Source organism: Patella vulgata, chromosome 7 (genome assembly GCF_932274485.2).
Source record: "Patella vulgata chromosome 7, xgPatVulg1.2, whole genome shotgun sequence".
NCBI classification, from domain to species: domain Eukaryota; kingdom Metazoa; phylum Mollusca; class Gastropoda; family Patellidae; genus Patella; species Patella vulgata.
Genome location: NC_065885.2, coordinates 59,641,309 through 59,905,123, shown reverse-complemented (window position 1 = coordinate 59,905,123; position 263,815 = coordinate 59,641,309). Strand labels below are relative to the sequence as shown.

The 263,815-nt window shown below is 37.0% G+C and overlaps 5 protein-coding genes and 2 long non-coding RNA genes across 8 annotated transcripts in view; 4 read left to right on the top strand and 3 right to left on the bottom strand.

The window, feature by feature from the left end:
* Nucleotides 1-21,318: 21,318 nt before the first annotated feature.
* Nucleotides 21,319-140,607, top strand: LOC126827525 (prickle-like protein 2). Of its 2 annotated transcripts, XM_050556967.2 has the most exons (6): nt 21,319-21,801; nt 22,452-22,543; nt 109,956-110,136; nt 132,441-132,692; nt 133,309-133,512; nt 134,043-140,607. In XM_050556967.2, exons 1-6 carry the CDS (start codon nt 21,724-21,726, stop codon nt 135,480-135,482), a joined length of 2,247 nt encoding a protein of 748 aa, XP_050412924.1. In that variant the 5' UTR covers nt 21,319-21,723; the 3' UTR covers nt 135,483-140,607. The 2 variants fall into 2 exon arrangements, with proteins under 2 accessions (XP_050412924.1, XP_050412926.1); XM_050556969.2 differs by lacking the exons at nt 21,319-21,801; nt 22,452-22,543 and adding an exon at nt 83,678-83,751.
* A 6,747-nt stretch (nt 140,608-147,354) lies between these two features.
* Nucleotides 147,355-203,356, bottom strand: LOC126827556 (autocrine proliferation repressor protein A). The gene is made up of 14 exons (XM_050557027.2): nt 203,167-203,356; nt 193,217-193,331; nt 192,080-192,194; nt 191,380-191,496; nt 190,648-190,743; nt 189,940-190,029; nt 187,973-188,102; nt 187,589-187,706; nt 186,856-186,943; nt 185,996-186,034; nt 184,379-184,467; nt 150,351-150,444; nt 148,668-148,733; nt 147,355-147,744 (listed from the first exon to the last, which is right to left on the bottom strand). Exons 1-14 carry the CDS (start codon nt 203,354-203,356, stop codon nt 147,622-147,624), a joined length of 1,470 nt encoding a protein of 489 aa, XP_050412984.2. The 3' UTR covers nt 147,355-147,621.
* Nucleotides 165,474-172,160, top strand: LOC126827630 (uncharacterized). The gene is made up of 4 exons (XR_007682806.2): nt 165,474-166,783; nt 169,487-169,577; nt 170,521-170,681; nt 171,598-172,160. It is a non-coding gene; the product is annotated as an uncharacterized LOC126827630 (long non-coding RNA).
* LOC126827610 (uncharacterized) lies at nt 177,724-183,469 on the top strand. Its single transcript, XR_007682778.2, has 3 exons — nt 177,724-177,808; nt 178,674-178,834; nt 180,297-183,469. It is a non-coding gene; the product is annotated as an uncharacterized LOC126827610 (long non-coding RNA).
* Nucleotides 203,357-214,324: 10,968 nt separating the features above from the next.
* LOC126827564 (RIB43A-like with coiled-coils protein 2) lies at nt 214,325-219,952 on the bottom strand. The gene is made up of 5 exons (XM_050557042.2): nt 219,742-219,952; nt 218,716-218,797; nt 217,514-217,977; nt 216,707-216,934; nt 214,325-216,209 (listed from the first exon to the last, which is right to left on the bottom strand). Exons 1-5 carry the CDS (start codon nt 219,856-219,858, stop codon nt 215,961-215,963), a joined length of 1,140 nt encoding a protein of 379 aa, XP_050412999.1. The 5' UTR covers nt 219,859-219,952; the 3' UTR covers nt 214,325-215,960.
* Nucleotides 219,953-220,171: 219 nt separating this feature from the next.
* Nucleotides 220,172-247,398, top strand: LOC126827505 (structural maintenance of chromosomes protein 1A). The gene is made up of 28 exons (XM_056102363.1): nt 220,172-220,416; nt 221,317-221,393; nt 223,432-223,578; nt 224,051-224,199; nt 224,861-225,029; nt 225,940-226,152; nt 226,897-226,982; nt 227,999-228,047; nt 228,644-228,760; nt 228,944-229,158; nt 229,341-229,476; nt 229,848-229,925; nt 230,488-230,699; nt 231,614-231,776; nt 232,453-232,511; nt 233,626-233,821; nt 234,469-234,537; nt 235,893-236,026; nt 236,659-236,780; nt 237,751-237,836; nt 238,486-238,704; nt 239,703-239,891; nt 240,509-240,621; nt 241,203-241,371; nt 241,818-241,996; nt 242,707-242,776; nt 243,677-243,787; nt 244,954-247,398. Exons 1-28 carry the CDS (start codon nt 220,305-220,307, stop codon nt 245,047-245,049), a joined length of 3,735 nt encoding a protein of 1,244 aa, XP_055958338.1. The 5' UTR covers nt 220,172-220,304; the 3' UTR covers nt 245,050-247,398.
* A 3,596-nt stretch (nt 247,399-250,994) lies between these two features.
* Nucleotides 250,995-263,815, bottom strand: part of LOC126827578 (uncharacterized) — a 25,597-nt gene continuing 12,776 nt past the window's right edge. Inside the window, exons 2-5 of the mRNA XM_050557064.2 lie at nt 257,401-257,566; nt 255,343-255,488; nt 253,128-253,266; nt 250,995-252,133 (exon numbers count right to left, since the gene is read on the bottom strand). Of these exons, the coding sequence (XP_050413021.2) occupies nt 251,677-252,133; nt 253,128-253,266; nt 255,343-255,488; nt 257,401-257,566 (908 nt within the window). The 3' untranslated portion in view covers nt 250,995-251,676. The remainder of the gene's footprint in view (nt 252,134-253,127; nt 253,267-255,342; nt 255,489-257,400; nt 257,567-263,815) is intronic.

Genomic DNA, 263,815 nt, shown 5'->3' with positions numbered 1-263,815 from the left:
AGTGCTACTAGGTCTTCTCCCCGGTTGTACGTGAAACACAGCAGAGTCGCCTGTCCAACCTCGTGGGTTTTCTTCAGTTCCTCCGGTTTCCTCCCACTGCTAAAGACCCCTACGCGCAGTAGTGTTGTCAGAATGTATGACTAAAGGTGCTGTTCATAAGTGCCGGTTTTTATAAAACCAAATATGACAACATATACGATACAGTGTTTTGCTAAACGTTTAAATAACATCCTTAATTTGCACAGAAGTCCATTGTGAGTAGAAATGTGAAACTGGTATCAGTGGGGGTTGACTGACGTGAGTTACTCGGGTGACGTTTGATTGGATTAATTCGTCCTATCATTCTACAAATTATTGGAACATTGACCCAACATTATTGAATCATTCCAATGAAACTGGCCGCCAGGAACATCTGGACAGGAATGGAATCGAAGTCCCTTGGCAGTCTAACGTCTGACACATGACGATGTGTTGTGTATTATATTAGAATTACATCCATAAATTCTGTCTTCGAGTGGTGCCGAATGCTGTCTGCTGTCATTTATCTCGTGACTGCCGGATGAAATATTCATGTTTTGACTTGGTATGAATATTCTTATCGTTATTTGAAGGATGCTTTAAGTCTCCGTCGTGGGTTAATACCAGTACTGGTGTTTGGTTATTTCTGTCAGAAACTGGCTCACAAGTACCGTGTCGATGTACTTCATGGCGTAAGAGGTGAAAGGAAGAAGTTTAATGTAATTCAATAAGAACTAAACAACTACATGATCATTCAAGTCAAAACCTCTAGCTGTCAGTTACACGTGTTATATAAAATAGAATGGGGTTTAACGTCCATTTTTTCTGTATCAGCCGTGTTATCAGTGTGCTATGAGTGCGTATCCGTTTCCGCCCAATCTTCATCGAACTTTGGGGGGTTGGATGGCCGAATGGTTAGTACGTGCGTGCTGTATCATAAGGTCTGTCATTGAGTCATTAGGCGGGGTTTCGATTCCCCGGTTGTACGTGACAAGGAGTAGGATGGCCTGTCAAACCTCGTGGGTTTCCTCCCACTGCTAAAGACCCCTACGCGCAAGCGAATTATTGAAATAAAATTGAACCGTGTGTTTGTCCCAAAATGACCTGTTTGTTTCGAGTGGACGTTAACCCCCCTCTCTCTCTCTCTCTCTCTCCCTCTCTCACTCTCCATAATATCTAGCATACCTTCATACACTATTCTTAACTGTAGAAGGTCGAATGTTATTTAAGTTAATCATAATTTCACACGAAACAGACCAAACTTATACAAACCGTTGACAATGTTGATCGGTCTGATGATTGGCAAGATGCACGGAATCCATTTTGGGAACTGGATAATCTCGGCTCCGTGAGTAAGGCACTGACTCTTGTTGGCCACGGTGACTCAGACTCATTTGTCGCTGGCTCACTAACCTGAACCTGGAGGACCCGGGTTCGATCCCGGTGTTGGCCAGAACAGTTCCTCGGGATTTTCCAGCGTAGTTTTCCCCCTTTTCATACGTGCAGGACGAGGGTGCCTAGTCGATTGGATGGGACGAAAAACCAAGCTTCCATGTACACATTGGCGTGAGCGGAAAAGAATCTGAAAGAGGACGTTAAACCCCATTTTATTTCACCTCCTATAGGCCTACTCACAGAGTCACCATGGCTCTCTCAGTAGATTATATGCCACAGGTTGTCATTAAAATCTACCCCACAGAAATCAAACATTGTCGCCTTCAAACAATGCATTGAATAGATAGACATTTATATTATTCCGGTCGGGCTTCCAACTCATTATTTGCATTTTAAATTATACGAATGGTTTAGAATTGAGAGCTAATAGAACAGGACGGATAGACGCCATACTAGAAAATCGATATTCAAATGAACGGAATAAAACAATTTGTGAAAGTAAACTAAATTTGTGAGAGAAGAAAACTTTCTGTGACATTTCATTAACCGAGTCTTACATCTAAATTCTTGTACCGTTAATATGGTTGGATTCAGAAGCCTTAAGCTATGAGGCTCTAAGTGTTAACACAGAGAACAAAGCTACAAATAATATCCTTAAATGACATTTAGAAGTAGAGGTATAATATTCATAATAACACAGCTTTATGGATTTACTATTTCTTGGTTTATTACATACAACGTTTCAATAATCTTACAGAATAATCTTACAGGTATCTTTATCAAGCAATGATCAATAATGAATAACAAACATACATTTATAGTACATCCTTGAGTAAAAACAATTTAACAATCAAAACATCTCGTTGAATGCAAACCAAAAGAATATTATTTTATCATAGAATACAAGCGACAAATGGGGACTTCTTTCTTCAAATACCGGGGACATGTTCTAGTGGGTAAAACGAACCGTTTGGTCAATATTATGTATTTTCTCTACGCGTCCACTATATATGCCGATATGGCTTGTTTTTATACGCCAATATTGAAATGGGAGCCAATCAAATTTTAATTATTTCTGATAATTACGTATTTGGGTTGTTACTTTTGATCAGTTTCTTTAGTGCCCCCATTGCCTACAAAAGAATAAATAAAAAAACCTTTGTGGTCTTCGCTGACGACTTAGCTGATGTGGGTCTATGCTCCGTTGGCTGACAGCCTATCTTTCTTTATTAAGTGTACGTTCCTACCAGACTTTCCACTAATCATAGAAATAACTTCATATATTAGAAATTTCTGTTCAACCCAGGGCTAATGAAGACGGGTATACACAACCATTTGTTCCTTGGGGGAAAATTCTGCCCAAGCAGTATGGGGGGGGGGGAGGGCTTTAAACCCCATTGCATTTCTTAATTTGCTGAAATTCAGTTACACAATTCAACCCATTGCTATGCATGGGATTCCTCGCGTTATTGAATAAAGCAGACGAGGTTGCTCTTCAAGTGTTTTTGTCGTTGTTGATAAACGAAATCGACAGCTTTCTTCATGCATCTTAAATAAATCATATGCCTTTTGGTTTTAGTTATTGAATTTCCCACCTCGTTTAGACATTTAGCGAGGACTACAAAAGCAAAAGCACAGATAAAAATAAGCAGGGATGAGCCTAGATGATCGCATTTTGCTGGAATGTTTCACGCTTTTAACCACAAGAATTAATTGGCGTGAAGGATATGATGGTATGCTTTCCGTATTTACACAATAAAGGCGGGAAGTGACGTGGATATAAATCGTCCCGCGGAAAATAAAACGAAGAGTTATGAGACACGGAGAAAAAAATCTTCGCAATAAATATTCAGTTCCGTCGACCCTTTGAGAAATGAAATCAAATGGAGTTTAACGTCTTACTTTCCGAGATCAAACGGACTAACGAAGACGAGTAGCCTATTATTCGCTATGCAATGTGCTGTGGGGGCCATTTCGCCCAGAAAACGGAGCTACTTTATAAGGTCTGATCTTGTTTCTTTCCCTTTATTTCCTATTTAACACCCTTTCTCCATACCACCGCGAGGGGATCGCGTGGCTAAGTGGGTAAGACGCTGGCTCGCTAGCCTGGAGGTCGAGTGTTCAATCCCTGCATTGGCCGAGAAAGTTCTTAGATTTTCCGGCGTGGTTCCCCCTTGTCAGTGATGCAGGACGGATGGTCTGACATGGACAGCTGTCTAATCGTTCGGATGGGACAAAAAACCGAGGTCCCGTGTACACATTAGCGTGCACGTAAAAGATCGATATGGAATTCGATATAAGAGTAGGCCGAAGTGCTGCTGTCCGGGCAAAATTTCCCTCATAGCACACTGTATGGCGTATGCCCGTCTTCATTAGCCCAGTTCGGAGCAGAACAGTAGGACTTTAAATCCCATTTCATTTCATTTCCATACCCCCATGAACTAAAACCCTAATATAGCTAATCGTTCGTATTTTATTACATTGCCAGCTGATCTTTTAAAATTTGTCTTCACATCACCCTTTTCTGGAAGCAGTTTTATATAAGCATTAAATTGTTTGTTACTGCATACAATTTATTCATATTATTCTCTTCGTGGTTGTATATAAGAATTCTGAATAAAGCATTTAGTTGCTTGTTACTGTATACAATTTATTCATATTATTCTCTTCGTGGTTGTATATAAGAATTATGAATACATGCTTTTTAAATCATCTTGTTTAGTCGAATCCCAACAGTCCGAACGTGTAGGCCTACACATGACTTCGGTTTTTCATACCATCCAAACGACTAGATTCTGCTCCTTGCCAGACCCCCTCCCACCCCATCCTGTCCTGCACCAATGACAAGGGGAAACCATGTTGGAAAATCACAAGAAACATCCTTATGCGCTAAAAGTCGATATTTTCTATTTAGTCTGGAATACTGTGACTCTAAAATTCCTCTCTTTTTTCAGTTAGTTGGGTTGGATGGCCGAATGGTTAGCACGTGCGCGCTCTGTATCATAAGCTCTGTCTTTGAGTCAACTGGCGTGGTTTCGATTCCCCGGTTGCATGTGGCAAGGCGTAGGATCGCCTTCCAGCCTCGTGGGTTTTCTCTGGGTCCTGCCCCCCCCCCCCCCACACACACACTGCTAAAGACGACTATATACGCGCAAGCGAATTATTGAAATAAAATTGAACCATATGTTAGTCCCGAAATGACCTAGTTTGTATCGAGTGGACCCCAAAATCCATTTCTCTCTCTTCATCTCTTTTTTCAGTTTCTTTAATATATGGCTTCCTGGGGTTTATATCGCTGTACTTAAACTGGTATCAAATAGATCCGGTGAGAATTAAAAGAACCCGACAAATTAATCGTCTTTTATTTCCTTTCAAATCGGACTCCATCCGGCCACCATCTTTAAACTTCACCCGTCAATCCCTCACTCTTAAACTAGTCTCGACTTTCGTTACGGTCATTAATGAATTTGGCTGTGTTTGGTTAAAATGATTTGATCTTTGACTGGCGAATCAAGTGGCCATTAATGATGGCGGTCAGTTCATCAGAACAGACGTGAAATGGAAATACTTCAGAACTAAATCACGAGATTCTGTCTATGATCGTCTGCCTGGTCAGATGATAAGAACGGATTACCCAGTCTTTAAGACGTAGTTTCGTTTACTTTAAAGAACTTTTATGATGTTGGAACTCTGTGTACAATATTTGGTTGTTGTAAGTCGGTTATGATATTATGGACAGTGACACTATTCAGACAAGCACAAAGCATGTACCACGACAGGCCCGCGACTGATCCGCGTTGGCAACGCTTACGTCAAGTCCCCGGATCCATACATTTGTTGTTTGTGGTGTCTGTATATTGTGTCATGTCCGTGGGTTTGTCTTGTGTAATTGTTTGTGGCGCCGCCCCACCCTTGCACTTACTAGTAACTCAGCATGTTGAAAGGAAAGGAAATAAATGAAATGGGGTTTAACGTCCTACTTTTCTGCATCAAGCGGGCTAATGAAGACGGGCCATACAGTGTACTATGGGGGGGGGGCTACGTCGAATGGGGTGTGAAATTGAAGATGTCCTGGATTGCTGTTTGGGTGCACGAACAAAATTAGGATTTTTCACTTACCGAGAGGAGACAGTAAGTTAAAATAATTTGTATAAGAGAAAGGTCAGGACTGTCAATAGTCTAAAACCCTAAAAAGGAAACAGGTCAGGACTGTCAATAGATCTACCGAGTCTAAAACCCTAAAATGTGAAACTATTTAAATTCTAAGCTCTCTAACTTTAGAGAAAAGCGAATCTTAGACTTTCTTCAGAGAAACCAACGTCGACGTTTTTTAATTGTATCGCTTTTCTGTCGTATTTAAATGATGAGATATCATTTAATCTCGTCTGGTATATCCGAGACTAAAGTTTGATTAATACACGCGAGTCTTCTTGAAGATTGTAGATAATGAAGATCAGAGGTGCCGCCAGTCAGGTTAAAGCGCACCTTGTCCCTAGATACTGGACATCACCGCGTGGTTTGATTATATACCGAGATAGTAACAGTGATAATAGAGAACATTAAATAGGGGACGCTTAGAGGGGCTTGGTGTTGTGCACGTTAAATACGGCGGTATAATCCTTTTAGGCTGTAAAGATGAAAGCGTGAGAACTTCCGATTGTTAGTGTCACATTAGCAACATATTGGTGACAACAAAACGCTAAGCGATGTAGGCTATCGAATTTTATATATACCCAGGCATTCAACAGAAATTATACGAAGACTTCGAGAGAAAATGAAATGAAATGAAATGGGGTTTAACGTCCAACTGTTCTGCTCTAACTGGGATAAGAAGACGTATTAGGGAAATTTTGCCCAGACAGCGGCACTACGGCCTACTCCTTTATCGAAATCCAATAGCCAGTGGATCTTTTACGTGCATTGCGTACACTGGACCTCGGTTTTTAGTCCCATCCCAACGACTATATGCTGTCCCTTAAATGTGAGTCACATGATGTGACAATGTGGAACCACGCCAGGCCCTGACAAGGCGAAACCACGTCGGAAAATCCCGATGAACTTTATCCGCCAACACCGGGATCGAACCCGTACCCCCAGACTAGCGTGCCAGCGTCTTACTCACATAGCCTCATTCAAAGGAAATTATACGAAGACTTTGCGAGAAAAAAAAAGTATAGTGCATGTTTGAGAAAGATAAAATGGGGTTTAAATATAACACCCAACTGTTCTGCTCCAACCGGGAAAATTACAGACGGACATGCAGAGTGTTACGGTCTAAGGGTACTCATATATTTCAAATTCCAATTGCCCTGGTTAATGAGTCAGCACCTTAGTCGCTGACCCACCATGGCCCCCTTACATGTTTAAAAGATGGATGTTGAACAAGCTTAGGCGCCATATTTAACCATCGCTTCAGTCCTAAATTAACATTTTAAAACATTGTACTCGCATATTGATGTTTTATTCCTTTGATCGCCTGTATCTTAAGGAGCTAAATCGCTATTCTTTGGCACCTAGAAATGGACACAAATGGGTCGCAACGCATATAATGATGTAATATGAATGTATATAAACTGATTTATATTCAATCATTTCTGTTTTTACTGCAATTTCTAATCAGAAATAAGCGAAGAGTCCAAATTGAATGGCAGTCTTTGGCGCCTGGTTATTCCAGTCTATACCGGTAGTATTCTCTTGTTGGATATGTTTAGCCTCGTTCATCGAGAGGCTTCATTACAAATGGCGTTCGAAAGCATTCTGACACGCGATTCGTCTGCCAATAATTTTAAAATTTTCATTGTGTCTTAAATATTGGATATCGGGAGCCCATCTTTTCACAATGAGATAAAAACATCAATGTTTATTTAAATTGACCAATACAATAAGTCGTGTTGTAATGTCGAAGACTGTGGATGATACTGAGTTACAGACTTGCCTCTTTTAACAGAGCAGGTGGGCTTACTTTCTTTAGAACACCTGGTATCATTTTTATTTATTTGAAAATTCCTATGATGCATATCTCAAGCAATGACATACCCTGTATCCGAACTCGTAGAGGGGACATGGGCACAATATCGCCCACATCGACCCCCACCCGCTAATCCTGCCTTGATCTTAAATCTTCCTAGTAGTAACCCCTGCCCTAACCGCCGCCACACTATCGGTGAACCCTTGTGTACTGCATGCACATGCGACAAAAGATAAAAAGCATGGGCTGGTGGACATATTCCAACCCGAATCGAGAAACAGACGTTAACAGACCAGACTAGGCCTGAGAAGGTCAATATTAAAAATAGACGTATATGTATGTATTATTATGTTATGTCCAGTCGGTGACGTAATTAGAGGTGATTTAAAGCGTGATAATTGAGTTGTAAATTGTGACGTTACCGTCTAGTTGTTTTTACTCGACACTTGTCAATCTCGTCATCTTACTCTACATGCTGTCATTACGTTACGTTACTGGTAGACAGCGTCTGACTGCTGTCTCAATCGATAAGACGCACATTCAAATATACATCGGGAGATGCTAATTTTAGGCCGGTTGGGGAGTTTCGGATCCAATTTACCCTTTACCCCTCTTAAAAGAGTTAGGGTTAGTATTTCCCAACATACACATTTATATAAGGCCGCCATTTTGGAACCTCCCCAACCGGCCTACAATTAGCATCTCCAAGGAAAAAAACCCAATAAAAACAAAAATAACAGCCTACTTATTTTGCATCGACCGGAATAATGAAGATGGGCCTTGCACAGTACTATGGTGGAAACTGTGCTCAATCGATAAGGCGCACATTCAAATATACTACATCTAGGCGCCCAGGAAAAAACAATAAAATAAGTCTACTTATTTCGCATTGACCGGAATAATGAAGGTGGGCCATGCACAGTACTATGGTGGAAATTGTGCTCGTGTAGTGGCGTTTCGGCCTACTGTTCGTCAACTTTCAACTGCCAGGGTTCTTTCATAGGCATGCCAACGAGTACATGGGACCTCGGTTTTCGTCCCCCCGAACGACTTGACGCTGTTTCTTGCCAGCCCCCCGTCCTGCACTACTAACAAGGGTAAACCACGCCGGAAAACCGAGGAACTTTCTCGGCCAAGTGAAATGGAAATAATTATTATACAGTCTAAACACGCCTCCGTCTTCATTAGCCCAGTATAGGAGCAGAACAATAGGACGTTAAACCCATTTCACTTCACTAAACACGCCCTGCACTACTGACAAGGGTAAACCACGCCTGAAAACCGAGGAACTTTCTCGGCCAAATCAAATGGAAGTAATTATTATACAGTCTAAACAATTTATGCACTGATCATGAAATACAGTGTGTAACCTGTCTTCACACGGCCATAAAACATTCACACCCTACCGACGACAAAAAATCAGAACACCCCTTCTTTATTTCTTATATTTCCCAGACAAATCTTTAACTAAATGATGACAAATGAATTAATACCCCAATCAATGTTCACATTTAAAACGCAACTGTTTAAAATAAATTACGTGTTCCCAGTATACAACTTCAGTTTGGATTTTTTTTTTTATGCACTAAAACGCGTTTTTTTCTATTCCATAGTCTAGTGATTTGCTAAATGATATAACGATAAAATCAAAACCAATGCACCAATCTATTTTAATTACTGATTTAATAACCATACAGGAGTCTTTAAAATTGTAAATATATTTTATATTATTTATACACTGTTATCATAATTAAATAACCATGAAATAACTATTAAACGGAATAATTTATAAACCAGATAATTTAACATTGTATCACCTGAATTCTTTCACACAGGAAATATTAACTATCTGTCTGACTATAAAACATCCTGCATTGTAGAGGGGTTAGCACGTGTGCGCTGTATCACAAGGCCTGTCATTGAGTCAACTGGCGTGGTTTCGAATCCACGTTTGTACGTGACAAGGAGTAGGATCGCCTGTCCAACCTCTCGGGTTGTCTCCGGGTCCTCCGGTTTCCTCCCACTGCTAAAGACCCCTACGCACAAAATAAAATTAAACCATATGTTAGTCCCGAAATGACATAGTTTGCGTCGAGTGGACGTTAAACCCCATTTCTCCCTCCCTCTCTCCTACATTGTAGTTCCCGTACGTAACTAACGTACGAAAATTAAATGGTAGCTGGCTTTTTTTTCGCACGTATACAGTGAATGGCCATTTTGCTCAGTAATCCCAGCCAGAATTTGGCTATTTTTTTTAAAATTGCGTTAAAGTTTTAAATTTTTGTTTAGAACTGAAATAAATTAACTTTTAGTCAATCCCCACGCTAAAGACATTAACAGAATTGATTGTGTATATCTGAAATAGACACGACCGAAGCACAAAATAGTGCCAATATGCCGACGTCAAATCTAGAGTTGTAGATGATGTTATTTTTGTGAAAAATCATTGGAAGAAGCGATAAGACGTTCTGTACGGATTATACAGTCCTAAAGGCTGCAGGAAGGCTATTGTTTACAATGTAACATTGTGTCTTGTAATGTTGACAATGTTCATAATGATGGTGTTTTATACATTTGATGATTTGTTTGTTGACGTGACCTCATGACCTGTGACGTTTAGATAACGTTATATTATGGATATCATGGCTATTCACTGTGTCAGAGTCACTTCTCTGCAGGAAGGGTGAGTCTGTCGTTCAGATTGTGTAGTTCCCAGTCTTTTTTTCTGAGGATTCGAGAGAGAATTGTAGACTAGTTGTTAAATAAATTTTACCTTGATAACATTAATAACGTATATTGTGTACCTGTTACCTTGTCGATTAGACATTACCGAATTCCAAGGAGGGTCAGAGGACCTTCCCCACTTGACGAAATCGTATCACAGAAACAAGCCATCACAGAGGTTAAAATAATGAACACTCCTATCTGATCATCATTTGCAGTTTTCGCACAACATCTCCCTTCTTCTTGTGAGGCCTAACGTCTGCTTCCACCTAGCGTGATATGCAGGACAGATGGCGCCAAACATGGTTGAGGGACATAGGGTGGGAGCAGGTAGGTGAACACTCTTCCCTTGATTAAAGGCGCTATCGTACCAATAAAATGAAACGTGGTTTAACGTCCTACTGTTTTTCTCCGAATGGGCTAATACACCAGACAGTGTGGTATTACGGCAATTTTGCTCGAAGAGCGGCGCTACGGTACACAGGACCTCGATTTTTCGTCCCGTCCGAACGACTAGACCACTGTCCTTGTCCGGCGAATATTCAAAGAAGAGTAATAAAAAGTAAATAAATGTTTGAGTTTACTAGATGTTCAACCCTACTAAAATTTCCCAAAACAATTTCATTGAACACAAGAAGACCGGCTATCAACATCCCAAGTCATTGTATACCAAAAACGAAGTCAAATTTATTAAATCCGAGAAATTTGTAATTAGCAAAAGGCATGGTACTATACTATAGCAGATAGGTGTGTGTACAACGTTTCATAAAGACATCTCCGGAGATATGCCCCAGAAACCGTGCAGGAAGGAAGAACGGACGGAAGGGCAGACGGAGCTCATTTCAATATCCATCTCCTCGTTCTTCGCGAGATAATAAACCAGTCCATCATTTGTTGAAGGCTTTCTGCACACATAGATCCATCTACTTCATACTTCGAGAATAGATCTCTGTCCTGAATGGCCGCCATATCTAAAAATGAGTATATTGTTTTGTAATGCGGTTCTATCTGTTATACACCTATAACCTATTCAATTCCATTAAATGGAAGCAGAATAAATACTTCTTAAAATTCTCAAAGTATACTTGGCGTTTTTGACTAAAATCGTCGATTTAGTGTCTGTTATCAAGCAAAGCTCACTGTAGAGAGGCAGTCTAAGTTTAGTATGCGGTCGAAGGGATACTGTGCGGTGTTTCTTTTATTTTATTATCAAAGCAGACCCCGTCTTCATTAGCCCGATCGGTGTAAAACATAAGACGTAAAACCCTATTTCATTTCATTTCATCAAAGCTGGCTATTAATCTTTTATTAATCCTCATCGGACATCTTCGTTAGTTGAAGATTATTTGATGAAGATGTGAGTTTAATGAGATAAAGGATAATATACGGGACGGTGTAATTATTGCTATAATGATAATTATCTATACTACCGTCTTATCTAACATCGTATAATATAGTTATAAATATTATATTACAATTGACATATTATTATACTACTGGGCTATTGTCGATATAATTATAGGCAATTATAGAACTCACTTAAGGCAATTATATAGGTTACTCTTTAATAGAAATTATGACGGTTTTTTTGTTTGTTTACATTTGCTGTGGTCGTTTTTTTTGCCTCGTTGTTTTCTACCTGTCAGTTGAAACAGATTGAATGAGATTGAGCACTGAAATGTTATCACGCTAGTAGTTAAAGGGAAAATAACACTCTTGCTGGCTTGACAGCTCCAAAAAATAAAAAATAGCCTTATTCTAAGTACTAGATGTGTCAGTGTCCTACCTGTTGTGTAAATTATCCATTAAATCCTATTTTACTTGTCCATAGGGTTCAAAAATATTTTTAAATCCAAGTCACATTTGAAAAGCTTTACGTCAGGCTTTTCAAATCATTTAGTTGAATTTTTCCAATTTTTTAAATTAGGTGTGTTAAGATGAAATTTATATCATCAATTAATTGGAATATTGTAAAATAGTACAATTTGTTGACTAGAATACAACAAGAGTGGTATTGAGCCTTTAAGTTTTATTGGCTAGGTTGTGTTTTACAATCGCACCTTCGCATTGTGACGTCATGTTAATTGCATTGCGTTCACTCAACACAAACTAGGTCATTTCGAGACTAACATACGGTGATCTTTATTTCCATAATTCGTTAGGTTCTTTAGCAGAAGAAGGTCTCGTTGAAAACATGCGAGGTCAGGCAGGCGACCCTTCAACTGGAGGGGATCGCGTGGCAAAGTGGGAAAGACGCTGGCTCGCTAGCCTGGAGGTCGGGTGTTCGATCCCTGCATTGGCCGAGAAAGTTCGTCCAGATTTTTTCAGCGTAGTGTAATAAGGGTTGTTATTTTTACCAAATTTCTGGTGGACCGAAAACAGGTAATTGACCTGACAAAGGTAAAATACCTGCACGTTCTGCAGACTGACTACTCGATCATTTAACGTAAATACTATTATCTTCTAGACTAAAGAACCCAACCCATATTACACGGCTTTTTTACTTCTATCATTCAGAACAGAACACTCTCATGGTTTACCTTGCACGTGTTCTTCACGTGCCACGAGATAATTTAAATGGAGATTAGCCAGAAGTGACAGCCCCCAAAGCCGTATTTTCGTATTTCCCAAAACAAATGTCTTAAAACGATCTTGAAAATGATGGTAAAGAGTAATTTGTATTGGATGGCTTGTAAAGAAGTTTAAGCGCTCTATAATGGTTTCTAGCTCTAGTCATTAAGTACTCATTATTATTCGTTTGTAATATTTACATTCGGTTTATGAATCCGTTACGTTCTCACCAGTCCGATACTAACTACAAAACATGTAACTATTTTAACCCTATTCTTCTCTTAATACCAGTATTAAACCAGGGTATATTCTTGTTTAAATACTGAACTGCATGGAAAGGCATTTAGGGGTGTATAAAGTACACTAAAGGAGAAACGGTTACCTGGGGAATTTTTTCTCGAGTTTTTAATTTTCAATCTGTTAAATGACGAATGAATGAAGAAATAATAAATACTTACCTGGGATTTTTTTTCTCTCTCGAAGAAATTGATAAATAATAAGGGTTTAGTCGTGGTGTTAAAATGGTAATTATGCACAAACGCTCGATACCCCGCAGTTTAACGTTTAACCGCAACAGGGCTGCCAAATTAAAAAATCCGAAAAAAACACAAACCAAAACAACACGCCTCGTAAATCATGTAGAAATGAGCAAATAAATAAAACATTTGATAAACAAGAATGACGGATATTCATCATCGAATTGACGAGATAATCCCCCTCTCACATCTAGACGTTACATTTGGTCAGGCGGTGGCGCTGTTTCAGACGATCACTCATCAGTTAATACCCAAACCAGACTAATGAATAGAACCTGTACTGGCAGTGTTTTTCTTTTTCTGTTTGTTCCGACGTGGTTTCCCCTTATCAGTGGCGCAGGACGGAGGCCCTGACAAGGACAGCTGTCTAGTCGATCGGATGGCACGAAAAACCGGGTTGGATGGCCGAATGGTTAGCATGTGCGCTGTATCATAAGGCGTGTCATTGAGTCAACTGGTGTGGTTTCGAATCCCCGGTTGTATGTGACAAGGAGTAGGGTCGCCTATCCAACCATCGTGGGTTTTCTCCGGGTCCCCCGGTTTCCTCCCACTGCTAAAGACCCCTACGCGCAAGCGAATTATTGAAATAAAATTAAACCATATGTTAGTCCCGAAATGACCTAGTTTGTGTCGAGTGGACGTTTACCCCCATCCCTCTCTCTCTCTCCCCCCCCCCCCTCTCTGTGTACACATTGGCGTGCACGTAATAAATCCTTTGGCAGTTAGAATTCGATATATAAGAGTAGGCCGTAGTACCGCCGTCCGGGCAAAATTTCCCTCGTAGCACACTGTATGGCGTATGCCTGTCTTCATTAGCCCTGTCGGAGCAGAACAGTAGGATGTTAAACCCCATTTCATTTCATTTCATTTCTTTACCTGTTCGTTCTCAAATACGAAAACAGAACCTAAAAAGGAAACAGCGAAGATGCTTCTTCCCGGTTTGACCATCTCATGTCTGAAAACAAGGTCTGGGTTACTTATGCCCGGTTCGGTGCCCAATGGTAATGTGCAACGGATTGCAAAACATGAGATATTTTGTGTACATATAGGAAATAATATTTTGACAATAAGACAGAGGGCGAGGTAGGTACAATGATAACTCGCTATAATCCTTGTAATAAAGTCAATATAAATGGGGCCATGGTGGCACTCACTCACGAACTGGGGGGTTCCGGGGTTTTCCAGCGAGGCTTCCCCAGTGGTGCAGGATCCAAATTTATTTTTTGAATTTAAACTGTAACGTATAAACAATAGAAACGTCCTGTATTGGTTTCACCCATATAAGCCTATATTATATACAAATAACAATGAACATATATTTAGGTATCAATCAAATACAGACACTTTTATTGCTCATGTATAAAACAATCATATACTTACTCGTATTTAAATAGCTATAGATCTTAATACTCGTGATAAACAATAGAAGTTATATTATACCATAATAGGGATGCCCTGGTAAAGCATGTCGATTATCGAATACATTTGCCATTTAATTTTACTGACGAAGCACGGTTTCCGGAGATGAGGTTTTTTGATGGGTATTTTCACCGTTGGGTTCTGACAAAATTTCCAAAACGTGACTCACGATTTCCCACACAGAACTTGGTAGGCACAATTTAGCTTCTTATATCAATTTTATCACCTCTACTATGTCAGAATAAACCTTCTGAAATCGTGACCATATTAGTCGTGACTAAAACAAAGGCTCGCCAGAAATGAAATACAAACTTCCTGAATTATCAACGCGCTTACACTTTTAGAACCAAACAAGCGGTTGTCATACACGATACGCCGAGATGTTGTAAGAGATGGGCAGGGAACTCGAAAAATCGATAGGGTTCACCCTCTCATTGTTCCAATGCCTCATCGCGTTCACATGGAATTTGGAATAGTTTGGTAACTCGAGAATGGAAGGTCGCGAACGTTGAATATTGATGGGGCATGTCGTCTCATGACCCCAATGCTTCACACAAAATTTTAAAAAAAAACCACGGTTTAAACGGTAGCCTCTATCGCATCCACAGGGTTTTCGAAGGAGCTTAACTCCGGAACGGGAGGTAGTGGAATTCTAATTATCGATAGGATTCGTGCTACAATGTTCCAAATTCATCTCCCTAGAAAGCTCACAAATTTTGTTACGCTTTGTGTATGTAAGGCCATAACCCAAGCATTTGCACCCAAATCGAATTCAACCAAGATCTTTTGATCCTCAAGATCTAAAACGGGCGAAAATTGAGGCACAAATTAATGTGAAACTGTGGCCGTATAAACATTTACATAATTTACAGATTTATAGCTGCGTATCGGTATTATTGGCGTAGGATGGACGGCCGAATGGTTAGGACGTGTGCGCTGTATCATAAGGTTTGTCATTGAGTCAACTGTTGTGGTTTCGATTCCGCGGTTATACGTGACAAGGAGTAGGGTCGCCTGTCCAACCGCGTGGGCTTTCTCCGGTCATTCGGTTTCCTCCCACTGCTAAAGACCCCTATGCGCAAGCGAATTATTGAAATAAATTTGAATCATATGTTAGTCCCGAAATGACCTAGTTTGTGTCAAGTAGACGTTAACCCCAATTTCTCTCTTCTATCATTAGTTTGATAGAGACTACTGGAAACGTCGCCCAGTAATAACAAATCAGTAATTGTTGTCAATAGAAATGTGCCCTGTGTATTTCTAGTTCAAATACTAAATGCCCTTATAGAGACGTTTAATTGTGTCTTAATTATTCCCATTTGAGGAATGGAGATGTTTTACTATGCCTCAATTATCACCATTTAATATAAGGAATGAAGACGTTTTATTATGCCTTAATTGACGCCATTTAAGGAATGAAGACGTTTTATTATGCCTTAATCGTCACCATTTGAGGAATGAAGACGTTTTATTATGCCTTAATTGTCACCATTTAAGGAATGAAGACGTTTTATTATAATGCCTTAAATATCACCAATTAAGCAATGAAGACCTCGAATAATGGCGCTTGATTACAACAGTCTTTGCATTAAAATAGTACTTTTGTTTTACATGTACGATATGGCTTGTTGTGACCTCAAAACAATTGTTTAAAAAAATCGGAGATGTTCGTTATTTCGTGAGGCTTAACGTCGGATTCCACCTGGGGTAATAAATGAAATGAGGTTTAACGTCCTTCTGTTTTGCTCCGACTGGGCTAATGAAGACGGGGATATGCCATACAGTGCTATGAGGGATATTTTTCCAGGACAGCAGCGCTACGGCCTACACTTATATCGAATTTCAACTGCCAGTGGTTCTTTTACGTGCACGCCTATGTGTACACGGGATCTCGGGTTTTCGTCCCATCCGAACGACTATACGACTGGCCTTGTTAAAATCGAAGACGTTTATCCATTTATATAAAACGCCATTACACATGGTCTGATGTCCATAATATCTAGGTGGGGGGATGGCTGAATGGTAAGCACGTGCGTGCTGTATCATAAAGTCTGTCATTGAGTCAACTGGCGTGGTTTCGATTCCCCGGTTGTACGTGACAAGGAGTAGGGTCGCCTGTCCAACCTCGTGGGTTTTCTCCGGGTCTTCCGGTTTCCTCCCACTGCTAAAGACCCCTACGCGCAACGAATTATTGAAATAAAATTAAACCATATGTTAGTCCCGAAATGACCTAGTTTGTCTCGAGTGGACGTTTAACCCCATTTTTCTCTCTCTCTCCATAATATCTAGCATGCCTTCATACACTATTTTTAGCTGTAGAAGGTCGAATGTTATTTAAGTTAATCATAATTTCACACGAAACAGACCAAACTTATACAAACTGTAGACACTGTTGATAGGTCTGATGATTGGCAAGATGCACGGAATCCATTTTGGGAACTGGATAATCTCGGGGGTTAATCTTCGATCACAGACACGTCACGACACAACGTTACCAATCACAAGCTTTGACAGTCAAAGTCACGCGAAAATCAGAATATAGAATTATGAATGAAGACTTTCAGATCTTTAAAATTTAAAGTAGCAATATTAGTTCTGATGTATAACAACCAACCACCCTGGTCATCTACAAACGTATGTAATCTTACATACCTCCATATTTCTCAAATGCAATGTTTGAAAACTCTTAATTTCTTAAATCGGTAGGCTACCCAAATAAACGAGGCATTCTACAGATTAAAATATTTACTGTCTGCACCACACCAATTACAAAACAAATTTTGACACGTGCTTTTAAAAGGCAAGAAATTGGGTGACGTTATAGGGAAATGAAATGAAATGAAATGGGGTTTAACGTCCTACTGTTCTGCTTCGAACTGGGCTAATGAAGACGGGCATACGCCATCCAGTGTGCTATGAGGCAAATTTTGCCCGGACAAAGGCACTACGACCTACTCTTATATCGAATTCCAGCTGTCAGGGGATCTTTTACGTGCACGAACGACTAGACAGCTGTCCTTGTACGTTATAGGGAGATAAACAAAGGTTATCATTCAAGACTATAGCAAGTACCGGAGTTTAATCTTAAACTGTATGAATTTCTATAGTCAACAATTAATATGATTAAAAGCTGTTAAAAGGCAACATATTATGATGCCATGAATGGACTTCTTGCCCTTTTAAGAGCACGTGTCAAAATATGTTTTGTAATTGGTGTGGTGCAGACAGTAAATATTTTAATCTGTTGACTGCCTTGTTTAAATAAACGCTTTAATATTTATCCACTGAATTGTGACACTTATCCTAAATCGGTTTGCTGTTCCTTAAATTGCGCAAATAACATTAAAATCTGTTTGTTATTACAAGGAAGGGGTCAAAAACGCGCCTTGGGAATTGATAAGTAGTCCAGATTATCCTACACACTAATACCAAAGAGTATACTTAATTGTGGATTATCCGGACTTAATTCGTCTCGGCTCATCAGACAATCAAAGCCGACACCTTTGAACAATAGACGCAGAGTAGGTGATGTCCGCAAACAGAAGTTTTAAGCCTTCCTCTTGAAATAATACACCGCAATTTATATTGACTTAGACCTTTCGTTTCGTTTAATTTCTTTATTAAAGGATATATATGACGTTAATGGCCTTTACTTGTACGTGTGAAATTTAAACAGGGGCTTTTCTTATAATAAGATTTAAATAAAGCGGTGAAGTTACTTAAATGGTGACTTCTCTTCGTCTGAATTTAAACAGGGGGTTATCTTATAATAAGATTTAAATAAAGTGGTGAAATTACTTAATTTTTACTTCTCTTCGTCTGAATTTAAACAGGGAGTTTTCTTATAATAAGATTTAAATAAAGCCGTGAAGTTACTTAATGGTAACCTTATTTGGGGTGGTTTTAATGTCTCTTGCAGTAGATTTAATTACCAAAAGACCCTTTCTTTCTATTTTATAAAAGACGATCTGTCTTCTTCGTTTTGTTTTCTAGTGTAGTCACGCAATAATCCGGAACTGTCGTAATTCGTCTTTCGTTTACTTAGCGGACTGGCGCCCGTTGTAAAAGAAATAACAATAATATTTTTTAGTTTGATTTATTTTCACAAAACAAAACGGAATACTAGAGTCTGAACGTTCCGGAAAAATTCAATTCCTTCAATCCCTCGAAAGGTGTCAATCGAGTGATCATGACAATATCTCGACCAATCAGCATAGCTAAAACGTTTGATTACGTCACGATTTTGTTCACGTCACATTTGTTCATGGGACAGGCAAAACTGTGACAGGAATCAATTGCGTGTCACTTGATTGCAATTTAGGACGTTCAGGAATGACCATCGAGCATCCCCTGAGTCCGTTCAGAGACCATTCCGAAATAAACTACACCTATGTGTGGGTGTGTTATTTTCGTACCAAGTATACGAGACGCAATTTCCTTGTTTTCCCCCGGGATTTTCCAGTTTGGTTTCCCCTTGTCAGTGGTACATGATGGAGGGCATGGCAAGGACCAGCGTCTATAGTCGTTTAGATGGGATGTAAAACCGAGGTCCCATGTACACTTTGACGTGCACGTAAAAGAACCCTCGACAGTTAGAATTCGAAATAAGAGTAAGTCGTAGCGCTGCTTTTCGGACAAATTTCCCGATAGCGAATGTCCCTCTTCATTAGCCCCATTGGTGCAGAAAGATAGGAGGACGTTAAACCCCATTTCATTTCACTATTAACTTATAAGTAAGGAACGGGTTTGAAAAATAACGACGGTGTCTTCTTAGCTGTTGGACAGGACAGCTGTCTAGTCGTTCGGATGGGACGAAAACCAAAGTCCCGTGTTACATTGGCGTGCACGTAAAAGATCCCTTGACAATTGGAATTCAGTATAAGAATAGGCCATAATGCCGCTGCCCGGGCAAACTTTCCCTCATAGAACACTGTATGGCGTATGCCCGTCTTCATTTTCCCAGTCGAGGCAGAACAGTAGTACGTTCAACCCCATTTCATTTCATTTCTTCTTAGCTGTTAATAATGATTGTATTTTTAATGTACAGGTTAGTTCTTGTTTTGCACCCTACTCACCAGAGTCTAACCTCTGAGACAATTAGAGTATTATTAATACGACGGGTATTTTTATGACACGCCATTATACTTAATAGCTAGCTACATATCATAGAGGCGGGGGGTTGAGGTACAACATAACAACGTAAAATTGGTTTCTACGCAGGGACCCGGGTGGTTTACGGTTATTAATATATACTTTTCTAATGAGTTACAGTGCAAATATATTAAAGGTTACATACCTACTAATAATATATAATATATTATAATGGATCCCATAGGTTGAAACATGATTTATTGCCGCTCTTAGATTAAACAAATGATGTTGAAATAGTAGTCGTACCAAAATCTTTCCATATTGAGCTATGGGTTCAGTGTCAAATGCACATCTACAGGACTAGACAAAGTTCCTCGTCTGGGGCCTGTTTCACGAAATTTTAACTACGATAAAATCCAAATTTTAGTAATTTGATTGGATAATATTAGATTGATTTTAGTGCTTAGCCAATTAAAATTGAAGTATCTACTAAAATTTGGATTTAATCTTTAGTTGAGATTTCGTGAAACAGGGCCCAGGCCCTCAATAACTGTTGTAGTAATCGTATGCGTAGATCGGTAGCTAAATCAAATATTCTGTTATTTGTAACCGCCATTTGTAAATATTACATCATGATATTTCACGTGTTTTAAGAACTTGTTTATTTCTAATATGGAGTAGTATTTGATAGACGACGCACGCCAGTTTATTTTCTTAACCAAACAAAAATCATACGTCTTCCGACTGCTTTCTAGACTCGATCTTTTAGCCATATTACTACTGTGTAATATGAGGGAAATGGACTTGATAAACGTATCTAGTCGTATGTTTAGGAAACGGTGGAAGTGATTTATAGCTCGGCTTGTCACTGCACGCGCTTCTAAGATTATTTGCTTCTTCCATATGTGACTGACTTTTGCCTTTTTGAAGATTGTACCGTTTTACTGCTGTTTTTTTCTTTCTTTTTATCGCTATATGCGAAATATACTTTATAGCCAGAAGACGTCCTGATATTTGTTTAAATGCAATCAAAATTTGGAACAAGATTCGAGATCAGCATAATTATATACACAAGCATTAAAAGTAGTTTCATACATATATAATTTCAAAAAGTTAATTTGCTACATATTTTAAATAAAAGGTTTTTTGGAGATGGCCGATTACTGTTTCCACGCGTCAAAACTTTTTACCGTTTTTCTACTTACCTGTGAAAAACAGAAGCGCGCGCTCAACCTGCTTGTCAATCAAACGTAGTCTTTGTTTCCCAGATATATAAAGTATTTTTTTTTTTATCTAATCCTATAATGACACAATTGTAACCCCTGTTAATTGTCGCGATAATCAGATGTTCTGCTGTTTAAAAGGGTTTTTTTTTGTCCGAATCTACTCAAATAGAAAAATGCGATAATACTTTGCAAACTGATCGTACTGTCCACATGTGAACGTGCCATGTTATGATCGCCTGGATATAATTAGCTACCGTGAAACACAACCCTCCTGTCAATCAAATGACGTCAGTAGCGTCTTGCGGTCAGTGGGTGTGGTTAGACAGTGGAAGCCAAACTAAATGAAAAGTATTTCTGTTCACCTGATGAGTCGGGTAATCGACGTACACTTTTAGAAGTTCTCTGTAGTCAACTTTTGACTGGGAATTGTGTTATTTTTTTGTGGATATTACATGGATTTTACCCTGATGCGGCTGGATTTGACTTTCATACACGGATTTCATTCTTATTCATTCATTGGTCAACTTTTTTAAATACCCCTCATGGATAATGCGGTTTGTTTGTAAACATAGTGTGACTTTTTAGCAACTTTGTTGCAACTTTTTCAAAAAGTTTTTTGGAATTGTATTGGATTTGTTTGGGTTTATTTCAAGTGATGTGTTGTTTTGGTTGTACTGTTCTGTATGTGTCGGAATGTAAAAATATTCTTACGCCTTAGTTATTATTGTGGAATATTCATAAACTAATTCGAGTGTGGAATAATTTAGAAGTGAAAATGGCAACGAGTTCTCTGCCCGCTGTTTATGAGGTGGATGACCAAACGCCAGAATATGCTGAAATTCAGCCTGCACCGGTAAGATGGAATAAACAGACTGTTATGTTAATATAATTTGTACATCGATTTCTAGGTCTATACATGTATTATATTTGAAATAGCCGGTAATGTTGTTTGTTATAAATGGCAATGGAGTTATTCTGTAGTGGACCGACGCTAGCATTTATTTTTTATTAAGGCGATTTTTCTTGATTATTATGCAAAAATGAACTTATTTTGTATTTGGCTACTTTTTAGCCCACAAACACAGTCGATGTAATTTGCCTATCATTGTCAGGATGAACTAACAAATACAAACTGTTTCAAATAAAAGAATTATTTTAAACTTTTTATATACATGTATGGCTTCACATAATGATAAGAAATGAAGATCCCCAAAAGAACAGACAACAAATATTTCTGATACCCAGCGTGAAATCCCCCCTGACTCCCCTACCAAAAAAAAACAAATCTAACTTTATGTTTATTTAGAAGGGGTTCATACAAATAAAATGGCCAAAGGGCAGAGAGATTTGAAGTTTATTTAGATGATCACCTGTCTCAATGCAATGGATGTCAATCTCCCTAAAGATAATAGAATCCCTTAGATCTACTAATCCTTCCCTATTAATTGTGTGAAAGTTTATCTGCAAGATTTTAATGAGTAAACCTTTTGTTGTTTTTTCCAGAGCCCCAAGCTTAATCATGAAATGGTTTCACAATGTGGACGACAGTGTGCCAATTGTAAGGCATGTCCCGGTCTCAGTATGCATTATTGGAGGTAAGTTTAGTGTAAATATAGGGGAGTAAATGTGAGGGGTGGGGTGGCGCGTCCCTGTATAAATATCACACATTAACACATTTTCACTGAAATAAAAATAAATTCCTGTTAGACACTGTTTCTTAAAAAGGCAAATCTCCACTCTATCTATGGATCAATTTGTCCCCGGACAACTCGTTCCCGGGGGATGAATTGTTCGGGGACGAATTGCCCTAGAGTCATGTATGGGATGGGTGTGACAAATTTCCTTTTTCCGTTGTCCTTTCCCCACCCTATGCTGGACTAACCCCCACGAACATAAACAACAAATATTTTCTATTGTCAATCCAAGTGGAGGGAACCCCAGTCCTGGTCCAATTATTGCCATTAAGCAATGTTGGGCCAGTACTTGGAGATGGTGACAGCCAAGGTAAAGCTTGTGCTATGAGTGAGATGCATCTTTTAATTGTGATATACATGTAAGTACTGTGGGAGCATGACATTAAACTTGCAGCTACAAGTACATGTACCACAATAAAATTTCCCTTTCACATAACTGCTAGAAACAGTTTATAGTATCTTAACAATTACATTAAATCAACAGCCTTTCCACAATAGTGGTAACATCAAATACTCATTAATATTTGGCCATTGATATTTATATGTACCTTACAGATGACCGCAGAGTTAGAAAAATATCAAATAGTGTCAAGCAATCTCTTTCCTCAAATGAAGGAACTATTAAAAAGATTGATTACTAAAAATGTTTTAAAATCCAACAGTTACATGAACATTAAAAAAGAGTAGAAGAATGATTATGGTAACATCAAAAGCTCATTTAGTATGGTCACTGATACATGTATATAGTAAAAGCTCCTACATCATATCAGATTCAGAAATGTTAGATGACCATAGACTTTGAAAAATCTAAACTAAACTAATCTCCAGTAGTGTCAAGCCACCTCTTTCCTCAAATCTCTGTTATTACCCCTGGCAATCTGGAGAGGTGGTCAGTGGTGCCAAGTTTGGCAGATCTGCCATAGAATAATTAGTTGAACACCTCCCTATAGTTAGATTACATCATGTACATATGTACCATAGAACCTGCTTATTATCTATAGATAAACTTTAAACACTCAACTAATTTACAACATATTGGTCAGCACTGGTCAGTTACATTACAGACTAAAAATATAAACCACATTTAGAATTTACAACAGGCATGTATTGGTCATCATGTCAGTTTCATTACAATCTAAAAACACAAGACCACATTTAGAATTTACAACAGGTACATGTATTGGTAATCATGTCAGTTTCATTACATGTACATTCTAAAAATACAGACCACATTTAGAATTTACAACACACATGTAGTGGTCAGCAATTGTCAATTACATGTACATTGTACATTACAAACTAAAAACAATACAGACAGCATTTGGTTGCTTGAATATACATGTACCAAAAAGTGGCATCACAGTTTTTTTGAGGGATATGAATATTTATGATGTTAATGGAATTCTTCGTGCTATAGAATGCAATATTAGTTTTAAAGATTCTTGTTTGAATTTGACACCTGATTTTCTAAAAGTGTTTAGTGGAATAGATAGAAGTGCAATGATTGCTCAAATTTCTGTGAGTGTCTATCTTGAATTGGGAGTTGGATGGCCGAATGTTTAGCACGTGCATGCTGTATCATAAGGCCTGCCATTGAGTCAGCTGGCGTGGTTTCGAATCCCCGGTTGTACGTGACAAGGAGTAGGGTCGCCTGTCCAACCTCGTGGGTTTTCTCCGGGTCCTACAGTTTCCTCCAACTGCTAAAGACCCCTACGTGCAAGCAATTTATTGAAATAAAATTAAACCATATGTTAGTCCCAAAATGACCTAGTTTGTGTCGAAGAGACGTTAAACCCCATTTCTCTCTCTCTATCCTGAATTTTCTATACATGTAAGTGGGAGAATCACTGCGGTTAGAAATAAAATGATTCATAGTCAGTTTTTTTTAGCATCAGTTAAGGTTTCTTATCAAATAGTCAATCTAAATTATACGTTATCAAATATGATGTGTGAGAAAAAACTGGCGGTATAATTACATTGGGATACTGTTAACAAACACATCGGCCATTGTACCTGCTTACTAAACAACTTTTGTCAATGAACAAGCATTCAGAAAAATCATCCAGGCACGAAAAGTGACTTAACACTGATTAAAAAAAACTAAAGCAGGGAATCAAAGAGTTGCGTAACCTTTTGCTCCTGTCGTGATTGTGTTAAATTTTAACATCTTGCATAGATCACATGTCTTTGTTTACTTTCTAACACCAATTTACTGTCTATGTCAAGTTTTCTACTTCTGTTTTTCTCTCTTTAGTTGATTTTAGCCGACGACACCCACTGTTGAAAATTTGTAACTTTGTGTCAGTAGAAAAGGGCAAAGAAAATGTTTTAATTTCTAAATGTTTAGTCATTAACTGTAAAAGTGCAAATTTGTGTGACTGGATGTGTCAACTGTGATTTCCATAAATTAAACAAACAATTGTTGGATATATGAGCTTAAGGTGTTCGCATGTACATGTACTGCACACAGGGAACTGTCTGCTTTCAGAATAGATCTCTGGCCTGAATGGTCGACATATTGAAAAATAGTGGTGATTCTAATAGGCCTACATGTAAATAAACATATTACTAAACTAATATCTGACATATTTAAACTCTGTGCCAAACATGTATAAAAAAATTACTAAAATCAATGAAAAAAACACAATTAGTTCCTGACATATTTAAACTCTGTGGCAAACATGTATAAAAAATTATTAAAATCACTGAAAAAATACAATCAGTGCCAAACAGCATGACATGCTCCAGAGAGATTGTGTCTGACAACACCTCAATTTGTACCTTACAATATGTGTGACAGGTGCTTTATTTTTAGAGGTAAAAAATAATATGTAATCTCAGTCCTTGCACATGTATGTTGTATAAGGTAAGAATTCCTTTTCAAGAAGAACTGTTTTTAAAAGGGTAGAAAAAATGTAGTGAAATTTCAAAATGACAAATTGTACTTGTCCAGCCCACCATATGAAAATAAGGTCCACAATGCAGTATTATTTTTACATACATGAGTATTGTTTGTCTTGTGAATTCCATCTTAAATTCTTGTTAAAGAATGTTAATGTATATAACATATGGAACTATTCTGAAGTAATCCTGAAAACTTTGTGACATGCATCATGGTGCTGTTCATGCACATACATGTACACATGTTGTTGTACTTAGTGTTCAACGTCCGCTTCCACCGAAGGTGATATCGCAGAAAAATTGTCTTATTTTCATTTTTTTATTATCTTAGCGCACGCGCAGGGGGCTTTCCTGTGGGAGGAAACTGGAGTGCCCGGAGTAAACCCACGCAGTTGAGAAGGTGCCCCTATCTCCAAGCCACATACGCTCACACCAGTATCAAAACCACAACTGCAAGCCAGAGGTGACCGGCCAGCTAGAGGTTGAAGCGGGGCACTCTAGACCACTAGGGCATCCAAACCCCCCACATGTACACAGAGAACCCTGGAAATAAATGCACCTGCATCACAGACATAATCCCGGTGTTTAGTCGAGAATGTTCTATAACCAAGCATTTCAAAGCAATGTTTGTAGAATATATTTCCATGATTTTCAATCATAAATATTAATGATTTTATTACATACTGAATATTGTCATCTATAGAAGAAGAAGAAACTTTATTGCATAAAAAAACCTTAAAAGGCTATGTGCATATACAAATAGAAATAATAGTCTTATTAGAAATATACTTGAAACAAACAAAAGGATACATACATGTACATGGACATAATTATACAAAAATGCACAACTTTACAAAGACATGAACGAATTGTATACAAAAGCTCCTAAACATTTTAAATTTCAATATTTTTTTTCATCATCAGTATTTTAAATTGTTGTAAATCATTCAGTTTATAAAAATTTGGTTCACGAACTAAAATTAATCTAAACAGTTCTTTTCTTTTTTCGTCATGTCTTTTACAATTTGTTATCAAATGAATTTCGTCTTCTACCTCCTGTACATTGTATATTACACAAAGCACATCGTCTTGTTCATTCCTTTTTAGCTGTAAATTGATTTTAATGTTGTTGCTGGTCAATAAATCCTTATCCAGATTATACAGTTGTTCCTGGTTTTATGGAAGTAACCCACCTGGTTACAGTTCCCTTGGATATTCCAGCGTGGTCGTTTGGATGGGACAAAAAAACGAGGTCCCGTGTACACATTGGCGTGCATGTAAAAGATCCCTTGACAGTTGGAATTTGATATAAGAGTAGGCCGTAGTGCCGCTGTCCGGGCAAAATTTCCCTCATAGCACACTGTATGGCCTATGCCCGTCTTCATTAGCCCAGTTCGGAGCAAAACAGTAGGACGTTAAACCCCATTTCATTTCATTTGATTTCGATATTCCAGCGTGTTTTCCCCTTGTAAGGCGTGCAGGATGGAGGGCACAATTGGCAGCTGGAATTCAAAGCAGAAGCGATACTTCCTGGACAGATTTTACCCTCATAGCACACTGCATGGTGTATGCCAGTCTTCATTAGTCCAGTTGGTGCAGAGTTGATGATAATATTATATAATCCATGACCTATTACATCAAGTAGATAAAGACAATCTTGGACTCATTAGTGTTTCTATAACAAACATGTCCTGTTGATTAATTGATACAGAATTTTAAATTTTAACTATCAGATTAAAACTGTTTAGGGAGTTAGTCTGTGTTCTGCTGTATTTAATTACTGAAGAAATATAGTGGATGTTATTTGAGATAGGTCTCCTACAGGGTTCACTGTTAAAACCCCCTGTAATTCTTCAACAGATAAGGTTTCTATTTTAACACAAAAGAGAGGAATGGATTAATTAGTCTCAGCAACCATCCAGTATCTGTTTCTTACAATCTGCTTTCATAGAAACAGAATAATAAAATTGAATCTTTTACTAAACAAAATGTTTATTTTTTGTCCCCCGCCTTTCGAAGAAAGCAGGGGACTATTAAAATGGGTTCGTCCGTCTGTCTGTCTGTCCGTTCATTTTGAGGGTAGCCCGTATGAGCACAGGCCCAGGGCGGGGGCTGTACAGGGCAGTGGGTGCTTACGATTGATCCCCGGATCGATTAAGTTGATTTCATATTTGCTGTTTTTTGTTTGCAAGTTGTGTCTTGTCTGTGGCTTTGTCTTATTAGTTTTCCTACTGCATTTACTACTAGATGACTAATGTTTGAGTAGACTGAAGACCAGCAGCCCACAGATTGTACACGAAATTGAGTCTTTTTACTAAACAAAATCCTTATTTAGAAGAAAGAAGTGTTAATTAGGAAAAAAGTGTAAATAGCATACAGTATCTCATTGAAAACTATGTGTTTGTTTATTGGTTTATTGGCCACTATCGGATTATATTTGATTTAACCAGAGAGAGAGAGAAAATGAGAGAGAGAGAGAGTTTAACGTCCACTCGACACAAACTAGGTCATTTCGGGACTAACATATCGTTGAATTTTTTTTTATTTCAATAATTTGCTTACGCGTAGGGGTCTCTAGCAGTGGGAGGAAACCCATGAGGTTTGACAGATGACCCTACTCCTTGTCACGTACAACCGGGGAATCTAAACCACACCAGTTGACTCAATGACAGACCTTATGATACAGAGTGCACACACTACCCATTCGGCCATCCAAACCCCCTTTTTGATGTAACTCTACATGAACATGTTGATTTGATTATGAACATTCAATGATTTTAGTTAAAAATGGCTAGTTAAATTACGCCACATGTGCATGTAAGCCAATTATGTTGGTTTATGTTTAAATCGTGTTTTATTTTGATTCACGTAATTGGAACTAATTAACAGATATTCTTCACTCCATGCAATTACTCGATAAAAAAATCAAGAAGAAATTTTTTCATGTAATTCAAAGAATCTTTGACATTTAGAATTCACTTCACTAGCATTTTATACACAGTTAAAGGGACAATAACACTCTTGCTGGCTTGACAGCTCCAGAAAATAAAAAATAGCCTTATTCTAAGTACTAGATGTGTTAAGTATCCTACCTGTTATGTAAATTATCCATTAAATCCTATTTTATTTGTCCACAGGCTTCAAAAATATTTTTAAATCCAAGTAACATTTGAAAAGCTTTACGTCAGGCTTTTCAAATCATTGAGTTGAATTTTTTCAATTTTTTAAATTAGGTGTGTTAAGATGAAATTTGTATCAGCAATTATTTGGAATATTGTAAAATAGTACAATTTGTTGACCAGAATAAAGATTAGGACATATTATTCAGTTACAACAAGAGTGGTATTGAGGCTTTAATAAAAACCAGCCATATCTTAGTCTCAAAATAACCAAAGTTAAATTTGATTCCATCTTTTGTTATACTCATACATTAGGCCTGTTGTTCCCAATTCTTCAAAAGTCAGGCACTTTTGAGCACGCTTTGTGAATAAAAGACAAGGGGATCTCAGACATGATGGTCAACATGCTGTAGTATAAACCATCTACATGTACTAATTCTACTAATGTACACTTAAAATTATTGTGTTAGTCTAAAGTAACACTCACAAGATGTTTCTAGTTCTTCGGATAGTTCGTGAAAAAAGCCTCATATTAAAGTTTCGAAGAAGAGTTGATGAGGATGAAAACTTTGCTGTCCGATGTTAAAAGATGCGTTACAAAAGATTTTCGTGTTCTTTAAATATAACGAGTTGTAAAATGGACAATAAATGCAGATTAATGTTCATAAAATGTTTCTAGTTATTCGGAAAGGACATAAAAAAATACTTCCATGGAAGAGTAGATGAAAATGTTGCTGTTTGAAGTTAAAAGATACGGTAGAAAAGATTTTCGTGTTCTTTAAATATAACGAGTCGTAAAATGTACAATAAATACAGATTAATGCTCTAGTTTCTAGTTATTCGGAAAGGACATAAAGAAATACTTCCATTGAAGAATAGATGATAACGTTGCTGTTTGACATTAAAAGATGCTTTTCAAAAGAAAAGTTTTTCTGATTCTTTACGTATGAAGAGATAAAACAGACCTTGCTGAGAAAAAATAACAATGATATCGAAGACGTTTGGTACTAGAACTGGAAGAAATGGGGGAAGTTGAAAAGGAATGTAAAAACTTGAAAAGTCTAGCCTCAGGTCTAAAAGCTAAGTAAAGAAGTATGTTAGCGATAGATGTTGAATTTAGTCACGTCTTGGCGTGTGTTGGGAGTCGATGAAGTGTGTCTGTGATGGACGAAGACATGTGTTCAGAAAGTAAACTACCCTCCCTGTTCTAGAGTTATTTCCTCTCGGTGAGAGTGTAAAATACAGCCGAATACCTCCAGTTAATCACAAACGTTTGCTGAAGCAGGAAATAAGATAGTTTATATATATATACCTTGACTGGGTTTTACGTGAATGTGTCATTTTACGTTTTGAGAACCAGTCGCGAAAACAGTATTAGATCAATATTTAGGGTAATTTTGACTTCCATGTTGATTTTGTGTTAGTGCCATAATTTCCTTAGTTCCTTTATCGGTTTCAATTTCTGGTAGTGAAGCAAGATGAAGAATGTATTTAGGTTTTATATTCGGGGGTCTGCACTAAAAACTTGAGAAATTTCCTCTATCGAAAGGGATTAATTTCATGAGAATACGTGACTAAAACATAATTTCTGTGCCAAAGGTGGATGATACATGTATGACGATTTTTCATTGATTAGAATAATTATTTGTCAACACATAATATTTATAAAGAGAAGTTAAAAGATATTCGAGGGAAATTATGAAATGAAAAATGCATTACAGGTACATGTATGTGCAAAGTTATGATTCGATAAGCTTTATCAAAAACGAAAGGAACTAAACACATAATATTAATAAAGATAAGTTACAAGAAATTAAAGAAGAATTGTGAAATGAATAATGCATTAGGTCCCCTGGTACGTGTACATGTACATATACATTATGTGCAAATCTATGTTTTGATAACCTTTTTTTTTTTGAAAAATGGCAACTAATGGAATTAAATTTCTATAATAGATGTTTTAAAATTTTGAGGGGGATAAAAAGGAAATTAGTTTCTTAAAATAAATGAATTTAATGAAATTTCTGTTGATAGAAATGATTGCTTTAATTCATGAAATTATTTCCAGACTAGATTTTTTCCCCTGATTACATAGATTTAAAACTATGAATATATTGGTTATTGCAAGAACTGAGTTTTAATCTATGACATGCACAAAGGCATGTAGATAGCCTGATATTTTAATGAACGGGAATGTAAAGAGATTTTAGTATGATAATGCATATACATACATGTATATTAGACTTCGTTTTCTTGTAATGTATGTTTTAGAAAAATTTGCACTTCATGCACAAAATGATATATGTGCATGCCTGATCTTGTCTATCAGTCAAATGTTTAGACTAATTTCATATGGATAATTTATTTTAGCATTGCTGGCTTCATAACCCTACATGTATTTATAATAGAAGGATAAAAGAAAAAGATGCACTTATCATGATATAAAGTAAATCGTTTCTATGACATTTAGTAACTGAACTGGAAATGCATGGGAATACTATACAATTACTAAGTGACATTTTATGCATGGGACACGATTCTATGAAATACAATTACTATTTATTACTGAACGTTTCAACTAGTCTCAGTTGATGCTTGATAAAGACACAAGAATCCTACTCAAAACGTCGTTCATTAATAAACAGTATTAATTGTGTCCGGTGTATTTCTATTCCATCACTAAATGCCAATGAAACAATTTACAAATATAATCAAATAAAACAGTTTGATAAAAAAAAAAATACTAAATCTTAGTAGAATGGTGGGAGAGAGAGAAATGGGGCCTAACGTCCACTCGACAAAAAAAAAAGGGTCATTTAAGGACTAACACATGATTCAATTTTATTTCAATAATTCACATGCGCATGGTTCAATGTTTTATTCCAATAATTCACTTACGCGTAGGGGTCTTTAGCAATGGGAGGAAACCGGAGGGCTTTTAGAAAACTCATGAGGCTGGACAGACGACCCTACTCCTTGTCACGTACAAGCGGGGAATCAAAACCACGCCAGTTGACTCAATGACAGACATTCTGATCCAACGGGCATGCGTTAACTTTAATCCAACCGAATTCAAAATAATGTTTAACTTATTGATTTGGGAATGTTTTGCGTAGGAATAATTGTTAATAAATATTGAAATTTACTTGTTTAGCTAAGCACTCAATTTCTGTAGTCTTTTAGTCTCTTTGAGGGATTGAGGAATCACTTCAAAACTTCAATTTTCCAAAAAATGCAAATGATGATCAGTGGCCTTTAAAAATGTTGAAATTTACTAAGCGTCCAATTATTGTTATGGCCATTCACTGAATAGAATCATCTCAAATTTTAATTTTAACTTTAAATCTTAATGTATAAATATCTTTAAAACTGGATTGTTATTGTGATGTAAATTTTAAATTACACAAAGTGTCATTAAGACTCGTTTTCCTTCCTGAAAATGGATGTTGGATGGTTTGATATTTTTCACGACCACATTAAATAAATCCTAAGATATCCACAAGAGATGAATTCTGGTGATAATTCTTTAAATGTCTGTCCTAATTCCTTATCTAAATCACCATAAAATTTGACCAAAGATTAGCAAGTTATTTTAAACGAGGGCTATGCAGCGAGAACAAGACTTTCATCTTTGATGGGAGCAGATTAGTTAGTGATTAGCTTCAGAAAGAATCAAGCCAGAAATCAGATAACATCAAGCGTTTGGTTCTCCTTCCTTTCTGCAAGACTCCAAGAGCAATAACATCCTAACACCAGTTCTCTAATGTTGTTAGAAATGAACTGGCTACTACCTAAGTTTATGACCACCTCATGCAGTGAACCGTAAATAAACTAGCACCATCAGAAACATCAAACTACACTATTGATACTTTCCTCCTACCAGACCAAATCTCAACTTAGACAAGTTGTTTTTAAACAAACATAAATGGCTAATGTTGGTTTTTTCTTCTCACTTTCTTTTGAAGGTCAAGATTATTATCGTTTTGTTTTCTACTGTTTCATATAAACATTGTTTTTTTATGCTTGCCCCCCCGGTTGTACGTGACAAGGAGTAGGGTTTTCTCCAGGTCCTCCCGTTTCCTCCCACTGCTAAAGAACCCTACGCACAAGCGAATTATTGAAATAAAATTGAACCATGTGTTAGTCCCGAAATGACCTAGTTTGTGTCAAGTGGACGTTAAACCCCATTTCTCTCTCATCATATAAACATGTCTGTGTCACCTGTAAGTTTTGGGTAAAATATTTTGATGGGCCTCTTTTTAATTTGATTGAATCGAAACTTGGAGATTATCTACCACTGATATCTTGAAGTAATTTGACTAAGATTTTCAACATATTCCCATTACATTATCTATTTTTTAACTATTATAGAGAGAACTGTCAGCTCTTTATCCATAATGCCCTTTAATAATAGTTTAATAATTAGTTTGAGTGCATTTAAGCAATATTTTTATAAGCTGTAAAAAAATAATTAGATATTGTCCAAAAGTGACCATCAGCGACATTAATAAATTCATTGAAAAAAATTTCACGATTTTATGAATAAAAAAGTAGGTTAGTTGTGTTACACCAAACAAATAAGCGATTGTAATAATGGATTTTTATCTTTAGTAGCCCACTTTCTTTACTTTTCAACATAAATCATATATTCCGAATCTATTATAACTAGGTTTAACATAAGAACATAATTTAGATATTTATGATAAAAATGGTCTTGAAGCCGTTAAGTTTCTCACGGTTTATCATAATTTTAATATTTTATCAACCAATCGGTTAGTAGATACTATATAGTACTAACAAAGATACGCATAAATACATATATATATATATATATATATATATATATATATATATATATATATATATATATCGGTACAAAAGATGGCTACGTTGATTGACAGGCTACACAATTAACGTTACTTTGCGGAAGAATTACATTATATTTCACGAGAAGTTCAGGTTTTTATCGTAACTATTTACTACAAGTGGTGTAGACAGCTTGTCCGTAAAAAAAGATAGTTTGAAGTACCAGTGAAATTAAATACAGGTGTGTAGACGTAGAGAGATTTAATATTTAAAGACTTGAGTTAATTTGTTAAAAGATGGAAAAGAAGGATAGACTATGGCTTTTCTTCTGTTGTAAAGTTTTTTGAAAAAATTGAAAATCAAAAGAAAATTAAATTGTTAATTTTAGGGAGGTTGGAAAAATTAGTCCCACCTGAAAAAATGTAGAGAGAGGGAGAGAGAGATTGCTAATTGTAACCTTAAATTTATTGGAAAGCACAACCAAACGGAAGCAACCGTTTATTATTTAGAAAGTATCGTAGGACACATTTTTCGATTTTCACTCTTGGGTTAGGAAATGTCAAAAATCATATGTGAATTAAATCTAACTAATTGCAACCTTAAATTTTCACTCCTGGGTTAAGAATGTCAAAAATCATATGTGAATTAAATTGAATTGGCATCAAACCAAGATGTAAAGTAATGGGCACGAACTTTCCTCTTCCAGACCTCTTCCTTCATTACTGTTTCGTTTACATGTATACCAAAACTTTAAACATTAAACAGAAATTTATAAAAAGACGACTCCTAACATCCGGTCTCAAACACAGAATTAAAAAAATAATGGCAAAAACTGGCATTTCTTGTCTTTTAGCGGTTGAAGCTTTCCTTACAAGTTTTATAAAAGAAAGAAAAAAATCCTTAAAAAAAATGCTGATTCCAGAAAAGTAAAATGACTTTAATTTGATGTTTAAAGTAAATAATGTCACTTGAGAGCATTTGCATTTTTCTTAAAATATCTAATTTTTTCATCACTTAATCCATGCTAAAATGTAAAGTCTCTGTTCGGCATTTGCATTTTTCAGAAATATCTAATTTTCCATTGTTTAATCCAAACTTTTAAACTGTTTTATTTGCCCCATCTTTATGTTCAGACCATAAATGTAAACTGATTTAACTCTTGCGAGCTTTTTAAAACCAGTTTAACTGAAGGACTCGAAGGGCTTATATCATAAGGTCTGTCATTGAGTCAACTGGTGTGGTTTTGATTCCCCGGTTGTACATGTACATAACAAGGTGTAGGTTCGCCTGTCCAATCTCGTGGGTTTTCTGATAAAGACGTCCATGCACAAGCGAATTATGTAAATAAAATTGAACCATATGTTAATCCCGAAATGACCTAGTTTGTGTCGAGTGGATGTTAAACCCCATTTCTCTCTCTATATATAAGTTATGTAAGAATGCATGTTGATCAATGAGGGTGAAGATATTCTTCTGTTTAGTTTGATTTTCCACCAGGTTCCACAATTAGCTGCCAAAAAACATTAAAAAGCCATAAAACTGTCTTGAGGGATTATTTACGTGCATCTTAGATCAACTAGCACCTTCATTCCAGCATGTATCTTAAAACATAGACCCTGTATAGATCACGAGACAATGATAGAAAAAACTTACCTCAGATGAGATTAGAGTAGCGAAGAAGTTAAATACTTACTTTATATTTGGTGGAGATGATAACAGTACCACACTACATGTACAAAAACTTCTACAGCACATGATGGCTATCTTTGACCTTGATATCTACAACGTACATATTTTTTTTACGGGAATTTTCTAACTACAATTCTATTACCAGTGCTATACTGTGCTTGCGTGATTTGCATGTATGATAGGAACTTGAGAAGTGCTGTTATGGAATGAAATGGGGTTTAAGGTCCTGTTTTTTCTCTACCAACTGGTCTCATGAAGACAAAACCTTGTGGATTTTCTCAGGGTCCTCCGGTTTCCTCCCACTGCTAAAGACCCCTACGCGCAAGCGAATTATTGAAATGAAATTGAAACATATGTTAGTCCCAAAATGACCAAGTATGTGTTAAGCCCCATTTCTCTCTCTCATGACGACGACCATACAAGGACACAGAAAATCTGTGAGGTTAGGTACATGTAGGCGGTGCTACTCCTTGTCACATAAGAGTCTGGGATCGAAACCACAAACACATGACTCAGTGACAGACCTTATGATCTAAAGCACACACATTACACCATTCAGCCATCCAAACCCTCTCTATTTAAATATAATAAAATATTGTAAAGGTTTAAATTTAAATGTTTTAAAAACTTGGCAAAAACTAACCAATGTATATATAACAAGTTTGTACCATCATTTTTTAGTCAGATTAATAAAATGCTTAGATTTCTTTATTTGAATGGTTAATTTTAGACTGTCGGGGAATTTGCTAGGTGAACAAATTGACTTGAATTAACTTTGAGAAAAAACACTATTTAGCCATCTTGCTCCATCGCCTGGAAAAATTGACGTGATGCATCTCTTGAAACAAATTTATTGAATTATGAAAAATTTGCCTATTTTTTGTGATCTATAAATTTTTCCTTATAAGAAAACATTGATAAAATTTAACCTTGAAACAAAATATTCACTTTGAGAAAAAATGAATTATTGGTTTTGTTCAGTAGCCTGGGAACATATAATATATCCTACATGTATCCTTATAGACAATAATCATGTTTATTTCTACGTTTGAAATAAATAAATAAAAAAGTTTGTCATACAGTCCCCGGTTTAAATCCCAGCCGTTCTCATGCTGTGAATAAAAAATTAAGCTGGCCACACCTTATTTTGAGACTAACATATTGTTGCTTTGTACCAACTAAACCAGGAGCCACTGTGGCTCAGAGAGTAAGCCACTGGCTCCAATCACCAGGAAATCCATGATTGGATGAGAAAATTCCAAGGGCTTTTCCAGCATAGTTTCCTACTTGTCAGTGGTGCATGAAAAAGGGCCTGGCAAGGAACAGTTTCTGTCATTGGATGGTATGGAAAACCAAGGTCCCGTTTGCTCGTAAAAGAACCCTTGACAGTTGGAATTTGAAATAAGAGTTCTAGGAGGCTGTAGCACTGCTGTCCAGACAAAATTTCCCTGCATAGAACACCGCCCATCTTCATTAGTGCAATAAGACATTAAACCCCCATTTCATTTCATATTATTTCATTTCAAACTAAACCCAGGACAGATGTGCATACAAGATGTCTGTCTGATTGTGGTTGGCTGGCACAGAGTTTAACCTGTACAGCAACCTGGCAGTTAATTTACAACTGACCAAAACTATTTCTCTGGTCAGCTGGAAATGTTTACGACCCAGCTGTGGCATGGTGGACTTTAAAACACCATAGCTATTGAAGGTGAAAAGGTAGACATATGCAGGTTGGATTATTATGGGATGGTTGCTGTGAAGTCATGTCGGGAATTTTCCTGGGAAGAATACAAAGCTTGGTGTTACCTTTCTGACTTCGAGTCTTGAGTATCGCATCTAGAATTCTTGGTCCCTGTATAATGTTACTTTACGTGAAATTCCAGACATATCACATCAAAAACACCGGAACCATGTGGGGCCTGTTTCACTGGGCCTTGAGAATGTATCTTTTATGTATTGTACTGGAAATAATGGTTTTGATAGTACTAAACTAGTACCTGACATTTTGAACTTTTTTCCTTGGGACATTTTTTACTGTTAATATCAATAAAAACATATGTACTGTTCTGGAAAAAATGATTTTGTTTGTACTGTATCAGTACCTCACTTTTTCCTTGGATATTATATTTTTGGGATACCCGTAGTATCAGTACCCCCCCCCCCCCCCCAAAAAAAAAACCCCAAAAAAACCCACCCCAACACCAAAAATAAAAATCAGTGCTGTGCTAAACAAAAACGACAGGCACCAGACTTGGAAAATACCAAGGAAATTTTTGGCCAACAACAGGATAGAACCCTGGGACCTTCTGGTTAGTCCCCGGTTGTACGTGACAAGGAGCAGGGTCGCCTGTCCAGCCTCGTGGATTTTCTCTGGGAACTCCGGTTTCCTCCCACTGCTAAAGACCCCTACGCGCAAGCGAATTATTGAAATAAAATTAAACCATATGTTAGTCCGGAAATGACCTAGTTTGTGTCGAGTGGACATTAAACCCCATTTCTCTCTCTCTTTCTCCCTTCTGGTTAGTGTGCCACTAACAAACGAACTAATCCACCATGGCTTCCTCGTGCGCAACCTCAAGGGTTTTCTCTGGGTCCTCCGGTTTCCTTCTGCTTCTAAAGTCTCCTACGTGCAAGCAAATTATTGAAATAAAATTGAACCATATGTTAGTCCCGTATGTTAAACACTATTTTTCTCTCTCTTCCTCGTGTGAGAGACACTAAACTATATCTTTTATAGTTCTTGAAAGTAGCCAAAAATTACTGATATGGCTCCTCCAGTTTTTATTACCCTTGGGCATAGATCTATTATCCAGACTTTTTATGCGTGTATCAATGCTTATCTACTTTCATCCAGGTTATCCAGATAATAAAGTGGGGTAATTTGACAGAGTAACTAATTCTAAGATAGATAAGACAAATGTTAGTATTTTAAACGAACTTATAATATTATTTGAATATGTAGACCTGACATGTAAGCGTGAAAATTTGCCAAGAAATCAACCTGTGTCGATGGAGTTTGTATATTATCTAGTTCTTGTCGTGACCCTGGGGAATTAAGAAATGTTTCATTTTATCCTGTAAAAAAAGTGATAAATAGATGATTCATTTTAGTTTACGTGTGTGAGATTTTGTCTGATTTGGTCCCTCGTAATTAGTTTAGTTATAAAACTAGCAAGTAGTTGTCTATTATCATGTAACTTTTCAAATAGACTTGTACTATTATAAAACGGGCACTCATTCTAGCACTGTTCAATGTCATCCTAGCATGGATTCAATGTCATTCTAGCATGGTATGGTTCAATGCTGTGTAACTTTTCAAATAGATTTGTACTATTATAAAAAGGGGAATCATTCTAGCACTGTTCAGTGTCATTCTAGCATGGATACAATGTCATTCTAGCATGGTTCAATGCTGTGTAACTTTTCAAATAGATTTGTAATATAGAATTGGCACTCATTCTTGCGCGGTTCAATGCTGTGTAACTTTTCAAATAGATGTGTAATGCAGTGTTTCCTCCCACTGCTAAAGACCCCTACACGCAAGCGAATTATTGAAATAAAAAATTAAACAGTATGTTAGTCCAGAAATGACCTAGTATGTGTTGAGTGGATGTTAAACCCCATCTCTCTCTCTCTCTCTCTCTCTCTCTCTCTCTCTCTCTCTCTCTCTTTAGCGGAGCCACGGTGGTTCAGTGGATAAGATGTTGGCTCGCTAACCTGGAGGTCGGGTGTTCGATCCCTGCATTGGCCGAGAAAGTTTATCAGGATTTTCCGGCGTGGTTCTTCCTTGTCAGTGCTGCAGGACAGAGGGTCTGGCGAGGGACAATGTATAGTCGTTCGGATGGGACAAAAAAAACTACTAGTAGGTCCAGTGCAAAATTTCCCTCATAACACACTGTTTGTCGTATGCCTGTATTCATTAGCCCAATTGTTGCAGAACGCAGAACAGTAGGATGTTAAACCCCATTTCATTTCTTCATGGCCAACGCAGAGCTCTTTCCCTCTCTCTCTCAGCTGCTAAATGACTTAAATCAATTTTTTATGCGTATTTGTGTTTCTGAATGGAGTATCAATAACCCCATTTCATTTCATTTTCAACCCTACTAGTGAGATATTGATCAGAGTTTATGGGGGTGTAACTATAAAATGACCTGGGCCCTGTTTCTCGAAATTTTAACTAAAGATAAAATCCAAATTTTAGTAAATACTTCAATTTTGATTGGCTAAGCACTAAAATCAATCTAATACATGTATTATCCAATCAAAGTAATAAAAGTTGGATTTTATCTTAGTTAAAATTTTCGAGAACCAGGCCCCTGATTTATCTTAATTTAAGTTATATAATCAAGATGTCAAGTATATGTCCATGATGTATTTAATCATCTCTAGACTCTTTCACCATTTATACCTATAAATTATCTTAATGTAATCGTACATTTCAAACTTACTTTCTTTATGAAAGACCTCTAATGTTTGATTGTTGAGTTATATAGCTGAATTCACCCTCTTTATACCTTGATGAATAATAGGTCTTCTATTATCACTCAAATATAATTTAAGAAAATATGACATTGACCAAAATAACTCAGTTGTTTAACTTAGAGAATTGTATAACTGTAGACTTAGATAATTGTATGGGGGGGGGGGTCGGGTGGCCGAATGATTTAACGTGTGCTGTGTATCATAAGGTCTGTCATTGAGTCAACTTGCGTGGTTTTGATTTCCCGGTTGTACGTCACAAGGAGTAGGGTTGCCTGTCCAACCTCGGGGGTTTTCTCCGGGTCCTCCGGTTTCCTCCCACTGCTAAAGACCCCTACGTGCAAGTAAATTATTGAAATAAAATTGAACCATATGTTAGTCCTGAAATTACCTAGTTTGTGGAGGTTAAAACCCATCTCTCTCTCCCATTCATTGTAGAAAGACTAAATAATTAAATGAAATGAAATGAAATGAAATGGGGTTTAACGTCCTACTGTTCTGCTCCAAAACTGAGCTAATGAAGACGGGCAGACACCATACAGTGTGCTATGAAGGAAATTTTGCCCGGGCAGCGGCGCTACAGCCTACTCTTATATCGAATTCCAAGTGCCAAGGGATCTTTTAGGTGCACGCCAATGTGTACACAGGACCTCAGTTTTTCGTCCCATCCGAACGACTAGACAGCTGTCCTTGTCAGGCCCTCCGTCCTGCATCACTGACAAGGGGAAACCATGCCGGAAAATCTGTATGAACTTTCTCAGCCAATGCAGGAATCCTAAATAATTAAACATACATGTATAACATTACCCTGAAACTCAATTCAAGAAACTTTTTATAATTTGTACAACAATTTGATGATAAAAAGTATATACTGTATATACATGTATCACCTCTTGAAAACTGATGAGTAAGAGAAAGACTTGACAATTTATTTTAAATGTGCTGGCTTGATGCCCCCACTTATGTAGAAGGATAAAAAAAGAAAGAGGCACTTTAAAAGCAATTAATTTATCATATTAGTAAATTGTTTCTATGAAATAAAATGATAGTTTATTACTGAGCGATGGTTTGAGTAGTCTTTATCATTTGTTTTATAGAGACAAGATAACCCATCTCAAAACATCGCTCAGTAATTGAGGATGCAAGTGCAATTAACAAAATCTACCAAAAATAGTATTTTAGCATATTTTTAGACCAGAACACTAAAAATGATATATACTGTGATAAAAATGATAAAAATATAAAAAATTGACAATTTGTTAAAAATATCTGCTAAAAATGAATTATTTGAAAAAGATCAAATGATCTTATTTAAAAACAATAGCACCTGTCCATCTTATTGCACTAACATCTTCACAATTTTTGTAATCCATAGAATTGTATCTGGTGTATACATTTATATATAATGTTATTAATAGGTTTAAACTGTACATACATGTACAGCTTAGATAACTAGATTAAGACAACCCTTTATAAACCCCTTATATCCTTGAAGTGCTTCAACAAGTATTATTTATGAATGAACGATTGTAATATTATAACGGATAAGTAGCTATAATTATGGGTAATTTTGGTAAGACGAGTAACTTATCGTTATTACAACAATCGCAGACTCTATGGTCTCTTGAGTGGGCAGACATTCTCATTGATAAATGATCTGCCACGATCACAATATAGATTTCGTATTTAGGTATTCAATCCTTTTTGTGTACGTGGGCATTGCTCAGAAGTAGAGATCTCTTTTTTCCCCCAGATATAGATATTGATATAAAAATCGAAGTAACGTTCTCATATTTTTAGGCATTCGATCCTCTGTGTGTGATCGGGCATTGCTCAGAAGTAAAGGGTTGTGTTTTTTCCGTATAGATGTATATGTTGATATAAAAATCCACTAAAAGTCTCTTATTTTGGTTTCAACAATATTTACTTGCAATGTTTACAAATTACTACAAATGTTTACATGTATGTAGCATATAAAAACAAGATATGCCTATAAATATCTCATATTTTATGATTTTAATCGACTTTGTACCCGGGACGTAAACGTGTACACTGATATACATGTAAGACAAATGAGTGTCTGACCAAATGACAGACACCAGCTGGAAGCTGTACCTGACAATGTCTGTGGCAGGTGCTTTTAGGCTTGTCACTACTTTTCAGACTTGTTCAGTTTCTGGAATGGCTATATGCACTGTATACAACAATTTGAAATACTGATGATGAATAAAAATGTAGAAATTTTAAAATGTTTAGGAGCTTTTGTATACAATTCGTTCATGTCTTTGTAAAGTTGTTTATCTTTGTATAATTATGTCCATGTCATGGCATCATGTATCCTTTGTTTGTTTCATTTTTCGTGCAATAAAGTTTCTTCTTCTACAGCTATCTGATGTATTACATGTATTTGGGCTCTTTATTTGCCATTTAAGGATGCTGACCCCAGATAAGTTTGACTGTGGTTAATCAATTGATGTATTGTAAGACTGAGTAGGTGGTGTAGAGACATCCTGACACTAAGACAATTGTTTTATCACAGTTTTAAAGTAATTTAGATAACATTTATCATGTTAGTTTGGTCATCTTGTCACATCTCATTGTACTAGTCTAAAAGTTAGACAGGATTCACAATGGGGTGTCATTATGTAATATTAGGACATGGAGAGGATGTTGTTACATGGTAGAACATTGGTCAGGCCATACCAATTTTATTTTCTGTTCTTTGGGTACACCATTAAAAATATCCTTTTTATTTCTTCGGAAAAAGATTTTAGAAGCCAAAAGTTCTTGACTGTGCTGTTCAATGCTTTTAGTTCCAAATGTTTAAGTTTTGACATTTTAAACAAAACATCTATCATTTGATTCAAGTGGTTATTTATTTATTAATAACCTTAACCAAAGGAAATCAAATTAGTGTGGTTTAATAGTCAGCCAATTAAATAAACAGGTCTACAGATATTTGACGTTTACAGATCACAATTCTATGGAATACAATTACGTACAGCTTATTACTGAGCAACGTTTCGACTAGGATTCTCTGGTCATTATCAAGCAATGATAAAATATGATAATAATATATACATGTACACAACAATACTAAGTTAAAGCTGACCAGCCAGCAGTAATTGTATTCCATAGAATTATGACCTATATTATACTCCAGTTCAATTACTAAATGCCACTGAAACAATATATTTGAAGTTTGTATTAGATTTATCTGATAAACTGGAAATACACAGGTAACAATTCTATGGAAAACAAGTACTGTTTATTACTGACGTGACAAGGAGTAGGGTCGCCTGTCCAACGTCGTGGGTTTTCTCTGGGTCCTCCTTTTTCCTCTCCCTGCGCACAAGCGAATTATTGAAATACAATTGAACCATGTGTTAGTCCAAAATGACCTAGTTTGTGTCAAATGGATGTTAAACCCCATCTCTCTCTCTCTCTCTCTCTCTCTCTCTCTCTCTCTTTATTACTGAGCTTTTTATATTTATCATTACTTAATAAAGACTACAGAAGCCTGTGTATTTAATTTGTCTGTGTATATTTATTCTTTTTTGGACAAAATATCCAAGAGGAATGTTTTTTGCCAGATTTCTAGATAAGGTACATGTACGTGTACATGGATGTCTAAAGGCTAAAAGGATTACCATATCAACACATGCACATTCAAAACATTGTTCTGGTGAAATCCACACAAAGTCTAATCTGAATTCAATCTGGAAAAACTTTAAATTTTAGGAGACCGAACCTGAGAAATCCTTGACACGAGAGGTCAACACAAACTCCTAACAATAAAAGGTGGTGACCTTCAGTGTCTGACCTTACAGATGGTCACCATATCCAAACTTCAAGCAATTCATACATTTAGCCGAGAACATATCAACTGCTGGAGAGGAATTTGGTAGATTTCCCTTCTCTATAAGTATTCATAAAAGTTCAAGCACTCTCTGTTATGTAAGAGTTGTTATGTTGATGTTGCATTTAACAAAATTGTTTAAGTGGAATTTAAGTAATTGGTCATATTAGATAGAACTCAAAACTTTATGTTCGACAATTGCTAAATTTAATATAAGCAATATTTCAACAATGATTCTCTTGTCGTTATCAAGTAACAGAAAGACAAGAGTATCGCCCCGTATTAATTTCAGTAACTGTATTTAATAACTGGTTTGTGTTTTATTCAGTTATGTTCTACTATGTAGATAGTAGTTTTGTGGAACCTAAACTTATTACATTTTGTACCCAGGGCTGTCTTAACAGCATTATAAATTAATATAAACCCCCGGGCAAAGCAGTGCACTGGGGACCTACACAACTATATACTAACAGGAATAAAAATGTAAATTGTCGATAAAATTAAATATAATACTTATTGTAATTAAATTTAATTTCATTTCAATTAAATCAGTGTTTAAACATTAAACAAGTCACAAAATACATATATTAACATGGTGGTCCCTATTATTGTCGGTTCCCCCCCTCCCCTCCCAAGGTAACGCTGCATTAATTAAGACAGCCCTGTTTGTATGTATGTACCTGTATTACATTTTGGAAAAAATCTACTTCAATTCAAATGGAATCGTTTCACTCCCTGACAGAAAGACGCAGCTTGGTTCTATCTGAAGCGTGAAGACGCTATGCATCCCGTTATCTCCCTCTAGATCTTACACTAATATCAGTATTTTAAAAGCAACTGTTTGGACCGAGAGATTATGAGTAATAGTTTAGAGGAAGCTGATAATTACGGTTTGGTGAAGGGGGAACAGATGTACACAGTCGTTGGGGTCGTAAGAAGTAATATAATATAAACTATTTTTAAATATAGAAGATTATTTGTGACTAGTGCATGTGCATTTATTTATATACGTTTTACACATGCACTGCACTCGTGTTATTATTACCTCAATTTAAAATTATAAGGATATGAAATGAGCGGATATGGCGGCATTTATTACGTTTGTACATGGCCATATCATCTTGTAGCAATGAGGGACATTTTGCCTCGACAGTGGCACTACAGCCTACTCTTAGTTATTTTGATTTCCAACTGTCAAGGGATCTTTTAAAGTGTGTATGGGCCCTTGGTTTTTAGTACTATCCAAACAACTAGAAACTTTTCCTCCACCACTGATAAAGGGAAGCTTAACTGGGAAATCATGCCATCCAAACAAACCCAGCAAAAGATTCATTGAGAGAGAGAGAGAGAGATGGGGTTTTGGGACTAACATGGTTCAGTTTTATTTCAAATTGCGCATAGGGATCTTTAGCAGTGGGAGGAGACCGGAGGGTGCGGAGAAAACCAACGAGGTTGGACAGGCAACCCTACTCCTTGTCACGTGCACCCGGGGAGTTGACTCAATGACAGACCTTATGATACATTTACAACGTGCACGCACTAACCATTCGGCCATCCAACCACCCTGATTCATTAATATATTTTGATACAATTTTGCTAAAAAAGGGAATAACTAATTCAGTATTTCTCATAGACCATTGAAAATATCTTGAAAAAAAAACCAACAGGGTAAAAGACATAATAAACTAGTTTTTTAAGTAATTGAAAGAGGAATTAATTGAGCAATTGGCCAGGTTAGGTTTTATTTATTACCCAGATGGTGACTCTAGTTTTAGCCTGTCAGTGTAAACTACATGGCTAATAGAATCATTTAATACACCAGGCAGATATCCACCATATTGAACATATTAAAGAATCTGTGAAATTAACTGATACAATGTTGAAGAGACATTTCATCAAATGAATATTTTTGTTGTCTTTAAAGCTCCTGATAGTCATTTGCATAAATCAGACAATGTTTCACTTGTTATTATATCCCCTGCTTGGTTTCAGTTGGATTAAAAACAGACCCTTTAAAAAGTTTCGCAAAGATGGCGTTGACTTTTATTACTCAGGAAGTGGACTATTTGCAGGTGCAATTGGAGGAGAATTAGGCCGAAACAATGTTATATGTTATTCAAGAGATTTAATATTTAATGGTACATGTATAACTGACTTCATTTTTGATACATCTATGTAAAGTTAAAAACACATTTAATTTTTTGTGCTAACTGTCACTTTAAAAAAAACTGTGAGAATCATATTTAATAATACATGTATAAGAGACTTCATTTTTGATACATCTATGTAAAGTTAAAAACACATTTTATTTTCTGGGCGAACTGTCTCTTTAAGAAACTGCGAGAATCGGCTAATCATGAATATATTTATCCAGGGATTTAATATAATGGTACATATATAATTTTCTGGATGAACTGTCCCTTTAAGATGGTGTGAGAACCGGCTAACCATGAATATAGAAGTAAGGAAGATTTTATATCAGTCTCCCCAAGTAACACCTGTCATGGTAGATGTACATGTAGGATAAAATATCCAGGCTCATTTTAATATATATTCTGATGAAAGGGAGTGGAGTATGTGTAATTAGGGCCCAAACTATGAATGGAATCTTGGAAAGGAATCAGGCCTGCAGGCTATAAGTTTTATTAGTCTTATAAATACCTAGTTTGAGTAGTAAGTGTAACGGGTCAATGTGGGGATGGGCAATAAGGTTGTAAGACTTGCTATCTATGCAAGACATGGATTCGAATGTTGGTTATATAAATGTACCTAATGGATTTCGAAAGATTCTCATATGTTAGTCTCAGTAATAAGTTTAATGTATCTATGTCAATATAGGGCAGGCCGAATAGGTCATCTGTGCAAGTGTCATGTGTTTGATCCCAGGTTTGTAGCGCCTGCTTTACATTGTGGGCATTGAAAGGTGTTCTGTATGTTAGTCTCAAAATGACCTTGTTAGTGTTTGAAGGGCGTTATCTATCCGACCCAAATTATTGAAATAATATTGTACCATACATGTGTGTTAGTCCCAAAATGACCAAGTTTGTGTCAAGTGAATGTTAAAGCACATTTATTTATTGTCTCTTCCATAAAACAGGAGACATTGTAAGTGAATAATTGTATCAATTTCAATGCATGGGTGTGTAGACCGCTGAAGGTGTTTCACTAATTAACCCACTACAGTAACTTTTCCTCAGTGGAGGTTACCCCCTCCTCTCTCTCTCTCTCTCTCTCTCTCTCTCTCAAGTCATTGTAAGTGAAAAGTTTTATCAAATTCCATGCATGAATCTGGCAGATGGCTGTAGTACAGTAACTTTTCCTCAGACATTTAGCTTTATTTATCACATTTCCATTTTCATCAATAAACTGAAATCGAGAAAATCTCTTTTTTCCCACTGCTCGCAATAATAACAGCCAGGTCTTGATAATTGGAGTCTCGTCCTGAGATTTATAAACCAAGATTTTCAAGTTCATAAATCTCCTCAACATATTTGTATGATGACAATTTCTTTTTATGCTCTGAAACGAGTCGATGACAAGCCCTCTAAATCTTAAATACGATCATAAAATACCGACACGGCTCAATCGTCCATGGGAATGGTCGATTGTCAAATTTCTGGTATGCGTAATTAGAAACAAATTCATGAACTTAATTCTCCAATGAGTAATAAGTGGTAGACAAATAAATATTTATGTACATATTTGAGGTTCTGTTGGAATAACGTTATTATATTGAGCCAAACGTCATGCACCACCCAAACCTCGGGACCGTTAGTTATGGTCGTAATAATAAAGAGGAGACCATAATAAAACTATAACGTATGCAATAAAAACGGCCATTGCACGTGAAAGTAGACACTTTTATTTAGATTTTAACATGGATTATAAAAAATACATGTAGTTTGTGGCTCTTACAAGCTAACCTTGACCCGTAGTTGACCTTTCTGACAGACGAACCAAGAAAAAAAAAACAGGAGTTAGTCCCCTAGTGATCACGCTGTCACACAATAATGGCTTGTTAGCTGTTATAATATACCTAGGTGGGATTAAATTATATGTTGTCTCGAAGCCCTCCTGCTTGTTTCAGCACAGAAAGTTGAACCCCTAATATACCTGATAGGTATAAATATAGTTGAGAGTTTAACCCCTAATAAACCTGATAGGTATAAATATATACTATCTTGTATTGGTGGTAAGAATATAAGGGGATTAATTCTGCAAGGTGCTCTCTATAAGTAGGGGTTATTTTATTATTGTTAGGTGTTAGCATGAAGATGATAAGTTGATGATTTGACAGGTCAGATCTTGGACTTGTTTTTTTTACCATAACTTGATATTTGTATATGTTATCCAAATTACTTTATGAAGATTTCTATAGATGTATGTCTGTTAAATTTCAGTTTTGTTTAAAAACAAAATAGAATGAAATGGAGTTTGATGTTGTGTATTTCTGCACATGCAGTATGCTATGAGGGACAGAATGTCCTTTTCTTAGTTCAATTTCTCCGTGATAGGGGGTTGGGGAATGGCCGAATGGTTAGCACGCGTGCTGTATTATACGGTCTGTCATTGAGTCAACTGGCGGGGTTTCGATTCCCCGGTTGTACATGTACGTGACAAGGAGTAGGGTTGCCTGTCCAACCTCTTGGGTTTTCTCTGGGTCCTCCGGTTTCCTCCCACAGCTAAAGACCCCTGCGCGCAAGCAAATTATTGAAATAAAAATGAACCGTGTGTTAGTCCCGAAATGACCTAGTTTGTGTCGAGTGGATGTTAAACCCCATTTTTCTCTCTCTCTCAATTTCTCCATCTTCATTAAACTGCATTTCATTATTTCAATTTCTAATTGTCGGGCGATGGTTAGCATGCTACCAGGAATTCATTTTATTTGTCTCATCTGAACAACAAGACGCTGGCGGAAAAAAATTCCTAAGAAACTTTCTTGAGTCAACGTCGGGATGCAACCCAGAACTTCCTGGTTACTTATTGATTAACTTTGGAGAACGCTAGATCGGAGACGGTCCTGCGCATTTTATGATGTCCTATGTGGATTATGGGTTAGGGTAAGGGTTAGGCTTGGTCCAGGGTTAGGGTTAGGGCTAGCCCTGTCTACATCTCGAGACTCTGACGAAATCTGCAGGTCCTAACCCTTACCCTAACCCACAATCCACATATGACGTCATAAAATGCGCAGAACCGTCTCCGATCTAGCGTTCTCCATTAACTTTGCCACCTCTCCCCTCCCCCCCCCAAAATAAAAATTAACATTGTGTTGGTCTCAAAATGACCAAAGTATTGTGTTAGTAAGGTGTTCGTCACGATAATAAAATTAATTGTACCTGTATTCGTCTTGATTAGTAAGTGGTCGATTTGCTTACCACACTGCCGTACATTGTGTATCTCTATTAGTAAGTGGTTGGTTTGCTTACCGCGCTGCGGTACATTGTGTACAGTATTATCTCCGTTGATAGTAGAAAGTGACCAATCCATTCACGTTAATATACCCCAAACAAAAACACACTTGATGCAGACGGGCTCAAGACGTTATAGAGCCACTGTCCGTGTTTGCACACACATTTGAGACATCTGAAGTGGGCGGCCATGGTCACAAACAGTTGGTAAATAGTAGTACGAACGACCTGTATTTGAAGATGTGATCCTTCCACATATAGACATGAAGTACTTACCTGGAAATCCAAGTCAAACAGGTGAATTATTTTATAGTGACCTGATAAAGAGCGAGATTTTAATTGTATCAACGTGGAAGAGACTTCGGCCAAACACTCGTGACACGCACAATATGTCTGTTTATTAAATCAACATCCGAACAGTTCAAATTTATGTCAGTGTTAAACAGGGATAATTTAATATTGATATAATAGCAAGATAACAAACCAAAAATGTTCTTCTTTTAATTTAGGGTCACCTGTCCAAACTTTTGTGTTTTCTCCAGGTCCTTCGGTTGCCTCTGACTGCGCAGGTAAATTATTAAAAAAAAGTACCATATGATATGTTGGTTTGTGTTGAGTGAAAGGTAAACTCTCTCTCTCAGTTTTTTTTTTGTCTCTTCCAAATGGCTAGACACTCTTCCTTGTCTGACTTTCTGTACTGCACCAAGGGTGAAGGGAAACCACACTGGAAAATCCTGAGAAACTTGTGTGGCCAATGAACTTTCTGTAAAATTATCTTTAAACTCTCTCTTTCTTTCGTTCTTCATGTCTAGTTGTTAGGATGGGATGAAATACCAAGGTCCTGTGTACACATAGGCGTAAACGTAAAAGATCCCTTGGCAGTTCAAATGCAATATAAGAGTAGGCTGTCTGGGCAAAATTTCCCTCATAGCACACTCTATGGCGTATGCTGGTCTTCATTATCCCAGTCGGAGCAGAACAGTAGGACGTTAAACTCCATTTCATTTCATTTCATTTTTTCATGGCCAACGCAGAGCTCTCTCTCCCTCCCCCCCTCTCTCTCTCTCTCTCACAGCTCCTAATTGACTTAAATCAATTTTTTTATGGGTATTTGTGTTTGTGATGGGAGTATCAATAACAAGTATTAAACAGCCGTGTAAGTGACTAATCCACCAGATTTAGACAATTAATCCCCTCCAGATCACAAGAAAAAGGGCTTCAATCTCCACTCATTGATGGCAGAGAATTGAGATAAATTCCTCGCGGGAAAAGCAATCATGTTAAGTCTTTAAGCGATTTGTATTTATTCCATGATGTAAAGATCACAAGTCCTGTATCTGATTGATTTCTGATTGGCTGTTTAACTTCTCCCGTCAAATCCGACAGCTCGGCTTCTGTTGTAAATCCCTGTGCAAATTTTATAATTCAATGACTGTATCTGTCGTGAAATGAATATGCATCGTTCTTTTGGGTGTTTGATGGATGTCATCTGTGAAAAAAGGCTTCAATTAATTTCCTTTTTGCTTTTAGTTTATCAGACTCTCTCATCATTTTGTCGAATGATTTAGGAATACCAAGCACATGTTGTACAAACAAATTGGGGAGCAGCAATAAGGAAACTCTGTGTTTCTGGATTTTAAAAGGAGCAGCTAGATAATGGCGATTTGTGATTTTTTTTTATGCCAACATGGAAATACCTCTCCCATCTGTCCATCCACAATTCCTTGTGAACACTCTATAGACTACATTTATCATCTGAATTTTCAGTATTTTCTGATTACAACTGCCTTTAATCATAACTGTGTAAAATCTTTTGACAAAAATTATTGTCCTATCTGCTGGAAACAAAACAGGCTATCAAATTTCAATAATCACATCTAGAGTTATGGCCCTTTTTTATGTTACAAAATCTTGGGAACATTCTATTGACAAAGTTATCTGATGTGCTCAGAATATTTGAACAATTTGCAGTAAAACTGAAATAGTTAATGCCAATGTTTCGTTGCCGGGCAACCTATCATTCTGATTGTAAAGTTAGATATATTTGTACAGTATAAGAATAGAGTAAGAGTTTCAGTGCATCAATAAAGAGTTGAATAGTGTGAATCTGATAGAGAAGTGTGAGAATAGTAAGTGACAAGGCCAATATCAAGTGTGACTTCTCTACACAGCTTTTATAGCTGTAATATTTAAAGTACCTGTAGTCATTTATTCAAACCAGAGAGAGAGAGAGGAGAGAGAGTCTAAAGTCCACTCGACACAATCTAGGTCGTTTTGGGACTGACACATGGTTCAATTTTATTTCAATATTTCGCTTTGCGCATAGGGGTTTTTAGCAGTGGGAGGAAACCAGAGGACCTGGAGAAAATCCGCGAGTTGGACAGGCAACCCTACTCCTTGTACAACTGGAGAATAGAAACCATGCCAGTTGACTCAATGACATACCTTATGATACAGCGCACACACGCTAACCATTCGGCCATCCAACCCCCTATTCACACCAGTCTTTGGAGTTAAATCATATTTTGGTTATCATCAATCTCTTTTTTTAATCCTACACATTTAATAATACATTTCTGAAATATAATGTTTGAAAAATCTAATTCTTACATTAGTTGGGCATTATCAGAGAATATTGATGGAGGAGGAGCTTAAACTGTTACAACGTTTAAATTATTATGCATATTCAACAATACATGATCTGACTAATTGAGGGGAATGGGTGGGTGCGTGGTCTAATGTGTACACTTTAGACCATAATGTCAGTTATTGAGTCATGCTGTGTGGTTTCGATCCCAAGCTACTTCCCCTCTCATCCGCAACCAAGTTATTGAAATAAAATTGTACTTTATGTCAGTCCCAAAATTACCCATTTTGTGTCAAGTGGACATTAAACCTCATTTCGCCCTCTCTTTAAAAGGTTTTAATAATAAATGTGAAATTGTCGAGGTGAGAACAGCTAAAATCATTTGATGTTACATAGGAAGGTGATACAAGAAGTTTTAAGTGGTTAGAGTTTATAAAAGTTACTCTAGGTGTAATACTGTCAACTTTCTCCTCACTTGAATGTACAAAACTTGTCAGTCTGGGGAAAGAAAAGAAAAGGACAGGGGACCAAATGAAGCGTAAGTCCTTTTTTTTTGTTTACTTCAATTATACGTTAAAAGACTGTATGAAAGTTATTTAAGATTTCAGTCTCCGACACCCCCCCCCCCTCCAGCCTGTACAAAAAGAACTCAAGCTAGTGGTGTAATGACTGAAACATGGATATTCCAATTAGCAAGAATTAATTAATAGTTACCCTAACATCATGTTCCTTACTCAACGACAGTTGGGCGTAATTCAGACTAAAACAGGCCAGGGCCTTGTTTCTCGAAATCTTAACGAAGGATAAAATCCAATTTTAGTAGATACTTCAATTTTGATTGGCTAAGCACTATAATCAATCTAATATTATCCAATCAAATTACTAAAATTTGGATTTAATCTTAGTTAAAATTTCGTGAAACAGGCCCCAGGCCGGATACATACTTAATTTTTGTACTAGAAGCACTAAATGAATTTTGTAATAGATTTCTCAAGTGTTCTAAATTTGTACTTATGAAACTACATGTATTTAAGGGTTCTAACACAATACACCAGTTTAAAGTTTTATTTCAAAATAAACTCAAGTTCAGAAGCAGTTGTTCAATTTCAGTTTGACTTAATGGCATAATTAAAATTCCAAGACTTCTTTTAAAAACATATACACAGACATTTTGATATGTTATTCTTTGCAGACCTACGATCTACAGATCTAAACTTGCATCCAAATGAGGATTACTGGAAGATCTTAAATTACGGTTTGAAAGACCCTTTTGTTATTATCTTAGATGCAACCACTTAAGGGGATCTCTAACACCTCTCTATTCTCAGCTTTTGTTCTGATTAGATCTTCAGGGTAAAATTAGACGATTTTTAAACAGGAAGTGCTTTGTCTGGTTAATAAAAAAAGATCCCTGCATTGGAGAATCTACTTTAGAACGAAATCAGTTGTTAGACGGCTTCAAAGAGAGTTAAATTTATACATCCCTGGCTTTTAAAACAAGTTGAAAGTTCTAGCTTGAGGTGTTTTTTACACGATATACCCCAGATGTTCGCTTAAACGTAGCGTAGATTCTATTGATGAGAACAAATCGCAGAGAAACATGCAAGAATTTTAACAAGTTTGACTCTTTGCAACCTTTCTGCTATCTCAAAAGACTGTCTGTACTGGAATTAAATTAAGATTCCAGGAACCAATGACATGTAATTTAACCGATCTTGCTAAGTCAGGAGTTCTAGGCCACCATATTAATTTTAGCTTTTTTAAAAATAAATTTGATACTTGTGTGTTATTGATAATGAATTTCACACCTGTTTCAGTGTTGTCTTACCTGCCGAAATCTTTTATCTCTACCTGAAACTTTCATATAAAACCAACAACGCCTTCTAATCTCCTTCAAAACAAATCGGTTTGTCGGTTTCTTGTTCATCAGTTTATTTGTGTAAATAGACGATTTCCTCATCTTTTTGTATTTTGGTTGGAATGAAATTTTGTTATTTGACTCTTTTGACGTCTGCAGAAGTCTGATAGAAGTACCTGCATGTAATACAAACAACCCTTGGCAGTTAGAATTCCATGAAGAATAGGTGGAAACGTTGCTTTGAGCGGCAAAATTTCCCTTGTAGCACACTGCATTCATTTCATCACATTTCAAGTGGCTGTTTATATTCAATTGATAGATTTATATTCTCAAATCCAAGTTATCCCTAGATGTAATTTAGCATCCACAAACACAGTCATTTTGGCAACATTTCATTTCATAACATTTTAAATGGATGTACGTCTTCTATTAGTAGATTTAGCTTCTCAAATCCATGACATAGTTGTCCCTAGAATCAAGAGAGATGTGATTTAATGTCCAAAAATAGGGGAAATTGTGGACTAACATATGGCGCATTTTTGTTTCAATTATTTGCATGCATGTAGGGATCTTAAGCAGTGAGAGAAAAATGGAGGACCCAGAGTTTGATTATTTACGTGAATTTAGGGATCTTTAGCAGTGAGAGAAAACTGGAGAACTCAGTAAAACCTGAATTTAAGCACCTTACATTTTTAACTTACATGTAGTACTTAACTTGTATTCAAAAATATCAATAAAAAACAAAAAAAAGACAAATTTGTGCTGGACAGGGTACCTGCTAAAGCCTTAATTCATGCCTAATATTCTCTGTAATAGGTGCTTTATTTCCAGACTTGCCTAAAGACACCTTTGAACAAAATTGACTAAAAAGAAATTTGTTATCGTTTTTCATGAATGAAATTTTTCGACCTTGACGAGGCTACTATAAAAAGTGATCGAGTTAGTCCCGTTGTCTGGTGAAATAGAATGGAAACATTGAATAAATGATGATTTTAATGTCGAGGAGAAGATGAATGTGTCTGCTAAACTTCCCTGGGTGCCACATTGAACAGTGAAAAAAGAAAGATATGTACTGATGTGAGTAGATTAATGGAGTGACTGAAAACAAGATCATTGAGATAAATGAAGAAATGAAATGAAATGAAATGAAATGGGGTTTGACATCCTACTGTTCTGCTCCTAACCTGGGCTAATGAAGACGGGCATACGCCATACAGTGTGCTATGAGGGAAATTTTGCCTGGGCAGCAGTACTACGACCTACTCTTATATCGAATTCCAACTGCCAAGAGATCTTTTACGTGCACGTCAATGTGTACACGGGACCTCGGTTTTTCGTCCCATCCGAACGACTAGACAGCTGTCCTTGTCAGGCCCTCCAGATAAATGAAGAGGGGGTTGAGTGGCCGGATGGTTTGGATCACAAGGTCTTTCATTGAGTCAATTGGTGTCGTTTTGATTCAAATTTTTGTTAGAGTAGTGTCCCCTGTCCAACCTGGTAGGTTTTGTAAGAGCCTTCCGGTTTCCGCCTACTGCTATAGTTCCCTACACACACTTAATTTATTGAAATAAAATTGAACTACATTAGCCCCGAAATACCCTAGTTTGTGTTGAATGGGCGTTAACTCTCTCTCTCTTTCTATCATAAAATCTGTAATTGAGTCAACTGGCGTGGTTTCGATTCCCCAGTGGTACGTTACATGGAATAGGGTCGCTTGTCCAACCTTGTGGGTTTTCTCTGGGTCCTCCGTTTTCCTCCCACTGGTAAAGACCTGTATGCGCAAGTGAATTATGGAAATAAAATTGAACTATATGTTAGTCCTAAAATGCCCTAGTTTGTATTGAGTGGGTGTTAACTCTCTCTCTCTCTCTCTCTCTCTCTCTCTCTCTCTAATTGACAGATAATTTGTAAAATGTTACAGTCTGTTAAATAGGTCAATTAGGGGTCTGAGTGGACAAAGGATCAATAGTGTTGTTATCAGCACACAGATTTTTACTGGCCCTTAATAAACATTAGTGACCATTGTCCAGTCATTTCATCATGTTCCCATCACATGTGAGGCATCTTCAATAAGTAGGATTTAATTAGACCCCTTACCAAGTTTCAACAGTTAATTAGCATTGACTATTGTATTATCACATAGCTATAGGAATGTATATTATAGGGTCCAGTGCAAAGGAGACTGAGGAATTACATGTATATTATAGGGTCTAGGTTAAAAGGGTCTGAACTAAGGAATGGACTATAGGAATGTATATTATGCATGTAGGATCCAGTGTAAAGGGGTATGGACTATATAGGAATGTATATTATAGGGTCCAGTATAAAGGGGGTCTGAGGAATGGTCTATTGGAATGTATATATAAAAGGGTTCAGTATAAAGGGATCTGAAGAATGGTCTGTTGGAATGTGTACATGTACATGTGTATTATATAGGCGTCCAGTGTAAAGGGGTCTGGACTAAGGAAGGAACTTAATCCATTAGAGTTGATGGGTATATACATGTAAGAATATATTGATTAGGTCAAAAACTTGAGTCAGGTTTAGAAGTACTGGAATTCAAATGTGGGTTTTCTCCAGGTCCTCCGGTTTCCTCCCACTGCTAAAGACCCCTACACTCAAGCGAATTATTGAAATAGAATTGAACCCTATGTTAGTCCCAAAATGACCTGGTCTGTGTCGAGTGGATGTTAAACTCTCTCTCTCTCCTTATTCTCATTAGGATATTCAATAATTCTCTCTCCTTATTCTTATTAGGATATTCAATAATTCTCTCTCCTTATTCTTATTAGGATTTTCAATAATCTAAACCAAATTAAAAAAGTTCGGTTAATAAAGGTTCAACTGAATCTCAATGATTAATGTTGTCTAGTTAATCTTGAAATGGGTGAGGTGTATATGCTAATGAAAAGTTGTAGACACAATGGATTGACAATTGGTTGAAACGAATAAATAAAATAACTCTTTGTCTGTCCACTTTCAATAAAATCCCTTGTTACTAGGCAGGACAAGCTGTTGTCCTTGCTGACCACTCACTGACCACTCATTGACCACCCATATATTTTAATCTCAAACACAGCCCCTCATTAAATAAACACAAATCTGGCTCAGAACTATTTTTAATATCAATCTTCCCTTAGCAATAGGCATTTGTTCAGATGGTTGAAATTTTAAAGAGTGAAATTAATTTGTATTTAAATGTGTCTCCAGTCATTGAGCAGCATAAATAGGGAATTAAGGGTCAGAGGTTAAACATACCAGGCATGACTCCCCAATTCTCCCAGGCTTTAATAACATATGGCAAACCCTTAAAATGAGGAAGTGATGTTGAGGAATTTAGGGTCTGACTAAACACCTCTTATAGAGTCTGTCCTTTGATCCCTATAGCTCATCTGTCTTCCCCCAGTGAATTATGGGATCTCTAACCCTTTGATATTGTATAAAAGGATATAAAAGTCCCTTTGTTTCTGGGGTGATGGTCAGATAATGAATGGCTGTTGACCCATGTATGGATAGTAAATCACAATTTGGTCATGGATTATTTAACCTAAACCCATGCCTATTTTTTTCCAATCAACACTGCAACATTTATAGCTGTGATCCAAACCTGGTTTCTGACTTGTCAGGGATAGTACCATACTAAACTTATGCTATCTGTCTACATGAAGGTAGTCGAGAATTTTGAGAAGTAGATATTCTGCTTTCATTCAATAAAATTGAAATGGTCTAATAATCTTGTTTGTGTATAACTTAATGTGAACAGTGTACTAATTGTTGGATATGGCGGAAATTTACGGCAGAGAACGAAACCGTATAGCCTACTGATTGATGGATATGGCGGCCATTTAGGGCAGAGATCTATTCTCGAAGTAAATTAGATAGGTCTTGGATCAATTCGCTAATATTCCCTTTAAACTACATGTTTGTGTACTTGTTTATAGTGGTAAATTTGTATTTTTTTTGGCCTGTTCATCCACAAGAGATAGAAAGCCACTTTAAACTGTTTGTACTTGGGTATGTTAATAACAATGTGTATTTGTAGAAACCAGGAGTTATTAATAAAGTATATGTATATATTTAATCATGTTAACTATCAATGATAAAAACTTAGTATTTACATGATAATAAACATGGCTCTATTTGTATGTTTATTAGAATAGTAGTGGACCCTAGTGATATATTGTTCCACTCTCTTTGATCTGTCCTGTGAACAGGAATTTAAATGGCTTTATTGACTGCTTGTAATCAACTTGGACCAATTGAAATCAGCTCAGACCACACTTGTATCATTTCCACCTTTCACTTTGATCTCAAGGGAGACAACTTAGATTAAATTACATTTTGTCTGAGGATAAACGGATGAATAAAGTGTTAAGTGTCCAATAAACTTGGTATATATTGAGATGGATTCCGTGAGAATGGGTCCTATTTTCACCTATTTGTCTGATAAATATTTTATCCCGTTTTCTGTGTGTTGCTTGTATTTTAAAGTCGCAGGTCGATGTTTGGCATTTTTCAGACATTATCTAACGTTCCACGAAAACAAAATCAAAATATCAATGGTAGATCATCTCCAGTTTTGGAAATGAAATGGGGTTTAACGTCCTACTGTTCTGCTCCAAACTGGGCTAATGAAGACGGGCATACGCCATACAGTGTGCTATGAGGGGAATTTTGCTTAGACAGGGGCACTACGGCCTACTCTTATATCGAATTCCAACTGTCAAGGTTTTTTTTTACATGCACACCAACGTGTACACGGGACCTCGGTTTTTCGTCCCATTTGAATGACTAGACAACTGTCTAGGGGGAAACACGACGGAAAATCTGTATGAACTTCCCAACCTCCAGGCTAGTGAGCCAGCGTCTTACCCACTTAGCTACGTGATCCCCTCCAGGCTTGGATTCTGTTATTAAAAAGAGAGAGAGAAAAATGGGGTTTAACATCCACTTGGCACAAACTAGCTTATTTCAGGACTAACATACGATCAAATTTTATTTCAATAATTCGCTTGCGCGTAGGGGTCTTTAGCAGTGGGAGGAAACCAAAGGACCCAAATAAAACCCATGTGGTTGAACAGGCGACCCTACTCCTTGTCATGTACAAGCGGGGAATCAATCCACACCATTTGACTCAATGACAGACCTTCTGATCCAACGTGCACACGTTATTCATTCGGCCACCCAATCACCCTCGATTTAAAAAGAGGGCTGTCCTATAGGTGGCGCAGACTTGGTTACATGTATACTGTCTGTAGATGATGCTGCAATCGGCTGTTTAAACATACATTATGCAAGAGCTAAATCTGCCAATTGCAGGTCTTTCTTTAGGCCTTAAATGTTATATACTATTCAAAAAAAGTAGGGGATATTTGATTTTGGGGGCATAATACTAAAATATGCAAATGACTACGAAAAAAGTCACTATAGAACCTAACAGAAGAAACATTTCCAGTTACATGTGACGCCCAAACGCACCAATAGCTACCGCATGGAATGCAGGTGATGCTTGGGATCATCATGGGGGTCCAACCCAAGATTTGCACGACTTTGACTTTGAATGTTACAGTCATTGTGGCATTGAATTCCAGGGTGGAAACATCAGTTTAATTGTTTTAGTGACCAGAAAACAAATTTTGATATGCGCCGGCTTACCCAAAATGAAAGGTTACGTGCCCTTGGCATGCTACAGATCGGCACAACACAGGCGGTTGTGGCGCGGACGATGAATGTTTCTCAGTCTGTCATAAGCAGGCTATGGTCCAGATACCGTGATACACAATCTGTACAGGACAGACCACGCTCAGGTCGACCAAGGGCGACAACTCAAGCCCAGGATCGATTTATCCGTACCTTGGCCTTGAGAAATCGTGTCATCACAGCAAATCAGATCAGCGCTCGTCTTCAAACAGACACTGGTGTGAGAGTGAGTGGCCAGACGATTCGGAATCGACTGCATAGGGGTCACCTTCGCGCCCGACGTTCTCGCGTGATCCCTTGTTTGAGAGATCATCACATTCAGGCAAGACGTCGTTGGTGTAGGGATCGTCAACACTGGGATAATCGACGCTGGAGCAATGTGATGTTTTCAGATGAGTCAAGGTTCACTGTTGATTTTTTGGACAGACGTAGGAGGGTGTGGCGTCGTCGAAACGAGCGCTTCCAAGACGTTAACGTCATCAGACATGATCGATTTGGGGGTGGTTCTGTTATGGTGTGGGGAGGCATCACTGTTGCTGGAAGAACGGCTTTACATGTTGTTGCAGGGCGTGTTACAGGCCAGTACTACCGGGACAACATCTTGGCAGTCCATGTTGTGCCGTTCGCACGACGTCATGGCCGCCGTTTCATCTTCCAGGATGACAACGCAAGATGTCACAGGGCCAGGATCGTCACAGGTTACCTCCAACAACAGAACATCACCACATTACCTTGGCCAGCACTGAGTCCCAACCTCTCCCCCATCGAGCATGTCTGGGACATGCTTGGACAGAGGTTACGTCAACGTCAACAACGTCCTGCCAATGTCCAAGAACTTGCTGCTGCGTTGCAACAGGAATGGGACAATCTGGACCAAAATGACCTTAGACGTCTCATTAGGAGTATGCCACGTCGGATCAATGCTTGTTTGGCAAACAGAGGAGGATTTACCCGTTACTGACTTGGTTGTGATGCTGTGGTAACTTTGCTGTTTGACCCCGGGTTTCATTTTACCCTTATAATGGTCAGTCTGTGCCTTACTTAGTCTAACGATCATTTGGAATAAATCGATGAATGTGAACTTCATTTCATTTTGTCATTTGTTTCTTCGTCAGTTTCATTAGGTGACTTTAATAACACTTAAAAATCAAATATCCCCTAATTTTTTTGAATAGTATATAAATTATTAATTAGACATTAATTAACTTACCCAGACCATAATCAACTCTCGATGACATCGCTAGCCTGCAATATTTACTGGATTAGAACCCAGTCTGCTACTTCTGATTAAATCAAAAAATGGACAATCGAGACTGTTTTTTAATCGTACCGACTTTAGTAATGACGATCGAGGCTAGGCCCAGAATTCAATCGCTAAATACTTGGTTCGGGGTGGATCAATTTGACTTAAACTTTCATCAAATTCCCTTTACATTATCTAGTTTGTATCTGTTATAATGAGAACTACCAGCTCTTTATCTAATCTCCCATAATGTATCTTTAACTAAAATTTCTGAATTTTAGGCAGAAAGTACTTATATATTAACTCTAGTGCTCATAAAGAGTAGTTAAATAGATAGTGTAAATCTCTGAGCTTAAAACAGTTTATTTTTCATCATACACCAGAATATATGAGTATTTATCTGCCAAAACACGGTTTATGGATTCTAATCATATCAACATTGGTAAGCCATTGCTACCTTTCGTTTAGTGTATATATGATAAGCCCGGGATATAAACAAACTTGACGTGATATACATGTATAAATCTAATAGTTGATACTTAGTAATTTATCGCTGAGCCAATCATAACGGAAGATACAGATATACATATACTTTTCTTTATATTTTCATTGGATTTGTTTTCATTGAGATATGTCGTTTTTCTATACCCCCCTCCCTCCCAAAAAAATCCCAGAAGAGTATAGGGATATACCAGTGGTTTCATGTAGGATGATTAACGTAGGTACATAACTTTATGATTGGTGCACTGCAGTCTGATTAAAACACAGATCCTATTTCGTTTTGTTTTTTTATAGTTCAAAATTTCGTTTTACTTGTCTTTACTACACTAGGATCTGGAAGAGTTGTTATATTACCAGCGTTTTGGCTGAAGTGAGGGATAAGCCAATGAAACGATCTGTTACGGCGACTTCTCGGTTTGCCATGCACGGAACTGTGGGTAAACCACTAGAAACGTCAACGCTGATTGATTAATCAATGTCTGACGTCATAGGGTCAAAAGCCGCTCGTACGACTCCTGACACAACCTACCAGTACAACTTGTCAGATCTTCATGTACAATGTAGTGTGGGTCATTGATAGTATAAAAAAAAACGAAACGAAATATAGATCTGTATTTTAATCAGAATGCGTGTGCTGAGAAATAAAATGAAATACAGGTTAACTTCCTACTGTTCTGCACCGACCAGACGAATGAAGATGCTGTGTGTTGTGAGACAAATTTTGTCGGAAAAAACATAAAGCTTTGAGGAAAGGTGACCAAAGGGTCTAAGGGTTCTTACCATGAAGCTGTACACTGATAAAGTTATTTATTTGTTCTATTATTCCTCAGACAATTACGTAAAACTGGACGACTGCTGACTGTTTTTGTGTGGTACAATGTATTATATTTTATTGTTTCATACTATGGAAACTGATAAGCCACGTGTTAAAACAGGTGTCGAACGGGAGATTACGAACCATGTATATTATTATTTATAAAAGACTTGTAGATATGCCATGATATATTGTAATAGTTTCTGTCTCAACTGCTTAAAATATACAACATAAAAAAACCCTGATCTTCAACTAGAAACTTTAACCACCAAGACTGCCTTACTAGTAGTTGAAGCACAGTGACGGCAATTTTTGTCACTGAATATTACAGATCGCAAGGTTTGTCTTTGAGTCGAGTAGCACAAATTTGTAATTGACAAGGAGTAGGGTTTGCTGCCTATTCAGGTGGGGTTTCTATTAGGTGTCCATTTTTATCCCACTGGTAAATACCCCTGCACGTAAATGTAAGCATATTATTGAAATAAAGATAGACCGTATCAAAACAAATGTGTGTCTTTCCCAAGTCATACTAAACTTAGGCTGTCTGTCTACAAATAACTCCGCTTGAGAACAGACAATAAACTAGTTGACTGACATTTTTAGGCCCAAATTGACGATTTTAGTTGAAAACACTAAGTATACTTCGAGAATTTTGAGAAGTTTTTATTCTGCTTCCATTTAATGGAATTGAATAGGTTTATTTCGTCTTTGTGTGTATGGCAGATTTCAAATGGAGTAGAACCACATTACATATAGTATACTAATTGTTTGAATATGGCTGCCATTCAGGGCAGAGATCTATGCTTGAAGTAGATAGATCTCTGTGTGCAGAATGTTCCCAAGTGTCTCTCTCTCACTTTTTCTCTTTCTCTTTTCTTAAGTTTCAGTGGGTTTTTTCAGAACCATCATAAGGCTGGATGAGGTATAAGACAGCAAGGCATATCAGGGTATGGAATTGCTGATATATCAAAGATTTCTAGAATTAGAAAAAGAATTTGATTTCTCTATCTTTGCACAAGTTAAGAAAAATAGACCTGGAGTTTTTAGAATAATCCAGTGACAGTTAAAAAATATTTATCTATCTAACATTTCAATTCCGTTCCAAATAATCTTGAAATGTGCTGATTTTTTGGCAAGATGGAATTCTGGTCTATTGTCTTTCAAGATTACATGATATCAGATTATTATTTACTCGCGGATAAAATCATTGGTTGTCGTTTTACGAAAATATCTTCACCTGTTAGAGATGGCCGAGAGATTAGTCAACGTTTTTTTGGGGCCTTATCAGTTCCAGGTTTCTCTGATTTCACCTTTCACCGTGTTACCTGGAAGCCAACTTCAATTACAGCCCAAGACGAATCTTGGAAAGTTTTCAATAAATACCTTACGAATGATAAATCGTAGCTTGTTATAAGATGTGGGAGTTATCTCCCCATCCAATCATCGTATGTTAGTGAGAATGTTCGTTATCTATGGAGGTAACCCTCGCTAGTGGGTCAGTGTATTAAATATAGCCAAAACTTAATAACAATAACAATTTACTATGATGATAAAACCAAAAAATAGTAAACTCTCGTTTGCTTCATGTTTCAAATTTATATGAAAACATTGGTGTGGGATTGGGTAGCCGGTGGTTGGTACCCAAAACTTAATACCAGTCTACTATGATAATAATAAAACCAAAAAAAACTAGACTCTCGATTGGTTCATGTTTTAAATTTATATGAAAACATCGGAGTGGGGTGAAGAAGCTGTTGCTGAATAGAAACGTTACATCTTCCTAGATTGAATCAATATGTTTTATTATCAATCGAAATATGGACTGTTTCTTAAATGGAAAAAACAAACCTGATGTGACATTGGTATAAATAATTCAACTCTAAATGTAGATCTAGAATTTACATGTATAAAGTGTTTCAAATTTCCTTATAGTTGTTAGGAATGACGGGTATTGTGCAGAAGGTCGGGTGAATTCCTTCTTTCTAGAACACTTGAGAGAGAGAGAGAGAGAGAGAGAGAGAGAGAGAGAAATGGGGTGGTGCAGGACGGAGGGCCGGACAAGGACAGCTGTCTAGTTGTTTGGATGGGATAAAAAAACTAAGGTCCCGTGTATAAATTGGCGTTCACGTTAAAGATCCCTTGGCCGTCGGAATTCATTACAAAAGTAATCCAAGCAAAATTTCCCTCATAGGACACTGTATGGCGTATGCCCGTCTTCATTAGCCCAGTCAGAGCAAAACAGTAGGATGTTAAACCCCATTTCACGTCGTTTTGTTTAAAGATTAATAAGATATGTGATGTATATAATACTGTTAACATGTAAGACAACGTCAATATTTAAAATGATTCAGTCAAGTTTCAGTTTATTTAAAATGATTCAGTCATGTTCCAGTTTATCTTTAGCTACTTATGCCATGTAAATTTTTATAAGTGGAAGTTTGTTTGACTCACTATTTACTTATATTTAACAACGCCTCAGGACTTTTATCACTGCAATTTCACATATACCATAAAACTATGGTTAAATGTACGGATTTGCTTTTGTCTGTACATACTGAACATGCTTGTCTGAATTGGCAAGGGGGGTGTTAGCTTGCGCGCGCTGTATCATAAAGTCTGTCATTGAGTCGACTGGCGTGGTTTCGAATCCCCGGTTGTACGTGACAAGGAGTAGGGTCGCCTGTCCAACCTCATGGGTTTTTCCCCGGGCCCTCTGGTTTCCTCCCACTGCTAAAGACCCCTACGAGCAAGCGAATTATTGAAATAAAATTTTAAAAAAAAACATGTTAGTCACGAAATGACCTAGTTTGTGTCGAGTGGACGTTAAACCCCATTTCTCTCTCTCTCTCTGAATTGGCAAAAGTCTGACCGCAGATACATTTATGCCCAATCAGACATTAAGGTATGGTGAATTAAATGCAATATCCCAATTTTGACTGTTTCAAGAGTATAACTATTAAATTTTAACATCCTACATTTCTGCAACAACCGGGCCAAGAAAGAAGTGAGTATGCCCTGCAGTGTGCTATGAGGGACATTTTGCCCCGACAGTGGCACTACAGTTAGTTGTTTACTATTTTATTTGTATATTTATTTGATAATTTGTATCAACTGGTTTAATGAAGACACCATACTGTGTGTTATGAGGGACATTTTGCCCTGACAAAGGCACTACAGTTAGTTGATAGTTATGTTTTTTATTTGTATATATTTGATAATTTGTTTAATAAAATTCAAGACAGTAAATGTCTAACTTCAAGTCAATCATATCTGTCAAACACCTGCAAATTATGTAAAAATAACTTGATGACAATATCTTAATATATTCACCCATGAATAAAAGTTTGACATTTAATTATTTCAGTTAAAACTAAATTTTGAATAAAAGTGGATCTTGAATTTTATGAAAGTTATTAGAGATCAAGGGGGGTTGGATGGCCAAATGGTTAGCACGTGCGCTCTGTATAATAAGATCTGTCATTAAGTCAACTGGCTTGGTTTTGATTCCCCGGATGTACATGACAAGGAATATGGTAGCCTGACCAACCTCATGGGTTTTCCCTGGGTCCTCTGGTTTCCTCCCACTGCTAAAGACCCCTACACGCAAGTAAATTTTTCAAATAAAATTGAACCATATGTTAGTCCAGAAATGACCTAGTTTCTGCATGGCACTCATCATCGTCGTTAGCCTGATAGGTGTACACAAGTAGGAAGCTAAACCTGGTTTCAATTGATTTTCATATACCGTTATTTGGCAAGTTCTGTACATAAAGAGAGCCACAGTGGCTCAGTGAGTAAGATGCTGGCTTGCTAGCCTGGAGGTCGCAGGATCGATCCCGGTGTTGGTTAAGACAATTCACTGAGATTTTCCGGCGTGTTTTCCCCTTGTCAGTGGTGCAGGACAGAGGGATTGAGAAGGACAGCTGTCTAGTCATTCGGATGGGATGGAAAACCGAGGTGCCGTGTACACATTGGCATGCACTTAAAAGATCCCTTGGCAGATGGAATTTGAAATAAGCGTAGGCCATAGCGCCACTGTCAGGGCAAAATTTCCCTCATAGCACACTGTATGGCGTATGCTCGTCTTCATTAGCCCAGTCGGAGCAGAACAGTAGGACGTTAAACCCCATTACATGTCATTTATTTGACAAATTCTGTACATAAAAGTAGATTTGTCTAAGTGTTGAGTGTGAATGAATTATGAGGGTAAGTGTAATATAGTCTAAGTTGTTTAGTTATGAATAAAAGAAGACTTGTCTCGAGTGGTTGTCACTTTAACAAACTATATTAAAACACTTACACTCTATCTTGAATATTTCATGAATGGCCCAATTTAGTCACAGGATTGAAAATAAAAAACAACCACAAAAATGTTTCCATGTTCTTCGTCTTGACATATTAATGGGGATCGAGTGACTCTTCATGCCGAGAGGGACCATTAAATACTTTATTATTTATATAGTTGGCTGTCAATACAGTTTACCCAAGCTTGAAGATATTAATACTACATAGATATATCAGCTTTAGATCGAGAGAGATAGAATTCAATGAAATTTCAACAGTGAGTTTAATAGGCCATGTACGAGGGGGCTTACAACAGGCGACAACTTGAGACCATTGATTGACTGGAAGATCGTTTTAAGGGGTGTCCTTTAACTCACTTGATATCTGATACACTGTCGTCCTCGCTAGACCCTTTCTAATATTCATGCTTCGGTAAATTTTTCGTTTTAAGTTAATACTTTAAATGGAGTTAAGTCAATTTGGTGTTTTGTTCGCAAAATGCTCGATTAAATTGGGTTGGGTGTTTGGATGAACAGCAGATCAAACTTGCTATTACTGCGGATAAAAAAAGGGCAGAAGTGAAGTGTATTGCACCTTTTCACTGTTTACCGTCAAAAGATATGGAGTGTAAAATTAATTTCAATGTAAATGTTTGAACAGCAAGTCCGATAAATAACGTGTTAAGCAAATCTTAATGAAATATATGTAGGCTACTTTTTCTTTAGAAAGATAAAAACGAGATGCATCTATATGTGTTCATGAGTTGTCAGTCAAATATTAACCATACATTATGTAGATCTTTCTTTAGGCCTGAAATGTTATATAAACTATTAATTAGACATTTATTAACAAAACAAGACCATTATCAACTCTCCATGGCATCGGATACTTGAGATTTTTACTAGATTGGAACGGTTTGTCATTTAAAAATTTAATTTAAAAATAAGAAAGGCAGGCTAAGCCTCGAATATACTAGTGCCCTGGTTACCACTATGCAGAAGTGGGGTTGCCTGCCCAATCTCGTGGGTTTTCCCCGGATCATCTGTTTCAATCCCACTGCTAAAGATACATTTAATGAACTAAACGAGTACCATATGTTAGCCTCGAAATGACCTGGTTTGGTTTGAGTGGACATTAAACCCCATCTGAATTCAGAAGCCCAAATTTAATCTGTAAAAAACTATAAATGAAGGGAGTGATTATAAGAGGTATAATAAAAATATGTAGGTCTGAATTGTCTGTTACATTCATCCATCATCCAACTGTTGGACATGTCATAATAAGTCCCATGCTGACCGATATCTGGACATGAGCAGAATAAAGAGAGGGAGAGAAATGGGGTGTAACATCCACTTGACACAAACTAAGGTAATTTTTGGACTAACACACGGATCAATTTTATGGTTTTCAATTTTAGTGCATAGGGTTTTCTCTGGGTCATCCTGTCCCAATTGACCTAGGTTGTGTTGATTGTACGCTAAACCCAATTTCTGTCTCTCCACCATTCAATGGCTAAAATGAACACTTAATGCAGCTGTTCAAAACAGTTTTCTTAAAGGCACTGGAATAATTACTCAGAATTCTCAATTTGGTGCATGTTTTATTTATACATCAACACTTGAGAAGAACTGGCTATAAAACACGATTTAAAAACGTTTTGAAGATATCCTCTTGTGACTTCTGGTGTCTGAGAGATTTAGAACTGTAACATGCTCCCTACATATTTTACGTTAATTTATCAAATTACCTCGACTCCAGATAGGTGTAATTAGAGTTAAGAATGGAAGCAGCTGGAGTTGAAAATGAGGCTTTATATACAACTATTTTAAACAAATTAAATTCTATCTTCTAGATAAAAACCCGGGGAAAATTAGCTGTTAATTTTATAACTCAGGCGCTTTGAAATCTTCGTTTGTTTCTTGTCATCATTATTAATCGTGACATTCAATTTATTGTTCTTACTCCCGAAAGTTGAAGGAGAGTTGGGTGGCCTCATAGTCTAACATGTCGGTTTTAGATCATAAGGTCAGTCATTAAGTCAAGCTCTGTGGTTTTGATTCCCACCTTGTAGGTGAGAAGCAGTGTGGTTGCCTGTCTAACCTCATGGGTTTTCTCTGGGTCCTCTGGTTTTCTCCCACTGCTAAAGACCCATACGCACAAGCAAATTATTGAAATAAAATTGAACCATATGTTAGTCCCGAAATGACAGTTTGTGTCAAGTGGAGCTCTCTCTCTCTCTCTCTCTCTCTCTCTCTCTCTCTCTCTCTCTCCTATCATTAGTACCTTTATGACCGAAATATTGATCGTCCCAATTACAAAGACCCATGTGTGCAAACAACAATTGAAGATCATGTTAGTCCCAAAATGCCCTGGTTATTGTCAAGTGGATGTGAAACCTCGTTTTTCTCCCTCTTATCATTCAAAATTGTTTGTCTGTGTTTGAGGGACATGAAATAGATTGTCTAGTTCCACTTTGTTATCTTAAGGTCCCTGGAACAAAGACAAAGGTCAAATTCTAATCTTATCATTCCTGCTTCTTGTCTTTTAAGTTATTTTGAATGATGTATGACAAGTTGTTTTCATTTGTTCTGTCAAGTGGGAACTTTTTAGAGTAAGAACATTACCCACTAAAACACACTTCGTAACCCAGTTTATATACAAATGTATAATAGACATAAAGGAACTCTTGACAGTTTGAATTTGAACAAAAAGTAAGCTGTAGCACCACTGTCTGGGCAAAATTTCCCTCATTTCAGGGGTCACGGTGGCTAAGTGGGTAAGACGCTGACTCGTTAGCCTGGAGGTCGGGTGTTCGATCCCCGCATTGTCCGAGAAAGTTCGCCCAGATTTTCCGGCGTGGTTCCCCCTTGTCAGTGATGCAGGACGGAGGGCCTGACAAGGGCAGCTGTCTAGTTGTTCGGATGGGACGAAAAACCGAGGTCCCGTGTACACATTGGCATGCACCTAAAATATACCTTGGCAGTTGGAATTCGATATAAGAGTAGGCCGTAGTGGTGCTGTCCGGGCAAAATTTCCCCTCATAGCACACTGTATGGCGTATGCCCATCTTCATTAGTCCAGTCGGAGCAGAACAGTACGACGTTAAACACTATTTCATTTCATTTTCATTTCCCTCATTTCACAATGCTTCCTTGTTTTCATTAGGCCAGTAGGTGCAGAAAAACACAGGATGTTAAACCCCATTACACTTCACAATATACAATAGGTAAAATTGTTGATAGTCTCATTAATCGTGATTACAAGGAAACCCAGATATTGTAATATTTCCATTACTGCATGATGGATGCATGTCTTCATTAGCCCAGTCGGTACAGAAAAAAAATAAGAGGTTAAACCGAATTTCACCTCGCAATATGCATTAGGCAAAAGGGGGTTTGGATGGCTGAATGGTTAGCACTGTATCATAAGGTCTGTCATTGAGTCAACTGGTGTGGTTTCGATTCCCCGGTTGTATGTGACAAGAAGTGGGGTTGCCTGTCCAACCTCGTGGGTTTTCTCTGGTTTCCTTCCACTGCTAAAGACCCCTACGCGCAAGCGAATTATTGAAATAAAACTGAACCATGTGTTAGTCCCAAAATGACCTAGTTTGTGTTGCGAGTGGATGTTAAACCCCATTTCTCTCTCTTTATGTTCTTTCAGACAAAATTGATATCACAACACATGGCATCTCTCTCTCGCTCTCTCTCTCTCTCTCTCTCATTAGATAAAAATGAAAACTTTGTTAATGTTCCCATCAATGGTGATTGTAAGGAAAACCAGATACTGTAATATTACCATGTAATAACTGTTCATCAAATTCATATACAAAATACTAATATCAGGTTATTGGCCTTCGATTGATTCAACACGTTTTCTGTCAGTTTAACATCGAATGAAGATATATCACAATATAATTTCTGGAAGATGAATCACTATTGTCACCGTGTTAATTAATCAGCCCTTCGCTATTTATGATAGTTTGATTTCCTTGTCATTTTCAGCTTCATTCACAACCGGTTTCGCGTCATGATTACATCGCGGTGAATTGTGAAAAATTGGAAAATAGCTGAAGATATAAATTCCATGCTTTCGATTTTTATTGTTTTTTTTTTCTTTTCTGTTTAATTTTTATAGACTTTTTTTTTCTTCTCAGTCTTCTTAAGCGAATTATTGGAGATTTGGCTAGCCATTATATTTGATATGAACATTAATTCTGTGAGGATCAGTAAAAAAAACAATTTATACATGCGAATATAACTGTTCTCTTTCTCATTCCTTAGCAAGGGAGTGTTGCAAATGGCCTATTTAAGTTTTTTTAACGACTGTTGCACAAGTTAAAATGTAGACTATTATGCCGATAAATTGCCGATAAAAGTATAAAATGAGATAATATCGTGGACGGTGGACGTGTAGATGCAGTGAAGTTTTTATTTCATCAGTGAAATCTTACATGAACATTATATTCACTATTATGTAACATGTATAGAGATTGACATCTTCAGTTTATATCCTGCGCCGTGTGGAGATAAACCAGTCAGTCATTCATGCAAAGTATAAAATAATCGAGACATTTATTTATTAATTTGAATTTGAATATTGAGTACTGATATAAGCAAACTGATTAAAATACAGCTGTCTAGTCATTCGGATGGGACGAAAAACAAAGGTTCCCCCCCCCCCCCCCCCCCGTGTACACATTGGCGTAAAAGATCCCGTGGCAGTTGGAATTCAAGTAGGCCATAGTGCCGCTGCCCGGGCAAAATGGATTAGGACAATTCTAATGAATACAATCTGATTAAAATACAGATCTATATTTCGTTTTGTTTTTTTGTACTTTCGATGGCCTACACTACATTCAGATCTGACCAGTTGACAAGTGGCTTTTGACCCTATGACGTCAGATATTGATTAATCAATCAGCGTTGATGTTTCTAGGGATTTACCCGCTGTTCTGTGCAGAGAACGCCAAGAAATCGTTGTAATGGACCGTTTCATTGGCTAATTATATAACAACTCTTCCAGATCCTAGTGTTGTGAAGACAATTAAGTAAAACAAAATTTTGAACTATAAAAAACGAAACAAAATAGGATCTGTGTTTTAATCATATTGTGATATTAGCAAACTGTATTCATGATGGCATGCATGGCAGCGTGTAAACGCAAATGGAAGTACTATTTAGAATAGAAAACCCATCTATTTATTTCTTAAAAGTGAAACATATTTGAAAGAAATAGTTAAATTTCTTGAGTTGATTTTAAGAGTTAGATGTCGTAATTGTATAGCGCAAGTAAATATGTCTGTTGTCTGTCAGATGAAATATTTTTTAAAAAAATAAAAAAATAATCAACATATTATTTCTAGAAATGTTTGAAAGAAATAGTTAAATTTCTAGAGTTATTGTGTAACTGTGTAGCACAGGTAAAAATGTCCGCTGCCTGGCAGATGGTTTCAGGTAAAAACCGCAGCACGTAACCATAAATAACAACAGCTTTGAAATAGATAACCAGAAGTAGATGAGAACTCAAAATGTCAGACAAAAATCGTCAAATTGATTCGGCTGTATCAATATTGTATATTGGCGTACAAATTGTCTCGGCTTGTTTCACGGTCATTATCATATTTCTATAACACACAACAGATAAAAAATCTTCTCACCTTTAAATCAGCAGGGTTCTTGTTTGTTTATTTAGATAACATCAAATCTTTACCTCTCTGATTTAAAGGTGTATGATTTATTAACACGCGTACGATGGATACCTGCCCCGAACTACGCTAGCTATCTGTACAGGTGCGTTTGGCCTGCAGATTGTAAAGAATCCCCGATAACCTTCAGAAAAGGGGGTTGAATTCGGATTACACAGCTCTTATGTTTTAGCATGATAAAGGCAGAGTCACACTTGTGGATTTATCCTTCAAGTAAAATCCTTGCGAAAGTCTTGAAGAATAAATCCTCTAGGTTTTTGTGGTCACACAGTAAGTAAAATACAATGGGTTTTTAGTCATGTGACACACCAGAAACGTAAATAAGCCTTTTTGTCTGTTTCGGCCCGGTTGAGTTCTCAACGTCAGACATCTTGAGGAAGTGTGCGCTTGCATTTGATTGGTCAATTCATAGGACAAATCCTATGTGAATATTAGGATTTATCCGAAGGCCAGATAATCTATATCCTATAGGACAAATTTTCTCGTTCCCATGAAAGGATTTAGCTTATGAATATAAAACCTCAGGATAAATCCACCAGTGGGACTAGGCCTTAACTGCAACATATGTGCAAGTGAACTTGTAAATATCAAGTGTACCGAACCAGTTTTATCTCGACAGCTCGATCTTCATAAAAACAACTGGAACAAATTCACAGAAAATATTTTTTACATGTGGAGATAAACGTATAGAAATGTTCTAACCTTTTGCACATATTATCATCCTAACATCGTCTGTGTCACTAATACATGTTACATCATATCCTGTAGGCAGTTCACAAAGGATATCATGGCAACTGGCAAGGAAAAGTGTCTAGTTTTTTAGATTGTACAAAAATTTCTCTTTTTTTCTCTTTTTTTTTTAACACATATTATCGTCCTAACATTGTCTGTGTCACTAATACATGTTACATCATATCCTGTAGGCAGTTCACAAAGGATATCATGGCAACTGGCAAGGAAAAGTGTCTAGTTTTTCAGATTGTACAAAAATTTCTTTTTTTTCTTCTTTTTTTTTATGCATACTATCGCCCTAACATCATCTACATGTATGTTACTATGTAACATCACATCCTGTAGTCAAGGCAGAAGGGATGTCTCGGTATGGAAATGTGTCTAGTCGTTCGAATGGGACCAAAAAAACAGAATCCACCTGTATACTCATTGGCTTGCACGTAAAAGAAGCCTTGAAGTTTTTCTCAGAACAGTTAACTGTTTATTTGCTTATATTACACTGGTGGTTTCAAGCTAGCGTATTTTTCTGCCTGAACTGCACAATAGTTTTAACTTGGAATTCAGAAGCTCAAACTACCATGTAGAAGAAATAATATTGTGGGCTGCGTACATTATAATTATCTTATGGTAAACTCGAAATGTATTAGCATTAATAAAATGTGAAAATAAAATGCATAAGCATTAATACATGTATAAGGTGGACATGAAATGTTTGCATAAATAAAATGTGAACTCAAAATGTATTAACATTAATAAAATGGGAACTTAAAATGTATTAACATTAATAAAATGTGAACCTAAAATATATTAGCGAAGTTGAAAAATGTATTAGCATTAATAAAATGTGAACTCAAAATGTATTAGCATTAGTAAAATGTGATCTCAGACTGTATTAGCATTAACAAAATGTGTTAGCGTTAATAAAATACAAGCATTAATTTCTTGGTTTATGACAGAGATTATAAATCAAATTATTACATCAGTTAACTTGACTGTTTCTATGAATTATTCATTCTGAGTTGACAGTAAAACAACTGTCCTATATATGGTGAGTGGGGCGGGCAAATATTTATTTAATGTATTTCTTCCACTATGATTAATACTAAAATAATAGAATAAAAATATTTCACAAAGGGTGGTCTAGTGCAGTATTGTCGACTGTCTAACCTTGTGAGTTTTCTCCGGGTCTTCTGGTTTCCTCCCAGAAACGGTAACTACATGTACATGCAAGTGGATTATTGAAATAAAATTGAACCATATGTTAGTCCCCAATATGACCTAGTTTGTGTCAAGTGGATGTTAAACCCCATTTGTCTCTACATGTATTTCTGTCTGGTTCAGTATTTATAGGGGAAAAGGGTCTGTATTAGGAATGGACCTCAGTTATTAAATATTTCATCTGGAATTAAAAGAAAAAAAATACAATGTGTACAAAAAAAATTGAATACCATTTTCCAGGCAAATATTTTGTTATTCCTTAAATGATCCCTCATCATTGAGGAATTTCACAATTTGGGACAGGTAATACATATACTGATAAGTATGTTAGATTTAAAAAAGGACCATCTGGAAGTTGTCCCTAAGCCTTTCTAACTTTTTTGATATCACCTGTGCAGTGACTGTATATTATATACTGGTTAGATTGTTAGGGTTTTTGATATCACCTGTGCAGTGATTGTATATTATATAGCAATTAGTTACTAGTAGATTGTTAGGGTTTTTGATTTCACCTGTGCAGTGATTGTATATTGTATAGAAATGAGTTACTCTAGCTAGTAGATATGTTAGGAGTTTTGAGAGTATTTGGACCAGATGTTGATGTAACTATAAATCTTCTACACTTCCATCTGCTGTCTCTATAACTCATATATTTATACCTAAAATTAGACCACATCTACATGTATACTCCCCTCTCTCTCCCTGCTATTTCATAGGTTTAAAGTTGCCTTGAATACAATAGTCCAAATCTCTCTCTCTCTCTCTCTCTCTCTCTCTCTCCCTGCTATTTCATAGATTTAAAGTTGCCTTGAATACAATATTCAATAGTCCAAATCTCTCTCTCTCTCTCTCTTTCTCTCTCTCTCCCTGCTATTTCATAGATTTAAAGTTGCCTTGACTACAATATTCATGTTGGTCCAAATCTCTCTCTCTCTCTCTCTCTCTCTCTCTCTCACTACATGGTATTCCTGCTCTTTCTCCCTACCATTTTTGACACCTTTACATGTATTTAGCAAAAGAGGAGAATGTGGTCAGTGCAGTGACAGTTCTTCTGTCATCAACTGTCATTTGTACTTTTACGATGTTGAAGCTATCTATACTCAGTGTTGTCTCTTTAAAACTGAGGTTTTTTTTGGCCAATAATAACAGGTATTGTTACAGGAATGGGATTGATCCTTGTGTTAGTCTGCAGGTGATAAACCCCTCTCTCTCTCTCTCTCTCTCTCTCTCTCTCTCCAATGCTGAAACAATACTCAACTGCTGCCTCTTTAAAACTGAGGTGATTTTTTTTTACCAGTGTTAAGAGGTCGAATTACAGATTTATAGGAACTTGTTAATCTTACAATGTGATATCAATACAACCGAAAACCTGCAACCAGCCTTCTAATGGCACGTTATATATCAACAATTCTTCTACTGTTCAATTCTGTTTTTATTTTCGACAGATTTAGTGGAAACTGGCAAGAGATACAAGAAAAATTCTTCCGTTAAGATGAGCGAGAAGAATTGTATCCTTCAAGAGATATCAACAAACTATACATGTGTGATTCATTTCCTGAATTTCGATTGGCTGCTTGAAATAAAATACTGACCTCACTTAACTTCACGAAAATAACAGAAACAACAAAATGTTTCACCTGGCTTGTGTTGCCTATTAACCAGGTCATACTTTGCAATTGAGATAAAAAAAAAAAGATGTTTTTCTAATTTTCCAGATTTCTAAACAAATATATGGTTTCTGTTAAAACATAAACACCAAATGGATTTATGGAAATGGTAGTGTTAAGTTATCACTGTTTCTTCACAGTTTTTATCTATAGAAATAAACTCACGATGACAAATGTTTATATGGTGAAACGATTATTATGCCTATTTATCTCATCTATAACCATGTTTTGGGGTTTGGATGGCCGAATGGTTAATGTGTTCACGCTGTATCATAAGGTCTGTCAAGGAGTCAATTGGCGTGGTTACGATTCCCCGGTTGTACGTGACAAGGAGTAGGGTCACCTGTCCAACCTCGTTAATTTTTATCTGGGTCCTCTGGTTTCCTTCCACTGCTAAAGACCCCTACACGCAAGAGAATTATTGAAATAAAATTGAACTATATGTTAGTCTCAAAATGACCTTCTTTGTGTCAAGTGGACAATAAACCCAATTTCTCTCCCTCCCTCCCTCTCTCTCCCTCCTCTCTCTCTCTCTCTCTCTCTCTCTCTCTCTATCTCTCTCTCTCTCTCTCTCTGTTTACATTACCACATTTAAGGGTGCTAGGAATCTAGGAACGGTTCTGTTGGACGTTTAATGTAAGACAATTTCTTGAATTTTATCGCAGCCAGGAAAGGTTTGAGAATTGAACGTGACCAATGGAAACACAGCTTACTTATCTCATCTAACACTCAATTAATGGCTACTGACCAAATTATAACCATGAACACACTGTTTTCACTTGTCATGACCATTTTATTGGGTGCTGCACTGGTCTCCACAGTTTTTACACACATATTTCCAAAAGCAGAAATATTGAAAACATACAAAACATTATTTAATATAAGCATGTCCCTGTATTATTGTATTGGGTGGCATGCTGTTTCCCTGTATTATTGTATTGGGTGGCATGCTGTTTCCCTGGGAATTTAGACCTATAACATGTGTTATACATGTGATATATATATATAAGTATTTAATTAATTGATTATAAACATGGAGATTAACTAATCATCTATAGTTTATAAATACCAGATTAATAAAGATTCCTGTGATTATGTAGAAACTTGGGAGATACAAGAACTGACTCTTTGTAAATATAACGGTTCAGTTTCATGTTCTAGTTATTTGTCTCAAACTCACGGATTTTCCCTAGGTCTTTCAATATCCTCCCACTGCTAAAAAAAAAAACAACAAAAAACAAACCTAGGTGGCAAGCAAATGATTGAAATAAAATACAGCCATATGTTAGTTCTGAAATGATCTGGTTTGTTTAGAGTGGATGTTAAACTCTCTCTCTCTCTGTCTCTCTCTCTGAGGATCCAACTAGCGTAGTTTTGAATCCCCGGTTGTACGTGACAAGGAGTAGGGTCGCCTGTCCAACCTCATGGGTTTTCTCCGGGTCCTCCGGTTTCCTCCCACTGCTAAAGACCCCTACGTGCAAGCGAATTATTGAAATAAAATTAAACCATATGTTAGTCCCAAAATGACCTAGTTTGTGTCGAGTGGATGTTAAACCCTATTTCTCTCTCTCTCTCTCTCTGAGGATCTCCTGGTTAATGAGCAAGCGCCTCTACCCACTGAGCCACAGTTGCTCTGAAGAAAAGATTATAAATTTTGTAGAATAAAAAACTTGATTAAAAGATTTTATAACTTTGGTAAATAGCGTGATTCAATCCGTCTAATGAGTTGTCTGTAGTTAAACACGGAAATGAGAGCTGTAATAATTTAATGTAATAAGTCTATACATTTTCCTCGGGTCTATTTTAGATTTTATTAATCAATGTACTTGATTCTGAGTCTAAACTCCCATAACCTACACACAGCTGTGACTGTCACTTCCAATTTAAACCAAGCTTCAGGTTTTCAGAAATATGTATTTTTAAAAAAATATAAATCTTGAATTAACTGAGCAATCATCAAGACAGGCGGAACTTTTGGAGATAATTTTTTTTGAAGACCAAGGTAATGGTTGATTTGTATGGGAAATTAGTAGAACATTGTACAGTACATTAATCTTTTTTAAAAAAAGAACAGATAGGATACAACAAGTATGAAAATACATAGGATAGGAAGTAAGTTATAAATTCTAAATGAAATGAGGTTTAACGTCCCACTGTTCTGCTCCGAACTGGGCTAATGAAGACGGGCATATGCCATACAGTGTGCTATGAGGGGAATTTTACCCGGGCAGCGGCACTATGGCCAACTCTTATAACGAATTCCAACTGCCAAGGGATCTTTTACGTGCATGCCAATGTGTACATGGGACCTCGGTTTTTCGTCCCATCTGAATGACTAGACAGCTGTCCTTGTCAGGCCCTCCGTCCTGCACCACTGACAAGGAGAAACCATGTCCATGTTGGAGAACTCAAACATTTTTTGAACATTAGGATTCAAATTAAAACAAGAATCTTAAAAATTAATAGGAAATCTAATAGGAAAATATATTTTAATGAACACTTGTTTGTAGCTTCTTGCTTTAAATAAATTTACGATAATCTATAATTCTGTCATGCAAAATGAAACTGACTTGTATTACAGTTTCCCATTTTAAAGATATTTGCATCTCATACAGTCCCCTATGCCTGTAATTAATGCCAAAAAAAATGAGAAACTCTCAGATCTGCTAGCATTTTATGGAAAGTTAAGAATATTAAAATTAGCATTTGGTCTTAGTTTCTTGCTTTAAATAAATTCACGATAATGTAAACTTCTAGATCTTTCATGCAAATTGAAACTGAATTGGTTTTGACTCTAGTGTATTAAAGATATTCCAGATATTTGCATCTCGGACATGTTGGTACAATAACCAGATTTCTGTCTCTAAACAAATATTCTTCACGCTCTATAAATATCTGTTCACCCATGGTGCCAAATAAATTCTCATGCCTGCAAACTCTGTATCTCCTTTACAATCTTGTACCCAACTCATGAGTTCATTGTTGATATTGAAAACAAAGCAATATCCTATTGGCTCTTCAGGTTATTATCCCCACTTTCAACTAACGCCATACTTTTCATTCCTTCAGTCGTTTTCTTTCGTCTGTTTTACGATGAAATCATCCGATGGCCATGTTTGATTTGTCGGAGTAATGAATATACATGAACAACATTCTGTGATATCGTAATAATATTACCCACAATACTCCCCCTTTTTTTCAAAATAATACTTTAGCATCCATATTTGCCTCCCTTTTCAACGAACTTCTGATGACTAATTTGGTTATTGGCCATTATGTAATGATGTGTTTCTTCAATTTTGACATTTTCTTTGAACCTAATCTAAAGGACTCCTCTTCATTATGAAAATTGTTATTTTGACAACTTTCGAAAATGGTTTTGAGTGGATGAAAGGAATTCAAGTGGAACCAAAGCTCTCATTTTCATAAATCATCGTCCTTGGGAATTGTATAAAACTAAAAGCCATGTTTCAGTTATTGCTAATTTTATAAATGCTTGAATCATTTTCCTCCAAATGAAAAATGTCTATAATTAGCTCAAATATGTCACAGAATTTAAGATAGAAATTTGTGATTTTATTTGTCTGCTGTGCTTGAAAAAAAAAAATGTATCCAGAATGATTCATATTCGTAGAATTTTAGACCATGTTAAAATCAGATATTAGATTTATTCAAGGGTAGATAGTGATTGTCCTCCTCAAAATGTTCCTTGAATTGGGAATTTTGGCAATTAACTGAGAATAACACAAAATATATTGCTGAAGTTGGGAGTTAAATCATAACCCAGCAACAGTGTCACTGTGACAAGCCAGTGGCATATTGAAGGGGTGGGGCAGTAACCCGTCACCAACCCCACCTTTGGGCCCTTGGAAATGTTTTTTTTTTCACCTACCCACCACCAGAAACTGTCCACCACTAACAAGAGAAAACCCTGCTAGATAGTCCAAGCCAATGCAGGGATTGAATTCATGACCTTTATCTGTGTGTAGATTTCATCATTTGAAATATTATACAAAAACACAATATTATATGAAAAACAATCACTGAGTTTATTTCACACTACATTTCAACAAGTTCCTCTTGTCGCAATTGACAGTAATAACAGTGATTGTTTTCCATATAAATTTGTGTTTTTATATTATATGTTCAGTTACTAAATGCCATATAAGTATTTCATTTGAAATATTAACACTGTTACTATTCTCTTAATGTTATCTTTAAATGTTTTTGTTTTTTTATCATTTCAGGTAAGTGAATATGGCTCGTATAATAAATAGTGTACTTATATAGTGAAGCACAAGGTAAACTGTTCATCTTTAACCAACACTTTAGAAGCAAGTGCTGAAATTTTGTGACTGCCCCTTAAACATACGTTCTAAAGAATTATAAGCAATAGATAAGGCACCCCCCCCCCCCCCAAAAAAATAAAAAATTATGCATTAAACAAATGATTTAATTTTTTTGATTTTCTGCCCCTCTCACCCCCAATCCTTTACTTTTCAGAAATACAGCATACACTTTTGTTATAAGGAATTGATAATGCAACAACCTCCCCCCCCCCCCCACCCCCCCACCCCCCCAAAAAAAAAAAAAAAATTAAACAAATGATTTAATTCTGATTTTGTGCCCTTCTCCCCCCAATCCTCTACATGTACTTTTCAGAAATACAGCATACCCTTCTGTAGTAGGAAAATAGACCATTCCATTTTATGTAGACCATCTAAGAAAAAAAAATAAAATTACCAATTGCACACCCCTCCATATTGTTTGATATATGATATTTTTGATATGCTGATGCGTCCCATTCTTAAAAACATTACACAAAATATACCCAGGATAACATCTGTCTTCCAACCTGGACGGATCAAATTTAAAAGCAGTTAATCTGTTTCAAAAAACATGAATGACAAAAGGTGATTTGCAATCTAAAATTGATGGCGAATGTTTGCTTTATGTTGAGCTGTGATTATTTTTCTTAGATAATGGAGTCCTTCCGTTCCTAGAAATTAAACAAGCAATCTTTTTATATGAAGTATTTAAGATGCAATTCAGTTTGAAATAGCTATTCAAGAGTTTAACATCCGAACCGGTTTAAGATAGTTATTGAAGTGTTCAACAATTTGAAATAGATATTCAAGAGTTTAAGATCCGATCCAGTTTGAAATAGCTATTGAAGTATTTAAGATGTGATCCAGTTTGAAATAGTTGTTTAAGATGCAATGCAATTTGAAATAGTTATTGAAGTATTTAAGATGCGATCCAATTTGAAATACCAGTAGTTAGTGAAGTGTTTAAGATACGATCCATTTTGTAATAGAAGAGGCTGAAATTGATAACTAATTTAAATCATGTATCGTGCCTCTGAATTTAAATGAAAACACAATTATTTAGAAACATTTATTTTAAGAAGAAAGTCGAAAAGTACTGTAATAACTAAATGTGTTCTGATGGTTTATAGACCGTCAATTTAAAACAGACTGGTTTTCTTTAAGAACTACTGATCACAATTTTTAGTATAACAGTAGCCACACGTTAAAGATCCCCTGATAGTTGGAAATGGAGATAAGAGTTGGCTGTGGGGCAAAATGTCCGTCATAGTTTTTGAGATATCTTCAAAATTTCAATCAGTCGGTGTTTGGTGTGCTGTAGTTACTTTTATGTTAAATCCTGATAAGACTACAATGACATTTAAAATAATTCCGCTTGATTGGTTTATCTAGGATATCGCGAAATGGCCGATTATGAAAACTGGGGAATACCGTCAGTCAGATTAACGGGGATAATTCAATTTATTGTACATTCTATTAACATTGACGCAACCCGGGAGTATTTCTACGTATATGTAAACCAAGATAAATTGATTATCCGTCGCCATAGATTTATTTAAAGCGTCACCAAAATTAAGGAGAATCATTGAAAGGTTTGTATAAAAGGTTTGTAAAAAGCAAGGACAGAGCTATGGGAGACCTTGACATGATCCATCGACACCCATCAAATATTTTCTCTCAGAATTGTTACCCTACTGTCTTTCCCCTGTACAGTTTATCCTAGATGTAAAATAGGTATTCATTAGATCTGTGGCTCCAACGTTTTTCAACTTGTAGACTCCTCGGAACATTTTACAGAACACCAAGTCTCTTCACCCCCCCCCCCCCCCCCCCCCCCCCCCCCCCCCGTGCATGTAAAAAAAACCTAGACAGTTGAAACAAACTAGGTCATTTCGGGACTAACATGGTTCAATTTTACTTCAATAATTTGCTTGTGGATAGGGGTTGTTAGCAGTGGGAGAAAACTGAAGGACCGAGAAAAACCCATGAGGTGGCGACCCTACTCCTTGTCACATACATGTACATGTGTACAGGTGGGGAATCAAACTCAATGACAGACCTTGTAGTTTCACGCTCTAGCTCTCCTTCCTCCCCGGGGGATTGGATGGTCGAATGGTTACCATGTGCGTGCTGTATCATAAGGTCTGTCATTGAGTCAACTGGCGTGGTTACGATTCGAATCCCCGGTTGTGCGTGACAAGGAGTAGGATCGCCTGTCCAACCTCGTGGGTTTTCTCCGGGTCCTCCGGTTTCCTCCCACTGCTAAAGACCCCTATGTGCAAGCGAATTATTGAAATCAAATTAAACTATATGTTAGTCCCAAAATGACCTAGTTTGTGTCGAGTGGACGTTCAACCCCCATTTCTCTTTCTCTCCTTCCTCCCCCCCCCCCCAATTGAAATAACAATTACCATGTGTTAGTCTCAAAATAACCAAACTATTATGTAGATGAAACATTAAACCCCATTCCATTCCATTTAAGTTCTTGAATTTTGGACGATTTTACGAATGTATCTCCGTGACTTTAAGTCAATAAATACTGCCACTAATTATATCCAGGTATTTTAATATGTAAAGAAATGATAATAAACAAACTTATCAAAACAACTTATTATTTAACTATATATAAATAATATGAGTTATGATAATCCCTTCACATGAATTAATATTGAAGCTATTAGAGATGGTAGATCTGAATTCAATTACTGGTTAATGTAGTCAGATGTCTGGATAAGCCAAAAATAAAGTCATACACTCAGTTACATGTATAACAGTACTCAATTTCTAATGAAGTTTTTAAAAAATGTTTAATCTTCCAAGTAAATCGGTTCAGTTATTGCCATGGAAACTAGAGTGCATAAATACATGTATATAAGATTATACATGTAGGTGGCAATGTCTTCCTTGACCATTTCTTATTTATATATTGTCTGTTAATGATAGTTCATCCAGATTTTCCGACGTGGTTCCCCCTTGTCAGTGATGCAAGGAAAGTTGTCTAGTCCTTCGGATGAGACGAAAAACTGAGGTCCCGTGTATACATTGGAATGCACGTAAAAGATCCCTTGGCAGTTGGACGTCGATATAAGAGTAGGCGATAGTGCCGCTGCTCGGGCAAAATTTCCCTCATTGCACACTGTATGGCGTATGCCCCTCTTCATTAGCCCAGTATAGGAGCAGAACAGTAGGACGTTAAACCCAATTTCATGGTTTCGATTCTCCAGTTGTACGTGACAAGGAGTAGGGTTGCCTGTCCAACTTCGTGGGTTTTCTCCGGGCCCTCCGGTTTCCTCCCACTGCTAAAGACACCTACGCGCAAGTGAATTGTTGAAATAAAATTAAAACCATATGTTAGTCCCGAAGTGACCTAGTTTGTGTCGAGTTGACGTTAGAACCCATTTCTCTCTCTCTCTTTAAGAAGAGGCACTGGTATGTGAGTCAAGGGTGATAGATATGAGGACGCGGGTAGAATGGATTAATACACTTTATTGAACACGCTGTACCCAGACTAAACACATGGCAATTTATTTTAAAATAAAAGAGCATTTGTTAGGTTTGAAACTTGTTTTAAAAAATAGCTAGCTTAGCTATTTAACAGTTTTAGATTAATAGATGTTTCTAAAAATATCCCGAGTTCTCAATGTCGGTATTAATCTATACAATCGTTTTAAAAAACACCAACGATTTTCGCGATTTATCTGTTTTCCAACTGGCCAAATGCTTCGATAACATCCCATTTATCTTGTCGTGTTACCTTATTAATCGTGGATACGGTGATAACGAGAATTTTTATAAGTCAAAAATAAACAAGTTTTCTACAACTGATGTTTGATAAGTTTGTTAACGTGTTAAAAAATCGCGGGAGAGATACATGAATTAAATATAATTCTGGTTGAGAAGTATCGACAAGGGAAAAATTTACTGGGGGAAATATCCTTGCTCACACAAATTATTGGTTAAATTAAGTGTCGGAATGTGGGTTTTAAGTTAGTTATCTGTTTTTATTGATTGGCTTAAAACTGATATTGGCCACTAATTATTCGCAGCAAATTTATTGCTGATGTGTTCGCTCGCTGAAGGGTACTTACAAGCAGAAGTTGCGTAACATTCAGTAGAAAGTTTTAAGAGCTTCAGAAGTTGTTATGACTTGTTAAAAGATTGTAGGATTTGACAGAGTGCGATGATTTGTAATTTTGAAGTAGTGCCCTGGTAAGTGGATATGATTTGCTTATTCTACATTCTGAAGTAGCCTCTTTCTATTTTCAATACGTAAGTCTTACTTTTTTTAACATCTTCATATCATAAACTAAAAAAAAATAAACCTTTTTGATATGGGTTAAAAATAAAATTGGCGATTTTGTAACTTAAGTATTCATTTAATATTCTAATACGTTTGTTGTTTATTGTTTGGAATGTCTGTGTGCACGTAAAAGATCCCTTGACAGTTGGAATTCGATATAAGAGTAGGCTGTAGTGCTGCTGTCTGGCAAAATTTCCCTCACAGCACACTGTATGCCTGTCTTCATTAGCCCAGTTCTGAGCAGAATAGTAGGATGTTAAACCCCATTTCTTTTCATTTCATTGTGGTGTCTGTATATTGTGCCCTGTCCATAGGTTTGGCTTGTGTAATTGTTCATGTGCCGTGCAGTCCTCTTGCACTTACTATAACCTTAAGAAAAAAAATAAAAACAACTAGACCTCTTCAAGTTCTGTGAAAGTTGTTGATTTGTATGATTTCTATATTTTAATTGGTTTCAAGAGATGACAATCAGTTGATAGATAAAACCAAGATATAACTGATTTTGTCTTCTACTGTGGACAAAAAAAGGAAGTTAAGAATTTAAATAAATTTTAAGAATGCCAGGTTCCCACTGTTTTGTGATGCATTATGATAGGATTGTTTCTATTGAGTCCAAGATTTGCTACGTGCAGATATGTCTGGATACAGTCAACACGATTGCTACGATTGACCTGAATATATGATAAGACCTGATAGAATCACCATGATTACTCCACGATTTCAAAACAAAAATTCAGTCATCTTATTCACAAAAACTTAAATTAAAATATTTTAAGAATTCAGGCCTTTCATTGGCTTAGAGGTAAAATTTTTACTAGGATTTTAAATTTCAAGCAATGAAATTCTTGCATTCTTAAAATATTTCAATATGAGATTTCATGAAATAGCCCCCAGTATAGTTAATTGGCAATCTGTATATATTTAGCTTTCGAGTATCAGTTTAGTTAAATGGCATGTACCATGGCTGAATGGTTAGCATGTGCGCGCTGTATCATAAGATCTGTCATTGAATCAACTGGCTGGTTTCGATTCCCCGGTTGTATGTAACAAGGAGTAGGGTTGCCTATCCAACCTCATGGGTTTTCTTTGGGTCCTCTGGTTTACTCCCACTGCTAAAACAACCCCCCTACACGCAAGCGAATTATTGAAATAAAATTGAACCATGTTTTAGTCCCGAAATGACCAAGTTTGTGTCGAGTGGACATTAAACACCCCCCCTCTCTCTCTCTCTCTCTCTCTCTCTTCCTCTCATCTAACAGTAATCTTTCATTCTAAACATTTAAATTTTATCAGCTTTTAAAACATGTGTAAAACGTATAAATGTTGTAAAATAAGAAATAACCAATCCCTTGTACTATTTTAACGTTTTTTATGCTAGTTTAATGAAAGGCTTTTACAGGTTAATTTAGACTGGTCTGTCTCTGTCATAAATAAAAGGGTTATTTGAGTACAGGTTGATAGATAAAACCTTAGTTGTGGTCAGGGTTTGGGTTGGTTTTTACTCCGTTGTAATGAAATAACTTCAAAGCATTCAAGTGTTGGTTTATTTTTTTTTAGAGCTTTGTGTTGAATGCTATCTGTACTATGATGACCACTTTGTAATTGGATTTAGAAAGAGGTATTATGCGAGAGCTAAATTTGCCTATTTTCAGGGCATTTTTTAGGTTTTATAATTGGATTAAAGTAAATGGTATTTTGACATGGCTTAAAATTTGGGGAGAGTCATATTTTCAAGCAAATTGGGGTGAATTGTTTCAATGGTATTTAGTTGGGGGTGGTCGGATAATCTGACGCACTGAGTTATATAAACAAAGCGACAAATGGTGAGGGTTCAGGTGTCATGGGTTCGATCCAGAGGTTTGTATGTGACAAGGCTATGAGTCACCTGCATAATATTGTAGGTTTTCCCTCCTAAGGAGTAAGGCCGGCTTCATTAGCCCAGTCGGAGCAGAACAGTAGGACGTTAAACCTCATTTCATTTCATTTCATAAGGAGTAAGGGTCGCCTGCCCAACCCCATGGGTTTTCTCCTGTTTTCCCCATACAAACAACACATGTTAGTCCCAACTAAGAACTTAAATAAAAGATGACATAAGTTTCTATTTTTGTAAGGAAGAATGAATTTAATACTATAATGTCAACAAGCTTAATGTGAATAAGCTTACTGTAATATATTTATTTGGTTGAACAAAATGTCAACCTCCTGTAGTTTTAAAAATACAAACAGCAACTTAATTCATAAAAATCTTCCCAGGTAGCGATGGAGCAGGCTAGTACAAATTTTATGAAGATTTTTATGAGTCTTTTCTCACAACCAGATGACAAATAGTGATATGATACATAGAAATTAAAGGTTAATTGTCATCTAAGCAAGAGAGACAGTGAGAGAGAGAAATTGATTTTAACGTCCACTCGACACAGACTAGGTCATTTTGGGACTAACATATGGTTTAATTTTATTTCAATAATTTGCTAGCGTGTAGGGGTCTTTAGCAGTGGGAGGAAACCGGAGGACCTGGAGAAAACCCACGAGGTTGGACAAGCGACCCTACTCCTTGTCACGTACAACCGAGGATTCAAAACCATGGCAGTTGACTCAATGACAGGCCTTATGATACAGCGCGCACGTGCTAACCATTCGGCCATCCAACCTCCCCCTTCTATAAGAATAGGACGGTAAAACTTAAACATACATTATGCAAGAGCTAAATCTTCCTATTGTAAGTCTTTCTTTAGGCCTGAAATGTTATCTGAATTATTAATTAGACATTAATTAACTTACCAAGACCATAATCAACTCTCAATGGCATCGGTAGCCTGCAATGTTTATTGGATTAGGTTCCGATTTCCTGTTCGACTTCCATTCATAATTTAATCATGATTTTATTGTAATGACTTTAGTAATGATGATCGAGGCTAGGCCGAAAATTCAATCGCTAAAACCTCAGTTCAGAGTGGATCAATTTGACTGAAATTTTCAGCAAATTCCCTTTACATTATCTAGTTTTTAACTATTATAGTGAGAACGGCTAGCTCTTTATCTAATCTCTCATAATGTATCTTTAAATAGCTGATATTATATTTTAAATGTTATTGTCTAACATAACATACAACTCTATGTACTTGTATCAGCCAGTATCATTTTTAGACTGGAACATGTGTACATGTATTTATGTAGGATTTTTTAACCTGAATGCAGGTTTCAGTTTCATGTCATACAGAAATGTTTATATATTAAAACCATTCAGCATGTATAAAAAGAAGAAATATTAAGATATATTTGTTCCTGTCTGAATTCAAAATAACTTTGTAAACATTATCTATTACATAATCGCTCACCGTCATGTAGGCTGACAAATCTGCCAAAATCATCAAATTCAAAAACCATAAACAGCTTAAGATAATATTGGAAACATAATACGATCGTCTATTGTATAATTGTGTCTTCATTATCTTTAGTGTTATTCTCTTTTTTGACAAGCGGGTTGAGTGTCCAAATAGTTTAACTGATCATAAAGACAGAAAGAAATGGGGTTTAACGTCCACTCGACTCAAACCAGGCCTTTTCGGGACTAACACATGGTTCAATTTTATTTCAATAATTCGTTTATGCGTAGGGGTCTTTAGCAGTGGAAGTAAACTGGAGGACCCGGAGAAATCCCATGAGGTTGGACAGGCGACCCTACTCCTTGTCACGTACAACTGGGGAATCGAAACCCCGCCAGTTGACTCAATGACAGACCTTATGATACAGCGCACACATACTAAATATTCGGCCATCCAACCCCCCCTAACTGATCATAATGTCTGTCATTGAGTCAAATGGCGTGCTTTGATTCCTTGCTTGTATGTGACAAGGAGTAGGTCCACCTATCCAACTTTGTGGGTTTTCTCTGGGTCCTCCCGTTTCCTCCCACTACTGAAGACTCCTACACACAAGAAGATTATTTAAATAAAATTGAGCCATATGTTGGTCCCGAAATGACGTAGTTTGTATTTAGTGGATGTTAAACCCTATCTCTCCAACTTCGTGGGTTTCCTCTGGGTCCTCGAGTTTCCTCCAACTATTAAAGACTCCTACTGAAATAAAATTGAGCCATATGATAATCCTGAAATGATGTAGTTTTTCTGTAGGGGACATTACCTCTCTCTTTCTCTCTCTCTCTTGACATAAGGATTAATAAATTCAAGTTTTTACATCCAAATATGTTGCTTCAGAATTGTAGTACATGTATAACTGAACTTTAGAAGATCGAAAAGATGGTTCTCTAGTTCTTGTTCCTTGGTTAAAATTGTATTGCGTTTAAATTAGTGAATTAATAGCAAAACTCACAAAAAAGAATTTTTCTCTCTGTTTCCAATTTGAAATGATAAGATTTTAGTAAGACGTGTGACGATTACACATCTGAAATAACTTGCAAACCAAGAAAAAATAGGGATGTTCTTAACTTCTTTTGCCGTTTTCAATCTTTGAAATGATAACTTTTGGTTAGACTCGTGAATTTGAATAAAAATGAAGCCAGACGCAAGAGAGGGAGAAAGTTATTTTGGCAATTTATCAATGTTTTTTTTTTTCATATGTCTCATTAGTTGCGTCTGTGTTTATTTGAATAGCTTCTCTGATGTTGTATACATAAACAAAAACCCAAATCCTTCGTCATATTGCAAAATATTATCGAATTCTCGATTCTTACTTTACCTCGAGTTTTCTACCTATCTTTTAAGGTATCATCAATAGAGGGTATTATATCTATGGGTATTTAAGCATTAACAATATTATTATCCTAACCCACGACTTATCAAAACAAATATTTGCATACGTCTGCGGATTTATTTACATCGGGATAATAGTAAATCTCTTGTTTTTGTAGTTGCCGTCGGAAACAGATTTTTTTTTTTTGTTAAGCTGTCGTCGGAAACTGAATTTTATTATTTTTTCGTATTTATTAAAGAAAAGGGTACAAGAAAAACATAGCAAAATTTATTAAAGAGAAAGTTGCAAGAAAAAACAGCAAAATTTATTAAAAGAAATGTACAACGAAAAACAGCAAAATTCATTAAAGAAAAAAACCATAGGAAATTATTATTAAACGAATGATCACTAGTTTGCAGGTTAGGGTTTGAGGGTTTGCGTCGAATTGTCTAACATGCACTTTAGAGCATATGGTCTGTCATTGAGTTCAGTTGTGTCGTTTTTATTCCCAGCTCGTATGTGACGAGGATTAGGGTTTTCTTGGGGTCCTCTGGTTTCCTCCCACTGCTAAAGACCTCTACATGCAGAGCAAATTATTGAAATAGATTGAACCATATGTAAGTCCCTAAATATTCTAATCTGTCGCTGTTAAACCACATTTCTCTTTTTCTTTCATAAATATCGAGCTAATCATAATGATCATCTGACTGTCTGTTTATTAGCAAAATGATTTAGTAAAATAAAATGAAATGGGGTTTAACATCCTACTGTTCTGCTCCTAACTGGGCTAATGAAGACGGGCATACGCCATACAGTGTCCTATGAGGGAAATTTTGCCTGGGCAGCGTCACTATGGCCTACTTTTATATTGAATTCCAACTGCCAAGGGATCTTTTACGTGCATGCCAATATACACACCTCGGTTTTTGTCCCATCCGAACAACTAGACAGCTGTCCTTGTCAGGCCCTCCCAAAAAAAAAAGAAGATTTTGTAATGAGATGTGATTAAAATGTGGCTGCAGAATTTGTCTGTTTTCAAAAAATCCAGTTGTTTCTTATCTATGTATGTTTTATTTGTAAGCACAAATCGACCTCCACCAGGATTCTATCTTGTCTTATTCCATTTAAACACCTAAGTTACGGGTGGCCTACCGATTACTATTCCAACAATTTTTGACACCTTGTTTTTTTTTCCTGTTGATAAACTCCACCAGTCACTGGGATCCAGCAGGGAACACACGCCACTTTTTACAAATTTCTTGCCGCTATCAAAACTTGGGCTAATTTTAACTAGAGTAAAAGGAGTACAGGATGATAGCCGTGGTCTGTTTATAAAAGGTATACTGTAACTAATGAGTGAATAAGTAAGTTGGCCCTCAGCAGGTTAGAAATAATAATGGCTAACTATTTTAAAAACCCTCCGAATCCAACAGATGTCCATCGGCTGTTTTCTCTATAAGCACTCGGCACGTGCCAATGGTTGTTAAAAACAACATGATAGTCAACATAATATAGGTAGCTTCCTATTCTCTATAGCTCTGCCAAAAGATCTAGGATTTTTGAAAATTGAATCCAAATTTTTGAAGAGGTTATGGTTATATAACATTTAAAAATGAGTCTATTTTTTGGTGTGGGTTCAGTTTTTAGAGAGTTGAATGTAAACATGCAGTGGTAAATTCAAAATCAAAACCTGTCAATTTATTAATTATAGAGGAGTTGGAAAAAGCAAATCAAAACTTTATATAATGGTTTCAAAAAGTGAAATGTTTTTGTATGGTTCTGTCATTAATGGGGAGGTTCTGTCTACCGGTAAGCGGGGGGTTGCAGTGGCTTTGTAAGGCACTGGCTCCTTAACCAGGAGTTCTCAGGTTTGCTCCTGGTTTTGGCGGAAAAAGTTCCATAGGACTTTAAAGTCAGTTTTCTCCCTGTCTAGTCATTCAGATGGGATTAGAAACTTGAGGTTCCGTCTATACATTTGCTGTAGAACCACTCTGTGTGCAAAATTTCCCTCTATTTCATTTCTCGATTCCCCGGTTGTACGTGACAAGAAGTAGGGTCGTCTGTCCAACCTCATGGGTGTTCTCCGGTTTCCTCCCACTGCTAAAGACTCCTACGTGCAAGCGAATTATTGAAATAAATTGAACCATGTGTTAGTCCCAAATGATCTAGTTTGTGTCGAGTGGACATCAAACCCCATTTCTCTCTCTCTCCCTCTATTTCATATCAATGCTGTCATTAGAGATACCTTTAATGAAGTTTTATAAACATGTCTAGCAAAAATTCCACCCGAGATTGACAGGGAGTGATGTTTATGATAGCTGTGTACATTTATATTATGACAATATCCTCACTCACTTCAAATGTTTATAAACTTTATTAAATTTAAAATGTAATGTATTTCCTGTTGAAAATTTTGGATAATGATGTAAGCTGGGTGGGCTATTTTGAAGATGGTTTTTATGCATCATTTAAAAATGTTCAAATGCTGTAGTGATTTTAAAAAAATACCAACAAGATCTCCATCATAGTGTTTATAAAAAAAACACCCAAGCCCACAATGACTAGCGCTTCAACACAAAACATACCAATCCTTATATTACTAATATTTCTCAGAAAAAAAACCCAACAACCTCCAAATGCTCAAATACTAGTGATTCGTAAAAAAAAAAATAAAACTTCAAATTGTGTACAAAAAACACAACTCTTCCAAATCCTCAAATACATTCTAGTGATCCAAATAAAACCAAAACAACCCCAAATCGAAAAATACTAGTGCATTAAAAAAACAAACTCCAAATCTTTAAATACTAGTGTTTCAAAGTGTAATTGGATATACAATATGGTCAAATGTTGTTATGTGTAAATTGAAAAGAACTGGTCAGATATGACTTGATACTTTAACAAAGTAGGGATATCAGCCAACTGAGTGCTAATGTAATGACTCAAATACTATAGTATTTCGAAAAAAACCAACTTCCAAATCTTTAAATATTAGTGTTTGAAGCGTAAATCCATATATAATGGTCTAATTTAGTTGTATAATGTATGTAAAGTGAAAAAAACTGGTCAAATATGACCAACGGAAAGGCCTGGTAACTTTAAACAAATTAGGGATATCAGTCAACCAAGTGCTAATAACATTTGAAGGTATACTCTAGATATTATTAAACAATTAGTTGATAATTGAAACCAGGGATTTTATTGGTTGATTAACGATATACTTGGCTTATGTTGAACCAGTCCCATCAGGTGCTCTCTAACAGTGGCTAATGTCGAATCCAATCTAAAGCCCTCACATTACAACTGTCAGTTAAATTAGATCAGAGAGCTTCTTCCACTCCCACGGTTCAATCTCTCTCTCTCTGGCTAGGTAACTTTTTTCTTATGATGCAGATATAGTATCGCTTGGTTGTTACAAATCACAGATACGATTATAACAAATGTCAACTTGTTGTTTTTTCTCATGTGTAAAAAAAAAAGCTCCTTATAACATGTGAGCTTCTCCCACAAAAACCAGGCTCTATGTCATTTTTATAAAAAAAAAAAAAAAAATAGATCGAGCTGGCAGCATATTTGAATAGTCCACAACCTAAGTTTTCCAAAAAAGCAATTCTTTATAAATTTGTTGTATCATCTGGAGTTGAGTTCGGCTCATTCACAGTGACAAGAAGGCATACAGTTTATGCTTTATGAAGTTGTGCGACAAGCGCCTGGTTTCGTGGGAGAGGGTCACAAATAGAGTGTTTTGTTGGTTGTTGGAAAACACAGAAATGCTTATAACAAATGTTATGCTCATGTATATAAAAACTTCTTCAAAAATAGATTGGTTTGGTTGTCGTATTCGGATGTGACCCAAAAATAGAATAGCAATTGGTAGTGTGTGTAAAAAGATCCCTTGGCAGTTGAAATAAGTTGAATGCAAATTGATAGTGCACATAAAAGATTCCTTGGTGGTTGGAATTAGAAGAAGAATAGGCAAACTTATCCTGCAAACTTATAGACAAAGTAACCATAGAAATGAAAAAAACCAAAAAAACTTTTTATCTAAAAATGATCATAGTAGATTTTGTCCTAATATCTGCGTTTACTTGCATGCCAAAGTGTGCACCATGGCTCCCAGAATATTTCTACCTTAGTTCGCACTGTATTTGTAAGAATAAGATAAAAAGCTTAGTAATTTTGTACGCTTTAACTAGTCTAATGATCCCTGAGTAGTTAAAATTCAATAAATCAATTGCTTTCTGGAAAATTTGTTTAAAAAATAAAAATTAGCTGCAAGAATACAGAATAAAAGTTATCTGCTTTCCATATTGCACAGGAATAAAAAATTATCTGCAAGATTGCACAAAAAGTAAAAACTATCTTTAGATAATCAAAAAATGAGTAAAATATTGTTTTGTCGAGACATCACAGCCATTATATATTACATTTAATCTGTTTGTCTAGGAGTTATAAAGGATCCAGCCATAACATGGCTGCCGTCAATAAACATGTGTTTTAAATGGTTCCAAGTTCTTTTATGATATAATTCACTTCTCTAAGACAATTACCAGACACCGCTTTTATACCCTGGATATCGTTTACACCTTTAATAAAAACGATTGCAAAAAAAATTCCTACCTTAATTGAAAAATTACCTGAAAAAAGTCTTTCGGTAAAGAGTCGTAAATCGGGTGATTACGTTAATGTGTGTTATGATATCTTTGATTGGCTGCTTTTTCTTGCGATTAGACAAAAGGTAGAGTAATGGTGTTCAGCTTGAGTGATGAATGTTAACATGCTACAGGAAATGTTCGACTTTAGTTTCTAAATCCAAACAAATGTATTCTAATTCAGAAGGTAATATCAGTGAAGCTTTGTAAAGACGATAAGGGCTAGTTATCAGATTAGAAATGGAATGAAATGAAATGGGGTTTAACGTCCTACTGTTCTGCTCCGAACTGGGCTAATGAAGACGGGCATACACCATACAGTGTGCTATGAGGGAAATTTTGCCCGGGCAGTGGCACTATGGCCAACTCTTATATCGAATTCCAACTGCCAAGGGATCTTTTACGTGCATGCCAATGTATACTCGGTTATTCGTATCATCCGAATGACTAGACAACTATCCTCATCAAGCACTCCGTCCTGGTTACATGGGGGGTCAACGGAATCAACGAGACTACTGTCAGATAGATAGATACACTGTAGTCATTTCGGGACTAACATATTGTACAATTGTTACACAGGATATCCACAGAGAAAACAAGACTACTATGTCTGATAGATATTGGTGATAAAGAACTAGCTTAAATTGGAAGGAGAAATGGAGATTTAATGTCTACTTGAAACAAACTAGGTCATTTCAGGACTAAAATCAGTAATTCGCTGGCACGTCTATAGTGGTCCTTGAATAATGGGAGGTTCCAGTGAAGTTTATTTTAAATTGGAAGTAGAAGTGGAGATTTAATGTTTACTTGACACAAATTGTTCGGGACTAAAATCAATATATAGGAGTCTTTGACAGTGGGAAGAAACTGGAGAAAACTCACTAGATTGGGCATGTGACCCTACACCTTGTCACGTACAAGCTGGGAATCAATCATGTCACTTAACCCGATTACAGACCTTAGGATCTAAAGTGCACGCATTATTGCAAATCGATCAAGAAAATAGCTCTAAGTAAGCCCCTCTGCTGTTTTTTTTTATTATGGTATTTATAAGTTGGCTAGGTTGACCAGCCTCCTGTTGAGAAGGGGAATGTACAGTGATAAAATTTGTAAATCAATGATAAGTAGAGTACTGGATGAACCAAAAACATGGACTTGTTGTTTTCTATCAGACAGATCTAATTTCACATAAATTTCTTTCCTTATCCAGTCTTTAAAACCCCATTCCATTTGGTTAAAAAAAAGACTGGATGACCTTTCACCTAAAACTGTAACTTTAATGGCTTTAGTTCATTATTATTAAAGGGACATTTAGTAAGATTTAGATAAAGAGCAAGCGTTCTCACTATAATATTTCAAAAATAGATAATGCACAATGAATATATTGAAAATTTCATTCAAATTACTTTACTTTGAGCTTACGTTACCAATAGTTGTAGTTTTGACAAGATGTGTCCATTGATCGTAACCACCGAACTGTTCATTCGAGTCTTAGCGTCGCTTCTCCATTTTTAAATTAAATCATTAAATGGCCGAACCATTCAAATCTACTTAAAATCGAAGCCATCAAGAGTTGATTATGGTCTTCTCATGTTAATAAATGTCTAATTAATAATTTATATAATATTTAAGGCCTAAAGAAAGACCTGCAACAGGCAGAGTGAGCTCTTACATAATGCCTGTTTAAGTCTTTTGAAACTAGAAGACAACTGTGTGGGGATTTGGAGGCGAATTTCAACAAAACAGAATCATTGCAACATTTCCAAATTTCTGAGATTAAGGGGAGAACAAAAGACCTGGGGATCTCTCACACATAAACCTGTAAATTTAGTGACCCAAGCTCATAATTATTAAGTCCTTTGGCAAATGTTCAACAAAAATTTCAACATTTGCATGTCACTGCAACATTGTCCAAATTTCTGAGACCGTGAGGGAGAGAAAAAAAAATATGGAATTTGCAGTATTCATTGTGGCTATCTCCTCGTCCATATTCTGACAAAGGATATTAAACGAGTTTATCTGTCCAGTGGGAGTCGACTAATTGACTTGTGATCATTGTCGCGTATAATTGCATTTGCATGGAATTCGTGTTTAAGCGTTGTTACCATTTAGAAGAATGACCTTTTACAGACCTCCCTGCTAATCCCAGTACGACGGTGGGCCATTTTGACATTTTTAACAAGGAAGAACTCAAAATATGTGGAATTTTTAAAGAAATTGTTTTCATCTCTTTCTGCCCAGGCAACCTAATTATGCAAGTTAAAAAAGAAATATCTGAAATGTCAACAGAGAGGACGTACAGATCCATCCACCATTTCGTTTTAAACTGAAAGTCATAACATTTTAAAATATCTTTTTTTAAAAAAAAATGGGTGGTGTTTTTTTGTTTTTTCTTTTAAAAAAGGGGATCTGTTTTTTCTCGAGTTAAACTTTCTAGAAATGAGGAGTTTTTAGCGAGCTGTGAGAAAATTCACACAGAATCTGGTGGACATTAACCATATGTATAGAAATACCTACAAATAAATTCCAACGGGTCAGTACTTCAAGGTGGCATTCGCAAAAATCTATCAATCGTTGCTTGATGGAAATTGCTAGTGAGAAAGATTAATCATACCCTGCCACATGCACTAGACCTATTGCTGCTAATAGCAAGCCATGCAATGCAATGAGGCACAGGTGACAGACATAGTCAGACACATTTCCTATGGTGCTTGTAATTAATTCAGATACAGACTTCTCTTTTAGCCCTGTTTTTAAAGGTATTTTTAATACAAGTCCAGACATAAAGTAAATATTGTAAAGTACTTTCAAAGCAACATAAACATTGTACAAAGTGCACATAATAAAGAAATGAAACAGGAAGATGTTATAGCTTGTGAATGTAATGTATACTAGGAGGTAGAGGATGAAATTCGTTGTCTAACATCCTGTAAAAAAACATACAAAAAGAAGATAATATTTTAAACTATCCTAAGTAAAGTTCTCTTTGTGACGCCATACCTATCATACTTCTCTACTCTCGTCTCATGTCACTTTCCCAATCATACAATGCAGCACATATATTCATTAATTCATATACATATCTTTATTGTTTTCATGTTGTAACCTTTACTTGAAGAATAAATAAAATATCAAGAACCAACTTGCAATGAATTGAACAATTCACAACAATTGATACTGAACAGAAATGTAGAACTATTAAAATGATTAGGAGCTTTCATATACCAATAATTTATGTTATATTAACTATATCACTGTCGACCTATAACTATGTTTGTATGTTATATTAACTACATCACTGTGTTCCTATAACTATGTTTGTATGTTATATTAACTACATCACTGTGTACCTATAACTATGTTTGTATGTTATATTAACTACATGGTATATCACTGTGTACCTATAACTATGTTTGTATGTATTAACTATATCACTGTGTACCTATAACTATGTCTGTATGTTATATTAACTACATCACTGTGTACCTATAACTATGTTTGTATGTTATATTAACTACATGGTATATCACTGTGTACCTATAACTATGTTTGTATGTATTAACTATATCACTGTGTACCTATAACTATGTTTGTATGTTATATTAACTACATGGTATATCACTGTGTACCTATAACTATGTTTGTATGTATTAACTGTATCACTGTGTACCTATAACTATGTTTGTATGTTATATTAACTACATCACTGTGTACCTATAATTATGTTTGAATGTTTGGTTCATGTACAGTTTATTATTCATGTATGCGAGCATATAGCCTTGTAAGTTGTTTTTATATAATATGCTTTCTTCATCTCCTTCATTTAGAAAGCAATCTGAAAATTGTAGATTTCTTGCGGCAATAATTAATTTTTCCATCAGGACGAATTAGAAAAGTCTATGAGTAATTTAAGACTAAATTGAGTTTATAAAATCTCTTTGTTAGTAGGTTATCTTGTTGACTTGAGGCCACAAGACACTGATTAGCGCTTTCTATTTTTGTTCTATAAATTCTTTGAATGAACATTTCGTCGGCTTAATATAGTTATCTAAATTTGGTTCTCGGAACTCAAACGTCTGTCTTTGAGCGTTTAAAATCGATCCGTAGAATCTAACTCTGTGTTGGGGTGGGGGGAGGCTTTCAATGGAAGATTCAGATTAGATTGATGACACACTGAAGGATGCAGAAAATTCTGCCAACTGTCTGGGGGGAGGGGGTGGGGGATCTTAAATGTGTAGCCAATGCTGTACGCAGAACCATGGTTTTTCATCCCATCCAAATTACTAGGTACAGAGGACCGAGAGGAGAAATATTTCTTTTATATATTGACTCATGGGTTTTCTCCGGGTCGTCCTTTTTCCTCCCACTGCTAAAGACCTCTATGCACAGGCGAATTATTGAAATAAAATTAAATCATATGTTAGTCCCAAAATGACCTAGTTTATGTCGAGTGGACGTTAAACCACCCATTTCTCTCTCTCTCTCTTTTATATATTGAGCTGTAACGCACACTTTAAATCATAAGGTCTGTCATTAAGTCAAGTAGTGTAGTTTTGATCCCACACTTGTACGTGACAAGGAGGGTCGCCTGCCTAACCTCATGGGTCCTTGAGTTTCTTCCCACTGCCTAACCTCATGGGTTTTCGCTGGGACCACAAATTAAGGTATATTATTTTCAAAGGATTTTAAGAACAAATTTGCAAAAGAGAATTTTACGGAGCATCAATTCTAAGCTATTACAAGTTACTTCTGCAGCATAATGATCACACGTCTCTTTATATATCTCTTTCCTCTCCCATTTTTTTTGTCTGAGTGAGTACTATCATACCTGTAATTAACACATTACCTGTTGATTTACACCTGAATTAACAACCAGGTGAGAACAACAGTCTCTCTAATTATAAAACACAATCTTTTAACTCGATTATAATCTGTTTTCTGTCTACAAATTGTTTGAAAAACTGACAGAATATTTGAGTTATTTTATGACTTTTCGCGTTTTATTAGTTTTTGTGTCTCCTTTATATGTACTTGTGGTGTTTAATAATACCCTAGTTGCTGCCGTAATTAACGCACTTTCTTCTCGCTATTCGTGACAAAGATGATGATGTATGTCTTCCAGCAGTTTTTAACGCAGACATCATGGAATCAGGTTCCTCCACAATGTCGTGTTTTTGAATTTTTATCAATATAATGTCTTGTATTCCTCCAGGAATTATGCAACATTCCCGCATTTTCTTACCTCATTAAAAACTGTTTTCATTCTTCAGAACATCTGGAATCAAATCAGTTTTAAAAAAAAAGACAAACAAAAACACTGGTAAAGTACGACTAGAGAAAAGGTCGTCGAGTCCCTTTGGAATGACTTTTATAGTAAATTTATAGTGTTTAACTGAAATTAGATTGTGATATCCAGTCCATGTTTTTGCCACTTGACACAAGGTTATTTCAGAATGGAATGGAATCAGTTAAAGAAAGACTAAAAAAAAAAACTCTGGTAAGCTAAGACTATAGAGAAAAGATTGTCAAGCCTCTTTGGAATGACTTTATGGTATAGCGTTTGACTGAAATTAGATTGTGAAGTCCAGTTTTGGCCACTCCACACACCAAAGTTATGTTAGAATGGAATTGAATGGTTTAATTAGGAAATGAAATGAAATGGGATTTAATATCCTACTGGGCTAATGAAGATGGGAGGTTTAATTAGGAGATAAACACTTCCTGATAAATCCTTTTTGGTATTTTGGGGGTTGGATGGCCGAATGGTTAGCAAGTGCAAGCTGCATCATAAGGTCTGTCATTGAGTCAACTGGTTTGGTTTCGATTTCCCGATTGTACGTGCCAAGGAGTAGGGTCGCCTGTCCAACCTCGTGGGTTTTCACCGGGTCCTCTGGTTTCCTCCCACTGCTAAAGACCCCAGCTCCGCGCAAGCAAATTATTGAAATAAAATTGAACCATATGTTAGTCCCGAAATGACGTTTGTGTCGAGTGGACGTTAAACTCCATCTCTCTCTCTGTTTGGTATTTAGACGGGTGTTATAGTGCAATAGACATGTCCTGAGATCCATAGGGCCCTAAATGTGAAACAGGAAATGTTTATCGACATGAAAGAACTTATTTTATTGTGTAAACTTCTAACTTGGTCAGTCTGCAAATCGGTTACTAGCGTGAGCTAGCCTTCCTTCTTCAATAACGAGACAGACATCAATTGACAGACATTAATGGCTCACTAGCCATGTGGAAAAAACGCACAGGGTTATCGGTAGCGAATTATTAATTTAAAAAAAGAACAAAACGATTTGTAAATTTGAAATGTGTATTCTTCTGGAATGACAAACTTGTTGAAACAAAGATTTTAGGAGACCTGACAAATTCTAAGATGTTCTGCACATTCTTCTAGCTTGACGGCTGATATCTTTGATATGATATTTTTAGTCCAGGTTTTAAATGGTTTTAATATTCAGTAACGACATCAGATAAAAAAAAACGCAAATAATCTGTGGAATTATATTCACAAAAAGATCAAAAACCACTCAAAGTCTTCCATAACTAGCAGTGATTAAAATATTTTCCTTAATTCTTTCTTCTTGTTTGATTAAATTAAGTTTGTCTTTTATCCGTTTCTGCGTCTCTTCCCTCTGTCCCAATGATTGGTTGTTTAATCTTGTTTTTTATTCGCTCTCAATTAGCCTCTGAACCAATTAAAAGCTCGCAAGGTCACATGATTCATGCCCGGTTCGTAAAGTTAATGTACTTGCATAAAGACGTAATATTTGGCAACAATTGGTATTTCTTGTCGCTTTAAAGATGCCACAGATTCAAAGAATTTTCAATCATTTTTTCGACAGACGTCTAATCTTTCGGCGCTCATATGATAAGCAGATAAAATAATAACGTTATTAATGATCTCTACACGTGACTGTTTTGATTGGATAAATATTAAAATAAATTTATTAGATCATTAAAAATATCTTTTCAAAATTTGATTAATATTCTGAACTGATTAAATTAATTACAATAAAATTTCATAATATTTCAATGCATTAATGTGTGTAATCAGTCGCAAAACACATTTGACTCAGTCAGTGACAACATTAATTAGATATGATTTTTCCTTAACTAAAATTTCCGTCTTAAAACATTGGCATTGATAATCAGAGTACAAAGCCATCATTCCATCTTGAGAACTTTCAGGAATGTCAAAAGAGATCTGTAAATGAGACTTTACATGATCATAAAATACCAAGAACTTGTTGGGATATGTCATATGGATGTGAAACAAGCGGTAATCCATTAACAATGACACAACGCACTGTAATTTATGATGAAAATATGCATAACATGAATTCCAAATCAGCTATAATGTACTTATATTTTGGTTGTAAAAATGTCAAAAAAATGTCAAAGTTAGATTAAATTATAATTCCGACAGTTATCTGAATACAGAATGTCTGGATACAGAAGTGACTCATTCATTACCCCTGGTGTATATGTATGTAACTTCATAGACTATTATATGGTTTATCATCGTGTTTCTAGGAAATTTATATGTTTCGATATACACCCACTACTAGAACCAACACAATTAAGTGTTAAGATTGTCTGACACCTTGTAAAAGGATTGCTAATACATTTTCAGATGAACCAGTGACTTCTTCTTTGAGCGGCATTTAGCAATTGACACACCTAATAAACACAAAAATATATGGAACGCAATTACAAAGCGACATTTCGGTGAGGGGTTTTCTCAAGGTTTTCAAGCAAATAAGGATGAAAATAATATACAGAAATATACAAAAACAATTAACAACTAATGAACCATAATTGTAAAGTAGGTAGAAATAAGCGATTCTTCCAGTTATCCCTATTTTTTTGTGGATCTAGTTTCGTTTGTATTGAACTCTTCAGACTGGTTAAACTCAAAATGGTGAAGTTCTTTTTATACTATTCTGGGACCCTGGTAAAATAGTTTACCAGGGTTAGTATTTGGCGGGGGTGCCGGGGTTATTTTACCGAGGTTTGGTATTATGGCGGGTTTCTTTGAGGGTTCTCTCAAAGTTTTCAAGCAAATGATGATGAAAATAATATACAAAAGGTTTATGTACAAGAACAATTAACAGCTAATTAACCCTAATTGTAATTAAACTGACAATTTAACTTTGGACATAAGCCAAAAACTGACTCAAAATTTAAAAGTAAAATCTTTTCTTACCATTGATTTCTGACTTATTATTCAAAAATAAATGTTTGAAATTTCTTTTGCTTTAAATAAATACACTTGTTTGATTTTCCTCCAGGGTAAAATGACGGAGTAGACGCCATCGAGGCTGACAGTTGGAGGAATATATTAATATGGTATTATATATCCTAGATCCACTGATAATTAAGATTTATATTCAATGGACAGATTTTATTATTTATATTATGATGTGGATTTATTGTCCGGGTCTCGTCTATTCTCATAATGCATTTTATATACACATTGGTTTCGATTCCTAGCTTCTAATGTACATGTATGTGAAAAGGTTCCCCTTATCAGTGGTGCAGGACGGAAGGTCTGACAAGGACAGCTGTCTAGTCGTTCGGATGGCACGAAAAAAACAAGGTCCCGTGTATCCATTGGTATGCACGTAAAACATCCCTTGGCAGTTGGAATTCGATATAAGAGTAGGCCATAGTGACGCTGCCCTGGCAAGATTTCCCTCATAGCACAACGTATGGTGTATGCCCGTCTTCATTAGCCCAGTTGGAGCAGAAGAGTAGGACGTTAAACCCCATTTCATTTCATTTGTATATTAAAGAAAACAAATTATGAAAGGGGATATAGATTATTACAGAGGACATAATTCAATTGGATACGATTACTGTTAATTACTGAACAACCTTGATAAAGACCCACAAGACTCCTAGTCAAAATGTCACTTACACGTGCCCAATATTAAACAGTGCTTGTTATAAAAGCTAAAGAAACCTAATTTATTTTAACTTTGTATACCTCATCACATGTCAGTTTATTGGATCTACCATGAATTTAAAATGTCTGTTTATAATAATGTCACTTGGTCAATGGTCATGTTATTTGAATTTTTAATGGTTTAATTATTTACATTATATCTGCCACACCTGAAAAAGGGATAAATTTAAATATTTGATTGTTTTTGATGTTTACTTGTTTACTGTGGATGTCTGGAGTGAATTCTGATGATTCTTTGTCAATAAAAACATCAATTAACAGGAACAATTATCAGCCAATCAGGAATGTTTATTAATTTTAGAGACCAATAACTAACCAATCAGGAATGTTTATTAATTAAAGAGAACAATAACTAGCCAATCAGCAATGTTTATTTATCCCATTCAGTAACTCGCTAGACTTGACAAGCATCAAAGGTAATCAACACTGAATACACAGTTGTGACAAGTACAACAGGTAGAACATTTTATTACCTGTGTTTGGTATATTTAATTAGTCCACTCTCTGATTGGCTATTTTACTGGGCAATATTAGTTACATACAGAGCAAATTAACTCATATATCACTGTTCATTTTACTGGGCATTATAGAAACATATACCACAGTTGTTGGGTTCTTGGAAGGAACTAAAGCCCCACAAACAACCAATCATCTTACCTTAATTGTGAGAACCCGGAGTGATAATTCCATTAGCCATAATTCTTGTGTTATTAATAAGACTCTCAAAAAGAAAAAGAAAATATTGTCAAGGTAACATATAACATTTTCCAATATAGAAGAATTAGAATGCAATTTTATGAGTAAATTCTGAAAGTATCCATCTATACCTGACCACTATCTGGCTTGTTCAATATCCATGCAGTACATGTGAGTTGTGGACAGATTCTGGTATGAAGTTAAGAGTCAATCTTATAATAAATGTTTTTTTATTAACCATGCATCTAACAAATCTCTTTTACCAATCTTTTTCTGTCATACCCAAATGATACGTGACAAGAATTATACATTGTTACTCTTGTCTAGGTTTCAGGGATTTTTTTTTTTTTTTTTAAAAAAAGAGGTTCACTTACAACTAAGACAAACTTAACTGGTTAGCTGAGTTTATTTAGTGGATCTAATTTCTCTAAATCTATTAATAACAGTTTATTTGATTCTTGGTCTTAAAAAGAAATATCTCTCGTCTTTCATGTTGTGTGATGAATGAAACATGCTACTATTTATTACATGTAGTTTACAGGTGTCACTCACATCAAGAGGGTGGGTGGATGGCCGATTGGTTAGCATGTGCATGCAGTATCATAAGGTCTGTCGTTGGGTCAACTGGCGTGGTTTCGATTCCGGAGTAGGATTGCCTGTACAACCTCATGGGTTTTCTCTGGGTCCTCCGGTTTCCTCCCACTGCTAAAGACTCCTACGTGCAAGCGAATTATGGAAATAAACTTAAACCATATGTAAGTCCCAAAATGACCTAGTTTGTGTCGAGTGGACATTTAACCCCATTCCTCTCTTTATCTTTTCGCACCTGAATTAAATCTTTCTACAGAGAATCATTTTACACCATTTAAATCTATAAAATCCTAATAAATCCATCTGACAGAAAAAACATGGCAACTACCCACTGTTTCCTTTTAGCTACTCTTTCTACAAAATGAATTTGTATTAATTTTTTTTCTCTCGCCTACGACTAATGTATCTTGTAATGATGTGCATACGATAACAATGTGAGCTTATTATTCAATACAGCCGTTATTGTGACAGCAACGAAAACCCATTATAAATCTTGCAGTATGCTACACTGCTCTTTTTACACTTGCAAATTACGGAATTGTTCGCTGCAAATACAAAACTTTCATTCCATTATTTCTTGTGAAGTGATTAGATGTTATTATCTGTCGTACTGCTGGCCAACAATCTATAAATTCTTTTCCCTAGATTAATCAATATTATTTAAAATCCCACATAAACATTTAAAAAATGTAGCTACATGTCTGCTGAGCTCGTTGTGGGCAGCGTTTCAAACATTATTCTCGACGGGAGGTTGTGATGGACATTACGTCTGGTGAAATTATTACTAATGGTTTGGTTTTTTATTTATCAATAATTTTTTGCGCCGTCGTTTTATAACAACACCAAGTAACTTGACTTAGTCACGCATCTTTAACAATTGGCAGCGGAATTAAAGATTGAAAAGTAAATCAATTAGTTTACGCTGATCTCTTTAGTTTTTTTTTTTTACGAAGGTGAAAATGCTTAGGATTTTTATTTCACGCTTGGACTATACTATGATTTAAATGATGCCATATTTAAAATCAGAGTTCCAGTTGTATTTTGTTTAATAATAATGGTTGTTTCCGGCCATGAAGAATTTGTTTTCTGGTGGCTTACTACATCATTGGTGTTTGTTTCAATTTTTGTATGTTTTGCAGTTCTCCTGCATTTTATTAGTGTTATGGGATGTTGCACTTTTTGCAGACAAATTAGTGTTTAAGATCCCATGACAGCTGGAAATCTATATAAGACTAAAAGTTGGCCATAGTGCCACTGTCATGGCAAAATCCCTCTTCACAACATAAGTAGATAATCCTGTTTGTCTGTTTCTTGGTCACTTCAAAGTCTGCTTCCGCAATCGCAGACACATGACTTAAAAAAAAAAAAAACTTTTCATTTTAGATCAATATTAAAGATCAATTGTATAATCAATGAAAAAAACCCAACAAATTCAGCAGTGATTGCTAAAACTCTATGATTGTCTGAAACTTAATTTGATTTCTAAAAGAACAAAGATTTAATAGGAGACAAAGGTAGGCCATATAACTGCCTATTTTGATAAATAATTAACACATCTAGGTGGTTATTTTTAAAACCCAGAGATTAAAGAAAGATAAAAAGGATTAGATAACTAACAGTTCTTTGTGTTTAATTACCCAGTTTATTTATCTTATAGCTTAAGTAAAACTTATTGTTAACTCGGAGGAAGTGTACAGACATTTTGTCTATTTCCACACATTTAAAAAATAACTGTTATTATTTTCTACTGTAGGTTTAACAATAATTGATATTAGTTATTATACAAACAATATTAACCCGGGTCGTGGTCGAACTCTTGATCCGCTTTTACTTATAACATCTTTACAAACACAAACTTTTAAGTACAAAAAACAATATGGAAAGATTGGTATTTTGGAGCCGAGTTTAAAATGTCATTTGTTGGAGTTACAATTATATACAAAAAACAGTATGGAACGTTTGTGGTGTTTTTAGGCCGAGTTTAAAATATCAAACCTCGGTTGTCATCTGGGGGGTTACCAGATTGTTGTTTTATTATGGAATTTAATGTTTAAAATATTTTAGATGTTTTTTGTTTTGTTTTTTTTTTAAATTAATGCGATCAACATTGCCAGAATTTAAAATTTAAAGTTTTTGGTTGACATTTCTCTCAGAAGCAAAATATTTTTAAAGTTTGAAGTGAAAATATCCCTGTTGATCTCGTCTATTTTCACACTTGGGTAGGATATTAGGTCACTTTGGAAGGTCATTTTCATACAGAAAGTCCCTCTAATGGGATTTTTCGGTTCTATGTTTAGAGTTTGGCGGTCTGTTTTTGAGTCTAGTGGCATGGTTGAACTAGACATATACTGTAGTAGGGTCTTCTGTCTAACCTGATGGGTTTTTCTCTGGGTCCTCCGGTTTCCTCCCACTGCTAAAGACTCCTACTTGCATTACAAATAAAACATATGTTAACCCGGAAATGAACTAGTTTGTGTTGAGTAGATGTTAAACCTCGTGGGTTTTCTACAGTTTCCTCCCACTGCTAAAGAAGCGAATTATTGAAATAAAATTTAATGATATGTTAGTCCCAAAATTACCTAGTTTGTGTCAAGTGGCCATTAAACCTCTCTCTCTCAAGTTCAGCATATGAAATTTTCAAACTTCCCAACTGTTCTAAAAAACAAATAACAATTTGTAAAAAGGTTTCAAAGGTCATTGTGTTACAAATTGACATGAAAATAAGTCCAAAAATCTTTGTTTGAGCATTACATAAAATCCTCCAAAAAATGGCTGCTGCTAGCGTGCTGACACATGAGCTTAGTTGAAGTCGATGTTCCATTCGATGGTGTTTAATCTCGTGAAATATGCATGAATCGTGGACCAGTAATTGCTGTATATTGTCACAGGCTCCCTTGAGTGTCTTTTACCAATTTAGACGGAAACGTTCACAGAGGGAATTTTGAAGAGACAGAATATTGAATTAGAACTTGGACTCGAAAACACTGATTATAGACTTGTCGAAATCATAAACATAGAAAAATCATTTACATACACTTAGTTTTTAGTGGGATGGTTTGTTTGTTGGTTAAAAGAAGAATATATATGTGAATAATAGAATGTTTAAAAGAGATATACTTTAGTTTCATTTTAATTAAACATACCATATTCAACTACAAAGCAGACAAGCACACTGACATTGTAAGCTATAGGTATTAAAGGTTGGATAAGTTGAATATTGGATTTGTTAAGTTAAATCAATATAGGCATATATGGAACTTGTTTTAAAGCACTAAAGCAGATGAGAGAGAGAGAGAGAGAAATGGGGTTTAACGTCCACTCGACACAAACTAGGTTATTTCAGGAATAACATATGGTTCAGTTTTATTTCAACCGTTCACTTGTGCTTAGGAACCTTTAACCGAAGAAAACCCATGAGGTTGGACAGGCGACCCTACTCCTTGTCGCGTACATGTACAAGCGGGGGAATCAAAACCACACTACTAGACTCAATGACAGATCTTATGATCTAAAGAGCACACATGAAATCAATAGGCAACCCAACCCCCCGCCCACGAGCACATGTTAAATCACTAGACCTCGCCCATGCCCACGAGCACATGTTAAACTACTAGACCACCCAACCCCTTATTAAAGCAGATACTATAGTGTCTACATGTAATTCTATAGGGTTTTCATTTATTTAAAACAATAGATTACTAGACATATTTACAACTGGCCATAAATCAGGTGTCAAAAATCTGAAAATATTTAAATGTCATAGAAAGATTATGTCACTGTTATTTTCACGGCTGGGTTATAAGCTGATTTGGTCTGCTGAGGTTCGGAATAGGGGATTATTTCATGGCTGGGTTATAAGCAGATTTGTTGGGGGGGTTTTTGAGGGGGGTGGGGGTATGAGATTATTTAAAGAAATGATATTAGTTATAAAGATTATTAGGATATATTTAAAATTAATCTTCAAGACATTGTCTAAATACTTGTAAAATAGGATTTGTTCTTCCATAAGTATTTGTTATAGTTTATTGCTACTTAATGCCTTTAAAGGATTTAATATTAAATGCTTTAGCTTGTGTTTAAGAGAGTATAGGTGATGATGGATGTTTTGTGTAAAACCAGGTGAATTTTATTATCTTATTGTCATGTAGATTACGGGTGTTAAGGAACATGTGTGGAATTACAACACCTCCACCATAAACCATTCTTACATATTATTATATACTAGTGTACAAACTGACCTAATCTCTAAAACCCTTTGATCTTTCTCGACCTAGTAATTAACAGCATTAACTCTACATAGAATGATTGACAGTGAGTCTCACAGCAAACAATTCAAACTGATAGACAAAGTAGCAACCTGCTTGTGTTGGTATCCCACTGCCCCCTTCTCTCTCTGTCTCTCTATTCAATATAACCACACATGCTGCACAAGCTGCTAGTATGTATAATGACATAGAAAGCTGAGGATCAAAGCCAGAGCTTTAGAAAAAGGGAGAGTTAACATGGTCTTTTCACCTATTGAAAGGATATTTTAGGGTATTTATCACAGTGGGGATCCAAAAAAGCTTAACCCTCGAAAAAAAAAAAGGACTTATGTTTCTAGACATGTGTTACAAGGGATTATTTATAATATAGAAGACAACAGATCGGAAGACAGGGAGTAACTCATCAAGTTTATGCAGGACTTGTAAGGATTTACCAGATTATGTTTTGTGTGTGTGTATGTATATGAAGGAGCTGATCAATTAATTGGTTGTTTTAGTGGCTGATAAACTGATTGTCTGATGATGGTCTGTAGTTGTTGAATGTCATACAAGCTGAACTAGTGTCAAAACTAGGATGTTTTATAATATGTAAGACAAAGTTCTTTCTGTAATAGTTGGTTTGTCTGAAATATCACCTCATGAGAAGCGGACGTTAGATAAAGCTATTTCACACACTGTAATACTTGGACTCATCAACCTTTAGTTTCAAGTCTTGTGTTGTAGTAAAAATGGTGGATATTTGATGACAACTTATATATATATAATTACATGTGAACAAATATTTGGATTTTTAAAATTGATCAACTGGAGTGTAAGATAGTTGCTAAACCTTTTTAGTTTCATATCTGTGAATATTAGGTTCCATTTATTTTGATAGGTATGTACAAAAAAATGTTTCACATTTCATTGGGATTTTTATAATTTGGCTTCCTCTTGTAACGGTCTGGCAAGAAAAAATGTCTTGTAGTTTGGATGGGTAAAAAAAACCAAGGTCAAGCCCTGTACTTGTTGGCGTGCACGTCAAAGATCCCTTGACAGTTGGGATTTGACGGAGAGTCAACGGAAATGCCACGTGCACATCAAAGATCCCTTGATCGTTGGGATTTGATGAAGAGTCAACGGAAATACCACTCCCCCGGGAAATATTATGTCATAGCGCACTGAAAGGTGTATGCCCGTCTTCATTAGTCCAGTTGGTACAGAACAGTAGGATGTTAAACCACATTTTTTTCCCATAAACAGGTGCAATAAGGACATGTTTGTCACGACGTCGGAGTCTGGTAGTGAGGCAGTATATTTGAATTTTATTTTATTTGCCTGTAGGCATTATTTATATATAGAATTAGATGAGTGTGTTTCTGACAGTCTTGTTCAGTAGCACAAGTCCTCTCAATGCAAGAGACGTGCACATAGACCTGTCTTGTGAAATATATATGTATAACGATTGATATTATGCGAGTGAGAAAAGGAAAAAAAATAAAGCAATATGGATAAAGTGTTAATAGGAAAATGCTATAGGGATGGAATACTAATGCGTGTTGAAAGACTTACTTGTGAGAGAAGTTCTAGAATGGCTGTAATGGAGATATTGTTTTAGATATTCCATTAAATCCTCCAGTAGAATACAAATACTTGCCAGATAGTGTTATGTAAGCCAAGTGTTTGCTTGTAAAAATGTTTTTTTTACAGACTCGTAATCAGATTTTCTTGTTGATTGATCTGACTAGTGATAGATAGAAATTGAGGACAACAGCAGAACTAAAGATTATAACCCTTGACCTTTGGTGGTATATGTTTGGCGTGTGTATGGGTTATTATCGAAGAATCGAAGATCGGTTATATTCTCTGTCTGTTGTATAGGCTTGGGTCTTTAATATTGGCGATTATGTATAATGGAATACACAACACTTTGACCTTATATGGCAAATTACATGACCAAATACGAACGGTGCCGTGAGCAGACGAGGCACACAACAGGATATTAGTCTTGTAGATGGAGGATAATGGAAAGTCAATGCCAATAAATGGACCTTAAACAATTTCTATTTTGTCCTGACAACTGCCTATGTTTTCTTTCAACTGGCTATTATCATCGTGAATTGAACTGTGTAAGACATTTAATGTTTTCATGCAGACGGATAATGTCAGCCGTCCTCCTTCCACATCTTTTATTCATTGTTTGTATATAATTCTATAGAAAGTTATCACGACAGATTTACTTAACTCATTATTTGTCTTTTCAGAAAAATTTGCCGTCACTGCAAATGTCCACCGGAGACACACGATATGTCTGTCGGCAGTGATCAAGATCGAAGTATTCAACGCCTGATTCACGATGCTAAACGTAACTCGACGTCGGACGATGACAGCGGCTGTCCGCTAGAGGAATACACCTGGGTTCCCCCTGGTCTCAAACCAGAACAGGTTAGTACTGTTTTTATTTTGGTGACTACTATGGAGCTTGCCTCCACTGACATCCACCCTCCACCCCCACACAGCACAACACTTCATTTCCTGATTTACTTGAGTCACAGTGGATCAGCGAGTATGGCACTGGCTGAGGTCCCAGATTTATGGTCGAGTTCATATTTTTCATATTTTTTTTTGTAAGTCATGAGAAATGGAATGAGAAACTGTGAATTTTATTATTGCGATCATGGCATTGGCCAAGAAAGTTTTTCTGGATTCTCAAGTGTGGTTTTCCCCTTGTCAGTGGTACAGAACCAACGACATGGCACCTAAAAGAACTCTTGACAATTAGAACTGAAATTAGAAATGAAATGGGGATTAACGTCCTACTGTTCTGCTCCTATACTGGGCTAATGAAGACGGGCATACACCATACAGTGTGCTATGAGGGAAATTTTGCCTGGGCAGCGGCCCTACGGTCTTCTCTTATATCGAATTCCAACTGTCAAGGGATATTTTATGTGCATGCCAATGTGTACACGGGACTCGGTTTTTCGTACCATCCGAACGACTATACAGCTGTCCTTGTCAGTCCCTCCGTCCTGCATCACTGACAAGGAGGAACCACGTGAGAAAATCTGTATGAACTTTCTTGGCCAATGCAGGGATCGAACACCCGATCAGAATTGGAATAAGAGTAAATGCCAACTAGGCAAAATATACCTCATAGCATGACATATACCCATCATCATTAGTCCAATTGATACAGAATGTTAAACCCAATTTCATTTCCTTTTTTAACCCTCAATTATGTTGATTAATCCGAATATTTCTACGTAAAATGTAAAGCCTAGTTAATTGGCTAACCAACATGCATTTATTCCAAGAAACAGGAATTTTTGTACAGAAAAAGAAAGACAATCTGTCACAGTTACCATAATTCATAGTTTACGGCAAGTCATTAATCACACGTAATTAACATGTGCACGCTTCTTTAAAGGGACAGCACGACTGATTAAACACAGAATATACACATGTAATCTTTTAACTTTAAAGGGTCTATATCACTCTCCCCAAGAATATTAATGTTATGCAAGTATAATTAATATGACATAAGGGATCGAGCCACACATAATTAACATGTATAAGGATGCCACACATGTGGTTTTGATTTCTCGGTTGTACTTAACAAGGAGTAGGGTCACCTGCTCAACCTCAGTGGTTTTCCCGCCCGGTTTCCTCCCTAAGCACAAGCGAATTATTGAAATAAAATTAAACCATATGTTAGTTCCAAAATGACCTAGTTTGTGTCGAGTGGACGTTAAACCCCATTTCTCTCACTCTCCTTTATCTTCCAAAATATTATTTAATTAACGTTAATTCTTCCCTTTTTTTGGATAAAATTAAAATTGTTATTGGCCTTTTATCATCCTGCCTCTTTAAATAAGAACCCTAGTTGGTTTTCTATCTCTACCCTCCCCCCCACCAAAAAAGCTTAAAAAATTGTCTTTTGAATGTTTTTCTTGTTAGATAAAGTAGTTGTGTTTGCCAGGAAAAGTTGTCTAATAATTTCCTGTAATTTGTCGTAAAAGCAAATCGAATGTCGTGTACTCGGATTGTGTGGTATCGTCCGTGGTGTTTTCTGTCTTGTCATATTAGATGTTAAGTTGGCAATCGCCAGTAGGATTAACAGATTCTTATGGTAATGAAGTAACCCTTTCAAATCAATAAAACAAAAATGGAAGGAGATAAATGAAAGAAGAGAAGGTGATAAAGAAATGTACATAGTGACTAAGTCATGATGGTGTAAAACACGACCTGAATACACAAGTTAATGAAAAATAATGGACCTTGGGTTCCACGGTCTAGTCCAGTCGTCTGTTTGGTCAATAATTCTAATCATATTTCTTGCTTCGGTGAAAAGTATTTGGCTATCAATTCAATCTTCAAAATGCATGAAAGTTGAGCATGTGAAATACGATCTGACCAGTTTGATTGGGGTGTTTATTTTCGTGGAATAATTCCTAATATTCATCAATATACATGTTAAACCAGCGAGTCGTAAAACATTGGCTATTCATTGATTTTGAAACTATTAAGTGTGTTGATTCATGATTTACGTAATGAAAAAACTGGTTGCGATTTCGCTCATAATTATTTGATGTTTGGGAAAAAGTTGCCACTTGGGTCAGGAACATGGGAAAGTCTTTAACCTCTCGGCTGATGATATGCAATACTAATAAACTTAGTTCCATAATAAAATTCTCAGTTTCTCGTTCCAGTTGTCATGACTTACAGAAAAAATATGAAAAATCTGAACTCGGATCATAAATTGTTAAATATATTTTGCAGAAAAGAAAATTGAGATTTCTTAAAATGGCTGCCATGACATGGCTTCCCGGTGGCAATGTCAGCGTTTTCACTATCACGTCTAAAGGAAAGAAATTTTTCTGATTTTAATAGCTAATACAATGTATGATTGCTGTCTGATGGCATGATAAAAATCGCAAGAATTTATCAGAGGTTTTTGTACGACTTCATCAAGAACTTTATTAAAATCACCAATTTAACGTTACGAAGATGGCGTTCATATATACATGTATAAAATTTACCAATATAAAATGGAATATAACGGTTGAACAGTCAGGGAAATGAAATTTTGGAGAGAAAAAAAAAAACAACATTTAAATTGACTAAATTTTGAAATTACCAATTTTCCCTGAAGCAGAGAAATAATTTGAGTTTTGAAGAACGCTACATTTGAGTTGATAGGTTTTAACAAAATATAAAATGAAAGAAAATCTTTTGAGATTAATGGAAAGGCTTGGCTGAAGAAACTTAATTGTGTCAGTAACTTAAAGCTGTTGGTCTGTCATCAGAGAGAAAGAGAGAGAGAAATGGGGATTTAACGTCCACTCAACACAAACTAGGTCATTTTGGGACAAACATATGGTTTAATTTTATTTCAATAATTCGCTTGCGCGTAAGGGTCTTTAGCAGTGGGGGGAAACCGGAGTACATGGAGAAAACCCACGAGGTTGGACAGGCGACCCTACTCCTTGCCACGTACAACCGGGGATTCGAAACCACGCCAGTTGACTCAATGACAGGCCTTATGATACAGCACGGACGTGCTAACCATTCAGACAATTTCTAATCCTTCTGACACCTAATCTACTGACAATCTCAAATCTACTTAAATTGATAATTTAAAAAAAAACATCAGAAGATGATGTCCTGGCTTGGATTCAACTGGATTAAAAGAGGCCCATCAAAAGATTTTACCGATGACCCGCCCTCTCTTTTGTAAGTGTGTTTTAAGGTGACTTTTTGAAATACAAGGACTTTATATTTTGTGTTTTTACCAATTTTCAAGCCTTTAAGTGTAAATAATTTAATTAAATCAACCTGTCCATAATATCATATTTAATGGATTGGACGTTAAATCTGTAATAAACAAGAACTAGAAGATTTACCCAAACACTTATAGGTGGCACTGGTTTGTTTATATCGGCTGAGGTGGGTGTCGAATGTTGCAAAATTTTCAATTCATCATATCTTTGGAACTGAAACATTGTTAGACTGTTATTGCTTTTAGAGATCCAACTTTCACAATATTGTAGTTTGTAATGGATTCAAAATTCGGGGGCGTTGGATGGTCGAATGGTTAGCACGTGCGTGCTGTATCATAAGGTCTGTCATTGGGTCAACTGGTGTGGTTTCGATTCCCCGGTTATACGTGACAAGGAGTAAGGTTGCCTGTCCAACCTCGTGGGTTTTCTCCGGGTTCTCCGATTTCCTCCGATTTCCTCCCACTGCTAAAAGACCCCTACGTGCAAGTGAATTATTGAAATAATATGGAACCTTATGTTAGTCCCAAAATGACCTAGTTTGTGTTAAACCCCATTTCTCTCTTTCTCTTTCTCTCTCTCTCTCTCTCTCGCTCTCTCTCTCTCTCTCTCTGATTCAAAATCCATCAAATATGGATCACTGGCTTTAAAGGGTAAAATATCAACAAATACAGCGTTCAGCAAACCGAAAATATGGCCAGAATGATTAGAAGTAAATTTCTGAGATTTTCTCGTACCAAAGCTCGTATTGACACAGGAATCAAAAAAGCTGAAACCAGATCAAAAAATATTTGAGTGGAGTTATCTTGTCTTGTGTTGACAATCGGTACTCCACGTTAAACAGTATTAGTACTACAATACAAACAGTCATTACACTATTTACGTTGATGGCCAAACATGGTCTGATGAGTCGTTTAATCTCTTACATTGTATAGAGGACGAAAAGCTTTATTACACTAATGAAAGATCTATTTGGTAGCTTTTCCCTGTTGTAAGGCTGGACACGATTTCCTCCAATTGATTGATCAATTTTTACTTGAGATAAAAAAAAAGAAATCGTTTTGCTTCAAACGACTGACAGATTTTCTAAGTTTAGACAATTTGTATGGATGGCTTAATTTACCAAACATTTTACGCTTTAACAACACAAAATATTAAATATTCCTCTGCTTTCTTTGATTCTTGGTATGATTTTAGTAATATATAGCATGTTAGTGTTAAGATATTCCTCTGCTTTCTTGATTTCTTGGTATGATGTTAGCAATATAGAACATGTAAATGTTATCATATTCCACATATAACACATGACTTATATAGAATGGGGGTGTTGGATGGCCGAATGGTTAGCACGTGAACACTATCTGTATCATAAGGTCTGTCATTGAGTCAACATCGTGGGTTTTCTCTGTGTCCTCCGGTTTACTCACACTGCTAAAGACCCATACGGGAAAGCAAATAATTGAAATAAAATTGAACCATATGTTAGTCCCGAAATGGCCTAGTTTGTGTCATGGATATTAAACTCCATTTCTCTTTCTCTCGGCTTACCTGTATGTATAGTTAAAGGGTCAATACCACTCTTGTTGTAACTATTATGTCCTAATCTTTTTTCTGGTCAACAAATTGTACTATTTTACAATATTCCAATTAATTGATGATACAAATTTCATCTTAACACACCTAATTTATAAAATTGGAAAAATTCAACTAAATGATTTGAAAAGCCTAACGTAAACCTTTTCAAATGTGACTTGGATTTAAAAATATTTTTGAACCCTCTGGACAAGTAAAATAGAATTTAATGGATAATTTACACAACAGGTAGGACACTAACACATCTAGTACTTAGAATAAGGCTATTATTTATTTTCTGGAGCTGTCAAGCCAACAAGAGTGTTATTGTCCCTTTATCTCAGTATTTGGAAATGAAGGTGGTTTAACATCCTAATTTTATGCACCGATCAAGCCCCATGCAGCACCTTACTCACTGATCCGCTGTGGTCCCCTTTAGATTTGAGAAGCCACAGCTACCGCAAGCTCATGTGTTTTGATAACGCTGTTTTGCTCAATAGCCTGAAACGTTTGCCCAAACATTTGAGTAATGTTTTCTGTAAACAGTTCATTGTTCAGTATTAAAACGTACTTCACCAACTTCCTGCGTGCATACCGCCTGCTGATGAATTCCATCATGTAATATATAAATGGACATGTGTAGACTGTATACAAATCGACTTTGTACATTGTTTAACAACGAGGTAACAAATCGCAGTGTTTTCTCGCCTCTCTTTCTCTCGATCTTCCATTTACACGTTTTATCAACCATTAAATTTTGATATTTGCCAGATTTCCCCGTGAAATTTTAGCCTGACATCTCTTAACTCTGGTTATCTGATATCAGAATATTTTTTCTCTCCACAAGTCCTACTGGATATGGTTAATAGATTTAATGTAGGTAGTTCTAGAGAATGGATAATTTAATTTATTTTGACAGTTAGGTGTGAATATCTGGTTTTAAATAACTAGGGAATAATGAGATATTATTCTCCTTTAGTCCTGTCAGTCTTGGTTACAATGATTACAGTTTATTTTCTGACTTTCAACACATTTGTTTTTAAATGATGAACATTTTGAGATGAATGTACTTTAAAGTAACTTATTTGTAACACAATTAGTTTTAAGTGTGGGAGGTTGGGTGGCCGAATGATAAGCATGTGCACACTGTATCATAACATTGAGTCATCTGGTGTGGTTTTGATTTCCCGGTTGTACGTGACAAGGAGTAGGGTCGTCTGTCCAACATCTTGGGTTTTCTCCATGTCCACTGGTGTACTCCCACTGCTAAAGACCCCTACACGCAAGCGAATTGTTGAAATAAAATTGATTCATGTGTTGGTCTCTCTCTCTCTCTCTCTCTCTCTCTCTCTCTGTGCCATGAAAGTACTGTTTTCCAATTATCATTTTAATTTTTTTTTCCTGACACCTGAAATTTAGTCATTGAAGAAACTGTCAGATAATAGATGTCAGATTTTATCATCGGGTTTATTAGAAAAATAACCACCATTTAAAAATAAATCAGTAATTAGTAATTTCAGTGTTATTACCATCATTCTTATTAGAACCATCCGAGATAATACGAAATATTAGCAGCGAATCAGGTGGCAGAAAAAAACCCAAGCGATATTTGGTTCTTAAATTGGCGTACTCAGAGTTGTTGCAGACATGAGGGCACATTAGTAGCATATTACTAACGTAAAAAACGCAGCTTTGACTCTCGTTTTAGCATCTGACTCGCTACATTTCGTAAAAAGCTATCTGTGAACGTTGATATATAGAAACAGCTTTCAACAATTTATTTTACACACCTCCAATTAGTAGTCTGACAGGTGTCTTTTCAATCAATCTCCCACTTAATGGCATCCCATCGAACTCATCTCTTTATACCTGCCCTTCTCTCAGATACTTGGCACAAATTTTTTATTTTTTTTTTTTTCATACAGAAAGAATTTATTTTTTAATCATCAAACCCTCATCAATCCTAGTGTGGGTTGAAGTATCGACTTGCTAAAATTGTATAATTTTTTTTTGGGGGGGGGGCTTCTTGGGGGTTGTCATGTCTAGTAGGTCGGATGGAACAAAAATACCCTCCCTCCGCATGAATCAACATTTGTAGCCAGTAGTGTACCTGTATAACAGATCCCAAATGAAGCAGACCACTGCTGCCTGGGCAAAATTCTACCAAATGGAAAGAGCATGATACAATAGTAAATATAGAAAAACAATTGTTAAATCTCAATAATTTGACTTAGAGTGTGATATAATGCTGCTGTCGGGTCAAGATTCTCCCAATTGTTTGGAGCATGTTCCAGTACTAAATATCAGAAAAAACAGTTGTCAGTCTCAAAATAACTATTGTCAATTGGTAATATTTGACATTAAACATAATTTTGTTAGTCTCAAAATTACTATGGTGTCAATTGGTAATGTGTGACATTAAACATAATTTTGTTAGTCTCAAATTTACTTTGGCCCGTTGTAAACTTATGAAATTAAAGCATGTCAGTCTTAAATTTACTGTGGTGCGACATTCAACCCCAGTTCCATTATCATTGTTGTCGTCACTTAAAAATTGATAAATTTGTCTTTTCAACATCAAAGACATGAAAAAATATTCTGTCATTTGTTCTCGTCCAATTAATTAATCCCCATAAATTTTATTATGAATTTGTCTTTCATTGTGAAACCAAAAACATTGAACCAGTGACAGGAATAGTATCTGGGCTAAGAGGACATTAAAGAAATAGGGATAGGAACCAAAAATCTGTTTGTAGCCGAGTCCAGCGTCTATTTGAATTAAGTGAGAGAAAAAGTCATCCTGTACCTCGCTAATAGAATCAGAAGACTTCCATGTCTGAACGTCTCACCAACAATTAAATTACATCGAGATTTATTCGAAGATGGCTTTGAAATAATTTAATTTCCTTCCACCAAAAATCTATTTGTTTTAATTATATTTCTGCGAGTCTTTTGGCGAGTGTCAGAATACTTCCGCTGGTGGACTATATATTATCAATTGATAAGAGACGATACACCCATTTATCGTCATTTTAGCTAAATGGCGTCTCGGTGTAATATCACTTGAGATTTGACAAGTGGGAAAAAATTGTAAATTGGTCTTTTTATTTTTTGAATCCAAGCTAGAAGTGGTTTCAATAAACAGTTTTTAATTATTCAATCATAGTTAATTAAAATAGGAGATAACAGTGATAAGGTAGCTGTCATTCCTACCATCGGTTTTAAACAACTTGTTTGATTTTCATTGGTTATTAGCCATCTGTCTTTATTTAATGTGGACAAATACAACGGTTTATCGTGAAATAATTGAATAAATCAAAGCCTTATTAGTACTCGATGTGCGGTAATCACAATGATAACGTGACGGCATTAGATAGCGACACTTGACAAATCAGGGCCGTATTTTCACATTAACAGCAGAATGTTGTAATGACGTTAAGATTGTATTGGTTGTTAAGTTATCAAAAACAATACATTCTTGATATGAATAATGAAATTAAATATTTGTATAAAGGATATTATATAATGGTTCATTAATGTTATCTGATGGTCAATAAACAATTTATCATATATATTGATTTCTAGAAAAATGTGAGTTAGCATATGGTCGCAAATTTCTAATGAAAGTATTTCTAAACATTCACTTTTGATTACATTGTGCAAGAAATAAAAATGAAATATAATGGGGTTAGATCTAACTATTAAGGCCAGCTGCAGATTTGGTCAAAGGTGATGAGATGTGAACAGACCAAGCCCTACCGCCTAACCTAACCCACAATCTAGACAACAATCATGTGCCCTAACCCTATTTACATCTCACGACCATGATGAAATCTGCAGTTGGTCATAATATTTAGACTTAACCATGAAAAGGGGTTTATCGGGGATAATTGAGACAGGATTACATGCACTGTGTTATAAAGAACATTTTGACCAGACAGCAGCATTTCAGCCTACTGCTCATCTAAATTCAACTGATAAGGGTTCTTTTACATGCACAGCAACGAGTACACAGGTAGGCCTTTGGTTTTGTACCACCCGGGGGGGGGGGGGGGGGGATGGCCGAATGGTTAACACGTAACACGTGCACATTGCATTGCATCTTAAATCTTAAGGTCTGTCATTGAGTCAAGTGGTGTGGTTTCGAATCCCCGGTTGTACGTGACAAGGAGTAGGGTTGCCTGTCCTCGTGGGTTTTATCCGGTTTCCTCCCACTGCTATCAATAAAATAAAATTGAACCATATGTTAGTCCTAAAATGACCTAGTTTGTTTCGAGTGGATGTTAAACCCCATTTCTCTCTCTTCTGTACCATCCAAAGGACTAGACACTTGTTTTTTTGCCAGGCACACCGTCTAGCACCACTGACAAGGATAATTAATGAATTTAACTTTTGAAGTTTGGTCAGATTTCTAAAGTAACATGTAATTTATGTTAGCTAAAACAGTTTATCTATTTCTAATGAATGTGGTTCGAAAAATCACTAGCCATGATTAATATTAATTTCAAGGAATAAAACAACAAAAAAGTCACCTTGACTTGCAACTTTTGTTCATATGATATTTTGTCTAAAGGGAATTTAGATTTTTTTTGATTTTTTTTTCATGTAATAAAATGGCAAAAAGTCACTGTGACTTGTAACTTTTGTTCGTAACTGATGAGCGAATTACTATCATCAGATAAAAAGAAAATCGGCCATTTGATAAAAATCTAAAAAAAAATCTAATATTCTTGATCTCACATTAGTCATAATCGTCATAGCTCCCAAAAGATGAATTTATTCCAAATTTTCCCAAAGCATCAACCATTTCATATCTCGTGACCTTTCAAGACTGCACTTGGTAAAATGATGTGAAATCGTCCAATGAGAATAGGCTTGACTTTCTATGGATGTGTTAGTGTTTTTGTTTGGCTAATTGTTGTTTGAGATAATTGATGGTCTCCATTGGAATGTCTTTAAACGAGGCAGCTGCACAATCGTAAAATGCAGATCAATTTTTTGTTTAAAGGCCCCCTATTGATTTTTTTTTTTAACTCAACCAGAAAAAAAATAATTCTGCATCTCAACTCAACCAAGACAATATGGCATTTAACAGACAGCAGTTCATTTTGAAACGAGCATTTTCTTTTGAAACGTTAACAGAAACAATGACCTCTGGATCAAAGAAGGCACATGGAACAATTGAAAAGCCAATTTAATATTAAATGCAGAATTCTTAGATCCTCTTCAGAATCGGGGTATATTAGATGTTAATATTTTTTTATTTTTTTATTTTCTTTTCAAGAGATCAAATGAAATGACATGGAATTTGATTTCCTGCTTCACTCCGTTTTTTGGGGGTGGGGTGGGGGGCTTTAGATTAGATATAAATAATTTTTTTCAAGCGATCAAATGAAATTGGGTGTGGGGGTGGGGGCTTTAGATTAGATATAACATATTTTTTTCAAGGGATCAAATGAAATTTAATATCCTGCTTTTCTGCACCAACTGGACTAATGAAGACTGGCAAAAACCATGACAGACATTTTGCCTGCACATCCGAAAATAGACGCATTTCCTCGCCAAATCCTCCATCATGGAGAGAACAAACTAAAGCGGGCCTTTAAATGGTTGGTTCTCAGCAGGATAATATTTGGGTTGAATCTTCGGGATGGAACCAGTAGTGTTACGAGTCTTTACACAATTACAGAGCTTCTTCTTTCGCACATTGTACAGTCATGTGATTCTAATGTCAAAATTCATGTAGACAGAAATTGCCCGCGTACAGATCTTTGTAAAGTGTTAGCAAAGCAAAAAATCTGTGGAGAAAACAAATAAGTCGTCTGCTAAATGACACATGGTGTTTTCCGACAACCTTACAAAAGCCAATTAAGGCATTGATTTCTTGTACTATCCAATGAAGCGATGGTCTCTATTAAATTCTGTCTGCATTCTTTAAGAGCTGTAGGTAGCCACATTGAGTAAGCAATTGTTTGAAGTTTTGAGTCCATTAGTTAAGTGTTCATCTAATCTGTCTATCACTAGCTCTGTTTATTTTAAAACTTGTTGATTTGTTTAAGATCAAATTTTATTTAAGTGATATAGGCCCAGTGTAATGTATTGTTTGTTGGTTTTTCACAGGCTTCAATGAAAACTTCTTTCTTTTTTAAAAATGATGTTGGCCTAAGTGTAATGTAGTTTGTTTTTCCCAAGCTTCAATGAAAGCTGTGTTTTTGTTTTTTTTTATACTGAAGACATGGAGAAAAGATTGTTTTGACATGGTCGCCTGTCCAAACTCGTGGGTTTTCTCTGGTTTCCTCCCACTGCTAAAGACCCCTACACTCAAGCGAATTATTGAAATAAAATTAAACCATATGTTAGTCCCGAAATGACCTAGTTTGTGTCAAGTGGACGTTAAACCCAGCTTCTCTTTCTCTCTCTTGTTTTGACATAGACATTTATATAGAAAAGGGGGGTTGGATGGCTGAATGGTTAGCGTGTGCGCGCTGTATCATACAGTATGTCATTGAGTCGACTGGCGTGGTTTCAAATCCCCGGTTGTACGTGGCAAGGAGTAGGGTCGCCTGTCCAACCTCGTGGGTTTTCTCCGGGTCCTCCAGTTTCCTCTCACTGCTAAAGACCCCTACGCGCAAGCGAATTATGTAAATAAAATTAAACCATATGTTAGTCCCGAAATGACCTAGTTTGTGTCGAGTGGACGTTAAACCCCATTTCTCTCTCTCTCTCTCTATATAGAAAAATTTTTTCAGTTTATAATCAATGGGATTTGATCCCATGAACTACCGCACCAAACCACTGTAGCCTATGGCAAAATTTATTTAAATAGTATTAATTTCGAAGATATTGTATCGTTTAAACACATTAAAAATAGAACACAAAAAAAAAAACCAAGCCAAAGTGACTTTTATTGAAAACTTTTAAATTTGTTTCTTTTTATGTTCAAACAAATTTATGTCCTGAAATGTTTCTTATTTTTAATTTTTATGTTCAAACGAACGCTTGTAAATATTTTACAATTCCCTTTTGAATATCCGTCACTATTTATTCTCACCCCGATGAATAATTTCTGTTTGTATATATCCCTAGTCTCGATATGCCAATAAATAATTTCTATTTTAAAGCATTTGAGTTTATTGACCGATTACATTAAGTCGATGTTGGCCATTTTATACCTATGACTCATAGCATTTCGGCTTTATGATGGGTCTATCAAAATTCACAAACGCACAAAATATGGGAAAGTAATTAAGGACAGGGTATTTATGAGTTGCTGTTCTTGAGTGACTTATCAAATTTCTAAGCATATCGCATGGAAGCCATGGGCTGTGAAGATCTGGTTTTATATTACTTAGTATGCATGAGATGCTGATTCTGTTTAACCATGGCCACCGTTCCACGATATTTGATGCTGCAAAAAATTAATAAATTCTTAAGTGGAAGGATATTTACGAGGGCTGTTTTTTCTTAGAGTATGAACTTAATGTGTGGTGATATGCTATAAATTGTTGGTTTTGATTTGAGTTTTGATAGGTGGCTTGATAAATTAGTAAGCTTATATTATAATCGTTATCTGGTATATATATCCGTGAAGGAGAACATATCGATTATCAGTGATTATTGAACATCTTTTGATCTTTGAAAACAACACAGGACTCCTTCACAATAAAATACATGGCACCTTGGTTTTTTATCCCATCCGAAGGACTAGACACTATTACTTGGCTCTTCCTCGAATGACTAGACACTATTACTTGGCTGGCCCCCCGTCCTACATCCCTGAAAAGGCAAAAAACTACACCAGAAAAATCCTGCAAAACTTTCTTGGCTAAAACAAGAATCGAACCAGCGCCTTTCTCACTGAGTAACTGTGGTTCCATCCGCTGCAAAGCATGTTACAAAGAGTTTACAGTTTGTATGGATTATGTAAGCATCCAAAACATAGCTCAATGCTATCAAAGTCTGTAGGTGGAGGCTACGAGGCACGTTACAAAATGTCTGAGGCATCTTACAACATGTCGACAATTTGTACAAGCATCCACAAAATAGCTCAATGCCATCATAGTCTGTTGTTGGAGGCATATTACAAAATGTCAACAATTTGTCAAGTGTATGTATGTATCCACAATATAGATCAATGCCATCATAGTATGGGTATTGGTGGCTACAGCGCTATGAAGGCATCTTACTAAATGTCAACAGTTTGTACAGATTATGTATGCTTTCTCAACATTGCTAGAAGCCATCAGAGTCTGTATTTTGGAGCCTAGTGTCGAACAGATAATACGACTTCTGTTCTTTCTTACAATGTTGAATCACGCAATGTAGTCGGTAATTTAATAACCTCTAATCCAATCAGCTTCTTGTTTACATAAAATCAGTCCCAATGTAGCGTTTTATTTGTAAAACAATTTCCATTAATGGCACCGTAAATCACGAGAAACTTCCATTGATGTGAATTATCACGTGGAAATATAAGTTGATTTTCTCAGAGGTTCAAGAGAGAACCCAGTGCTTGGATACCAAATATAAAAATATTACCATTGAATGCAAATCTTCGACACAAATATCTTTACTTTTTTCTGGTTGGTTCTTGAATTTCAATAAAATATGCATTCCTGTTAAAGTTAAAGCCAGCAGACTGTCATAAAATGACCGTAATAAATGCTTAAAGCAAAATTCTCAAACAAATTTTTGTAATTCTATTATAATTTTTATGATATTTTTTTTATCTGATAATGCTGGAGGCAAAATAGAATAATATTTAATACTGAAAAAAACAACCTACTTCTTGCAAACTTCATTACTTTTGTAATTTTGTTATATGTTGGACGATTTCGTTTTGTCTTCGTGGAAGAATTGAATAATATTTAGTAATGTAAACTTTTATCTTGTAGCAAAGTTACTCGGTTTAATTGTGTTTTCTGCGATACTGTTATAATTATACGGGTGCATATTATATAATTGAATTATATCAAGATGAATTGCGTTTTAGATAAAATAATCAAATTTATAGTCACTATAGTGTAAAGAGGCCATTAACGAAACTGTTACAAGAAATGAATGAAATGAAATGGGGTTTAATGTCCTACTGTTCTTCCCCGACTGGGCTAATGAAGACAGGCATACACTAGTGTGTTATGAGGAAATTTTTGCCCAGACAGCGGCACTTCGGCCTACTTTTATATTGAAATCCAACTGCCGAGGGATCTTTTACGTGCACACCAATGTGTACACGTGACCTATCTTTTTTGTTCCATCCGAACATGACCATAGGAAACATATTCTAGTTGAAACTGATCTAGTTTGTGTCGAATGGACAATAAACCATCTCTCCCTTCCTCCATGTAAAATGGTTTGCCCACATGACCATAGGAAACATTCTAGTTGAAACTGATCTAGTTTGTGTTGGATGGATGGTAAACCACCTATCCTTCACCTATTCTATCCTTATAAAATGCTTTGCCCACATGACCATGGAAACATGTTCTAGTTGAAACTGTAACACATCAGCCAGACCAGTCATTAATCACAGCATTGAGTACATGGAATAATACTCTGACACCTTCTTTACCCTTTATCTGACAAAGACAAACTATTTATTGATGTCCGAATCATCATACAATATGATAAAATGAATATATACTAAACCCAACTCAACAAATGTCAACATAGAGATAAATGATGCTGCTTCTTTCTCTCTTCTATTGTAATAATCTATCAGAGTTGAGTTCCTGACCCCTTGTCAGGTAACAGAGCTTTCAGCAATCTGGACAAATTACATATAGACAGATACAGATGTAAGGAAGTATATTATAATAATGATGTAAGTCTGGCAGTAATGAACTAGTAACTTATATTATAGATATAAGGGCGGTTGGATGGCCGGATGGGATGGTTAACGTGTGCGCGCTGCATCATAATGCCTGTCAATAACCCTGTTTACATTACAAATTTTAAGCGTGCCAGGAACAACGGTACCAGGCACGGGCACGGCACGGTTTATTTTTTTGTAGTGTAAATGGGTCAAACATAAGCATGCCGTACTGAGTACCGTGCCAGTCTAGACCACTAAAATGTAAATTTATCGCGGCCTGGTACCGTGCCCAGAGTAAACGGGGCTATTGAGTCAATTGGCTTTATTTATATTACCCAGTTGTACGTGTTAAGGAGTAGGGTCGCCTGTCCAACCTCGTGGGTTTTCTCCGGGTCCTCCAGTTTCCTGCCACTGCTAAAGACCCCTACATGCAAGCGAATTATTAAAATAAAATTGAACCATATGTTAGTCCCAAAATGACCTACTTTGTGTCGAGTGGATGTTGAACCCCATTTCTCTCTCTCTCTATAGATATTAGTAAAAACACTGAAAAAAGACAAATCTGTGTGAGACAAAATGTCTGAGGAGTTCTGTCTGACAAAGCCAGGATTTTGTGCCTGACAATGTCTGACTGGTGCTTTATGCTCCAAATTGTAAGATGGTTGGAGGGATTCAAGATCTTAAGTTAAAACACGAAATCCTGTACGTTTATAGAGCTGAAATGTTAAATTTGATGTTAAAACACAAAAGTCTGTACGTTGTACAGCCCTGTAATGTTAAATTTGATGTCAAAATATGAATTCCTGTACGTTTTATTACCCCGAAATGTTAAATTTGATGTTAAAACACAAAATCCTGTACATTTTATTGCTCTGAAATTTTAAATTTGATGTTAAAACACAAAATTCTGTATGTTTTATAGCACTGAAATGTTAAAACATGAAATCCTGTAGGCTATACTTATAGCCCTGTTTAATTTGATATTAAAAGTTGAAACACTGCAGATTGGAAGAATAAAAATCTCTAGAATACTAGAGGTAACCAAGATCTTGAGCAAAATTTTTGAAAAAAAAACCCAAAGAATTTCTCGGCAATAAGGATGTAATAATACCTGTTGGAGTATACCAACATTGTTTACCAAATCGTAACCGCTATAGTTATTATAGATAAAAGCTACTCTTTCTGAATAAACAAATTCTCTATTTCCTCATTTTCTGCTCAATTGAATATCCCATCGGTGGTATTAATAAACCCACAAATCCCAACTAAAACTGAGTGAGTGGAGAGAAGAGTTGATTTTGTCGAGTTATCTGGGTAATGTATGCCACCCTTGGTATGAATTAAATGCTGCCTGCCAACATGAAATGGGGAAATACCTTGAACACTGCTGGTTAAAGGGATACTATTGGGATGTTTTTGTAAAGGTTCAGGTAGGCAGTGAATTACTCAAGTGATATGAGATGTTCTTGAATGTGTTAGTATTCCCTGCCTTGTGTACAATACCTGTCATTTCTTGTAACTTACATGATACTGTAGTATCAGTTGTTCTAGAAAGAGTTACACTACACCCTGCCTTGTGTACAATACCTGTCATTTCTTGTAACTTATAATATAGTAGTATCAGGTGTAAAGTTCTCGAAAGAGTTACTACACCTTGCCTTGTGTACAATACCTGTCATTTCTTGTAGTAACTTACATGTGTATGACATAATGGTATTGGGTGTTTTAGTAAGAGTAACCACACCTTCATTGAAAAATATTTTTTTTTACTTGAAAACTTAATAACAGAACAGAAAACAGAACAAATAATTTTGAAAATGAAATAAAAAACACTAACTGATTCACATGAAATTGGATTTACTTTCAAGATCGACAACAAGCAAAAAGCATCAGACATTTTGAAAGAGATACACCTTAAATTACATTAGTATATCGAGACAAATTTTGGTGAAACACATGTCAGGAATTTCCTTGTTTTAAGTCGTACCTTGAGATCTGAGAAATAGTCGACATGTTTTCACATTTTGTTTTGTCTGTCTGCTATACCATTGAAATCTCAAGTGCGCTGTTTTTTGGGATTTTTTTTAACAGCGTCTTTCTGATAAAATGAGTGTTCTTTCGTTGTTTACAAGTTTTAGAACAATACATGTGTAAAAACTCAGATCTGAAAATATAAACTTTGGTAAGAACAATCGTGGTCTGTATTCGCTTAGATTACCATCAGAAGTTGGTAGTTACCGGGGGAGACGATACCCCATCTGTAGTCTGTTACCTTACCATCAAAAGTTGGTAGCTACCGATAGAGGTGAGATGAATACCGTCAGAACTCCATATCCAGTGAAAAGACGGCTGCATCTTTTATTAGCTCGCTGTATACCGTGTAATGAAAAACAGGCAGTAAATTGGCATTTTGTAGCCCAAGACATGGTCGACCAGGCACATGGTTAGCAGCTGCTCAGAACATCAACATGATAGGCCAATTACAAAAATATAGAAATGTTTTTCTTCATTTGTTAAAAGTTGGTTTATGGTATCATACACTCTTATAAATAGTAAAAAATTTCTGTGATTGTTTAAACTCTTTAAATGTTATTTTCTTGAGTTTTTAAAATGCACAGAAATTGAGATTTATTTTGGTACTATTGATTCTGCTTTGTTTATATAGTTGCCCTAGGTAACAATTTTTGATTTATTTTTGGATCAAACAATTTGATGTCAAAAATTGAAATAACCTAAAAAAAAATATCCAAGCACTGAAATGAAAAAAAAAAAATGGTACTTATGATTTTATTCTTGAACTGGTGGCTCTCAGTTTTTCATTCCATCCTAAAGACTAGTGAGTGATGACTTGTCTGGAGATATGTATGCTTACTCAGTGTTGAACACCTGATACCATTTCTATGTTTAATAGTTGCCATTGGTAACAATTTTTGTGTACTTTTGATCAAACACAATTTAAGTTGCTTTTTGAAATAACCTGAAAAACAAATCATACATAATTCTTCAGAAGCACCTGTTTATTTCATTTAGATTTTAAATTAGATTTAATTTTTGAAGAGTATATTTCGTAAATTGTGCCCTAGTTAAGGTGGAGGAGGATAGCATCCTGCTCTCGTGTGTGTAATTGGTATAGGTAATGTAAGAAGCAATATGTGTAGAAAGGTATGACTAATGCCTTGTAACGAATGGGCTTCATGGTTTACCTGAAGTAGAGATCAGATGTTTTTACCTGGTGATGTACGTGCAGGTTCAATTTGAAGTGTAAATATTTTATGGAAATTAGAAAAGTAAATTGCCTTGCAAATCTACCTGAAGCTCAAAAATGAATATATTTTCTTTTGATCCCAAATGATGTTCTGTACAGATGCACGAATCTGCCATTACTTGATTCGTTAAACGTAGATGATTTGATTGGTTGGTCAGTACATATTTAAAATTATTGATCATCATTTGCATGTTTGTGGACAATTGTTTAATTTCAGAGGATGGCATATTTTGGAAAATTTTAAATTCATCATATCTTTGTAAAAACTGAATGGAACTGAACCATTTTTTGGCTGATATTTCGTTTAGAGTTTACTCACATTTCATTTTACAGCCACTATAGATGAGTGGTCAGTAGTAGGCTTTTATTTAGCGATAGTACAGTGATGTAGTCAGCCAGGTAGATTAGTGGAGTGATTAGATACAGGTAGTGATATGTAGGTAATAAGTGGATGTCAAACTAGTAGAATTACTTATCGTTCTGGACACAACTAGCCTCTAAATACCAGTACATGTTATATATACAACCATCACCGCTGTAACGAACGTGTGGCAAGTATTTACGGCATGTGGCAGTACTTAGATATAGAGTGAAGCCAATCTGATGTTCTTTGTATGTATTGGTTGGGCGGAGAGATGGGGAAAGTAACAAATGATAGGTATATTGGTTACTGTTTACCTGTATATATCGGCTAATCAACTACTCCGATTTATAGCACCTGCTTGACACTTCGACCAGCTGACCCAACTTGTTAACTTGTCAAAATGGTCGGAGTTTATTCTTAGGTTCAGACTTGTATGTGCTATATTTACAGTTTTTATTTTCTGGAGTCTTTAAAAAGTTGGGTGGGGGGGAAGAAAGTGGTCTAATGCATACACTTTAGATAAAGTGGCGTGTTTCCAAACTCAAGCTTGTACGTAGCAAGAACTCAACTCACCTGCTTAATTCTTAATTTCTTGGGTTTTTTCTGGACCTCCGGTTTCCTCCTACATGCAAACAAATTATTAAAATAAAATTTACTGTACGTTACTTGTTAGTCCTGAAATTACCTAGATTGCGTCGAGTGGATGTCAAATGACCTAGTCTGTGTTGTTGAACTTTATTTCTCTCTCTCTCTCTCTCTCTCTCTCCCCTCTCTCTAAACCAAATAAATAGTTTCGATAATATCTCTAGCTATATAAAATGATGGCCATAATATGATGCCTTCATGTGATTCTGTAGCTGACATGGTGACTTTAAGATATAACATGCTACACATGCATTCTATAATATTCTATTATCAAACATGCATGTACAAACTAGAACACACCCTTCAGTTCCCACATGAAGAATTTACATAATATTCACATCAGATAAGAATTCTGTTGCTCTTTCTTATCGCAGGAATATGTAACGCAACATCAGGGAAGCACATTCGCTAAACATTTCTGACATGTATGTGAAAAAAAAAAAAGGGATATTAAAATTACTAACGTAAAAAGCATTTAGTGAAAATGTCATAATCACGGGCGGCATACGCAATCAATGAAAGATTTATTTAGAATTTTTTGAATTTATTCTGAGCATTTGCCAGTTGAATACCAAATAAACAGAAAGAATTGAGATAAAGAGAGTAAAATTAAATGCTGGCCAAATTATCACGGTTTCCTGCTTATTAAGACCTCCCAAGAAATAATCCTGCTAAATTGTGATTCACTTAATATCTAATAGCCTGGCTTTCACCAGATTCCACGAGTCGAGAACAATCTCTTAAATTTCACATTTTTCTGTGTGCTGGTATATGTGTTATAGAAGGGTGTAATTCAGCCATTAGGAACGGGGGTAATTAAGCTATAATTATGACCGAGAAGGGGCGGGAAAAGATTTTATGCTTTACCTCAACCAGATGGTAAAAAATAAGGCCACACCAAATTGAAATGGGAATAACCTACGAGTTCTGTAGGCTGAAACAAATATTAATTGAAATACAAAAAATATGTGGTTGCTCTTCTTAGATTAAAAGTTTTTCTTTTATTTCTTGAACAATCTGATTAAAACACAGATCCTATTTCATTTTGGTTTTTATAGTTCAAAGAGTTGTTATATAACAGACGTTCTAGTTGATGTGAGGAATTAGCCAATGAAACAGTCTGTTACGGTGTGTTCTTGGCGTGCTCTGAGCAGAACTGTGGGTAAACCCCCTAGTAACGTCAACGCTGAGGGATTAATCAATGTCTGATGTCATATGGTCGAAAGTCGCTCGTATGACCCCTGACACGTCCTCCCAGTACAACTGGTCAGATCTTCATGTAGTGTCGGCCATCGAAAATATAAAAAAACGTAGATCTGTATTTTAATCAGATTGTTTGATGTGAAACAAATATTAATTGAAATACGAAATATATGTGGCTGCTCTTCTCAGAATTTAAATTTGGCTTCCTATTTCATGACAATTTTTTTTCTTAAAATACCAGAAATATTTGGTGGCTTTTCTCAAAAATGTTAAATCCACAAATTTTTAAGTTTTGAAATTTGAAATAAAACATCGTTCAAAAACTAGAAATAAAATTGTTGTGGCCTAACGTGTGTGTGCGTGCGAGTCCGTATGGTTCAGATTATACACAGATATATAATGGAACTGTACGTCTGCTTGTCATTGTCTTCAGGTGAAACATGCAAAATACCTGAAGCCCATTCTAACAGAAGTTTTTGGATTTAAAGTTTTATAGAAATAACTGAGAGGCCGATAACACACCGCAGATGTTGTTATATTGTGTGTGAATCATTTCGTCAATTCTGTGAGAGAAAAAATTGAATGGTGTTTTGGATCCACAGATGGTAACACCCCCACCCCCATCCCCCTCTTTGAAACCTAGTAACTATACCATCTGTATGTTGTGATGACCCTCATCTATTGTTCCACATATTCCCTATCTATTTTTAAAAAGGAGGTTTGGATGGGCGAGTGGTCTAACATGTGAGGTTTAGATCATAAGGTCTGTCATTGAGTCAAGACAGCTGTCTAGTCGTTCGGATGGGAAGAAAAAACAAGGTCCGGTGTACACATTGGTGTGCACGTAAAAGATCCCTTGGCAGTTGGAATTCGATATAAGAGTAGGCCGTAGCACCGCTGCCCGGGCAAAATTTCCCTCATAGCACACTGTATGGCATATGCCCGTCTTCATTGGCCCAGGTTAGGAGCAGAACAGTAGGACGTTAAACCTCATTTCATTTCATTTCTTATTGTAAAGACCTGTTTATGAAAGACAAGCATTGAAACAAACTGTAGCTACGCAGAAATACAAATATAACAATTCACTCAATGCCCACACGCTACAGACAGATAGGGAAGAGAGACCAAATGATCAAAGTGAAGCCAAGAGTTTATAGTTAGAGATTGTTTTGAATAATTATGAATAATGTTTCATTATCTTTTCCTCTCACTGCTAAAGACCTGAATTCAAGCAGTTTATTGAAATTAAATTGTACATTAAAAAGATATAGCTATGTAGCCAAATGATCCAAGTTAAGCCAAGAATATTAGAGAATGTTTTGAATAATTATAAATACTAATAGATTTTATTATGATAGACTGATGTTGTTATATCACATGTTACATCTGGCTACCTTACCATCTAATATATTATAATTAACGTTAATTACTAATTAATTATCTTTATATAATACCTTAATTACACACAGATGGAAAATATTCACCCCATCCTTAACACAACAAAGATGTGAAATCCACCGCAAAGATGTTTTTCAAAGTAATTAAATATTTGTGGGCAGAGATCAGAATATCCTCTCTAGACAAGGAAGGGTTAAAGTCTAATTCACATCTGGAGTTAAATGTATCATAGGCTGTGATTGGCTAACACCATGCCTGGAAATAAAGCAACGGTCACTGACAATGTCACAATCCAATTGGCACTTGTCATTTTATCTGGCAAAAATTTGTCTTTTATAACATGTCTAACACAAAGTTGAATATGTCTGCTGCTAGTTAATTAGTACCTGATATTTTGTCGGGTACATCTAAAACCATTTCTCCAGGCCTGAATAAAACACTATGCATATTATCCACCAATCAGCAGTTATATGTATTGTAGGCTATGATTGGTTAACACACTGTGTATTCCAGCCAATCACAAGTTAAAACAAAAAATATTTTGAAGCATGAATTAAATGGTTCTAAAGGGTAGGAGGGTCAAATTAAAATCTTGTTTGCCAAATTGAGACAATGAAAGTTTTTACGATCGGTTAATATTTTCAGTTAATTTGATTAATTTTCAATTTACAACTATTTTTACAATTTATTTATCTTTTAATATTTCAGGTTCATCAGTATTTTGGCGCCATTGCCGATGATAAGGTGCCATATTTAAACAGTAATGGAGAGAAATATCGTGTTCGACAGTTACTTCAACAGTTACCTCCCCATGATAACGAAGTCCGATATTGTAACAGTCTATCGGAAGAGGAGAAACGTGAATTACGAATGTTTAGTGCTCAGAGAAAGCGGGAATGTCTGGGACGGGGAAGTGTACGACCCTTACCCCTCACAATGACAGGAACTATTTGTTCAAGGGTATGTATTCATACATTATATAAGCTTAGTTTTTTTTCCAGTAGTATAGATTATCCAGAAAAAGAGATCCATGTACACCATGCAGTGGGCTATGAGGGAAATGTTGCCCTGACAGCTGCTGCGCTTCGGCCTGCGCTTATATTTCGATTTCCAACTGTCAAGGGATCTTACACCTGTTTTGTTTTTGTCCCATCCAAATAACTAGACACTAGATTGAATCCAGAACCTCCTGATTAGTGAGCCACCACCGCCACACCTACCGAACTACCGGGGCTTCAATTCAGTGGATGGAACCTTTCTGTTAAGTGACTTTTAGTGAATTATATCACCTTATAGTAAATATTCAATGGTGTACCCAAGTTTTACTCAAATATAATTTCAGGACAACATTTGAGTAAAAATCTTCCAGTTGATTTGACTGAAAACCTGTTGATTTTCGGGGATTATGGGTTACAACGCTTCTATGTTTAGTCAAATCTGCCAGTTGATTTGACTGAAAACTTGTTGATTTTCGGGGATTATGGGTTAGAACGCTTGTATGACCGTCCCTATAAATGTTTAGATAAAAAGACAAGACAAGGAATATATCATAAATTTTTTTTGTTTACTATTTCAGTGTCATAATGAAATACCTGGAGGAGATATGGCTGTGTTCGCATCAAGAGCTGGTCATGAACGATGTTGGCATCCATCTTGTTTTGTATGTTCAACATGCGGAGAGTTATTAGTAGATCTGATATATTTTTTTAAAGATGGAGAATTATTCTGTGGACGTCATCACGCTGAAATGTTAAAACCAAGATGTGCTGCTTGTGATGAGGTAATATTAAGTTGAATTTATGATTTGGTTGTAAACCAGACATTTTACTCTTGTTTTGGAAGTTGACAGTCAAGGCTGTTTCTTATTTAGTATCATTACAGTATTCCCTGGTTGTACGTGACAAGGAGTAGGTTTGCCTTTCCAACCTCTTGGGTTTTCTCCGAGTCCTCTAGTTTCTTCTAACTGCTAATTAAAGACCCCGACGCACAAGCGAATTATTGAAATAAAATTGAACCATGTTAGTCCCGAAATGACCTAGTTTGTGTGGGTGGACATTAAACCCCATCTCTCTCACTCCCCCGATTGTACGTGACAAGGAGTAGGTTTGCCTGTCCAACCTCATGACATGAAAACCAAGCTTGAGCTGCACTGGGATTAAAATTCCCAAGAAAGTTGAAAAGATAGCTACATTAAAAATCATTTGCATGATTGCCTTCAGGCTACTGCCTTTTATTTTAAACTCTCTTGAGGATCCCGGGTTTAATCTCTAACAATAAATTGTCGCTAATTATGTGTTGGTTCTGTTTCAGATTATATTTGCTGATGAATGTACGGAGGCCGAAGGTTTATCGTGGCATATGAAACATTTCTGTTGTTTTGAATGCGACACCCAGTTGGGAGGTCAACGTTACATCATGCGACAGGGGAGACCATACTGCTGTCAGTGCTTTCAGAGGATGTTCGCGGAATACTGTGACACTTGCGGAGACCATATTGGTGTGGACCAAGGTCAAATGACCCATGAAGGTCAACACTGGCACGCTACGGAACAATGTTTTAAATGTCATACATGTCAGAAATCGTTACTAGGACAACCATTTTTACCCAAACACGGTGTTATATACTGTTCAGCCGCTTGTTCACGAGCTGGTTCTATGCAAACGCAGACACCTCGTAGACCTGAAGACTATTTACAGGATATACAAGCAGTGAGAGTTAGCTCCCCTATCAGTCATGTGATGCAGGAGGGTAATATGGATATACATGAAGTGTTGCGTAAACAATATACGATATCGGACAGCAATCCTCCATCGGATAAAGATCAAGGTTACGCGACAAGTAGTAATAGTGAGGTGTACGCACCAGGACTTTATGAAACAACCCAGGGACAAATCTCTGGTGAACCAGAAATGGTTTATTCGTTTAATTACCAGGAAATCGGGGATAATTCGATGTATCAAGAAGCCCGAAAGCGCAATCGACTCTCCCAATACTCGATGCCTGATCTGACCAATGAGCACTTGCCAGAAACACCCAGCCCAGATCGTCAAAGCAGCCACAGCTCTCGGAGCAAGAGTGGCTCGGAGAAAAACTTGTGCGTCAATCACTATATGTCGATCCAGCCTCCTCCTGGTATGGTTATGGAGATGCAGGCATGTTGCATGATGAACCAACTTGATATCAATGATGATCGGGCTGGTGTGAGTAGACCGCCACCGTTGCCATCACAACCACCACCAGGACGACAGCTTAGTCCAACAATCAGAGGTTACCCAGAGCTTCCAACACAAATTCCTGCTGTACATGCTCGAGGTAATGCGGCTAATATTGCTCTCCCTGATGACGTAAAGATGAACCCCATAACCCGACCTCCACCTCAAGGTCACCATGTACGAGGGTCATCCGCAAGGTATCCCAGAAGTAGAAGTTTTGAAGGAAGACCCAGTGTCAATGGATTTGTGGAACCCCAGCGACATCGGGGTGGCGGCCACGGACGCGACCATCATACTAGACGACATCGAAGGTCGCCAGAAACAGAATATCGTCGCTATCGTTACTATGACGACGAGGATAGTTGTAGTACATGCTCTAGTTCAAGTGATTCAGACGAATTTGACTATTATTACGAACCTAGACAGGGTGGTCCCCGTATTTCTTATGTCGATGACATGGCTATTGGTCGATCTCGAACACTTCAACCTCGACAAAGACGTCGTCGCTCAAAGAACAAGCAGTGTGTTATTTCTTAAATGATACTGTTACCATAGTTACTGTGCATATTGTTAAAAAAAAACCCAACATTTTTATTGATTAAACAATTTGTATAAATATAATATTTACCAGATATGCAAGAAAATTTAATTGGAAGTTACAGAAACAATTATGGTCATCTCGACTTCTAAAGGATAGTGCTTTTCTCTGGAGATCTTTCTGTGTGTCCGTCATATAGGTCTTGTAAAGGTATTGAATTCTTGGATATCTTTTTGGCGGGGGAAAAATATTCATATGTGGATACATGTATATCTCAAGTGCAAATGTATTAAATTCTTGGATATTGTTAGCTCAGAGGTATTAATTAATTTCTTGGATACATGTCTCTTTGTGGCAAAGATATTAAAGTGTTTATTATTTGAAGACATTAATAATAATAAATAAATAGTATTTGAAATCATTTATAGAGGAAATTAAAATCTTTTTGTTTTTTTTGTGGAAAAGACATTCTTGAGGATTAATTAGAAACATAACATTTAAAAAAAAAACCCTGCATGTTTGTTCTTTTATAATCTGGATATGTGTGCTTCCCTGTTCCGATGTGTGCTTCCGTGGATCTTGGATCTAATGAAGACAAGACTGTTAAACCTCTGCCTTTGATGATCGGACGAATTATATACATATACCTTGTCGGGTTTTTTTTATTATTATTATTAAATGTAATTACTATTTAAAGTGTATATTATTAATGTCTATATTGTGTATGTAAGTAAAACTAAGTTATAAATTGTTAAAAACTTTTTGTCGATATGTAAAAACCTTTGTTAATATGTAAATAAACGTGTTTATTAGCCCTGGAAGTATTTTTCTCCCGTGAAAACTAAGAGAGTCCTTAAACTTGAAAATTGGAATATTAATGACAATCTTACTGCTGATTTCAAATAATGCCAAAATAAAAATTGGAATATTAGTGATAAATGTAGTGCTGGTTTCAAATAACGCCAAAATAATGTGTGGCAATTCTTATTAGGATATATTTCGAAAGTAGTAGCTTATTGTTTTTTTTCTGTTGGGTTAAAAAACTTATCAGGGTGTTAGGATATTAAATTCTGAAGCTGACTTGGTTTATACTCATGGAAACTTCAGCAAAATATATCTTTAGGATGCAGCCGTTTCATTGGCTAAAATTTAAATATTAGCGTATTCTTACTTTAGGTTTTAGCCAATAAAAATGCAGTTTGCTTAAATATTTGTTGTGGAATTTATAAGAAAATTGGGCTTTTTGTGAATCAGGCTTAAGTAATTATATATGTATCCAGGGTGAAAAAAATGCATTGCCGTGGTAACTTTAAACCTTAGTTTTCTATATATATATAAATAAATATATGAATAATTATTACAATGATAAAATATATATATATATATATGCAAATGGTTAATATGTTGATAATAATTATATATTATTTTTTTTTTTGCATGCTTCAAGAGTTTTTTTTTTTTTATCTCTGTATCTTAAAGTGGCTGATCGTCATTTGAAATATTGTGAAAGTTAAATCTCTAAAAAGAATATTAGTACTAAATGGTTCCCCCAGTTGTATGTGACAAGGAGTAGGGTTCGCCTGTTCAACCTTGTGGGTTTTCTCCGGGTCCTCCAGTTTCCTCCCACTGCTGAAGACCCCTACACACAACCTCATCATAAGGTCTGTCATTGAGTCAACTGCCATGGTTATATGTGACAAGGAGTAGGGTCGCCTGTCCAACCTCGTGGGTTTTCTCCGGGTCCTCCGGTTTCCTCCTACTGCTAAAGACCCTTACGCGCAAGCGAATTATTGAAATAAAATTGAACTACATGTTAGTCCCAATATGACCTGGTTTGTGTTGAGTGGACGTTAAACCCCATTTCTTTCTCTTTAATCTGAATGAATTCATGCCAGGAGATTATCCAATATTGATATTTAGATTTTGTTTTCTTAATTAAATGTTAAATAATCAATTTGATTTTGTCCGTAAAATGCAAATGGTGATCAGCCACTTTAAGATTTCTGTAAAGTGCAATACCCGATGGTCACATTTAAATGCGGAATTTTTTTCATTCATCACGATGCAAAAATAAAAACTGATGGTTTCATATCGTTTCTGAATATTTATCATTCATATTAATTTTCTGTGTTGAAGAAAAGAAAAAAACAGTTGCACACTACTGAATAAAATGTACATTTTTGTTTTTTTTACTGCCTGAACCTTGCCAATGCCTCTATGACTCCATCATTTAAAGAGTAGCCTCCTTTTTGTCTGGTCTGGAGTACAAATCGTTAATTTGTGTTTACACTTGAAATAATATCTATAAAATATTTTATTTGCCAAATATTGTATTTATATTTACTTACCTTTCAAATGCATCAGTCTCAGAAGTTAGCTCTTGTGATTTTGGTGTCTGTACCAAACGCAGGATGTAGCCTATATGTCGAACCTGTGTAGTCATTCAGATGGGAAAAAAAACAATATCCCAACATATACACGTAAACGAACCCTTGACAGTGGGAATAATAGCAGTAGCAGTCCATAGTGCTGCTGTTTGGGCAAAATTTCCCACATAGCACACCATGCGGCCTATGCCCCTCTCCATTAGCCTTGTTGGTAGAGAACAGTAGAAGTTAAACCCCAATTCATTTCTGTTTCTGGCCCTATTTTAACTCATCTTAAAGATACATTATGTAAAATTTAGATAAAATCAATAAATGTCAGAACCGTTCTAATCTACTTAAAATCTGACCTATCCAATGGCATCGAGACTTGATTATGGTCTTGTCATGTTAATAAATGTCTAATTAATAGTTTATATAACATTTCAGACCTAAAGAAAGACCTGCAAAAGCAGATAAGGATTGTAGAAATCAAATTTTTTCACACATAACAGACGAGAATCACAATATTTTTTTTTTCTTTGTTTTCCAGTGCTTGATTCGGAAGAATGCGTCTAAAGAAAGACCTGCAACAGGCAGATTGAGCTCTTGCATTATGCATGTTTAATGATGGGTAACCTCTTCCTATGTTATGTTATTTGATCAAAACAAAATGCGAGTAAGTTGGATGGAAATAAGAAATATAAATATAAAATTTGATAAATAAAGATTGTACGATATTTAATTTCAAAATACAAACAAAATTCTGATTTGTAATTCAAGATGCACAGACATTACTAAAACCATGCTGGCTTCCATATTCACATCAATGTACATTTATACTCCTGCTTTGCTAAATATATTTATATACTTAAAAAAAGACCCCCAATCTGATAGGAATTTAGTCTGTAGTGTGCAACTGTAAAATTAGTTTTAAATACATGTATGTATATTGCTAAAAGCTTATGAATGATTCTTAAGATATTTGAAATATTAAACCGGCTTTGATAAAGATCTTGTACCCCCTCAGACATATTTGTTAATGTTCCTCTGCATTTAAAATATATTAAATATTCTTATATCAGTCAAATCAAACATTTATGTGCAATCTGAATATTTAAATCTTGGTTGTGATTCTTAGGAGAACCTTTTCTCAAAAACTTGAATTTTTGATTAGAATAAGATATGTGATGATGAATACGAAGACCGTCTGTAGATAATCATACACCCTCACTGCCTTATAATAAACTCCATGTGTGGATGTTCACTTTACACTCTTGGAAGTTTTTATCAACCAATGTATCTTAGATTTGGCAGGCATAACATGTGCCTTGGGCACCATTTGAGGACGTTACTGAACAATTCCTATCGAAGTCCGACAAGCCATCTTTGAAATAATAGAAAAAAGTTATCTAAATGATTGGTGTCTGATGTTTGGACCTTGGCCGCGCATTGGTGCAATTTCAATGCTTGCCATCAGTGTTATTTTCCTTATGACAGTTGAAATCTGAGCACCCAAGAAGGATACATTATGGCCCTTGTGAAGGACTCGAGTACATTTACTCTGGCTTTCCAGCCAAATGTCAAAGAGGTGCTATTTTTATTTTTCGGATATTTACGTTTTTGAGAAATGGGTCTCCTCGTGTTAACATGTACATAATACTATCATTCATATGCAAAATTACGATCCAAATCATCCATTGATTGTAACCAATAATGCTTCAACTTTCTTGCTAACTTTTTCCTCTGGGTTTCATACCCAATGCAATCAGCCGTACCAAAATTGGGATTTTAGGCCAAGACTTCATGTAAAAGGAACCTTTCTACCAACAGGCATTGTTGAACGATTGCATTGAATTGTTTCACTATCTGCCAGGACTTAATTCATGTACACATGTAAATGGAACCTTTCTACCAATCAAGAGACATCAGTTAGTGAGAAATTTGAGGTGTTTCTGAGAAAATGTGAAAATGGTCCACTGTATTAGAATATTGTAGGCTACTTATAAAATTGTATATGTATGTTTGGATTTTTTTTCTCAATTCCTCCTCGACACATCAATATATAGGGAGCTACAACTTTATTAGGGTTTTTCTTTTAATGTCGGTTGAAAACAAATGTAATGAGATTTTTCCTGAATTTCCCCTTCCGACTTTTCTTGGAAGACTTAAAAAGTTATTGGAATGTAGGCCTGGTTGCAAGGCCCCATGTATCCATCTTTGAATACAGGCCCTGGTAACAAGGCCCCATGCATCCACGTTTGAGTATAGGCCCAGGTCACAAGGCCCCATGTATCCATCTTTGAATATATCCCTGGTAACAAGGCCCCATGCATCCATCTTTGATTTTTTGTAATGAATAATGATCCTTAATTAGAAATACTTAATATATATGGACAAATATCATAGCCAACAAGAAATTACGCTCTTGTATTAAGAATCAGTCAAATCACAAACTTAATATTGTGTCTGAACATAGGTCAAGCAAGTTGAACGTTTCCGTGGTTTTTATAGACAAGGGGACATCACTCTATAATTTCTGTAGCTCCCCCCGTTTGTTTCAGCATCATATATGAGTGGATATTTTGGTCTTCCTAATAAAAACAGGGTGTTGTTCTATTTGTTTATTGTCATTCATTATTTATCTACATGTATATGTTATCCACATGATCAATAAACAAACAATTTATAAGTTTTCAAACAAAATACTCGTCTTCACTTATATTTTATCTCAGTCAGATTAAAATACAGATCTATATTTCGTTTCCTTTACTTTCGATGGTCGTATGAATGGCTTTTGACCCTATGACGTCAGACATTGATTAATCAATCAATGTGGTTTACCCACAGTTCCTTGCATCAAAAGGTCAAGAACTCGCCGTAACAGACCGTTTCATTGGCTAATCCCTCACATCATCCAGAACACGTCAATGATAACAACTCTTCCAGTTCCTAGTGTAGTAAAGACAAGTTAAATGAAATTTTGATCTATATAAACGAAACGAAATAGGATATGTGTTTTCATCAGATTGATTTTATCCGGGAGCTGCAGTGGTAAATACGATGCAGACTCGTCGAACAAGAAGAGGAGGGGTTTGTTCACAGCGTTGACCGAGAAAGTTACCCTTGTTAGTTGTGAAATGAAATGAAATGAAATGGGGTTTAACGTCCTACTGTTTTGCTCCGAACTGGGCTAATGAAGACGGGCATACGCCATACAGTGTGCTATGAGGGAAATTTTGTCCGGACAGCGGCACTACGGCCTACTCTTATATCGAATTCCAACTGTCAAGGGATCTTTTACGTGCACGCCAATGTGTACACGGGACCTTCGTTTTTCGTCTCATCCGAATGACTAGACAGCTGTCCTTGTCAGGCCCTCCGTCCTGCATCACTGACAAGGGGAAACCACGCCGGAAAATCTGGATGAACTTTCTCGGCCAATGCAGGGATCGAACACCCGACCTCCAGGCTAGCGAGCCAGCGCCTTACCCACTTAGCCACCGTGATCCCCCTTGTTAGTTGTGCAAGTTGAAAATCTGGCAAGAAACAGTGTAGAGGTCTTGTGTACAAGTTGGCATAGCATGACAGTTTGTAATCGAAATATGAATAGATCGTAAAACCACTGTTTGGGCAAAAGACTGCTCTCATAGCACACATCATGTTGTATGCCTGTTTTCATTAGCTCATCTTTTATCAGCCGGCAGTCGTTTCATGATCCCTGACAGTTGGAAAACAAAATAAAGAGTAGGCAGTATTTCCCTCCTGAAACACTGTATAGTGTATATTGTCTTCTTTGGCCTGATTGGTTTTGGGTCATCGTGTGATCTATAAGATCATAGGATCGGTCATCGATTCAAGTTTTGGTGTTTTAATCACTCTCCAGACCTGGTGTTCTCTAATTTCTATAACCACCCGCACTAGGGTCGCGTACGTAACCTTGTGGATCTCTCTGGTGTCTATCATTTCTAATAAAACCCCCCCAGCATATAAGGTTGTCTGCCTAACCTTGTGGGTTTTCGCTGGGTACACTGGTTTCCTCCCACTTCTAAAGACTCTTGCACATGAGGTTGTGGGTTTTCTCCGAGTACACAGTTTTCCGTTTTCCTCCAGAAGTAAATTATTGAAATAAAATTGCACCATGTTAGTCTTGAAGTGATTTGGTTCGTGTCCAGTGACACAGTGGTTCCCGAATGGCAAGGTATTTTGTATTCCTGACATCTTGGGTCCTGAATGCCATCAAGCAGTGTCGGAAACGGAGAACCCAACGAAAACCCACGAGGTTGCACAGGCGACCCTACAGACATGGCTATAGTGTTGTACACAATCCTTAGCCATTGGTCAAGGGTGGGTGGTTTGGTGACAGCTGAGGCAAGTGTACCCGGGTCAGGGGCGTAAGTGTGGGGGGGTGTACCCCCCAGGAAAGAAAATAGTCGGTCGCAAAATCAGTGCAGTCGGTCGCAAAATAAGTGCAGTCGGTATCAAAATAAGTGCTCACTGCACAGGTCCGTCGGTCGCCGAAGGCGCGCCGCTGGTAGGGGGGTTCTCCACCCAGAAAATTTTTGAAATTTGACAACGGGAAACGTGTTTTGCAAGCACTTCTGGGAGAAATCTAGGTATCATATTTTCCAAATTTATGCTGCTATTTTGACTATAAGACACATAGGCGTACAGGCCCGATGACAGTTCGGGGGGCAGAACCCGAAATGCCCGAAAAATTTCGGGTTTACAGACAGCGGCGCCGGTCTTCCACGAGAGGCGAAGAAACGAAGCTTACCTTGCATGGACCCCCCCCCCCCCAAGAAAAATTTGGAATATTTGACGGCTGCAAACACGTTTTCCTGGTATTTCAGCCCGTGAACAAAGCAACTTCAAAGTGGTCTAATTAAGGTGGCTGACTCGAATTCCAATCAATCGTTCACAGTCCACGGAGACAGGATTGTTGGGAGAAAATTTTGAAAATTTAACCTCTATTCCAGCCTGTGAATACAGCAACTTCAATTTGGTCCAATATAGCCTACCTGGCTGACCCGAATTCCAAACAACCAATCAATCGTCGCGGGGTATGGGGGCCCCACCCATCCTCCCGGAGAAAATTTTGAAAATTTAACCACCGCAAATGCGTTTTCTGCTATTCTAGCCCGTGTCAGTAACTCCAAAAGTATCCAAAATATCCAATGTTTTTGTAACCGAAATCGCACTCTGAATTCCAACCACCCAATCAGACTGTTGCAGCTGCATTCACAAATAATAATCGATGCGCGAAAAATGTCGCACAAATTAGAGTGACTCCAGACAAATGTTTTAATCCATAGTCAACTCAGTACAAATTCGTGGTATTCAATTAAAAGAAAAGTAAATTAGTGTTTTTTTAGGGCTCGATGACAGTTAGGGAAGCAAAATTAGAAATGCCCGAAAAATTTCAGGTTTACAGACAGCGGTGAATGTTTTCTTCGAAATACGAAGAAGCGGAGCTGACCTTGTATGGACCGCCCAAGATTTTTTTGCAATATCTGACGGTCGCAAACGCGTTTTACTGCTATTCCAGCCCGTAAAATTAGTGTTTTATTAGATTTTGGGCACTTTATTTTGCCAAGTAGATGAAATAAAAAATTTTTTTCACTTTACCCGTCTGCCCGAAAAGTCAGCTTGCCCGAAAGTTAGGGGGGCAGCTGCCCCCCTGCCCCCCTGGCTCGTACGCTGATGATAGGACATACTACTGTACTACACAAAACACTCATGACAGGTCTGCTTAATATAATGCTAATACAATGTATTTCTATCCAAATAATAAATTGCATCTTATACATATCGAGGCATGAATACATGTATCAAAGACCATTTCACCTTAAGGTGACAGACATTTGCACGTCAGCATAATATATTTTACTAATTGTTGTGTATGTATGATTTTTCGCGTGCGCACTATCAATTTTTTCGAGGGGTTTCCGCGTGAATATTAGAGCTCTCAGGGGGGCCCGCTTATACGGGTGGACTTATTGTTTAATGGGGGCCTGGGAGGACACCGTCCTTCTAAACTCCCTGCCAGCACGCCCCTGTTGTGAGTATGTAGGTCTTAAGAACAAAATTTCCCCTAGGGAGAAAAATAGTCGGTCTCAAAATAAGTGCAGTCACTGCAGTCGGTCTCAAAATTATGCATCGCCGTCTTAATGAATTAATGAGGTAAACAAATAATGCCAGAATAGATCCCAAATACTAGTCGGTCGCAAAATCAGTGCAGTCGGTCGTAAGATATGAGCAGTTGGTATCAAAATAAGTGCTCACTGCACACGTCACTCTACTCACGCAAAACTTTAGTATAAAATAACCTTGTCGACTTATCATGTTTGAAAAAAATGTTTTTCACCCCATGGCAAAAAAATAGTCGGTCTCAAAAAAAATTGCTCACCGCAATTAATGAATTAATGGGGTGTTTTCTGACGATTAGAATTCTGCAAAATCTCTCCCCAAAGTCCAGGGCATTTCAGAGACCAAGTAAGCGCCCCATTGAGGTAAAGTGCCCTCAGACCCAGTCCTCAAAAATTAAAAGCTCAGTTACATATCGGCGCTCAATTCCATTATGCCATCATTCTTCAACTCCTTCTCTGTCTTATACTATCTCATCACTATCATATTCACAGTTACAGTGAATCGCCCAGTTAGTACCACTAGTGTGTGAGTCGTGGGTCAAAAGACTGTAGAATTGTTAGTTCTACTCTCACAAAACAGGCGATATTGACAGATAGGCCTCAAGATTCTGTCCCATTTCTTATCCTCTCGTTAACGAGAATTTGGATCCATTTGCCATGACATTGACTAAAATTTTAATTGTCAGGCCCAGTCCCAAAAATTAAAAGCTCGGTTACACATCTGAAATTTTTTCGCGCCTGCGGCGCTCGATTCCATTATGACATCATTCTTCCACTCCTCTGTTGTCTTATACTGTCTCAGCACTTTCTTATTTACAGTTATACTGAACTGCCAAGTTATGTTAGTAGTACCACTGGCACTGTTGTGTGGGTCGTGGGGCGTCAGACTATACAAAAGTTCTGTCAACTCTTGCAAAACAGGCGGAATTGACAGGGGAAGATCTCGAGATTTTGTCTTATTGACTCACATTTCTGGTCCTCTCGTCCACAAGAATTTCTCCTAGCAATGACCTCAAATGCCAAGATATTGACTCAATTTTTCAAAATTTTCTCAGGCTGCTTAGTGTTATAGGCACAATCATATATGACATAAACTTTATGTCAACTTAAATAAAACTGCTTTCCAGCGAGACAACGATCGGCAAACAACTATATAATTATACAATACCATCTATGTTCTACCGGGACGCTTAATGTTATAGCCAGTATTTTGTTGACATTCATTGTGGGTTTTGATTGTGGCTGGGGTGACGCCCTAGATTTGGATCCCCCCCACCTCTATCTAGATCCGCTACTGCACATGGCCCCTACAAAACTCGAACCTGTGGTGCTCGGCTCCTGACTGCGTCACTCGTACTAGGGGTATGGGCATCAGTCGGTCGCATTTTGGCTCAACACCCGCAAACAAAATCGTTATGTACGCCCCTGTCCCGGGTACTTGCGCAAACAATTAATCTAATGAATAAAATGTGTCACTTCGAGAACTGAAAATTGCTTTAAAAAATTACAATATATGAAGTTGTTGATTGTTAAAGGCCTTCGTTCATGGAATATTTCACATAAAACAATCATGAGTGAGACCTGCAGACGTCCTTACAACTTTTGTCTATTCAGTTACTAGTGTGTGATTTGACTCTGTATTATTTGAATTCACAGTGCAAGGGCCATAACTCTATTTTTGAACATGCAGTTAACTAAAGTTCAACAAAAAAAAAAACTTGCAGGAATTTGAACGATCGCAGTCCGACTATTTACAGGAGTTAAATCGCTAATATTTGGGATCTAGAAATTGACACAAATGGGTCGCAACGCATATAATAATGTAATATGAATGTATATAAACTGATTTACATTCAATTGTTTCTGTTTTTACTGTAATTTCTAATCAATTATGTTGGGTTCCCACTTAGCCGGCAGACTGTTAATCCTTTGATTGATCTTAAAACTATAATCTGTTTATAAGTAGTCACTAACCAACTAATTAATGACATTTTGAAGACAGTTCATGCCGGCGTTATGATTTCAAACATGAATTCAATTCACTATATTAATATAAATAGATGGTCGATCTGTGTCGAAATTATATTTATTTTAAAATGGCAAACGTTCAGGTTAATATTCGCCTTATCTCCAAAAATCGAAGTGGCTGATATTTAATACACAATGGTTACAAGTTCAGTATAAAGTCAAGCAGACCAAATGCCGTTCATTGGAAATGTTCAACAAAAACTTGTCCAGCTACTGTAAACACCAAGAATGATGTTTTTATATGTGTAAGCTATTTAATGTTATTTAATAAAAGTTAAATTTGTTAAAATCAATACAGTTTTAGTCTTAAAAAAGATATGGACTATAGTTTATAACACCATTGTTCTAGGATTAACTCTGGATTAGCGGCAAAATTTGACATCAAAGCCTGCCGGCTAAGTGGGAACACCCCGGCGAAATACGCATCGTTCTTCGAATCCTTTGTTACAAATGGCGCTGAAACGCATTATGGTACACGATTTGTCTACCAATGGTAAAGTGTTTATCTTGTCTTAAATATTGGGTGATTTTGAGTTAGAGACTTAGCTACTCTAAAGTAATTCTTTCTTTCCCATACGTAGTACTCAATTTTACTCAAGTTATAAGTGTTTTCTGACTATCAGAATTCTGCAAAATCTTTCCTCTAAGTCCATGAAATTGCATTTCAGGGACTGTAGATTCAAAAATTTCACCGGCCCCCCACCCACCCCCGAAAAAGCTCACACCAGCTGTGTTCGTGGCTGCGTTACTCGTATTAGGGGCCTGTGCATCAGTCGGTCTCATTTTTATTACCCCCCCCCCTCAAACAAGATCGATACGTACGCTCCTGCGTGCACACGTTGACGTATAGTAGCCCTTGACAATTGGAATTCGATTAGAAGTCATCGGAAACGCCGCTGGCCAAGGAAAAGATGCCCCTCATAACACTGCATTGTGTATGGGCTATATCTATTTCTTAAGGCCAGACCGCTGAGATGAAAGTAAGGATAGGGTACGTGATTATTGACGTGATTGTGGGTTAGGGTTTGGGCAAGGGTTAGGCCTAGGTCCAGGGTTAGGGTTAGCGCTAGCCCTGTTTACATCTTGTGACCTTTGACCCAATCTGGAGGTGGCCTTAAGAAATAGATCTAACAATTGGGTATGCCCGTCTTCATTAGTCCAGTTAGTGCAGATCTGTGAGGACGTTCAACCCTATTTCATTTCATTCATATGCGATTTTAAAAGAGAAGATGACAGGGAACATACAAAAGACACAAGTCTATTCCTAAATATTTATTACAGATAAAAAAAACAACAAAATACATTCATATTTTTGCAAACCACGTGGTGTTCATCATGGTCTTTATGGATGGTGTAATATTTATACTGGGATACCAAGGGGCTTGACAATAGAGGCTGTAGACCAAGTGGTAGCTTAGCAATACACTTAACGATGTACCAAATCAATTGAGACAATAAGGGGCAATGGGAGTGGGGTGGGAGATGAACGTGGGAGGGAAAAGGACCGGGGGGTATAAGGGTTGAGAGGGCGTGTTAAACTAGGGCACCAAGACATTCTGTACCTTGACAACTAGGCAAGGGATCGGGGGTGGGGAGTGTTAAACTAGGGTACCAAGACATTCAGCACCTTGACAATCAGGGAAAGGGAAAGTGTTTGGTATAATCTGAGTCTGAGTTGTAAACATGAAGTCACTCTCTGGATCAACTCCCGGGAAGGTTACCTGAAATATAAAACAATAAAAGTTTCAGTTTCAATCAGCTTGGATCCCAGAAATCGCTGCTTCTGGATAGGTTGATTTAGAAACAAAAGGTTGTAACATTTGTTTAAATAAATGGAATTAAAATGGGGTTAGCGTTTTGCTTTCCTGCACCACCCGGCTAATGAAGACGAGACAGACGTCTGATAGTGTGGTACGAGGGAAATTTTTCGCCTGTATCCCTCATAGAATTCTAACTGTTAGGGTTCTTTTACGTGGTAGTCCCGAAATGACCTAGTTTGTGTCGAGTAGACGTTAAACCCAATTTCTCTCTCTCTCTCTCTCTCTTTTACGTGCATGGTTTCCAACAAATCTTCACCTCGCTCCCGCACTCGGCAAACCTCGACAGATTCCGTTACTCTACATCTAGCCTCGGCTGTATGGCGGTAAGTGATATGTACCTACGCCAATACAATTGCGATGCGGTACCGCTTTACTTATTAGGAACACTTGTCGCTTTTAAAATGAAGTTATCAAAAGCGTGTGTAGAATTTTTAGTGCAAAGCTGTCCTTGTTTGAAGAAAATCGGATAAAATATTTGTATGATAAACATTCTTCAAAGGCGTCATCATGGGCAAGGCCGTTGGTAATGCGGGAACTTGAAAGTAGTTCCAATGGCGGATTTCGTCATACAGCCGAGGCTAGATGTAGGGTACTGGAATCTGCTGAGGTTTGCCGAGTGTTCGCTCCCGTCGCCGTAAATGAAAGATGTCTGTTTGTAGTTAGTAGCCTACATCCGAAATATCAGCGCTTCAAAGTACTATTTTAAGCTTCAGTAGTCCAATATTAACCAGGTCTGGGCCCAGGGTGTGGGCGAGTGAAAATATTCTGAATGTGGAACTTGGTTGGGTAAATAATTTAAGAAATTTTTATAAAATTGAGTTTACCTGAATAAAGAATCCGAGCCAACCTTTTGGTGGATTGTTAAAACTGGCTTCATACACACCGTCAGCCTAAAATCAAAGAAATTACTTGTCATAAAATACTTTCCTTTATGGTAGTTTCCCACTGTTGTGCGATGCGTTACGGTAGGATTTTACCCATTGAGTTCACGATCCTGTACGTGCAGATACGTTCACCACAATTGCTACGAATGACCTCAATAAGACCTGATAGGATCACCACGATTACTCTACGATTAAAACAACGATTTCGATCGCAGCACGAATCGTGATAGTTGGGACCAAGCATAAGATAACAACGATTTGTAGTCTCCAAGACGAAGATAAGATTTGTAAGGGGCATCTTATTTCCAAATTTGGTGGGAATGGAAATGAAATGAAATGGAGTTTAACGTCCCACTGTTCTGCTCCGACTGGGCTAATGAAGACAGGCATACGCCATACAGTGTGCTATGAGGGAAATTTTGCCCGGAGAGCGGTGCTAAGGCCTACTCTTATATCGAATTCCAACTGTCAAGGGATCTCTTACGTGCACGCCAATGTGTACACGGGACCTCGGGTTTTCGTCTCACCCGAACGACTAAACAGCTGTCTTTGTCAGGCCCTCCGTCCTGCACTACTGACAAGGGGAAACCACACCGGAAAACCCGGATGAATTATCTAGGCCACCTCTGGTGGGAATGGAAGGGCGAGAAAAGAAATCCGTTAGGCGCACCTCGTTGGTGAAAGAAGCAATCGTGTTAGGAGCATTCACACATCTCCTTGACTTAAAAGCTATTTTCTATGGGCCGCCCCCTCGTAGGTTACTGGTTCCAACTGTGACACAGAAATTTCCTCTAAATCTTGTCGAAACATTTTATTTGAAGGCATCAGGATCAACGGTATTATTATGCTGTCGTCATGCACTCGCCCCGCCCTCTGCCCAAGCAGACGTTATGCGTAGTATAAAGCACCAGACTGAGGTTATGCTCCGGAAGAAAGACTGAAGAAAATAACCCGAGAAAAAGAAAAACCGAGGCCCCGGTAGGCCGAGGTTTTTCTGTCGAGGGTTTTTTCTGAAGTCTTTCTTCCCCAGCATAACCGAAGTCGAGGACTTTATCTTGCTTATAGACCGTCTATGTTTACATGTACGCAAGATGAGAATATCCCAGAATTCCCGTAAGAAAAACCTTATATCACGTAAGAAAAACCTTATATCATGTTTTCTTATGGAAAAAAACTACCCTGGAAAAATAACCCGGTACAGGTTTAAAGAAAAACTTTCAAAAGAATAACCCCAAATTTCCCTGTATATATCCAAAGCCGCCCCCGCCTTTCAGACCTCAAGTTTACGTTATCCCTTGCCAGGCCCTATACCAACGACAAGGGGGAATCACGCCAGAAAATCCAGATGAACTTTCTCGGCCATCACCGAGATTAACACGGGACCTCCAGTTTAGTGACCATACATCTTACTCACTGAGCCGCCGCGGCTCCCCACAATCTGATTAAAATACAAATCTATATTTCGTTTCGTTATTTTATATATACTACACTACATGACCTACACTACATGAAGATCTGACCGGTTGTAGTGGAAGGTCGCTTCAGGGGCCGTACGGGCGGCTTTTGACCCTATGACGTCAGACATGGCTCCCCCATTACAGATATAAGAAGAAATAATCTTACTGTATTTTGTACTCCCGACTTTAACCAGATGACAGGTTGTGGTATATAACTGCTGGGATCGCCTGGTTTAACTGCTGCTAATCGAAAATCTCTCCTGAAAATAGATAATACAATATAACATGACGTATCATCTGTTTCCGGAGTTGTTTCCCCTGTTTAGTCGTTCGAATGAGACCAAAAAAAGAGGTCCCGTGCACACATTTACGGGCACGTAAAAGATCCCTTGGCAGTTGGAATTTGATATAAGAGTAGGCAATAACGCCGCTGTCCGTGCACAATTTACCTCATGGCACACTGTAAGGCCGTAGTGCCGCTGTCCGGGCAAAATTTCCCTCATAGCACACTGTTGGCGTATGCCCGTCTTCATTAGCCCAGTATAGGAGCAGAACAGTAGGATGTTAAACCCCATTTCATTTCATTTCATTTGTATTATCTGGACATTAATGAGGTTTAAACGCGGCTAGCCCTTGGTATTTGTTAGAATGAAATGGCAGTGTGAAGTTAGCTCGAATTTCGTTTTTCGATAGTGGTGAATAACGAAAAAAAAAACTAGCTCGTTTATCGATATTGGCTTCGATATTCAAACTTGAATCTCAAGAAAGATGTACAGCTACAGAATGTCTCTAAAACACATTTGATTAAATACGTTTTGTAAAACGAACTAAAGATATTATAAATAAGGATGTCTGAGCAGTGAATTCACACAAAACTGCACTTTCTCCTCATGGTTTATTGATATGAGAGTCTCGGTTTTCGATATTCAGACTTGAATCTCAAAACAGCAGATTTGATGGATGTGTATCTACAGAATGTCTCCAAAACATATTTGATTAAATAAGTTTTCTAAAATGAACTAAAGATATATCATAAATGTGTTTCGGAGAGATTCTGTAGATTTACATCACTAAAATTTGTATTTTTAAGTAGCTCGTAATTCGACATTCGCCAATATCAAAAAAACAGGAGAAAGTGCAGTTTTTATGTGAATTCACTGCTCAGATATCCTCATTTATAATATCGTTAGTTTATTTTATAAAACGTATTTAATCAAATGTGTTATGGAGACATTCTGTAGATATACGTCCATTAAATCTGCTTTTTCGAGATTCAAGTATTTATACCGACGCCAATATAGAAAAACGAGCTAGTTGTTTTTCGTTATTCACCTATATCCAAAAACGAAAACAGAGCTAACGTCACACTGCCTTTACAAAACCTGTTGTATTGTTTGGCTATATAGCCTATCCCCATAACATATTTGTTTTGATCATATAAAGGTATAGCTTGTGGCGCTCTGAAGTGAACACGGAAAATTCTTCAAAATGATTCTGGAAATATTAACCGTGCTTTCGTCATTTTTGGCTAGCGGTATGTCCAATTTTCTTTCAGTTCTCTTTTATTTTTGGAGGTTCTATATTTTCATAATTTATGTAATATTTCGAGGAATAGAAAGGGTTGGAGTTCGACGTATTGTCAATAATATACTTTGTTCATACTAAAAATCTGATTATTTTGTCTGTGATTCTCGGGAAGAGAATGTTTGTCCTCTGGCGCTATCCCTCACAAATTGAAACCACCAATAAAATAAATAATTTGAATTAGATGTGACACAAGAAACTACCATTTTGTCATTCGATTTCACAATGAAAATAAATAATATGTCAACTTTTTTCGGTTGATATTATTTATTGATTTCATTTTCTAGTTTATTAAAGACCATACGATAATATTCTTGAAATGGATATTAATTTAATTTTGAATTTGAATTCAATTTCAATAGAAACACTTTGGTTAAACGGCCCAAATTAAAGTTACATTGCTCGCGAAATATAAGATATGAGGTGGTCACTAAATTTCCATTGAAGTCGCACGCGTTGAACTCGAAAGTAAATTAAATATCAAAATCTTTTCGTCTGCGAGTTATATGCCCTTGTTAACAGTGAATCATTTGATAAAATAATAAATGAATGTTTATCATTCATAACTCAATGTACTATGGAAAATAATGAATTAGGTTTTGTCTTTACAATGAGTAAGCTGTTTATATAATGTTCAAGTCAAATTCAACCATATCAAAGACCCGTATAACCCCATTGAACGATATAACCGAATTAGTTAATGGTTATTGATACGTATCCAGGTTACGTGTAAATATTATGGTAGAGGTCTATGTAAGACCAAACAGCTCTTTATTCAGTGTTCTTTTTTCTTCATATGTCGTCGTATTTAGACATTTGTACAGTAAAATTAACATTTGTATCTTAAAATCAATATTTGTTTCACAAATCAGACATTTGTCATATCAGATTTGTAAAATGTATTTTTGTTTAACTTAATTAGGCCTATATTTTAATATAAAGATAGGCCTAATCTTTTTTTAAAGAAAATCAATAACTTAGCCTACATTGACATTTCATCAGAGAAATACAACGAAAAATCTCGAATAACAAATTTCCAAATACAAATCTCCAAATAGAAAATCTTGCAAAACATTTCTCTAAAGACATTTCTCGAAATTCATCAAACCGGAACATTATGACGACATGGGCGGAAATCAACCTGGCATACAATAAGTCACCATACAATAATTGGGAATCGCGTATAAGCATATGAACAATCAATCTGTTTTACAGACCTAATGCGACATCCGTCTTTTATCTCTGTCCAAGATGACTGACCTTTAAAAGGTCAGACCGCTATAGTTCTAAGGGCGACGTCACATCACAATGTTGTTTTATAACAAACACGAGCAGGGCAATCAGATTAGACGGTAAAAATGTACTTCTGAAAGAATTCAGAGTAAACAAACAGAAAAAAACGTCAAATTGATGGTCACACGTGCGTTGTTTACATCGAACGTAGTAATATGAACTGGTACGGGCAAAATTATATCGTTTTACCCATTTTACGCCTCCGCGTACTATTTTCTGTACCTATTTACGCTAAATATGGAATATTTTTTATCAAGATATACCTCAAACACCTTTATTTATTTTTCTAATACTAAAAAAAAAAAATGTTTCAGAATTTAATTTGTCGAAAGAAAAAAGTTAATATTTTGTAGTCATTAAGTCGCATCGATGTCATCCTTATCAGTGATTGTAGCGGCCAAGCGAATATTCACTGCGGATCAGTGTGATGAACAATAAGAAAAATCGCTCTATGATCTTGACTCTAGTAAAACCACGTGCGTATGTATGGCTAATCAGAACGGGCCTTCGATAAAGAAAATAAATTGAAAGTAGTCTATTTTCAGAAATTGGGTTTTGTCTGGTAGCGACATATTTCTTTTCTCAAAGAGAGAGAGAGAGAAATGGGTTTAACGTCAACTCGACACAACTAGGTCATTTCGGGACTAACATATGGTTCAATTTTATTTCAATAATTCGCTTATGCGTAGGGGTCTTTAGCAGTGGTAGGAAACTGGAGGACCCGGAGAAAACTCACGAGGTTGGACAGGCGACCGTACTCCTTGTCACGTACAACCGGGGAATCGAAACCACGCCAGTTGACTCAATGACAGACCTTATGATACAACGCATATGTGACAGGGAATAAGTAATATATTGAAAGGGGGATAAAAAAACCCAAAAAACTTTCCGGTCATACATTACACGATAACCCGTATTTTAACTTTAACATTTAACCCCCCCCCCCCACTTACTTAATATTTAGCGTCATCCAAAGCTATGTAAATTTAAATGTGCCAGAATTTTAGTGGTATTCTGTGTGATATCTGGAATGTGGTAGTATGACCCGTAATTTTGACATTTAGGACCCCACCCTTAATAGGAAATTCCAGTTATCGTGTGATGTTCAGCCGAAAGTATTTGTCTATCGCTCTTTGAATATACGAGTATTAGCTATTTTACTGGGACATTCATGATTACATGATTTAGAAGAGATAAAATCCTCTTTCGTTTGTCCAAAGAAATATGTCACTAACAAAAAATAACATAATTACTAAAAAAAGACTACTCTCAATTTATTTTATTTAATGCTAGATCATATTAACCAATATATTTATATATAGAAACATAACACGCACGTGATTTCACGGTCATCGAGCGATTTTTCTTGTATAACTTGCTCGATTTTCCTTTATTGTATGATGACTTATTGTATGCCAGGTTGATTTCGGATCATGTCGTCATAATGTTCCGGTTCGATGAATTTCGAGAAATGTTTTTGAAGAAATGTTTTTGAAGAAATGTTTTGCAAGATATTTATTTGGAGATTTGTATTTGGAAATGTGTTGTTCGAGATTTGTTTTCGCTGTATGTCTATGAGGAAATGTAAATGTAGATTATTGTTTTTTGATTTTCTAAAATAAATTTTACTTTATATTAAAGTACAATTAAATTAAACAAAAATACATTTTACAAATCTGATATGACAAATGTCTGATTTGTGAATCAAATATTGATTTTAAGATACAAATGTTTATTTTAGTGTACAAATGTCGAAATATGACAAAAAAATGAAGAAATAAGAATTAAGGATTATGAATTAAGATTATTATTATTATTATTATTATTATTATTACAGCATATTTATAGTGCACCCTTTCATATAACATGTTCAGAGGCACTTTACAAAGTGACAATGTAAATCACACATAAACAACAAGATTATGGGCATGTTAACGATTGTATACAGGGTCAGTTAAAAGCCTGATTAAAAAAATGTGTTTTAAGTTGTTTTTTTAAAAGAATATAGAGATGTACAACATCTTAAACTAAATGGTAGATTATTCCATAAAACAGGTGCTTAATAACTAAAAGAGCGCTGACCATAAGAGACTAGTTGAACAGTTTTGGGCTTTAAAAGTAGTTTATCTGATGTACGTAATGTTCGACCAGGTGTATAAAGTTCTAAAAGATCTGAGAGGTAAACAGGAGCTAAATTATTTAAACATTTAAAAGTAAGTAATAAAATCTTAAAATCAATTCGATATTTAACAGGTAACCAGTGTAAATTATATAAAACAGGAGTTGTGTGGTCACATTTCTTAGTTAAAATAACAAGTCTAGCCGCAGTATTCTGTACTTTTTGTAATTTATCTATAAGCTTTAAAGGTAAACCAACTAAAAGTGAATTAAAGTTATCTAATCGAGAAGTGACCAGATAATTAACAAGTGACTTAGTGGCCTCTACAGTTACACATTTACGTATTTCACCTATATTTCTAATATTAAAATAGCACAATTTACAAATATTATTTACTTGAGCTCCCATAAGCATAAAACTATCAAAGATAGCGCCAATATTACGAGCAGAATAAGATGAAAATATATCACAATTACCAATTACAACAGGGGGGTTATCTTGTGCAGATTTACTTAATTGATGCCTTGAGCCTAATAACAAATATTCGGTTTTATCATCATTCAATTTTAGAAAGTTCTTTGACATCCATTTTCTAATTTCACTAATACAGTTCTCGTGTTGCAATTTTGATAAATTGAAAGAAGATGGACAATTAGGTGTAAATGAAATATATAATTGAGTATCATCGGCATACAAATGAAAGCTGAGACCATATTTTGTGACAATATCTCCTAATGGTGACGTATAGAAGGTAAATAAAATCGGACCAAGAACAGAACCTTTGGGAACCCCAGATGACAAAACAGATTCAGACGACGATTTGCAATTAACTAAAATACACTGTTTTCTACCCACAAGATAGCTCTCTAAAAGATTTAATGCAGAGCCACATATACCGAATTTAAATTGAAGTCTACGTAGAAGAATGGAAGGGTCCACCGTGTCGAAAGCAGCAGATAAATCTAATAAAATTAAAATTTTACATTTTCTATTATCAATTTCCATTAAAATATCATTTGAAACCCGGGTTAAAGCTGTTTCGGTACTGTGAAATTGTTTATAAGCACTTTGAAATAGTTCATACAAACAGTTATCATCTAGATGGGCCTTTATCTGAGAAGCAATACATTTCTCCAATATTTTAGAAATAAAACTTAAGTTAGAGACTGGCCTGTAATTTTTAAAAACATTAGGATCCAGTGTAGACTTTTTAATTAAAGGGGTAACATAAACTCGTTTGAAAACGTTGGGAATAGTAGCGGATGATATACAAGAATTAATAATATTGGTAAAAACTGGAATAACTTCGTCTAGACAGTCCTTAAGAACAGAAGTCGGAACAGGGTCTAATGAACAAGATTTAGGAGCAGACGATTTAATTAGCTTTAAAACAAAAGATTCACTAACCAAGTTAAAATTTTCTAAATAAACAGAATTTTCTAAATCAAAATCATGAGCGTTAAAGTCAATAGTTTTATTTAAATCATCAAGTTCAGTTCGTATTTTCTGTATTTTTTTTTGAAAGAAATCAGAGAATAAATTTGCAAGTTCAGTGTCATTATCATTGTCCGGGAGGATAGTACGCTCAGCATTATGGTCCAAAAGGAAATTCACAACTTTATACAGGTCTTTTTGTCTGTTTTCGCCATTTTATATTTTATCAGAGTAAAATTTAATTTTAGCATCTTCAATTAATTTATTCACATTGTTTTTTAAAGATTTATAAATCTGTTTATGGCCATGTAGATTTGTTTTCCGCCACAGATGTTCAGCCTTATTACGGCCCCTTTTGGCTTCTAAAATAGAATCATTAAACCACTGCGTATTGGGACGAATAGTAAATGTTTTCGTTTGAAGAGGAACAAGCGAGTCCAAAATTTCAGCAAGCTTTGAGTGATATTGGGTTTCCTTCTCTTGTATATTTTGAATACGTTGAATGCCATTGAAATTCGAGTTCACTATTTCCGCTTTAAATTTATTTATGTCAAATGATTTAAACCTTCGATATGTTAAAGTCTTTCTTGTTGGTTGTGGTTTCTGGATCATAGGATTAAAAGTTGCCGGGAAATGATCAGATATTAATTTGTCCGAGACAGAGAGATTATCCAGTTTAATATCACGTGGATTAGTTATCACCAGATCGAGAATATGTCCACCGTTATGAGTCGAAGAAGAAACATGTTGTGTGAGAGATCTATTATTCAGCATATCACAAAAATCAACCGCGGTAGAGTCGTTGGAATCATCAACATGAAAATTGAAATCTCCCCAAATAATAGTGCAACACTTAGTCATCATTAACTGGTCCAGAAATAATCCAAATTCTTCCATAAACTTTTGACACAATTTGCTATTGGGCGGGCGGTAAATTGTAATAATCCTAGTTTAATTGAAAGAAAACTGTAGAGAACAATCCAAAATTTCAAAAGAATCAAAACGGTCATGACAGATTTTCTTACACTTAATAGATGACTTAAATATAAGGGCTACACCTCCTCCACGTGAACCGCGAGGGCAATGTTGTATAGAATATCCATCAGGTACTAAAGCTGCGATTGTCGATGAGTCCGAACAGTCATTATTCAGCCACGTTTCAGTTATTCCACAAATATCAATAGAATTTTCAAAAATATAATCAGATAAAATTGTTGTTTTATTTCTTACGGATCTGGCATTATTTAATCCAAACGAAGTTGTTAAAACTGACGCTTCATTCTCGACCGCCTTTCTAATTTGTATAAGATTATTGTTTATCTTCTGTTTTGTTTTAAAGTTTTTGATCTGTTTGTGATTTTTGATAGAGTTTGGGGTGAGCTGGATGAGATTGCTATGATTAATGTTAATATTCAGTGGATTAGTGTTTAGAGGTTCATATGGTCTGTTGGTGGTGATAACTTTTAAATGTCTTTGATTTCTCCCAATTACTTCATTGTTGTCGTATATATAATCATTCAAAGCGACTGTTTTATTTTCGACGGGCCATGCATTACGACACAATTGTGTGTTGTCTGGACGTTGATCGATTTGTTCAGAAATTATTGGAATAGTAACAAGATTGCCCCTGTTTACTGTTCTGTGTCTTTTTACTGTATCATTTCTAATTGTAGTAGTTGGATTTAAAACATCAATCTTTTTAACCCACTGCTTTCCACTCCTCACGCCTCTATTATTATTAATATTATTATTATTATTATTACTAAAACAATGAGATTTGGCTTGAATGTTATTGTTGTAAGAGTTCAGTTGTGATTGATAGTAGGTGAGTTGATTCAGATAGCTCACTAGCCACAACAGATACAAATTATTATGAAACATTTTGATAAAATACTGCATTCAGAGTTACTATTTTAAACAAAAACACACGCAGGACAAATACACAGCTGCCTCCTAGGCGCTTACATAATGTTTTCAATCTAGGCTTCCTAAAATTAGGCCTAAATTTTAATAAAAAGGCAATAAATAAATGTTTCTTCGCAATAGTTACATTTAAACAGCAAACACTACTTCGCATAAAAATGTTCCACATGCACGACAATAGAACTGAAATCTGTCGCAAATTTATCAACAAATTATAACTTATCAAAAACTGTTATACAGTTATTTGAAAGTAACGGCTTTACCACGCCTGCGCATTAATAATATATATTTGTATGTCGAAATCCACATTAATCCACAATAAATCACAGGCACGAAATACACAGAGCACAACAAGGCACTGTCAACCACTATGGCGTTTACAATAAAAGTTGCAGAGATCAAACTATTTGTCAATAAAGGTTGCTAACGGCAGGCCCATCGGGGTGGCCATTTTGAATTTTTGACAGTTGACAGCTGATCGACACAATGTAAACATTTTCCATGACAGATAGGTCAAAATACAAAAGCAATACATATATTTCACATCAAAATGGTCCTGGTGATCACGCACAAACATTAAATCAAAAAATCTATCACATCCATTATTGATAAATATATAATTATCGAAAAACACTCACAGTACCGTTTGAAAACTGAATAAAGAGCTATTTGGTTTTCCATAGAGGTCGACAATACGTTGTTTTGTCAGTGTGACCGCGTCAATCAGATTTTAAAGTAAAGAACTTTCAAATATAAAATGAATCGATCTTGGGCCTAAATAACCAGCATGAGATATGTATTAACTAATGACAGATTAACTTCCATACAGGACATAGACTTACTTGTAGTTCGAGCAAAATCTAACTGTAAATTATTTGAATGACATGAACATCGTCGCGAGTGTATGTTTGAAGCACATGTACGGCAAATAGTTGTTGCTGTAATTATACAGGTACAACTAATAAATTGTCAGTGACTTGAACTTGCGCATATGATCCTTCTACTTCATACTTCGAGAATAAATCTCTGTCCTGAATGGCCGCCATATCCCAAAAGTAGTAGACTATATTGTTTTGTAATGCACAAGGAGTAGGGTCGCCTGTCCAACCTCGTGGGTTTTCTCCGGGTCCTCCGGTTTCCTCCCACTGCTAAAAACCCCTACGCGCAAGCAAATTATTGAAATAAAATTGAACCATGTGTTAGTCCCGAAATGACCTAGTTTGTGTCGAGTGGACGTTAAACCCCATATCTCTCTCTCTGTTTTGTAATGCGGTTATACTCCGATTTACATCTTGTATACACACAAAGATTAAAAAAACAACTTTTCAAGTCCATTAAATGGAAGCAGAATAAAAACTTCTCAAAATTCTCGAAGTATACTTAGTGTTTTCGACTAAAATCGTCGATTTAGGACGGAAAATGTCGGTTAACTAGCTTAGTGTCTGTTCTCAAGCGGAGCTAATTGTAGACAGGCAGCCTAAGTTTAGTATGAAAGTTGAGCTGTCAACAACAAACTATTGGTTGCGCGAAGCCCTTAAAGGGACAATAATACTCTTGCTGGCTTGACAGCTCCAGAAAATAAAAAATAGCCTTATTCTAAGTACTAGATATGTTAGTGTCCTACCTGTTGTGTAAATTATCCATTAAATCCTATTTTACTTGTCCAGAGGGTTCAAAAATATTTTAAAATCCAAGTCACATTTGAAAAGCTTTACGTCAGGCTTTTCAAATCATTTAGTTGAATTTTTCCAATTTTTGAAATTAGGTGTGTTAAGATGAAATTTGTATCATCAATTAATTGGAATATTGTAAAATAGTACAATTTGTTGACCAGAATAAAGATTGGGACATATTATTCAGTTACAACAAGAGTGGTATTGAGCCTTTAAGGCATAGTTGTAAAAAGATCGTGGTCGTTTATATTATTATATCATTTTGTTATAAGGATATGTGTTTCAAATTAACTATTTTTCAATTAATCAAAGACAAATTTAAATCGAAGCAGTCAAAGACACGTGAGAAAGTATATTAGCAGTAACTAGCAGAATATCCGATTTCGCCTTGGGCCCAAATTCGCCAGAGGGCCCAAATTCGATGGCTTTAATCATTCACGGGGTCAGTGATGGTCACATAATTTGGGGAGTGGTGGGCGAACATACAAACCAGTGATTCTCAACCTTTTTTGCCAACGGCACACCTTGAAACACATGCAAAAATAGCGGCACACCTGGCTAAATATATATATGAATAATATTTGAATTTTGCAAAAAAAACCCCCAAAAAAACCATGGCAAGTCATAGACGGCATACAACCGTAGACACAGATCAGTCATAGACACATAGTGAGAAATGTTCTTAGTGTGCCGTTCAAAATTTCACGGCACACTTAGGAAGATCGCGTGGCACACTGGTTGAGAATCACTGATACACACACACACGGACATCTTTGATTTTATTTAAACAGATTACCCAATAATATACTAGTATTGTCCATACATTTTAGTCTCTATTTATATACATCCATATTATATTTCAGGTGTGAATGGTGTATACAGGTCCTATATTAGATATAGCTATAGTTATTATAGATATAGCTATAGTTATAATAGATATAGCTATGGTTCTAGCTATGGTTCTTATAGATATACCTATGGTCTTAGTTCATCGTAAGTGGCTTATTATTTAGGCCTGAAATGTTATCTAAATTATTAATTAGGCATTAATTAACTTTTCCTGACCATAATCAACTATCGATGTCATCGCTAGCCTGCGATATTTACTGGATTAGAGCCCGGTCTGCTGCTACTGATTAAATAAAAAACTGGATAATCGAGACTATGTTTTTTTTATCATACCCACTTTAGTAATGATGATTGAGGCTAGGCCCAAAATTCAATCGCTAAATTCTCGGTTCAGGGTGGATCAATTTGACTGAAATTTTCAGCAAATTCCCTTTACATTATCTTTATCTAGTTCTATTAAAGTGAGATCTGCCAGCTCGTTATCTAATCTCCCATAATGTATCTTTAATGTTCCAAAAGCAAGATAAAGTTATTTACATTAACCACGCCATAGATCATACACCGTTTTTAGGCTATACATATATTCTAAAACAGAATATCTCTATTAATTTTCACGTTGTAAATGAAATGAAATGGGATTTAACGCCATACAGTGTGTTATGAGGGAAATTTTGCCTGGACAGCGGCACTGCGGCCTAGTCTTATATCGAATTCCAACTGTCAAGGGATCTTTTACGGGCACGCCAATGTGTACACGGGACCTCGGTTTTTCGTACCATCCGAACGACTAGACAGCTGTTCTTGTCAGGCCCTCTGTCCTGCATTACTGGCAAGAGGGAACCACGTCGGAAAATCTGGATGGACTTGCTCGGCCAATGTAGGGATCGAACGCCCGACCTCCAGGCTAGCGAGCCAGCGTCTAACCCACTTAGCCACCGTGACGCCCCCCCCCCCCGCTCCTGTCGCCCCCCGCTCCTGCCGCCCCTTTAGAATTGGTTTTTATATCTATATTGTTGATTATTATAGGGCAGGGCTAATTGCTGGAGGTATAATAGGAACAATGGTTCTGGTGGCGGTGATTGTTACACTCGTATGTTGCTGTATGAAATCAAAAGGACAAAGGGGTCGTGTAGTTTCTGGTAATACAGCCACGGTATCGTACATTAACCCACCCCGCAATAACACAGTAGCCTACAGTAATCCCACAGGTAATTTATTGCCCATATATCAATTCACAATGTCAAGCAATCGAGAGGTACTTTAGCTAGCAGCTGTTAGGAGGTAAAAGTGGACATTAATCTCCAGAAACGAACAAAAGGAGGTGTTCCGGAGTTAACTTTTAATCGGTAGCATCCTTTCATAAGGGATCGTTTACGTGCACGCCAATGTGTACACGTGACCTCGGTTTTTCGTCCCATCCGAACAACTAAAAAAGCTGTCCTCGTCCTGCATCAGTCACAAGGGGGAACGAAACCGGAAAATCAGGATGAACTTTCTCGGCTAATGCAGGGGTAGAACACCCGACCTCCAGGCTAGCGAGCCACCGTCTTGCCCACTTAGCCATCGTGACCCTCCTATAATAACTATATGTTAAACTCAAACATATAGTAATATTAGTTGATCTAAGTTGATCCGTGATCCCATCGTTCTAAACATTGAACTATGGGCATGTGGTACTATAAATTGAACTATGAATATGTAGCACCACCAGCTGAACAATATGAGCATAAATATCACCATACATTGTAATCTATGTTTCATGTCTTCTTCTGTTACAGTTTCGTATTCGAATCAACCCCCGCCACCTTACACGTACGCTAATCCAACCTATCCTCCTCAACAAGCAGCTTACCCACCTCAGCCCAATCCAGCTTATCCACCACCGCCTTCTAACTCAGCTAATCCACCTACGTTTGATTCAGCTTATCCACCACAACCTACTCCGAACACTCCTTTTTCACCACAAACCTTGCCCAACCAACCAGATGACCCACAACCTCAATCTGGACCATACAATCCACCCCTCCCCAACTCTCCATTTTCTTCCTCTTCTCAAGAACCCAGTGCCCCAGAAAAGAAAGCCCTATGATTTGTTTGTTATTTTTTGTATTGAAAAACTCCTTTAATTTAAATCTATAGTATGTATTAGTCTGCATGAAATTTAGAATAAGAGTTTGAGCATAGTTTTATCCAATACCCCGTACATCAAGCATTACACGTAAACGCACAATTAACCCAGTATTTTCAAATATCCAGTCTGATCGTGAGCAATCTGATTACAATATAGATCTATATTTCGTTTCGTTTTGTTTTTTTGCTACTTTCGATGGCCTACACTACATGAAGATCGGACAAGTTATAGTGGGAGTTCGCGTCAGGGGTCAAACGAGCGGCCTTTGACCCTATCACGTCAGATATTGATTAATCAATCAGCATTGACGTTTCTAGTGATTTACCCACAGTTCCGTGCAGCAAAAGCCCACGAGCTCCCCGTAACAGACCGTTTCATTGGTTAATCCGTCACGATAACAACTCTTCCAGATCCTAGTGTAGTAAAGACAAGTAAAACGAAATTTTGAACTATAAAAACGAAACGAAATAGGATCTGTGTTTTAATCAGATTGGAACACGAGCAGAGGAAACATTACTTGAATTTGTTGTTATTCAATATTGTTTAAAAAATAATGCAAGTAATTATGTCAACATATCCTTTATTAACGTTGACATGTATCTGTTGCAGATAATATTGTCATATGTTGACATAATTACTTGCATTATTTTAAAAAATTATGAATGGTTTCCGGTGACCTTTAAAGTAATGAAATACAAAGTTTAAATCTTCATGAAGATAGATGTATATGTAAAATAACACATTTTAATAATTATAGCAGAAATTATTTTTTATATGAAATACAGAAATAGCGTTTCGATATAGACTTCTATCTAGATCATTCAACAATTTTATGTTTTATAAATTAATATTATTACGGTTTCGGTCTTTTGGGACAGTTTGTTTTCTTCTGTCTGCAATTTCATATACACATGTACCTAGGGCTACATTAGGAAATGAAATGAAATGAAATGGGGTTTAACGTCCTACTGTTCTGCTCCGAACTGGGCTAATGAAGATGGACATACGCCATACAGTGTGCTATGAGGGAAATTTTGCCCGGGCAGCGGCACTATGGCTTACTCATATCGAATTCCAACTGCCAAGGGATCTATTACGTGCACGCCAATGTATACACGGGACCTCGGTCGAGTGTAAAATTACAGCTTGTTCATTTCGACTTTTTTCTGTAACGTGTGGGTTGTTTGCTTGCCTATCAAGCCCACATAGTTGTACTAATCAGTTTTAACATTCAGTAATGTAGACAGTTCGTTAAAATGTGGTTATGATAAAATGAAATGAAATGAAATGGAGTTTAACGTCCTACTGTTCTGCTCCGAACTGGGCTAATGAAGATGGACATACGCCATACAGTGTGCTATGAGGGAAACTTTGCTCGGACATCGGCACTACGGCCAACTCTAATATCGAATTCCAACTGTCAAGGGATGTATTACGTGCACGCCAATGTATACACGGGACCTCTGTTCATGTCAGGACCTCCGTCCTGCATCACTGACAAGGGGAAACCATGGTTATGATAAAGTGACGTGTTTTTCTAAACTGTATTCCGTCTATTAACTGTGATATTATTTCATCCAACAACTATTAGTATTTTTTAAATATTTGTTACTATACTTTGTTTCAGTGGCAGACTGGCCATGTTGTCAGCTTGCCCAATGGCAAAATCGGGAAAATTCTAATTACATCTTTTTGTTTACACTTACATATTTTTTGAAAATTTAATTGATTCATTTTAAAAATTAAATGATAGAATTATATTGGTCGGTGGGCCCACTTTGTCTCCTGGCAACCAATATTTTCAAACCCAGTCTGCCACTGCATTGTTTTATAAATTATTAAATTGTTAATTAAATTTACCTAGCCAACAATTATTGTTGTATTTGATCGATTTCCTGTAATTTGTTAATATTTGTTATGTTTTATCTATTAGTGCTTTGGAACAAATCAAATTTTAATTAAAATAAATTTAAAGTTTAAAGTAATAAAAATCTTTCAAACAGAATGAACCAGTTTTATTCACCAATATATATCTGAGACTATAGCTTTAATGGTATCTTAAACTTTGCATTAATTGCCTCATACACACAGCATTACAAAAGATAGCTTTCACGTCAAGCAACGAAACTAAGCAGTCAAGTCGATCGGCAGTCCATGCATCGTATTGTGATTATTTAAGCAAATAAAAAGTAAAACAATAAATAGCATCTCCGGCTGTCCTGGCAGGTTTTTTCTCTCAGTAGGATAACCATAGAATTACAGTTTGAGGGTGTTGATCCTAAATATTAAAATATACGTAAAAGTAGCAATGGTCCATTAATTAGCTTAATCAATCCCAAGATTATTCCCCACTCATTGTTCCTAAATTATACCCACATACAACAGACCTATACACATTTATTTTTATTTTTTTGCTTTTCTAAGGTTTTTAGGTTCTGCCTATGAGCGTAAAAATGTGTAAAAGGAACAATTCTGTCCGAACCAGTAACGTCGTATGTAAACAATGCACGCGTCATTGAGCCAATGATTGACGCCGTGTGCTGTGACGGCACGTATTGAAGACAGTCATCTTTTACAGAGATATTAGAATACTTTCGTAATCCTCTGTGAAACAGATTACAGTGTTACTATGTAACTATGTATAAATTGATGTATATTGTCCATGTCTATACAATGACATTTTTCTAAAGACCTCCCAGGTTACCTAAAAGTACTTTAAAAATCAAACCAGTGTTGAACTCAGTTTGTGCCGGCATACCATTTATCTGTTCGTCGTTTTCCGTGAAACAAAGTAGTGCAGCGTTACGGTTTCTCCGATGTAAAAGTGCTGACAACCATTAAAAGTCAAGGAATTTGAGTGTTGGATAACGTTACGCACTACTTTTAACATGTAGTGCAAGAATAAACCCAGAATATGCAATTGTGGATGGATATGCCGCTTTACATATATACATTACTCTATCATCCAGACTTGTACGTTGAAGACTTTGGGTATCTGGGTAACCGAGACTAGTTAAAGCCCTATTAGAAATCTATATTCTATTGAACTGTATTTCGCAATGCTTTTATCGTCATGGGTAACGTATACAACAACAGCTGAGAAGATGAATGATAACTTATTTTTCTTATGCAATGAAATCGTGCCCTCAATATAAATAACAACGTTCTATTTGATGTGGAGATTAGTCAATGAAATGCTCTGTTTAGTCTAGCGCTTTGCGCAAGCTGTGTACGGATTTCTGGACGTCACCGATGACAAAGCCGAAAACAAAACGAAATGTAAATAGTTAACGTCATTCTGTCTTAGTTCTTATTTTAAAAAAATTACGCCTGCTCTGAACACTCACAAGAAACGACTTAGATTTGCAGCTGTAATTTTAGATTTGCATGTGTAATTTTAATCCAGGACTATTCTATATACACACTGGGTGTTGGCTTAGATCATATTACTTACAATACCCGTAGACAATATAATACCAAGTATAGTTTGAATTAAAGAAGAGTGTACGGTAAAGGTGTATTGACGTGAATAGTAAAATTCAATAAAATGATACAGGATATTATAGCAGTGTTATCCTTATTTTTGACTGAAGGTATGTCAGATTATATGCAAGTTTTCTTCTAATATTTCATGAATTGTTTTCTAAAATTTCATGAAATAAATGTCAATCGCACTAATTTCTGCTAGCCAGAACTCCTCGCTTATTAATATATTTAATTTTTGAAACGATATCCCCATACCGGGTTAAAAAATGACCAGAAAACAATTTCCTTGCAAAACCCTGGCTTCCCACGCCCAATTCCATTTCCAAATAATAGACATTGGTCAAATCGGCGCAAAAGGTGAAAATTAAACATACATTATGCAAGAGCTAAACCTGCCTATTGCATGTCTTTCTTTAGGCCTGAAATGTTATCTAAATATCTAAATTATTAATTAGACATTAATTTGCTTATCCAGACCATATTCAACTCTCGATGTCATCACTAGCCTGCGATATTTACTGGATTAGGATCCGATTTGCTGCTCAACTTTCATTCATGATTTAATCATGAAATGGATAATCAAGACTATATTTTCTTTTATCGTACCGATTTTGATAACGATGATCTTGTTTTTCCTATTATAGTGAGAACTACATCTCTTTATCTAATCTCTCATAATGTATCTTTAATGTTTAGGGAAAATAAATATGTCATATTAAATCCGCCATTACCGGTTAATTAGTTTCTGTGTTTGTGTACAGACATTGGTCACATGTCTGTTTTAATTAACAGCTTGAAATGTGAAAGGGGTGGGCATAATGAATAAGACAAATAATGTATAATGTGTACTTCCCATCACCCTATGCGTCTTTAACAGAGAGAGAGAGAGAGAGAAAGAGAGAGAGAGAGAGTAACGCCCACTCGACACAAACTAGGTCATTTCGGGACTAACACATGGTTTTAATTTTATTTCAATAATTCGCTTGCGCGTATGGGTCTAGGCAGTGGGAGGAAACCGGAGAAAACCCACGAGGTTGGACAGGCGATCCTGGCCTTTAACAATCACTAAACAATCCAGACACCAATTAGTTCTAACCAGCGAATCCCACTATTTTATGCTGTGAGTCTCTACATTACAAACTCACAACAACTGCACGCAGTGATGGATTAAACTGGTTAGAACTAATTATTAAGACCACCTGCAGAATTAGAAATGGGGGTTTAACGTCCTACTATTCTTCTCAAAACCGGGGAAATGAAGACGGGCATACGCCATACACTGTGCTACGAAGGAAATTTTGCCTGGACAGCGGCCTACTCTTATATCGAATTCCAACTGTCAAGGTATCTTTTACGTGCACGCCAATGTGTACACAGACCTCGCTTTTTCGACCCATCCGAACTGCATCACTGATAAGGGGGACCCACGCCGGAAAATCTGGATGAACTTTTTCGGCCAATGCAGGCATCGAACACCTAACCTCCAGGCTAGCAAGCCATCGTCTTACCCCCTTCGCTATCGTGACCCTCCCTCAAGTGGCCTTAATAATTAGATCTAGCCGGATCAAACTCTGTATTTAAATCAATAAGCGGTATATTTTTTAAATGCTAGTCATCGCACTAAAACTACCTGTAATAAGTTATTTATAGACAGAACTTGAACTATATTTATAATAATTAATAATTAATGTAAGTATAAAGCTGCGTGCATTGAGGTAAGCTTATTGGCACACATGCAGGACGGAGGGGCTGACAAGGAAAGCTGTCTAGTCGTTCGGATGGGACGAAAAACCGAGGTCCCGTGTACACATTGGCGTGCACGTAAAAGATCCCTTGGCAGTTGGAATTCGATATAAGAGTAGGCCGTAGTGCCGCTGTCCGGGCAAATTTTCCCTCATAGCACACTGTATGGCGTATGCCCGTCTTCATTAGCCCAGGTTAGGAGCAGAACAGTAGGACGTTAAACTCCATTTCATTTCATTTCATTTCATTTCATTTATTGGCACACGTGTTACAATGTTAAAGGGGGGTAACTATATTATTACAAGATGGTGGCAGACCACCATTAATTTACCCATTAATTTTAATGTTAATCCTGGTCTCTTTGCTCTGCTCCAACCTGTTCCCAATCTGATTAAAACACATATCCTATTTCGTTTCGTTTTTTATAGTTCAAATTTCCGTTTTACTTGTCTTTACTACACTAGGATCTGGAAGAGTTGTTATATAACTCGCATCCTGGATGATGTGAGGTATTAGCTAACGAGAGAGAGAGACAGAGAGAGACAGAGGGGGAGGGGGTAACGTTTACTCGACACAGACTAGGTCATTTCGGGACTTGCATATTGTTCAATTTTGTTTCAATAATTCGCTCGCGCGTAGGGGTCCTTAGCAGTGGGATGAAACCGGAGGACCCGGATAAAATCCAGGTGGTTGGACAGGCGACCCTACTCCTTGTCGCGTACAACCGGGGAATCGAAATCACGCCAGTTGAATCAGTGACAGACCCTATGATACAGACCTTTTTTTATTATAATCATTCGTTTGCGCGTAGGAGTCTTAAGCAAAAGGCAGGAAACCGGGAGACCCGGAGAAAATTCACGAGGTTGGGCAGACAACCCTACTCCTTGTCACGTACAACCGGGGAATCAAAATCACGCCAGTTGAATCAGTGACGGACCTTATGATACAGCGCGCACGTGCTAACCATTCGGCCACTCCCACCCCACCCCCGATATATAAAGGTTGCACTTACACCTGACTCGACATTATGCCTTTTCTTACTGTTTTACTATGTTTATATATTCCAGGTGTGAATGGTGCATATAGAACAAGTTATTATAGATACAGGTATCGTTATACCTTTTCTAGCAGCGGCAGCAGCAGCGAAGGAGATCAAGAGTACGTAGCCTAGCATTTTGTTCTTGGCCAATCTGATTAAAACACATATCATATTTCGTTTCGTTTTTATATTTCAAAAATTCGTTTTACTTGAGTTTACTACACTAGGATCTGGGGGAGTTGTTGTCATTGATATGTTCTGTGTGATGTAAGGAATTAGCCAATGAAACGGTCTGTTACGGCGAGTTCATGGCCTTTTGATGCACGGAACTGTGGGTAAACGACTAGAAACGTCAACGCTGATTGATTAATCAATGTCTGACGTCATAGGGTCAAAAGCCACGCGTTTGACCCCTGACGTGAACTCCTACTATAACTTGTCAGATCTTCATGTAGTGTAGGCCATCGAAAGTATAAAGAAACGAAACGAAATACAGATCTGTATTTTAATCAAATTTAATCTGATTAAAATACAGATTTATATTTCGTTTCGTTTTTTATACTTTAGATGGCCTCTACTGAAGATCTGACCAGTTGTAGTGTGAGGTTGCGTCAAAGGTCATACCAGAGGCTTTTGACCTATGACGTCAGACATTGATTAATCAATCAGCGTTGGCGTTCCTATTGGTTTAACCACAGTTCCGTGCATAACTTTCCTTTATGACTTAATCCCGAAATGGATAATCGAGACTATGCTTTTTATCGTACCGACTTTAGTAATGACGATCGAGGCTAGGCGGAAATTTCAATCACCTGATTCTCGGTTCATAGTGGAATAATTTGACTGAAATTTTCAGCAAATTGCCTTTACATTATCTAGTTTTTAACTATTATAGTGAGAACTGCCAACTCTGTATCTAATCTCCCATAATGTATCTTTTAATATGTGCATATTTGTCATTTGTTTTGTTTTTGTCACTGCGATCACAATCAGTCAGAATCTAAAGAACTGGTTGGGGAAAACTAAAAAGTCGTTTGACATTTGTGTATTTAATTCTTGTAGAACTGGGATGATTGTTGGACTCATACTACTTAGTCTGTTGGTGATAGGGGGAATCATTCTACTTATATGGTGCTGTAAAAATTCCAAAATAAAATCTGGTCGTGTAATGTCTACTAATACAACCACTGTGTCTTATATTAACCCACCACAGCATACTACAGGTAATTAACTCAGGGGCGTATCCAGGAAGTTTTGTCGGATGGGGTTTGTCAGGCACCTGTTAAGGAAGTTTGACATCATCGTCTCTAAATTCCGTAGGCATACATACACAATGAGCTTATTAAAGACGGAAATCCAACACCCCGTTTGACGTCAATTTTTATAATGAATTAATAGGTTCATATTGTGATTCAATTTCATTGATGCAAAGCATTAATTGTGATATCACACGTGTCTATATCATTATTTCGCCCTTTGAATGCCAATCCCATCCCACCATCTGATCATAAAGGATAAAGCACACGACCGTTACACTTTTCTCATAAAATGTTGTTTTACAATTTTTTTATGTAGCTGATCGGGGTGGGGTTTGGATCCCCTCCCCCTCCCACCGGAACCGCCCCTGTAACTTTTTTTTTTAATTAAACGCCGATCACTAGATAAACGATACCTGTAGCCGAATAATTCCGAGGTTATCTATTATTCAGGAGTGTCTCTTCATTAGTATTGACCGCGTGTGTTTTCTCCGGGTCCTCCGGTTTCCTCCCACTGCTAAAGACCCCTTATTGAAATATTGAAATACAATTGAACCATGTGTTAGTCCCGAAATGATCTAGTTGGTGTCGAATGGACGTTAAACCTCATCTGCCCGAGCAGCGGCACCATGGCCTACTCTTATATCGAATTCCAACTGCCAAGGGATCTTTTACGTCCATGCCAATGTAAACACGGAGTCTCGGTTTTTCGTCCCATCCGAACGACTACGAATATAGTAGGCCTACTACAAGTTGAACTTTGGTTATATATAAATGGGGTTTAACGTCTACTCGACACAAGCTAGGTCATTTTGGGACTAACAATGGTTCAATATATAGTATTATAAGTTGTAATCTATGTTTGATCTCCTCTTCTTTACAGTATCACATGTCAATCAACCTAAATCACCTCACCTATTCGATAATTCAACTAGTTATCAACCAGCAATGTACCCGCCTCCGCCGTATTCAGCTTATCCGCCGCCTTCTAGCGAAACCTATCCACCTGTGTATGGCGCAGCTTATCCACGTACCCCTGATCCACAAAACCAGAAGGAGTGAACCATGTTGCTATTTGAAAGGCTAATTCAGTGATAACATATTGGGCTGGGGACCAAATTTATTTATTTCTTCGGCCATGTTATATTTAGAGCACGGCTTTCGTGAGTTAACAGGTTTAACAACAGGGGCCGTAGACCGAGGTGTTAAACCTGTTAACGAATGAAGCGTGCTATAAATGACTTGTAACATTGACACCTGCTCAACATGCTTGTTGTTATTGCACAGAAAACCCACCCCACTTCTCTATATGATTTCTACTAAAAGTAGCGTAAAGCAAAAGTGTACAAAAACACTGAAAATGTCTAGTTATTGCACGGTTAAGCTCCAGCCATTCTACTAGAGGGAAAACAATCTGCTTATTCAACGAAGAGAACAAAGGAAGATTTGCCGTCCATGTTACAATTCACATTATTTGTAACTGTACTTTGTATGATTTAATCAAATATTTATAAATTTGTTATGTCGAAAGAGTTAACTATTTTGTTACTAATGTGTACATTTTGTTATTGTTTGTTATGGTTTAACTATTGGTAATACCTTTTGCCAGTTGTCTATATATTAAAGTTGCAATTTCATATTTTTAAGTTATATTTTTAAAATTTATTAAAATAAAGCCTTAAAATAGATGGTATCTATAAACAGTCCTACCTTGTTAAAGAGTAATCCTATTAATCCTATATTTCACTATTGCCAGTTGATAAATTGGCAAAAATATCATTTTTATCTTCAAATTCAAACGTTTGAAAATAGCTACTCCATGGTGGAGAACAGAAAACAAGGGAGGTAATTGTGTTATTATTTCCGATGTAAATGAGTTTTAAGTGTGAGAATGACACATATGGTAGTATAATAGTGAGTTGACAACCCATTGAGCAAAAGACATAGAAATAATTATGTTTTGACTTTCTTAGAAAATATGAAATTGTAACTTTAAGTGCAGGGGGACTGCACCACACATAATTTACACAAAAACAAATCTACGGACAAGACACAATACGCAGAAATCATAAACAAACGAAAATATCAAATTAAGTGAATGGACCTGGGGGCTAGTCGTAAGCGTCCACTACGTTGTACAGTCCCGGGCCTGTAGTGATACAGACTTCACTCAAAATTGAAAACAATCAGGAATAAAACCCAGAGAAACCATTGTGTAATGCCAGCATGAGTCATGATTTGCTATATGTTACAAGAAATATGAATGTAAGCATATTGAAGTAAAAATTACCTATACAAGTAACCATATCGGTGAAATGTATAAAAAAAAAAAAACCCAAAAACCCCCCAGGTAGTCTAAAAACGAAACGGTAGTGCCAATCCGATTAAAATACAGATCTATATTTCGTTTCGGGTTTTTTTATACTTTCGATGGCCTGCACTACATGAAGATCTGACCGGTTGTAGTTGAAGGTCGCGTCAGAGGTCATACAAACGGCTTTTGACCCTATGACGTTAGACATGTGATTAACTTATCAGCGTTGTTGTTTCTAGTGGGTTACCCACAGTTCTGTGCACCTCACGCCAAAAACTTGCTGAAACAGTCCGTTTCATTGGCTAATCCCACACATCATCCAGAACGTGGGTTATGTTACAACTCTTCCAGATCCTAGTGTAGTAAAGACAAGTAAAACGAAATTTTGAAGTATAAAAAACGAAACGAAATAGGATCGGTGTTTTAATGAGATTGAGTAAGTGCGGAAAAATCGCACTATACGCAAATAAAACCCATTAGACAAACATGCAGACAATGGGATACACAAATGACACAGACATTGCTGGCAATAAACAACAACCGTTTATATCAAACCAAGTGGGGGTCATAGTGGCTAAGCGGGTAAGACGCTGGCTCGCTAGCCTTGGCCCATTGGCGTTCACGTAAAAGATCCCTTGACAGTTAGAATTCGATGTAATAGTAGGCCGTAGTGCCGCTGTCCTGGCAAAATTTCTCTCACATCACACTGTATGCCTTATGACCGTCTTCATTAGCCCAGTTCGGAGCAAAACAGTAGAACGTTAAACCCCATTTCATTTTCTAAAAGGATCGGAGACGAGTTTCTGTAACAATAAGCGTATGACATGTGGTACGTAAAGGTCTAGTTCAATATTTCTCAAAAACCTCCAAACCTCCCAAAATACTGTCACAAAACAGGGCCATAGTTTTCTGAATCTTCCTTTAACTAATATCACATAAGACAAAGGAAATATTCAGAAACTTTAGACTATCTAAATCGTCCCACGTGTACAGTTACTGTTTATGATGATACATACATTAAACATACATTATGCTAGAGCTAAATCTGCCTATTGCAGGTCTTTCTTTAGGCCTGAAATGTTATCTAAATTATTAATTAGACTTTAATTAACTTATCCAGACCATAATCAACTCTTGATGTCATCGCTAGCCTGCGATATTTACTGGATTCGAATCCGATTTGCTACTCAACGCTCATTGATGATTTAATGCAAAAATGGATAATCGAGACTATGTACCGGCTTTAGTAATGATGATCTAGGCTAGGTCTAAAATCCATAGGCTAAAATCTCGGTTCAGAGTGGATCAATTTGACTGAAATTGTCAGCAAATTTCCTTTACATTATCTAGTTTTTAACTATTTTAGTGCGAACTACCAGTTCTTTATCTAATCTCACATAATGGCCCTTTAATCAACATTCCATAATACTTCAAACTTACGAAATCACAACAGCTACAACAGCTGAAATCACAACAGCTACAACAGCTGAAATCACAACAGCTGAAATGCACGAAAACCACTAAAAATCTGAGCGAATCGCATGATTGAACTTAAATGTATGACGTGGGTATATTCAACAATTCACTTTTCTTAAGCATTTCAGGGTCACTCCTCCATCTTGTGAAATTAGACTTCATCACCTAAAATATCCCTAAACAAAAGAACTGTAAAACTACAACAGGTAAAGGATGGTAAGAGTTTGAATGAAAGTGTAAATGGGCACACCCAGCATCGATAAGATGAATAAAATAATGAATGGGGTGTGTCGTAATATAATTATACTGATAAGTAAGGTAAATAGAAATAACCAGGATATCATTTATAAACTGTTATCAGTGTTGACATGAACCAATCTGATTAAAACACAGATCCTATTTTGTTTCGTTTTTTTTTATAGTTCGAAATTTATTTTTACTTGTCTTCACAATACTAGGATTTGGAAGAGTTGTTTTATAAAATGGTCTGTAACGGTGAGTTCTTGGCGTGCGATGCACGGAGCTGTGGGTAAACCACAAGAAACGTCAACGCTGATTGATTAATCAATGTCTGACGTCATAGGTCAAAAGCCGCTGATACGACCCTGACGCGACCTTCCACTAGAATCGTCAGATCTTCGTGTAGTAGTGGCCATCGAAACTATAAAAAACCGAAACGAAATATAGATCTGTATTTTAATCAAATTGGACGTAAACGTAACACACCTGAAATAACACTCCTTTAGTTTATACAACATTGCTCAATATACATGTTTATTTGATTAGCATGATAACGTCAATTTTCCTAGAAATTAGAGTTAATGGAAATCCGGTAAGAGTAGGATTTTTAATTAATTTATACTAATTATAACAACAGTACTCACAATATTTTAGTTTCAATAATAACAGTATTTAAAAACACAGACAACATACACAAAACTATAGTAGTAAACATTATAAAGACACTTGGATTAAACAAGCGTTCATTCGTTTCTGAGGTTTTACGTCCACTTCCACCAAGGGCGATAAAACAAACTCTGGACATGCGCTTTAATAGTATAAGTGCTGGGTAGACGTGCCAAGCATAAGGGGATTGAGTCCAGAGTGTCGCTCTAGCAGGCCGGTCACCTCTGGCTTGCGGTTGGGGTTTCGATGCCTGGTGTGAGCTTGGAGATAGAAGCGCCTTCTCAACCTAGTGGTTTTACTCCGACTACTCCGTTCTCCTCACACAGGAAAGACGCGCTAAGATAATAAAAAAAAAAGTGGAGTTTAATAGCCACTGGACACAAACTAGGTCATTTCGGGACTAACACATAGTTCAATTATATTTCATTAATTCGCTTAATTGTTCGTTGGGGTCCTTAGCAGAGGGGGGAACCGGAGGGACCCGGCGAAAACACAAGAGGTTGGACAGGTGACCCTACTCCTTGAATCAAAACCACGCCACTTAACTCAATGACAGGCAACCCACAAATAGATAAAAAGATGGCATTTCCACAAACATTGTATTATTCTAGTGTGATTCATAATCGGCTGTGTATTGGTTTTGTTCATCAAATTAGCTAGATAATAGTCAAATTTCATTGACGTCACCGTACTTATTTCTTTATCACGGTCAAGGGTCAGTATGCTTGTCGACGATATCACGTTGGTGGAAGCGGACGTAAAAAAAGCTATTTCACATACAGGGTCAGTATGTGTCGCAATCCTAACGCTTATCGCAGTATTACCAAATATGCAATTTGATTGGTAATTGTCGTGTATCTTAGGCTTGAAATATTTCGACACTTATTTTCTATCATAAGATAAATACACTAGGCCAGTCATACACGAATCAGTGAAATATTATAAGTTATAAAAGGGATATCCAGAAAATAGCCTTTACAAGGACAATTCTATAAAATGTTTTGGGAAATAATAGTTATATTAGCTTCAATACTTATAGAAGGTAAATATATTTAAATCTTTGTGTATACAACCACCTGCAGATTGCGACACCAAAGTAGAAGGAAGTCTGCTGAAACCAATCAACGAATTGGTCGAAAGTAACCGTTTATTCTTAACACTCTCCACGTTCAGACAACCCGTCCCAAAATAATTTTGAGAATTCGTGACATATGTTAATATTTTTACTTAAAGATATATTATGGGAGATTAGATAAAGAGCTAGTAGTTTTCACTATAATAGTTAAAAGCTAGCTAATGTAAAGGCAATTTGTTGAAAATTTCAGACATGTAGACATGCGGCCTAATTTAGTATACAGTTCCCAATGACATGGACTGAAATATATTATATTGCTTGTTATTCTGAAATTGAACAAACCGATAATGAAATGAAATGAAATGAAATGGGGTTTAACGTCCTACTGTTCTGCTCCTATGCTGGGCTAATGAAGACGGGCATACGCCATACAGTGTGCTATGAGGGAAATTTTGCCCGGGCAGCGGCACAATCGCCTACTCTTATCGAATTCCAACTGCCAAGGGATCTTTTACGTGCATTCCAATGTATACACGGGACCTCGGTTTTTCGTCTCATCCGAAGGACTAGACAGCTGTCCTTGTCGGGCCCTAAACCGATAATAATCTTAGAAAATTGGTGACAAAAGGGAAATAAAATGGGGTTTAACGTCCTACTGTTCTGCTCCTATGCATGGGCTAATGAAGACGGGCATACGCCATACAGTGTGCTATGAGGGAAATTTTGCCCGGACAGCGACACTATGGCCTACTCTTATATCGAATTCCAAATGTCAAGGGATCTTTTACGTGCAGGCCAATGTGTACACGGGACCATGGTTTATCGTCCCATCCGAACGACTAGACAGCTGAAGGTGACAAAAAGAATTTGAAAACTATTTTAGGTGTGTTTGGTGGCATAAGATTTACTAGATTTACTAGATATACAAGATATACAAGATATACGGGATATTATTATACAACATATTACTATGGTTACAGATCGAGTTATTATTCCCCGTAAGTATATTCACTTTGGATTATGATTAAAAAAGATGAAACGAAATTTAGGTAAGCATGGTGCGAAAAAATTGGGATTTTTGAAAGAATTTGATTGTAAATTAGTGTAATTTAGCTAGGCAAAGCAATAAATCACTGAAGATTCTCAACTTTTCAAAGATTTCATTTTTTTTTTCTCCCAGGCTTACCTAAATTTCGTTTCATCTTATATGGCCGAGTTCTTAAATTTGTGCGTTACCATTTCAATGATGTCCGCCAAGTCAGTTAGAAGACGGAGACGTATTTTTTAACAGCGTGTTGTGTCGCTCATACTGACTCTAGCCAGGTAAGCAAGGTCTTATTTTCTCCCTAAGATGTTCATTCATATTGTTCAGGCGTTCACAGGGACTGACACGCGACCAGTTAGCGGTAAAAAGTTGCCCAGTAAAATTGACTGGGAAGCGATTAGATTTTCGACAAGGATTCAATAGTACAGTCCCTGAACGTAGAGGTCGAGTGTAATGAGACCTACGTTCAGAGCTGAACTAGTTCTGCATAGGCTCTAAAGGCAGCGTATTAAAAAATTAACATTAAATGCTACATCAACTTCACGCTATTGCTTGGGACTATTCATTCACTATCTAGGTCTATATCGGCATCAAAGTCATCATGAATGTCATCTTCTTCGTCATCCTGTTCGTGCTGTGTGTGTGGATTTTCATAATTCGCCGATGCCAGACATCCACAGAACATAGTGCAACCAAGATTTGCGTTTGTACAACAACATCGCTTCGTTTTGCAAGGCGTTTCACTGGCACAACCACAACTCATTACCTGTAGCACAGCGTCTGGAGCAAGTTTTACAGAATAGATGACAGGTTCTAAGGTCTTGTTAAGTTCGTCTCTTGTCCAACCGGAAAGACAGGGATCAAGATCTGGAGCGTTCCACTAGAAATATCAACACTGATTGGTTAATCAAAGCCGCACTATGACCTCTGACGCGACCTCAAGTTACAACTGGTCAGTTCTTTATGTAGTATAGGTTTTCGAAAGACTTACAAAAAAAAACGAAATAAAGATCTGTATTTTGATCGGATTGCCACATTCTAAGTGACGAGTAATTTATGCTTTAAGAAAAAAACATAATGGCAACTTTGAGACCTCTGTGAGCCATAATTTTTTTTTTTAAAATGAGTTTTAATTGTTTACAGGTCTGCTGGTGTAATTACTGGTGCTATTATTGGCAGTATATCTCTGGTTGTGATAGTGGTCGTCATAATAATAGTATGTTGTCGTGCTGCATCCAGGGGAAGAATGGGTACTGTGATCACAACAACTACAACACCCACAGTCAGTTACATTAATACTGAAGGTATGTATGTACAGGGTTATACTATATACCGGAAAACACCGGAAAACAACCGGAAAACTACATTTAGCGATTTAGCACTTTAAAAAAAAAAAACACAACACAAATTATATGGAAAAATACTCACTGGTTTGTACACATATAGCATGACGTTTTGACAATTATTCTCTTATCATTTTCGAGCACAAATGATAACGAAATGAAATGAAATGAAATGGGGTTTAACGTCCTACTCTTCTGCACCTAACCTCGGCTAATTGAAGACGGGCATACGCCATACAGTGTGCTATGAGGGAAATTTTGCGCGGGCAGCGGCGCTACGACCTACTCTTATATCGAATTCCAACTGCCAAGGGAACTTTTACGTGCACGCCAATGTGTACACGGGACCTCGGTTTTTCGTCCCATCCGAACGACTAGGCAGCTGTCCTTGTCAGGCCACAAATGATAAAACGTTGTGCTATATATGTGTACAAACCAGTGGGTGTTTTTCCATATAAATTGTGGTGGGGCGGGGGTGGTGTTTAATACTGAAGTTATGTATGTACACTGATATCAAAATTTGGTCTCTCATCATAAACTTGGTTCTATGTTAACCTAGGGGGGTTGGATGGCCGAATGGTTAGCACGTGCGCGAGGTATCCTAAGGTCTGTAATTGAGTCAACTGGCGTGGCTTCGATGACCGATCCCCCGGTTGTACCTAACAAGAAGTAGTGTCGCCTGTCCAACCTCATGGGTTTTCTACGGGTCCTCTGGTTACCCCCCACTGATGAAGACCCGTCTCGCAAGCGAATTATTGAAATAAAATTGAACCATATGGTAGTCCAGAAATGACCTAGTTTGTATCGAATGGACGTTACCCTCTCTCTCTCTCTCTCTCTCACTCTCTCTCTCTCTCTCTCTCTCTTTCACTGTTAACCTTTAAGTCAAATCAAGTCAGTGGCGTAAATTCTACAAGATATTGTTGGCTATCTTTAGTCACAAAGAGCAAACAAGCATTAGCGTGTCTCTGTTGGTAGGTAAATGACAGTCGCTTGATCTTCATATTCAAGGGCAATTACTATTCAAATCTATAATCAACACAGACTACACCAATACATCAATGGCTATTTCTGTACTCGGGGGGGGGGGGAGGGGGAATGGTTAGCACGTGTGCGCTATATCATAAGGTCTGTCACTGAGTCAACTAGTGTGGTTTCGATTCCCCCGTTGTACGTGACAAGGATTACTGTCGCCTGTCCAAGCGAATTATTGAAATGACCCTCTCTCTCTCTCTCTCTCTCTCTTTCTCTCTCTCTCTCTCTCTTTCTCTCTCTCTGTCTTTTAGCTAGCTAAACGTAAACTTTTTTTAAAATAATGCAATGTTGTTATTTTTATGTAAAATGTTGTACTGTTTAAAAACAGAATAATAATAATAATAATAATAGTAATAATAATAATAATAATTCATTATTACTTTTATAGCTCCACAATCAACAGTTACCACGTATCCAGACACAACTTCAAATCTGGAATCAAGGTACGCTCCACCTTCTTACGATTCTGCTGTTTCAGCTTATCCCCCTCAACCGATGCCTAACTCTACGTACCCACCACAGCCTGTATATCCACCAGCGGAAACAAAGTAAACGTTATTGAGCCGTCCAATCATAAAAAACGACCTTACAATCAGCTATGAAAAAACTATAAAACGGATGAGGAATTTGAACGAGAATGTGTATAATTCCTCAAACATACTTTATGCAAGAGCTAAATCTGCCTATAGCAGGTCTTTCTTTAGGCCTGAAATGTTATCTAAATTATTAATTAGACATTAATTAACTTAGCCAGACCATAATCAACTCCCGATGCCATCGGATATCTCCGATATTCAGTCTTAGCTTCGAACAACCAGTACGGTGGTTGCAATTTGTGCACACGTCTTGTCAAACCTTCAAAGGATAATAACGTCGCTGGCAATAGAGTAATTTGAATAAAATTTTCAAATTATTTATTTTACATTATCTATTTTTGAACTATTATAGCAAGAATGGCTAGCTCTTTATCTAAATCATACACAATGTATCTTTAACATGAAAATGACAAATAGGCCATTCCCGTGCTGTAGAATTACATATCTTTAGTTGTAGCAGCAAACGGCCCAAAAGTAGTGAACATAATTATGATGGCACATTCGGTAAAGGATAGTGAAGCACATTTTTATTCTAGCAGATATTACTATAATGCTGGACAATAATCCCTATGTGGCATTTAGTCTGACTAAAATACAGATTTATATTTCGTTCTGTTTTTCTACTTTCGATGGTCTACACTACATGAAGATCTAATCAGTTGTACGAGGGGTTTTTGACCATATGAGTCAGACATTGGATTAATCAATCAGCGTTGACGTTTCTAGTGGTTTACCCACAGTTCCGTGCATGGCATGTCAAAAAGTCGTCGTAACAAATGGTTTCATTGGCTAATCCCTCACGCCATCCAGAACGCCTGTTATATAACAACTCTTCCAGATCCTAGTGTAGTACAGACAGATGAAACGAAATTTTGAACTATAAAAAACCGAACCGAAACAAGATCTATATTTTCATCAGATTAAGTGACATTGAGCGACTGAGCACAATATAAAAAACACAACAAAAGTTATACGGATAACGATCACTGGTTTGTACTCATATATTACGACTTTTCGGCAAGTTTCTCTTATAGTTATCAAGAACAAACGATTTTTGTTTGTTTACCATATAAATTGTGTTGTTTTGTTTTATCATTGGGGTCAACAAGATACAGATTCTAAAATTGTCTACACTGAAATATTATTTATTTTCCATTAATTCTTCCATCTCTTTATATAGCGAAATAATTTAACATATCCTCATTCGTAAAGCTGAGTTTAAGGAATGCAATAGGCTGATTTTTATATAATCGGTATTGTTTGTGATATTTGAATGTATATTCATTGTTTTGACTGGAAACTCACAAAAGAATGAAACTGAAATGAAACGGTGTTTAACGTCCTTACTATTCTGCTTCTGCTGGGCCAGTGAAGGCGGGTATACACCATACATTGTGCTATGCGGGAAATTTTGTCCGGGCAGCGGCTTTATGGCCTACATATCGAATTCAAACTGCTATGGGATATTTTACATGCACGCCAGTGTATACACGGGTCCTCGGTTTTTCCGACTTGACAGCTGTTCTTGTCCGGCCCCGTCCTGCACCACTGACAAGGGGAAACCACGCCGGAAAATACCGATAAACTTTCTCGGCCAATACAGGGATCGAACACGCGACCTCCAGGGTAGCAAGTCAGCGTTTTACCCACTTAGCCACCGTGGCTCCGAGTAGATGTTTAAAAGAAAGCGTTAGGGCTTCCATTAATTCTATTGGATTTATGAAGAAAAATAAAAATATGTTTTTATTATTATTTGCTATATCTAAACATTATATATTAAAGAATTAATTTTGTGTATGATCATTAACCACAATACGTTGAATATTGACACAGGCGCTGGTCCAGGGGGTGGGGGGCACCCGGCGCCGAACAATTTTTTGCCCCATATATTCTCGCGGGAAAGGAGAACAAAAATAATTAAAAATGGTAGCGATCCCCGTCGTAATTTACTCCGAAACGAGCCGGTTGGTGACTTGGTTGATTGTCCGTCAGTCCGCCCTTCCGAGGGCCGGGCTTCGCACTCCCAAGTGGGGGCAGCACGCCCCCGCCCCCTTTTCTGAAAATCCTGGATCCGCCCCTGTGACACATTGTATATATTCCATGAAAATGCACTGTTTTCACAACCGTATTTATTAACCATAATACGTTGTATATATTAACATATTGTATATATTCCATGAAAATGCACTGTTTTCACAACCGTATTTATTAACCATAATACGTTGTATATATTAACATATTGTATATATTCCATGAAAATGAATTGTTTTCACATGAATAAAAACGTTTTTCAATTTGTTATCTCTGTAACGGATTTAAAATTTGTTGGCATAAAAGCGGTGGACACACTAGTCGAATGATTAGGCCGAATCATTCGGTCGAATCAATCGGCGTCGACATTCGCCTAGTGTGCCCACTTTCATTCGGTCGAATGATTCACCTAGTGCGTCCGCTTCGCCGAAGCATTCGCCCGAATGTAAAATGCATTAGCCAATCACCACTCATCATCCACTCATATCGAGAAATCACGTGATTGTTTGAAGACATGGTCGCCGCCATGTTTAATCATGTGATGCAATCTACTGGTGAATCGGCCGAAGCCTTCGCCCAGGGCGTCCGATTGATTCAACCATCCTGCTTTCTCGCTTTACTGATCATTTTCTTAGCGAGATAAGCCCATGAGATAAGGCAACCCAACCTTTGTCAAGTAAGATTTAGATAAAGAGCAGGTCATTCTTGCTATAATACAAGTAGTTCAAAAATAGATAATGAAAGTTACTTTATTCTGAACGACGTGTTGAGCGTTTGTAGTTTGGACAAGATGTAGCAACGGTACTTAATGAAGTTGCATAAGTTTTGGACCATTTATTACATAGACAAATATTTTAGTATTTGATAAAATAAAGGACATCATTCTGGAAAGAGACTGCCTCGTGAACGACACCTTCACAACTTTGCAACCAATGTTTGGAATGGAAATGTAGCATACATTTCTAGAATAAAGGCAAGGCATACATTCAAAGAGAACGGGGGGGGGGGGGCAAATACACAATGTCTCCAAAATACATTTGATTAAATAATCGTTCTAAAACGAACTAAAGATATCACAAATGAGGATGTCTGATCAGTGGATTCACTTAAAAAATGCTCTTTCGGCTTGTATTTTGATACTGGCAAATGTCGAAATTCAAACTTGAATCTCCAATCGAAGCCACACCAAGTTACTCAATGATAGACCTTGTGATCCAACGCGCACGCGTTAACTATTCACCCACTCCACACCAACATGAATATATGTATTCATAGAATACAAGAGTCACAAAACTTAATAATGATAGTCATCAATACGACAATCTAGAAATATTCAATATGTTCATTTTTTATTATCTATTTTTTGAACTATTATAGCAAGGACGGTTAGCTCTTTATCTAAATTTTACATAATGTATCTTTAATGATAATAGTTGTCAATATGACATGAAATGAAATGGGTTTAACGCTCCTAAACTGGGCTAATGAAGACGGGCATACGCCATACAGTTTGCTATGAGGGAAGTTTTGCCCGGACAGCGGCGCTACGGCCTACTCTTATATCGAATTCCAACTGTCAAGGGATCTTTTACGTGCGCGCCAATGTGTATACACGCGACCTCGGTTTTTCGTCCCATCCGAACGACTAGACAACTGTCCTTGTCAGGCTCTCCGTCCCGCATCACTGACAAGGGAGAACCACGCCGGACAATCTGGTTGAACTTTCTCGGTCAATGCAGGGATCGAACACCCGACTTCCACGCTAGCGAGCCAGCGTCCTGCCCACTCAGCCACCGTGATCCCCATCAATAAGACAATCTATAAATATCTATAAGTAAATTACCTGAGACCATCTAATGTTCGGGCGTAATATGTTTGTATAGTTTTAGGTTTCTGATCTGTTTTAAGAATTATCTTTCCACCAGTATCTGTCTGATAAATGGTAAATAAATGGTAAAAAAAATAATTCGTTTTTTAAATTGCTTTAATGGCATTAGTTCAGCTCTGAACATAGGTCTCATTACACTCGCCCTGTACGTTCAGGAACTCTCCTATTGAATCCATGTCGAAAACCTAATGGCTTCCCAGTCAATTTTACTGGGCAAAGTTTTACTGGGAAGCCATTAGATTTTCGACAAGGATTCAATAGGAGGGTTCCTGAACGTACAGGGCGAGTGTAATGAGACCTATGTTCAGAGCTGAACTATAATGGCATGTGATCATTGATTGGCTTTTATCAATAGAGCACAATAAAAAAACACAACCCAATTTATATGGACAACAAGCGCTGGTTTATACACATATAGCACGACGTTTCGACAAATGCTCTCTTATCGTTATCAAAGCACAAATTTATATAAATTGTTATATAAATTTTTTATGCTTTAATAGCATTTAATACTTTAATAGCATTTAATACTTGAACCTAGAAACAGGACACAATTCTATAGTTTCTTTCTTGATAAAGACTAGCAATTTCTAGTCGAACAATCACACATTAAATTAAACATGCATTATGCAAGAGCTAAAACAGCCTATTTCAGGCCTTTCTTTAGGCCTGAAATGTTATCTAAATTATTAATTCGACATTAATTAACTTATCCAGACCATATTCAACTCTCGATGTTATCGCTAGCCTGCGATGTTTACTGGATTAGGATCCGATTAGCTGCTCAACTTTCATTCATGATTTAGTCATGAAATGGATAATCGAGACTATGTTTTTTTATCTAATCTAACATAATGAATCTTTAAGAAACAGTAATTGTATTCCATAGAATATCCAGTGAAACGTTTATACACGATGGCAATAACAGCAAATCTTACACAGACTCCGCTACTCATCAATTTCGGGACATTACGGTATATCAGGCATATTTTCTGGTATTTAAAGATGGGTTCCAAGAAAAGTATTTATCGGGTGGTTATTTCCAATAAAAGTATGGTAATTTTGGTATATATGGAAAGTAAACATGACGTAAACATGACGTGGTTATCGAATTTTTATAGCAGGGCATTCCTTCGCAATTACAATGTTTAAGAAGGATTTGAAGCAAAATTATGACAAATTAATTAGTTTGAATATGATTTTAGTCCATATATACCATTAAATCACAAAGTTTGTACGCGGGAACCCATCTTTAATGGAGCCTTATATTATGATTCTTGATACAAGAATATTGTTCTTAATGAGGGTTCTCCGTGGGATTTATCTCCCCTTGATAATAGGTGGCGCACGACACATTGCAGGCCCGTCCTGCGGCGCATGGTGGAGTTGAAGTACGGAGAATGGAATCTTTTGTCCTTGAAAAAAAGAGCTGAAGCTAAGAGGTGCACGTAATTCATAATGGGCGAGGTTTATTAAAACAATCTCTAACATCAATTACCCAACGTATTCAAACGAATCACAAAAAAGGTGTATTTTTAAATATTTTAATTTTACATAATTAGCAATACTTACAAATTGTCTTTCCCATGTGAACTTGGGCATAGGCTTTTGCTGAATAAAATACAGATCATAAGAAATCATTATTTGTATTGGTATGCCACTGTCATCTCGTGACAGTGGTTACAGACGGTCGTTCAGTTTTTGAGTTCCACTTTCTTGAACTTCAATATTCTGATTTTGCTATGCGGACTTCACGTTGTGTTTTGAAGATACCGTTCGTCTTCTGTCATAAATATAACTATAGAGATCCGTATTGTTCTAAACTAGGTTTATGTAACATCTAGCAAAGCAATACATAACCATTATACAGTACAACGTCAACAATATGTATGGGCATTTCAAGCGCTAACCGGATACACGGTGTAGAACGGAGGACCCGCCAGAGTCTATTCTTGCAAGAAACCTACATGCCGACTATAAGAACTCTGAATGATGTCCTAAAAAATCTAAGCCCAACCCTGTCCTTTAAACAAGAGAACGCCCGAAGAATTGGTTGCTGTTATACTACATATAAGGTGTACTTAGAGTATACGGTATATTATCAATTCAAGTGTCGTGGTCTTTGCCCACGTGGCTTATCTTCGGGGTCCCTGCCACTGCTACAGAAACCCAAGCACAAGTCAAATATTGAAATACATATAAGTCCCGAAATGTCGTTAAACGGTAAAGCGTTTGGTTTATGATAGAGATTTCACTATAGTATATAAAAATGGATATGATAATGTTACAATTACATGTACAACAGGTACCGGGATAAGGGGGGGGGGGGGTAATGTGATACTATGCTTACCATGATGGTGCTGAGGTTAAACGCCCCGACACCAAAAATGGATATCCTAGGGGTGGGGGTGGTAATGTGATACTATGCTTACCATGATGGCGCTGAGGTAAAACGCCCTGACACCAAAAAATAGTTGAATACGGTGAGTTGTCAAACTATGTTCAGCATTGGGTAGAACTCTGGAACAAATGAAACCGATAATAGTTTGTAATACGGTTATCCACAAAAACCTCATATTAATATTGTTCCCTATTATACCTGCTGAGAGTCTGGTAAAGTTATACATAACACTGACCCCTGCCTTAGATATGATTCACTCAACAGTGTAAATCAATATGATAAGATCGACCCCTATATTAGACATGCTTCATATACTAAGGCACCAAGATAATAATAAGAATGACCCTTACCTGGAAATGTATCCAAGTAATAATAAGATTGATCCCTACTTGGTAATGTACCCCAGAGATTATAAGATTGACCCCTATCTGGTAATGCAACCCATAATAAACAGATTGCCAACCCCCTGGCCCATTTTCTTAGATATGATTCCCCTGGCAATATACCCCAGTAATAATAAGATTGACCCCTTACATTAGATATGCTTCAGCTGGTAATGAACCCCAGTAATAATAAGATTGACCCCTTACCTTAGATATGCTTCAGCTGGTAATGAACCCCAGTAATAATAAGATTGGCCCCCTACCTTAGGTATGATTCACCTGGTAATGTACCCCAGTTATAATAAGATTGGCCCCCTACCTTAGATATGATTCACCTGGCAAATGACCCTAGGGATAATAAGATTGACCCCTGACCCTTACCTTAGATATGATTCACCTGGTAATGTACCCCAGTAATAATAAGAATCATCCGGTATAAAAAATTCGTCACCACCAGTTGTAATGATATATTTAGGCATGGTCAGACGATCTCTGTAGGCTAGAAATATATAACAAATTAATGTCGTAAAAAATATTGGAATTGCGTATTGTGGATAAAAATGCGAAACTGAATGAATGCAGCATAGGATAGTAGGAAGCTAAACCTAATTTCATTTCATTTGCATTTCGCTGTGCAAAGTACTTGCACACATTCTGTGCAATTTTACATTTGGCTGGCACCGGGATCACCTGGTGTCACCTGGTGTCCTTTTTAATCAAATTGATAATAAAATTAGCAAACTTTACATATACTATATAACTTACAGTAAGGGTCTATGATATCCGCCATGGCCTGTGTCTGTGGATTATCCAATTCGGCCGTGAAATTCAAGGAATAATAATCACTAAAGGCAAATGTCCATCCGCCCAATGATCGATAGTGATGATGTAGATTCTATAAAATATAAATACTGAATTAAATACCCTATTAAATACCGAAATAAATACCTTATTAAATACCCAATTAAATGCCCAAATAGATACTCAGCTAAATAACACAAATAAGTATTCATTACATACTCAGTTAAATAATCAATTAAATACCCAAATAAATACTCAAACAAATACTCAAATAAATACTCAAATACTCCTAGATACTCAAATACTTATCAAAAATCAACTAAGTACTGAAATAAATACTAAAATTCTCCTATATACTCAAATAAATACACATAAACTCAAATAAATCAGCACATCAATACTCATAAATACTCAAATAAATACGCAATTACTTAACTAAACACTCTTAAGTACTCAAATAAATACTCAAAATAAATACTGAAATAAATATACATAAATACTTAACTAAACACTCTTAAATACTCAAATAACTACTCAAATATTGTCAGCTAAATACTCAAATATATACTCAAATAAATACCCAAATTAAAAATCATAAATACTTAAATGAATACTCAGATAAGTACCAACATGAATACCCAAATAAATACCCAATTAATACCCAATTATGTACTAAACTAAATACCCACTTAATTAAATACCCAATCTAATACTCAATTAAATACCCCAAATAAATTATACACGGCAAAAACACAATAACAATTGGTGTGCTATAGGGTGAGATCATTAAAGTATCTAAGTCTCGAAGTCTAACTCAATATCACCCAAAATCTTCAACATTGAAAACACGAATTATTAGTCAATTTAAATCAACATTGATGCTGTGATCTTACCGAAAAAGATGGGCTTCTGATATCCAATATTTAAGACAAAATAAACATTTTACCATTGGTACACGAATCGTGTATCATAATGCATTTTAGCCCCAGTTGTAATAAGAGACTCGAGGAACGAGGCTAGACACATTGACCAAATCAAACGGCGTCGCCATATTCTTATCTGGAGACCATGTGCAATAAATACTATGTACACTGGAATAACCAGACGCTAGAAATTTGCATTCGATTGAGACTGCTGGCTTATTTCGCCGAACATAACTGATTTGAAATTAGAGTAAAAACGGAAACCATTGAATGTAAATCAGTTTATATACATTCATATTACATTATTATATGCGTTGCGACTCAATTGTGTCAATTTTTAGATCCCGAATGTTAGCGATTTAGCTCCTTTAAGTCAGAATCCCAGCAATGGATGAGAAGAATGTGCCCGGAGTATTATGGGGCTGGCTGACTATTTGACAATTCAAATGTGAGTGTGCTAATACATGTTCTCGGTATTCTGTACGACACGAGTATGCTTACACGTTTCTAAACACCAATAAAGTCTGAATTTAAAGAATATAACCTAAAATACCGCGTCTCCTGACCTTTAAGTCACTTTAAGATGCATTATGTACGAGTTGAGCTACCTTTCCTCTAGTTTCAAATGTTATAATAGTTATATAAAGTATTATTTAGACATTTATTCACAATCACGTCCTACGACGTATAATCAACTCTCTAGACATCGGATGGCAGAGATTTAAACGGATAAGAACGCCTGCGAGACAATTAATGATAAAATGGATAATCGTGACTTAATTTCGTTTCTCCAGTACTGTTGCTGCGACAATTAACAGTCTACGCTACATTTTCCAACATTCATAACGTCACTTAGAATAAAGTAATGTAATCTGAATGAAATTTTCAATATATTTATTTTACATTATCTATTTTTGAACTTTTATAGCAAGAACGGCCAGCTCTTTATCTACATATCCTACATAATGCACCGTTAATTAAAGGTGAGATATATTTATTTCTGTTTACCTTTCTGAGATTAAGAAGATCCATAACCATGGGTGCAATAGCTATAACTCTTTTATCAACAGCAGCTGTAGTCCATGTTGTCCAGCCTCTCTAAAAATACACGCCATTAGTAAATTATTCATATCTTTCGTGATGCTCAGCTAGTGTGTGAGCCACAGTGGTTCAATTAGTAAGGCACTGGCTCGCTAACCAGAGAGGCCAGGGCCTTTCCAGCGTGGATTCCCTTTGTCAGCGATGGAGGGCAGTGAGGATGGCAAGAAACGGTGTCTAGTAGTTCGGAAGGGGCGACAAACGATATCCAATGTACAGTGTTCACGTAAAAGAACCCTTAACAGTTGGAATTCAGACAACCGGTCACAATTTCCCTCATTGCAAACTGCGTGGCGTATGCCCGTTTTTCATCAGCCGGATAGATTTTTTTAAATAACTTAATATTAATTTATTTGATATATCCTTGCCTCCTATGGCCGGTGTTGGTCTCGTATCTACACAAGCTGTCCCTAGTGGCATGGATCAATGAGTATGACGCTTGCTCACTAGCCACTAGGTCCAGGATTCCGGAAATGGCCTACCTGGTTTTCCCCTGACAACTATCTGGCCAAGAAAAACGTCTAGCCGTTTTGATGGAATGAAAACCGAGTTCCACAAGTGTACTCGTGTATGTAAATGAACCATGACAGCTAAAAGTTTTAACACGGCGAGACTTACCTTAGACTCACCACATACTAGAAACTTGTTGATGTTGGATTGTGGATAAATAGTTTTGGTAAAGGCTGCTATGGTGTCCATTCCTCGTACGGCTGCCTGGAATAGATAAGTTAGACAATTAGAAATGGAATTAAATGGGTATATCTACAACCCTGTTCAATAAACACACACAAATACGAGTCAAACTTGATGGGCAGTTTAGGGCGGGATCCCTGAAAAAATCCACGAAAGCGTGGATCCAAGCCTTTTTGTAGGGGAGGGGTACAGTTCACAACTGGCATATTTGGATTTATTTGAAAATAGATACAACTTTAGATCTTCAAAAAAAAATCAACAGAAAAGGTCTATGTGCGCAGCTCCATATACTATAGTTTAAAGGGCAAGTGACTATTTGGACCAGGGACTTGGCGCCAAGCGCTCCTCATCTTGTTGTTCTTGTTCTTTTTGGGGCGACGCTCTTCGAAAAAAAACCTTAGGCTCCGCCAAGGCTTGATCCTTGGTCGATAACGCATTGATTGGCGGAACTCCTATTTTTTTTATATGATTCTAAGATGGCTGCTATGATGTCGTACTGGGTGGGTGCCTGGTCCATAGTACGCTTGTGCTAGTGACCCAGTGCCAAAACTCTGGTTCACACCCCCAACAACTTGGTATCATATATCTTTTTACTTGTAAGTGTCCAATGAAATGGCTATAAGCCTTTAACTGATCCATTTCTTGGGTTTAAAGTACCTTGGTCATGGGCAATCTTAGTAACCATTCTGGTCTGTTTGATTGTTCTAATACAAATGTTCTCCACGTCCATGCAATAATAGAATCTTCACTTCGACTCTTCTGACTTGGATCATTCTTGAAAAAGCAAACCATAAGTAAAAAATTATCGCATAACGTTTTATTGTAAATATGGTGAATGACCGGCAAGCATATCACGTCGAACAAAAACAGTAGGCTAACCTTTACGACGCTAATGCACCCTATACCCAAGGATCTAATCTTATCCCACTCGTTCGGAAGGTTTGAGAAAACCCAGAGCATTCCCAGTAAATATTGGCGTGCGCGTAAAAGACACTTGACAACTGGAAATTGGGGAAGGAAGCTCAAGAGTAGGCGGAAACCTCTACCTCGCATCAGCATATCCCGGTTGATGCTAAAGTGCCTTTAAATACAACTTCATGTCCTGCCTCGCATTGCATACATAACCGTAGAAACAAACATAACCATACGGTTCAGTTTCAATTCATTGGCTGGACAGGCGACCCTACTCTTTATCACGTATAATCGGGAAATCGAAACCACGCCACTTATCTCAATGACAGACCTTATGGTGCAACGCGCACGCATTAGACCGTTTCCCCACCCCACCCCCGTTTCGACGAGACATTAAACCTCGAATCATTTCATTGGTTTTAACAAGTATTTCAAGAAACCTTACCTTGAAGATGATTGGTTGATTGGGTATTTGGTGTAGATTAGCGCAGACTGTGCCCGTACTGGCAGCCATTAGGGCAATAAATGTAGAAAATTCATCCGCTACGTCAGGGGTAAAACTAGAAAATATTTAAGTTATCATTTTATTAAATGTAAATTAGGAGGCATGGCCATTCGATATATAAGACATAAGATTAAACCCGGTGTTGCGATTGGGAAAAGGGAAAATCCATTGCAGGCGAAATAGCATTGAGAAAATGGGCTAATTAGATACAATATATCTTGGGAACAGTTGTACAGCAAGAACATTTTTTTAAAAGACTCAACCATTCCAGTCGCAGAGCAAATCATTTACAGAGCATGATTTACACGATCTAGGATTAGGTCACTGTCAGATTACTGAAAGGGTATCTCATCTCCTTGTTCTTGTCTGCGATATCACTATAGTGGAAGCAACAATCTGTTTCATAGAGTATTACGAAAATCTTCTAATAGCTCTGTAAAAGATGACTGCCTTAAAAAAAAATGACGTCATATCACGCGGCGTCAATCATTGGCTCAATGACGCGTGCATTGTTTACAGATTCGAACAGAATAGCGCCTTTTACTCATTACTCATTTTAATACCTATTTACACTAAATAGGAAATAATTTTTACCTACAAATACTTCAAACGTCTTTATTTATTTTTCTAATACATAAAAAAAATGTTTTAGAATTTAATTTGTCGGAGAAAAATAAGTTAATATTTGTGACTCATTAAGTCACATCGATGTCATCCTTATCAGTGATTGTCGCGGCCTAGCGAATATTCACTGCGGATCAGTGTGTGGAAGCAGATGTTAAACTACAACTAGCTACAGACACGAAGCTAATTGACGGGCATGTTAATTTCTAAATCGACGATTTAAGTCGAAAGCACTAAGTATACTATTAGAATTTTCAGAAGAATTTATTCTGCTTCCATTTAATAAAATCGATAAATGTTTATTTAATCTTTGTGTGTTTGAAAGATGTAAAACGGATTAGAACCTATTACAAAATAGTGTATTGATTTTCTTAATATGGCGGCCATTCAGGACAGAGTTCTATTCCCGAAGTAGATGGTTCACTGTGTGCAGAATGTTGTTGTTATACTTACGATGGTCCATTACTACCATATGACATGTACATAAGACCATGTTCCGGATGAATTAATTTATCTGGTACAGCCACTACCATATAATGAAACCATATTGGACGATTGGATTCCTTTTCTGTAGATAAATAGAGTATGATTATTAGGACTGTCTGAAGTAAAAAGTCACAATAGTTACTGCAGCGCCGGAATACTTCTCCGCAACTTAAAGATACTTTATGGGAGATTAGATAAAAGAGCTGGCAGTTCTCACTATAATATACTATTCAAAAAAAGTAGGGGATATTTGATTTTGGGGGCATAATACTAAAATATGCAAATGACTACGAAAAAAGTCACTATAGAACCTAACAGAAGAAACATTTCCAGTTACATGTGACGCCCAAACGCACCAATAGCTACCGCATGGAATGCAGGTGATGCTTGGGATCATCATGGGGGTCCAACCCAAGATTTGCACGACTCTGACTTTGAATGTTACAGTCATTGTGGCATTGAATTCCAGGGTGGAAACATCAGTTTAATTGTTTTAGTGACCAGAAAACAAATTTTGATATGCGTCGGCTTACCCAAAATGAAAGGTTACGTGCCCTTGGCATGCTACAGATCGGCACAACACAGGCGGTTGTGGCGCCGACGATGAATGTTTCTCAGTCTGTCATAAGCAGGCTGTGGTCCAGATACCGTGATACACAATCTGTACAGGACAGACCACGCTCAGGTCGACCAAGGGCGACAACTCAAGCCCAGGATCGATTTATCCGTACCTTGGCCTTGAGAAATCGTGTCATCACAGCAAATCAGATCAGCGCTCGTCTTCAAACAGACACTGGTGTGAGAGTGAGTGGCCAGACGATTCGGAATCGACTGCATATTGGTCACCTTCGCGCCCGACGTCCTCGCGTGATCCCTTGTTTGAGAGATCATCACATTCAGGCAAGACGTCGTTGGTGTAGGGATCGTCAACACTGGGATAATCGACGCTGGAGCAATGTGATGTTTTCAGATGAGTCAAGGTTCACTGTTGATTTTTTGGACAGACGTAGGAGGGTGTGGCGTCGTCGAAACGAGCGCTTCCAAAACGTTAACGTCATCAGACATGATCGATTTGGGGGTGGTTCTGTTATGGTGTGGGGAGGCATCACTGTTGCTGGAAGAACGGCTTTACATGTTGTTGCAGGGCGTGTTACAGGCCAGTACTACCGGGACAACATCTTGGCAGTCCATGTTGTGCCGTTCGCACGACGTCATGGCCGCCGTTTCATCTTCCAGGATGACAACGCAAGATGTCACAGGGCCAGGATCGTTACAGGTTACCTCCAACAACAGAACATCACCACATTACCTTGGCCAGCACTGAGTCCCGACCTCTCCCCCATCGAGCATGTCTGGGACATGCTTGGACAGAGGTTACGTCAACGTCAACAACGTCCTGCCAATGTCCAAGAACTTGCTGCTGCGTTGCAACAGGAATGGGACAGTCTGGACCAAAATGACCTTAGACGTCTCATTAGGAGTATGCCACGTCGGATCAATGCTTGTTTGGCAAACAGAGGAGGATTTACCCGTTACTGACTTGGTTGTGATGCTGTGGTAATTTTGCTGTTTGACCCCGGGTATCATTTTACCCTTATAATGGTCAGTCTGTGCCTTACTTAGTCTAACGATCATTTGGAATAAATCGATGAATGTGAACTTCATTTCATTTTGTCATTTGTTTCTTCGTCAGTTTCATTAGGTGACTTTAATAACACTTAAAAATCAAATATCCCCTACTTTTTTTGAATAGTATAGTTAAAAACTAGATAATGTAAAGTAGGCCGTAGTGCCGCTGTCCGGGCAAAATTTCCCTCATAGCACACTGTATGGCGCATGTCCGTCTTCATTAGCCTAGTCGGAGCAGAACAGTAGGACGTTAAACCCCATTTCATTTCATTTCATTTCATTTGATATCCGCTTTAGCTCAGTGTCTTGTGTATGAGACTCGCACTCGAGTGAAACATCATGGGTGATAGATCTATTGGGATACCCCTATTCATCTTGTTTCATAACTGTGCCCGCAGCCGATCAATTTATGTATTTTAGTTTAACGGTTAGAGGGAGGCAACTCTCTTTATTAAAAAGGATGATGTAAGCAAGCGGGAAGCGTGCAAAAGAAAGATGGCGAAGTAAACAGCGGTCTCAAACTATTTGAAACCGTTGTCAACGGTATTAACGTTAAAGTTTTCCTATAGATGCTCAATGCTTATGTCACACGGTTAACGGATATTGAGTGTCGATGGCGAACTGTATAAGCTGCTAGTTTAAGGTCTCAATTCGTCGTGTCTATGTGAAAGGCTAACGGTAAACAAGACATCGGCTATTGAGTATTGGTAACGGCATGGCTGCAGTTTCAAGTTAAAGGGACGGTGACGCGTTTCAATACCGCTATGTACAAGGTTTAAGGTTTACTTATAAATCCTATGGTGGACAGAATAAAGAAATTTTATGGTTTAAATGTATTTACTTTATCGAGTTTACGGCCACCATATTAGTTTCAAATAGTAAAAATTATTGACTTCTCGCCATACATACGTATTGTCAAATGGTTGAAATAGAATAGCCGCTCATATAGACTGAATGAACGTTGTAAAACTGTTTCGTTTAATGGTTATTAAGTGACTTTCCATAGATTAAAGTGCATGACACGTCCTATAGTGTTTTGATAGTTTGTCTACAGTCAATTGTCGACAGTTTATCAACTTGGATTCACGTAAAGACTTGATAATAGAACTTCGTAATAACAATAATGAAGATACGGTAGCAGAACGGGATAGCGATGATGATAGTACTTTACACACCAGTTCAAATAAATCAAGGCACACGAAGAAAAGTCACAAAAGTTCAAATTCGTCTAGTTCGTCAAGATATTCAAGTTCTATGATCCGAGCAAGGGAAAAGGCCAAAGTTGCAGAACTGCTGACTGAACAGGCGATGTTGTCTAAAACTCAACAAATTCAGAAATTAGAACTTGAAGTGAAAATCGCTAAAGCTCAAGCCAGAGAGAAGGCTTTCCGTGAAATCGTTGATGAAGATAATGTAAACAGATTGTCAAACGAATATATTGTTCTTTCAGAAGTCAACGGATCCTCAAGTAACAGTGATCATTCTAGTACGGTAAAACCAAGTGATCTTCCACATACAGCCATACCGCCATTGATACATGTAAATGATAAACAAACAAGTGCAAGTAATTTAAATCAACCCATCTCGAGTACACCGCTTATTTATCGTCAACTTCGAGAGCAAACCCTGCCTAACTGCACAAAGAATACCACACCGCAAGGTCAACGTCTTAACCCCACAGCCAATGAATTTCAACCGACAAACACTGAATGTTTGGATTCAACACAGTTACAGACAAGGTCAAACGAAAATCAGAATGCTACAAGCTCTAATATTCAACACGATGTGGTTTTGATGCATAGACAATTAATGGCTGCAATGACATTACCTCAACCGGAAGTAAATAAGTTTAAAGGCGACCCGATAGAATACACGCCATTCATTAAAGCCTTCAACGCAAGGATTCGGTCTAAAGTCTCCAACAGTGCCGATTGTCTCTATTATCTTGAACAGCACTTAGAAGGAGAGCCTAGACATTTAATCGACGGATGTTTACATCTAGATCCCGAAGAAGGATTTGAAGAAGCGTTACAACTTTTGGATCAAGAATATGGCGACCCATACAAGCTTTCAATATCGTACACAGACAAAGTTCTTAATTGGTCCTTAGTTAAAGAAGATTCGTCAGCATTAAAGAAATTTTCTCTGTTTCTCATCAAGTGTAGAAACGCCATGAGTAGTTTATCTTATATGTTAGTCTTGAATCACCCACCAAATATGCAGTGCATTGTACAGAAACTCCCATACAGTCTTCAAGCAAGATGGAGAGAACGTGTTGTCCGAATGCGAAAGGTTGAAATGAAAACTGCATTATTCACTGACCTGGTAGACTTTATAAAGGATGCTGCAGAAGCTGCAAACGATCCCATATACGGTAAAGACGCTTTGGTGAAATCGAGTTCAACGAACAGTCAAGCTACTAAACCACATTATCAGCATAAAGATTTACACGGACATGGTAGGAAACCGTTTATACCCAAACAGAAAAGCTTTGCTACAAATACGAGTTCAGTATCGTCGAATTCCGGGTGCTCAAACGGGACCGGGTACAAAAATCAGTTATCAGAAGTTGGACTAAGCTGTAAACTTTGTAAGGGCGCTCATGGTTTAGATAATTGCCCAACCTTTGCGAAGAAAACAATGGAAGATAAGAAGACTTTCTTGGTAAACAATAGACTCTGCTTTAGTTGCTTCGGAACAAATCACATGGCTAAGGGATGTTTACAAAGGGCCACATGCAGTAAATGTCAAAAGAAACATCCAACAACTTTACATATTGATGGATTCAGTCTTCAAATGGTTGATAATCATCTTGAATCGTCTAAGGCTAGTGAAAATACAGCTAACTTGATATCAGATGTTATTCCTAAAACAGTGTGCAATGTAACCAGATCAGTAAACTCTATTATTTTACAACCCATCCTTCCAGTACGTTTACAGTGGAAAGATAAAATGGTTATTACGCTTGCCTTTTATGATAATGGCAGCAGCGGTTGTTTTCTACTAAAAGACACCCAGACGAAATTAAATGCCAAAGGAGTCTCAACGAAAGTACAACTGGGCACCATGCATGGTCAAGACATGTTAGACTCAGAAATGATAAATAACCTGTTGGTGCTTGACATCGATGGCAATAATGGAATAGAATTACCTAAAACGTACACAGTAGGTGAAATACCCGTCACACTCTCACAGGTTCCTACACCAGAAATCGTTAGTAAATGGGAACACCTTCAAGATATAGCAAAGAAAATCCCTCAACTTATTCAAGGATGCGACATTGGGCTTCTCATCGGTAGTAATTGTCCCGTAGCTCTAGGGCCGTTAGAAGTAAAACCTAGTGAAGGAAATGGACCATTTGCTATGCGCTTGCCTCATGGTTGGACCGTGTGTGGGCCAGTTGCCGTAGAAGAATCTTTGTCAACAAACGAAGTCTCAGTAAATCGCATAACTGTTAGAGAAGTAGAAAGGTTCAAGGAAATATTCTCACCGCAAACAGTTCTTGAAATGTTCGAAAGAGACTTTAACGAGGATCCGATCAATCAAAACTCAGAAGAATATGGTTTGTCTCAAGACGACAGGAAGTTTATAGAAATTGTCAATGATGGTATAACTAACGTAAACGGCCACTATCAGATCCCACTTCCTTTTCGTAAAGAGCATATTCTCTTCCCAGATAACCGACTTCAAGCTGTTAAACGCTGTGAATGGCAGAAGAAAAAGATGTCAAGCGATTCTCAGTATTATGAACATTATAAACGTTTTATTCAAGACAATATCGATAAGGGTTTTATCGAGAAAGTTCCTAAAATGCCTCACCGGAACCAGGACATTCGTGGTATCTTCCTCATCATGGGGTCTACCACCCTCGTAAATTAGACAAGATACGAGTCGTGTTCGATTGTAGCGCGCAGTACCAAGGTATCTCTTTGAATAATCAGCTACTACAGGGCCCAAACCTGACAAACTCATTGATTGGTGTATTAACTCGATTTCGGGACGAACGTATCGCATTCATGGGAGACATCGAATCAATGTTCCATCAGGTAATGGTCCCACCTCGCCATCGAGACTTTCTACGACTTCTATGGTGGAAGGACGGCGACATTGATAACGACTTAGAGGAGTTCCGTATGTGTGTACATCTGTTTGGAGCTGCCTCATCCCCCAGCTGCTCAAACTTCGCATTAAAGAAGACTGCGGATGAATCAGAAGAAGAGTTTGGTAAAACTGTCGCAAATGTTATTCGTAATAACTTTTATGTAGACGATTGCCTCAAAAGTGTCAAGACTCCAGAAATCGCTAAAGACTTAATACGAAGGTTACAAGGTGCATGCCTTAAAGGCGGATTTAGGTTGACCAAGTTCATCTGTTCTGATAAAGAGGTTCTTGAATCTATTCCAGAGGACGAAAGGGCTAAGGAAGTTCGGGAGTTGGATTTGAATTTAGACCTACCAGTAGAACGAGCACTTGGCGTAAAATGGGTTGTTTCATCGGACACTTTTGGTTTCACAATCACCTTAAAGGACAGACCTTTAACTCGCAGAGGTATCTTATCCATGGTAACGTCAATCTATGACCCACTCGGATTTGTTTCCCCGGTAACGTTAACAGCCAAACGAATATTACAGGATTTATGCCGCCTTGATCTTGATTGGGATGACGCTATACCAGTGGAGTATCAACGACAATGGTTAAACTGGAAAGATAATCTTCTGGCTTTAGAGAAGATAGAGATTCAACGATGTGTTAAACAGGTTGAATTTGTACCTATACTATCAAAGCAAGTTCATGTATTTTCGGATGCAAGTTCTACAGCGTATGGAGCGGTTGCTTATCTTCGACTCAAGGATAATAACGATCGAATACACTGTTCATTTTTACTAGGTAAAAGTAGACTCGCACCCATAAAGACAGTTACTATACCGAGACTCGAACTAACGGCCGCTACAGTATCAACACGCATTGGCCAACTGTTGTTAAATGAGTTGACTGATAAACCGGATTCTGTCCTTTATCACACAGACTCAACTACTGGCTTAAGATACATTCATAATGACCAACGACGATTCAAAATCTTTGTTGCGAACAGAGTTCAAACGATTCGTAACTGCTCAGAACCATCCCAATGGCTGTATATCGACACTAAAAGTAATCCAGCTGATGACGCCTCACGTGGTTTAACAAGCTTAACATTCCTACAGTCAAACAGATGGCTTAAAGGTCCCGAATTCTTATGGAAGCCAGAAGAGGAATGGATCAAACAACCAGTGTTACCTGGACTAATTCCCTCATCAGATCCTGAAGTAAAGGATGAAGTTTCTAATTGTGTAACGAACGTAACTTGTTCTGATAATAATCCTGTGAAGTTGTTTATTGAACACTATTCAGATTGGCACAGATTAAAACGTGCTGTTGTTATATTTTTACGGTTTAAATCAATTCTACTGCGTTTGAGTAAGGACAGAAAAGATCATAATCATTTAAATAGATCAGAAGAAGCCTTTATGACTGAACGGAGGAAATCCTCATTCAGATCCTTAAACTTACCCATAACTGTATTAGAAATGGAGAAAGCAGAAAGTAGTATTTTTAAGTACGTTCACGAACATCAATACGCTGAAGAACTTAAAGTTCTTAGATCAATAGACTTCAATCAGAATAATCGTCGCCAACAGTTTAAGTGCAAAAAGTTGTTAACGAAGAATTTGTCAAATTTATGGAAGCTCGATCCAGTTATCGATAATGGTGTTCTCCGCGTCGGTGGACGGTTAGACAGAGCCGACGTCTCGGAATCCTTAAAGCACCCTGTAATCGTTCCCAGAAAGGGTCACTTAACAGAACTCATCATTCGCCATGCTCATCAACGACTTGCTCATGCAGGAAGAGGTCATGTTCTAGCATCGCTACGAGAAAAGTATTGGATAATAGGAGCCAACGCCGCAGTACGCCAGGTGATAACTAAATGTGTTCCCTGTCGACGCAACCGAGCTAAACCAAACATACAGAAAATGGCGGATTTGCCAGCCGAAAGAGTCAACCCCTCACCACCGTTTACCTACGTGGGATTAGATTATTTCGGACCGTTCTATATTAAGGATGGACGACGTGAACTTAAACGTTACGGAGCTATTTTCACTTGTCTAGCTAGCAGAAGTATTCACATCGAAGTTTCGAACTCTTTGGAAACGGATTCATTCATACAAGCTCTTCAACGTTTCATAGCCCGAAGAGGACCCGTTAGACAGATACGAAGTGATAATGGATCCAACTTCATTGGTGCCGAAAAGGAGCTTCGTCAGGCATTAGATGAAATGGACAAGGATAAAGTTAGAAATAAATTACTGCATTTCAACGTTGATTGGATATTCAACCCCCCAACCGCAAGCCACATGGGAGGAATTTGGGAGCGCCAAATTCGCTCAATTAGAAAGGTCTTCAATTTTCTCCTCAAGGAACATGGAAGATGTCTAGATGATGAATCATTTAGAACTTTAATGTGCGAGGTCGAACAAATCTTAAACTCTAGACCTCTTACATTCTTTTCTTCTGATAAAGACGATTTAGATCCCTTAACGCCCAATCACATCTTAACTACTAAGACTCAAGTTGTTTTATCACCGCCTGGATGTTTTCAACGTGAAGATCTATATCTACGTCGCAGGTGGCGCAGAGTCCAGTATCTCGCCAATCTGTTTTGGACCCGATGGAAGAGGGAGTATATGATATGTTTACAGGAACGCAATAAATGATGTCATCCTCAACGTAATGTCCAGATTGATGATATTGTTCTTGTGTGTGATGACAGTCTCCCTAGAAACGAATGGATAATGGGAAGAATCGTTTCAACAGAAACTGATAATAAAGGACTAGTTAGAGCTGCTAAAATTAGAACGTCAACCACTCAACTACGCCGACCTATTGCTAAATTGGTTCTACTACTTGAGAAGGAAGATGGTGATTAACGTGTTAAAGTGACTTTTAAGTGATTTAATGTTTAATAGTATTTAAATGACTTTAATGGTATTACGGTTTAACGTGGACAATTTTTAATGTGTTTAAACGGCTGCAGTTATTAAGACTGAATATTAGTTTGTAAATTGATTTCCTAATTTAGGGACCGGTTATGTGCCCGCAGCCGATCAATTTATGTATTTTAGTTTAACGGTTAGAGGGAGGCAACTCTCTTTATTAAAAAGGATGATGTAAGCAAGCGGGAAGCGTGCAAAAGAAAGATGGCGAAGTAAACAGCGGTCTCAAACTATTTGAAACCGTTGTCAACGGTATTAACGTTAAAGTTTTCCTATAGATGCTCAATGCTTATGTCACACGGTTAACGGATATTGAGTGTCGATGGCGAACTGTATAAGCTGCTAGTTTAAGGTCTCAATTCGTCGTGTCTATGTGAAAGGCTAACGGTAAACAAGACATCGGCTATTGAGTATTGGTAACGGCATGGCTGCAGTTTCAAGTTAAAGGGACGGTGACGCGTTTCAATACCGCTATGTACAAGGTTTAAGGTTTACTTATAAATCCTATGGTGGACAGAATAAAGAAATTTTATGGTTTAAATGTATTTACTTTATCGAGTTTACGGCCACCATAATAACAGCCGAGAATTGATTTATCTCGTTTCTTTCTGTTGATCCGACCTACTGTGTAATACTTTGCGGATTATGTATACAATTAATTTCACAAGTATCAAGGTTTATACAGGTATACAGGAGAAACCCCACGAGCTTGTCACGTACAACCGGGGAATTGTAACCACAGCAGTTGACTCAATGACAGATCTTATGATACAACCCGCCATTCGGCAAACCTCGACAGATTCTACGCATCTAATCTCGGCTGTATGACCATTTCCGCCATATTTGAACTATTTTAAAGGTTCCGAATGAAAAATGGCTGCCCCCATGGAGATTTCTGTGGAGAGTGTATTATATCAACAAACGTCACGTTTGGCATTGGGTTTGGGGAATTACCAGGGAATTTTATCAAACCAGCAGCCTTGAGACAATATCTCTGCTCATTTCGGTATATACACTCTACAAAAGACGCAATTTGGGACTTTTTTGTAAAAGCGACACGTTTTCCTGTTTAAAGTAAACCGGCAGCCGCATCGCAAATGTATGGGCGTAGGTACATATCACTTACTGTCATACAGCCGTAATTAGATGTAGGGTAACGGAATCTGTCGAGATTTGCCGAGTGACAACCCGCATGGGCTATCCATTCGGCCATCCAACCTCCCATCGCCAATCGGTGACTTTGCACCGTTTCCTTACCTGTCAGCCATTGCTGTGACGTATAATTCAATAAATATAGCGTTGCTCCGGCCGTTTTAAATGTCCATTCTAGTTTGGTCCAGTTATAATTAGGATCGGGTTTATTAACGTAATCATCTAATGGTGTCGAGTTGACTAGCAGGACAGATGATCCGAGAATCAACAGACCTAAACCAACCCAAGTGTTCATGGTCGAGAAAAATGGAGAGATACAATTTTATTTTTACTATCAAAAACTCCTGACACAGTTTATTATCTGCCAATATGTGATAACCTTATCGGTCGACCCCGTCCGTTATCCTCAAGGTCGGCGCTACCGCTTTTTCGTTTCGTTTACCTGACCGAAATCCGGACCGGAAGGAGCTTGCATGGGGGCTCTGGGTAAAAATGTCACCTGGACCCTTGTATCAACAGTGAAAGGGAGGAGGAGGGAGGGAGGCGGGGCACATTCTAGTCATTGTCCGCCACACTCACACGAAATCAAATTGTATGGCAGTGTGGTAGATAGACAGATAGATAGATAGATGTATTGACACATAAAATTATATGCTTTATGTACAAGTGCACAGATGGCATAACACAAAGATCAGTGAACAGTCCAATTTCCAGAATAATGTTAACAAGAACTAATGTGGGGTCCCCTTTAATCCGGTCCGAACCGGAATCTCTTGGGAGAGAGAGGCGGGGAATTTCATGCAACACATATGATAGACCTTTGTGTCAATAATTCGCTGGGGGTCTTTAAAACCTGATAAAACTCACTTACTCCTTATCAAGTACAAGTCTAAGAACAAAATCCCAACACATGACTCATTAATTGACCTTATGATCTACAGCGTCTAGCCCTACGGACGGTACCAAAAAACTACTTACAGTTGAAATCCGATGACGAATTTGAAATAAGAGTAAGACGTATAGCCCCGCTGTCTTATCAAATAGCCTCATTGCCCACTGCATGGTGTATACCCGTCTTAATTATCCCGGTTGGTGCAGAAACGTAAGAGGTTAAACCCCATCTCATTACATTACATAAGTTAGTATGTGTTTTAGTTGGTGCTGCACTGTCTAACTGTATCGGTCCGGCCCAGTTGGTGCTGCACTGTCTCGCTGTATCGGTCCGTCCCATTAACCCCGTCTTCATTAGCCCAGTTGGTGCAGAAAAGTTGGACATTAAACCCCATTTCACTTCAGTTCACGTCTCACCGACACTGTTCTAATGGTTGATAAGATACGAAAGCAAACAGATAAGAGAAGCGAATCGTAACCTTTGGCTAGCGAATTAAAGATGACAGATACAGAGCTATCATTTAAATAGAGGGTCACGGTGGCTAAGACGCTGGCTCGCTAGCCTGGAGGTCGGGTGTTCGATCCCTGCATTGGCCGAGAAAGTTCATCCAGATTTTCCGGCGTTATTCCCGCTTGTCAGTAATGCAGGACGAAGGGCCTGACAAGGACAGCTGTCTAGTTGTTCGGATGGGACGAAAAACCGAGGTCCGGTATACACATTGGCGTACACGTAAAAGATCCCTTGACAGTTGGAATTCGATATAAGAGTAGGCCGCAGTGCCGCTGTCCGGGTAAAATTCACTCATAGCACACTGTGTGGCGTATGCCCGTCTTCATTAGCCCAGTTCGGACCAGAACAGTAGGACGTTGAACCCCATTTCATTTCATCATTTAAATATCATTTAAACAACAGGATTAACAGATTAAGATAGTTATTATTGATGTCAATTAATTATTTTAATAACCAATAAAATAAATGCAAACAGGTTTATAGATAATTGGAAATACGTTAGGATCAGGGGCCTGTTTCACGAAATTTTAACTAGGATAAAATCCAAATTTTAGTAATTTGATTGGATAATATTAGATTGATTTTAGTGCTTAGCCAATCAAAATTGAAGTATGTACTAAAATTTGGATTTTATCTTTAGTTAAAATTTCGTGAAACAGGGCCCTGAACAATAAAATAAATTAAAAAATATTGCGTAAAACAATACAAAAGTATTATATTATAACCGGAGCTACGATGGTTTCATGAGTATTGCGTTGATCCAATAACATCCACTGTCAGTGGTGTAGGGCCGATGGCCCGGGTCACGTGGGACAATTCTAAAACGTCATAGTAGACGATATTGTCTACCTAGCGAAAATAAGTGAGTATTGCCACTGGTTGACGGAGTCTAGAGTAGTGAACTTTGATCCCAATTATTTTAATCCAACCCGTTTCTCACCTTGGAATTATTGTATCTACTGAAAGAGAGTCGGTTTCAGACGAGTTATTTGCCCCTGGGTTAGAAATCGAAATCAGACCAGTTATTTGATAATCTCGCTTACGAACATGGACGTAAGAGCCTTTAGACATTATACTTAGTCATGACTTGATGTTATTTTTGAAATATTTTCCACGTTACAGACGCCTTTGGGGCGGACGGCCCGGACTCAGACAACTCGAAACATTATAATTGGAGTCACGGTGGCTTAATGCGTACGGCGCTTACCCAATAACACCCACTGTCAGTGGTGCAGGGCGGATGGTCCGGGCCCCGGCAAGGAAGCGCCTTTATAATTGGAGCCACGGAGGCTCGATGCTTAGGCCTATGGCGATTGTTCACTAACACCCCACGGTCAGTGGTGCAAGACGGAGGGCACAGCAAGCAAAATCTTGAGTTGTTTGTATAATATTATGACTGGATCAAGATGGCGTTCACCCAATAACACCCATTGTTGGTGGTGCAGGGCGGACAGCCTGGCAAGCAAAATTGTATAGTTGGAGGGGCTGGCAAGGAAAGGTTTCTTGTCATTCAGAGGGCACTGGCTGGCATGCACGTATAAGAATATTACAAAATGGTCGTATGAAAATACGTAAATTATTATACATGTAAGTAATAATGAATTAAAATGGGGTTTAACGTCCTACTGCTATGCTCCGACTTGGCTAATGAAGACGGGCATCAGTGTGCTATGAGGGAAATTTTGCCCGAACAGCTGCACTATGGCCTACTCTTATGTCAAATTACAACTGTCAGGCGTTCTTTTACGTGCACGTCAAAGTGTAAACGGGACTTGGCTTTTCTTTCCATCTGAACGACAAGACGTTGTCCCATGCCAACTGACAAGGGATACATGTAAATAAAATGATTATATATAAGCTTAAACATACATTATGCAAGAGGTAAATCTGCCTGTTGCAGGTCTTTCTTTATGTCTGAAATGTTATCTAAATTATTAATTAGACATTAATTAACTTATCCAGACCATAATCAACTCTAGATGGCATCGTTAGCCTGCCATCTTTAGTGGATTGTGAGTCGATTTACTGAATAACTTTCCTTCACGATTTAACGATTAAATTTGATAATCGAGACTATGCTGTTTATCGGAATGACTTTAGTAATGATGATCAAGGCTAGGCGGAAATTCCACCGCTTTGTTCTCGGTTCATAGTGGATCAATTTGAATGAAATTTTCAGCAAATTGCCTTTACATTATCTAGTTTTTAACTATTTATAGTGAGAACTGCCAACTCGTTATGGAATCTCCCATAATGTATCTTTAATGGATCACATAATTGCAACAAACAAAAAAGTTATATATTAGGCAAGTATATGAATTCGCAGGTCAAATAAAACACTATTTATGGATAACAATTACTATGATTGCGTAGGTCAACACACTCTCGGAGCAGAACAAAACGATACCCCCCCCCCCCCACCCCACACACACCACCAGCTCTGCAACACAATTTCCTCTTATAAAGCGGTTCCACGCTTTTCGTTTTGAAAGAACGCCGCTTTTCCCATCCGTTAAAGAACGTCACCTCTTTTTCTTTCGAAGTCGTGTACTTCCTTTAAAAAACAGTCCCGTGCTCCTCTGTGGAAGGGGGAGGGGCAAGAACACTACCAATAAACCCCATTTTCCCCAAACATCTCTAAAGTTTTCCATTGGATTAACATTGTAGTCACTTATTCCTAGCATTGCTTCGTGTGTGGTCTGTCCACAGGCGATAATAATCAACTGCCAAAAACTAAATCCACAGCAAATCAGGCCCATAACCAGCGACACGTACATGACGTATAATATCACCAACGTCATTAAATCGGGTATTTCTCCTTCATAATATGCACGTTCTATCAGTTTGTAGAGAAGGGTAAAAAACGTCTGGGGGCCGTAAAACTTGATGGAATGGAAACTTCCCAGATACTTGACACACATGATGACGGAGTAGAACGCGCCGATTGTCATATACGCACAAAACATAATAAAATGTTTTTGATTGTGATAACCAATACACACCGTCATAAAAAAGCAATGATGATCACGTTTTAAAATGCACACATCGCATAACTTACAATGATGTGAACGTTCTGGACATGGTAGTTTACACAAAGTACAACCTTTCGATCGGTTACTATTAAAATGACTGCTCCCTTCGGCAAGTCGTCGCGTGCTCGTGTCTGTCATTAAACACAGCAAGAAATGACCAAAAACATTTGTGAACAATATTATTATAACCAATTGATTTACCAATAACGACCAGGTATCACTTGAATAAAAATACGGTAGAATTAATGACCAACATAAACACGAAGCCATGCATGTTGATATTATGAAAAATGAACAAGCAATGATGTTGAATATGGCCATGCATCTTGTGTACATGGAAGTATGGCGGGATAGTATCCAGAAAGCCGACATTGTTATTTTGGACTAGTGGTTGTAGTCTATACATGTACACAAATAGATTCCGAATCATCAACAGCGGATTTTATACTTGTTTTTATTCGTTATCCTGCAGAAAAAGTCATTATAGATCTTACAATCACTAAAATCGTACCGTATGTCAATGTAAACACTCCACTCGTCAGATTTGCATAAAGCGTGCATAGTGACGGGAGCATACATTATATTCTCTGAATATAAGTCGAGCTAATCATTTTATATGGGCTACTAACTTAGTGCAGTGATGGATTGAAAAGGGTCCAGCAAGGTGGTAGGGTTTGGCGCCTGCAGCCCAGTCAGCCACAAGCCCTGCTGATAATTATCTCTCGGTTATTACTTTAGTGCCCTGTAAATGCCCCCTTTACCGATAAAAGAATTGCCTAAATATACTGAGCGCCATGGAAAAAGCATCACTTTGTTTTACGTATAACAAAATGATCCTGTAAACATATCTTATTTATTTTGCTTCTTATTGTGAACAATATTCAAATGGGAACACATCAATAACAACACATTTGTACACTTATGGATGTTTAATCTGTAATCAAGGGTACAAAGTCAGAGGGGTCAAAACCAAAAGTACGACACATATGTCAGTAGCGCGTGTGTCCTCCACGGGCCATCGTCACGGTAGGCTACAGCATTAACGCGACCCCTGCAAATGTGTAGGGCGGTCCGGTGATGAAATGTGAAGCCCCCCACCCCCCACACCATTACACTTCCCCCACCCCATCGATTCGTTTCGAAGACGCAGCAGTCTGCAAGACGTTCCCCAAGACGTCTCCACACACGTTGACGGCCATCAACGTGATAAAGATGAAAGCGACTCTCATCACTGAAGAGCACACTTTGCCAGTCTACTCTTCTCCATGTCTGGTGTCCTTGAGCCCATATCAAACGCCGCTGACGGTGATGATCCCTGAGGATAGCTCCAAGTCGTCGTGCACGGAGTCCTACTTCTCTTAGGCGACGTCTTACGGTGTTGGCACTTACTGGCCCTTGTCTTCCGACGAATGCTGCACCTGTTCGAGTCGCTGGGCGGAATCTGTCACGCAGATGAGTGACCCGGATGTAGCGGTCTTGAGCCTGGGTTGTAACGCGTTGTGGACCAGGACGTTGATGGTCACGTGTTGATCCAGTAACTCGAACACGTTCCACCAACCTTGCAATAGTGGACTGATGACAATTGAAGTGTCTGGCAATAGCACTGTAGACATGCCAGTCCTGGACATTCCCATGGCTCCATTCCGTTGATTTTCAGTTAGTCTCGGCATCTTTAGCTCGATTCCTTCACACGTCCAACAACAAATTACGACAGATTGACGTTTCACAGTTCATGCACTGCACATTAAGTTGAAAACATGCTTTTAAAGGGCTCACACACAATGCTGCACGTGAATATTGGGTTTTTCATGTGCATCTCGTGCAATTTTTTTTTGGTGCACACGAGCCGATATTTTTTGCGTTTGGGAGCATTGTGTGAAACAATAGTTCACAGTATTGCATAATATTATACATACAAAACCACCTAGTAATAAAATATTTGGGAAAAAAAGTGATGCGTTTTCCATACATGTATGCGAAATCCTTCATGGACTGGCAATCCAGCAGCCAAACCTCAGTTTAAACCTTTGCATGGAAATGAGGTCCACCTAATGTTTTTTTTTTGACGGATTGTATATCTTCAGTATGTGTAGATTCAAAATTGTGAAAGTCTGTATCACTCCAGGTCCGGGACTGTACAACGCAGTGGACGCTTACCACTAGCCCCCGGATCCATTCACTTAATCTTATAATATGTGCATTTGTTTTGTTTGTGATGTCTGTATATTGTGTCGTGTCCGTAGGTTTGTCTTGTGTAATTGTTTGTGCGTGGTTCTGCCCCTGCGCTTACTATTTAAAGTTACAGATAAACAATTCGGTGTTTGTCTGTTTTGAATTCCTTTTTTTCCCAGCATCTTTCAGTTCTTCTACTGCTTCGTCTACTGATCTATTAGAGTTTTGTGGTGCTGTAGAATTCGATGTTTTTACATCAGCATCTGCTCTGGTATCATAGGAACAACGTCTATGATACTGATCTATGATATGTTTTGTCAGCAGTTGTGATTTAATCGATATGTTTCCCGCTTATCACAAACACCGTGGTCGTGACCATTATTGAGAGAGAGAGAGAGAGAGAGAGAGAGAGAGAGAGAGAGATGGTTTTTAACGTCAACTCGACACAAACTAGGTCATTCCGGGACTAACATATGATTTAATTTTATTTCAATAATTCGCTTGCGCGTAGGGGTCTTTAGCAGTGGGAGGAAACCGGAGGACCCGGATAAAACCTACGAGGTTGGACAGGCGACCCTACTCCTTGTCACGTACAACCGGGGAATTGAAACCACAACAGTTGACTCAATGACAGACATTATGATACAGCACACACATGCTAACCATTTGGCCAACTTATCAAGATGAGAAATCATCGGCATCTCCAACACCAACTCTACTCCCTATCTGCTCAAACATACATTATGCAAGAGCTAAATCTGACAATTGTGGGTCTTTCTTTAGGCCTGAAATGTTATCTAAATTATTAATTAGACATTAATTAACTTATCCAGACCATAATCAACTCTCGGTGGCATCGCCAGCCTGCGATATTTACTGGATTATGATCCCATTTGCTGCTCGACTTCCATTCATAATTTAATCATGAAATGGATGATCGAGACTATGTTTATTATCGTTCAGACTTTAGTAATGCTGATCGAGGCTAAGTCGAAATTTCAATCGCTTAATTCTTGGTTCTTCAGATTCCCTTTACATTATCTAGTTTTTAACTATTATATTATAGTGATACTTTGGTGTCTATAGTAACTTTGGTGGAATACCACGACGACTTCCTGCATTTCGCCATGTTTTTGAGTTGAATGGGGGGGTCTAAATTATCCCTAATAAATCTCATGCGATGGAAATAATCGAGATAAAATCCTGAAAACACAAAATTAGTCAAATCTTAGTTTGCAGAGAAATAAATAACAGATAAATCGTTTAGAAATATCGCACGGCCCTTACAGTCAAATACACCAATATGTAATGGCTTATTTTATTAAACAAAGCTAATTTGTGTATTCTTTGCATGGGCTACAAAAGTAAATGTATTAGTTTATGCCCCCGTCAGACCAGGGTGGCGTCATTACTGCGTTGCTGCGACCCTACGGCGACCAGAATACGCACATGGTCGCCGGTAAACGTGAACACAACGCGAGAAAATGTCCCAAAAAGTCGCATTCTCACGGCTTTCCAGGTCAGATCGCAGAACCTTGGTGTTTGTTTTTAACACAAACAAACGCCGTGCCTCAGCCATCATTGTCGACCACTGAGACCACAGCACGATATCGGGCGTTTCCACTCCGCTTTTACCTCTTATGCCGATCTTGAAGCGGCTAACAAACCTTTTGGTTTTTCTCCATTACTTCCGTCTTCATTATCCCAGTCGAAGCAGAACATTAGGACGTTAAACCCCATTTCATTTCATTTCTTTGTTACTTCCTGCATCTTGAAGTTGTTCTTGTAATGTTTTAAAACAATTATGCTGTAATGCAATATAATTATTATTTACACAATCATCATAACCGTAATATCATTCTTACTGAAACCTCTTATTTAATTCATTTTGAGAAACATTTTGTCCTTTATGCTTTTAAGAATTTTGAATATGACGTCATTCTTTTGTTCTTGATAAGGAGGGCACGGTCGCACTCAACAATCTTTTGCGGACATTTAAAAATTATCTCCAATTTCCAATTTTACAGAATTAACTTAGTTTGAATCTTAAGGATACAATATGTAAGATTTATATAAAGAGTTATAAAAGAAATGTATTTAAAATTTCAGTCAAATTACTTATTCTGAGCGAAGTTAAGAAGACTGTTTGAAGAATAGCGTAGTCTAGATTTTCATTGCTACCGTTGTTACGATAATACACAGTCTCGATTATCCATTTTTAAATTAAATTATTAAATGGCGCTCGTATTTCAGTCCGTTGAAGTTCACTACCATCCGATGACAACCGATGGTCTAGAACTTTGTTTATGGCCTTGTCATGTGAATAAATGTCTAATTAATATTTCATGTAACATTTGTGGCCAAAAGAAAGATCTGCAATCGGCAGATTTAGCGCTTAAATAATGCGACTTTAATCTTTTTTTTCAAAATATTGATCAGAAACTTTATTGAATAATTTCGTGTTTGTCCTAATGCTGTGGAAGGGTGGGGTTGGTTTTAGATATTGTATCGAGGTATAGGTCTAATAAACATTGAGCATTAGCTGAAAATTTTGAAAGTATTATCCTATATGATAGACTAACCTCACGGCAAGATGAAGATAACATATTAAAAAGTCTTTTTCGCTCAGAAAAACGGCGTGTGACTTTCCAGTAGCGATATTCACAGGAAATATAAATTGTTACGACGTTACCCAATTGTATTGCGTTAAACAATACTAAAACGTCATGAAACAATGGGATGTTTTTCACAAAAATATGTAATTCAGCGAGGTTTTTTTTTTTTTTGACGGGACTGCACTCAGTACCCATTCGATTGAGACTTATGGCGTATTTCGCTAAACATAACCGATTACAGTACGAACAGAAACAACAGAATGTAAATCAGTTTATATACATTCATATTGCATTATTATATGCGTTGAGACCCATTTATGTCAAGTTCTAGGTGCCACGTTGGTGTGCATGTAATATATATATATAGAACTCTTTAACAGAGCCCACTGTCGGGGCAAAATTTACCTTATAGAACACTGCATGGCATGCATCTGTCTTGATTACTGCAGCTTGACATTGGATTTATTTTCAAAAGTATATGCGTTGTTCATGTGCCACTTATTTAAATCTGAAGTTGACAGACTGTAATATATTCATGTAGGATACTGTTGAGCAATAAGGATGGAATGGGATTATAAAATTAGATGGAATTATGGAATGGAATTATAAAATTAGATGGAATTATAAAATTAGATGGAATTATAAAATAATTAGATGGAATTATAAAATTAGATGGACTGGAATGGACTGGACTTAGTATCGGGTGGAGTTAGTATGGATTGGAATGAATTAGGGTTTAAGGTCCAACTGTCCTCCAACGTGGCAAGGAGTAGGGTCGCCTGTCCAACCTCGTGGGTTTTCTCCGGGTCCTCCGGTTTCCTCCCACTGCTAAAGACCCCTACGCGCAAGCGATACGCGCAAGCGAATTATATAAATAAAATTAAACCACATGTTAGTCCCGAAATGACCTAGTTTGTGTCGAGTGGACGTTAAACCCCATTTCTTTCTCTCTCTCTCCAACTGGGGTAAGAAGACGGGCATACGCCATACAGTGTGCTAGGATAGAGATTTTGTCCGGACAGTGGCGCTACGGTCTACTCTTATATCGAATTTCAGCTGCAAAGGTTTCTTTTACGTAATGCTAATGTCTACACGGGACCTAGTTTTTACTCACTAAGCCACCGCGGCTCCCTACATGAATTAGGGGATAGGTGTTGTCAATTGTACAATAGTTTATGGATGGAATGAAAACTTGACTCCTGTTTATACGATTTGCAGTAGGTTGAACAATTGGGAATCCAAACAAGAATAGACCCGTAGTGTCGTTGCTTGGACAAAATATCCCTCATAGCACACTGTATGGCGCATGCTTGTCTTCATTAGCCCAGTCGGTGCAGAACAGTAGGACGTTAAACCCTGTTTCATTTCACATCAACAGCCAGTGAGTATTAAACATTGAACAAAAACAAGTATTTTGTGTCAATTTTTTTTTATTAAATCAGTTTCAAAAGCCTTAGAACTTGTTTTGATATCAGGTCAGATAAAGTTGAATTAGAATATTTCTCTACAAGACAATCATAGTGATATATTGAGAGACAAATGGGGTTCAACTTCAAATCAACACAAACTAGGTCATTTCGAGACTAACATATGGTTCAATTTTATTCCAATCATTCGCTTTGGCACTGTAGGGGTCTTTAGTACTCCAGGGTGCCTTGAGGTTTCGTTCACACCTCAGAATATCAAAGAGAACATCTAACTTGTTGGATTAGGGTCTTTAGCAGTGGGAGGAAACCAGAGGACCCAGAGAAAACCCACGAGGTTGGACAGACGACCCTACTCCTTGTCACGTACAACCGGGGATTGAAACCACGCCAGCATAGTGACATATGTAAATCCCCCTAGGATTTAGGCTATTTTGTCAAAAATAAAATCCAATCAGGGCCATATGGGTCAAAGAGCCAGTCCTCCACTGACCTGTATATATACATCAATATCAATATTGGCTGAGGTTTAATATTGATTGAATGACATCAGATAAAATCAAAAAGATATTTGATTTTTCAGGCAAATATCTAATAACTCAGAATATTCTACAAGTGAACACTATTTTAGTTTGTTTTATTGTGTCTATATACATCAATATTCACCGATTATGAAGATGTTAAATTATAAATATAGAGGTAACACTTTTACTGGAGTGTAAATGACATCCGATACAATCAAAAAGATATTTGACTTTTCATACAAATCAAACATAACCTGGGGCTTTGTTCAAGAGAATTAAATTATTTTAAGGATGCAGCCTTTTCATTGGTTAAAGGGTTATAATCCTGGTACACATTTGAGCTCTTGGCCAATGAAAGTGTTGAATTCTTAAAATATTTTAGTTCAAGTTTGTATAAATAAAGCCTATAACTAATGCTGTGAATAAAATAAAGCTTATCATCCATACAACTGTGTTGTCTTATATAAATAAACGCCCAGATTCTTAAAATACTTTGGTTGATGTTTTTATGAATAAAGTCTCTGCTCTTTAAATATATAACTAATGCTGTGGATACTATAAAATATACAATATCAATGAATGCTGATAAGTTATTAATATACACCGAGTACTAAATGTTTATACACGTGGAAATAATGCTGATCTATATAACCTATTGGTGACCATGAATTCAAATTTCCAATCCTATGGCCCAAATAAATTGTGAATTTATACAAAACTTTATAAGCCTACACGTGGTCTATAAGATGTGAATTTAAACAAATAATTATTTTATGGTAGGCCTAATGTGCATTTAATTCATATATTTAAGTCTATATGCATGCAATTTTCCAGTTTAAAATTGTGTTTGGCCTTATTTCTCTATGGCAGAATCTCGAGAGGACCAAAATGGCAAGTGAAAGTGATGATTGACAACATAGACTCTAAGTAAAGACCATTGGTATCTCATCATGGGGTGATGCAAAGAAAGTGGCTTTTGATCTTAAAGGATGGAAATCAGTTCATATACTGTCACAGCTACTTGAGGACACCCAGATTTACACGATTTAAAACTCAGATCAAGCCTCATCCCCATCCAAAATATCCGACCAACGGGCTTAACGTAATTAAATCATAAGGTACAGTGTATATTATTAGAGTGGTGTTAGTGTCTTACTGCTAGACTAATCGTGGCAAAACATTGAATTTAAAAATGTTAACCTTGACCTTAAAATAATGTCACACATTATCATAATTCATACCTCCTTTGAAAAGAAGAAATAATGTGTCTTCGATAAAAATAAAATAAATAACATATATAAGTTAACAACAATAGAAGTTCAGCTTCATAAAATATATCACATTATTTGATTTTTCGTAACATAAAATTCATTCTATATTTTCAACAGCCCCATAAAATTTGAAAACTATTTCAGATAAAATGCAAAATTTATTACAAACCTTTTAAAATATGATGCCTTAAACTGACAATACAAAAATTACATTTGCTCCAATGATTTCACACACCAGATGGATTTAAGTTTTTCTTTGAATCAATGAGAACAAATATTAATTTTCATCCATGAATGTATCTGCTGAACTTAATTTTAACAAATTAAGCTATTTGTGACCAAACTATCATCATAAGCACCCAACATATTATTGAGATGAAATTAAATTCAATCTACCATTCAAAATTTAGTTTTTTTATGGGACTTTTTAAAAATAGATTATAGAGTTTGTAGGTTTTCTTATCGACTTGTTGTATTCCATTGCATGAAATAAGCAGCGGTCGGAGGATTAGTGTATACTTCTTTATACAAGAAATCTTTGTGAGCTTTCTGTTCTTGTGACAGACGTCGATTTTCATCAGCCAGCTGTTTAGTAATATCACGACGTTTACGATCAGCCTCTCTTTCGAGCAGTAAAGCAGCTCGAGCATTTGCGACTCTTTGTTTATCAAATTCATCATTTTTTCTGTCTTGTTCCTGCTTCAATCTCTGTTGGAATAAAATATTACAATCCAATTATTTAACATCCACTTGATACAAACTAGGTCATTTCGGGACTAACACATTGTTCAATTTTATTTCAATAATTTGCTTGCGTGTAGGGGTCTTTCAGCAGTGGGAGGAAACCGGAGGACCTGGAGAAAACCCACGAGGTTGGACAGGCGACCCTACTTCTTGTCACGCACAACCGGGGAATTGAAACCACAACAGTTGACTCAATGACAGACATTATGATACAGCACATACATGCTAACCATTTGGCCATCCAACCCCCTCCCCCAACAAGAGAATACTAAAGTTACTTGAGACAAAAATAACTGATCAACTTTTAACTGACATCAAAAAATGAATCTTAAACAGCAGTGAAGAATTATTCAAATTCGAATAATTGTAAATGCTAGAGACTTTATAGAGATCAAGTATGAGTATTGGGTTTTTCCCCTTTCTAAAAAATAGATCCAACAAAAACCCAAACATTAGCTTACCTCTTGTTCTTGACGCTGTATTTCTTGTTGGCGTTTAATTTCTGCGATTTGTTCAGGGCTCATTCCCTTCCACCTGTCTGTAATAACACGATGGGGACCAAACGCTGATTGAGCAACGGCAGGATTTTCTGTGAGAATATCACCAAATATATGATTGGCCATTTCTGTTGCGTTATCATCTTCGTCCTGTTGCCGCTTCAATCTAGCTCGTTCTTTCTGTTCATCATCCTACACGTACACAAAATAAAATAATGAAATTAATTTCAAAATTACCAGCATTTTCTCAATCAATCTGAATCTGATTAAAATAATTACGTTTTTTTTTTTTTTTTATACTTTTGATGGCCCACACTACATCAAAATCTGACTGGTTGTACTGGAAGGTCGAGTCAGGTGGTAGTATTTACAAAGATGTGAATTGAAAATTCACTGCAGACGATATATAAGATCTAGTCAACACACGGCAGTGCTTAGTTTTTTCTGAAATCTTTTGATGGCCTTGTTTTAATACGAATAAATCCAAGCAGGAAAATTATAATTGATATTTGGATCTCTTTCTTTATATAATTAAATGTTAAATAATCACAATTTGAGAACATTTTAGCATGGATTAGGCCAGGAATTTTTTTTTCAATGTCCACTTGACACAAACTAGGTCATTTTGGGACTAACACATGGTTGAATTTTATTTCAATAAATCGCTTGCGCGTAGGGATCTTTAGCAGTGGGAGGAAACTGGAGGACCCGGGAGAAAACCCATGAGGTTGGCCAGGCGACAAAATGCAAATGATCGTAATGACAACTTACTAAAGCTTTGTTATAATCTGTTGTAGCCATATTGATTGCCCGTCTGCATTGTTCCTCAGCTTCCTGTAATTCCATAGCACGTTGATCTAACTCTTTTTGTTTTAACTGATAAAGTTTATCTGCCATATCTTGATTTCTCTTCGCTTGTTCAAGTTCACGTTTTTGCTGTTCCAGCCAATGTTTTTTCTGTTCCTGTTGAAGTTTTATTCTGGCTGGATTATTTAAATCTTCTCCTTCGAATTTCTGTAAACTGGAGATTCCGCATCTTGGGTCATCATCGTGAACTCTAGCGGGTTTATCCTTCTTCAATGCATCAGGGTCGTAGAGATCAAATTCCCGCCTGCTTTCTGGTTGTTGGTGAAGCTGTCTGAATTCCACTTCTGCTCTGTTCAATTCCCGTATATCCTCCCCCTGTCGTTTTTCCAGTAAAAGACCAATCAAATCATTTCTAGTAGCATCGGCAGCTGGAAAACAAATAATGGACGAAAATGTCAGACATTGGAAAGACAACTTTAGATAGTTTAACCAGAAAATAAGACTGGATTATTAAAGATGAAATTTGATTAAATGCAATCACTTTGGCTAATCAGTGGTCGATAAAAACGCCATATATCTATTTCCAATGAATATGCTGCATTCTTAAAATATTTTAGTTTAAATTTCCGCGAATAATATCCCTGGAATTTTTCCAATATACGCTAGCCTGGAGGCCGAGTGTTCGATCCCTGTATTGGCCGAGAAAGTGCATTCAGATTTTCTGGAGTGGTTCCCCCTTGTCAGTGATGCAGGATGGAAGGCCTGAAAAGGACAGCTGTGTAGTCGTTCAGATTGGAAAAAAACGAGGTCCCGTGTACACATTGGCATGCACGTAAAAGATCCGTTGACAGTTGGAATTCGATATAAGAGTAGGCCGTAGTTGCCGCTGTCTAGACAAAATTTCTCTAATAGCACACTGTATGGCATATGCCCGTCTTCATTAGCCCAGTTCGGAGCAGAACAGTAGGAGGTTAAACCCCATTTCATTTCATTTCATTTTTTCCAGTATAGTGTATAGTCTTTTTAACCAACTGGTTTGATCACATTTTAGACTAAGTATAACCCAAGCCACCTCTAAATAGTGAAACAATGGCTACTTAATGTCAAGGTTTAATAATTATAGGCCTATATTAAAGACAGGTGTTATTTGAAGATAGTAAACTAACCATGTGCTTCTAATCTGTTTTTTTCATACAATTCCTGTTCTTTTTTATCACTTAATTGTTGTTGTATGGCTTGTTCATCAATCTAAAAAAAAAAAAACAATTTAAGATTACAGCGTTAATTATAGTATGAAAATAATAATAGTTTAATAGTCAGAATATAATTTCTTACGTACTTATTTGGTGTACGAAGAACACAGTTAAACAACAAAATATTTGACCATGCCTTTTCAGATTATTATAATAGAATTTATATAATAGTAATAGACTTGGCCTCTCCAGAGATAAATTCTTTAAATAGGCTACACATGTTAATTTCATGAATATATAGCAGTGATTAAATATTGAACACTTACATTACCAAGTGGGACTTGGTGGTTTATAGAAATACTGTGGACTACATACCCTAGCTCACTATAGTTCTAGGCCTATATCTGGCATTTTAAGTGAATCACTCCAGCATTAATTAACTGAGCAAAAGAGTATCACTAACGAATGATTATTGTTATGTATTCAATCTCTGTAACACTTGCATATGCAATTAGTCCTCCAGCCAGTAGGCCTATAGACGTAATCCTACTTGACTGACAAATGAAAATGAGAACAATATTCGAAGCGGGAAAGTTGTAATGTAACCGGAGAGACACTTTGAATTCAGAAGAGATGGTATGAATTCTGGGCTAAAACACTGCGACAGTCAATTGAAAGTTCAGAATATACGAAAGCATGAAGAAGTGATTGTGACTAGCCTACAGAACTTAGGAATTGCGAGTCGTCAAGTGGAATCATAAAAACTTGATTGACGAGACGACAGGACAAGCCCTAAATTTAGGCTAAATTATCTTATTTAGGACGAGACGACAGGCTAAATAAAATTGTCTTATATTTGGAATTAATGGGCTCCAATCATTGCAGTAGCGCCCGTAGCTAAAAGCAAACATCTGGTTTAGGACTATCTCAGCGTTTACGATACTGTCGATAGGCTATGCTATGGCGTTCTCGAATCGAAGCAGAATTTCAATTACTTACCCCAATCGTTCTGACTTTTGAATTAAAAATTCGTGACTGACGATGCTCTTCCATTTTCCTCCGGCGCTCAATAGCAGCCGCCTCTTTATAATCGACAGGCAAGTCGAGTTTATACATCTTGAACGTTTGTGATGTTCCTCAGAAATGGTAAATATTCAGCCAAACCTTCAAACTAAAATATTATATTTATTGATGCGTTGCTAAGTTGCCATCGTTGCTAAGGACTGCGGGATTTGAATGACACTGAAAAATTCATAATTTCCCTTAAATGCAATTTTATGAAAATATCTGATGGTTAAACTATATTTGTCAAATCAACAGAGCAAACAATATTTATTAGAAGAATAACATAAAAAAATATTTTCTCCAATAAGATACCGTTATCACAATGGCTTCACCTCGCGAGAATTAACGTGAACTTGCGAGACAAAATCCGTAAGCGACACCTATTCCCGCTAAATTTTGTCAACAGAAATGCCGTTATTTTGATCTATTTACTATATTTTCAAGGATATTTTTCCAGAAAATATTGCAGCAAGGCTGCAGAAGAATATTTTGCAAAGATGCCCGGCTATCTAAAATTCATTGATGTGGATAATTTCAAGTCTTACAAAGGTCAACAACGCATCGGGCCTTTCAAGCCGTTCACTGCCATTATTGGACCGAATGGTTCAGGTAAATAAATAAATCGATTCATTTAACAGAGAAATAAAGAGTCCGTTGTGATTTTGTAGACGCGACCTTTACTTCAAACATATCGTGGATAGAATTAAATAACCCTGCATTGTACTTCTTTTAATAAGATACTACCAAAACTTGATAGTAACCGTGACATTTTTTTTTTTATTATTATTATCAAGAAGGAAACAAATTCTCTCCCCTTGCAGCTTCCAAACAAAACAACCCGCTCTCTTTTATTAATTATTAATAATCTGATGTATATTTAATAAAGCATTCACTGCATTAAACGCCATTAATAAAGATGTACAAATATTACAGATGCATATATGGTTCATAAATTGAAAATCATAGGCATGCAGGTCGTCGAGGCTTCATTCACATATGTTAATGTTTACAAAATTTGAGTTCAGTAATGTCAGTATTAATGAGTAATTAGATTTTAATTTACAATTAAATTCATGCCTTGTAATACTTTCTTTTTTAGCTCGTAATGGTTATCGAGTGGAAATACACATTTATATATTTTTGAAACTTGAAAGCCACCAATTTTTGTGTAGCATTTCGTAAATTTATGCGAGTCCATGGCCATGGGGGTTTGGGTGGCTGAAGATCACAACTTGTCATAGAGATTGTCTGTGAGTCAGGTGGCATGGTTTCGATCTCACACTCTGTAACATGACAGGGAGTACGGTCGTCTGTCTAACCACGTGAATTTCTTCCCACTGCAAAAGACGCATTAGGCTACATGCAGCGAATTGTTGAAGTAAAATTTATGCCATATGTTGGCCCTGAAATGACCTAGTTTGTGTTCGAGTAGAAATAGCCCCCCCTCTCTCCCTCTCTCTCTCTCTCTCTCTCTTTAATTTTAAAACTTTTATAAAACTTCTTTTACAGGAAAATCAAACTTGATGGATGCTATAAGTTTTGTACTTGGTGAAAAAACGTCTAATTTGAGAGCCAAGAAACTGAATGTAAGTGTCAGCAAAAAATGTTGATAGTTTGTAAAATTTTATTTTCTGCAGTCACTGTCATTGAATCATGATGATACCCCAATATTACATCTGCAATCGGAGGCCTTAAAATATTTGTGTTTATCTCAATCGAAACTACATATTTTTTTTTATTCTTGTCCGTGATATGACAAGGATAGGTCGCATGCCTCTCATTGTAGGTTTACTCAGGGTATTCAAGTGCCGTCCAAGTACTAAAAACCCTGCCCCAAATTAAACATACATTATGCAAGAGCTAAATCTGCCTGTTGCAGGTCTTTCTTGAGGCGTGAAATGTTATATAAACTATTAAAGATACATTATGGGAGATTCGATAATGGCAGTTCTCACTATAATAGTTAAAAGCTAGATAATGTAAAGCAGGCCTTGGCGTTGGTACAGGGGCAGGCGTGCGCGTAACACACACCTTATTTATCTTCAGGCGTGTGGATAACACCTAAAACATACACCTAAAAATTTTGGGGGCGTGTCCTTTAACAATAATGTAATTTATGGTCAATCCTTGGTTGGTTCTTAGGAGGCACGAAGTCCAACTTTGGTCCATATTCGCATTGACTTGCTATCGCATGTGCCGTGGATTTTAAATGGCGAAGAACAGTATATTTGCTGACATAGTTTGTACCTAAACAGTATCTATCGAGCTCTTTGAGTGTTTGACCTCGAATTCTCGAGTCTTTTTCGATTTGCCTTCGGTGTTTAGCGCAAACTGTGCACCAAACATTATTGACAAACACTGTCCTGTTTTCCTCCTTGAAAGTGTCATAACCAACCTCGGAAAAATTCCATGGTTTGAAGGTGGCCAATCTGACTCTGTTCCCACCGACCGCTGACATAATAAATGTCAACAAAGACAGCCAGAAAAAATAGAATATTTTCCGGTATCGACTTCACATGTCCGGAAATCAAGCATGACAAATAACGCGGTAATCGATTCAGCCATGCGCTCGAAACTAAGCTGTTTTCCGCATCCGGTAAAGGGAGATAATTTCGTACCGACAACTCTCACTAACATTATCGTCTGTGCATTCGCTTCGCCATCGATATGAAAATATGAGCCCCGTCGAATTTTTTTTTTGCGTTCACAAAAATCTGGCGTGCGCGATCAAGACACACCTCGGTGGCGGTTTGCATGCGCGATCGTGCGCCTCAAAACACAAGGCCTGGTAAAGACAATTTGCTGAAAATTTCATTCAAATTGATCCACTATGAACCGAGAACTAAGCAGTTGAAATTTACAGCTAGCCTGGATCATCATTACTGAAGTCAAAAGATAAACAGCATAGTCTCAATTATCTATTTAATCGTTAAATCGTGAAGGACAGTTATGTAGTAAATCGGCTCATAATCCACTAAAGATCGCAGGCTAGCGATGCCGAATTTCTGCTCTCTAATAATTCTTTCGAAGACCAAAAGTTGTTATATGGGACTGTAAGAGGATACCTGACAATTCAATAAAGTAATTGAATGTCATTAGATAAGAGAACACGAGAAAAATAGAAATAGTCCGTACATTCCCTTGTTTATATTCATTCTATACCTTATAAAAACATGGTAATGCACTGACTTTTTCTGTTTTTCTTTCGTGTTCACTTATATAGTGGCACTCAATTCTTTTTATGAATTGTCAGATATCCTCTCACAGTCTCAACTTTTGGTCTTCGAAGGAATTATTAGTGAGCAGAAATTCGCCCGTATATCCGTTTCCACTCGTCACATCAGTCAGTTATATAGAGAGATGACTCATGTTTTCCTTTGGCGTTCGTCACTTCCAATTCAGGAAACCTGTATTACTCAGCTATCGAAGCAAGGATCTCTGTGTTGAAATTATATTTGGAATGTGTTTAACCAGCTCTATTACATATGTGATAATGACTGGCACCAATATTGTCCTTTAAATAATTGCAATAATATCTAAACTATTTGTGTTAGTCACGAAATGACCTAGTTAGTGTTGAGTGGAGTTTAAAATTGTTTATATTTAATTTACATGTTATTTTAGTCGTTGATTCATGGAGCACCAATAGGACAGCCAGCTTCAAACAAGGCCTCCGTTTCAGCTGTTTACGTGGATACCGAGTCTGACGAAGAGATAGTGTTTACACGTACAATTCACAGTAACGCATCAGATCATAAAGTTAACGGACAGGTATGTATGGTAGTAGTTACTTTAGTCACAGATTCATAGCACACTGTATGGTATATGCCCATATTCATTAGCTCAGTAGGAGCAGAACACCATTTCTCATCATTTCTATTGGCTGTGAGGGACATTTTCCCCAGACAGTGGAGCTACGACCTACTCGTATTTCAAATTGCACGCCAATGTATTCACAGTACCTCCGTTTTCCTTCCCATCTGAATGGCTAGACATTCTTTCCTGATATGCTCTCCATCCTGTTTTATTTTATACAGTAGACTACTACATGTAACTGAACACTAATTTTACACTTCAAAAATTCTAAGTTATTATTGTCAATTTTGGGAACAATCTTGGTATAGTTTCTGATTTTACAGAAAAGTATGAGTAAAACTTCAATTCATTCAATCATAATATTCATACAATTGTTCTTAGTCATTTGTTTAAACTTGTATTTATATGTTTTAATTTAAAACTTCAGAGTGTATCTGCAAACCAATATGCTGCAGAACTGGAGAAAATTGGAGTTTTGGTTAAATCTAAGAATTTTCTGGTGTTTCAAGGAACTGTGGAAAGCATTGCCATGAAAAATGCTAAAGAAAGAACGGCCATGTTTGAGGAAATAAGCAGGTGGGTGTAATCAAATTTGTTGAATTGAAATATACTTGAAGAGCTATTAATGAAATTATCTGATGCTTTTAGAATTTCTGGGTGAGGTGGAATAAGCGTTGCCATGTTTTTAAAGTCCTATAACTTTTTATTTTGAATTCCTGCCATCAAGGCTTCTTTTACGTGCACGCCAACGTAACATGTATACAATACCTTGGTCTTCATCCCATCCGAACGACTAGACACTTCCTTGCCAAGCGCTCTGTCCTGCCAGTTCTGAGCCGACACTGGGAGCGAACACGGGGCCTCCAGGTTAGCGAGTCAGCTTCTTTCTCACTGAGCCACCATGGCTCCTGTCAATAACATTGACCGCTATCTGAGATAAAATTCACACAGATTATTCCACACAGCTGTTCCAGAACTTTTTTTCCGTCCTATCCGATTGACTAAACGCTTTTCTTGCACCACTGATCCTGGGAACGTGCTGATTAATCCTGGGGATCTTTAGGATGAATTCGAAAGTGTTGCTTTTAATATTGATTTTGATTTTTAGATCTGGTACCATCCGATTGACTAAACGCTTTTCTTGCACCACTGATCCTGGGAAACGTGCTGATAAATCCTGGGGATCTTTTGGATAAATTCGAAGGTATTGCTTTCATTATTGATTTTGATTTTTTAGATCTGGTGAATTAAAAGATGAATATGATAGAACTAAAGCTGAAATGTTGAAAGCTGAAGAAGATACCCAGTTTAATTATTTCAAAAAGAAAGGTATTGCTGCTGAAAGAAAGGAAGCAAAAATGGAGAAAGATGAAGCTGAACGCTATCAGAGACTCAAGGAACAATTGGTATGATTATTCTTCTAATCTTGAGATTGTGTCAAGATCGGGGGGGGGGGGGGGATGGCCGAATGGTTAGCATGTGTACTGTACCATAAGGCCTGTCATTGAGTCAACTGGCGTGGTTTCGAATCCCTGGTTGTATGTGACCAGGAGTAGGGTCGCCTGTCCAACCTTGGGGGTTTTCTCCGGGTCCACTGGTTTCCTCCCACTGCTAAAGGTCCCTTAGTGCAAGCGAATTATTGAAATAAAATTAAACCGTATGTTAGTCCCGAAATGACCTAGTTTGTGCCTCGAGTGGCTGTTAAAACCCATTTCTCTCTCTCTATCTGTCAAGATCTAGATTTAGCCTCGTGTATCCACTCAATCTGATTAAAATACAGATCTATATATTTCGTTTCGTGTTTTTATACTTTCGATGACCTACACTACATGAAGATCTGACAAGTTGTACTCGAAGGTCATGTCAGGGATCGTACAAGCGGCTTTTGACCCTATGACGTCAGGCATTGATTAAAGATACATTATGTATGATTTAAATAAAGAACTAGCCGTTCTTGCTATTAAAGTTTGAAAGTAGATGGTGTAAAATGAATAATTTGAAAATTTCATTCAAATTACTCTATTGCAAGCGAAGATATTAGCCTTTGAAGGTTTGACAGACGTGTGCAATAATTTCAACCACCGTACTGGTTGATCGAAGCTAAGTCTCGGTCCTCCATATTTGATTAATCTATTTAATATCGGAGAAATCTGATGCCATCGAGAGTTGATTAAGGCCTGGATCAGTTAATTAATGTCTAATTAATACTTTAGAAAACATTTCAGGCCTAAAGAAAGACCTGCAATAGGCAGATTTAGCTTTTGCATAATGCATGTTTAATAAATATTTTTATTTCTTTGATTTTTTTTTTAACAGTGTGAGAAAGAGTTGGAACTACAGTTGTTCCGTTTGTATCATAATGAGAGAGAAATAGATGAAATTAACGAAGAATTGGGCAAAAAAAATACAATGTTAGAAAAAGAGAATAGAAAGAGAGATCGTATCGAAGATGAAGTTAAAGAGAAGAAAAAGGAACAGGGCAAGTTAACGAGGGAACTGACAAAAATAGATCAAAATGTTAAGGAGATGGTAAGTTGATTCTTTTATGAAAAGGGGATAGGAGTTTTAACATCGGCATCATCCAAGACGGTCAACATGCCACACATTGTGCTACAACGGAAATTTTTTCTGGACAATGGCACAACAATATACCTTTATTGTGAATTCTAATAAGGTTGAGGATTGTGGGAGCCACGGTGGCTAAGTGGGTAAGATGCTGGCTCGCTAGCCTGGAGGTCACGTGTTGGATCCCTGCATTGGCCGAGAATGTTTATCGTGATTTTCCGGCGTTGTTTCCCCTTGTTAGTGGTGCAGGATGGGGTGGCCTGACAAGGACAGCTGTCTAGTCATCCAGATGGTACGAAAAACCTGAGGTCCCATGTATACATTGGCGTGCACGTAAAAGACCCCCTGGCAGTTGGAATTCGATATGAGAGTAGGCCATAGTGCCGCTCCCCGGGCAAAATTTCTGACATAGCACACTGTATGGCGTATGCCTGTCTTCATTAGCCCAGTCTGAGTAGAACAGTAGGACGTTAAACCCCATTTCATTTTATGACTATGTCAATCCCAGACTTGTACGTGACAAGGACTGGAGTCACGTGCACCTCATGGATTTTCTCTGGTTCGTCTGAAGATGGGCCTACAGCATGTAGTGAGCTGGCGCTGAAAATTTTGCCTTGATTGATCTTGAGAAAATTTTTTAAGATGTCCCAACTTTATATAGCTTCTGTGAGTTATGATATATATTGATAAGTTTATGTTATTATACAGGAAGTTGAAATGAACAAGAAGAGACCATTATATATTAAAGCTAAAGAAAAGACAGCACATATGATCAAAAAACTTGAGGGTGCTAAGTAAGATATATTTCTCTTTTATGGAAAACTATGGTATAAATAATTCCCAGTAGGTTACTGATTATGTTTCAACGCTTGAAAAAGATTAGATTTGTGCTATCTTCAAACTGTGTCTTAGCTTTTGTACTTAAAAGATTGTTTAAGTAGATGGTTCTGTTCGGGAATCCAAGTGATGCAACGTGGTGTATAGTTTCATTACATCAGTACATGGACAAGGTGCGATAATGAACATTTTCTTATCAGTACAATGACAAAGTCCAATATTGTGCATTTTCTGCTTATGATAAGCCATGGAGGACAATTTGATACTTTGTAAAGAGATGAATGTGCAAGTATTTAATGAGTTTCAGTGAGGCAGGGGGGGGGGGGGCAGGCAGGGGGGATATCAGTCTGACTGAAGACATATTCAAGCACAGTGTCAGTAGTAAATCGTGAAAGAACACGTGATGGTTGGAACTCGATGAAGACAGAACCCCTGTCGGGGTACCCCCCCCTCCAAAAAAAAAACAAACCACATGCTAGTCTCAAATTTAAATACTGTATGGAGCAGACATAAAACCCCATTCTTTCCCTTTCATGAAATATTTTTAAAACTTGGAGAATCATTCATAGATTTTGCCTGAGGATGTCTTTGTAGTGAAAGGGAACTACTCCTTTTCCTTCAGCACTGAGGAGGGTTGGGTGGACGAAGGGTTAACACTATTGTGTTGGATCATAAGGTCTGTCATTAAGTCAACGGGCGTGGTTTATTTTCACGCTTGTGACAAGGAGTGGGGTCGCCTGTCCAACCTCTGGGTTTTTCTCCGATTCCTCTGGTTTCCCCCCACTGCTAATGACCCTACGTGCAAGCGAATTATTGAAATAAAATCGAACTATATGTTAGTCCCGAAATAACCTAGTTTCTGTCAAGTGGACATTAAACCCCATTTCTTCTCTCTCTTCAGCACTCAATCACTTTATAATTAGAAATTTCCTTTTCCCAAACTAATGATTGATTGAATGTTATTATTTTATAGAAAATCTTTGAAACAAGCCAGAAAAACTCACGATAATCATGAAGAAGAGGTAAGTCAATCACCACGCCTCAAAATAAACTACAAAGAGAACAGAAAATTCAAAAAGAAATAGTTAGATCTTCATATGTAACCCTCCCCCACAAAACCAGGCGCTTGTCGCACAACTTCATTTTGTACTACGGGCACAAAAGCATAAACTGTATGCCTTCTTGTGGCTGTGAACGAGCTGAGTTCATCTCCAGATGATACAACAAATTTTAAAAGAATTGCATTTTTAGAAAGCTTAGGTTGTGGACTATTCAAATAAGAATGACCAAGAGCCTGGTTTTGGGGGAGCAGCTTAAATATATGCCAACCAAAATTTAAACTGGAACAGAATAAAATTGTGATTTTAATTAGATACGGTTCTTGTTAAATAGATACAGTTTTTGTTAATTAGATACAGTTAATTAAATACGGTTCTTGTTATTTAGATACAGTTCTTGTTAATTAGATATGGTTCTAGTTAATTTGGATGAAATAAAACTGAAATTCGGAGAGTTTTTTTTTTTTTTTTGGAGAGCTATTTCATCTGTAAATATAGGAGAACATTGAATTAGAAACAGTATTTTGCACACTTCTAATTATGAATGTGATATTTTGTAGATTGAAACGTTAGAGAAGGAATTGGGTGATATCGAAAGAAAAAGATTAGAATTTGAAGAGAAAATAGAAGAAGAATCTCAGTCACAAGGTCGATCTTTACAACTTGAGGAATCACAGGTAAAATTATATAAAAATACTCCTCAAACCCCCAAATCCCTGTCCAACCTCGTGGATTTATGGTTTAGTGGCAATCGACAACTGTGAGAGCATGTGAAATAATGAATACAAAGTTTTACCTCGTGCTAGTCTTGGATGTAAAGCATTGTCTCATTCTGCATGTTCTGTCTCTGTTTTGTTTAGGTAACGGAATATCAACGCTTGAAAGAAAAAGCTGGGAAATTATCAGCTCGATATCTACAAGAGTTAGAATCTATAAATCGTGAACAAAAGACAGATCAGGATAAATATGATAACGAAGTGAGGAAGAAGAACGAAATAGTTGCAAAATTAAAACAAAAGGAACATGAAAAAGAAGAGAATTTGAAGAGAGTGGACAAATTGAATGAATATATTAGGTTAGTATGCTTGAGTTTTTTTTTTTTTTATCCAATTAAAAAATACCAATTATCAGTTATTTCCATTTGTTATGGCACCCAGACTGTGTAGTGCCTTGAACATGCATATATTAGGATGGAACTATGCATGGTATAAATGTACATATTATTATAATATATTAAGTTTAATTTTATAATTTTAGAACTAGTACACAAGCTGTAGCAGAACAGAAGAAAATAGAGGAAGAGTTAGGCTACGATGTAGAAACAGCCAACCTACGTATTTCTGAAATAAATGTTGAACTGGGTTCTGTTATAGAACAACTTGGAGAAGCTAAGGTACGTATCAAACATTGTGTGACTTTTCACACTGAAACCTGGGTATCATTTAATTTTGTATATTTAGCACTAATTTTTTTCACATTCATTTAATATCAAATCTATGTTTAAAAATGTTAAAAATCGTTTAAAATCACCCAAAATCACTTGTACTTGTGTCTAGGCACAAGCGAATTATTGAAATAAAATTGAACCATATGTTAGTCCCCAAAGTGACCTATTTTTGAGTCGAGTGGACATTAAGCCCCACTTCTCGCTCTCTTTCTTTCATCTAGCTTTAGATCATAGGTCTCTGTCATTTAGTCAAAGTCAAGTGGCGTGGTTTCAGTTCCCAGCGTGTACTTGACAATTGTAATTGTTGTTAATTTCAGGTTGATAAGCACGAGTCGGCTCGAGCCATGAAAAAAGCTGAATTACTGGATAACTTGAAGAGACTTTTCCCGGGAGTGGTAAGATCAACTATTTACTAACCAAATAAAGTGTACTAATGATGCATGCACATCAGATCATAAGGTCTGTCATTGAGTCAAGTGGCATGGTTTCGATTCCCCGATTGTACGTGAGAAGGAGATGGGTCGCCGGTCCAACCTCTTGGGTTTTCACTGAGTCCTCCGGTTTCCTCCCACTGCTAAAGACCCATACGCACTAGCGAATTATTGAATTAAAATTGAACCATATGTTAATCCCGAAAAGACCTAGTTTGTGAGTTAAACCCTCTCTCTCTCTCTCTCTCTCTCTCTCTCTCCTAATGACCATGAACCAAGTATGGTGACGCCATCTTGGAATTGTGACATCAAAAATTGAAGTCTATCAATTGTCCAAGGAACACGCCAAGTTTCATGTCGATCGTACTTGAATTGACAGAGCCTAAGACTTTTTTCGAAGCAATGTTGCATGGTCGTCCAATGTCTATTAGATTTCAAAATATAAACGGAATTTGATTATTTAATAGCATGATCGTCCTATAGATCTAACATATAAACGGGATTTTATATTTGCTTATTTTGACAGCATGGTCGTCTGATAGATTTATGTGAACCCAGTCATAAGAAATATCAAGTTGCTATAACCAAAGTATTGGGTAAATATATGGACGCCATCGTCTGTGACACGGAGAAAACAGCTAAAGATTGTATTCAGTATATGAAAGAACAGAGAATTGAACCTGAGACATTTTTACCTCTTGATTATCTTGACGTTAAACAAGTTAACGAAAAACTCAGGTTAGTTTTTACATTTACAAATATTTCAATACAGTTCAGGCAGATGGATTTTGAAGAATTCGCAGATCTTGTTTAGATTTTGAAAAATTCACAGATTTTGTTTAGATTTTAAAGAATTCATGGATAAAACATGTTAATTATGTGTTAAAGTCGTTTGTAAACTTTTATACTTGCCATTGTGTAACTAACTGAAGTAATGTTTGGTCCTTTTATTGGGGGCGGGGCGTTGGGTGGATGACCGAATGGTTAGCATGTGTGCACTGCATCATAAGGTCTGTCATTGAGTCATCTGCCGTTGTTTCGATTCCCCGGTTGTACGTGACAAGGAGTAGGGTCGCCTGTCCAACCTTGTGGGTTTTCCCCGGTTTCCTCCCACTGCAAGCAAATTATTGTAATAAAATTGAACTAAATGTTAGTCCCGAAGTTAGTCCCGAAATGACGAAGTTTGTGTGGAGTGGAGGTTAAACCCAACCTCTCTCTCTCTTTCTGCCATTGTATAACTAACTGAGTTCTGAAGTTATGTTTGGTCCTTTTATTGGGCATACAGTCAGTTTTCTCATTGGCTCACTAACCGAACGTTCTTGGGATTCTCCAACCTGGTTTCCTCTTTCAGTGGTGTGAAATAGAATGTCTGGCAAAGAAAACAGTGTAGTTGCTCGGATGGGATTAGAAAAAATGTCTACTCATAGTTGTGCATGTTAAAGATCCCATTGGGATCTGATAACGAGTAGGCAAAAATATTTTCAACATGAAAGTGCCACCTTATGGACAAAATTTCCCATCCCATATAGCATACTTCATGTCCTATGCCTGTCCTTGTTAGTCCTGGTTGGTACCGACAAGTAGGACGTTAAACCCCATTTCATTTCATTATTCTATGTACATTTCATTTTACGTTGTTTTTTCGTTTGTAGAGATATCCGTGAACCTAAGAACGTGAAGTTAGTTATAGATGTTATACGATATGATCCACCTGTTATAAAGAAGGCGTTATTATTTGCCTGTGGTAATGCTCTAGTATGTGAAACTGTTGAAGATGCCAGAAGAGTGGCTTTTGGTGGACATGAAAGACATAAGGTAATGTAAAAGTTCTATATTCACAGTCCAAATTTCTATGTTCACAGTCCAAATTTCTATATTCACAGTTCAAATTTCTATATTCGCAGTCCAAATTTCTGTATTCAGTCCTGATTTCTGTATTCTCATTCCAAATTTCTGTATTCTCAGTCCAAATTTCTGTATTCCCTGTCTATCAAATTTCAAAATTCCCAGTCCAAATTGTAAACTTGTAATATTCCCAGTCCAAATTATTATATCAAATTTCAATATTCCCAGTCCAAATTTCTGTATTCCCAGTTTAAATTTCTGTATTCCCAGTCTTCATAACTTCATTCATTTGTAAATCTTTATGTTTATTCTGTAAAATAAACATTACTTGTTCATGACTTAAAGAGAATGTTGTTAGATCCCCAAGAAATTACTGTCTGCACAACGTCACTGTTTGCACAACATTCTTCTATTTTACATAGCATGTGAGTTATGTTCATAGCATGGGAGTTATGTTCATAGAATTGGAGTTATGTTCATAGCATGGGAGTTATGTTCATAGCATGGGAGTTATGTTCATAGCATGGGAGTTATGTTCATAGCATGGGAGTTATGTTCATAGCATAGGAGTTATGTTCATAGAAAAACAAAAATTGTATGTTTGTCTGACTAACATTGTAAATATTTGAATTGTTTTATTTTGTAGTCTGTAGCTCTAGATGGTACACTCTTTCAAAAATCAGGTGTCATATCTGGTGGTGCTAGGTAAGATATTAATCTATATATAAATGAAATAAAATGGAGTTTAATGTTCTAGTGTTTTGCTCCAAACTGGGCTAATGAAGACGGGTATACGTCATACAGTGTGCTATGAGGGAAATTTTGCCCCCACAGCGGCGCTACAGCCTACTGTTATATCGAATTCAAATTGCCAAGGGATCTTTTACGTGCACGCCAATGTGTACACAGGCCTCGTTTTTTCATCCCATCCAAACAACTAGACAGCTGTCTTTGTCAGGCCAGGTCTATTTATAAACCAGGTGTCTTATTCATTAAAATATAAACTAAGAATACAACTTGATCATTGGTTGAAAACTATAATCATCATACAGATTTTAGTTCTTGATCAATGAGAATCCTGCATTCTTTAAATATTGAGTTAAAGTTTTATTTGATTAAGGCCCCCTGCCCTGCGTTCGGCAAACCTCAGCAGAGTGTGTAGAGTTTCCATTGCAGAATTAGTCAAGCAATGTAAGCGTTTGCTATTGGAATACAGTTTCTTGAGATAAAACATGGGTGCCACCATTTTTAATCCTGAAACTTGAAAGTAGTCCCAAAGGCAGAATTCATCATACAGCCGAGGTTAGGTTTAAGTTTGCCGAATGCCTCGCCATGGTGCTTTATTTCAGCAAAATCTTGAGATAAAACATGGGTGCCACCATTTTTAATGCCGGAACTTGAAAGTAGTTCCAATGGCGGAATTTGTCATACAGTCAAGGTTAGGTGTAGGTTTGCCGAATGCCCCGTCATGGTGCTTTATTCCGGCAAAATCTTAAGATGAAACATGGGTTCCACCATTTTTAATCCCGGAACTTGAAAGTAGTTCCAATGGCGTAATTCGTCATACAGTCAAGGTTAGGTGTAGGTTTGCCGAATACCCCGTCTGGTGCTTTATTCCGGTAAAATCTTGAGATAAAACATGGATGCCACCATTTTTAATCCCGGAACTTTAAAGTAGTTCCAATGGAGGAATTCGTCATACAGCCGAGGTTTGACGAATGCACTGCCCAGGTGCTTTATTCCGGGAAAATCTGAATTATTATAATCATTACTTCAGTTAAACACAGATCATTCATCTTAAAAACGTATTTTTATTTAGTGATTTGAAGGCCAAGGCTAGAAGATGGGATTCGAAGATGTTGACACAACTAAAGACGAAGAAAGAGAAGTTAAGTGAGGAATTAAAGGAACAGTTGAAGAAGAAGAGAAAGGAATCGGAGTTAAATACAATTAGATCACAGATTAAAGGATTAGAAACAAGATTAAAATATTCTATCACTGACAGAGATAATACTGTAAGTATATAACTTGAGGGTGGAGACAGGGTAGGGTAGCCCAGTCGTCTAATATGCCCCTTGTATTTTAATTTAGGGTGGGTTAGGGTAGCCCAGTCATCTAACATGCCCCTTGTATTTTACATAAGGGTGGGTTGTGAGTGGGGTATGGTGGCCCAGTCGTCTAACATGCACCTCTCCAGTCACAAGATAATGCATGAAGTAGTTTCATGCTTGGAGGATGTTCCTTGACCGAATCTTGTAAATCATAAGTCAGGGTGGAGGTTGAATGATTGCGTTATGTAACCTGCGCAGTGTAAATCATAAGGCCTTTTATCTACAAAAGGCCTATATAGTCAATTGGTCGATCAAGCACATAACGGGTACTCAGATGAATATTCTAGAATTGAGTTCTCCAACCCTTCAAGACCAGTACCAATTGAATTTGATATTATTTTGACCAATCACCATAGCCGTAACATCTGATTACACTACAAATTCTACTCAAGTCACATCCATTTTTGAGACTGGCAGAACTGTGATGAAAACAATGTGGGTTGCCTGCCTAGCTGTACAGGATCTTCTGTGTGATGTCCCTGATTACTGCTTGGAAGTTTTAGTATCAGTTTGTGTTTCTGTCAATAATTATATGATTATATATTTTTCAGTTGAACAAACATCTGAATCAGAATGAGAAAGATTTAAATCAATATAATGAAATGATGGTATCATTTGATGTAAGAACCTTATCTTTTTTAATCATTAGCTTGTTGGCCGAGAAAAGTTGCTCAGGGTTTTCCGTTCTGGGGCGGGTCTTAAGAGCACTAGTTGCAGTCGGCTTTAGGCAGTGTAAACATTAAACAGCCAGATATAGGTTCTTCAACTGGTAAAATTTGTGTATGTGTAAGTTAAACATGCCCATTTTGAGACAATTTGTATTGAGTTACAGCGGGTCTCGGTGGCTTAGTGGTAAGATGCTTGTTTGCTAGTCTGGTGGTCGGATGTTCGATCCCTGCATTGGCCGAAAAAGTTCATCCAGATTTTCCGACGTGGTTCCCCCTTGTCAGTGATGCAGGACAGAGGGCCTGACAAGGACAGCTGTCTAGTTGTTCAGATGGGATGAAAAACCGTGGTCCCGTGCACACATTGGCGTGGCCTTAACGATCCCTTGACACTTGGAATTCGATATGACAGTAGGCCATAGTGCCGTTGTTCGGGCAAAATTTCCCTCATAGCATACTGTGTGTCATATGCCTGTCTTCGTTAGCCTTATTCAGAGCAGAACAATAGGATGTTAAACCCCATTTCATTGGTTATTGAATTACTCACCTCTCTCCTATAAACATCACTATCAGTAGCCAAGGGGCCAGACACGAGTCTGAACCTACACGCAAAAAATATAGGGGAGATATGTTTACCTTACATAGCATGTTAAAGATCCCCAAACATAGCTGAAAATCAAAAGGAGTAGGATGTTATCAGGTGAAAATTTTCCTCTTAGCTTCCATCTTCAATAGTCTGTTTGATGAGTAACATATTAAACCCCACTTTATTTATTTCTCGGGGGGGGGGGGGGGGGGGGGAGTTGTATGGCCGAATGGTTAGCACGTGCGTGCTGTATCATAAGGCCTGTCATTGAGTCAACTGGCATGGTTTCGAATCCCCGTTTGTACATGACAAGGAGTAGGGTCCTCCTACTGCTAAAGACCCCTACGCGCAAGCGAATTATTAAAATAAAATTAAAACCATATGTTAGTCCCGAAATGACCTAGTTTGTGTTGAGTGGACATTAAATCCCATTTCTCTCTCTCTCACTATTTATTTCTCCAACCTCGTGGGTTTTCTCTGGGTCCTCCGGTTTCCTCCCACTGTTAAAGACCCCTACGCACAAGCAAATTATTGAAATAGAGTTGGAACCATGTGTTGGTCCAGAAATGATCTAGTTTGTGTCAAGTGGATGTTAAACCCCATTTCTCACTCTCTTTTTATTGACTGCTTAAAATTATAATTAAATAGAAAATCTATTGATACAAAATGTTTAATTTTTTGTTTTTAGCTTCATATGTTAGATATTATTGTTTTTATTTTTTAGCCTCAAATGTTAGAAATTGATCAGATTATGAACGAAAGAGGAGATAAAATTAAAATATTGAAGGATAAAATGAATCGAGTTGAAGATGAAGTTTTCTCTGATTTTTGTCAACTTATTGGTGTCGCTAATATCAGGTATGTTGTAATTGATATGAAATAGCGAGTTCTAAAATATCAAATATATGTGTGAACACTACAGCCTTTGTTATTCATAGAAGTTGCCATAGTTTTAGTCGACATTGTGTAACATACTAAAAAATCAAATTTGAATATATTCGTGTGAGCACTATGTACTGAAATATTAAAAATTATCACTTTGAACAGCCTTTAAAAACTTATCCAGTTTGAATATTTGTGCAATCTGTACAGACTTAAATAATTTCAATTTTGAGAACCGTTATACATAGAAGTTACCATGGGTAATATATTACGCAATGTCTTTAGCTCAAGACCATTAAACAACTTAAAATACATCACGCGAGTCCAATATTTCATCTAGTATAGATAATGAACGATTGGCAAGATGCCTGAACATTATTGGAAATAATGGTATGCTAACAGCAAAGGATGACGTCACATCTGTATTTTAAGGCCATTTATTAGCGGAAATTGTATAGGTTTATGGAATTACATTTAAAAAATTGCTCATGTTAAGCTCAGATGAACGATCTTCAGTAACACTCTTGCATTTCAAAAATTGATGATGTTAAATTAAGGTTTAAAAATGTTAAATATGAAATATCTTTTTTTTTTAAATTATTTTCCAGACAATATGAGGAAAGAGAATTAAGAGTTCAACAAGACAGAGCCAAGAAACGATTGGAATTTGAAAACCAAAAATTCCGTCTCCAGAATCAAATTGAATTTGAAAAATCTCGGGATACATGGGGTAAATATTGATTTTCTTCACAACTGTCAAATTTGATGACACATTTAAACATACATCAATCAACAGCAGGTCTTTCTTTAGGCCTGAAATGTTATATCAACTATTAATTAACTTCTCCAGACCATAATCAACTCTCAATGCCATCTTATGCGTCAGATTTTCACTGGATTTGAATCCGATCCGCTGCTCTAATGCTCCTTCACGATGAAATCCAAAAATGGATAATCGTGACTTAGTTTTTTATCATACCAACTTTAGTAATGATGATGGAGGCTAGGCTAGGTCTTTCTTTAGGCCTGAAATGTTATCTAAATTATTAATTAATTAACTTATCTAGACCATAATCAACTCACGATGCCATCTTATGCGTCAGATTTTCACTGGATTTGAATCAGATCTGCTGCTCTAACGCTCATTGATGATGAAATCCAAAAATGGATAATCGAGACTATGTTTTTTTATCGTTCCAACTTTAGTAATGATGATGAAGGCTAGGCCGGCAATTCAATCGCTGATATCTCTGTTAAGGGTGGATCAATTTGACTAAAATTGTCAGCATATTCCCTTTACGTTACGAAAACAAAGGAGGTAATAGTGTTGTTATTTCCTGTGTAAATGAGATTTAAGTGTGAGAATGGCACCTATGATCATATAATAGTGAGTTGATAACCTATTGAACAAAAGACATAGAAATAATTATGTTTTGACTTTCTTAGAAAATATAAAATTCTCGCTTTAAATAAACTTGCAAGATTTAAACATGTCAGCATCAGCCTATAAAATGTCCAGTTGATAAATCTAAGACAATTGGATGGTTGCTCCCCCACTGTATATGTTCAGTCAAGTTAGGTGACAACGAGTAATCGTCTTATGGCAAGATGGCTGAAGCCCGTCATTATAGCAAGTATAAAAAAATAACTGATCTGGTTTTTTTAGAGAATGTGTGTTAATATTTGTATTGTTTTTGTAGAGAATGTTTGTAAATGGGAGAAAACTGTCCAAGATGATGAAAAAGAATTAGAAAAAGTTAAGAAAGAAGAAGCTAAACATATGAAGGTTTGTTGATTCATTGCTATCCTTTATCCAGCTGGGGATGTTATGTTAAAATTTGTCAACTTAGGAAAGTACTACTCTTGTCTACATCTCAGTATTTTTGGTAATGAGCTAATGTTTTGTTCATATTTAAATCACTCTGTGGGTTGTAAATGGTAGAGTCACTATAGGGTGGTGGCCACATTGATTAGCACTTTACACACCGAGTCCCTGAACATTTGGTAACAATTGTTGGACATAAACATGTGAAAAGAACTGGTCGTTCGTATTGTGGGCACAACAAAGTACCCTTGGCTGATCTCCAATATTACACCTTTTGGTGCCGGTCGTACCAACAGATGTTGTGTGGGTGTAAGTAGACCCGGCAACGTCACAGCCAGAAATCCAGCCTCCTGGGTTCAAAGAGTTAACGTAACGGTTAATCTCCGCTCACGACACCATTTAAAATTAAATCAGTCAACGAAATCCTGTTTAAATCCAAGCTGAATCCAAGCCATCCCTGGGTCTACAGAGTTGATTTTGTGCTTGTTGTGTAAATAAAGATCTAATTTATAATTTCTATGACCTCTGAAGCCTAAATAAAGACTTGCTATAATCAGATTTAGCTCTTGCATAATGCATGTTTAATTTTATCCTTGTTTATTTCTTCTAGGTTTTGGATGAAGACATGCAAAATACAGAACGCTTAAAACAACAGAAAATAACAACAAAATCTCAGAACGATGATATCGATGGTACTATCAGTGAAATCAGAAAACGTCTGGGTGTTCAAATCAAAGAAATAGCAGCTACACAGAAGGGTATAAATGGTCTAGAAACTAAACTGGAACAACGTAGAGCTGATCGACACAGTCTACTAAAAACCTGCAAGGTAAGCAATGGGAAACGGAAGAAACTGTAATTCATATTAGTTTACCGTAAAAAAAAATAAAATAATAATTCATATTAGTTTAACCATAAAAAAAATGTCATTCATATTAGTTTACCATACTGTAAAAAAAATGTTTTTCATATTATTAGTTTACCGTAAAAATTATTCATATTAGTTAACCATAAAGAAATTTTAAAAAATGTAATACATATTAGTTTACTGTAAAAAAACCAAACCCAATGTAATTCATATTAGTTTATTATTGTAAAAGAAAATGTAATTCATATTAGTTTATCGTAAAAGAAAATGTAATTCATATTAGTTTCCCCCCCCCCCCCCCCAAAAAAAAAAAAATGTAATTCATATTAGTTTACCATAAAAAATGTAATTCATATTAGTTTACCGTAAAAAAAAACCCCAAATGTAATTCATATTAGTTTACCGTAAAAGAAAATGTAATTCATATTAGTTTAACCATAAAAGATGTAATTCATATTAATTTACGTAAAAAAATAATGTAATTCATATTAGTTTACCGTAAAAAAATGTAATTCATATCAGTATACCATTAAAAAAAAAGCCAATGTAATTCGTATTAGTTTAACCATAAAAGATGTAATTCATATTAATTTACGTAAAAAAATAATGTAATTCATATTAGTTTACCGTAAAAAATGTAATTCATATCAGTATACCATAAAAAAAAGCCAATGTAATTCGTATTAGTTTAACCATAAAAGATGTAATTCATATTAATTTACGTAAATGTAATTCATATTAGTTTACCCGTAAAAAATTCATATTAGTTTACCCGTAAAAAATATTATATTGAATCTTTGAATTTACTAGAAATCGCTAACAGTCGTCCTTGCTACTGCCTTTACACCTTTGCTATTACAGCAATCAATTTGTTCGTAACCTGACAAAAATGTCCAGAATCGGATAAAATATTTAGTGAATGATATGTAGTTTATAGGGTTGTTGTATTTTATTTCTAGATGGATGATATACGTTTACCGATGAAGAGAGGACATATGGATGATATTACCCAGGAGAATGAACCATCAAGTCACGCTGATAGCGAAACCCCAGTTGATAGTATGTCCAGTCAGGGAGCTAAAGCTATTTATCAAAAAGAGGCTCAGATTGTTATAGATTATAGTTCATTAACAGACGATTATAAAGATGTAAGTTCGGCCATTTAATGATTTAATTTAAAAAGGGAAGCTAAGGCTCGAATATACCAGTACCATGGTTACGGTAATTAACAATCAATGCACACATCTTGTCAAAACTATAAACAGTGATAACTTGGCCCAGAGTAAAGTAATTTGAATGAAATTTTCAATATATTCATTTTGTATTATCTATTATAGCAAGCATGGCCAGCTCTTTATCTAAATCTTACATAATGTATCTAAAAAAATTTGGGGACGCTCGATTGCGTTCCGAATTGACAGAATTGTAATCAAGTGACGCAAAGATGAGTCATGTCTTAGTTCTGTCAGTCCCAACAACAATGGTCGTGTGAGTAGAATTGTGACGTAAATAAACCCAACGAATATGTTTCAGCTGTCATGATTGGTTGAGATATTTACTTATACATTGTAGCCCGAAATCCCAAGTATCACTCGATTGTCAATCGGCAAAGTAAAATTGAGTATCCCCCTTAGTATTTTACAGGCTTTCTAAAATTTATACTGGTTGTCTATCCAGAGTTATTCCACGGTTAGTTTAATAATAACGAGAACATATCTTGATAAAGTAATTGATGTAACTATATAATTATTTGATTATATTTCAGTTGGATCATAATGATGATGTTAAAAAAGTTTTAGATACGTTAATGAAAGCGTGTTCTGATATGCATACAACAATACAGAGAATAAACGCACCTAATATGAAAGCAAATGAAAAGTAAGTTGGATAGATTATGACATCACGATTCACCTTCCCATGATTCGCGTATTGAATGGCTAGCGTCTAAATCCATTTTTTACGATTCTATTTTTGTATGTTTTTTTTGTTGCTTCAGTAACTAACCTATCACTCTTAAATTGTTTTAGTCTTTATTTTGATCCATATGAATATCATGACATTAAACAGTTTTATTTTCCTCATACCACACTGTATGGCGTATGCCCGTGTTCATTAGCCCAGTATAGGAGCAGAACAGTAGGATGTTAAACCCCATTTCATTTTATTTCTTTGTCTTCGACAGGACTAAAAATTCTCGCCATAAAAATATCAATTATTAATGTATCCTGTCCAACCGTGTTGGTTTTCTCTGGGTCCTCCGGTTTCAACCCACTGCTAAAGACCCCTATGCACAAGCAAATTATTGAATTCAAACTGAACCATATATTAGTTCTGAAGTGACAAAGTTTGTGTTAAGTGGACGTTAAACCCCATCTCTCTCTCTCTAATTCCATTGTACTCACTGTCTTAATTTATAATTTATGCATTTTTCTCAACAAGATGTTTTTTGATTTTTTCAGATTAGATGTTGTCCGGTTTAGATTTAACGAAACATCGGAAGAATTTGAAACGGCAAGGAAGAGAGCCAAGAGAGCAAAACAAACGTTTGAAAAAATTCGTAAAGAAAGATACGATCGATTTATGAAATGTTTTGAACATGTTTCAAATCAGATTGATGATGTCTATAAGGTAAATTATCTTATGTTATTATCTATATAAGTTATCTACGTTATTGTGTATTTAAATTATCTACGTTATTATCTATATAAATTATCTACGTTATTATCTATATAAATTATCTACGTTATTGTCTATATAAATTATCTACGTTGTTGTCTATATAAATCATCTACGTTATTGTCTATATAAATTATCTATGTTATTATCTATATAAATTATCTTCGTTATTGTCTATATAAATTATCTACGTTATTGTGCAGATTTTGTGTATATAGCAGTTACACAAGTCAGCTGAAGTGTTCACGATTTTTATGCACCCACATTTCATGCAAGCTTTACTAACAAATACAGAATAGAGTTTTCGATCTTATTGGATAAAAGTTACTTTTGACAATGTGTCCTAGTGCCTTCCTTACTGAACCACGGTAATTAATAAGTTATTTTCCCTATTACAGAATTTATCTAGAAATCAGAGTGCTCAAGCTTTATTAGGTCCTGAAAATCCAGAAGAACCATATTTAGATGGTATAAATTATAATTGTGTGGCTCCAGGTAAACGTTTCCGACCCATGGATAATTTATCTGGTGGTGAAAAGACTGTTGCTGCTCTGGCTCTGTTATTCTCTATACAGAGGTAAAGTATATTTATACGTTGACGTGTGGCTGTATATGGAGAGATTAACAATGGGCTTTATTCTATTGTTAGAATTTTTAATTAATATTCAATAATTAGTATGATTATATAGACTCATTGCTTGATAATGGTGAGAGTAACCTCATTGAAATGAAATGAAATGGAGTTTAACGTCCAACCTCATTGAAACGTTGCAGTTAATAAACCTAGTGAATGTCATCCATAAAGCTGTCTGTTATTATATATCACTTTCACTAAATGCCTTTCAAAGACAATATAGACTCATTGGCGACGAAAATAAAATAACGTTTCTGTGCAATAAGTGATGTTATTGAGGGATGAACAATAGGAATTATTTAACAATATTGCAACTACCAGAGTTTAAATTGTTACAAATTCTAAATTAATATGCATATTCAATGTTTACTATAACAGACTAATTAACGACAACACATTATTCTGACTTGGACACATTGCCACTTTAAGGAAACAAATTAAACGCTGTTTTTGCATTTACTGTTAAATATGAGGCATACGGGCAGCTCGAGTCGAAAGAGTTACGTAGGCTTGGTGGGATTGCACTGCAGGTTTCGACTCTACCTGTGCAACACCAGGCAAACTGCTTGTAGGATAATATTATCTACGATTGTGTAGACTTGGTTTATTTTTTTTGTGGAGATGATTATTAAATTATTAATATTTTATTACAGTTATCAACCAGCACCATTTTTTGTATTAGATGAGATTGATGCTGCTTTAGATAATACCAATATAGGCAAGGTATATACTCATCTTTATATTCTTCACTTTATCTTAATTGTCTTCGAAAAGAGGGGGGTTGGATGGCCGAATGGTTAGCACGTGCGTGCTGTATCATAAGGCCTGTCATTGAATCAACTGGCGTGGTTTCAAATCCCTGGTTGTACGTGACAAGGAGTAGGGTTGCCTGTCCAACCTCGTGGGTGGGTTTTCTCCGGGTCCTCCGGTTTCCTCCCACTGCTAAAAACCATTATGCGCAAGCCAATTATTGAAATAAAATTAAACCATATGTTAGTCCCGAAATGACCTAGTTTGTGTCGAGTGGACGTTAAACCCCATTTCTCTCTCTCTCTTCGAAAAGACATTCTTGTGTTTGTAAGACGTTATTGTCTCCTGCTTTTTTCTCGAGCAGGGGTAGGCCCATCTGCCTGTTCGTCCATCTGGAACACAATAACTCTGTTTTTAATTGAAGAGGAATATTCAAATTTTGTGTAGATGTTCATTAGTGTCTTGACTGGGTTCCATGATGAGCACTTTCCACAAAGACCTGAGTTCACAAAGCATTTTCAGTCTTAAGTTAAGAATTTACTCAAAATTGTTCACCATATTTTAGCTATTATATAGCCCATTATAAAACTTTTGTGGTTTTAATGTATCAAATACATCAATAAGAAACTATGTGCAATTTTTTTTGTTTCTGGATCAAAGATATTTCTCATAAACAGTTTAAGTTACTGAAAGTTGAGTAAATTCTTAACATAAGTCAGAGAATACTTTGTGAACTCCGGGCCATTCTAGAGACAGCCCGACAGATATATCTATCAATGTTATAATGACATGTTACAGAATCAACAGTAGACAATTTTAATAAAATTTAAAGTTATACATCCGTGTAATTCCTTATTTTATGTTATATTTCAGGTAGCAGCGTACATTCGTGAACAATCCAATAAAAGTTTTCAGTGTATTGTTATTTCTTTAAAAGAAGAGTTTTATAATCGTGGTGACGCATTAATTGGCATTTATCCCGAGGTAAGTTAAACTCATTGTGTAGATAACTGAAGTAGCATATCATTTGCTCCTTTATTACTATTAGGTTCATTGCTCTGTGGGTGTGACGTTGGCTCTATAACCAGAAAAAAAACATTTAAAAAAAATACGAAAATACTATCTTTCACATTCTACCCCCGTTATTGTAAAAAGAATACCCCTATTACTTCAAATATATCAATAAATTGTTGTCACACACTGTCTCACCAGTTCAGTTATCTCCCTTCATTACCAAAAAATCAATCTTTTAAAATAATGACCCAGGACTAGTACAGTTATTTAAATATCAATATTGCACCATATGTTAGTCCCAAAATGAACTAGTTTGTATGGAGTGGACATAGAACCCCATTTCTCTCTTGTGTTGGGTCAGGGCGGTGGATGGCCGAATAGTTAGCGCATGCATTCTGTATCATGAGGTCTGTCATTGAGTCAACTGGCGTGGTTTTGATTCCCTAGTTGTACAATGTACGTGACAAGAAATAGGGTCGCATGTCCAACCTCGAGGGTTTTCTGCGGATCATCCAGTTTCCTCCCACTGCTAACAACCCCCTACGCGCAAGGGAATTATTGAAATAAAATTGAACCATATGTTAGTCCCGAAATGACCTAGTTTGTGTCGAGTGGACGTTAAACCCCATTCTTTTCTTCTCTTACTTGTGTTAAATGTTCAATTGTTTCTGGGGTGCCACGGTGGCTCAGTGAGTAAAATGTTAGCTCGTTAATCTGGAGGTCCTGTGTTCAATCCATGTGTTGGTCGATCATATTCATCGGGATTTTCCGGCGTGGTTCCCTCTTGTCAGTCATGCAGGACCTGGTAAGGGATATTGTATAGTCATTCGGACGGGATGAAAAATTTCTCTCATAGCACACTGTATGGCGTTTGCCCATCTTCATTAGCCCAGTCTGAGTAGAACAGTAGGACGTTAAACCCCATTTCATTTTATGACTATGTCAATCCCAGACTTGTCAGTCATGCAGGACCTGGTAAGGGATATTGTATAGTCATTCGGACGGGATGAAAAATTTCTCTCATAGCACACTGTATGGCGTTTGCCCATCTTCATTAACCCAGTCGTAGGATAACAGTAGGACGTTAAACCCCAGTTCATTTCATTTCCTATAATTCAATTGTTTCTGTATTTCAGATTGGTGATTGTATTATTAGTAACGTTCTCACGTTAGATTTAACGGAATATCCTGATCCTTATAAACAAGAAGAAAGTCAACGATATATCCGTTAAAATATGTCTACCACCATCATCATCATCATCATCATCATTATCATCATCATCTACACCTTTATTTAATATAAACTTTTCTTACATTGTGTTTTATGTTCATTGTCCTTCATTACGATAACTTGAATCTCGTAAAGTTTATTTTAACTTTCAATCTTGATATTAATCAATAGCAATTTGATTAAAATACAGATCTATATTTCGTTTCGTTTTTTATACTTTTGATGGCCTACACTACATGAAGACATGACAAGTTATAGCCATAGGTCACGTCAGGGTCAGTCAAAAGACCGACTTATGACCTATGACGTCAGACATTTGATTAACCAATCAACATTGATGTTACTAGTGGATTACCCACAGTTCCGTGCAAAACCCGCCTAAAGGTCGCCGTAACAGACCGTTTCATTGGCTTATCCCTGACACCATTCAGAACATGAGTTAAATAACAACTCTTCCAGATCCAAGTGTAGTAAACCCAAGTAAAACGAAATTTTGAACTATAAAAACGAAACGAAATAGGATCTGTTTTAACCAGATTGAATCAATAGTAGTTTTCCTTCAATTTTTGTTTATATTTATGCAATCTGATTAAAACACAGATATTTTGTTTCGTTTTTTTTGTTTTATACTTTTGATGGCCTCTACTACATGAAGATCTGACCGGTTGTTGTGGAAGGTATCGTCAGGGATCGTACGAGTGGCCTTTGATCCGATGATGTCAGATATTTGATTAATCAATCAGCGTTAATGTTTCTAGTTGGATATTCACAGTTCTGTGCACTTTACGCCAAGAACTCCCTGTAACAGACCGTTTCATTGGCCAATCCCGTACATCATTCAGAACGCGAGTTATATAACACCTTCTCCAGATCCTAGTGTAGTGAAGACAAATAAAACAAAATTTTGAACTATAAAAAACGAAACGAAACAAAATAGGATATGTGATTTAATCAGATTGATATTTGTGCTAATGATGTCACCTTCGTTAGCCAATCAACAGATACTTGACATTGGGAACAATTATTTTAACCAATCAAAACCACTGATATTAAGCTTTAAAAAGAACAGATAATTGATAAAGAAGTAGTTAGATTTCCTAGCCATGTACTTTTCATTTCAGTTTCGTTTTAATATAAACTAAAATGAGGTCTAACAACATCTATTACAAGTTTGTGTTTAATTGACCTTTCTCCTTTCAAATGAACAGAATAAAGATTTGAACCAATTGTAGTGACACAAAGGGGATGATCGATTGTTAGTCCAGAACGTTCCGAATTGACAGAATTGCAATCAAGTGATGCGGAATTCAGTCCTGTCACAGTTCTGTCATTTCCGGCAACGGATGTGGCGTGAGTAGAATCGTGACGTAATTAAACCTAATGAATATGTTTTAGCTGACATGGTTGGTTGAGATATTTTCTCATGCAGTCAGCGCATGCGTTCTAGCCCAAAATCCCATTTTCACTCGATTGTCGCTATTTTGGGGTTTGACTGACTTCAATTCCGGAACGTTCAATCGAGCATCCCCAAGAAGAACAGAGATTTGATAAAGGATGTAGTTAGATCCTCATGTAGTGTAGACTGTAGACCAACCCAGATTAAAACCAAATTAAAAATCAAATTTTAGTTACTATGGAAACAGTTACAATGAATTTTACTACATTTAAGTTTGTCGTAAAGTAAAGCCCTGGCCCCAAGTTCACAATGCATTCTCAGATTTAAGTGAAGAATTTACTTAACTTTGCAATAATTTCTTATTGATGTATTTGATACATTAAAACAACAAACGTTTTATAAAGGGCTATATTTTAGTTAAAATAAGGCAAACAATTTTTAGTAAATTCTTAACTTAAGTCTGAGAATGCTTGGTGAAATGGGGGCCTGGTTACATTGCATGATGTATTCTCTTAATGTTGTTTAACAATAATAGGTTATATTCCCATTTATAGTTTTATGGACAATGATGCATGAATTTGAGGTAATTGCTTAAAACTTTTTAAAGGTAATGTCTCACTTTTATCAATGTTGCCAAAAGTTTTAGCATTTTTTAGCAATATTTAAATGTAAGCATTAATTCCTTGTTCATTGTCTTCATCATATGATCACAACATCATTGTATCATTTGATAGTGTTCAATATTTTATTAATGACATTGTAATTAGTCCATTTAATATTTTACTAATTAGGTCATTTCTTCTAGGGAGAGGCTATTTTTAGGCAGGTGGGGGGAGGTTGGAAATTTGCCTCAAGGGGTTTCGCGTTAGGGGTAGGCATAGGTAACCATAACACAAACACTCATCCAGAATTCCCCATTGATAAATTATCCATATTTATCCACAATTCCCCATTGATAAATTATCCATATTTATCCACAATTCCCCATTGATAAATTATCCATATTTATATGGAAATAACCTTCCCAACCAGGCTGACATCTTCCCAAATTGACCTGGCCCGAGTTCACACTGCAAATGGATGCCATTTTGCTCGTAAAAGAATAGATAAACTCTGTTCAAATCTAATTTAGATGAGATCCTTTATTTCTTCAAGTCAGTCGAACAATGTTCATTTGTTCTTCAAGTTTAAAAAAAATACATTATGATGTAGAATTCAAAACAGGGACCCCAGGAATCTGGTACATTCAACAAAGCAAACAGCCATAATTTCAGGGCACTGAATTCAAGTGCTGTGTAAGAAGAGTTAAAGGTGCTTTATTATTGTCTGATGTTATCATTGATTAGCATGTCTGTATTAGCAATTAGATTGAATATTTTGTTAATTAGGATCAATTAGTGTTAATTATTATTTGTTAATATATATATATATGTACCGTGTTTATTAAACTAAAACACAACTTAAACACTTGTCTATTTTGTTTACTTATTTCATTTGTTTATTACAATGGAATTAGAAGGCTGTTAATTGTCCAAGCTGTCATTGATTTCTATAATGACCCGACTGGGTCCAGTTCCATGTTGTCATTGATTAGGCCTGTGAAATTGTCCCAGCTGTCATTGATGAGGCCTGTTTTAAAAAATATCCCGACTGTGTCCAGTTCCATGTTGCCATTGATTGGGCCTGTGAAATTGTCCCAGCTGTCATTGATAAGGCCTGTTTTAAAAAATATCCCGACTGTGTCCAGTTCCATGTTGCCATTGATTGGGCCTGTGAAATTGTTCCAGCTGTCATTGATAAGGCCTGTTAAAATGTCCCGACTGGGTCCAGTTCCATGTTGCCATTGATGAGGCCTGTTAAAATGACCCAACTGGGTCTAGTTCCAAGTCGTCAGTGATGAGGCCTGTGAAATTGTCTCGGCTGTCATTGAGGAGGTCTGTTAAAATGTCCCAGCTGTGCCGAGTACCAAGTTATCATTTATAAGGCCCGTTAAAATGTCCCGGCCCAATATCACTTCAGTGGAAGCGGAAAGCTATTTCACACATATCCCAGCTGTGCCCGGTACCATGTTGTCATTGATGAGGCCTGTTAAAATGTCCCGGCCTGTATAATCCGGTTCTGCATGTACGTTTAGTCAGGAATCGGGCCTGTGGGACTGACAAGGAAAGTTGACTGGTTCAAATGAAATGAAATGGCGTTCAACGTTGTTCCACGGCCTACTAGTACTCTTATATAGAATTCTGTGTGTATACGGTTCCTCGGTCCCATCCGAAAGACTATACGTTGTGCCATGCCAGACCCTCCACCCTGCACCGCTGAAAAAGGGAACCCAACACCGTGACCGAACACTGGAACTCCGGGTTAGCGAGCTGTTATACTCACTGAACCACAGCAGCCCCGAGAAGTGATACAAATAACAGGACCCTGAGCTAAAGGTACCGTGAGGTCCAGGGCTGAATTAAACATTAAGCAATATAAGCACGTGCTTAGGGCATCATTGAGAGGAGGAGGGGGGGGGGAGACAGCCATCTGTTTTGTTAGTTGACAAATTTATAATATATTTTAATTAGCTTTTTATTGATTTTCTCCTGTCTTACTGTTGCCTGCTTTGTCTCAATTAATCATGAAGTGTATAAAACCTCATTTTAAAAAATACAAATGAAGAGCCCAGGAGAAGAACGATCTAAGTCACTTTTTCAATGAACCCCAGTTAATGGCGCCATCTGGTAGCAACTTGTATTATAAGCTTTCTGTGGAACAACCAATTTCAGGTAAAAACGATCGGAGTCACATCGAAGCAAGGCCCTTCTGAAATGGCCTCCCGGACAAATACGCCCATCGTACCCTTTATTTGACCTTAATTTGGCTAAAAAGTGGAAGTCAGTTGTTGTACTGGTAATTATGATTCGTACTAAACAACATTTTGAAGTTGTAATTAAACCCACTCGTTGTTCTGTTCGCGTCATGCATTCTCGTCCAAAATTCTGTTCTTCCCCAGGACTCTTCAAATTTATTTTATAGTTAATTATTGTTTATATTTGAAATTGACCATACCAAAATTTGTTAAGTGCTAAGGGCCTCTATTGTTCTTGATCCGGCCCTAGTGATATTTTCAAACGGTAAAAAAAAAACAAAAGAAAAGTTGAATTGATTTTTAAAATTAACTGACAATTTTGAGTACCGTACTCAAATGAAATATCTTTTGATTTGATCACAGGAGGCCCCTCCACTGGTGGAAACCGCTGGGATGCAGCCCCTAAAAACCTTGCTTTATTCCGGTCCTGGGTCTAACTTGTCTTTAAGAACAAACTAAAATATGGGTTAAGTTGGGTTTTTTTCACAAGGAATTACAATAACAAACATAGGTTGCCAGGCAAGGCAATAGAATCCCACTAGCAGCTTTGTCGTCCGCGCCCGCTATGCAAGCTTTATCTAATTGATCTCTCTTATTTGTCCCCGCGATGGTGGGCGTGGTGAAGTAGAGAGAGAGACAGAGAGAGGGAGAGAGAGAGAGAGAAAGAGAGAGTTGGGGTTCACTTGACACAATGAAAATATTCGGGCAAATAGCCCCCCCCCTCACCCGCCCAATTGAGATTGGCCCCCTACGCCTATGTCAGGAAAAACGTTTGGGGTAAGGCTTAAAATCAATAGGGGCCATCCTTAAGCAGTGCAAATTACTTTTGACAATTTGAGTACAAAGTGCATTATGTATCATTTAGATGAATAGTTTAAAAATAGATAATGAAAAATGAATATACTGAAATTTTCGGTCAAATTACTCGTTTCTGAGCCAAGTTAAACGGGCTTTGAAGTATTCACAATATAGTCTCGATTGCCAAGTACAATTGTTAAGATAATAAACAAAGTCTCGATTATCCAGTTTTGAATTAAATTATTAAATGGCGTTGGTGTTTCAATCCATTGAAAATCGTGACCATCCGATGTTCTAGAGGGTTGATTATGGGCTTGTCATGTGAATTTATTATCTAATTAATAATTTTTATAACATATTAGGCCATACAGTAGGCAGATTTAGCTCTTACATAACATGAAATGGGGTTTAACGTCCTACTGTTTTGCTCCGAACTGGGCTAATTAAGACGGGCATACGCCATACAGTGTGCTATGAGGGAAATTTTGCCCGGACAGCGGCACTACGGCCTACTCTTATATCGAATTCCAACTGTCTAGGGATCTTTTATGTGCACGCCAATGTGTACACGGGACCTCGGTTTTTTCGTCTCATCCGAATGACTAGACAGCTGTCCTTGTCAGGCCCTCCGTCCTGAATCACTGACAAGGGGAAACCACGCCGGAAAATCTGGATGAACTTTCTCGGCCAATGCAGGGATCGAACACCCGACCCCCAGGCTAGCGAGCCAGCGCCTTACCCACTTAGCCACCGTGACCCCCCCCTCTTACATAACCCATCTTTAACTATGTAGAATGGGTACAAGTGTGGACGGACGGACCAACGCACGATAACATACGATCGCACCTATTCCTAGGCGTATAAAAAAAATTGGGTTTTTTCGGGAACAATATATGCATTGAAAGTTGATAATATATTTTAAAAATGGAAATAAATATATGATACAAAACATGGAAAATAATTGAATATCGAGAAGTACAAGAACACATTGAATAAACAGAAGACCAAAAGAATTAAATACGGAGGGCTCTTATTTCCTTCTTACAGGGCCGAAAAGGTTGGAGAAATAGAGAGAAATGGGGTTTAACGTCCACTCGACACAAAACTATGTCATTTCGGGACTAACATACGGTTCAATTTTATTTCAATAAATTTCTTGTGCGTAGCGGCCTTTAGCAGAGGGGAAAAACCGGAGGATCCGGAGAAAACCCACGAGGTTGGACAGGCGACCTGGTGATGCAGTGCGCACGCCTTACCCCCCCCCCCCCCAAAGATTGGTCACCTGACAGTATTTTAATTGTACCACAAGTCACGACCATTTCTAACCAATTAACAATATAATAATTAAACATGTTCAATATCCAGGTGGAAATAATAATAAATCAAGAGCAAACTGACTCATGTCCGACCGTCTCTAACCCCAGCGACGGTCATCATAACGAGTCAATAAGGGGAGATAACACCAACCAGTTTTCCGCCTTTGTTATTGCCTGGATGAATATTTACAGTTAACTTTATTAAATAAATGTCAATTTGGTCTTCCCACAGGGACATATGGTAAAGTAGGTGTACAATTAATTTTAGACAACTTTGACAAAAGTATATAAAATAAAAAGAGCGTAAACAACATGCGAAAGTCCATTTTTTGTAGTTACACTATTGGCTGAACTCCCTGTTGTGTCGATGCTCTGACCGGTGTTTTTCGAACGCGACGGTCGACCAGGCGTCTTATCAAATTTCCCGCTATTTTCCAACGGGACTGGTGGCAAAGTTTTTATCTCATCTTTTTGCTCATCCGTGGGTAAGACATTTTTCAGTTTGATATTTCTTAATTCAGGTCGCGTTTCACCATCTTCCGGTTTTCTGTTGAAGTCCTGTCCGTTCTTTAACTGTGGAAGCAAAATGTCGGCCAAGCCTTCACCAGCGCACGTGTTGGGCACAAAAGATAACAGAAAGTTGGCGTGAAGATCGCCCAGTTTACGTCCACAGTTGTCAGCTACCGCCGTTCTTTGACATTCAGCTAAAACACTGAAAAACCTGAAAAATAAAAGTGAAAACAGCTTGAGAGAATACTCTTCGAAACGTCGCCCAAATAAATAAGTAGCTGTTTTTTTTCCATAAGTATGTGTTTTTGTATATTGCTCTAAAGGCCTTTCAAAGATTAACATTATTTTTACGTTTTGTTTATTTCGTAAGTCGCGCAGCGCGAAAGGAAAGACAAGGAACGGCGCATAGTCTTTCAAATGGGACGAAAAAGCGAAGTCCCGTGAACACGTTGGCGTGCACGTAAAAGTAGGTTGTGGTGTCGCTGACCACACAGAATCTGCCTTCATTAAACCCGTTGGTGCAGAAAAATTAGGGTGCTAAAGGGGCATGAGGTAAGATTGGATAAAGAGCTGACAGTTCTCGCTATGGATAATGAAAACAGAATATGCTGAAAAATTCACTCAAATTGCTTCACTCTGAACCGAGATATTAACGATTCAATTTTAGGCTAGCCTCGACCGCCCTTACTGCCGTTGGTACGATAATAAACAAAGTATCGATTATCCAGTTTTAATTAAATCATCCATCACAAAACGTATTCAAATCTACTAAATATCGCAGGCTAGCGATGGCATCGAGCGTTGATTATGGTCTTGATAAGTTAATTAATGCCTAATTAACAATTCAGATAACATTTAAGGCCTAAAGAAAGACCTGCAATAGGCAGATTTATCTCTTGCATAATGCATGTTTACACTCTAAATTCATTTTATTTCATAATGCAACTTATTTGCTATATAGAGGCTTTTACGGGGCTCTCTTGTGACGTCATTTTCCATCATGCGCTGTGACTGGCTGAAAACTTATCGGCCATTTGAATTTGACATTATAATGTTTGTGTGGGAAAGTCCTGACATGTCTGGTTGCAATCGTCAATGTGTTAGTTTATCGGATTATAAATGTCTGGGGTTTTTTATGTGTCAAATCGACAGAAGCCCGAACATTCAAACAACAGACAGATGTTGTAGTTGAATTATATAAATACCTGCATTGAATATTAAACATAGCACTGAAGTTTCCGGTTGTTTCCGCCATTCCTCGCCTGATGAGGTCATACGCTGCTAGTTTGCATTCACTTGGTTTGTTCATTTGTTTATTCATGCACTCAGCATTGGCTTCTATTTCTGAAATATTTGATAAATCAACATTTAGTTAACTTTAGGAGATAATATTGACATCTTGCTGGCACGATACAGAATCTCTGATAAAATATAAAGCTGAACACGAGACAAAATAAGTAACCGCATGATAGAGGCTATTAGGCGGTGGTGTGGGGGTCGTGGGCGTCTGTAGCTGCCCCAACCCCCGTTCCACCACCCAACGTGCCTGGACGGGAGATACGATTTTTCGAGTAAAAATAATTTATTTTCGGCCCGGATGTTTTTCTGACTATAATATATCGGTCATTATTCCAGGGTAATTTTGGATGAAACATTAACGACCCCCCCCCCCCGCCTATTCATATAAGGTCGAGTACACCTACATGTAAACATTGTTGAAGATAGACTAAATATAACCATTGAACTGATGTAGAGCAGAATTAACGACCCTCTTATTCATATAAGTTCCCATGTGCCCAAACGTTGTCGAAGACAAAATAAAACCACAGAAATGATGTAGAGCAGAATAAAACCGCGATCATCGTCATTGATTTTAAACATTCTCCAATAGATATGAAAAACTTTGAAGTGCCTGCACTGATTTCTCGCTTCATCCTTGGTAGCATCAACACTCGTACTAAACGTAGGCGGTCTGTCTACAGTTAGCTCCGCTTGAAAACAGACACTAAGCTAGTTGACCGACATTTTAAGTCCTAAATCGACGAATTTAGCAGAAAACACTACGTATACTTCGAGAATTTTGTTAAGTATTTATTCTGCTTCCATTTAATAAAATTCAAATTTTTTATTCAGTCATTGTGTGTATGACACGTGTGAAACGGAGTAGAACCACCTTACAAAACAGTATACTAATTTTTGGACATGGCGGCCATTTAGGGCCGAGATCTATTCTCAAAGTATGAAGTATGATGGATCTCTGTGTGCAGAATGCATCAACACCTTTACCAAGCCCGGTTCCTAGGAAATTCTTAAAGTAAGCACAAAGTCATGCTTCACTTTTTCTTACGTAAGAAACTTATAAAAATACCGTCCCTAGAAAATTTTCAAGACCATTCTTACGAAAGCACAAATCAAGTATAAATCTAAGCACATTGTGACTGGTAAAGTTTACCATAGACTGAGACTACGATGCTCTTTAACGTCATAAAAACAACTTTGGTATGCGAATTACGTCCTAAAATTTGTCGTCTGCTTCATTGACGTCATATATATATATATATATATATATATATATATATGGTTCATTTCGATGCATTTGACATGTCCACTATTCACATATAAAATGTGCCACAAGATAAAAAAAAAACGCAGACACATACAAACTAACTGAATAATTATGAGCGCGCCTGATCTTAAAGTAGCCTGTGTGTTTGTATACTAATTGGCAAATAAATAAAATGGTTTCAGGGTAGGCCTAGAAGCGAAATTTTCTATAGCATTCTTAATTTTAAATTTCTTCTGGAGAAGGACTTTCTCTGTCTTGTAATTGTCTCTTTGGTATCAAACGGTGTCGGAAATGCTGTCGAATAACTCTACGGTCAGCCATCTTTTCGAAGCAGAAACAGACTTAAGGTTGGTAAGCAAGCCCTATACCTTGCTTGGGACTTGTGCTTAGATTGACTATGTTTAAGAACGAAGTTGTGCTTAAGTTTTTTCTTGGAACGCATAATAATGTTCTCGTGCTTACAATGAAGTCTACTTAAAATCTAAGCACAAGAAAGTTCTTAAGAATTTTCTGGGAACACAAAATAAGGTAAGTTTACTTAAATGCAAAGTCTACTTAAATCTAAGTACAAGAACGTGCTTAAGAATTTTCTAGGAATCGGGCCCAGGTTAATGAAGACAGGCATTCGCCATGCAGTGGAAATTTTGCCAACAATCAATAGTTATTTTTTTATGCTATCCCAACAATTAAGACACCCTCTCAGTGCCAGCCCCCGTCCTGTGCGATTGACATGGGACAACCACGCTGTGACCTCACAAGGAACGTTCACCAATATTTAAAATCGTGGTAAGTGACCCACCATGGCGTCCATAAATTACTAAGTTTGTGGTAAAAAGTTGAATATTTGGACTTACCGTCCATATTTTCACAGAGATGAGGAACACTGGACCTGACTTTATCTGGGTTTATAAGTTGATGAAGAACCTCTGAACCTGTTTTATTATTACATTGTTGTAAGAGACTATCCACACACACTAGAAAACGATTCATATGACCATCTCTGTAACACAATAAAAACGTCATATAAATGTGCTATCGTGATTAAGGGAAACGAAGCATCTTATTAATCAATTTATATTTCAGATGGGTTCTTGCTACGGGCCTTCGTCTCTGTATTTCGCTTTCGACCCCCCCCCCCTCTCTCTCTCTCTCTCTCTCTCTCTCTCAAAGAAAGAACATAAAGAGAGAGAAATGGGATTTAACGGCCACTTAACACAAACTAGGTCATTTCGGGACTAATATATTGTTCAATTTTATTTCAATAATTCGCTTGCGCATAGGGATCTTTAGCAGTAGGAGGAAACCGGAGGACCGGCAAAAAACCCACGAGGTTGGACAGACGACCCAATTCCTTGTCACGTACATGTACAACCGGGGAATCGAAACCCCGTCAGTTGACTCAATGACAGACTTTATGATACAACGCGCACGCGCTAACCATTCGACACCCCACTCTCAGGGCATTGTTGCACACGTGACCACTAATATGTTGATCTCAAAATGACCCAAGTAATGTGAGGAGGAGACGTTAAACCCCATTCCGCATCTTAACAAATGGAGAAAGGATACGATATCCTGTAAAAATCAGACCTTCATGTTTTTCTGCGGTAAAAAAAAATATATCGAGTTTCTGTGTCGAATAATGTAACCACACTCTATAAAACACTCTACACAAATTTTCTTGCTTTTTACATCAATTTAGTGAATAGATTATCTTTAAATAAACGATTCAATATGAAGTTTAGTTAAACAACATCCAAAAGAATTCAAAGTACACAGTCAAGACTCAAGATTGTTCAAAACGTCCTCAAATTTACCGGATCAATCATCGGCTGTTACCATTTTAAAATTTAAAGGCGGCAGGCATCTTTAATTTAGTTCAAAGTAAAATGTTGAACATGAAATGAAATGGGGTTTAACGTCCTACTGTTCTGTTCCTAACCTGGGATAATGAAGACGGGCATACGCCAAAGAGTGTGCTATTACGGAAATTTTGCCCGGGCAGTCGAATTCCGACTTCCAAGGGATCTTTTACGTGCACGCCAATGTGTACACGGGACCTCGGTTTTCCGTCCCATCCGAACGACTAGACAGCTGTCCTTGTCAGGTTCTCCGTCCTGCATCACTGACAAGGGGAAACCACGATGGAAAATCGGGAGGAACTTTCTCGGCCAATGCAGGGATCGAACACCCGACCACCAGGCTAGCGAGCCAGCGTCTTACCCACTTAGCCACGTGATCCCCGTGGTGATGTTTTTTTTTATTAGTCTCTTGATTGATAGTAAAGTGGGAAGGAGTGCGGGGGCGGGGGGGGCATTTCAGGTAAAACATATTGTATATCTTAATTCCAATAATTGGCTTGAGCGCTGGGCTCTTTACTTTAACAGTAAGGGGACCCGGTCAATCTGATCAAAACAGATCCTGTTTCCTTTCGTTTTTTATAGTTCAAAATTTCGTTTTACTTGTCTTTACTACACTGGAATCTGGAAGAGTTGTTATATTACCGGCGGTTTGGTTGAAGTGCAGGATTAGCCAATGAAACCATTTGATACGGCGATTTCTTGGCGTGCGATACACGGAAATGTGGGTAAACCACTAGAACGTCAACGCTGATTGATTAATCAATGTCTGGCGTCATAGGTCAAAAGCCGCGCGTACGACCCTGACGCGACCTTCCAGTACAACTGGTGAGATCTTCATGTAGTGTAGACCATCGAAAATGTAAAAAAAAAACCGAGACGAAATGTAGATCTGTATTTTAATGAGATTGGGACCAGGTGAAAATCCACGAGGTTAGGAAGGCAACCCAACACCTTGTAACGTACACGCCCGGGATTATACATCTTATTGAGCTGTCATTAGTTCTGTCTGTGTCTTGTTGCGCAGTTCTCCTGAGTATTAGGTTTACTTACTTTTCACAATATTCTCTGATTTTAAGATAATCCAGGGGAAGGTTGCCGGACACGAGAACTTTATCTGGTTGGGTCACACCAGACGATAAATCGGCAAAACAATCCTGGGCTTTCTTTATAATATCTTCTGGACACCCGGATGTTAGAACAGGTAACATTATAATACCTGGAATAATAAACAACATCTTTATAATATCTTCTAATGTTAGACCAGGTAACATTACAATAACTAGAATAATAAACAACATCGTTATAAAATCTTCTGGACACCTGGATGTTAGACCAGTTAACATTACAATACCTGGAATAATAAACAACATCGTTGTGTTAATAGATACATTAGAGTCGCTGACTTTTGCGGGCCTCTTGACGCGCGACAGTTTAGGTTGGCTTAAAGGGGCAATCCCGATATTTTTTGGGAGAATAAAACAGCTTAATTTTGTGTTAAAATGCCTTAAAACGCTCTACCTATGGGCCGAGCAAGTAACTCAATATTTGTGATACGTTTGCAAACCACTTAAACCCGTCAGTCTTCATCTGGAAATGGAGAACGGTGTCCCAAACTGTATTATGCGGCGTCTGGATAAAACCAGACCTTTTTTTTATATAAAAATAATGTGTAGGTGACATTTACCGTCCACTATCAAGTACAGCACATGGGTCATTCACTTTATAGATCTCAAGAAACGGGAATCGATTATCAGGTCACCCAACGAAAAAATTGACCCGAAATCTTAAAAGAGTTACGTGTCCGGATAAGCAGTTTTGACGTTCACGTCCAAACGACTCAATGTTTTGAGCTGAAATTTTGAGACAAGGTTAATACACCATTCCTATATATTTTGGAATGGAATGGAATGGGGTTTAATGCCTCGTCAATCCAATACTTCGATCATTTTGGGACTAACATGTTAATTTGTATTTATAATATGGTTCACACTTCTCGTTGTCTATGTTTAACGAGTGCGCGTTGCATCAGTGTGCGATAACGTTTCAGCATACTCTTCATCGAATTGAGGCCAAGTTTTGTACGAAATTTTCAGAATGAATCAATCAATAATTAAAACGAATTTTCCATAAAGTTGTGATGGTTGTTTATTTTTTGTTTTTATTAATTACATAATTACACAACAATGTAAATTTACAATATATTAAGAAAAAAACAACTTAATGTTCCTCATTCTTTGATGTTTGTGCCCGAAAAACGGAAATACATTGTCTTAAAACTTTCTAGACCAACACCGGGAACGACTAGTCGCCTTCCTTACTGCACCACTGACAAGGGAAAACTTACCGGAAATACGTCGGCCATTGTGAGTGTCACGTGATGTATACTTCCGTCGGTCGCTTCACAAAGATCCAAGATGGCGGCTCAAACTCGCGTTTCTTCAGAAATTTCACGTATTTAGCCGAATGACTCCCATTGTGCGCTAAAAATAGTTCCCGGTAAGTCATCAAATCGGCTGTTTTCGAGTAACGAACCGATGCCTAATTGTCGAGAAATCGGCAGCATTTCATTCTAACAAATCCTGCCAATCAGGGGCCACTGGTGGGATGGAGCTTAGGAACCGATTTCACGCTGATTAATGGCCGCTGATTTTTATCAGGGTAATGTTATCTCTAGGGCCGAGATTGGGGAGACCGAGCTTAAAACGTTCTAGGCCAACACCAGGATCGAAATCGGGACTTTCTTGTTGTTAAACAGCACCTTGTAATAATAAAACTATATACATAGTGCTGTTAATGGCGCTAGTCAAAACCTGCCAGGTGTATATATAGTGATTAACAATACACCTGTATCCAGGTGAATATTGATTGTATTAAAGTCTTTAATAAAACCAGGCTTCTCCGTCAACAAAAACATCACACATCTTCAATATGTACTCACGACCCGATCAACAATCAACAAACAACTAACGTTCAGCTATATCCGATTTTCTTTCTTTATGTAGAACACACGCAGAGTTTAAGAGCTCCCCGAACACGATAAAGTCTGCCCTTGTCTATGATGGGATGGGATGGCCTAATGGTCTAGCGTGCCGCGGTTCGACCTCCAGCTGGCCGGTCACCTCTGGCTTGCGGCTGTGGGTTTCGATCGCTGGTGTGAGCGTATGTGGCTTGCGGTTGGGGTTTCGATCGCTGGTGTGAGCGTATGTGGCTTGGAGATAGACAGATAGAGGCGCCTTCTCAACCTCGGGGTGTTACTTCGGGTACTCCGGTTTCCTCCCACAGGAAAGACCCCTGCGCACACGCTAAGATAATAAAAATGAAAGACCTGTCTGCGATATCACCTTCGGTGGAAGCGGACGTTAAAACACTAAGAACAACGATATCACCCTTGGTGGAAGTGGACGTAAAACTCCGGTAAAGTCTACCTAGGGTGATATCGTAGACCCCCCCACCCCCCGAACAGCATGTCCCTGAAGCAACGACTGTGAGTTTTATAACAGCCTTGATAAGATATATACGGAGCTAAAGCGAAATCAGACCTTCTTTTGATGATGCCCGAACACCCGACTTGCTTATTTATCAGCTAATGGACACCCCCCTCCCCACCCTCCGAAGTCTCCACTCGGACCGCTATCCCAGAGAATTATAACACTAGTTATTACTTCATAATCATATTGCTCACAATATTATACCATGGCATAAAATATGCATTCAAACGTCTCTATTAGAGATAAATTATGGGAGATTAGATAAAGAGCTGGCAGTTCTCACTATAATAGTTAAAAACTAGATAATGTGAAGGGAATTTGATGAAAATTTCAGTCCAATTGATCCACTCTGAATCAAGATATTAGCTTTTGAATTTTAGGCCTAGCCCCTATCATCATTACTAAAGTCGGTACGATAAAAAACATAGTCTCGATTATCCATTTCATGATTTAATCATGAATGAAAGTTGAGCAGCAAATCGGATCCTAATCCTGTAAATATCGCAGGCTAACGATTAAATCGAGAGTTGATTATGGTCTGGGTAAGTTCCAATCTGAACGACAGACTCACCCTACCTGCAGAGAAGTGACTCTGACACAGTGAATAGCCATGATATCCATATGACGTTATCTAAACGTCACAGGTCATGAGGTCACGTCAACAAACAAATGTAAACACCATCATTATGATCATTATCAACATTACAAGACACAATGTTACATTGTAATCAATAGCCTTCTTGCAGCCTTTAGGACTGTATAACCCGTACAGAACGTCTTATCGCTTCTTCCAATGATTTTTCACAAAAATAACATCATCTACAACTCTAGATTTGACGTCGGCATATTGGCACTATTTTGTGCTTCGGTCGTGTCTATTTCAGATATACACAATCAATTCTGTTAATGTTTTTAGTGTGGGGATTGACTAAAAGTTAATTTATTTCAGTTCTAAACAAAAATTTAAAACCTTAAGGCAATTTTAAAAAAAATAGCCAAATTCTGGCTGGGATTACTGAGCAAAATGGCCATTCACTGTATACGTGCGAAAAAAAAGCCAGCTACCATTTAATTTTCGTACGTGAGGGTAAGTTCATTAATGTTTAATTAATAATTTATATAACATTTCAGGCCTAAAGAAAGACCTGCAATTGGCAGATTTAGCTCTTGAATAATGTATGTTTAACATGTCATTCTACACAAAACTTGGGGAGAAGCCTCCCACCCCCACCCCCACCACACTCCCTGGGTTTTGTTCATCATGCACAATTAGCGGCCACCCTGAAATATAAGAGTATTTTTTATCCAAGACAAATGGTCCATTTTTTATATATTCTCCGCAAAAGTCAATGGTGCATGACTTTCCGGACTGCCCGCTTTTTACCACCTACATAAGAAAAAACCGGACCCGCGCTTAAATTGTACAAATTCACATTTACATCTTCTCGAATAAGTCACCACACAATGTCTGGGTTGTTTTTTTATAAAACACTTTGACAAAAGATGAATCGAATATTTTCATGATGTCAAATTTCTGCACATTTGACAGGCGTTCTATAAATTCTGGACGCGTATCAAAAAGAAGCTAAAATATTTTGGGTGGTTTTCAAGTGGCAAATAAAACAGCTTGTTGAGAAGCGGAGATATTCTGTGCGTGTTTTATACCGGTGAGATAGTTCAATTCACATAGCTAAACTATCTTATTTTGAAATGATAAATATAATCTCCTGCCGTTTGAAGGGTTTCAGTAGTTCTTTGTACAACAGTTAAATAAAATGAGAGAGAGAGAGAGAGAGAGAGAGAGAGCGATGGGATATAACAACCGGGGAATCGAAACCACGCCAGTTGACTCAATGCCAGACCTTATGATGATACAGCGCGCACGTGCTAACCATTCGCCCATCCTATTCCCCCCCCCCCCCAAAAAAAAACAAACAAACAAAAAAATAAATTAAACGGGGCCCTAATTTTCTGCACCGACTTGGATAATAAAAGCGGGCATACGCCATGCAATGTGTTTTGTGTGTGGGGGGGGTGGCTACGGACGGCGGCGAGAGAGAGAGAGAGAGAGAGAGAGAGAGAGTTAACGCCCACTCGACACAAACTAGATCATTTCGGGACTAGTATATGGTACAATTTTATTTCAATTAGTAGATTAGCTTGCGCGTTGGGATTTTTAGCAGTGGGAGAAAACCGGAGCATCCGGAGAAAACCCACGAGGTTGGACAGGCGACCCTACCCCTTGTCAAGTACACGATGGTGATCGAAAACACCACACTTGACTACATTACAGACCTTCTGGTCTGAAGTGCAGGCGTTAGACCACTCGACCACCCAAAAATGATATAACGAGGAAAGTCGAAAGCTTCCAAGTCCTTGTAAATTGACTGGCAGTGTAAACGGACCTTTAGTTTTTATGTTCGTTAAGAATAGTTTAGGTCGCAGAAAAAAAAACCAGTAAAGTTTTTATCCACCTAAAAAACATTTATTACGTAAAATGACATTTTCTCATGGAAACTACATAATCCAGGTTTATTGCGGCTGAAAGTTTTTTTTTTGATGTTTACGTCACTCAAACGATCCGTTAACATTCAAGTACACAACGGAATGACCCGAACGCTGATGGTGGAAATGAACATTTCAAAAACCCCAGACATTCTGTGTATGCCGACAGGAATATCGAAACCCTGTTAATCGCCTCGATAAAAGAATTCGCGGAGTTGATCTAACACCCATGGTAAGAGCCGCGACGCCTTGTTAAGAGGATTTGGGTTTTGTATCGTTCACGTTTATTGTTTTTATTCGTGAGTTCGGAAATAATCGACTCAAAAGGAAAATAAACGCTGACATTTGTCAATCATTCAATGACCCCGTACGTGATATTCACTACATTCATTATGGCGGATCCAATTTGAGCGCCGTTAGTCTCAATTTAGAAGGGGGGTTGGGTGGCCGAATGGTTAGCACGTGCGCGCTGTATCGCAAGGCCTGTCATTGAGTCAACTGACGTGGTTTCGAATCCCCGGTTCTGCGTGACCAGGAGTAGGGTCGCCTTTCCAACCTGGTGGGTTCTCTCCGGGTCCTCCGGTTTCCTCCCATTGCTAAAGACCTCTATGCGCAAGCGAATTATTGAAATAAAATTGAACCATATGTTAGTCCCTAAATGACCTAGTTTGTGTCGAGTGGACGTTAAACCCCATCCCTCTCTCTCTCTCTCTTTCTCTCTCTCTCTCTCTCTCTCTCTCAGTTTAAGACATGTTTTAATAGTATTTCAGCTTGTTGCCATGCCACGACAAGGAGGAACGATGTCGCAGTGAATAAGGCGCTGGTTTACTAATCAGGATGTCGAGGGTTTGATCCCGGTGTCATCCTGATTTCAGTTGCTAGGTGACGGTTGGTAGATCACAAGGTCTGTCATAGTGTCAACTTGTTCGTGACAAGGAGTATGGTCGCCTGTCTAACCTCGTAGGTTTTCTCCTAAAGGTGTGTGTGGGGTGGGGGGGGGCTGACTTAAGAAAAAAAAGGTTTAGGGTCCAGTGCTGCGTGAAGCCCCAAAACAAAAACTTTTGAAAAATAGAATCGATTAGATGCATTTTGAGACACATTCAAACTTCAAGCAAGGTACGAATATCAGTCAGTCCTTCTTAAAGATAAACAGTCACGGAACTATACACATATAAATGTCTACCAGCGGAGTTCAAGTCAAAGTCAAAATTACCTACGGAGCTGTTTTTGGTGTAGAATGCCAGGAGCTGAAATTCGGCCTCCGATTGAGAACCGAATCCTGGCACAGATAATGACTTTCTTGGACAGCCAATGGAACTACTCTTGATCTTGTACCCAATCCAAAATATAGGTAACCCGGGACATTTGTCACAGTTTGCATTTAGATCAGTTACCGAGGATGGACTGTTTAATAATACCACGTTTCATGATCTAGTGCAGTCCTTAGATCCGGTACTGAGGATGGACTGTCT

Bases quoted from the DNA above. Each gene is read 5' to 3' on its own strand.
- LOC126827556 (XM_050557027.2), bottom strand. From the start codon at position 203,356: ATGAACACTTGGGTTGGTTTAGGTCTGTTGATTCTCGGATCATCTGTC. The intron at 191,497-192,079 runs GTAAGGTTTCTT...TGCTTTTTCAAG, and splicing joins ATCAACCAATCATCTTCAAG to AATGATCCAAGTCAGAAGAG. The intron at 184,468-185,995 runs GTAAGTATTGCT...ACCATTTATCAG, and splicing joins TCACATGGGAAAGACAATTT to ACAGATACTGGTGGAAAGAT.
- LOC126827525 (XM_050556967.2), top strand. From the start codon at position 21,724: ATGGCAACGAGTTCTCTGCCCGCTGTTTATGAGGTGGATGACCAAACG. The intron at 22,544-109,955 runs GTAAGTTTAGTG...TTGTCTTTTCAG, and splicing joins CTCAGTATGCATTATTGGAG to AAAAATTTGCCGTCACTGCA. The intron at 133,513-134,042 runs GTAATATTAAGT...GTTCTGTTTCAG, and splicing joins GATGTGCTGCTTGTGATGAG to ATTATATTTGCTGATGAATG.
- LOC126827505 (XM_056102363.1), top strand. From the start codon at position 220,305: ATGCCCGGCTATCTAAAATTCATTGATGTGGATAATTTCAAGTCTTAC. The intron at 220,417-221,316 runs GTAAATAAATAA...CTTCTTTTACAG, and splicing joins TATTGGACCGAATGGTTCAG to GAAAATCAAACTTGATGGAT. The intron at 236,027-236,658 runs GTATGTTGTAAT...ATTATTTTCCAG, and splicing joins ATTGGTGTCGCTAATATCAG to ACAATATGAGGAAAGAGAAT.
- LOC126827564 (XM_050557042.2), bottom strand. From the start codon at position 219,858: ATGTATAAACTCGACTTGCCTGTCGATTATAAAGAGGCGGCTGCTATT. The intron at 218,798-219,741 runs GTAAGTAATTGA...TTTTTTTTTTAG, and splicing joins CAAAAGTCAGAACGATTGGG to ATTGATGAACAAGCCATACA. The intron at 217,978-218,715 runs GTTAGTTTACTA...TTTGTTTTCCAG, and splicing joins AAACAGATTAGAAGCACATG to CTGCCGATGCTACTAGAAAT.